Raw genomic sequence first — 247167 nt, forward strand, 5'->3', positions numbered from 1 at the left:
GCCAACGCGTGCCTAGAGCCAGCCATTGGAATTGGCCAACACGTACTCAGGATTATGATCCTGCATCGGACCCCAAACTCACTCCTAGGCTGGTCTACAGATGCAACACATTCCCACCCCCTCCAGGCCCATCATTAGCCAATTTTGGGGGGTGGGTCAACCATATATGGTCATATCACCCTATAAATGTTTAACAAATTTTTAAAAATATATAAACAATTAACTTCCACCCATTCGGGAAACCCTTTCAAGTCTGTCAAGAAACCCCAGGGTTTCACGAAACCCTGATTCAGAAAGCCTGATCTAATGTATCTATTGTCTGATAAGGATATCACTTTCTCTGTAGTGCATTATGTAACCACAGCCTCAAAGATCTGACCAGTGACATAACTAATTTTCGCCTAGATGCTTGCATGTATGCAGGCGCTCTTCTGACACTGATACTGGAACGAAAATTATTTTCTTGCTTACACACACCTTCCTTCAATCATGCAATGAAAATCATTATGTTGGGGTGGTGGCTGCTACCAAAGCAGTGTTTCTTTAAATCTGCCTAGCCAATCAGGTCTCCTGTGGCCTATCAGAAGTCCTCCTTCACAAAAACCCTACCTGCAGATCAAGAAGTAGAGGCATTGTTGCTAGGTGGAGATGTGGGCGACTACAGGGTATTAATGGCATCCTTGGGGCCCACTAGAAGGAGCAGGCAAGGGTATTCATTGGTATTGAACCAGTGATTCGACTTGGTGCTCCCTGCTGGTGTGAAGTTGTAACAGCACAGATGGGAGGGATGGTGCCAAACAAGGGGCATGTCAACCTCCCATTGGTGGATGAGGAACTGCAAACTGAAAGGGGCTGTCTATTCACTCATTGGTGGATGATAGCACAGGGGAGGAGAGAAAAAACATGGAATGTTTATACTTCCTTTAAAAAAGGCGCCCGAGGTACCAGCATAAAGGAAAAAGCATTGCAAAAGCAAATTTAAATTACCGTGAGGGAATGACACAGAAAAGGTGCACTCACTGCCAGAAGGAGTGAGTACCATGCAGAACTGAAAATATAACAGTGGGGCTTTCACGGTGAAAGGAGTGCAACATGCAAAAACGGGGGGAAACTCACGTTGTCTTTTGCACAGTTTTTGCAAAGTTTTCCCCAGTGCATAATTTCCCTAGGAAAAGAATGCCCCAGAGTGTCTAAAGTGTGGAGCTGGCCGCAGAAGAAAACACATTGTCTTCTGATCTTTCAGGAAATGAGTTAGTCCCAGAAGAATCGCCCACCAGTGCCCCCCTTTTTAAAGCAACTATGATTTTCGGAGAAAGTGTAGGAAACAACAGCTGCACCAGAGAAACACACTGAACTGTCCAAGATGTAATTAAATACATATTCATACATTCCCATCCTCTCCTTCTCATTATGAGCTTGCAGTTCGGGGAGGGTGATCCTTTGCTAGATCCTTCACATGCACTGGCTGTAGATGGACATTAGCCTTAGGTGACCGAATGAGACATCTTGTGGGAAGGGAGGTTCTATTGCCTGTGGGCCAAATTCCTTTGTCTCTCAAGAATCCACAGTTTTAGGGTTGTTCTCGGCCTTCCTAGAATTACACAGACATTGTTGGGGTCAACTAAAACAAAACGCACACTCAGAGAGACAACAAACTATTGGCCACCATTCTGCAATGTTTTATTTTATTTTATTTGTTACATTTATATACCGCCTTCCCCTGAGGCTCAGGGCGTTCACATAAAATGTAAGGAACAGAAACATTACAGAAAAAGAAGAAGAAGAAGAAGAAGAAGAAGAAGAAGAAGAAGAGTTGGTTCTTATATGCCGCTTTTCCCTACCCGAAGGAGGCTCAAAGCGGCTTACAGTCGCCTTCCCATTCCTCTCCCCACAACAGACACCCTGTGAGGTGGATGAGGCTGAGAGAGCCCTGATATCACTGCCCGGTCAGAACTGTTTTATCAGTGCTGTGACTGGCCCAAGGTCACCCAGCTGGCTGCATGTGGGGGAGTGCAGAATTGAACCCAGCATGCCAGATTAGAAGTCCGCACTCCTAACCACTACACCAAACTGGCTCCCATTGGTAACCATAAGTAACAATCTAACAATAAACACTGGGAACAGTAAATATATAACCACAGCACACAAATGGGCCCATAGCTGATCAATTCAGGCATTGGATTTCATGGGAGGAAGGCTTGGGGGGGGCAGTGGAGGATTTTGGTTCCAGTCGACATCAACAAAATGCCTGGCAGAAGAGCTCCCAATTGCAGGCCCTGCAGAACTGCTCCACTAGGGCTCTGGTCTCCTCTGGGAGTTTGTTCCACCAGGTTGGGGCCATGATGGAAAAAGCTCTGTCCCTGGTTGAGGTCCAGCGAGCTTCCTTTGGCTGGGGATCACCAGCCACTTGGAGGTGGCGAAGCTCTTTGAGGCAGAGAGGCGGTCTCTGAGGTACACTAGGCCCAGACCACATATGGCCTTAAAGGTGATAACCAGAACCTTAAGTCTGATCCAGAATTCAATTGGTAGCCAGCGCAATTGTTGTAGAATGGGCCAAATGTGGGACCTCCATGGTGTCTCTATGAGGATCCTGGCTGCAGTGTTCTGGACCAGCTGTAGTTTCCGGATCAAGGTTAAGGGCGGGCCTGCGTAGAGCGAGTTGCAGAAGCCCAGCCTAGAGGTGACTGTCATGTAGATCACTGTGGCTAGGTGTTCCGGGGCCAAGCAGGGCTAGTAGTTTGGCTTGACGAAGGTGGCAGAAAGCCAGCCATGCTGCTCTCATGACCTGAGCCTCCACTGAGAGGGAAGCATCAAGGATCACAGCTAGGTTTCTGGCAGAGTGAGCTACAGATAGCTGCACCCAGTAAGGTTTGGTAGGCACACTTCCTCACTTGGACCCTTCCTGCCCAGCTACACAACCTCCATCTTTGAAAGTTTAAGCTTCAGACAACTCTGCTTGAGCCACCTCATCACTGTTTCCAGGTAGCTGGCTAATACTTCTGGGGGAGAATCAGGGCGGCCATTCATCAAGAAGAAGAGTTGAGTGTCATAAGCATATTGGGGCCAGCCCAGCCCAAACCTCTGTACCAGTTGGGCAAGAGGATGCATGAAGATGTTAAATAGGACCAGAGAGAGGACTGTTCCTCTCTCCTCGCAAGTGCTATTGTATAGCCCTCAAGATCCCTCCCTCAATGACCAACATTAATTGGTTGCCCACAGGGTCCAGTAAGAGTTGAGCTGAGGCTCTTACAATTTCTATTTTATGTATCATTGTTATTATCATATTAAATTATTATCCTAACCCTGCCCGCAGCACCGCAGGCGCCACGGACTAAATAAAGCCGCAAGGGCTTGGGGGGAGGAGTTAGGGTGGGCTCTGTCCGGGATGAGGAAGGGTGCCCATTGGCCCCTTCCTCTGGACAGACCATCGGTGGGGCCAATCGGCAGGCGCTTTGCGCCTGCCGATTGGCCTCTCCAATTCCCGCCCTGCCGCCAAGGGAGCATGCGCGCGGCTCGCAGTTGCTCCCTTGCCGGCGGCACGCGGGACATGGCGGCCTGCCGACTCACTGGCTGCGCACTGCCCCGCCAGCGCTGTTACTGTTACCTGTTACCATGCGTTAATTGAATCCTCCCTGTTTTCTGTAAACCGCCCTGAGCCCTCGGGGAGGGCGGTATATAAATATAATAAATAATAAATAAATAGCAGACTTTGGGTTGTTTTCTGACATGGCAACATGGCAACCTGTAATTGCTGGAATGATATTACGGACCTTGTGGAGCTGTTAGAATGCAGGGAAGAGTGACGGCAGGCAGTCACTTGTCATATCTCACTGGGAAGCAGCGAAAATACAATCCCTAGTTCGTTCTTTTGGGGTAATATTTTGTTATTTGCAATTGCCAGGAAGATGACAGAACGCCTGTTAAGAGCAGATTAAGACGAATGCTTTAGGAATGGTTTCTCATTTGCTTAAATGACTTCCTGCATTCTTCAGCAGATAATGTCCATCAGATGTCCCTGAATCGAGAAAGGAAGACTTCACGCAAGGGCTGAAATGAAATTAAATTTGGGATCTGAGTCAGCACCGAGGAATGATTCCAGTTAATGAGAGCTTAAGATGCCAAATATGATTTTACAATTAAACAGATATAACTCTCTGAAGGCTGGAAGATTTTGGATGCTTTCAGACAGCGCTGTACTAGCATATACCGCTGTTCGATAGGTATCTGAAATCTTATTTTATACTAGCCGAAAAGTCCATTGTATTCAGGAATGTAATGGGCGCTAGCGGGCAGCAGCAGGTAGAGCGGGCTAAGGGGGGGGTGTACTAGAGGTGACGTCAGCGTCGAGGAGGTTGTTGGCAGCCAGGCTGCCGGGAAGGTGGGTGAGCAGCCACGGGCGAGCGGAGGGTTGGCGGCCAGCAAAGAGGGCGGTGGCCGGGCAGAGAGTCTCTGTCATCTCTTTTATTTAGACTTGGATTTATTTAGACTTATTTAGACTTTTATTTAGACTCTGCCTTCCACTGCAGTGGAAGCTTGGACCCTGAAACCCTTGGGAGCTACTGACCAGCTCTCCCCACACACATAAACACTCACATGTTCTCCTGCTCTCAAGGCGGAACATGGTGTCTCACTCTACTATGGAACACGGGGACTTGAAATGGGTTGGGAGGCCATCTAGATCAAGCACTAGTGGGAAAAAGAGAGAAACTGCTCTAGCGCCCCTTGGAAGATGGCAATGATAGGGGAGAAGAAAACATTTTTCTCTGTGATGACCATTGTGTCTTGCCATTTGCAGCTGTCTCAACTGGTTTCGGTATTACAGCACTTATTTCCTCCTAGGTCTGAGTCTTCAGGTGCTCAGGAACTGGAGATTTGTTGTGACACTTCAGTGGATTTTTTTTTTTTTTTTTTTGCTGATTAATTGTCCGGAGTGGACCCTGATTTAGATACAGTTTAGACTGTAGGACTGTGTAGGACTGTGTGGTGCAATGAGTCTTCCTTCCTTCCTTCCTTCCTTCCTTCCTTCCTTCCTTCCTTCCTTCCTTCCTTCCTTCCTTCCTTCCTTCCTTCCTTCCTTCCTTCTCTTGTGTGCTTTCCTTCCTTCCTTCCTTCCTTCCTTCCTTCCTTCCTTCCTTCCTTCCTTCCTTCCTTCCTTCCTTCCTTCCTTCCTTCCTTCCTTCCTTCCTTCCTTGTTGATATTACTAATTTGGACTGACATAACCAAATAGCGGCCTGGACTTACCCGTGGCCACCATTGATGCAGCAAGGGAATGGGGGCAGAGGAAAAGATGGCCAGGGGGAACCCAGGGCGCATGAGCGGTGTTTGCAGTAGAGAGTGTGGTGCCTTGGGATTGGCTGGGGCAGGGGAAGCAGCGGCGCTCTGAAAGCACCACATGCCTCGACCACACTCTTTGCTGGAGGAGCGCCAGAGCAGCTAGACACAACGAACTAGTTGCTCCAACTGAAGAGGTGTGGTCAGTTGGAGAGGCCTGGAAGAGAGTTCCAGCTATGAGCGGAACACACCAGCAGTGGGACTCACGGGGGACTTTGCATATCAATAATTTCAGCAGAGACATCACCCTGCCAACAAAAGTGTGTTTAGTCAAGGGTATGGTCTTCCCAGTTGCAATGTATGGCTGTGAAAGTTGGACCATAAGGAAGGCCGAGCGTCAAAGAATTGAGGCTTTTGAACTCTGGTGCTGGAGAAGACTCCTGCGAGTCCCTTGGACTGCAAGGTGAACAAACCAGTCAATCCTAGAGGAGATCAGGCCTGACTGCTCCTTAGAAGGCCAGATCCTGAAGATGAAACTCAAATAATCTCAAACCTCATGAGAAGGAAAGACTCTCTGGAGAAGAGCCTAATGCTGGGAGCAATCGAGGGCAAAAGAAGAAGAAGGGGACGACAGAGAATGAGGTGGCTGGATGGAGTCACTGAAGCAGTAGGTGCAAACTTAAATGGACTCCGGGGAATGGTAGAGGACAGGAAGGCCTGGAGGATCATTGTCCATGGGGTCGCGATGGGACGGACATGACTTCACACCTAACAACAACAACAATTCCACGTGGACTTCTGAGGCAGTCCCATTTTATTTAAGCTTTCTTGTCATCGCCGTCTTCTTTTGAGTGACTCACAGAGCTGTTTTGTTCTCTCCTTTAGTTAAATTTAGAAACAATGATCATTTGAAGGTGGGCATTATTTGAACACTTCTGTCACATCCACCTGTTGTTCGACGAAGAGTTCAAAGTTCCCACGAGTCTCCTTTTTCCTGTTGTGCCATTCTCTCACTTTCCTCCCCTGTTTTCCTGTCGGGAGATTACTCCTTCCCTCTCTGCAAAATGATGGTGGGAGGTATTCTCTGAGTCATTTTTTCATTGCCTGAAGCATTTTGTGGTCAAAAAACAGGCCCACAATGGAATTGGTGGCTTGTTGGGATAAGAAATTAACAGCCCTGCAAAGCTCAGATAGCAGACGCATAAGGATCGAATAAAGTAAATTTTATCCTAAAACAGATAGGATTGCCAGCTCTGAGTTGGGGAATACCTGGAGATATTGGGGGTGGGGTCTGAGTAGTAGGGTTGCCAGATCGACTGGTCTGGGTGGGGGTCCCTGCTTTCTGGATGCCCCATTCTCACCAATGTCCCCTCAAACTTACACCAAATTGGAAGAATGCAGTGTTTTAATAACAATAACAACAACATTTTAACACATTTCTACTTCACCCTTCTGAATTGCTCACAGTAGTAGAAGAAGAGTTGGTTCTTATATGCCGCTTTTCCCTACCCAAAGAAGGCTCAAAGTGGCTTACAGTCGCCTTCCCATTCCTCTCCCCACAACAGACACCCTGTGGGGTGGTTGAGGCTGAGAGAGCCCTGATATCACTCAGAACAGTTTTATCAGTGCCGAGGCGAGCCCAAGGTCACCCAGCTGGCTGCATGTGTGGGAGTGCAGAATCGAACCTGGCATGCCAGATTAGAAGTCCGCACTCCTAACCACTACACCAAACTGGCTCTCAGGGGAGCAGCAGTAAAATCAACATACAGAATTAAAAATTAAAAACATTTACAATTACTCCTAGTGGAAGAAGACTTGGCCTCCATCTGAACCGTCTGACTGAGGTGTGATGGGATAGATTATTGGTGTTTTTAACCACTTGCTTGTTTTATTGTAAATTGGGGTTTTATGGGGTTTTATTGTATTTTAAGGAGCCTCTTGTGTCGCAGAGTGGCAAGCAGAGTGGTAAGGCAGCAGACATGCAGTCTGAAAGCTCTGGCCATGAGGCTGGGATTTCGATCCCAGCAGCCGGCTCAAGGTTGACTCAGCCTTCCATCCTTCCGAGGTCAGTAAAATGAGTACCCAGCTTGCTGGGGGGTAAATGGTAATGACTGGGGAAAGCACTGGCAAACCACCCCGTATTGAGTCTGCCATGAAAACGCTGGAGGGCGTCACCCCAAGGGTCAGACATGACTCGGTGCTTGCACAGGGGATACCTTCACCTTTACCTTATTGTATTTTAAATTTTTATTCTGTGAACTGTTGCGGGTTCCGAGGAAATGCGGTGGTATATAAAGCGAAATAATAAAAAACAAATAAACAAACAAATAAATACAAAAACACCCTTGACTGAAATTCCCAGTCTTCTCCACTTCTCCCTTCCTATGTTAACAGCTTCCTCCACTGCTTTCTCCCAGAATTCCCTGACAGAGATCTACTGACTTCTCAGCCTCTTAAGTTGGCTATGTTTCCATACATATTTCTGGTGGGGGTAGACATGCAAATAGGTTTGAGCAGAGGGCAGAGATGGTTCTGTTAGCTGCTGATGTCACAAGACAAGCAACTGGGAAGAAGAAGAAGAACAAGAAGAAGAAGAAGAAGAAGAAGAAGAAGAGTTGGTTCTTATATGCCGCTTTTCCCTACCTGAAGGAGGCTCAAAGCGGCTTACAGCTGCCTTCCCATTCCTCAGTGGGCATGCTCAGTGTTATTGTGATGTTTGAAAGAAGTGGGCTCAGCTTCTTTAGGAAGGGATTTATGTAGCTGATACCACCACTGGGCTCACGTTATTATAACTTTGCGAAAATTAACAGTCTCCCGCCATTACAATGGATCTACAGCCAGGATCAGTTCCCCTGAAGAAATGGTTGGTCTGGACCCGGGGTAGTCAAACTGCGCCCCTCCAGATGTCGATGGACTACAATTCCCATGAGCCCCTGCCAGCGAATGCTGGCAGGGGCTCATGGGATTTGTAGTCCATCGGCATCTGGAGGGCCGCAGTTTGACTACCCCTGGTCTGGACTTTTACAACCTTGAGCTGGCAACCTTAATCCATGCACTTTTTGCAGTAATAATGCATAGCTGGATTTTCCTCTGAATACGACAACGCAGTTGTGAATGATTGCTGTACTGCCACAGCAGCGCAGTGTCTGACAATGTGTGAATGCAGCCAGAGGATTAATGTCAAAAGCCTCTTTTAAGCATTAATGCACCCCTGTCTCTCTGCTGAATTGTTTATGCTAGATTCAGAGGAGGCCGCAGGCAGGTCAGTTCTGAACAAAGAGAAATTTCCATTGGTGGATCATGCCATTAATACCTTTGGGCGATCCTTGCATTAGCTTCTAATAATACAAGTGGCAAAAGTGGGTAATTTAATAGAATGTGGACTGCATAGAGTGGAAAAATCTATAAAATGGACCGGATAAAGTTCAAGAGATTTTTTTTTTTTAAAGCAATAAAACAAAACACAGTTTATAGATTTTCTTTGGCTTTACAAGATTCAGTACCGTTCTTGAATAAAACCCCTTTTAACCACAAACGAACTGAGACTCAGTTTACTTTCTCATCCCATAAAGCTAAAGCAATAGTCCATTAACCTAACATTTCTGGCAGTCAACAAGTATTCCGGTGCGGAGAAGTGAGGTTTTGATCCGTTTTATTGGTACCTTACAACGAATGCTGATCTTTGTTAGAATATGCTCTCTTAAGTGTCAGGTTCCCTCTAGGCATCTTTCCAGAACACTGTAGTAAATTTCCTGCCAATGTTCTCTGAAGAACAGCTCAGGCAGGGATGTGGTGCTCTAGGAAGCATTAAAGCGTGGAGGATCCTAAAACCTTCCCCCGTCCAAAAAGCCTGTGATAAATTCAGAGCAAAAATATTACCCTGATGATAGAAATGCATAAATATGCCTGAACACAAACAATGAATTGGAACCAAAAGCAATTTTGTTATGGTAGAAGTGGGGGGCACTATATACCACCGATTCCTGCCCATCACAGCAGACCTCCCCTTCTCCCCCATGATATCCCTGAGAGTTCCCTGTCTTCTAGAAGCAGCAATTTGGATGGCTAAGATGGCTGTACCGAGAGCTGGGAAGGAAGAATCTTCCATTTCATCAGTTCTACCGATGGTGCCTTGAATAAAACTCAATATCTTCAGTGATCAAAGCAAGCTTTCTCAGCTTTCTTGACGGCCTTGGATGTAGGGTTGGGCACTGAAGCGGCCTTTTGCTCCTGGCGCAGCCAGTGCTGCGCTACAGGGGGGGGAGGCGCCAGTGTTAGCACGCCGGTAGGCGCACACACACAGGCACGGAGCCGTGGAAGTAGGGTTGGGTGCTTCGGGTGCCGAAACGCCCAATCCGACTTGGAAGGACTTGGAAGGGTTTCCCGAATGTGTGGGAGTTAATTAATTTATATATATCTATATCTATATCTATATCTATATCTATATCTATATCTATATCTATATCTATATCTATATCTATATATCTATATCTATATCTATCTATCTATCTATCTATCTATAGATTGATATTGATATTGATATTGATATTGATATACATTTATTGGATGAGATAACAGTATATGGCCATGATGACCTGCCCCCCCTCCCAAAATGGCCAATGATAGGCCTGTAGGGAGCCGTAACTTCTCTCAATAGAGATTTGCCTCTTGTTTTTTTCTCCCTCCTCTGCTGTCTCCAATCCTCCCCTCCCTTCAAGAAAATTAAAAGGCTCCTGCTGCGCTTGGCTCCCCCCCCTTCTAAGCTTCCCTAACCACATGCAGAACACTTTTCTGTTTCAATGGGGAGGGGGGTGGGAAGAGGAAGACCCGAGTTCAAATCGATCTGAATTCAGCAGCATCCACAACAGAATAAACAAAGCAAGTGCTGATTCAGGCTTTGTTACAAGGTGGGAATAGGGGGGATAGGGAAGTATTGGAAGTGGTCACTCATATTCCAGCCTAGAGAATTTGCGCTCTGATTTCATTTAAATCTGTTGGATGAATTAAAAAAAAACATCTGTTTGAGGGGGGGGAAATTATATAGTAGAAATATTTAATCTTTTAAAGTGGAAACTTTTCCCCCCTCAGACTGATGTAATGGACTTGTACAAATTATATTTCTCTCAGAATCAAATGACTAACTCTGTTTTTCTTTCAGAGCCAAATTCTTTGCAGTCAGTGCTTGGAGTCACTCTCTTAATGGAATTATTGAAATTCAACTTGAGTTATAGTCTTCTTCAGGACTTACTTATATTTTGCCATGTCAACACTTCCTTACAGATGCCGTTTCTTTGAAACGACTAAAATCTGGACTCAAAACATTTACATCCCCATCTTCTTTGCCTTGATAGAAGGTATTTCTTGCTTGAACTGTTGTCTCTTAAGAAAAGCAGTTGGGGAGGGGTAGCTAGGAAAGGAATAAGTGAAAAATTGCCTGTCCCGGAGAAAAGAAATTGGGGGGGGGGGGGCTTGCTTCATCCTGCTGAGTTCATTGAAAGGAAAAGCAGAGAGTGTTACGCAGCAGGGGCCCCTGGGAAAAGAGCATAGGTCAGTGGGAAAGCTCATAAACAGTCAAAGGAAAGAAGGTTACACAGGCAGGTGGGGATGGGGGTGGGCTGGAAAGATGGCCCAAACAGGGGGCCCTGGTGGTAGTCACAGAAGGAGAGAGGATCCCGGGCACACTCTGCCCAGTTCCCTCAGAAACCTAAACCAGTACGACAGGAAATACCTTAAGTCCATCTTTTAGAAGAGGAAGAAGAGTTGGTTCTTATATATTGCTTATCAGAAGGAGTCTCAGAGCGGCTTACAATCTCCTTCCCTTTCCTCTCCCCGCAACAGACACCCTATGAGGGATGTGAGGCTGAGAGAGCCCTGATATTCCTGCTTGGTCAGAACAGCTTTATCAGTGCTGTGGCAAGCCCAAGGTCACCCAGCTGGCTGCATGTGGAGGACTGGGGAATCAAATCCACACTCCTAACCACTACACCAAGCTGGCTCTCAAATATTAGCATACACCTGCTCATCTTGGAACTTAGTATATGCCATCAAGTGCCAACAATCCCCCTCTGTTCTATACATAGGTCAAACCCTACGCCAAAGAATTAATGGACACAGGCCTGATATCAAAACCCACAAAATTGAAAAACTTGTAGGGGAGCACTTCAACCTTCCAGAACATTCAATAACGGACCTGAAAGTAGCTGTTATATTGCAAAGGAACTTCAAGAACAGGCTAGAAAGGGAGATTGCAGAAATGCAAGTTATTTACAACACTAAATACTACAACATACCCAGGACTCAATAGGGACAAAGGTTTTTTATCTCACTATTCATGCTAACCTTGTTCAACTTGTGTATCCATATTCCTCACAACTTATTTTATTTGTGATACTGTGATAATGTGACTGTAAAGTAACGGTAATGTTATGGTATGTTGAGTAATGTCATGGTATATTGGCCTTGGGATAAGATAGTTACCGGCAATTACCCTGTAAGAATGTTTCACACTGGTATGGGAACAAATGGGGCAAGCAACATATGGTGGTGATAGCCTTTGATCACTTTCACAGACAGTTTTATTTCTCCCATGTTTGTGTGAATAACAACTGAATTTCGGGGGGATTGATTGGCTGTTTGGCAAAGAATTATCATTTGGATGTGTGACACAGTTTACTAATGTAACGGAATTAATTTTTGCTATATATTCCCACGGTCATGGGAGCTCTTAGCCTGACAAAGAGTGCTTGCACTCGGAAGCTCACGCCCTGAATAAATCTGTGTCGGTCTTAAAGGGGCTACTGGAGTCGGATTCTATAGCATTCAAATATTGTAAAACTGTCCCCCCGTCCCCCCTCATACTGTCATACATTTTTCAGATACAACGTGATACTCCAATAAGATTTGTGTTGTTACATCAGGGAAAGAAAACCACAGATGGATTAGGTTTAGAAAAGATATGCTTGGCGTTAGTCCCAATCCAGCCTTCTAGGAGGGCATGCCAGTCATTTTGGAGGCGATGGACTCAGTGATTTTGGTCGCTGGACATGGGTGCCATGTCATCTCAGCCTGTCCCTTGCAACCCTCTTCTGCAGCATCTGTTGTGTTTCATAGTCTTTTATAAATACCAGGCAGCTTCTCCTTGTTGCTATGGTCCTTGTGGAACAGAAATATAGCCAGAGGGAACATTTCCTTGTTTCCTTCCTTAAGTAGTAGAAACTGTGGATTTTATACGGCCTACATGAGGTAGCTGCCTGTGACGGCCTTCCTTTGGAATTCTGCTACAGCAGCCGCAGCAGAGGCAACCTTGCTTGGATAGAATTAGGGGAAAATGGCAAAGAATGATCACACTACGCTGTTAGTGCTTTATTTCCATCAGTTATAGTCTGCAAGAGCTAGTGTGGTATAGTGCAGCCATTCTCAACGGGGGCTGTATGGTGGTGGGCCCTTGTTGTTGTTAGTTGCGAAGTCGTGTCCCCATGGACAATGATCCTCCAGGCCTTCCTGTCGTCTACCATTCCCCAGAGTCCATTTAAGTTTGCACCGACTGCTTCAGTGACTCCATCCAGCCACCTCATTCTCTGTTGTCCCCTTCTTCTTTTGCCCTCAATCGCTCCCAGCATTAGGCTCTTCTCCAGGGAGTCTTTCCTTCTCATGTGGTGGGCCCTAGCCCATTTGAAGGGGGCCACAGACTGGAAAACGTGAAAGAGCCCATTGGATGTATAGGGGGCCCTGGTAACTGAACCAATGAAGTACCGTTTTTGTCATGTATGATGTCACGAATTGCTAGAAAGTTCGAGCTTCGCTGAGGGGCAGAAAAAAAAAACATGTAATCCCTTCCTTTGTGTGTGCCTTTCTCAACCGTTTTACCGTTGTGGAACCCGTGAAATATTCTTCAGGTTTCGAGAAACCCCAGAAGTGGCATGCAGAATATTGTTGGGAAGCATAGCTGTGTACGTGCCTACCTGAGGCCCTTTCCCTTCCCACCCCCTCAGGCCTATAATTGACCATTTGGGGAGGGGTGTAGGGGTCAACCATATCTGGTCCCAATATCTGTTTAACAAATTTCAAAAATATGTAAAGTCTCAATTAATTTCCACCTATTCGGGGCTGTCAAGAAATCTCAGGTTCTCATGGAACCCTGGTTGAGTGTTGGAATAGACAATGTCTGGTGTACAAAGAAGAGAAGAAGACCCTGCAGGGGGCAGCAAGAAGACTGTTAGATAGGAAGGTGAGGTCAGGACCTTCTCTCCTGTTAAGTGTCTCTCTTTGTCTATCTCCAGATTGCTACTCTTATGGGCAATTTCCTGCTTCTTCTCTGAAGCCACACTTCCAGTGTCTCTCTCAGCCAGGTATGTTATCAGGACCATCTCTATCCCTCCAAGTATGGCAATTCTTTAATAAATCCTTTTTTCCTTATTCTTAAATCAGCGTGTGCAACTCCAATGACTCATTTACTCTGCCAACATTGAGAACGCCTGAATAAATGCATTAAAAAAAAATGACCACACATTCTTCTGTTGGTTGAATGGTCCGGAAATCTGTCTCGCATATATATAAGACGAGGCACGTTGAGTATCGTTAGTTCACTCTTAGGTTAGGCCTTTTTAAGCCTCCCTCATTGTGCAAAAGGCCATCCCTGGAACCAGTGGTGACCAAAAAAAGATCCAAGAATGGCTGGTGCAGTGGTTTTGCAGAGAGGTTGAGAGAGTTGGGTATGTGTAGCTGGGAGAAGAGGAAGAAAGGGGTCATATGATTGCTGTGTTTGACTACACAAAAGGTAGATATGTCAAAGAGGGGGCCAACTTGATTTCAATGAAAGGATAGAAGGGGTGCTTATTAAATTTGCAGATGATACTAAACTGGGAGGGGTAGCAAACTAGGGATGTGCGGCTCAGACGGAAATCTCCTGAGACATGGCTGCCTCGGAGACAAAATGCCTTGAGGTGGGCCCAGGCAAGCCCCATATTTAACAGATCCAAGACAGGCTCTCCGAATCGCAATTTGGACCTGCCTCAGAAGCCTCGACTGCTTCAAAGTGGCTGTTTCAAGTTTAAAGAGAACGGTGGCTTCCACTAACCTTGGGTGGCTCCTTTCCTGCTTCAACTTTCCCCCTTTTCGGGCTTCCCAGGTCCTGCAAAAAAGGGAGAGGTGAATGAGGGATAGACCAATGGCTGGGCTCCCTGTAGGAGGCCAGCCAATGATTGCAATGCATTTCACATTTGCAAATATATTGCAGTGCTGAGGTCTGGAGCTTGCTCTGGCAGCTTGCTGCAAGGAAGACAAGGTAGGTAGGGGGGAGGAAGAAAGTTAGACTATAGGAAAGCATGTTTTGGGGGGAAAGCATTTCCTGGCCAATCATAGAAGGTTTTTCCTTTTAGCCAGGAAAGTATATAAGGCTAGGGATCTTCTTACCTGCCTTCTGTTGCTGGCTGCTGCCTCCTGGCTTGTGCTACTCTGTCTAGTAGAGTAGACTCTTACAGTCTGACTCCCAGAGAGTGGGCTGGACTGGGCCTTGCTGTGTGGCTGAGTGGCTGGCTTGCTGCTGCTGCGCTGAACATTGGAAGATCATTGCTGGAGAAGACATCAATGGTTTGACTGAGGGATTTACTTTTTCTTTCTCCTAGTGTTTCTTTCTTCTTTTATCTGAGATGCAGCATTGTTTGGCTTTTCTTCCCGGGGTTGTGTTCCTTTTAAAAGTTGATTTTTACAGTTCTTTCGTTTAGTGTTCAGCTTTACAGTTCTTGATTTCAGTGTTTCGTTCAGGGGAGGGGGGCACTGCTGTTGTAGTTAGAGTTGTCCATTCTCCCAGTTTGGTATCTGTTATACTTGTTGTAGTAGGTACCCAAATTTGGGTACTGTTGTTCTGCTCTGGTTTGCTGGCCAGGGGGGCACTGTTTGGTTCTTCTGCCAGAGCTGTTCTTAAACAGCAGTTCTGTCAGAGCTCTCTCAAGGTGTCTGGCATGAGGAGAGGAGGGGAAGGTGATTGTAAGCTGCTTTGAGACTCCTTTGGTTAATGGAAAGTGGGGTACAAAAACCAGCAATTCATCCTCTTGACTTTTCTGTATTTGTTGTGGGGGGGGGGGGCTGGATGGGAGAGCCTGTGATGATGGAGCATGGATTAAGCACTTAGGCCATCCTGAGGTCCTCCACTGGAGGACAGTAGGGTAGATTCACATGAGAATCCTGCTGAGGAGGAGGAAGGTGTCCATGTGACATTCTCCCCTTGCTTTCTGAGGCTTCCTTGGGGCTAGTGGGTTGGTATGGATTTGTCACACACCCCTCTGATGTGGTGTTTGGTGGCCCTCCAGGTCCCCCCTGGAGACTGGCATCCATAGACCACTACCCTCTCCTCTCCAGGGAAACCCAGGTGAGCTCTGAGTGGACTTCAGTGGGTCTCCAGTTCTCGTAGTAGGATTGTATTTCTCTCTACCATATCAGGGCAAAAGACTGAAAAATCTAACTTGTACCTTAGTAAGCCATTTTTTAAAAGTAATTATTGAATTCTCATCTTTTACATTTTAGAAGCTACCCAAGCCCATAGAATAGAATCTGGTATCCCCTGAATGTTGAACAACATGTGACATCTAGCACTTTCAACTTCCTGGTGATCCCTGGCCCCACCTGTGCATTGGCCTTTTGTGGAGGGGGAAGGTCAACAGGACCATATGTGGTCATATCACCCAATAAATGTTGAACAATTTAAATATATATATAAAATCAACTCCCACCCAATTGGGAAGCACTTCCAGGGCCATCAATCAACCCCAGGGCTTCATGAAAGATGGTTGAGCAAGCCTGTGCTAAATGCTCATGCCCTGCCACAAGCTGTGCTCATCTTTTTGGTGCTACCGGACTCTTGCTCTTTTCCACATGCTGTGTAGAGTTTTGTGGAATTTTTTCCTGACTTCTTTGGAAAGTGGAAAGCAGCTGCCAGTGGCTGAATTGAGTCAGCGACGAACAGTGAGTGGAATAGAGGTTGCATAATTTGATCACTGCTAGTTGTTTTTCCTCTGAAATTGTTCACCTGTGCTCCCCCCCTCCCATTAAGGGGAAACAAAGAAGGTATGTATCTTCAACCTTAACAGCTTGCAGGGGACAATTTTGAGAGAAAATCCAGCAGGCAGGAAAGAATTAAACAACCCAACCCCACTTACTCTCTCTCTACTTTGATTACTTTTTCTAATGGCTCCGTTCCTATGGGGGGGGGAGTCAAGGGAGAGTATTCTGCACATCATCTCTTTTGGCCTTAAGAATTCTGGAAAAAAAAATTTTTTTTTCTCATTACAAAGAGGTCGCATTTCTAGCTGTCATGAGCAGAGGCAAATCTCTACTTATTTGTATGTCATTTCCGCTAAGACCTTGCTATCCTTTTTAATCCCTTCCACAGATACCACCTGCTCCTGTCCTTTCAGCCCCCCCTGTCAAATTTACTCACCGTACACATGCAAAGCAAACAGCGGAATTCTTGCGTTTCCCAGTCCCCAGTTAAATAGGGTGTAATCCATGCCCCGTAATTCTGTTTCATCCATCAGGTTATTGTCATTTGAGTGGGCAGCCTGCCATGGGTGCTGATCACTGTCAATTGAAGGGTGAGCTGAGCATCTAAACACAAGTGGCTCAACCAGGATCCAAGAAATAGCATCATGCGCTGTGCCATCCTGCAAGAGGTCGGCAAAAATGGTTGTACTGTCATTCGGCCGGCACTATTTGGCCTGCATTGAGGCATTTCCATGAATCAACACTCACCCAAGAGGCTGACCAGGAGCTTCAATTTTACAATCGGATTTTGCTTCCGGCATTTACAGTTGTTGCCCACAATGGAGCCTAATTTTGGTGGGAGAAATTCAGGCTTATACATCTTTTAATAAACAGATACATAACCATAAGGGTGCCTGATTATGAATATGGATATTTTAAATTTATTTGCTTCATTTATTCCCTGTATTTCATTTCCAAACAAAACGTTTTCTAATCCCGTTATGCTCTCCTTGATTTTATCCTCACAAAGTATTGCAAGGCAGTGCCCGCAAACTGGCAGGAGTGTTGTGGGCAGTGATATTTGGGGGGAGGGGGGCTGCAATGGTGGGTGTGATGTCACCTCACATCTAGTAAAAAACAACAGTGACATGAGTAGCTCTAGGACTCATTAAAACAATAGAGTTACTGGCAGTTCCTAGAGCAGTGGTTCTCAGTTTTCCTCATGTTGTGGTGACCCCAACCATAAAATTATGCAGAAATTAAACTGAAACTGACCAATGGCGCAAAGATCCATTGTTCATGACTGTATATAAAATGTTTTTTTCCCCCCACTGGGGTTTCTCAGTTCAGTTCTGCCTCTTGTCCCACCATGCCGATCTCGCTCTTTTCTGCTGCTCCAGTCAGACGAACGCTCTGTCTCGATCTACCCCACAAGGTGGTGTGTCCCCCCCCCCCGGCCAAGCTGCTTGCCCTGCCGCGACCCCTGTGAAAGGGTCGTTCAACCCCCCCAAAGGAGTCTCAAACCCCAGTTTGAGAACCACTGTCCTAGAGCTACTCTATGTCACCTCTGGGTTTTTTTAAACCAGAATTGACATAATGCCACAAGCATTGTCACAGGGGGATATCTGTTACCTGAAAAAGAATTCGTTTTTATATCCTCCTTTTCATTACGCAAAGGAGTCTCAAAGCGGCTTACAATCCCCTTCCTTTCCTCTCCTCGCAACAGATACCCTGTGAGGGAGGTGGGGCTGAGAGAGAACTCAGACAGGACTGTGACCAGCCCAAGGTCACCCAGCTGGCTATGTGTGGAGGAGCGGGGAATCAAACCCAGCTCTCTGGTTAAGCCGTTCCGCCAAACTGGAACAGGGGCCAGGAAATTTCCCGCCCAAACTGGGATCAGGCAGGCTTGGCAGTTGGGACTGCCAACCTCCAGGTGGTATTTGGAGATCTTGTGGGATTACAGCTGATCTCCAGGCAACAGAGATCACTTCACCTGGAGAAAATGGCCACTTTGACTGTTCTTCGTTGCTAGTCAAAGGACTGTAAATAAACAAATTGATTTGAATGGACTGTTATTCTCTGCCAGTATTGCAGCCAGGCAATATAGGAATATAGTTCATCAACTTAACTGAAAGCTCCGCCGTGCCTTATTGATATCCCTGTGGTGTTCTGTCATGTTCTTTGGGGGACATCGCAGTCCCTTCTGTGAGCTCCAATTTAAATCCCACGTCTTCCGCAGCCAGTTGAGGAATTTATTATGTCAGCTGTAATTTATGGACCAACCCTGCCCATGTGTGTTTCAGTGAAACTCGGGATCCGTCTGGTGGCACAGCAGGGACAAGCCTGACATAATAATTTCAAAAGAATTTTTAAAAGGTGTAGGTCTGTGTTTTAAAAAGATCCCCAAGGAGGGGAGGGGAGGGGAATGGGAAGAAAGGAGTCAGAGGAGGAGTGATTTCAAACATAAATAAAAGATGAGGGAGGGAGGGGAGAGTCTACGATGCAAGAAAATGGGAGGTCAGATAGCTTTCCCCCCCCTCCCTAACAGAAGAGAGGCTTTGCATGACAGGAGTTAATGCCTTTCTCTCCCAAGGTCTCCTTTTGTCCACACTTGTCATGCTTTCCCCCTCTTCTCTATGCACCAAGTCTCTCTCTCTCTGTCTCTGTCTCTCTGCTTCGGATGACAGATGCTTCACAGGCCTGACAAAATGAGCTCATAATCCACATTGCCCATGTCAGACTTTGCATGTGTCACTCAACTCCCTTTCCCTCTCTTGCGGCATCGAGCAAATAGGATTAGCCCTCCGGAATTCGTCTCCTTAGCCAAACGGGAACTTTACTGCATCAGATAAAGAAACAACGATTTTTGGTGCTGAAGAGTCTTGGGGAGACACCAGCAACCACAGCTTGGAAAAGCAAGATAATGCTGGTGACAGGAATCACTTATTTCTTCAGGGAACAAGGTAATCCCCCGTCCAATCAAGCTTCTGCTACTGGCCGTGGTTGAATAAAACAGGAGTCCAATGGTCCCTTAAAGACTCACAAAACTGATTCCTCCATCGTTTTTGGTGAGATCACTTTAGCAGATGCACTGAAGATGTCTGAGATCAGCCATTCTCAATGTTTTTTTGGCCATAGCCCTTTTTGGAGCTCTCTTCTCAGGTTCCAGGGCTCCCTGCAGTAGGCTGGCTGCTTGTACAATGAGCTAGGCTAAAAAATGGCCTAAGCTAAGATCGAAATAACTATACTCGACATGCCTCGTCTTATATATATGTAAGGCAGATTTCTAGAACGTTTGACCAAGTGATGCGTGTGCGTTCATATTTTTCCCTTGAATGTATTAATTCAAGTACACACAAAGGATCGTTTTTGCATCGTTTTTCTCTTCCCCTTGATGAAGCTCGAACTTTCTAGCAATTAAAGATGTCATGCATGACAAAAAGGGTATTTCATCAGTTCAATTACCCTTGCTACCCATAAACCCTTTGGGCTCCCCTTCTCACATTTTTCAGTCTGTAGCCCATATGCCCCCTGTTGAGATTGGCTGTCCTAGAGCTTGGGATTAGTCTCAATTCTGAGAAATTTCCCAGCTTGGTGATTCCTGGATTTGGGGGCAGAGGCAGAGCCTGGAGTGGGTGAAGTTTGGGGAGTGGACTCAGCAGGGCTATGATGCCCTAGAGTCCACCCCCTGAAGTGACCATTTCCTCTAGGAGAACTGATCTCTGCTCTGGAGTTCAGGTGTAATTCTGGGAAAGATTCAGTCTGTACTTGGAGGCCAGCAACCTTAGGTAGTGGTCCATACCCATCTTTTACTTCCTAGTATGAAGAGAGGCACAAGGGAAAGAAAGTCACCCTTTCCACCTGGAACAACATGATTTGATTTATGCTACAAGCAAGGAGATATCTGGGTATTTTGCCAGCATCTTGGATGTGGAGGCATATGACTCAATTCTCCTTCTAGTGAGTGTCTTTCTGTATGCTGGGAAGCGCTATGTGAAAAATGAAAGTAGGGGAAAGCGAAAATTCAAATCTGCCCCAAGTAGCCATTTCAGCTCAGTGTGGATGACAGCTGTGTTAGTGTTGTTAAGTCAAAGTTAATGACAGCTGAAATGGTTTTTGAGATTTGAGTGGATTAAGTGATGTTCCCCTACCCCCAGGGATGCCATCAGATTAAAAACAAAAACATATATCGCTAATCCTTTGTTAAAAGTTGTATGTGAAGAATAACAGAGACAAAGAAGTAGGGATTCTATGACCAGATTTTAAGTGCATTTTCATTTTGGATGAAGGGTCTTTTTCACATGGAGGCATTCCTGGGATTTGAGTTCTGAGTGACAGGAGGTTTTGTCCAAGGTTCCTCACGGCCCTATTTCCCCCTTTTTATTGTATTTTTTTGTGATCTCCTTGTCATTTTCTTCACACTTTCTCAAATCAGGTTGCCAAACTCCAGTTGGTAGCTGAATTTCTTCTGGCATAAAAGCTAGTGCCCCATCTCACTCCTACTGTTTATTTTGGTTTTGACAATTTTAGCAGTCAGAAGAAGAAAATATAAAAATATTACCAGAATAAATAACAGTGAAGAAAAAAACAAACAAACTGAGAAGTTCTGCTGCTGATGTGGTAATTTCAATAACTGATCCTGACAATTCAATGAAATGTGTAATAGATCAAATCTGCAGATTTGGAATATACTTTGGATTCAAAGTAAACACAAATAAGACTAAGATAAAGTTAAACATGGCAAAGGAAGAGGACGATTGAGTAGAAAAATCAACAGGATGTGTACCAGTTAAAAAACCAATTAAATATTAGGGTGTGAATTAAAAATACCAAAGTGATATACTTTGTAAAGAAAATTATCAGAATACTTGGATAAAGATAACTTAAGACATACAGAGATGGGAAGAACTAAAAATTTCTTGGGTAGGATGGATATCAACAGTTAAAAGGAATATATTACCGGAACTGAACTTTGTTTCAAATTTTACCAATACATATTGAAGACACAGTTATTAAACCTTGGCAAAGAACAATGAACAAATTTGTATGAAATAGGAAAAGACCAAGGACAAGATTCACGGTGTTGCAAGATGGAGGAAAAATTGTGGAGGCCTTGTATTTCAAATATTCTTCTATCCAAACAGGCAGGAGCATTGGTCTGGATTACAGATTGGATTATTAATCCTCAAGGCAACAATATTAATCTAGAGATAATGGACACTTAAGAAGGAATTCAAAATTTCCTATGGGAAAAGGAATCCTTAAGAACGATCCAGAGTCAAGATGGCAAACATATCATTAGAAACAGTTTGCGAAAGACATGGCGTAAGTACAGAGATAGATTAAGTCTGTCACTCTCGCCATTGACTTTTTAATAAATGCTCATCTTGATTTACTGAAGAAAGACAATCTAATTTGCAAGAATATGGTGGATTAAAAAGAGGGGAAGAATGGTAAACTGTTCAGAAGGAAAGAATATGCTTTGGTTAATTTGTTATCAGTTGGTGTCAAAATTGAAAGAGCAATTTAAGAAAGGTCATCATTTGAGGGGAATAACTACTTATATAAATTGGTTATTAGGGATATAAAACATCTGCTAGGTAAAATTTATAAATTGTTATTGCATTATGACTCAGAAGTAGAGCAAATTAAAAAGTATGATAATACGTGCTCAAAATATTGGAGAGAGCCTAAGTTTAGCTTAATGGGAGGGATTGTGGGTTAATGAGCTGAAATTTACTGGATGTGAAATGTTAAAAGAAAATTGCTATTACATTTTTAGATGGTATAGTGCCCCTCAGGCTATTGCAAGAATTAATATGACTTACAATGCTAAATGTTGGAAGTGTCAAAACAGAAATGCATCATTTTATCATATGTGGTAGATGTGTCAGAAAGCAGGGAAATATCGGGTTAAGATTCATGATGAGATGAAAAAGATATTGAAAGTTAAATGTGTTTGTTTTCCAAAATGTAGGTTATTAAATATGCTACCAGATAATCTTAGAATGTATAAAGAATGTGTAAAATATATATCAACTGCCGCCAGGATCCTTTATGTATCAAGATGGAAAAAAGATTCATCACCAGATATTATGGATTGGTTAAATAAATTGATGGAAATATGGGACAGTGGTGGAATTTAGATACACAACAAATCAACACTGGAATTCAGAAGAAAATGGAGGCCAATATTAGGCAATATTGAACAATAGAACCAAAGTTGAAAAGCCAGGGGGGGGAGTAACATTTAGATTGTATATCTTAATTATGAGGTTAACACAATATTTGGCCTATAACTTCTAGCTGATGTAAAAGACTAGGATATATATCTTTCAATCTATGTCATATGGATATTTTGTTTCTCTCTTAAATAGTACTTGTACTATATAACTATAGTATCTCTTTTCTATATTTTTCCAAATAAATAAAATATATATTCAGGATAGAGCAATGTGAATGGAGGCTGCGGGTTCCATCTGCGCCCCTCTTCCCACCCCTCTCTATGAGATTTTAATTGGGGGAATTGATAGTGCTTCTAATTGTTTTTTTCTGCTGCATCTCCTTTTGGTACCGGGTTTACTGGATCTATGTTTGTTTTATGTTTGGAGTTTTAGTGGGGGTTTTATTGGGATTTTATTCAGATTATCCTAACCTGCCATGAGCCATTTGGGAGTGGTAGGTAATAATAAAAATAATGATAATGATAATGATAAACTGATCACCAAGAGACAGAAATCAGTTCACTTGGGGAAAATGGATGGTTTGGAAGGTGTACTCTATGCCAGTGGTCCCCAACCCGCAGGCCGTGGCCCGGTGCCGGGCCGTGAAGGCCTTGGCGCCGGGCCGCAGCTCCCTCTTCCCGCAACCCCCGAAGTGAGAAGCTCGCCAGGCCGCGAGCAAATCGGCTGCCGAAGCGGCCAATTAGCTCGCGGCCCGGCAAGCTTCTTGTTTTGGGAGGGGGGGAAGAGAAGCTTGCCGAGCCGCAAGCTAATCGGCCCGGAGGGGCCAGGAGAGGGAGCCGCGGCTGCCGCCGGCGCAAACGCACGTGTGCGCTGGGGCTGCCCTCTCCCGCCATTCCGGAGCAGTGGTCCGCGGCAACCGGAAGGTTGCGGACCACTGCTCTATGCCATTATACCCCATTGAAGTTCCTCTCCTCCCCATTCCCTACCCTTCTGTGGGAGACCATGAAGAATGGGAAATGTGTATTCATCTTGTCCCTCTCCTGCCATTCCCTCAAGTTCAGATGGTCCCAAAAGACTAAAAACAGCAATGGCAAGTTGCTGAGGTTCCAGTCCAAATTGGAGTCCACCCATGTAGCTATTTGTGATAGAAAAGACACAATTTTGCTGCCGGTTTTTGTCTTCTAGTTTGTACCTAAGCGTACAAAGATCAGCTAAAGAAGACATGCTAGCAATCTATATATACGCCGCACATATGGATTTGCCAGAAGGAACGGAAAAGAAAAGAGAACCAGACGAAGAATTTTCAAGTTACGAATGAATCAGTTTTGATTTTTCCTTAAAAGAGCATAGCTAACAGCTTCTCACATTTTAAAAAGAAATCCACATCGATTGCGTTCCGTGAGCACGTATATTTTTATTTTGAAATATATGTTGACTTGGAGCTGTGAGACAAAATTGGCTTTCTCGTCCTAATTCCTCTTTTGAAAGCGGTTGACCTACACTCATACAAATGTTGCCTCCCCCATGCCACCCCATCTGCTCATCACATCGAGCACCAAAGCGGGTACATACGACGGGTTATCAGCCCCCGATTTGAGCTTGGAGACCTCCTAGAATTACAGCTGATCCCAGAGTACCAAATATATACTTGATAAAGGAGAGGAATTTGGACCTTGAGCTCCCCAGTCCCAGGCCAGTCTGCTGACCTCTACCCCACACTGATGGTCAATAAATTATAGGAATGATCCAGCTAAAAGGAAGCACTTGATCCCTATTAATTTAAAGAGGCGATTTAAACAGGCTCTTCTTAAAAGAAATCGATTGGACTGAAAAGTATTTTTGTCAGAACTTTTGACTCGGGTCATAGTCCCACCATGCATTTCATCCACCTTTTCCTTTGCATTAATGTATTTAGGATGTGGCTTGCTATGTGTTTATTGTCTCTGTGTATTAGACGTGATGCAGGGCCATTGGCCATGGCTCAAAACAGATTCATGTCCCAGGAGAGTGTCAGTCTAAACCAGGTTTTGTCAACCAGGCTTTCATAAAACCCGGGGGTTTCTTGATGGCCCTGGAAGGGTTTCCCGATTGGGTGGAGTTAATTAATTTTTGTATATATTTTAAGAATGCGTTAAACATTTATCGGGTGATATGACCATATATGGTCATGTCGACTTCCTCCCCCCCCCCATGGCCAATTTTGGGCCTGGAAGAGGTGGGAAGGGGAGGAGCCCTGAGTGGGCGTGTACACAGCTATGCTTCCTAGCCATATTCTGCACAATCACCCCACTTCTGGGGTTTCTTGAAGCCTGAAGAATGTTTCAGGCCTTTCTCAATGGTAAAAAAGTTGTGAAAAGCTGGTCTAAACTGTTTCAGCCCTTTGTGTCAGATAAGGTATGAAGGGAATGTTTTTTCTTTGTCGTGAGGAGGCAGCGGACAGAACTGGCTATCCGGCTGTATGACCTCGAAGTGTTTCACGTGCAGATTGGAATTTGCGCCTGGGGATGGAAATGAGGTCTTTCCTTTCCTGTAGGGAGAGGGGAGGGATGAGGTGATGGAAAATGATGCTGTAGATAAGCCAAAAACGAAATCAGAAGGCCAAAATAAAGAGTCTCTCATCCACACTTATTAGGTATATTAAGTATATTAATCAATCACGATACGCCTTATTTGACTTATAACTGTTAAATGGAACATAGGTATGTTGGCAAATGGATCCAGTTTGGTTTGTATTACTTTGTACACATTATGATATTTTGTTAATTGTTAATTATGATGAAACTATTTATTTGTAGATTTTGGAGTGGCAATCATTGAGGAAGAATCAGAAAATGGGAGAAATGTACCTGGGACCCCGTTCTGATTGCCAAGAAGTTGAATGATTAATATACTTAATAAGAGTGGATAAGAGACTCATAATTTTGGCCTTTTGATTTCGTTTTTGGCTTATCTACAACATTGGGAAATCAATGGTGCAGCTTCTTTTCAGTAAAATGCTGCTGAGCAGGTGGGGCATCAAAATGGTATATCAGTTCTGTATTGATAATTGACATCAGTTTCAACAAAGCAGCTTCATGGATTTCATTACATTTTCTTCAATAAATGCTTTTGCTTAAGATTCTAAGGGTTTTTCTTGGAAAAGACACAGGAGATCTTGACAGTTTTGCCTTACACCTGTGCTGGAATCTTTGGGATTGACTAGACCAAGAGAATGTCATAGCTGTAGAACAAGTGAGCTTTAGATCTAACCATTCCACTATACGCCACCTGGCAGTGAAATATAGTGCCAGACTCTATGTAGCTTTCGCCAATTATAAAATGACTTTTGATAGCATTGCCAGAGACAGATTATGCGCTAGATTAGAGGCCTCTTCAACTGATCGTAGACTATTTGCCCTTGTTCACACACTGCATGAGAATCACTTCCCAGAGAATTTCTGCTAGAAAGGGAAGAATCCAACGGCAACTTTAAGAACAACAAGGTTTTATTCAAGGTGTGCTTTCGTGTGCATGCACAGACTACAGAATGGAAATCAGGAGATAGTAAATTAGCAGTAAATTAGTAAATAGCATCATGAAAATATCCAACAAATATGCCCTATAGTGATGTTTAGCACATTCAAAAAACTTTTTGGAATAACAAGCTGTGTTTATAAGGTTATCAGTCCTTTGGGTTCAGCTCCAAAAAACATTGTAGAGGGAATCAAAATGTCCAATTATTGATTAATGATAGGTGCATTCCTAGTTGTTGTTGTTGTTATGTGCGAAGTCGTGTCCGACCCATTGTGACCCCATGGACAATGATCCTCCAGGCCTTCCTGTCCTCTACCATTCCCTGGAGTCCATTTAAGTTTGCACCGACTGCTTGAGTGACTCCATCCAGCCACCTCATTCTCTGTCGCCCCCTTCTTCTTTTGCCCTCGATCGCTCCCAGCATTAGGATCTTCTCCAGGGAGTCCTTCCTTCTCATGAGGTGGCCACACAGTAATTAAAAGAGACCTGTTACTACTTACTTCAGACCAACATAGCTGCCCACCTGAATCTGTTAAAAAGGGAGTGAAGCATGGTTGTATTTTGGGGCCCCACTTCTTCAATTTCTATATTAATTGAATGATCCAAGCATTGACCAAACCAGAAGCCCATCCACCGAAGCCAGCAAACACACCCATGCCTGCTTTATTATATGCAGGCAATAAAGCCACCTTGTCCTGCTCGAGGACTCAGAAGAGTCGAGAGGTCTCTTCTTGCAAGGGAGAACAATGAGTAATAAATGTTCAAATGACTAAAATCCTAGTTTTCATTAGGAGACATGTTAAAGAAAGATGACAGATTGATGGACATGAGATAGCACAGGGGAAAATGTTTAAATATCTTGGTGTAGTGTTCTCATCCACAGGCATATGGAAATCCGAGCTGACTCAGGTCATTGTAACCAACAAAAAGTGGCATCTGCAACCCTGAGATTTTTCTTCATTAAAGGGGTCTTGAGTATCCCTTATTCCATTCAAATTAGAATCATAGACTCATAGAGTTGGAAGGGATCTCCTGGGTCATCTAGTCCAATCCCCTGCACCATGTAGGACACCCACAACCCAATTGCTGGCACTGTAACCTGCCACCCCCTTGAATCTCCACAGAATCAGCCTCTCTGTCAGATGGCTATTCAGCCTCTGTTTAAAGATTTCCAAAGATGGAGAACCTACCACCTCCCAAGGAAGCTTGTTCACTGAGAAACCACTCTAACTGTCAGGAACTACTCGATGTTTAGATGGAATCTCTTTTGCATTAATTTCATCCCATTGGATCTTCTATATGGTACCCTTTTAAATACTGAGATGGGATCGTTATCAGATCGTTATCAGATCCCCTCTCAGTAGTCTCCTCTCCAGACTAAACAGACCAAGCTCCCCCAACCTTTCTTCATACGTCTTGGTCTCCAAACCCCTCACCATCTTGGTTGCCCTCCTCTGGACATGGTCCAGCTTGTCTACATCCCTCTTCAACTGGGGTGCCCAAAACTGAACACAGTACTCCAAGTGAGGCCCAACCAGAGCAGAGTAAAGCGGTACCATCATCTCCCATGATCTGGACATGATACTCCATTTGATACAACCCAAAATACCATTTGTCTTTCTAGCCATCGAGGCACACTGCTGACTCATGTTCAATGTATGGTCTACTAAGACTCCTAGATCCTTTTTGCACATGCTACTGCCAAGACAAGTCTCCCCCATCATATACTGGTGTATTTGGTTTTTCCTACCTAAATGCAGAACTTTACATTTGTCCCTATTGAACTTCACTTTATTCAGTTTAGCCCAGTTCTCGAGCCTATCAAGATCATCCTGTATTCAAGCGAAATGTTTCAAGCCAAAGCACTATCCATACTTTTGCACAGCTTACATATTTGTTTATATAAAGAGACTCGCCCCTCTGCAAAAACTGCAAAGTCCAAATTCCTAAATAGCACATTTGGTGTCCCTTCTGTTCACCAAATTTAATTCTGAACATAGAGTTGGGGCAAGTATTGCTAGAGGTGCCCAGCTGGGACACCTTTGACTTAAGTCAAACTTTAACCTATCTAGGGGTCATGACCCTGTTCACATGTCCTTATGTTCTTGCCATGTCCACACATTCACTGGTCAATTGTTCATTTGTCCTCATGTAATGTTCCCTTGACTTTTTAGTTCTCGCCATGTGATGCATTTTTCATGACTTGGCCACGTATCATGGTTCTCATGATGATCCGTTTTTATTGAGCCTGTTACGTGATAGTTTCTTGTGTCACTTAATCGTGTAGTGGTTGCTACAGATTCTTGAGAATGGTTTTTTTTGACCCTGTGGTGCTGATGTAGCTTTTTAGGAATGCTTTTAGTATCTGAGGGTGAGCATGTGCTTTTTGCCTGGGAATGCTGGCCTGGGAAGATTTTTTGTGCCTGGCATTTTAATTATCGTGCCATGATTCAGATCGGGGAGAGGCGAGGCATAAAGATGAGCTAGCTTGAGAGATATAAGGCGTGCTAGTTTGGGAGGTATGTTTGTTGGCTTGCTACGTAGTTAGCAAGGAAAAGCCTTGCTTTCTGTTCATTTGCCGTTTTCAATATATTCTTTTCCTACAATGAGTCATAGAATCATAGAATCATAGAGTTGGAAGGGGCCAAACAGGCCATCTAGTCCAACCCCCTGCTCTACGCAGGGTCAGCCCTAAGCATCCTAAAGCATCCAAGAAAAGTGTGTATCCAACCTTTGCTTGAAGACTGCCAGTGAGGGGGAGCTCACCACCTCCTTAGGCAGCCTATTCCACTGCTGAACTACTCTGACTGTGAAAACTTTTTTCCTGATACCTAGCCTATATATCGTTGTACTTGAGGTTTAAACCCATTACTGCGTGTCCTCTCCTCTGCAGCCAACAGAAAGAGCATCCTGCCCTCCCCCAAGTGACAACCTTTCAAATATTTAAAGAGGGCTATCATGTCCCCTCTCAACCTCCTTTTCTCCAGGCTGAACATTCCCAAGTCCCTCAACCTATCTTCATAGGGCTTGGTCTCTTGGCCCCAGATCATCTTCGTCGCTCTCCTCTGTACCCTTTCAATTTTATCTACGTCCTTCTTGAAGTGAGGCCTCCAGGTGTGGTCTGACCAGTGCCGTATACAATGGGACTATGACATCTTGTGATTTTGATGTGATGCCCCTGTTGATACAGCCTAAAATGGCATTCGCCTTTTTTACCGCTGCATCACACTGCCTGCTCATGTTTAGTTTACAATCCACAAGTACCCCAAGGTTTCGTTCACACACAGTGTTACCTAGAAGCGTATTCCCCATCCAGTAGGCATGCTTTCCATTTTTCTGACCCAGATGCAGAACTTTACACTTATCTTTATTAAATTGCATAATGTTCTCATTTGCCCATTTTCCCATTGTGTTCAGATCTCGTTGAACTCTGTCTCTATCTTCCGGAGTATTTGCCAGTCCTCCCAATTTGGTGTCATCTGCAAACTTGATGAGTAGTCCCTCCAGCCCCTCATCTAGATCATTAATAAATACGTTAAAAGGTACCAGGCCGAGCCCCGAGCCCTCAGGTTCCCCGCTACTCACTCCGCTACACATGGATGAGGGACCCCCTTCTCACCCCCCCCCCCGTTCCCTTCTTTAAGGGCAGTCAGAGTGACACCTCTTTCCACTGTTGGGGGTCCTTCCGCCTCCAGTCTGGTTGATCCTGTGGCAATTGTAATCTGCGAATCCTTAAACCACTCCTGTTTTACATAGCTAATGCTTAGGATGCCATGGAGAACAAATTACAACTATACTCATGAATTCCCAGTGCTTTTGCCCCTGCTAATCTGGCACAGCCCGAACGGTTGAGCATGTGTTATTGAACTGTATTTTCTCCAAGGATGTGGGCGCCGTCCACCTTAGCCCTGTTCTAAGTTCCCAAGTAGAATGGATATATACATTACTTGTCTTTGCAGATCACTCAAACGAAATCACAGAATCACAGAATCATAGAGTTGGAAGGGGCCATACAGGCCATCTAGTCCAACCCCCTGCTCTACGCAGGATCAGCCCAAAAAATCCTCCTTTAAGCCAAGTCCTGTGTTAAGGGTTTGTCCATTAGAAAGGATAACACATACCGTTAACTCCTAGTAAGTATAAGAAAGTTTTAAGGTTTTTTTGCATTCTAATTTTCCTTCGTGTTTACGGCCATATGCAGCATGTACCCCAGATGCAGACTGTCATTATAATACTCTAGATCAGTGGTTCTCAACCTGGGGGTCAGGATCCCTTTGGGGGTCGAACGACCCTTTCACAGGGATTGCAGCAGGGTAAGCAGCTTGGCTGGGGGGGGGGGACGCCATCAACACAACAGCCTTGTGAGGTAGATCGAGATAGAACGTCCGTCTGTCTGGAGCAGCGGAAAAGAGTAAGATCGGCATGGTGGGACAAGAGGCAGAGCTGAACTGAGAAAAAAACAAATTATATACAGTTATGAACAATGGGTGTTCATGACATTGCTCAGTTTTGGTTTAATTTCTGTGAAAGAACACTTGCATAATTTTGTGGTTGAGGGTCACCACAACACGAAGAACTATATTAACTAGACTGTAAATATGCTCTAGACAATATGTATTTATGTATGTATTCATGCGTCTTAGTCTGAAGCTATCTTTAAAGACCACAAAAGGCTTAGCTGCAAATCAAAAAACCCTTTGGTCCAATGACGCTTCTTTGCACTAGATGCCTTTGCCTCACCCATCTTCCACCTGCAACATGGGAATAGTCAGGGACTACCTCATAAGACTGTTGTGAAGGCTGCCAAGCTAATATATAAGGAAACACTGAGATGGACTATAGAAATACCCTGTGTTTATCTGGTTGCCTGAAGTCAACCCTCCCCAATAGGAAAGTTGCCGTAATGATAGCAATGCCACCAAAATCCACGACAGACACAGGTCAAGGTATAGTAGGTTTTATTTTCGTCCCTGTCTGAAACCAAATGAAGTATTGTATTTGGGATGAATTATGAAACCCCCTCCAGGGCTGAAAGATAACCCAGGAGAGAGAGAGACAGAGAGAGCAAGTCTATCCTTTCTCTACATCTTTAGCTTTTGTCCATGTAGGCCTTGGGCTGCCTTAGAGAGCTGGCACTCAGCTATGGGACCAGCTGAGCAATTAGTCTTCATTCAGCTGGCTGTCTTATTTGCACACTTAGTATTCCTCCCCCCCCACACACACACACACAAGCCCCCCAGTGAGCAGGAGAGTTTAGCATTCATCCCCCCCCTCCCCCTTTGGAGAGCAACATATGCTGCCCTCCTCAAAGGCTCCCTCCACCGGCTTGCAGCTGCGGCTTTTCCCACCGCTCCCTTTGACAGTTCTCCGCCGCCGTGCGGAGTTGCTAGGAGAAGCTGAACGGTCGCAATTATACCGGCCTCCCTCAATGACAACCTGTAGAGCTCTCTTAATTTCCTTTGCGCAGGGCTCCCTTTTCACCGAGGTGCCGCAAGGAGCGATTCCCGGCATCCGCTCGGAAAGTGGCACCAAGCCGCGCCGTGGCACAGGTGCCCCCCGCTTCCTCGGGTGGGCTGCGGCCAGGACGGGCTCCTGCCATCTGCTTTCCGACCCACCTCTCCCTTTCTGCAGGGAGCACAGCCCTCTTCGGGATCGGCTGCTGCCAACTCAGATGGAGGCTTGCGGGGCCAGGGATTCCGGTGCATTTGGAGAGCGCAGCGGCACGCATAACGGTGCACCGAACTCTAGCGCTTGAACTGCGGCCGAGAGGAGAGTGGTGGAGGTGTAAGAGCAGAGGTAGAGCACAGAAAGAGTGGGAGCACGAGAGAGAGAGAGGAAGGACGTGCATTGACTGGTGCATTTGCTGGCTCACTTGTGTGGATTTACTCTGCTTTTGTGAGGTCAGAGGGGTCCTGTGCTTAAGGGGCTGAGTTAGGGGGAGGATTGGTCAGAGCATGGATTTGGCGACTCCAGTGAATAAACGTCGGAGACAGACGCATCCCTCGGCTCCGTAATCCTGATAGAGAGATCAGGGCTGCTGCTCGTCTTAACATGCACGGATCTCCTGGCATTTGCAACAGACTGGAGACAACTCAGGCTTCCCGTTGAGCTAGACTTTTCCTTCCGGACAACCATGGGGTCCACAGGTCCCGAGGCTGCCCAGGGGCTGGAGAGCGCGCCTTTAAAGTACCCCATAGGAGGACACACGGAGAAAATGTGGCAGAGGCTCAAAGGGATGTGAGTACCACTGCCTGCGATCTATGTTTTGTACGGTCTCTCTCGGGGAAAGCCGCTGTCCATGCTGAACATGACGGACGAGCCCAAGCCATGCTGTTCCGAATGCTGGAATAAGATCCGTATATGCTGGGGGCTGGGATGTGGGTAGGGAGTGTTGAATCGGAGAACGGGGATCATTTCATGCCTTTCTTGCACACAGGGTTGTACGGCAGCTGCTTCTGCAATCGAAGACATATTGCATTAGGGAGTCAGCGTGGTATAATGTGCCGGACTGGGGAGATCCTGGTTCAGGGACCCGCCCCAGCATGGAGCATGCCGGATGATCTCAGACCAGTTGCTCTCTCTATCAGCCTAACTTACCTAACCGGATGGTCGTTCTGTGTGCAGGGGGACCTGTTTAAGCTGCTTGGAGCTCATTGGGGGATGAGTGGGATATAATCCTGGGAAACGTAGCGTGTTAAATATGCAGGAGCGGCTGTCGAGTTTAGCGTCATGCGAGGGGGTAAATAAAAGCGTTATTCGGATGAGCCTTCCGTAACGATCCCAGGACATTCTTAGGCTAGTTGCGTGCCAGGAAAGTGTAAAACCGCTGGGAGGAGAATAAAAGAGACAAAGAGGTGTTCAGGGTTGTTTGGACATGTGCAACCATTGCGCGCGCATGTGTGGGTCTCAGAAGTTGTTCTTCGATTCTTTGAAAACAGGATTTCCCCCAAAGGTGAAAAGCTGACTGATAATTGAGGGTTGGGAAGAGAAGAGAGGAAACGATGAAAAAGATTAAAAGAATGAAAGTGTCCCTTCTCAGCTGTGCGCCATCCTTGAGGGGGATGAGCTGGTGGTCATCTGCAGGTTCTGGGGAGGTTTTTTTGGCAGGCCAGAATGTAGTTGAGGTCGTCCATCCTTTTAGCACAGTGGTTCTCAACCTGGGAGTCGGGGCCCCTTCAGGGGTCGAGCGACCCTTTCACAGGGGTCATGGCAGGGTGAGCAACTTGGCCGGGAGGGCACCATCCACACAACAGCCTTGCGGAGTAGATCGAGATAGTGTTTGTCTGTCTGGAGCAGTGGAAAAGAGCGAGATTGGCATGATGGGTCAAGAGGCAGAACTGAACTGAGAAACTATCTATATACGATCATGAACAATGGATCTTCACACCATTGGCCAGTTTCGGTTTAATTTCTGCGAAAGAACCCTTGCATAGTTTTATGGTTGGGGGTCACCACAACATGAGGAGCTATATTAAAGAGTCGCGGCATTAGGAAGGTAGAGAACCACTGTTTTAGCAGAAGGGGAAAGGATGAATTCACATGGAAGGGATGTAATCCTGGAAATGCCTTTGGAGGACAATGCTTAGGACAGCTCGTTTGATGGCTGTTGTCTCCAGTGTTGTCGAACACTGAAAGCTTGGGATTTCGAGAGCATGGGCACTGCAGCAAAATGGTGGCAGTGGGGAAGGGGAGACTAGGCCCAGTCATAGAGTGTTAGGAGGTACTTCCAAGCCAAGGGTGGAGGCAACTGTTTCCATGTGGGTGTTCTCTGGAGACCCAAAGGGGATGCCTTCTGGGCTCTTCCGAAGACCTTCTGCTTCAATCAAGTGGAAGGAAGTCAGGGCTTGGCTCTGAGGAAGAGATGCTTTGTGGAAGAAACCAGGGGGAACTGTTGGCAGTTACTCTTTGGGAATCATTGGGAATCTGTCTTGGCAGTAGTATGTGTGAAAAGGATCTAGGAGTCTTAGTAGACCATACATTGAACATGAGTCAACAGTGTGACTCAGTGGCTAAAAAGGCAAATGTATCAAATGGAGTATCATGTCCAGATCGCGGGAGGTGATGGTACAGCTTTACTCTGCTCTGGTTCGGCCTCACTTGGAGTACTGTGTTGGGCACCCCAGTTTTGGGCACCCCAGTTGAAGAGGGATGTAGACAAGCTGGAGGGTGTCCAGAGGAGGGCAACCAAGGTGGTGAGGGGTTTGGAGACCAAGACATATGAAGAAAGGTTGGGGGAGCTTGGTCTGTTTAGCCTAGAGAGGAGACAACTGAGAGGGAATTTGATAACCATCTTCAAGTATTTAAAAGGCTGCCATATGGAGGATGGAACAGAGTTTTTCTCTCTTGCTTCAGAGGGATGGACTAGATTCAATGGGATGAAATTAATTGCAAAAGAAATTCCGTCTAAACCTCCGGAAGAAGTTCCTGACAGTTAGAGCGGTTTCTCAGTGGAACAGGCTTCCTCGGGAGGTGGTGGGTTCTCCATCTTTGGACATTTTTAAACAGAGGCTAGATAGCCATCTGACGGAGAGGCTGATTCTGTGAAGGTTCAAGGGGGTGGCAGGTTACAGTAGATGAGCGGTAGGGATGTGAGTGTCCTGCATAATAGTGCAGGGGGTTGGACTAAATGACCCATGAGGTCCCTTCCAACTCTATGATTCTATGATTCTAATTACTTATTTTAGAGGCTAACCTCTTGTAACCATCACACAATGGTTAATTGTAGGCTGAAGACAGAGGGCTGGATCACATCCACATACTGTTATTATTTATTGAGCTTATATACTGCCATCCCCAACATGGGCTCAGGGCGGTTCATAAGAGCATCAGCTAAAACATACATGATACAATTTAGGATACCTACAGTCCAGCGACATTTAAAACTAATAAAATGTCTAAAACCTAACATTCCATATCTCGGCGTCTCAGGTTAAAAGGAGCTGGCAGTAGGAGATGGGGTTAATTCTCTGCCTGAGTCCATGGAGAGCTGCTGCCAGACAGAGTGAATGATGAACCAGTGGTCTAATTCCAGTATAAGGCAGCTTCATGCATGTAGCCAGCTTGGTGCAGTAGTTAAGAGCAGCCACTTCTAATCTGGTGAACTGGGCTTAATTCCCCGCTCCTCCACATGCAGCCAGCTGGGGCTAGTCGCAGTCCTGATAGAGCTGTTCTTACACAGCAGTAATGTCAGGGCTCTCTCAGCCCCACCTACCTCACAAGGTATGTGCTGTGGGGAGAGGAAGGGAAGGCCATTGTAAACTGCTTTGAGACTTCTTTGGGCAGTGAAAGCAATTCTGCTTCTATAGGATATACTTTGGTGCATCTCCTTGAATACAGTGCTTTGTAGTGGAGCTGGGGCATGCATTTATTTCTCCGAATGCACAGTCATCCAGTGAAAACCCCATGATTAAGCTGCCGAATGTGAAGCAGGACCCGCGCTGTTTCCCAGGGGAGGGTAACAAACTAACACATGCTCCAAATTTTTCACAGCTCCTTAACATTCGTTGCCACCTTTAACATACTTGCTTTCAATTAGCCACCGTTTGGGAAAGTTTAATAGATTTTATCCACACTTCATTCATTCATTCATTCATTCATTCATTCATTCATTCATTCATTCATTCATTCATTCATTCATTCATTCATTCATTCACCCTATTTGTAATCCGCCTTTCTCACCGGGGATCGAACTGGATTGTGCACAGTGAGTCAGTACATCAATAAAATGGAAGAGTCAGTAACCAATGCACTCAGATTTTTGAAGACTGGAGCCACCAGAAAGAATGGAACCATAGCGTCTCATGATCCACTAAGGCAGGGGTTCTGCGATAGTTCTCCAGGGGTTACGCAGCCTTTCCCAGAAGTTTGAATGGCTGCTGACATCACTAGACGTCCCTGAAGTTTGTTGCTCCACAGGTCTAGTCTCTTTCTCCACAAAAGAAACGCTAAATTTCTGCGACCCTTTCTTGCATGCCCAGGGAAATGCTGATCACTACTTTGGGATCAGGAGGCGAATTTCTTCCAGACCAGACTGGCTAATGATTTTTTTTGGGGGGGGGGCATTATCATCTAGGCATAGAACTGAGGTCACTGTAAGTGAGGAGGTAGTTGTGAATTTCCTCCATTCTGCAGAGGGCTGGACTAGATGACCCTGGAGATCCCCTTCAACCCTATGATCCCCTTCAGCTCCTGCTTCTTACTTCTGTACCCACTTCTCTGAAGGGGCCTGTCACCACTTCTGGGTTCCTTGAAGCCTGAAAAATATTTCAGGAGTTCCTCCATGGTCAAAAGGCTGAAAAAGGCTGCATGAAATGATACCGAAATTACATAAATAGGATCCTACGTACAGTACCCAGCAGTACTGTAGTTGTGGATTTCTTGCATTCTACAGGGGGTTGGATTAGATAATGCTGGAGGTTCCTTCAAACTCTATGATTCTATTATTCTGTTCTGTTTATGGACCATCACCGCTCTGTTGACCCTACTGTCACCAAAGAAGGAAGGCCTGAGAGAGCATCTAGAAGATCAGACACAGTGGAGTTCTTTTCAGTCCTATAAAGATCACAGCCTTGTTCCTGTATTCTTACGTTTTTAAAGAAAAAGCTGAATCCAGCGCAGGTTTTGTAGTATGGCAGTGAAACACGAGAATTTCTTTGCAATAAGGTGCAGTTCCTGATAGGATGGAGAAAGATTAACTAGTGAACCGGTGTTTAAAGAAAATTATAAATGGCTTGGTCATTGAATATCTGGTGGTAAAGGCTGCCAGAAACAAGCACTGTATCAATACAACCTTTATCTATCCAGAAAGAGTTTGCCTGTGCTGTAGCTTACAGAGAGCTAGTGCTGACTTATGGTGACCCTCTGAATGAATGACCTCCCAAATATCCTAATGCACATTGCCTTGCTCAGGTCTTTCAGACTGAGGGCTGTGACTTCCTTTATCAAGTCAATCGATCTCATGTTGGATCTACCTCTTTTCCTGTTGCCTTCAAGTTTTCCTTGCATTATTGTCTTTGCCAATGAGTCTCACCTTCTCATAAATAGCTAGGGCAGTGGTTCTCAACCTTCCTAATGCCGCGACCCTTGAATACAGTTCCTCGTGTTGTGGTGACCCCCAACCATAGAATCATGCAAGTGTTCTTTCACTGAAATTAAACTGAAACTAACCAAAGGCGTGAAGATCCATTCTTCATGATTGTATAGAAAGTGGTTATAAATTGTATATAAATTGGCGGGCGCCTTCAGGAGGAGCAGCAACAGTGGCAGCGTCCCCCCCCCTCCGGCCAAGCTGCTTGCCCTGCCGCAATCCCTGTGAAAGGGTTGTTTGACCCACAAAGGGGTCCTGGCCCCCAGGTTGAGAACCACTGAGCTAGGGGTAGGCCTGGTTTTATTTTAGCTTTTCACTGGGAGTACCAGAACCCCATTGTGGGGCACTGCCCTTCAATGGTAGGCCTGACCCATTACTACAAAGCGATAGTTGTGTTATTTTGGTTGCTATCAGGTTTTCCGGTCAGAGAGGCAGAGGGGCATAGAGGTGAATAAAGGGAAGCCTCTGAATGGAAGAGTAGGGAGACAGTGTCAGGGGAAGGCCTAGAGAGCAGATTTAGCACTTTCACACTCACAGCTTAGTCACAGGGATTCCACTGGATGACTGTGCATTTGGAGAACAAATTGTGTGCCTGAGCTCCACCACAAATTGCTGTGTTTGAGGAGATGCTCCAGAGCTATATCCTAGACCAGCTTTTCTCTACTTTCTTACTGTTGAAAACTCCTGAAACATTTTTTCAGGCTTTGAGAAACCCCAGAAGTGTTACGATGGTGAAGAATATGGTTGGGAAGCAAAGCTGTGTAAATGCCCACCCAGGACCCCTCCCCTTCCCACCCCCTCCAGGCCCATCATTAGCCATTTGGAGACAGGGGACCAGTCAACATGGACGGACGGATAGACAGACAGACAGACAGACGACTGAGTCCCCCAAGGCTATTTAAATATTGATTTTACTGATGCATTTTCAGGTGGTCCCTATTTAAAACAGTAAATCTTTGATAGAGCAAACAAAAGTTTTTGATGGAAATATTTGCTATTGGTGAAATGAGTGGCAGCCAGCCATTTGGTTGGTGTGAAGAAGAGTTGGTTTGTATACCCTACTTTTCTGTACCCAAAGGAGTCTCAAAAGCGGCTTATAATTGCCTCTCCTTCCTCTCCCTGCAACAGGCACCTTGAGAGGTAGGTGGGGCTGAGGGAGCTCTGAGAGAATTGTGGTGGCCCAAAGTCACCCAGCAGGCTGCATAGGGAGGAGTGGGGACAGGGAATCAAACCTGGTTTTCCAGAGTAGAGGCTGCTGCTGTATACCACACTGGTGTAGACGTAAAAGTCAGGTTGTATCAGGGGAAATCGTGCTGGTTGGGTGTGCTTTGTCTTAAAGAGAAATGAGTAATAGGAAATCAGGCTCAGAAAGAGGATCATTCAATTCGGGACTCGACTTCAAAGGGTACCCAAAGCAGGCTCCCTTGTAATGAGAACTTGTCAGTCCATTTTCTCTCATCTTTTCCCATCCTTCATAATGCATTTGACAGACAGACAAGACTAATCACTGAATCAAATACAGATCTCCGTCACCTGATTTGTTCATCTCCCAGTCGTCAAGCAAGCTGCCTTTTATTTTTAAAGCATCACATGAGAATCTATTCATTTTATTAAAAAGGCTTTGGAATGAAAAATGAATTTTAAAAGACCTGCAAAAACAATCAGTCCATGATTGGGTTGATGACCTCCCAAATACTGTCCAGTCTGTGCTGTACCCCAATTATTGCTGTTGCAAATTGGCTGAATCATTTCCCCAGGAGATTCCTTTCCTGCGCTGGAGTGATGACAACCAATGGGAGCCGAGGGCAGGAGACCTCTCAGTGCAAATGGCAAGCATAGGTTTAGGCATAGATAGACACTTCCACCAGAGTTTGGTGCTGTACAGTCATGCAGAGATAGAGGCGGGACCTATAACCTCATGCCTGCTCTCCTTCTCTGCACTTCCAGTCAACACGTAGGAGGGGTTGTATGTAGAGGGCTACTTGTAATGCAACTCTGTGTTCATTTCACAAGACATCTTAATGTCAGAACTGGTGTGGATGAACATCCAAAGTATGGGAGCTAAACCTTGCTTTTGTATTTGCCTGTAAAGTACTCAAATGTACTCCACTTTTCACCACCTGAAGGAGTCTCAAAGCAGCTTACTGTCATCTGCCTTTCCCCTCACAACAGACATCCTGTGAGGTAGGTGAGGCTGAGAGAGCTCTGAGAGGACTGCTCTGTGAGGAAAGCTCTAGCAGATCTGCGACTGGCCCAAGGTCACCCATGTGGAGGAATGGGGAATCAAAACAGATTAGAGGCCACTGCTCTTAACCACTACAGCAAGCTGGCTGCCTGGGGTGAAAGGATGTCCAGTTTCCTTCTTTGGATTTTTGAATGCATATGTATCTGACAATTGAGGGCCCAGTGTTTTTAAAAAGTACCCTCCACTGACAATGTGACTGTAAGGTGATGTTAGCAATATGTAATGTAATTTTGAATTTAACTCTCTGGTCTCAGGACAAGATAGTTGCCAGCTCAGCTTTTCTTTTTCAGGAATGTTTCACACTTGGGTGGAGACAGATGGGGCCAGCAACAAATGGCAAAGCGACAGCCGTTAATCGCTAACGTAGACCGTTTTATCTCTCCAATGTTTTTGTGAACGACAACTGAATTCAAGGGGACTGATTGGCTGTTTTAGCAAAGAATTCTCATATGGCACAACGTGGCTGAATTTGGATGTTGTGACACAGTTTACTCATTTAACAGAACGAGCTTTTGCTTTATATTTCCACAGTTATGATGGTAGTTCATTAGTTTGAGGAAGAGTGCCGATACTTGAAAGTTCACACCTTGAATAAGTCTTTGTTGATCTTAAGGGTGCTACTGGACTCTGGTTTTGTTGTCCCTCCACTGATTCTAAGACATCTTGGCATAATCTACAACAGGGGTAGTCAAACTGCGCCCCTTCAGATGTCCATGGACTACAATTCCCAGGAGCCCCTGCCAGCATTTGCAAATGCTGGCAGGGGCTCCTGGGAATTGTAGTCCATGGACATCTGAAGGGCCGCAGTTTGACTACCCCTGATCTACAAGCACACGTGGGGCAAATTTAAATCTGAAATTAAAAAAAAACAGAATACCCTTCAACGAGGTGGGGGGACCTCCTTGGAGGGAATTATTATGTGCATACTCCTTTGCAAAACAATAGGTTAAGTCCAAAGCTCATGCCTGTTCAGGATATTCGGGGTGAGGAAGGAACAAGAAAAATAAATTCCTCCATGCCAAGCTTCAGGACCAAGCCCAGTCTCAGGATACATGGAGCCCATAGCACCAGACCCAGTTTAAGGATTTGTGGGGCCCCAGCAGAACACAACTGGCAGCAGCCCTTGTGCTGCACAAGTAACTGGGGGGGTTCCCTCCCAGGGAGAGTTGGAACTTTGGAAGCAGCTGACACCTTCACTTTGCAGAAAACATTTCTCAAACCTTGGTGGGGCACACAAGTGCAATACCCCAGTATCTTAGGCAGGGTTTCGTGAAACCCTGTGGTTTCTTGACAGCCTCGTCAGGGTTTCCTGAACGGGTTCCTCTATATATTTGTGAAACAATCTGGGGGGGGGGGTGGAACGTGTCCGGCTGTCCAAGTTGGAATAGGGCCAATCACCCTGATTGGCCTTGCCCCTGCAGGTCCTGCCCTCTGTCCCTAGACTCCAGCCTCTTTGCTTTCAGACGCACTTCAGTGCCTGGAGCCAGCAGCAGGTAAAGTGGAGCAGGCCCCGGGCAAAGGGTGGAAGGCCTGCACAAGGGCCTCTTGGCCTGCTAGGCTGGGCCTGCTAACGAGGGCCTCCCTGCCTGCTGACTGCCTGCTAAGGAGCTTTGTCCCAGGCCTGCTAACAAGCTGGCCAGCCCCTGCCCGCCACATGATCCGGCTGCGAATTGCGGCCCAAAGCCACCTTATGGTGCCTGGCCAGGGGAGGGGACCCTTTCTAGGCCTGCTCTTAGGAACAGACTTTGAAGCTAGTCTATATATATATTTCTCAAACCTCGGTGGGACATGCAAATGCAATACCCCAGTATCTAAGGCATATATGATGGTTTTGCTACCATCAGTTGGTGCAAATGGCAAAGCTTTCCACATGTGTCTTAAATCTGGAGAAGATTTAAAGCCAGTTTCTAGTGTCTTTTCTAGCTTTCACAATGCTGACCACCCCAAAGATGGGAATATTTTCCTAAGAAGAGTAAGGTAAACACCTGATTTGTTGGAAAGTTGGTGATCTTGATCTGTTAGAGAACTTTTTGAGGCTCTAGGGCTGCTCCACCTCTTCCTTCAGTGGGGCACTCCAGGCTGGTAATCCAGTTGTTTTGCTACCATTGGATAGGGCTGATAAGAAAAGAAAAAAAACCCCGGAAAACACAGCTACGCTATTAGCATTTCTTCATATCTGGTAAACAGGTAGAAGACTTGCCAGAGCATTCCCTGGTTCTATAAACCCTTTCAGAAATAAATTTCTTCCGTGACAAGTCTAAATGAAAATGAATAAGCTTAATTAACAAACAGTGATAATTTCCCTGCTGTGTTATGTGCAATAACAAATAAATACATTAAACCTACTTATGTTCCTTTTATAATAGCTTTCAAAAGGAGCTACAGTCCTGATACATATTATTCTGTCCTTTATAGCAGTGGTCCCCAACCTGCGGGCCGCGGCCCGGCGCCGGGCCGCAAAGGCCATGGCGCCGGGCCGCGGCTCCCTCTCCCCGCCCCCCCCCCACCCCCGCAGTAAAAAACTTCCCAGGCCGCAAGCCTGCGGCCCGGGAAGCTACTTACTGCGGGAGGGCGGGGAGAAGGAATCAGGGCCGGGCCGCGCCCGTGCAGGCCGCGCCCTCTCGGCCCGATCCACGGGCGCGGCCCGCGGGTGTGGCCCGATCCGCGGGCGCGGCCGGGCGCGGCTCGCGGGTGCGGCCGGCGGGCGCGGCCGGGCGCGGCTCGCGGGTGCGGCCGGCGGGCGCGGCTCGCGGGCGCGGCCGGGCGCGGCCCGATCCGCGGGCGTGGCCGCGGGCGCGGCCCGAAGCGTGGGCGTGGCCCGCGCGGGCGCGGTCCCTGCGGGCGCGGCCCAATGCCCTGCCGGTCCCCAGCCTAAAAAAGGTTGGGGACCACTGCTTTATAGCAATAAAGAGACGTTCATTTGAAGTGAAATGCAACACATTCGGATGTACAAAGGACAGTGCATGGAAAAATAAGTGACATACTTTGATGCAAATGACAAAAGTTTCAGTAAATGAACAAAAATGTGGAAGGCTGTGAATAGTGGCAAAAGCACATAATATAAATTATCTTTGTTAATTAAGCTTACTGCTTTTCATGTAGACTTGTCACTGCAGAAATTTATTTCTGATAGCGTTTATAGAACCTGGGAGCGCTCTGCCAAGTCTTCTGCCCATTAACCAGCATTAAAAGATATGAAGATATGAAGAAATTCTAATAGTGCAGCTGTGTTTTCCAGTTTTTTCCCTTATCAGTGTAACTTTTGTACTAGACAGTCCTTGTTTGTGTACCCACAACCATTTGCTAGGGCAGCATGGGAAAAAATGGGGTGGGGCAGGGATTCCACTTTCGGGTTGGGAAATACTTGAAAATATCGGGACTGAAGTGTTAGAAGGTCAGGGTTCGGAGGGACGTCAATGAGGGAGAATGCCATAGGGCCATTCCGCACCCAAGTTAAAATGTGAAATCCTAACCTTATGCAGATGCTTCCCCCCCCCCTTTTACACGACATCGTCTGCACCCAGCATCGCAGCAGAAAACCAGCAGTTAAATCCTCCATTTTACAGTAATAGTTGGGGGAATCCCAAAAAGTGGATTCCCCCAATCATCTAGCGCTAGCAGGAGGAGAGCAAGCAGCATCCACATGCCAAGGACATGTGCATAACCAAAGTGAGCAAAGCAGGATGATCTCCATCTCCAGCTCTCGAGCCCACCTCCCTCTCCCTTGTACCTGGGGCTTTTTTTTTTTTTTTTTTTGGAGCAAGCTCTCAGGACCAACAAATATGCGTTGGTCCGAAGAGGCAGAACAAAAAATTCCCACATACCAGTTGGCACACAAAGCATGCCTCCCAACGCCCCCCCCCAAAAAAAATCTAGAAAAACTTACTTCTGTTCATTTGCAAGTGTCTACCTTCCAAAATGGCCTGGCTAAACTGTGCACTATGCACCTATGATTATATGTACGGAGAAGTTTTTCTTTTAAAAAAAAGATTGCTTTCCCTTTAAAACTATGAGAAAGCTGATTGATTGGCTGCCTGCCATGATTGACAGGCAGGGGGAGACTCGCTGGTATTGCGAGTCCCTGTCCGTGGTCATTTTAATCAACCGTGCGGAGTGCCAGGAAGCGGGAGGAAAGCAAGGAGGTGAGAAATGGCGGGGGGAGGAGCCCACGGTTTTTAATAGCGTTAAGCAGTTGCAGTTGCTTAACGCTAAATTTTTAGAAGTGCAGAATGGCCCATAGAGTTTACTTGCCAGGGAACAAAGGCCAGTGTCACTGGAGAAAATGCCTGCTTTGGAGGGTCGACTCTATGGCATTTTATCCTGTCAAGGTCCTTCCCCACCCCAAACCCAGCCCTTCACCACCAAAATCTCCAGGTATTCCTCAGCCCAGAACTTGGGTGGTGAGGCCACGGTTTCTGCTTTCCGTCACATTGTGAAAATTCTTTTCACCTGTCTGCGTCCAATTAAGACTGCAACACATCCTGTGCTTCTTTTTAAGAATCTACAAGCTGGAGGCTGCCGGCCTATCATCCTCCCCGTCACGTTGGTAGTTTTGGAGTAAATGTTCAGCCCGATGAACGTTTCTGGGAAGTCAAAACCTTAGACTCAATTTTGTGACATTTTGTTTAGTCCTAATCTTTTCCACATAATATATTTCCGGTAAGGCCTTGGAGGAGGAGCTGGTCTCATGACTTAAGTGCCACTCAGCGCTTAACACCCACTCAGGGCGGCTGTCCCGTCCCTGAGTGCCTCCTCCTCCAACCTGCTGGCCTGTCTGTCTAGTGGCCAGCCAATCGGCTTCCGACCCCCACCCCTGACCACCCCCTCCACCTTCCACTTCCCTGTAGTGTGAGGTTCACTGAGGTTCGGAGGCTGCAGATCCCTCCTGTGTGAGAGCTGCCCCTGCTGGTGAGTTTCCTAACAGCTGCCTGCAGCCTTTCCAGGTTCTGGGGGGAGGGGGAGGCTGTCTGCAGAGTTTTTCCACCCCACCTCCCCAATCTAGCACCTGTTGTATTCCTGAATGCAATGGGGTTGGCCCCTAGTTCTATATATAATTTAAAGCCATTACTGTGGGTCCTATCCTCTGTTACCCACAGGAACCACTCCCTGCGCTCCTCCAAGTGTAACGTGACCAGATTGTCCCACTTTTGGAGGGACATCTGGGGCTACCTGCAAAATTGTACTTATGTTGAAATTAAATATATATTACAATACTATTTTTGCGTTCTATGTGTTCTATGAAACTTTTTGTTGCTCCATATAGACCAAATTTTAATCAAGAACCCCCCTGGTCAATGTTGTCCCGCTTTACCAATGTTAAAATCTGGTCACCTTATCCAAGTGGCAACCCTTCAGATACTTAAAGAGGGCAGTCATGTCCTTTCTCCACCGCCTCTTCTCCAAGCTGAGCATTCCCAAGTCCCTCAGCCTTTCCTCAAAGGGCTCGGTCCCCAGGCCCCGGATCATCATTGTCGGTCTCTACTGCACCCCCTCTATTTTGTCCACATCCTATTTCAAGTGTTAACAGACCATAATTAAATTAAATTCAGATTGAAAATTTTGAAGGGAGGCCTCCAGAATTGCACACAGGACCAATGTGGTATATGGCACCAGGAGTACCGTGCCATTTGCATCCTACTCTATAATTTTGCATCCCTTACATTAACAATTATATTTTGTTTCAGGTCTGTTGTTTAGATTCCTGATTGTTTTCCCAACCAAAATCCTATTTCATTTTTATTGCACGTCTCTTCCCATTGGTTGTATTGACACTCTCTCTATAATCCACCTTGAGTCCAAGTGAGAAAGGAGGATGCTAAATTATGTAAATAAAAATAAAATAATAATAAGTGGGCTGTGGACAGAAGGTCTCCCATTGTAACACAAAATCTGTAATTGCTCAGTCCAGAGCTGTCCCTCTTTTAAAACATTTCAAGAGAATTCACTGCAGATCCTCATATCTGGAGAGTTTGCCATCCTTAACACTCAGGATGGCATTTACTACTTTAAGGTTGAAATCTTTACCCATAGCGGTACGTAGTGGTTGGTTCTTCCATCTCCCCTATCTGAATCCATCTGTAAATGTGACAGGGGACTAATTGAGGACCTCACTCACTAAGTAATGGCCTGCTCCCTCTATGGTGAGCCAAGACTCAAGTTTATTAAAAGAATATTCCCTACCACTCAGGCCTCTCAAAAACTGAGTATATGATGTTTCTACTGTCTGATATTGATGCCTGTGTTACCAACAGAGTTGCACTGTTTGCTCTCACCACTAGGAAAATCAGGTCCAAATTCAATCAGGATTAAAACCCTAATCATTATGGTTCCTTTTTATCTGTGTAACTTTTTATTACCACGTAGGAACTTAATTGACAACTTTTAAACTCCTTGTGATCTTATCCGTTTGATGTCTTAATTTTAACTGATTTTTGTATTGAACAGTCAATTTGTTTGAAATGGCCAATGGCTGACTTATTTCATGTCTCTCCCAAATCTATCCAGCCTAATTCCAGGTATGGAAAGGATAAACATATAGAAGCTATACTTTTAATTATCTGCTCATTTGAGCACACTGGGAGTAGAAACATCATACAGAATGTACCTTTTCTTTCCAGACAGAAGAGGAGTTGGTTTTTATACCTCTCTTTTCACTACCCAAAGGAGTCTCAAAATGGCTTACAATTGCCTTCCCTTCTTTGTCCCACAATAGACACCCTGTGAGATAAGGGGGTGGGGGTGAGAAAGCTCTGACAGAACTGTGAGGTACGTGGTGCAGAGAAAGCTCTGAGAGAAGAAAAAATTGGTTTTTATACTCCACTTTTCACTACTCAAAGGACCTTCAAAATGATTTTCAATCACCTTCCCTTCCTTTCCCCTGTGTGGAAGATAGGGCTGAGAGAGCTCTGATTGGGCTACTCTATGGGAACAGTACTATCAGGACTGTGACTAGCTCAAGGTCACCCAAGCTGACTGCCTGGGTAGGAGCAGGGCATCAAGCCCAGCTCTCCAGATTAGAAGTTGTGCTCTTACCTACTACACCAAGCTAGGGTCAGTCCTTGGTAACACCTTCAATAAAATACCTCATTATTGCCCAGTTAGGTGAGGGAACGTGGTGGGACCTTGGCACAGAGAAGGTAGCAGGTGATGTCTCCAGAGGCTGTTGTTAGTCACAGGAGACAGTTCGAACCTTGGCAGACCAAGGTTTTCCCTCAGTACGAGGAGGTTCATGTGTACAGAAGCCTTTAATGAGAATGATAACACACTGCAATTTCTTCTGCAGATGTTTACCTCATCAGATTTAATGGGGGCACTTGAAACCCTCATTTAACAACAGTAATCAGGTAAGGTTAATGACGTTATTTGTCAAGAATAATTTGCTGAACATAATGAGGACCAAAAATCAGAAGTGTTGAATGTTTAATATTATGTACAGAGATTAATGGATGTTAGTACTCTGAGTACTCTGCTGATTTTGACTGGAGAAAGAGTAGTTTGTAAAAGCACAGAATTTTGATTGAAAGAGAAGCAAGTATTTGATTGCTAGAGAAGCAAGATTAACATTGCTCCTTTCCCATAGTCGAGGAAGAGTTAGTTTTTATATCCCACTTTTCACTACTTGGAGTCATAAAGTGGCTTATAATTGCCTTCCCTTCCTCTCCCCACAACGTACACCCTGCAAGGTAGGTAGGGTTGAGAGAGTTCTGACAGAGCTGCTCTGGGAGAACAATTCTAAACAGGACTGGGACTAGCCCAGGATCAACAAGCTGACTGCATGTGGAGGAACAGGGAATCAAACCTGGCTCTCTAGATTAGAGTCCACTGCTCTTAAGCACTACACCAAGCTTGCTCTCTTGATAAATTCCTCCCACCCATAGCCCTTTTCAGACTTTCTGTGATTTCTCCTGGGTAGGGAGTTTCCCCTGCTGTTCCAGGAAGCTGACATTGTACTCCATGTGTCCTTCCAGAAAAACAGATCTTCACAGTAACAGAGCATTTAGAGATATAGGTTACCCTTGTGGATTAGGCAAAGATCCAAATTTACAGCACTTTGAAGTTTAAAAGGAATAATCTTTACTGGAAAGATTATACAGAATTTATATATCATAGTCATCTGCTTCAGTCTCTTTGCAGAAGCAGTGCACAAAAGTTTAAAAAGTAATTACAAAGAAACATGTAAGCCTCTATGGCTAGCCTTGTAATCAAGACTACATGCCCATACATCAGCAGATGGAGAGAGCTGAGAGCTTAATGTAGGCTGCTTTCCTCCTCACCAGCAGATAAACGCCTTTTCCTGAAGAAAGAAGAAGTGGGCAGTGGCCCCGCTTAAACAATGGGAATCTCAACCAGATGCTTGGGATTTTTCCACTACAATTCCATCTGTGACCATCTGGTGTCACTAGTGAGCACATAGGTACAGCTTAGTTCTTTAACAGCTTAACAACAGCCTTCCAGGGTTGACTTCACCAAATTATTTGCTGATTGCAATTCCAAGAGTTATTGAGCCAGAGGGTTTTTTTTTTTTTTTAGCAAGGATCTTGTCAGGCTGATGCAACAAGGAGGAAAGGGGGCTGAGGAGGGTTGGTGACAGCAGCAAGTGGGGTGCAAGGATGGAGCTTGTGCCCATTGTCCCCACACTTCTCCATTCTGCTTGGATGTGGCATTTCCCACTCCCAAGTCCTCTGCTACAACTTCAGTGAGCAGACTTGATGTGGAAAAAGAATCTCTTTATTGTTGAAAGCAACCAAACAGAGAGGCAATATTTGAAAAATCACCATCAGTAAATGTGCAGATCTCTGATTTTTGCGTATTAATTTCCTGCCTCGTGCTTCCAATCCTGTAGCAAAGCAGTCTTCCCTGATTGGCTAGGGTGTCAGTTCAAAGACTTCCTGGTTGCCTGTTGTAAGGCCTGTCTTAAAGTGACTGCGCTCCAGAAGCCCTAACTTCTCTCAAAAGAGATTTGCCTCTTGGATTTATTCCTCTCCTCCTCTGCTGTCTCCCCCCTTCAAGAAAAGAAAGAAAGAGACTCCTGCTATGCTTGGCTCCCCTCCCCGCTCTGAGCTTCCCCAATCAAGTGCAAAACACTTTCTGTTTCAATAGGGGGGGGGGATAGAGGAAGACCAGAGTTTAAATCAATCTGAATTCAGCAGGACCCACAATAAGAAACAAAGTGAGTGCAGAATCAGTCTTTCTACTGCTGTCAGGATTCTTGATACCTTTAATGGCTGCATTAAGAGACCGAAATTCAACAGCAAAAGGTTTTCAATGGTTGCGTTTTCTCATAAGTAAAAAAAATTAGGCATTGAATTTTCCTTTCTCCTGCAGTTGTTACAAGTACAGGAATCCTGCCAGGAATTTGTAACTGTAGCCTGCACCATCCTGGCTCAATCACATTTTATTACAGGCTCAAACTTTATTTTGCCATATTGTGTCATTGTAAAGGGTTTTTTTTTTTGGCATTCTATACTCCTTCATTTTCCATTGAAACTTCCTAATTTAACCTCACAATTTTTGAGACCGGGTTGCGTGCCCAGTTCCTTTTTAGACACAGAACATTCAAGTGCTCGATACATGTTTTTCCCTTCCCTTGCCTTTTAAAAACATCTGGCCAGACAGGGAATTCTGGAGAACTCAAAAGCTGGCACAATATTTCTTGTTGGGGAGGGGGAGCTGGTCTCTTCATAAGAGGTGTTGCCCTGCCCTGGATATCCCAGGCTAGCCTCTCTCAACAAACTTTGGAAGCTAGACAGAACTCTGGTGAGTACTGAGCCGAGAGACCACCAAGAAAGCTGAGGTTGGCTATGCAGAGAGCTTCAATGGCAAGTCACTTCAGTTCGTTTCTTGCCTTGAAAACCCTCTGGGGTCATCATAAGCGGGTTGTAACTTGACAGTGAGAGAGAGAGAGAGTTATTATGTGACTTCTCATTACAGATTTTCAAAGCAATGAAAGGGAATGACTTCCAAATGTTATTAAAGGCAGAGGTCTCCAACCCCTGGTCTGCTGCCCGGTACCGGGCCGTTAAGGCCATGGTACCGGGCTGCCAGCGGCCGCGCCTGCCTTCCCCTCCCCCCGCAGCGAGAGGGGGGGAAGAGGCAGGCGCGGCCGCTGGCACACCAGCGACACAAACACGCACGTGCGGAGCCGCCGCGCATGTGTCTTTGCGCCCCCTGCTGGCGAAAACGCGCACATGCAGCTGTTCTGCGCATGCGCGTTCGCGCCACCTAGTGGCAAAAATGCGCATGCGCGGCAACTGCGCGTGCATGTTTACGTGCAGCTGCTTTGGCCGGGCCGCCGGCTCTCTCCCACCCTCGGAGGCGGTCCCTGACTACAAGAAGGTTGGGGACCGCTGATTAAAGGGAAACATCACAAATCAGTAAATAATCACTGCTTGGAGTCTTAAAGGTAAAGGTAAAGGTATCCCTTGTGCAAGCACCAGGTCATGTCTGACCCTTGGGGTGACGCCCTCTAGCGTTTTCATGGCAGACTCAATACGGGCTGGTTTGCCAGTGCTTTCCCAGTCATTACCGTTTACCCCCCAGCAAGCTGGGTACTCATTTTACTGACCTCGGAAGGATGGAAGGCTGAGTCAACCTTGAGCCGGCTGCTGGGATTGAACTCCCAGCCTCATGGGCAGAGCTTCAGACAGCATTTCTGCCACTTACCACTCTGCGCCACAAGAGGCTCTTGTTTGGAGTCTTAAAGGCACCCAAATGACAATACTTTTACATTTGATCTGCATTTCTTTCTTTCTTTCTTTCTTTCTTTCTTTCTTTCTTTCTTTCTTTCTTTCTTTCTTTCTTTCTTTCTTTCTTTCTTTCTTTCTTTCTTTCTTTCAAACATAATATATAAAGTCAAATTAAAGTTAATTTAAGATGATCAGTGCGCTGTCAACGGCGACAACCCGTTTTCCAGTGCTAACGATCATCTCCCAGTCCACGTTACAGTCGGGTGGGTTCTTACCATAGCAGTAAGTAGATAGTAGTTAGGTGAGGCCTTGGTAGAATCTGGGTAGAGGTTAGCTTCGGCCCCAACCCAAGGCCTGGAGGGAGATCTCTGTCTTATAGGCATTGTGGAAATGTTCTGGATATGTTCTGGGATATGTTCGTCCCACCAGCCAGGGTCCAGGACGGAAAATGTTCTGGCCCTGGTTGAGGCCAGGGACCACCAACTGGTTGGTGTTAGCAGAGCAAAGCAGTCTTTCTACTGAATCAACATAAGAAGCCTTGAAATAATTTCCAGGCTTTATTATTCCTTTGTTCACAAGAAATTAATTTCACCCGTTGCCCTTGCACGAGATAGGGCTCCTTATTGTATCCTTGAACAAAACTGCCTTGCTTAAATAAATCAGCACTGCACGTAACAGAGAACCAACTGTTTTTTTGGTATTTCCCCCCACTGCTGAAGCCTAGAGAGACTTTAAACACGAGCTGTGTTTTGAGAACCAAACAGTCCCAATCCCTGTTATACCTTCCCTGAAACGAGATCTGTGAAATAAATATATAAATACCTATTTATTTATAGGCGACCCCTCCGGGTTGTCCATCTCGGGGCAATTTACACCGTCTGAAAAGTCCATAAAACAGTAGAACATGAAATAAAAAAAACGGATTAAAATGATGGGAACCACAATCCCACCCTGTGGCATCCCTTTAGTTATTAAAATCAGGTTGTTGCCCGCAAGTGTTAACCTTTAGGGAGGGGAGGGCGGGAGAAGGCCCGATTTAGATGTTGTCTAGCTATTTAGCTACCGAGCTGACCTCAATCATCTAAAAGTAATAAAACAAACCAAGGGCAACAGGAAAGTGTCAGGGGGTTTGCACCCAGTACAATTGAGAACAATAGACCACTGATGCAGGCTTTATTTTAACGGCATTTTGCAGCATGAAAGGCCTTCACTTTCTCTGGAACCCCTTTCCCAAATAAGCAAAACAAGATGACAATCTGGTTCCACTCCCAGGAGATGAGTCATAATGGGAGAAGTGGGGTGGGAGTGGGTGTCCCCCCCCCATCTTTTTCCTGCTTTCCATTTCCACAAAAACACTGATCCCAGTTTTTTAAAGAAAGAAAAAAACACTTCTGTGCTATTCATTTTTTTTTTACAATAGCTAGTGAAAGCAATATAGGAGTACAACATCTTAGGAGCCCAATTCCTTTGTCTTTTAAATTAGCTAGCAGGCAATGGACTGCGGAATATTGAGGCATTTTAGACTGGGAGGGGAGGAATTAGTGAGTCAAACACCAGTCCTTCCGTAGAAATTGCTTTTGAAAGACTGCCCCACTTATTGAAGTGAATGTGGAAACCAGTACAACGCAGTCCCATGTAGTGTGCATCCGTCAAGACAAACGTACGGCAGGGTTGTGCTGTCCTTGATTCCGTAGCCTGGATATAGGTGCTGCTAGATGGCATATGATGGATGACTCCATAGCCCGGATATAGGTGTTGCTAGATGTCATATGATGGATGACTCCATAGCCCGGATATAGGTGCTGCTAGATGGCATATGATGGGTGACTCCATAGCCCGAATATGGGGGCTGCTAGATGGCATATGATGGGACAGATTTAATGGAGCTAGCCTTGGACCTGAACAGGCCAGGATAGCCCAATCACATCAGATCCTGGAAGCTAAGCAGGGCTGGCCCTAGTCAGTATTTGGACAGGAGACCACCAAGGAATACTGGGGTTGTGACACCCACAGAAGCAGGCGATGGCAAACCACATCTGAAAGTCTCTTGTGCTGCAATCCCTAGGGCTTTGCTGTAAGTCGCCTGCGACTTCACAGCAAAAAGAAAGAAAGGGGGGGATGCAGATCCATAATAAACTTTAATTTTTACAACCTGCCCTTACTAAAAGCTCAGGGAAGGCAACAACATGGGATAACATCAGTAAAATATGAAATCACATAATAATGATGATGATGATGATGATGATGTTTGCCCCCAAGTAGTTTAAATTGGGAGGGGGAGCTACGTGGAGGGCAGCTCTCTCCTCTGTTCCCAGTGGGGAGGCCAGCATTTCTTGGTGGTCCATCAGGGCCTCGGCCGTATGCCTGGTGGAACAGCTCTGTCTTGAGGACATTGCAGAACTGGTTGAGGTCTTGCAGAGCATTCCACCCAGCCGGGGCCAAGGCTGAAAAGGCCCTGGCCCTGGTTGAGGCCAGACTCTCACCTCCTTTGGGCTGGGGATTCTAAGCAGAATTTTGTCAGATGATTGAGTGCTAGGATAGGAGGCCTTCCTAGGAACCTTGTGGCTCAATTCAGACATCTTGGTAGATCTTTAATCATGCTGAGTCTGTGAATCCTGGATTCAGATTGTAGACGATATCTCGAATCTTGGTTTGTCTTGACAAATGGTGGTTTAATTGTCCTCTACCTGTAGTTTGGGAGGGCATCTCTGGAGAGTGAGGCCAGGGTTAAACTAGGATGCTTCTATTCTTAAACCGCCCTGAGCCTCCGGGGAGGGCGGTATAGAAGTATGATAAATAAATAATAAATAAAAATAAACTACCCGAAACCATAATGAAGACAAATAGCAGCTAATGAATGGACTTCAGGTCCTGACTTCAGGTCCTGGCTTGACATACCTTAACTAGATGTAGTTAGGAGAATTGCCCAGTCCTTCGTGGTAACTGGGGCAGGACGGGGAGGGGGGTTAGGCCTAGCAGGAAGGCAACGTTGCTGTCTGGCACAAATTGGAAGTGTTGTCAGCATGTTATCAGCTACGGAGGATTATCTGGTATTTGGGCAATACACTGTTTTTGTACGGATACTAGAGTGATTAGAATTGTCAGTGATGTGATATCACTTCTGGTTAGGTTTGCTATCCTCCAGGTGGTATGAACAAAGAAAATGGGCAAATAGTGCAAGGTGCAATATATACCTGTAAAACTGAGGCAGTGAAAAATGCAGAAAACACAAAAGGTGCTATGGTTGAGGCTATGGTTGAGGCTGGGGCTGCCGTGGTACATCGACTGGTCTCCCCCGGGGCTTCTTCTTGGACACCGTTGACCTCCTTCTCCTCCACCCCCCCTTTTTAGGAAGGGGGGTAGGAAGGGGATTTTATTATTGTGCCGCCATGCTGTGATGTTTTTAAGTCTTTTAATGGGAGTTTAATGGGGTTTTAAGACACTGTAACCCGCCACGAGCCATTTGGAAGTGGCGGGAAATAAATTGAAATAATAATAACAATAATAATAAAAATAAATTCATAAGGTAATTCGGAAAATAAATTAAAGTCATGTTTCACAGTCGAACAGCCTCCAGTTATGCCGATTTCAGCTCTTTATACATTCTTTAGGATTTAATTACATATATCTACAACCATTAACAAGAATAATAATCTACGTTAGAAAGATTTGTGGATTGCATTGGACTGTGACTTTAAATTTGTTTTTGTGTATCACTTAGGAGATTATCCCACATTAGTAAAATGTGTGGATTATATTCATAACATAAGATGACTTCGATTAAATACCGCCTGATCTCCCTGTGTATGGATAACCCCCCTCCCCCAAATAAAACTCTCAAATGAATAAATTGCCTATACAGCTGGCATGATTGTTTTTGGGATGATGTTTTAAAAGTTGAATATAATATTGTATGTAAGTTTTGCTTATTATATATGTTTTTATGAAACAATTTTGGAAGCTGCCCCAAGCCGGGAGAAATGGGGTATAAATCGATAAATGAAATAAACATAAATAAAATGTATTTATTTTTTTATATTTATATACCACCCTCCCCCTTTTGGCTCAGGGCAGTTTACAATGGAAACTTTCATAATAAAATGTGATGTTGCATTTTTCATTGCCTCAAATGGTTTTACGTATATATTGCACCCTCTAGGTCAGGCTTTCTCAACCAGGCTTTCATGAAATCCTAGGGTTTCTTGACAGCCCTGGAAAAGGTTTCTGAATGGGTGGAACTGAATTGTTTATGCATTTGAAAAAAACTTGTTAAACATTTATCAGGTGATATGACCATATATGGTCATGCTGACCCTCCCTCCCCAAATGGCCAATGATGGCCCTGGAGGAGTAGGGAAGGGGAGGGACCCCAGGGGGGGGGTGTACGCAGCTATGCTTCCCAACCATATTCTGCATGATTAATCCACTTCTGGGGTTTCTCAATGATAAAAATGTTGAGAAAGGCTGCTCTAGGTGGGGGCTGGAGATCTCCTAGGATTACAGCTGTTCTCCAGGCAACAGTTAAGTTCACCTGGACAAAATTATCACTTTCAAAAGTGGACTGAATAGTATTATACCCCATGAAATCCCACTCCAAATAATGTCAGGCTCCGCCCCCAAAATCTCCAGGTATTTCTTAACCAGAGCCAGGCACCTCTACCGGAGTCAAGGCCTCCCTCTGTCATTGCTCAGCAAGTCCCCCACTGGCCAGCTAATTGTCAGGAAGGGGCAGGATCTGGGGTCTTGAGATTCCCCCCTCCCCTGTGAGGGAGCTGACATCTCTAACAGTGAATTGGCCCGCATTCAGACAATCACCTTAACCCCAGTGAGCTGCATTAGACCATGGTGATGCACAGTTTCTGAAAAGGGGCTATGAATCATGGAATCATAGAGTTGGAAGGGACCTCCCGCTCATCTAGTCCAAACTCCCGCACTACGCAGGACACTTACAACGCTCTCGTTCATCGACTCCCACCACCCCCTTGAGCCCCTTGAGATTGACAATGAACAAAACGTGAAATTAATAACAGCCTGACAAAGTGGTTAATTTTAATAGCCGAGCTGGAGATGTTCTCACAATAAATCCTATATTAAAAGCCAAGATGATGATGATGCTGATTATATTTCTAGCCCGCCACTCCCAAAAGGCTCGTGGTAGGTCACAACACATAGAAACCCCAATAGAAATTCCCCTAATACAATAAAATAGCTTAAAATAGTGGTCCCCAACCCTTGGTCCGGAGACCGGTACCGGTCCATGGATCAGCCGGCTCCTCCTCCTCCACGGCTCCTCCTCGTCCTCCTCCCTGGCTGCTGCCTCGGGGGTTGCCCTGCCACTCTGCCACCGGCTCACCTTTGGTGCTCTCCGGTGGCCACCATGGCTGGGGCTCCCCCTTGGCGTGGCACTGCGCAGCTGCTGCTGGCAGCACCCCCCAGCAGATGGCAGGAAGTCAGGGGCACTGGCAGGAAAGCAAGTGGACCAGGGGCTCAGGAGGCAGTGACGTCCTTCGGCAAAAGATTACCCCTCCCCCTGGGCCTCAGTAAAATTGTCAAGCGTTGACCGGTCCCTGGTGATAAAAAGGTTGGGGACCACTGGCTTAAAATACCTAAAAAACCCGAACAAAGGAACCAAGTTGCAGAGGAACATACACAACCTAGCCCAACCCGCCCACAGCCCAGGGGGCAAAGGGGTCATTAATCATTTCACTACATTTAACCGCCAAGAATAGTCCAGAGGGGGTCCAGCTCTTCCTTAGGGCGCTGGCCTCAAACCATAAACCTTGCAGAAGTACTCCGTCTTACAGGCCCTAGGAAAGCTGAAAGCTTTTTTTCATGGTTGCTGTTGTTCTCATCGCTGTTCAGTGCTACATCTGGCTCCTAAAAATCTTTATGATTCGCTTTGAAAAACATAAAAGTTGGACTGCAATCAAGCCGAAGTTAATGATGAAGAACGGGCAACAATTACTTCTCCTTTATGGTAACATTGCGAATTACAAAACGCATAATCAGGTGAAAATGGCTCATTTACACTTTCATGTTTCCCACTAGCCCAGCACTCTTTTGCTCGATCGCATCGCTAACAACGTCCATCTCTCCCTTAACGAACCAATAAGCTGTATTTCCTCCTGTGATGGAAGCAGGCTTGTTATGAAAAAATAATAACCAAAAGAAAATCCCCATAATTGCAAAACATGATGTTTCTTCAAGTGTGTCAAAAAAAAAAATCAAGAACTTGTGATGGATTAATCTTTGTTTCGTTTATATAAAATAATTTTTGGAGTGAGACTTTTCAACCAGTTACCACTTTGTGGTCTTCCATCAGAGGTTAGTGCAATGGTAGCTACAAGATGAGCGATTGGGATGTGAGAATCCTGCATAGTGCAGGGGGTTGGACTAGATGACCCATGAGGTCCCTTCCAACTCTATTATTCTATGATTCTAAACATAGATAGCTTCAAGAGGGGCTTGGAGCAGAGGTCCATCAGTATCTATTAGTCACAAGGTCTAGATCAGTGGTTCTCAACCTTCCTAATGCCATGATACCCCGCTGCTGCTGTCTCAGCGATCCCTGGGGAAAGGGTCAATCGATCCCCCTAGGGATTGCAAACCCCCGGGTGAGAACTGCTGGTCTAGATGGAATGCTACGTCTAGAGCAGTGATGCTCTGTATTCTAGGTGTTTGGGGGACAACAGTGGGAGGATTTCAGGAGTTCTGACCTCACCGGAGGTCTACCTGTTGGCTCCTGGGTTTTGACCACCATAGGACACAGAGTGTTGGATTGGACGGGCCATTAGCCTGATCCAATATGGCTTCTCTTATCTTCTAATGTCCTCTGGTCATTCCAGTAGAATAGCTATCTTGGCTCCTGGATATTCTTGCATTTTATTCTCTTGATCTGTCTGTCTGCTCATAACCACTTGAAACTACCTGCCATATTTTAAAAATTTTTGCCTTCAAGTAAAGTATTTGTGAAGTTGTCAACAATTGTCAGCTAATTAAGCATATATTTAAAATTAGGTTTTGTAAATTGCATTAGGTATCTTGTTCAGCTTTTGTAGGTAGAAAATCCTGTGAGAATCCTGGGATTTATTTTTAACTCACCCATATATTTTACTTACCTGGCTTTGTTCTGCCTCAATGAACATGTATTATGCTTATTATGTATCATGTAGAATTATTTCTAATTGATATTTCCCCGTTTCTCCTTGATAGGTTACCCAAAACTGCTTGTCAGATTTCCCCCCTGCTCACACCTCCATTTCACCACATCCACAATTCTATGAGAGTAGGTAAGGCTGGAGAGACTGTGACAGGCCCAAAATCACCTATCTGACATCCATAGCCCTAGACCTACAGTGTAGCCTGTAAGCCATACCAGTGTAATCCTATGCAGAATTACGCCTTTATAAACCTATTAAAGTTAGATGATATAACTAAGCTTAAGATTGCGCTAATTTTATCAATTCTCTGGCAAGTTTCAAATAAACAAGATATCTCCTTATTGAAGAAAACAGCGAACTAAAGCAAGGGTTTCCCTTGCTAGAACTGAAGAACAAAAATACAAACATATTTTTATGTTACTCCCACAACCCCTCCTTCCATTTTGAAACCTGGTGTGCTGAATAATGTGTCCGGCTCTCCACCTTCCCAGGCCGCATTTTCCCAGGCTAAAGAACACACAAACTTCTAATCACTCCATGCATTCCGAAGAGCAAAGTATAGAAGCATATAACAAATCAGAAATCATAAACGAAAACTACACATAAACAGGTCAGGAAAGCGTTACATGGCAAGATCATGAAAACAGGCACACAGGATCTTGACAAGTGTATGATTCTCCTACTAGATCTAATCATAGATCTGTAAAACCTCCCAAGTACAATTTTCTGGTAGAACCAGTTATGGGCTACGGATTTTGTGTACAAAATCACATATCACATTTTTGGTTGGCCCCATTTGGATTGTTAACTTTCAGGCTAATCTATTTGATTTCTTTGTACATGAGCATATTGCTCTGAAACATCCTCTTTCATATTCTTTCTGGCGTACAATTTATTGTGTCATTCCCTCTGAGAACTGAATTAATGAGACATTAGGGCTGTATACTACAACATCTACAAAGTATACTACATAGTCAAGAGTAACCCATAATAAAGTCAGTCCTGTGGCACCTTCACAAACAACACAGTTTAATTCTGGCTATCAGCTATCATTTGCTACCAGTGGACTTCTTAACCAGTGGACTAAGTGCAGACTAGAAATGAAATCTCCCTGTTCACTGTCTGGCATGCTAACCATTATACCATCCTGGATGGCTCTCCTTAAAATTAGCTGAAGAGCCAGTTTGGTGTAGTGGTTAGGAGTGTGGACTTCTAATCTGGCATGCCAGGTTCGATTCTGCGCTTCCCCACATGCAACCAGCTGGGTGACCTTGGGCTCACCACGGCACTGATAAAACTGTTCTGACCGAGCAGGAATATCAGGGCTCTCTCAGCCTCACCCATCCCACAGGGTGTCTGTTGTGGGGAGAGGAATGTGAAGGCGACTGTAAGCCGCTTTGAGTCTCCTTCGGGTAGGGAAAAGCGGCATATAAGAACCAACTCTTCTTCTTCTGAAGATTTGTTCCTGACTCCCTATCTCGGGAGTTGAGCAGGATATGACTTTTGGCAGTCCTGTGGTTCAACTATCACCACGTTTTTCAACCTTGCACTGCCTCTTTTAGTTGTATAATACTCTGACCAGTGTCCATTGTGATCATATTTAACCCTCTTGTTCTTTGTTGGCCTGGGCCCATTCTGCACACATTAGATAATGCACTTTCAATGCCATTTAAAAGTAGATTTTCCTGTTCCGCACAGGAAAATCCAGCTGCGAAAGCTCATTGAAAGTGCATTATCCGATATGTGCAGAATGGGCCCTGGTTTCCTTTTACCACTGACCAGTCCTAGCATAACTGCTCTCTCTATTGAGTTGGATCTCATGCTATGGCCAAAGTGAGCCGGAATTTTGTAATTTTGCCTTCCAGCGATCAGGCTTTATTCACTCTAGTATTTCCTCGTTTGTGACTTTTGCTGTCCACGGAATGCGCAGAAGCCTTCTCCAGCACCAGAGTTCAAACGAATCAACTCTCTTCCTGTCCGAGTTCTACATCATCCCACTGTCGGTCCCAAGCCCGGATAAACGGGGAGGGTTAAGGAAAGTCCTGGCAACCTAATTGCCACACACACAAAAAATCTTATGGACCAGCTCTCAAATGAGCGAGAAGCTTATCCTGTGATAAAAGCACAAGCCCATTTGCATTTCTGTCACTTGGCAAAAGCTGTATTACAGAAGGCTGATCACTGATGTGGAATAAGCAGCTTCTTGAAGTGGCTGCAATTTGCTTTGCTTTGAATGGAAACACTCCTCGTTTCATTGCGGTGTTCATAAGGTTGATATCACGAGCCATTTGGCTTCTGAAAGCTGTCCTGCCTCGCAGTGACAGTATTTGCACTTCATACGCCTTGGGGGTCACTTGACTTCATAATGGCGGGATAATTTTTCATGCTGCGCGGATACGCTGCAATTACTAGCTATCAAGATGGTCCACAGCGAGAATGCTAGACGGAGAGACCACCCTTTACTTACCAGGTCAGAAGACACCGCCGTGGTTGTAAGAATTGCTTTTATGAGTCATTACCATTAATTAGGCCAACTGTTCTCTAATTCCAGAAATATGGCAGAGATAGCAAGGCGATCAAAGCTTCAGAAAATTGCCTCGCTTCCCCCATGTTATCCATATCTGCAGAATTTTGTCCAAGATTGTACTTCACATTTTCTCAAAATAGCAACTTCTTCAGGAAAACAGCCTTGATCAAGCACCTGCCTTTTGTAGTCTGCTGGATGGGCTCTGATTTACATAACAATATCACAGAATAATGTCTTGATTCACAATGATGGCAAATTCAGGGGGGAAATTAAGTGGCGTGTAAGTTAAGCTCGGCTAAATGTTTTTGCTTCAATACGTTTTAAAATGTTGAGCGTTCATACAAATCGAGTCATGCATAAGAGGAAGTGGCCCACCTTTGAGGGGCAAAAATAATTTCCAAAGGTATTGAAAATGTGACATTTGCTGTTAATTGATAGTTTGATTTGTTCTATTAAAGGGGGGGGGATCAATTTCCGTGGTCATCCTAGAATGGTTGTGGAACATTGTGAATTAGCCAAACATGATGTAACTTCAGACACTTTCCTTGGTGCTGAAATAAAAACAGGAAAACCTGGTAGGTGGGGGCAGACAGGCCATGTAACTTACATGGACATTTCCCAGCAGGACACTTGAGGGTTACTGGTGGCCAGGAACAAGCAGAGCTAGTTTGGTTTGGGTTCAGGTTGTTCCCGAACTGAATCCCCAAATGCAAAAGACCCAGAAGCCCCGAAATGAACCAGCCAGGTTCAGCTGTGAGAGAAGGGGCGGAGAAGTGAAATTGATCTCTGAAATGGCTGCCAGCCATTTTAATCTAACAGCTTGATGGGTCTGTTCTTCAGCCTGCAGCAATTTAAGCCTTCCATTTTGCTTTCCCTCCTTCCAAAGGGAGGGAAGCAAAATGGAGCACTGAAATGGCTGCCAGCAGACAGGCACACCTGCTTTGCTGTAGAACTGAAATGGCTGCTAGCCATTTAAGCCCTCCATTTCACTCCCTCCCACTTCCAAGCAGGGGGAAGCAAAAACAATCAAATTAGTGGGGCGGTGTGCCCATCTGCTGGCAGGCATTTTGGCACGCTGCTTCGCTTCCCTCCATTTGGAAAGGGGGGGGGGAGTGAAATAGAGACATTAAAACCTAACAGCTGATGGGCAGGCCATCCCACTCAGGTGCTAGGTTTAAACAGCCTAAACCCTGACCTCATCTGGACAAACAGGCCAGGTATTGTTGGTGTGTGTGTGTGTGTGTATGACAAACTGGCCAAATTTGGAGTTGTGAACCCATTTGTGTTCATCCCTACTGCTCTCTACCTTCTTTATCTGTGCATGATTTTGTAAGTCTCTGTCATGTCGCCCCTGCAGTTCTTGTTTCTCCAAGCTAAAGAGCCCTAACCTCGTTAATTTTCCTTCATAGGCAAGGTGCTCCAAGCCCTGAATCACTCCAGTTGCCCTTTTCCGCACCTTTCCCAATACGATATCTTTTTTGAGTTGCGGTTGTCTGAACTGTACACAATACTGCAAATGAGGCCGCACCATTATGATGCTGTTTTGTTTTCAGTTCCCTTCCTAATAATCCCCACTTATGTTTGCCTTTATAAAAAAATCCGGTTTCACACTGAATTGACATTTTCAGGGTGTTATCTACCATGATTCCCAAGTCACCTGTAGACTGGACTTCTGCAACTCGCTCTACACAGGCCTACCCTTATCCTTGATCCAGAAACTACAACTGTTGCAGAACGCCATGGCCAGGATTCTCACTAAGACATCATGGAAATCTCATATCCGGCCGGTACTCCAAGAACCCAGCTGGCTCCCAATTGAATTCCAGATTAAGCTTAAGGTTTTCGTAATCACCTTTAAGGCCATACGCGGTCTGGGGCCACTTTATCTGAGAGACCACCTCCCCGCCTATATCCCCAGAAGAGCTCTACGCTCCGCCACTTCCAACAGGCTGTGGATCCCTGGCCCTAAAGAGTCACATCAGACCTCAACAAGGGCCAGGGCCTTTTCAGTCCTGGACCCCACCTGGTGGAATGAGCTTCCCTAAGAGATCAGGGCCCTGACAGAACTTCCACAATTCTGCTGGGCCTGCAAAAGGGAGCTCTTCCACCAGGCATTTGCTTGGGACTGACCCATAACATCTACAGGTCCCCCCCACCCCAGACTGAGAGGTCAAACCTACCAAGGGAGTGTCAGAGTTATTGTTGTTGAAATACTGTTCTAGTTTTTATGTTATTGTTATATTGATATTGATAGTGTTCTATGTAAATGTTCGAAAATGTTTTATGTAAACCACCCAGAGCCGTAGGGAAGGGCGGTATATATCAATCAATCAATCAATCAATCAATCAATCACTCCCCTGGTCAGTTATCACCAGTTCAGTCTCCATTAGGCATGTGCAAGGAGAGTTGAGTCAGGCCATGTTCAATTAAGCCAAATCACCCACAGTTCAGTATTGGTTCATCTGAATAGATTTGGATGCATCCAAATCTATTGGGTATCATTGAAACCATTCAAGTCAATAGGGATTTATCCTTTTTGGCGTTCCCGGGCTCTGGGGGCACGGGGGTTTGAGGCAGAGGCACCAATAGAGGGAACCCCCATCCGACCTCCATTATTTCCTATGGTGAACAGACCAGAACTATTCTCACTGTAGGATTTAATGGAGAATGAATAGGGGCACCTTCTTTGGGTGTACAGAGGTAGCTTACTATGCCCTTCCCCTTCATAGCAACCCAGGATGGCCTTGAAGGTCTCCCAACCCTGCTTAGCTTTCTGAGATCTAATGAGATCAGGCTAGCCTGGTCCATCCAGATCAGGGCTCAGTATTTATAGGAGCCCAGAATATATTTGGATGATACTATAATTGCCTAGATATTTATCTGATAGTCATAAATTGTATTTGGCATATTTGGTGCTATTTGTGAGTCTTCTGAGATAGGGGGTAGGGGGGTGTAGTTGAAGGCTACACGATAGGAGCGGTACAGTCCTGCTAGAACCTCACCAAATTATTTTGCTGTTCACAAAGGAAGGCTAATTTTCTGTGCAGTAGTATATATAAACCTTTATTGGCATAACAATAAGCGGCAAGTACAGCCAAGCAGGGTAAAATTATAATAGAGTAAAATAAGCTAATATTATAGACTAAAATACAGTAAAAACAATTGATTAAAACATCTTAATTCTAGCTCGATAAACAGCCATTAAAAATTCAGCTACACACAATGTGGTCTCTGCAGAAAGATCATTAAGCAGAAACTGGAGTGTAGCTTCATCATTTACTAGATCTCTGGGGACAAAGTAGAGGATCCAGAAGTTTTCTGCGAAGACTCACATGAAGTTCACAATCTAAAATAATATGTGAGGTTGAATCGGGACAGTTCGCAGAACACGGACACAATCTTTCCCTCCTTGGGACATGCTGGTATCTCCCTGCAAGGACGCTTGAGGGAAGACAACTCATTCTTGCCAGCATGAAAACTCTACGAAGGGCTGGACTAGTAAGATTATAAAAATAATTAACAATTTCCCCTCGATTTAATCGAATCCCCAGAGCAGCAGGAGAACATACACAGGGTTGTGCTGGAAACGTTTTGGACTGTTCGGCCACCACTAATCTTTGTTTCAAAAATTTAAAAATTTCAGACTCATTAAACATAAGGAAAAAATCTGTTGAAAATCCAAGTTCTACAATTTTAGCTTCAATACTGAGAAACCATGAGCTGCATTGTGGGTCCATCTTTAAGTAAAAGAGTAAGCTATGCGACTCCACTCTAGCAGTACAGTCCTGCTAGAACCTCACCAAATTCTCTTTTGCTGTTTACAAAGGAAGGCTAATTTTCTGTGCATTCCAGGAGCCCTCATGGTGACAGTCTTCTATAGTCCTGCAAGAACGGAACCTCAAGAGTCTCTTGACCGTGTATCTTGGCTTTCTATATCCTGTGAGGTGGTGGTGGTGGTTAGGGGGACAAAAGTTGGGGGTCCTGGTTGCTTTTGGAATCCATGAAGCTGGGCAAAGTCATGCAGTTTGTTTTCACGTGATGTTTGGGTTGGATCTCCATACAGGAATGGAGCCTAGAGGGAAACATTCTTCAGAAGCTTGTGGTGCTCTGTTTGTGTGGTCATCCAGCATATATGGACTAACTGGTGCATTTCATTGGTGTGTTGTAGAGGGACAGGACACAGGCTGGCATATTTTGTTATATATGGACCGGATCGTATCCATATGCTAGGATCACAAAGGCCTCGGCCACAATTTTAAAGGTGTAAGTAAAATCTGAGTTAGAAGGGGTGAGGTTTTAAGTTCTCAATGTCAAAGAGTTGAGGGGAAAGAGAGAGGAAACCGATGTTGGAGGACTGGTGGTGGGAAGCCACTGAGGAACGATTTCCCGGTAATCAAGAATTTTCTCTAGAGAGGATAATTTTAGGAGCAATCATCCTTTTGAATATGTAATACCAATTTGGATTCCACCTTGCCAAGCCTCCAACTGTTTTGTGGATTCTGCTAATGAGAAGATTATATTTTTACCCAAGCCTTGATTGAAGCTCATTTTCTTATGTTAGTTTTTCAGAAGCCCTCAAAGACACAAGTCCGGGGAAACGGAGAACACAATATGTGCTAAAGCGGTGCTAACCCCGCACTAAACCAGTGCTAAAGTGGTGCTAACTTGGCACTAACCCGGCACTGATCAGGCACTAACCCAGTGCTAATCCAGTGCTAAACCAATACTAAAGTGGTGCTAAAGTGGCGCTAACCTGGCACTACAGTGGTTCTAACCTGGCAGTAACCCAGCACTAAGCCGGTGCTAAGGCAGTATTAACTTGGCAACAACTCAGCGCTAACGTGGTGCTAATCCAGCACTAAACTGATGCTAGTGGTGTTAACCCGGTGCTAAATTGGCACTAACTCAGTGCTAACTTGGTGCTAATCCAGCGCTAAACCAGTGCTAAAGTGGTGTTAACCCACTGTAAATCCAGTGCTGAACCGGTGGTAAAGTGGCGCTAACCCGGCAGTAATCCAGCACTAAACTAGCACTAGCGGGTTAGTAGCTAACCCGCTACTAACCCGGCGGTAACTCAGCGCTAAACTAGAGCTAACCCAGCACTAAACTGACACTAATCAGGCACTAAACTTGTGAATGGTGAGCACGCCAAAAGTTGAATTGTGGGGTAGGGATTGTGAGGGATGCATAAAAGCATGTTTGTTGTTTCAGCAAGGAAAACCCTTGCTTCTGTTCACCATTGTCTTGCCATTGGACTTAAACATTGTAAAGATGGAATGGAACAGAGGTACATGACAATTTCATTTCTCATAAGAACAGATCCCATCATACTCTCTTGTGAAGGCTGTGGATGCATGTATGTATGACTTTCTCTTTGGGGACAGATGGGACAGACGGATCTACGTGTTGTGTGATTGCAAAAATCCCATGATACGTCTACGAACAAGAACGGACTCCTGTAGTAATCTTTCAAGAGTTTCTGAAAGCAAATGTCTGAGTAGGAGTAAATGTCATGATCATCATGCTGTTTTCATAGATCTGCAGTTCGTTGTCTCTTCCTTGGGAGCTCTTATATAACTAAACTTTACTACCCCTCCCTCTGGTGAGTACTCTCTTGAGAAGCTCAGTTGTATTTGGCATGTCTCAGAAAAGCTTTTTTCCATCTCTTCAGTACATGAAAAGTATTTCTGCCCCTATTTCCTAGCCTGAGACGATCAGCATTCCCTGAGTGACAGCAAAAGGGCATTCCGAGGCTCCTGACCTGAGCAAATGGCTAGGTTTGCAATCTCCATGCAGGGCCCCAGAGATCTCGGAATTACAACATCGCCAGATTACAGGGATCCCTGCCTCTCTCAAAAATGTACCCCACTGAGCTCTCTCTGCTTCCCAAACCCCAGCCACCCCAGACTCCACCTTGTAGACTCTGAGTGAGCATGCAAACCACAGGAGGGCTCCACACTGTGGTTTTTCTTCCCCTACAATTTATAAAAATTAGCGACGAGCATCTCTCTGACCTTTGTTCATGAGTTGGGCCTGATAACAGAAAATTCTGTTTTGTAAAAACAAAAATTCCTCATTTATTTTTCCTTCTCTGTTTTCTTTTCCAGTTGCATCTGGAGAGGGCACACAGAGTTGTTTATCTCAAAAGGGGGCCTGTCTACTCTGTGCCTTGTTTATTCAACTCTTCCTTTCTTCTATCCTCTGGCTGCTTTGCTCAGGCCTTCCTTGACTGCTGGGTCTATTTCTCTCTTCCTGCCTGAACTGCCTGCTTTTCACTCTTGTCCTTTCCTTCATGAAATCCAGTCATCCGTGGCCTCACTTTCTACACAATCTTTGTTCCCTTGTTGACATTTGCTTACGGATCCCTCTTGTCCAGTTCCTAAACCCATCTATACAATTTGGGGGGGGGGGGAGCACTAAAAATAATGTGACATCAGGCCAGAGAGGTTCGCATGCATGCTGTAAACCTATTCCTAGTATATTGCTCATTCAGTGTTTCCATATACTGATCGTATCTCTTGCACACTTTCCAATATTGTTAGATGGGTCTGATCCAGGGTTGTTGCAGTGGGAAGACTGTATGAGGGCTGTACACGAAACCTGAAGGTGGACCTTCAAATTCAAACAATGATCATCTAGATTTCACTGCAGAGGCCAGAGGTCAGGGGTGGCCAAAGTGGCTCTCTAGATGACTGGATATCTGGATATCACAATTCAGCCACCCCTGTAATGGGGTTATGTCCAATTACTGGTTAGCTTCTGGAAACAAATCAAGATGTTTATTTTTTCAATTCCCAAAATGGATAGGGCTTGAGGTATCTGAGGGACTATCTGCTGTATCTTTGTCTGTCTATTATGCTAAGATAATATTGGTTAGATCTTTCTTGCTGGGGCCTTACATGTATTCTGAGCAAGAGCTCCAAATCTTGATTTGGTTTAGGAAACAGCGTGCAGGATGGTCAAAAATAGAGCCAATCAGATATCATGGACTAGCCATTCACAACCACAGGCTCAGATGTCACCTCTTCCCTCATCTCTTCACACTCCAAGAATGATCAAAGGCCTCCTGGTAGGGAAAACCTTCAACCAAACGCCAAATGTTTGTGACGCCCGAATAGAGCACAACTGGAGTTTGTTTTGTCCTCACAACATGGGGAGTGGGAAGAAGAGAAGGAGTGTAAGAGCATTACATCATCATCATCATCATCATCATCATCATCATCATCATCATCATTATTATTATTATTTTGATTTATTATCCACCTCTCCCAGACAGCTCGTGGCGGGTACATATGTCTGAATTTTAAAAAACCCATAAAACCCCAGACATAAAACAGCAAAAGTCATTGATCAAAAAAGAAGATACGGTGGAAAAACAACTCCCTCACTAATCTCAATCCCCCCAGTAAGCATCTCCTAGAAGGGTGGGTTGGAAGAGGGGCACAGATGAAACTTGCAACCGCCATTCATACCACTCTCCTGGAAGGGGGGCCATGCAGATCTCTCTAGTCGTACCGGCCTCAACCATAAACCTAGTGGAAGAGCTCCGTTTTGTAGGCCCTAAGGAAAGCCGAAAGCTTCCACAGAGCCCACAGCTCCTCCGGGAGCTCATTACACCAGGTAGGGGCCAGAACCGAAAAGGCCCTGGCCCTAGTCGAGGTCAGCATACCAATGACCCAAATGCATGAGTTGCAGTTGGTTTGTGATGTCCGAATGCAGCCAAAGACCGGATAGAGCAGGGGCAGTCAACCTGTGGTCCTCCAGATGTTCATGGACTACAATTCCCATGAGCCCCTGCCAGCAAATGCTGGCAGGGGCTCATGGGAATTGTTGTCCATAAACATCTGGAGGACCACAGGTTGACTACCCCTGGTTTAGAGTGTGTGGACATGCATTCTCTGCCCTGTAAAGGAACCCCTCAGATTACAGCAAAGACCTATTCAACAATGGTCCATTACAATTAGAGTGTTTACCTTTCGTCTTCCTTAATGTACTTAACCCTCTGTTGCCTCCACTCAAGCAAATTTGTCAAAGAAACCCCCAAATAGGATAATTTTGAGCTAAAATGGTCTAAAAACATCTCCCAAGAATTGATCCTTTTAGACAGTGCTTCCCAACCTTTTTATCACTGGGGACCGGTCAACACTTGACAATTTTACTGAGGCCTGGGGGGGGGTAGTCTTTTGCCGAGGGATGTCGCTGCTGCCTGAGCCCCTGCTCTGCTTGCCTTCCCAACGGCGCTTCTGACTTCCCTCTGCCTTCTGGGGGGACGCTGCCAGCAGCAGCTGCGCAATGCCATGCCGAGGAGGAGCCCCAGCCATGGCAGCCACTGGAGAGCACCAAAGGTGAGCCGGCGGCAGAGTGGCAGGGCAGCCCCTGAGGCAGCAGCCGGGAAGGAGAACGAGGAGGAGCCGCGGCCCGGCACCAACTGATCCTCGAACCGGTACCGGTCCCCGGACCGGGGGTTGGGGACTGCTGCTTTTAGAGAAAGAGAGGACTGGAAGGTAGCACAATTTAAAACAGGACTCAGGCAAGCTTGGCTGAGGTGTCCAGACTTAACGGTAGAAACACATTTAGCCTTCCTGAATTAAAATGAAGCAAAAACATTTCTGCTTAGCCCGCTGAAAAGAAAATCTGTTCCTTGAAATGAAGCAAATGTTTGAAGTGCTCTGGACAACAAGAAAATCCCTGTATTCATTCCGGAGAGGTGTGAAAACTGTAGGAGGGAATGCAAAATAAAAGTATTAATACATAATTTGGCTAGAACAGTGTTGAATTCTCACTCGTTTTTTTAAAAAAAGAAACGTCAGCAAAGGAGAAGGGTAAACACTTTTGTTCCTATTGAGCAACTGTGTCGTTTCATTAAAGCGAACGCCGTCAAACAAATCATATTGAATGAATTGGGTTTGCTTTTATTGACCTGGCTTGATTTATGCTATTGACATGGGTTGTTTTATCGGTAGGATTAGTATTGATTGTCTGTTTGGCTTGGGGAATTTTACTGAGGTGAGCTATTTCACACAGATCTGCAGGGGAAACATACAATTTATTGATTGATTTGATTTCTGTACCACCATATCCAGGAGACTGGCTTGGGGCAGTGTACAACATAAAAGTTTCAATCCAGAAGTTAAAACAAATAAAATCTGAATGAATTTTAAAAGTCTTTGGCACAACAGGTTCAAAACAGCAGGGGCCTCTCATTCCTCAGAGCAGGCAAGAGTCTGGCAGTGATTCGGAGCTTCTTTGGTTCGGCCCCAACCAAAAGCCTGGCGGAAGAGTTCCATTTTACAAGCCTTGTGGGACTGTGCTGGTTTCAACAGGGCTTGGGTGTGTTCCAGGAGCTCGTTCCACCAGGGAGGGGCCAGGATGGAAAATGCCCTGGCCCTGGCTGAGGCCAAACGTACCTCTTTGGGACCAGGGACCAGAGTGAAGGCTGATTGAAGAGTGTGATCCAAAGGCTGTCTAAATTTTCCAAGTGCTTCATCTTCTGGAGTTGCCATCCTCCACGAAAAGAGGGAGCCCAGTGGGGATGTGGAATCATCACCATCACCATCATCATCTACATTTACATTTACATTTATTACCTGCCACTCCAAAGTGGCTTGTGGCGGGTTACAATAATCTGAATACAATCCCCAATAAAACTCCCCTTAAAACCCCGGACATAAAACACACAGATCCATAATCACAAATCAAGGAAAGATATGGGGGGGAGGAACCCCAATTCAAACAATCAGTCCACTCCCCCCACTAGCAATCTCATAGAGGGAGGAGGGAAGCGGGGGGCAGATAGACCGTGTAGCCGCCATACACATTGCTCTATCCTGGAAGCGGGGGGGGCGGGGGGCATACAGATCTTTCTTGTAGTGTCAGCCTGAATCATAGATCTGGTGGAAGAGCTCTGTGTTGCAGGCCCTGCCGAAAGCCGGAAACTCCTGCAGGGCCCGCAGCTCCTCAGGGAGCTCATTCTACCAGGTAGGGGCCAGGACTGAAAAGGCCCTGGCCCTAGTCGAGGTCTAGTCATACTGTCCTCCCAAGCTGACAGGGGACCAGATCTTTGTTGTCTGGACATCAGTGGGAATTCCTGGGGGACTCCAAGCCCTGCCTGGAGGTTGGCAGCTCTAGCAGGGCTGGAAGTTCCAAGGGGTGAGCAGATCCAAACAAAAAAACCCCCCTGTTTTTGTAGGAGTTACCAAAAAAGAAAAAGAAAAGAAAAGAAGTTCTTTGCTGAAATTATTAATGCAGAATTGGATGGCCTCGTTAATTAAAAAAATGTCTTGGAGCATTTCATTTGTTAAAATGGCATTTTTCAAAATTAACTTTCTTGAGAGCAGCAGTGAATTAACCTAATGAATGGCTTTTATGGGGGAAGGCAATTACTTTTAATGGGAGAGTGGGATGTGGAAAGAAAGAACTGACTTGTTGACTAAGACCCTTCGTGGAATGATACACACATTTTGGAAAGAACTGGGTTGGAGTTGAAATTATATTTACGCTGGATCGTCTTATGCAATTGCTGCGTAGTGGGAACGGACTGTGCTGAAGATGTGTTATGCTAGGAAACTTAGTTATCACTGGGAAACCTCCTTTATCCCCGGAAAGCTACCTGTCTGTGTACAGGCCTTTCACTTTCAGACAGGTAACAATACACCATGAAACTCTTGAGCTGAGATTGGCGGGCCTGTATGAGAAAGACCAAGGTTCCTTCCTGCCTTTAAGAGCTGTTTGCCATCAAGAATGAGCAAGTGAAGCTTCTTATGGCAAAGGAAATAAACACAGTCACGTGTTAACCGATGGCTGTGAACACTGACGTCTATACATGAGCTGAACAGCTGGCAGTTTCTTTGAGCAACCCTTTTCATTAGCAACCCTAACACTAAGGCCATTCTGCGTTTTGGACATCATGTCTTTTTACAGGTGGTGGCTATCCTGATGTCCTTCCATTTTTCACTCCATAAGCCAGGGTTCTGCCCTGGATGGCTCAGGCAAAGCCGGTCTCATCCTTGAAAGCTAAGCAGAGTCTGCCTTGGTTGGAATTGGGATGGGAGACCACCAAGGTTCTTGAGGGGCAAGACATAAGGGGCTTTCACCAGGGCTGTTGTATCCATGGAGCACGTGCTCTGGGCCCTACGCTTCCGGGAGCCCTGTATGGTAACCTCCACCCATGGACGTAGCCTCTCTCCTCTCCCCCTTTCTTTAAGGACCCTTGGAATGATACCCCTTTCCAATGTAGGGGACCCCTCCACCCCCAGTCTGGGTGCTCCCCCCACAATTGTACTCTGCTATGGCCCGTGAATCCTTAAACTGGCGGTAGCACTACGGACCCCGTGCATCCTTAAACGACTCCTGGCTTTCACACACACCAAAAAAATTCAACTGACAGTCTGACTCTCAGAGGATATGTGGGGCACATATGTGCTCTGGGGCTACTTGATCAGGACCACCTCCCTCCTTTGCAAAAACAAATACATACACAGATTCCCTTCTCTTCCCTCCTCCCACTTACCTGTTGGTTCCTCCCCCCCCACCACTTGTAAACACACAGAGACACACAGAAAGATACATAAAGACTCCTTTCCCTTCCCCCATCCCATCTTCCCCCTTACTGCTGGTTTCTCAACCCCTCCCCCCCAAGCATACAGAGAGAGAGACCCTTCCCCCTCCTGCCCTCACCTGTTGGTTTCCCTCCCTTCCTTTCAAGCAAAAACACACACAGAGACTCCCTTCCCCCCTCCCCTTTCCCATTTACCTTCTTACCCTTGGGCTGTCTCTGCCACTTCCTTGCCCCCTGGCATCGCCCCCCAGGGGGCGCCATGGCCTCTGCCTCTGCCCCTGCTGGTGTCACAGGCGCTGGCTGGGCCCCTGGGAGGGGGGCGTGTGGCGCAGCCTCTACCTTGGCCTCCTCAGCTCCTTTGGCCTCTTTTGCCTCTTCTGGCATGCTCCCTGGGGTGGGAGTAAGGACGTCACATCCGTATTCATATCTGTTTGAGGAGGCATGCCAGAAGATATGTCCCATATCAATAACACATTTTCTATGAACTTTGCAACTGAAATTTACTGTGTGAAACAAAAAGATCGTCTTGCAGATGGCTTCAGAAGTGTATTCGAACTGCACTACTTAGCATGTGTGAAAGTGCCCATGGAAGCAAACCAGTTGTGAATTGCCTTGAAACTGCATTATTTAGCACAGCGGTTGTCAAACTGAGCCCTCCAGATGTCCATGGACTACAATTCCCAGAAGCCCCTGCCAGCATTTGCTGGCAGGGGCTTCTGGGAATTGTAGTCCATGGACATCTGGAGGGCCGCAGTTTGACTACCCCTGATTTAGCATGTGTGAAAGTGCCCATAGAATCAAACCACCTCTGAATGTCTCTTACCTTGAAAACTCTCTGGGGGCTGAGATTGATGGCCCCTTGCACATAACATGGACAAGCCTGAATTCAGCAACAGGAATCACTTATCCCAGCACTCTGAAGATAGATGCGATCCTATTCTCGGTCACTCAAGAAGACCTGGGATATACAACCAGCATGCTGTAGAGTTAAACGTCCAGAGCTAAACACCCCATGCCTGTTAGGATGGAAGAGGAGGTCCAAAAGAAGCCATCCTTTGGACAGAATACGGTCACTAGAAATTTAAAGGACTGCAAAGCTGATATCTGACATTCAATCAAATTAGAGTACAAATTCAATCAGGTACAATTGGAATAGATTGCTGTCTAGGACATGCGCTCCACAGACAAATGTCTAATTACAACAGCTTGGAATTAAAGTCCGCCCACGTACAGCACCCGAGAAGACGCGCACAAGCCGCTCTGAAAACCAGCCAGCGGTGTGTTTTTAAGGGGGTGAAACATGGACTGGGTCTTTCAGCATGTGATTTAGCGGAGCCTCCTTCTCAACTTGTAAACTTACGAAGAATGTTATTCGGATTTAATGGTTTCATAAGCGTTGGCCGGGCTCCAGAGAGCCATTCATGCATGCAAAGTGCTTTTGCCCACAAGTTGTTGATCTTTCCTGCTGACGGCATCCCCTCAACGTGCACAGTGCCGGTCAAGCAGCCCCTTCCAACGTTTGGGGGACTTTTCAGGGATGGGGAGGGGACGTACTGCCAGAAGGGGCTACAAAACCTTTTCCGTTTAACCTGTAACTTCCATGGAATGCAACAGCATTTACTTCTGAGTAGATCTGTTTCACCTTCTGGCCATCATGCCTCTTGGAGTCCGGGCTAAAATAAGAACTTCTACAGTACGTCAGACCAATGAAGTACAGTATGTATATTGTTTTATCCGTATTTGTGCCATATTGTTTTCTAATTATGTTATGGAATGGCCTTTGGCTAAACACAATAAATGTTAGCGTATCGTAAGTACAGTATGTCAGTCGAATTTGTTTATTTAAAGTCAGATTGACAAAAAAAAAACCCTCAACAATACCAGGAGTAGAAGACCAGGCAGATGGCTAATAGCAATTGATTCAGGGGAGTAGCCATGTGGTCTAAAGCAATAGAACAAGATTCGAGTCCAGCGGCAGTATTAAGACCAGACTTTCTCAACTTTTTCACCATTGAGAAACCCCTGAAACGTACATCAGGCTTCAAGAAACCCAAGAAGTGATGCAATGGTGCTAAATAGGGTTGGGAAGCTTAGCTGTGCACATGACCAGCTGGGGCCCTTCCCCTTCCCATCCCCTCCAGCCTCATCATGGGCCATTTTGGGAGGGGGGCGGCGCCTCAACATGACCTCATACGTCCATATCGCTGATAAATGTTTAACACATATATTTATGTAACTCCCGCCTGTTCAGGAAAACCTTCTAGGGCCGTCAAGAAACCCTGGATAAGAAAGCCTGTTTTAAAGACCAACACAGTTTTATTCAACATGTAAATAAATAAATAAAACCTGCTTGGTCTTAAAGGTGCCACAGGACTCGAATTTTGTTCTGGAAGAATCAGTGCCACTCTGGACCAATCCTGCTTGTTGCGGAGGGAAAATTTAAATCGCCCCAAATCAAAATGGAAATCGCATTCAGTATAGACCGCAGGGATTGAATCGACCTGGGATTGGGATAAAAGCTCCATGCAGATTCAGCTGTAGAATCATAGAGTTGGAAGGGACCTCCAGGACCATCTAGTCCAACCCCCTGCAGAATGCAGGAAATTCACAACTACCTCCACACTTACAGTGACCCCAATTCCATGCCCAGATGATGTCCCCCCTGCCCCGAAAAACCAGAATCCCTGACCAGTCTTGCCTGGAAGAAATTTACCTCCTGATCCCAAAGTAGTAATCGGCACTTCCTCGGGTATGCACGAAAGGGCCACAAAAGCCAAGCACTGACACAACCCCTTCTGCCCGCCCACTCACAATCTGCCGAAATTCACAGGATTATCATTTGTCACATAGCTATCTAGCCTCTGCTTAAAAACGTCCAAAGACGTCATTAATTGCTAGAAAGTTTGACCTTCGTCAAGGGAAAGAAAAAGAAATCGTGTAACCTGTTCCTTTGTGTGTGCTTGAATTAATGCGTTCAAGGGAAAAAAAAAGAATACATGTGCTTCTCTTGATTGAATGTTCTAGGAATCTGTCTCACATATATATGAGTCAAGGCACACTGAGTCTAATTATCTCACTCTTAGCTTAAGCCTTTTTGAGCCTAGCTCATTGCGCAAGCAGCCAATTTACCGCAGGGGGTCTTGGAACCCGAGAAGGTCACCTAAAGGGCTGTGGCCAAAAAAAAAGGTTGAGAATGGCTGATCTAGTCCCTTGATCACCTTGGTTGCCTTCTTCTGTACTTTCCCTAGTTCTGCAATGTCCTCTCCTGAACTGTATGGACTATTGCAAATGAGTCTGCACCATAAGTTCTACCTTAAAACCCTACCGTGTTGGCCATGTTCTTTTCAATTATGCACTGCTTAAGACACCGTGCACTACTCACTCAGAAAATCAGAGCCAATTGCTTCTCTCTGTCTCTGTCTGTCTCTCTCTCTCTCTCTCTCACAACCTCTTTCCATCCACGTACTTCTTTAAGTGTGTGCCCATCTTTAGGACTGGAGGTAAATATTGCAGCCCCTGCCAGGTCAAGTGCATTGAAGCCGCAAAAAGAAAGCCCTCCGCTTCTGTAATCAAAGTAATCGCTTCTGATTCAGCTGCCAGAAATGAAGAGCCATCATCTCCCAGTCAACCTCCCGGAAGCCGCGGCTAGAAGACGTCAGGATCCAGCTTTGTTCTCTCTGCCTGCACCAGCGTGTGTCACAATTTGGGAGTACATCAAGGAATACTCCTTCGCTTACGCTAACGAAGAACTCCTTCAGCATTAATCACCCCCCATTTCCCTCCTCTTGTGGATTTTGAGTTTGTACAGAACATGCACTAACTCTTTCAAGAAACAAAAAATGACTGAAGGATATAAAATGCATCTAATTTTTCTTAGATAAGAAAATGACCGGTGGTTCACCTCTCCCTAAACCTTAACCAATTGTCCTGCTACCAGCAGGCAGAATAAGCCCAACTATTGTTTCCGCTCTATGGCTTGACATCATACAAAGGTTTTGCCAGCCAGGAAATATCAAATCATTGCTCTGGGACTGTTGTGAGCCCAGGTCCTATTAGTGAGGACCCCTCAGAGGAAGAGACTTGCCAGGAGCTCCCACCTTCACCCAAGCCTTACCTGGATGAGAAGTTAGCACAGCTGGACATTCAAGAGGCAGAGAGCTCTGACTGGCAGAAGGGCATGGAGCTGCAGACAAACCAAGGCTTAGACTCCAAAGTTGTTGCAGAAGCTCCTCATTCTTCTACCCAGCTTCCAGCTGCCGCTCCCTGTCTTGTTAGCCCACCTGGCTCACGGAACCAATTAAGTGCTCAAGAGAGCTCCAATCTAAAAGGCACCATGCCAGGTTAGCAAGACAGTTACTGACTGCGGAAGCTTGTTCGTTATCACAGAGTAATGACAAAGAGGCTGCTGACAGCCTATATTAACATGGGGCTAGGAGGTTTGGGTTGCAGATGTAACTTTGCAGCTACCTACTAATGGCCTTGGACTGGCTGAATGAACCCTTGACTCACTGGACTGTCTGACCTTGCATTCTGTCAATCCCCTTTGGCGTTCTGGTTTGGATACTGATTCTCTCTGCCTTCCTGTCAGCTCTTTTGGGCTTCCTTCCAGCAGAGAGTTGAAACCTAAGACCAGCTCAGGGACATGCATGAAGTCCACTCCATAAATATGAGCCATTTCAGCCTATGGAAATTAAAATTCTGGTGCCACACTTGATATGGACTCCCTTAGAGTAGGAGTTCCCAGCCATTTTGAAATAGGGTTGTCAGATCTCCACTGTGTACTGGCTAGGGGTGACAGAGTAGGGTGGCCAGATCCAGGTTGGGAAATTCCTGGATATTTAGGGGTGGAGCATGAGAAGTCAAAGACCTCAGTGGGTTCAATGTTCTACAGTCTACCCTCCAAAGCATCCTTTTTTTCTCAAGAACTGTTCTCTGTAGACAAGAGATAAGCTGTAATTCCAGGAGATCCCCTGGTCCCACCTGCAGATGGTCACCACCAGCAGATGGAACTTTTGGCCACCTTTAATTCTGACCCCAGTGGTGGGTGCAACCACCTTAACAGTAAACCTTCAACGCTTCAGGCAGAAGCTCAGTTTAACAGGATGCCTCTTAAAGTGAATATGTTTTTTAAAAGATTTCCTTGGGTATCCACAGCTTACCTTCAGTCACACAGTGAAGATCCATGCAGAATGGTACATCTCCAGTGGCCAACCAGATATCTTATCTTTCTCTGCTATGGGGACCCAAAGCAGCTTAGAAGCATAGAAATATAGAATTGAAAGGGATTCCTAAATTCCTCTAGTCCTACTTTCTGTACAGTACAGGAAATTCACAACAACTTCTCCCACCCCACTTCCTCTGTGACCCCTGCTCTGTGTCTAGAGGAAGTATGCAAACATCCATAATCCCTGGGCCAGTCTACCCTGGAGGAAATTCCTTCCTGACCCCACAGCTTTAGCCTGGGCATATATGAAAGGGCCACAAGAGCCACGCGCTGGCTCACCCCTTCCTGCCCTCCCCCTTGTGACCTGCTTGTATCATTTCCCTCTCCTCCACTGTATCCTGACAGCAACCTAGTGAAGAAGGCTTAGCTGGAGAGTATGGATTTGCTCCAAGGTGTCACAGGAAATTCTGTGGCAAGGTAGGTTCTCTAGATCATGGGACAGCACTCTAACCCCAGCACATTGGTTTCACCGCTACCAACCAGCTAATGGTCCCTGGCCCTAAAGAAGTCTGCCTGGTTTTGACCAGGGCCAGAGCATTCTCTATTCTGGCCCCCATCTGGTGGAACGAGCTCCTGGAGGAGATCAGGGCCCTGACGGAGCTTAAACAGTTCCGCAGGGCCTGCAAAAAGGAGCTCTTCCGCCAGGCATTTGGTTGAGATCAGATATAAAGAACAGCGATTGAAGGGCCCCTGCTCCCCCCCTCCCTCTCAGAACTCCACCAGAATACTCTGGACCTATTTGCACTGTTGCATTGTTTATATTGTTGATTGCATTGCATTGTAATGGCCTATGGCTGGAAACAATAAAGTCTTATGTATGTATATTGTTTATACTGTCATATTATTATATGGTTACAGCTATTAGTTATTCATATTATTGTACGGTTATTCATATGTTATAGACCAGGGGTAGTCAAACTGCGGCCCTGCAGATGTCCATGGACTACAATTCCCAGGAGCCCCCTGCCAGCATTTGCTGGCAGGGGGCTCCTGGGAATTGTAGTCCATGGACATCTGCAGGGCCGCAGTTTGACTACCCCTGTTATAGACTGTTTCATGTACTGTTCTTATGTTCCATGTAAACCGCCTTGAGCCTCCGGGGAGGGAGGTATATAAATTAATTAATTAATTAATTAAGAAGACGCAAAGTCTGTGTTCATCAGTAGGTTACCTTACCTGCAGAGTAGGTGTAGTTGGCAGTGGCGATCTAGAACATTTCTGTTGGCTTCTGTCATCATGGCAGCACACAAGGTCAGGCTGACATGGGTTTTAAAGTAGGAGGGGAGCCATTTCCCCCTGCTCAGATTCATCGGCTCATTAGCGGAGGAGGACGCAGGAATTATGCAGTGTGATTCATTTCCCATAACTTACCTGATAAAAATTTGGCTTCCAAAGAACAGTGCCACTGTCTTTGGCTTAACTGTGTGTCTCATGCAAAGCCCAGTCTGGATTTCACTCTGTTTTTCCCCCCTGGAGGATACAGAGTTCTTTATTATTGCTGGAGAGAAGACTGTTGTTGAAGCTCATAAAATTTGGGGGATGGCATTTCGATCCTAGTGTCTGACTGGCAAACCTAAGTGATATTGTTCTGCGGCAGCCTTTTCATAGAGGGGGTTGGATCCAGGCTAGATGGGCAGTTGACACCCATCGACCTTTCTTGGTGCAGACTCCCCCTTGCGAAGGGGTGCCAGGTCCCTCCGGGAAACTGTCAGGGGGTGCAGGAGGGAGGCCCAGCCAACCTTGCAGCAAGGTATCTACATCACTTCCGACATGACCTGGAAGTGATGTCATCACTCAGCAGCATCAGGGCGACGCTCTGATATTTAACTCAAAACTCTATGGTAATAATACAATAAATAAATAAATAAATTTGGCTCCTTCCAGAGCATTGCCCCGATGTCCCTGATGTCACTTTGGTAGTGACATAGACACGTGGCTATTTAATCACTCTAGTATTATCATGATGATGATTATTCAATTTATTGCCCGCCACTCCTGGAACCAGCTCGTGGTGGGTTACAAATGTCCTATTTAAAAAAAAACACCAGTAAAATCCCATTAAAACGCACAACAGATTACAATAAGAGCAGAACAACATGGCAATAAAACTTCCAACCTCCCCCCCACCATCCCTAAATTCTAAGGGGCAGAAAGAGGGTCACGGTGAAAATTGACTGCTCCACACACCAGGGAGGCCCAGCAGAATTTCCTTGCTACTCTTGGCCTCAACCATAGACCTGGCGGAAGAGCTCCGTTTTGCAGGCCGCGCAGAATGCTGAAAACTCCCTTTTTCAAGTACAGCCTTTTCCAGCCTTTTGACCATGGAGGAGCCACTGGAATAAGTTTTCAGGCTTCCAGGACCCCTGGAAGTGATGCCGACTGGTCACACAACCCTGCCACGCCCCCGGAAGTGACATAATAACCCTCACCCTTCGCCCTCCTTTAGCTTCCTCCCCCGACCTTTATTACTTCAACTACAGCGGCTCTACTTGATGTAGGCCGAAAAGAAGAGTAGGAGCTAAGAAACAGCCTGGACCCCACCATACCATGCCGTAACTGACTCCCACCCACCCACCCTTTGATTTTTACACTGACAGCCTGTTCACTGATCGCTTCAGGCAGAGGTGCCAAGTTCCCAAGCTTGTGGCCAAGTCCATTAATGCCGGAGGGGAAAGGCTGCAGACCCCCTCTGGTGATCCCATGGACCCTCAGAGATCTACAGAACGCTGGCTGGGAATCCCTGCCCCAGGATTTCACCAATTAGATTTCCAACGATTTGTAGAAAGAAGAAGAAGAAAGAAAAAAGAAGAAGAAATCCACTATAAACAGGCAAAGTCAATTCGAATGACTAAATTAGAGTTGACTCTAACCCGTTCTTAATTTGAACTCACTGCAGAAGGTTTTAATTTCCTCGTTTTGTTTTTTCCACGTCCAGGTATTTCCCTGTCTAGTTTATGTGTGGCACCATTCCCCCCCCCCCCCCCGGTGCTTGCCTTGTGTCGAGAACTACGTGCTTGTATGGTTTCATTTGTGCCTTTTGGCCATGAGGCTGGCTGGCGCTGGATGGAATGGAACAACATAATGTTCAAAGCTTGTTTCCCTTCATGGAAAGCACTCCGGGTTGTTCACAAGATGGAGCCATTCCAACCAGCAATTATGTTTTTGGCTCCATGTTGGTCCCAGGGCATTTTATTCTCTTTGTCTAACAAATCCCAATGTTTCACTGACACTCTGTTTTGGTTCCAGAGTGAACATCTTCCATAGATATGGCTGGAATTGAAGGACTACAAAGAACAAACTGCTCTGATAGGAAATCTGAGCTTGCGACTGGGGGGATCTCCTGGAATTACAATTGGTTCCCAAATTACAGAGATCAATTACCTTCCTTTGGAAGGGGGATTCTTCTGACCTGATGCCCCATTGAGGCCCTGTTCCTCTCCCAGTCCTGCCCTCCTCAGACTCCAGCCTCAAAATCTCCCTGTTCTGTAACCACAGAACTCAGGTTCCCCCTTTGAAGCTCATTAGCACTGGATTCAAGATACACAACAAGAAGCCCTACTGGACACAGTGACATGTGGTGATGGCTATAGCTTAGATTTGAAAGGGCCGGTGGTGGCAGATATGTGGTCTGTAGGGCTATTGTTGTTAGACATGACAGCCAAATGGGACCGCCAGACACAGGGAATATGCCTCTGTCAGATACTCCAGAGATGGAAAAGTTAGTAGGGGAGGGTGGTTGTCTTCAAGCCTTATTTGAGGACCTCCATGTGACATCTGAAACCATAGGAAACAGGATATTGGACTACATGGGCCGGTGGTGGCAGATATATGGTCTGTAGGGCTATTGTTGTTAGACATGACAGCCAAATGGGACTGCCAGACACAGAGGGAATATGCCTCTGTCAGATACTCCAGAGATGGAAAAGTTAGTAGGGGAGGGTGGTTGTCTTCAAGCCTTATTTGAGGACCTCCATGTGACATCTGAAACCATAGGAAACAGGATATTGGACTACATGGGCCGGTGGTGGCAGATATATGGTCTGTAGGGCTATTGTTGTTAGACATGACAGCCAAATGGGACCACCAGACACAGAGGGAAAATGCCTCTGTCAGATTCTCCAGAGATGGAAAAGTTAGTAGGGGAGGGTGGTTGTCTTCAAGCCTTATTTGAGGACCTCCATGTGACATCGGGAACCATAAGAAACAGGATATTGGACTACATGGGCTCTTGGCACGTTCCAGCATGACTATTGCTATATTTTGGGAACCATATAGCTGCCTCTGAAAATTTCAGCCCCATGATATGTTGCCACCCCAAAGACGAAGTCAATCAAAACATTCTGAAGTCCATATGGTGGCCATAGGGCCATGACATGGACTTTGGGTCACACTGGCACTTCTCTCCTGTGTCATTTACTCTGGCATGAAGTCGCCCCAGGGAGCAGTTGGTTGTCCCAGTGGGAAAGTTTAGTGGTAACCATCAATGCATGTAAGTCGTCCCAGTGGGCCAATAGCGGCTTCCTGGTGTCATGTCAAGTTGGGAAAATGGCATGGGTGAGGGGAAGCTTATGCCTCTTCTCTTCAAACACTGGCCCCAATCTGAATTGGGTTCCTGCAGTTCTAGGAATTAAGTTCCCAATAGGACACATCTGGCAAAAGCCCATGTAGAGGACAGAAGGACTTTATGATGTGTGTACTGAATTCACCCGTACTTTCCCTATGCCTCGGTGAATTAAGGTATGTTTCAGAACTGCATAGATGTACTGGGATATGAGGGTGATCTGGCTGCGACATCTGTTACCCCATTGATCGACAGGGTTGATTCTAGCTCTGCCTGGCTTGGTGTCCCCCACCTCCCTCACTACTCCATGTGCATCCCTTCCAGAGCTGGACACTCGGTGGAAGAGGATGACCATCCCAGATAGGAGTGCATTTTTCTTTGGCCAAGGATATATGGTAGCTGAACTCCCCTGTTAGAACCTCCCATGCTAGAACATCTGTTGTCCCACCTTATGGAGTGTGCCAGTTGATGGCGGTGACAGCAGCAGAGCTCCCAGGCTCAGAGTTGGGCCTTGGATCTCTGCCGCGATGATGCCCATCTTCCCGGGCTGATCCTGCCCTTTGGAGAGTGGGACTGGGCTAGGAAGAAGGGAGGTGCAGCTGGCAGCTTAAGAGCTCTGAGGCCCAGGTCGGACCCTCGCTTGGTGTTCTGCCATGCTGCTGACAGAGGGCCGCAGAACTCCTGCTGTCACAGGTAAGGAGGGGGAAGGGGAGAGGGAGGAGGGGTGTGTGTGTGAGTGAGTGAGTGACAGGGAGGGGGGAGGGACTAAGAAGTCCCACAGCAGGTATATGTTCCACATACCCTGTGATAGACTCTCACTAGATATTTTGCTCTATCTATCAGACTGATCAGGTGGACCCTGATGCATGCAACCAAGGGCTGTGGGTGCCTTTGGCACTTCTATATTCATTCCCATGATCCTCACCCAAATCCTGCCTAGAAAAGCCAAGCTGGTTGGCAGCAGCCAAGTCAACAGGCACCAGTATTAGCAGAATTTCCCTGGCGATGCTGGTGGCTGAACATGGGAACTTCTGCATGCAAAGCCGATGATCTTTCATTTCCAGAGCAGAAGCCTTCTTTCTCTCCTTGTTCCAAATGGGGCTCGGAACAGTGACCCACAGTAGGACAGTACACTGGACAAAGCCACCAAGCAGCCCATATATCAGTGCAGTTAATCTCACCAAGCTTGCTTTATGTGTGCCTTACCCTCAAAGTAGTGTAGGTAACTACTAGGGGTGGGGCCTTTGCAGTCATGTGACCCTGCAATCATGTGAGCCTTACTCCCTAGGGTCGGCTTTCTCAGCCAAGGTTTTGTGAAACCCTGGGGTTTCTTGATGGCCCTGGAAGGGTTTCCCAAATGGGTGGGAGTTAATTTTTACCATATTTTTTAATGTGTTACATATTTATTGAGTGATGATCATATGTGGTCATGTTGATCAATGATGGGCCTGGATGGGGTGGGAAGGGAAGGGTCCCCTGGTGGGCATGTACACAGCTATGCTTCCCAACCATATTCTGCATGGTTGCACCTGGGGTTTCTCAAAGCCTGAAGAATGTTTTAGGGCAATGGTTCTCAACCTTCCTAATGCCACAACCCTTTAAATGCAGTTCCTCATGTTGTGGTGACCCCCAACCATAAAATTATGCAAGGGTTCTTTCACAGAAATTAAACCGAAACTGACCAATGGTCTGAAGATCCATTATTCATGATTGTATATAAATTGACGGGCGCCTTCAGGAGGAGTGGTAACAGTGGAGTGGTAACAGTGGCGGTGCCTCCCCCCCCCCACCCCGGCCAAGTTGTTCGCCCTGCCGTGACTCCTGTGAAAGGGTCATTCAACCCTCCAAAGGGGTCCCGACCCCCAGAGAACCACTGTTTTAGGGGGGTTTTCAATGGCAAAAATGTTGAGAAAGGGCGTCCTAGGGGCTCTCGTGTTGTACAACTGTTAGGTGGCACGTGAAGATCTCTTTTTTAATCCCAGGCTTTGGAGGGTGTTATTTTCTTTCTTCTCCCCTTCTCCTTGTTCACATTCTACGTATGGCTGATTAACACGAGTGTCCTTGTTTATGCCGCTGCTGGGATGAATCTTGTTGAGATGGCGATTTGTAAGGTTTTTAAGAAGGTTAAACCTTTCACTGCTTTGTGTAAGATTTTAGTGCTGCTCTCATTGTTTATTATACTATAAACTCTGCTGGGAACCATCGGTTGAGAGATTAGCCTATAAAACTTTTCAACGAGTAAATAAGTACCGAGGGATTTTTATTCTCACAGATGTAAATAATTCTCTAAAGGGTTCGGCGTTTCCAAACTGAACAATATGCCTGCCTCTTATTGTGTTTATACTGAGGATGCTCACAGAAAGGAATATAACATGACAAAATAACAAGAAGCAAATGGATTAATCTGGATTCTGGGTGACTATTTAAAAATGACCTTGGATGTTGTAAGCATTTCTCTTCCAGCTAGTGTGGTGTAGTGGTTAAAAGCGATGGCTTCTAATCTGGCAAACTGGGTTTGATTCCCTGCTCCACCACATGCAACCAGCCAGGTGACCTTTGGCTAGTTACAGCCCTGATAGCACTGTTCTCACAGAGTAGTCCTGTCAGAACTCTCTCAGTTCTCACAGAGTAGTCCTGTCAGAGCTCTTTCAGCCTCACCCACCTCACAGGGTGTCTGTTGTGGGGAGAGGAAAGGGAGGCGATTGTAAGCCGCTTTGAGCTTCCTTCAGGTAGAGAAAAGCGGCATATAAGAACCAACTCTTCTTCTTCTTAAGTAATCTCAGGGCTCTCTCAGCCTCCCCTCCCTCACAGGGTGTCTGTTGTGGGGAGAGGAAAGGGAGGCGATTGTAAGCCGCTTTGAGCTTCCTTCAGGTAGAGAAAAGCGGCATATAAGAACCAACTCTTCATCTTCTTCAGTAATCTCAGGGCTCTCTCAGCCTCCCCTCCCTCACAGGGTGTCTGTTGTGGGGAGAGGAAGGGAAGGCAATTGTCAGCCACTTTGAGACTCCTTCAGGCAGTGAAAAGCTGGGTATAAAAACCAACTTTTTCTTCTATTGTGCAGTATATTTTGTTTTGTTTAATCACAGGGTGAGGAGTGAGAGCTCAAACTCATGATCAGTAAAGCAAAAAAACAAAAAAAGCGCTCCAAAGAAGAAGCACATGCTTGAGCAAGAAGTTAAATTAGGATGTGTTGTTGAACATCTTTTTAACAAAGTTCACTTGTAATTTATTTAGTTCTGCCTTGATGTCCTCTGGCAAGGAGGGGACACAATTAACAGGTACCAGTGATAACTACAAGACGATTCAGAATCCAATATTTGGGCATTTCCTCGTGGCTCAAGGGTCCAGCTTTCGCTTGCTTGACAGCAGTATATATTGCAAATGAAGCACAAATAAACTGACCACAGGGGTGGAATTTTCCGATTTCCTTATTTATGCATATTCTATCAGGAGAGCAGCTTACATGTAGATCCCTGGAGACTTTTTCTAACAGGGAAAGTATAACAGTATAAGAAAGGGAGCGAGAATCAGCAAAAATGTCTCCCCTTCCATTAGTAGAAATCTTCTGGTGAATCCATGTCAATGTGCAATATAATGGTTGGGGAGGCAAACTAGAAATGAGAAAGCCTAGGTTCCAATTTCCACTCAGAGATCGATTCTGCACGGCAGCAGCCATGCCGCGCTGCCGCCATTCCATTGTGGTGAGTTACCTGCAATGCACACGGGTAAGGGGCTCCCCCCCCCAGTGTATGCAGGCCACCCCGCCGCAACGGCCCCACACATACAACATGGGACCGGAAGCTCCAGGAGTGTTTCACAGCGGGGGCAGTGGTGGGGCATAATGGGAGCATGGGATCCCCTACCGCACAATAGCGGAAAGCAGCTGCTGCTCTCCTACCTTGGTGGGAGCCACGGAGTTGGCAGGGGGGAGAGGTGTCCTGGCAGGGACGCTGTAGGTCGGTGGAGGAGCTGGGCCCAAAGGAGCTGGGCCCAAAGACCCGGCTCCTCTGACTATGCACGAGGCTAGCCCAACCTAGCCCTTGCTAGCGCCTGCGGCAGCCCCAGGAATGCAGAAGACTCCGCGCATTCCCTTAACATGGGCCTTCTGGGGGCCAGGGTTGGGCCAAGACTGGGTGGTGCCTGGGCTGGCATCGGCATTGGGCATAATCGGGGATTTGCCCCAAAGCCCTGTTGCCACCAGCACGGGCGTTCCACCTCGTGCATAATCGGTCAGACAGGCCCATCTAGATGTGATGAGTTTCCCTGGTAGTAAAGGTGCCAACTTCAAGGCAGGTAATTCCTCAAGATCTGGGAGTGGAGCCTGAGGAAGGATGCCAGCAGGGTATAATGCCATGAAGTCTGTTGTCCAAAGCTTCTCCAGAAGATCTGTCTGAAGATCATTTGTGATTCCAGGAGATCTCCATGCAACCTCCCCAGGTTCACCATGGGGACATTTTGCCATTTTTAAAAGTTATTTCCCTGGCGGGGACTCCTTCAAACTGGACTGTGGTGGCCCAGTTCTGGTCAGGAAGGATCTTCAGTGGTGGGTGAGAGGGGATCATCGCTTCCCCCAATGCTTGATTCCCTTCCTGCCATGTCACCAGTGGGCTTTATTTCTCTGCATGCTCCCTGGTGCTGTGTGGGGAGGATAAACAATTTGGGGAGACGGCCCACGATGCCATGATCAACCCAACCAGAATCGGGTCGCTACAGCACGAAAAAAAATTCCCATCTGGAAGCTCACTGCTCATTACATTTGCAGATGACACCAAACTGGGAGGAGTAGCGAACACCCCAGAAGATAAGGCTCAACAAGATCTGGCCATGTTGGAAATGTGGGCAAATGAGAAGATGCAATTCAATAAAGAGAAGTGCAGAGTTCTACATCTGGGTCACAACAAATGAGAAGCATGCATCCTGGATGGGGGGGTACACTTCAGGGTAGGGCAGAATGAGATCTTGGGGCATCTTGTGGACTGTAAGCTAAATAAGCAGAGCCTCTTGTGGCGCAGAGTGGTAAGGCAGCAGAAATGTATATACATTAGTGGCCATGAAATACATATGCAGTAGTGGCCATGATCTTGAAGGTGGGGGAGGGAGTGGAAGGTACACGTGGTGATGTCAGTTCTGGTGACATGTCCCTTTGAAGGGGTGTGGCAGGGAGGTGTGGCCAGCTGACATCAGGGGTCCTCAAAGCCTGAAATTAATTTCAGGGTCTCCTCCACAGTCAAAAGGTTGGGAAAGGCTGCTGTATATACATATCTCTATACAAGAGCCTCTTGTGGCGCAGGGTGGTAAGGCAGCATAAATGCAGTCTGAAAGCTGTCTGGCCATGAGGCTGGGAGTTCGATCCCAGCAGCCGGCTCAAGGTTGACTCAGCCTTCCATCCTTCCGAGGTCGGTAAAATGAGTACCCAGCTTACTGGGGGGTAAATAGTAATGACTGGGGAAGGCCCTGGCAAACCACCCCGTATTGAGTCTGCCATGAAAATGCTGGAGGGCATCACCCCAAGGGTCAGACGTGACTTGGTGCTTGCACAGGGGATACCTTTACCTTTACCTTTAAGCTAAATAAGCAGATAGTATGATGGAGCGGTAAAAAAAGGGCAATGCAGTCTTGGGCCATATCAACAGGGGCATCCCATCAAAATCACAAGATGGCAAAGTCCGACTGTACACTGCATTGTTCAGACCCCACCTGGTGTACTATATGCAGTTCTGGAGGGCTCCCTTCAAAAGGGATGTGGACAAAATTGAGATGGTGAAAAAGGTAAGCAGTGAGGAAGATCCGGGCCCTGGGGACCGAGCCCTATGAGGAAAAGCTGAGGGACTTGGGACTGTTTAGACTGGAGAAGAGGAGGCTGAGAGAGGACATGATGGCTCTCTTTTAGTATCTGAAAGTTTGTCACTTGGAGGAGGGCAGGGAGCGGTTACTGTTGGCAGCAAAGAAATGGAACGGCAGTAATAGCTTTAAACTATGCGTAGAGCAGTGCTGGCTAGATATCAGTGACAATTTTTTCACAGTCAGAGTATTTCAGCAGTGGAATCAGCTGCCGAAGGAGGTGGTGAGTTTCCCCTCACCGGCAGTCTTCAAGCCACGGCTGGACAGATTCTAGATGCTTAAGGCCGATCCTGCATTGAGCAGGGTAGGACTAGATGGCTTCCAATTCTAGGATTCTATTAGTCTAGTACAGCAGTGGAATGGACTGCCTAAGGAGGTGGTGAGCTCCCCCTCACTGGCGGTCTTCAAGCTGTGGCTGGACAGATCCTTCTCCTGGATGCTTTAGACCAGTGGTCCCCAAGCTTTTTATCACCGGGTCCGGTCAATGCTTGACAATTTTGCTGAGGCCCGGGGGGGGGGGGTAGTCTTTAACCGAGGAATCGTCACCGCCGCCTAAGCCCCTGCTCTACTTGCTTTCCTGCTGGTGCCCCTGACTTCCCGCTGCCCACTGGGGGGCGCTGCCAGCAGCAGCTGTGCAGTGCCACACCGAGGGGGAGCCCCAGCCATGGTGGCTGCTGGGGAGCACCAAAGGTGAGCCGGCGGCAGAGTGGCAGGGCAGCCCCCGAGGCAGCAGCCGGGGAGGAGGATGAGGAGGAGCTGGGGCCCGGTACCAACTGATCCATGGACCGGTCCCGGTCCCCGGACCAGGGGTTGGGGACCACTGCTTTAGACTGATTCTGCATTAAGCAGGGGGTTGGACTAGATGGTCTGCAAGGCCAACTCTTATGATTCTATGATTCTAAAATAGTGGGATGTCCCTGTGGTGAATCTGTGGTCACCCATCACGTCTGAATTGACCCTCACTGTCTGACCTTGGGACAGTTGCTCCAGGTCTGCAGACTTTACCTCACTGGGCTTTTGTTGAGTGTAAAAGAAATACAGCACACGCATTTATCAATTAAAAACAGTTCTGTCTTTTCTGTCATGGCTCAAGGCAGCTTACAAACCATCAGGAAAACACCGCAATTTAAAACAGAAAACTCCAGGATAACCCTGGCCCGGCCCAAAGATCCGTGCGTGGCCTGTACTCTGTATGCTGCTTTGAGAAAATGCCTGGTAGATTTGTCCATAACGGCACTGCAGCAATAATACAATTGGATCATGCGCCTAGGCCAGATTAAAATTAAATTATTTCAGTCACCACAGTTGTTCTGTAACAGGAGAGACCCTGATCAAGCACAACATGCTTTTAATTAAACTCACGGTTTTCTTAAGACATGCCGGTGTTAAAGGCACCTAAGGGGCTGATAATTTTACCTCTCTAATAGTCAAGAAACCAAAATTCAGTCAAAAGTCTATTAATATGTGCCCATTGGAAGGAGACGCTGGGAGTCACATGCCTGTTTTCTAGCCAAAACTTGTTTTCAGAGGTCAGCTTTGTACAAAGCAGAGGTTACTGTCATTCAGTGAGGAGCTGACGCGAAGCAAAGAGGAAAGAGACATAAAACAGAATTCATTAAAAAAAAAAACACAAAAAAAAAGTTCAGTAAATAAACCCTGGAACTTATTTTGCTACTACAGATTTAGATCTGCTGAGAAGTAAAATAACATTGTGTGGCTGTTTCCCCCCCCTCCCCCCTGGTTTTTTGCCTCACAAATAATTTAAATCATTTCTGTCTTTTCCCACATTTCTGTGATAGTTACTAGGCAAGAATAAAACCTACGATCGTCACTTAAAAAGAAAAGTTCAACCAAATCAGTAAAAGTGATTAAAACTAGAAGCCATAATGGCATTACAGTGCGCAACAATAAAAGCAGCTCTAGATAAAAATGTCCAAAGGACCGTTGCTTATCCACTCCATGGAGAGGGGAGTAAGTTGAAATGAAAATTAAATGCCAGATGCCCAGGGAAATAAGCACAATTTTTATTCAGCACCTGATGTTTCACAATGAAAGTGGCTCGCAAAAATTGTTGGGGTGCATTATATTTGTAATTATTATTTATTTCATTTATATGCCACTTTTCCCTGTGGCTCAGGGCAGCTCACAAGTTTAAAATACATATACCTGCCTTTCTCAATTTTTTTCACCATTGAGAAACCCCTGAAACATTCTTCAGGCTTTGAGAAACGCCAGTAATATGTTTGCTTGCTTGTTTGTTTGTTTGTTTGTTTATATACCGCCCTCCCCAAAGGCGATCGTGCAGAATATGGTTGGGAAGCATCTTTGCATACATGCCTACCGGGGGGCCCTGCCCTTCCCACCCCCTCCAGGCCCATCAGTGGCCATTTTGGGATGGGGGTGGTGGGTTGACATGACCCTAGATGGTCATATCACCTGATAAATGTTTAACAAATTTTAAAATATATATATTTAAAAATTCATTCACTTCCATCCATTCAGGACAGCCTTCCAGGTTTTTTATGAAACCCTGGTTGAGAAAGCCTGCATATACCGATAATATAAAATATCAAATTTCAATAAAGTATCAATAGTTTAAGATAACGGGTGCCTGTTCCATCCGAAACATCTCCTATTTCAGAGGATGAGGAACAGTGATGTAAATATAAATGGGTGGGGAGACCAGCAGATGTTAGCAGTAATTCCTGTCCTCAACCGTAGTTCCAAAATGGAGGGAACACATATATATAAAAGGTGTTTCACCAGTTGTGTAGAATCTTCATCATTTTGCGCTGTTGTACGACATCCAGAATGGTTGCAGCTTTAACATGTAAAACCAGCTTTCTCAACCAGGGTTTCTCAATGGCCCTGGAAGTTATTTAATATTTTATATATATTTTAAAATGTGTTAAACCAGGGGTAGTCAAACTGCGGCCCTCCAGATGTCCATGGACTACAATTCCCAGGAGCCCCCTGCCAGCATTTGCTGGCAGGGGGCTCCTGGGAATTGTAGTCCATGGACATCTGGAGGGCCGCAGTTTGACTACCCCTGTGTTAAACATTTATCAGGTGATATGACCATATAAGGTCATGTTGGCCCGTCCTCTTCTCCCAAAATGGCCGATGTTGGGCCTGGAAGGGGTGCAAAGGGGAGGGGCCCCAAGTGGGCGTGTACACAGCTATGCTTCCCAATCATATTCCGCATGATCGCGCCACTCCTGTGGTTTCTTGAAACCTGAAGCATATTTCAGGAGTTTCTCAATGATAAAAAAGTTGAGAAAAGCTGTTCACTGTTACCAGTACCAACCGGAGACAACGTGAGTTTAAACAGAATTAAAAAGCACCTTCCCTTCGCAGTTTCTATAATGCTGAGGCTGAAGGATAACCTTTGTCTTTAATGCTTTCTTGAGGCATTACTGTATCTGATTCCATCTCTGACAGCTCAAACGCGAAGGCTCCGTAGCGGTTTTGACCACAAGCAATTACAGTGGTCAGCGCACAGCGGTCATGAGATCGTTGTAAAATGCATGAAGAAGAAAAAGAGCCAGTTTTTAATACCCCACTTTTTACTGCCTGAAGGAGTTCTCAAAGCACCTTACAATCGCCGACCCTTCCTCTCCTCACAACAGATATCATGTGAGGTAGGTGAGATTGAGAGTGCTCTGAGAGAACTGTGCCTGGCCCAAGGTCACCCAGCTGGCTGCATGTGGAGGAGTGAGGAATCAAAACCTGGTTCTCCATATTAGAGGATGCCGCTCTTAACCACTATCCCAAGCTGGCTCTCTGCACCAAGCTGGAAACAATTATAATGTATTAAAATAAATAGCCTGAGTTCCATCTCCTCTGGCCAACAATAACATTGCACTGGCTGCAGACCAAGGAATCCCATGTTTTCACTCGCGTGTATCCCAGGACAAATTTAGCATCCTAATTCCCAAGGGACTATATTTCTCTACTCTGTCTGTCCATCCATCCGTCCCCCCCGTATATCTCCTAACGTTTTTCTGTTCACCTTTGCGGAATGGATCCAGTCCAGAATGACTTGTGTCCTGTCATTCTATTCAGCAAAGCTTTTCTCTAGCCTTGGAAGGCAGAGGCAGTCCTACTTCTGTGGACGGAAGTCTCCTTAGACTTGGCTGAGCGGAGAGGTCGGGTACAAGCTGATATCTTCCTGTAAGATTTTGATACACAAAAGATTATATTGGCAGAACCAGTAACAGTCCCAGAGGGCAGCATCATGACAGAAGATGACAGAAGCACATTGTGTTCGCTGTTTTATTATTATTATTATACTAGAAATTAAACCCGCTGTAGTTAAAACACAGCGGGCACTAGTAGGGCACATGGCAGTTCCCCCACCCCACCCTGGTGCCCCACAGTGGGGGGGGGCATGTCAGGAGGCTCTGCACACCCCCAAACGGGCTGGAGCTCCAGCCAGTCAGGCAAGGAGCCAATTGGCAGGCACTTAATGCCTGCCAATTGGCCCCTTGTGACTGGGTGGCTGGCTGGAATGGCTGTCAGTCTGGGTGAGGGGCCAATCGGTGGTGGCCCCCATCCCGGACAGGTTCAGCCTACAGTGGCCTTACTGTTTTATTTAAGAGGAACGGATCATCATCATCATCATCATCATCATCGTTAAAATTTATTTCCTGCCACTCCCAAGACCAGCTCGTGGCGGGTTACAAACGTCCATGATAAATAACCCAATAAAATCCCATTAAAGCAGTCCAAGGACACAAAAAACATACAACAACAAACCCAAAAACATGGCAGTAGACCTCAATCTCCCATCCCCCCAATAAAACATCTATTACAAGGAGTTATATCCTTCCTGGCCACCACTAGGTCCAAGATGTGTTCCAGGGACGTGGCATCTTGAGCCCCAGCACATAGTGGCATGGAAGAAAATGATGAAGGTAAATCTCACCTGTTGTGTCTGTCAGCCCAAGATCTGAGGCCCGCCAGCAGAGCAAGCAGCAGTGGTGCTTGTAGCACCACCATGGATCGCCTTGTTCCTGACCACCCGTTGCACCAGAGGCACCAACAGATGCAGGCTGCTCCAGGACACCTGGGGCCTGCCTGAAGTATAGGGTTGTCAGCTCTTGGTTGGGAAATACCTGGAGACTCTGGGGGTGGAGCTGGGAATAGGCGGGATTTGGGGCAGGTAGGGACCTCAGTGCAGTATAATGCTCTCCAAAGCACCCATTTTATCCAGCTGAACACATTTACCAGGAGATGGGCTGTAGAACCGGGGTATCCCCAGGCCCTTCGTGGACACTTGCATCCCTACTGAGGTGGGAGCAGGGCTTACATCAACATACCCGGAGGTGGACCAGCTGCCAGAGCTCAAGGTGTTTGTTAGGGCCACTGCTGCTGACCACAGGCCACCCCTGTTGCCCCCTGCCCCTTCCTCATCCGTTTGCTTGCTGGCACTCTGTCATCCATGCTCCCAGTGGTACATAGTATACCGTTCTTCATAATTATTTGGTTCCTATAAGTGGGAACAAGCTCCTGGCTTTGGTGCGCACTGCCCCCTAGAACAGTGGTCCCCAACCTTTTAATCACCAGGGACCGGTCAATTCTTGACAATTTTACTGAGGCCCGGGGGGGAGGGCTTTTGCCGAGGGACGTTGCCGCCGCCTGAGCCCCTGCTCTGCTTGCTTTCCCGCCGCCCACTGGGGGGCGCTGCCAGCAGCAGCTGTGCAGTGCCACACCGAGGGAGAGCCCCAGCCATGGTGGCCACTGAAGAGCACCAAAGGTGAGCCGGCGGCAGAGTGGCAGGGCAGCCCCCGAGGCAGCAGCCGGGGAGGAGGACGAGGATGAGTTGCGGCCCGGTCCCCGGGCCGGGGGGTTTGGGGACCACTGCCCTAGAAGGTCTCATCTGTAAAGAACCGATCCCATAGCAGACTGACCCACATGTAGGACTGCACAGAAAACTGGAAGTTCCTGACAATTAGAGCGGTTCCCCAGTGGGACAGGCTCCCTCGGGAGGGGACTGGTCTCTGTTGTCTGGAGACAACAGAGGAGGAGGAGATCTCCAGGCCCCCACCTGGAGGTTGGCAACTCCACACTGTGCCCAGTCCCCTTCTCCTAGTGTCTTATTCTTTTTGAGGTGGGTGGGGTCTCCCCTTGTTTCCTTGCTGGCCAAGTGACTCCTGCCGTCAGGTGGGGCTGCCAAACAATTCCATTGCGAGTCTGGATCAAAAGGGGCACACAAAATGAGGCCAAATTTCAGGGGTGACGAGAATGCCCCAGCCAGACCGGCCGGGCTTCAGCCAGCCTGGGCAAGAAAGTCTTAGCAATCAAATTAATCTCCCGCATCATGACGCGCTCGGCCTCCTAGAGCTTGTTATGTACACAGCCCAAGAGAGGCAGAGATTAAATCAGCTTGACAAATATTCCTATTTGCAGTGGGTGAAAAAGGAAATCGGAGCTTAAGGGCCTTTACGGCTGTTTGCTCACAGTTTTGCCACGCAAAGGGGAACAGGACTGGCCGGCTTGCTGGGGCCTCCCCTCCCCCACCCCATCCCACCCCACCTCTGCCCAGGGCCTGAATGAGTCACTGGGCTTACGTCTAGTTTTGCAAACTTGGAGAAGTCATTAGGTTAAGTTTCAAAGCGTCTTTTCCCATTTGCTGACGTCAAGATGACAACATAAATGGAGGCAGCCTGGCACGTTTGTGTGCTTTCGGGGCTGGGAGTGTAAAGGGAACGTGGTTGGGGGGGGCATTAAAAGACTGAGTTGGCGTCTGATTTACAGTGAGGAACTGCGCTAAGAAATAAAGCGATTTCCTTCATGACTGTAGGAGCCAGAAGTGTCGCTTGGTCAGCTGTTCTGGGCCAATGAAACTCTTGGTGGCTTTGGCTGGAGGACCTTCGAAGGGGAGTCTGCCTCTGTGGTTTACTGACCTCCATTTGGGGCCTAGAGATCTTCTGAGATTACAAGTGAGCTCCAGGTTGCAGAGATCAATTCCCATGCTGGAAACCGCAGCTTCAGTTATGGGTGGTCCCTGGCCCGAAGGAACTGCGGCTGGCCTCAACCAGGGGCAGGGCCAGGGCCTTTTCAGTCCTGGCTCCAGCTGGGTGGAATATGCTGCCTGCAGAGACCTGGGCCTTGACGGAACTACCAAAGTTCCACAGGGCCCATAAAATGGCGCTCTTCCACCAGGCATATGGTTGAGGCCAGGGCAAGCAAAATCATTGGGCCTCCTCCCTCTAGAACAGGGGTAGTCAAACTGCGGCCCTCCAGAGGTCCATGGACTACAATCCCCATGAGCCCCTGCCAGCATTTGCTGGCAGGGGCTTATGGGAGTTGTAGTCCATGGACCTCTGGAGGGCTGCAGTTTGACTACCCCTGCTCTAGAATTTACCCCCTCTGGAATATAACAACATAGATGCCCTAACGGCATAAGAATAAGAACAAGGCCTAAGAGCTGAGACAACTGGAGCACTCAGGTTTGTAGTTTTATGGTTGTTATGGATTTGGCCATTGAACATGCTTCAGTGCTATGCTAATGAAGGATTGCGGCGTATCCAATCGCTAGCCTTTGCTGTATTCAGCTATGACCAATGGAATGCCTTTTGAATGGGCCAATGGTAAGGCTCTGCTAAGAGCCAGCCAATCAGATTTCCTGGTGGGAAGTCTAAACTGTATATGAGTTTATCGGATTCTGGTGCTTACTGTTTAGCATTTGGTTGTTGTTGGAGTTAATAAATAGCTGAGTTTACTGAAGAACCTGCATCTGTATCTACCGAATGTTTTTTCTCATTTATCAAAGTTTATATTTATGGAGATTTTTAAATGTTGTACACCATCCTGAGCCTGTTAGGGAGGGGTGTTTTATAAATCTAATAAACAATAATCATGTCCCTTTTGATCCCTCTCAACTTTCTGACTGTTGCCCTTCCGAGCACCAAGAAGACAGAGTACCACTGCTTAGTGTAGTGTAGAAGCAGTGGCTTCTAATCTGGTGAGCTGGATTTGATTCCCTGCTCCTCCACATGCAGCCAGCTAGGTGACTTTGTGTTGGAGTGGGAAGAGGTTGATGGATCTAGACCAAGCTCTGCAGCCACTGTTGTTGTCCTTTAGAGGCGCCATGTGTTGTCGTGGAGGGACAAAAAATATAAAAAGAGAGTTGCTTTTCCCCAGCTGCAAAGATCTCACTCTTTTGCACACTTTGAGAAAGCGCAGAATAAGCTTTTACCTTAGAATCCTGAAGGAAGCTTCAATGAGACGCAGGAACATTGGATAGAGGCTAAAAGAATAAAGTTTACTTGCTCTCTGATCTTGGTGTAAACTGCACGGAGCTTTTATTCCAACCCCAGGTCGATTCAGTCCCTGCCCTCTACACAGAATGCGATTTCCGTTTGGATTTTGGCCGATTTAAAATTTCCTTCTGCAGCAAGAAGGATTGATCCGGAGTGACCCTACCTTTATTGTGCGATATCTCAGACTGCTTTTAATCCTGAATATCCATTTGGGAAAGAAAGCTCCGTGGTAGAGAACCTCTGATAGGCTACACCTGGTTATGTGACATGCTTGCCTTAAAGGAGAAGCCCCTAATTTCTCTCAACTACTGTCGGTCCTGGATTTTTTCTCCCTTCTCTGCCTTTTTCGATCTTCTCCCCCTCCCCTCCAAGAAAAGAAAGAGGCTGCCTGCCTGGCTCCTCTCCCCCCACCCTTCAAGAAAAGAAAGAGGCTTGGCTCCCACCCACCTTCTGAGCCTCCCTAACCACATGCAGAAGACTTTCCTGTTTCAGTGGGGGGGGGGGGGGAGAGGAAGACCCGAGTTCAAAGCGATCTGAATTCAACAGGATTGACAATGGAATAAACAAAGTAAGTGCAGACTGCCCTAGTCTCTTACCAGATCAGGGCCACAAAACTTAAAATGTTACAAAGCAGTTCAGTTTTTACATGCTGCTAAAACTAAGCCATTGCAATGCAGAGCAAACTGCAATGGAGACAACAAGACAAAGCAAAGATACAGTCTGTCTAAGGAACAGCAAAGAGCTAAGCCTCTCTCTCTCTGAGCACAAAAGCTCAGCTTGAGGAAGTGGGAGGTCCCACCTGGAACAAAGGCTTCTGACCATTCAGAGAGGTAAACCAGTGTAAATTGGTTTCTTGGTAGAGTGTGCAATTCTTGAGCTGCAGCCAGGTGTCTCTTCTGAGCATATAACCAGTACTTTGTAGTGTATAAAGGCCAGCCCTTCAGGGTAGACCTGGACTAAACAATTTGCTGATTGCGTTCCAACACCTTGGGCTCATCACAGCCCTGATAGAGCTGTTCTCACAGAGCAGTCCTGTCGGAACTCTCTCAGCCCCATCTACCTCACAAGATGTCTGTTGTGGGGTAAGGCAATTGTAAGCCACTTTGAGACTCCTTCAGGCAGTGAAAAGCAGGGTATAAAACCCATCTCTTCTTCTTCATTGTCATATTCTCTCTATACCTTGTGTCTAAACTTCATTTCCTGGGTTATCTTATCTAGAGATCAAAATCTGAGACATGAATGATAGTGCAACATCTAATGAGGCATGGGATCCAGTCTGGATGTATGCATAGATGGAAGAGTGACTGCTAGAGATCACCTGGCTGGGGGTTTCCATTATTCCACATGCTACCGAGGATGGGAGTTGGCACAAACTGACCAGGAAAGTTGTAATTTGGCCGTTGCCTCGAAGGGCCAGGGTCAACCTGAACCAAGCCAAGCTTCAGTGGTATGGATGAGCTTCAGTAGGCCACGGGGGTATGGGCAATTCTCTCAAGCGAACCTCTACCTGTTGTGGTCCCCATGATCCGGGTCAGAACCTGGGAATGCCTGCAGTGCTCCCATCTTCCAGTACTTTAGGCTAGTCCTGCTTTGCGTAGCGGGCTGGACTAGATGGCCTGTATGGCCCCTTCCAACTTTATGACTATATTTTTTACTTCAGGGGCCTCTTGGCTCAGCTTCTCCTTAGCCAGCTTAACAAATATGCCCCTGGATTGGGACACATGGGAACAACGGTTCTCTGAGATACACGATAGCAAAATTCTATCATTCCCCTTTTACCAGTGAAAGAAACCCAATTTTGTCTGCGTGTCCAAGCAGGGATAGGAAATTATTCAGTTCAAAGTCCGTTGTTTTTTTTTCCGGGTGGCTTGTAAGGAGCTTGGAACGGTGGATTAATGTAGAGAGCAGTCTGGTACGGGCCTCTCCCCTGGCGCGGACACAAATCTGACGGAGCTATACGTACCATTTTCTCTTAGCCAAAGACGATGGCAGGTTGGCCCTGCAGCCCCCAGTCTTCTGGGGTCAGGAGTTTCCTCCTTGAGAGGAATATTTAGTCTTCCCAAAGAAGTGCCCTTCTCTCCAGCTTCAGTGAAAGTGGCTGGTGAATCATTTCCTTCCAATTCTAACCTCAAAACCACTTAGTTGCAAGCGGCCTCTTTTGCTTCCTCCTAAATAAATAGAAGCCAAGTGGGTCTGAAGATACTTCCTCAGCAGCAGCCTTAGACCCACAAATCGCACTTAAGGCTTAAATGATTTTCACGCGATCGTTTCGGGAGGAAAGCCGCACGACCGCCGGCAAACACAAGCCCGGGAGTCATCTTTTTTTTCTCGTTTCTTCCATCGTTCTGGAACTTGGAGGAAGGCGTCTCTTCACACCTCATCAGGATAATTTCTTCATATTCTGCTAGGGCCAGAGTGATGGCAGTCTCCCGAGGGTCTCCCCCTCCCCCCTTTCCCCTTAGCTAAAATTATAGGGTATATTTCCAGGCAGCTCTCCAGTTGTGATGAAGATACATTTCCTTTCCAGGAATGGCTATAAAGTTTTTCTGGCAGGGCCTCACTGTGCATATAAAAAATATATATCCCCCCCCCTTTGTTTCCATTTCTGGGTGAAATTGAGCAGGGTATTGTTCCTCTGTTCTTAGAAAACAGGGATAGTGTGATGTTACAGACCAGTTTTTAGTCATTCCACATAAGCAGTCAGCCTGAGGATCACGCTTCAGGTCACATTCCCCTGCTGTGTGAATGGCCTGCAGTTCTGGAGGCCTCACCTTCAAAAAGGACGTGGCCAAAATGGGGAGGGTGTAGAGGAGAGTTACGAGGATGATCCGGGGCCTGGGAACCAAGGCCTGTGAGGAAAGGCTGAGGGACTTGGGAATGCTCAGCCTGGAGAAGAGGAGGTTGAGAGGAGACATTATGGCTCTCTTCAAATACTTGAAAGGTTGTCACTTGGAGGAGGGCAAAGAACGGTTAGTGTTGGCAGTTGAGGAGAGGACCCACCATAATGGCTTTGAACTATGTGTAGAACAGTAATGGCCGCCCAAGGAGGTGGTGAGCTCCCTCTCATTGGTGGTCTTCAAGCAGCAGGTGGGCAGATACTTATTCCTATTGGCTGCTGTGAACATTCAGATGAATACGCTAGTAGTAGGAAGACTAATACCTGGTACCCCACAAATTAATGGCAGTGATAGTAACAAAGGAGTTCTCAAGCTAAAGTAGACCATGGAACAGCTTCAAAAGTTACAATTCCTTTGTTCAAAGTCTGGGGTGTGGAATATCTTTTGGCTTGGGACCTAACTGACAATAGGGATAGGTGATGCATAAGGGAGAAGATGTTCCAAAGGTGAGGAGCCACCATGGAAAAAAGGCCTGTTTCTGGCCAGCTCTCACCTTACCTGTGCAGGTAGGGGCACAACGACCAGGGGGAAAGGATCTGAATTGGTAGGCTGGACAAGCTGAGAAGAAGTTAAAAAATCTTCCTTGCCTATAATAAGAAAGCACATCTATAGATAAAATGCATTCATTTATTTGATACAGGAATTACATAGGAATGCACTGAAGGATTCACACCCCATGATCTTCTTGTCTGGTGCCCACTGTCTTACTGAGGGCTAGCTGGGGAAATTTTATTAAAGGATGGCACCATGCCAATGGTGTGACATCACTTCTGGCCAAGAACCAGAAGTGATGTCAGGCCACTGGCATGGCGTCAATGTGATGCTCTAGGATTTGGGCCAAACTCTATGGTTTGGTGTTATATCATCTCATTGTACCCCTTCCCTCTCCTGCTGGTTGCCCTTCAGCCCCCTACTGCCATTTTTAAGCAGTACCAAATCCAATTTGTCGTCTCACTGACTCCAAGTGGGCACTTCCGCACACAAATAATGCACTTAGCAACTTTTAAAAAGTGGGGGTAGGGGTTTGTTCTACTGTGCTTTACTGTGGAAGAAGTCTGTGTGAAATGACAAAATCTACTTGCAAAGGGTCACCGAGTCTCATTCCGCACACACCAGATAATGCACTTCCAATACACTTTAGATGCAGGTTTTCCTGTTCCGCACAGGAAAATCCAGCTGCAAAAGCACATCAAAAGTGCATTATCCAACCTGCGTAGAATGGGCCTGAGAATGGATCAAGATGGCCTTTTTTCGCACTCCGACAGAGCTGCTTGGGGGCCTTGGATAAAACGTACTGGGGGGCAGTTTTGCCCCAGCGTGAAATGCGTCCGAATGAAAACGCCTCCCTCTTCTCTGACGAATTCTCGTACAGTTGCTCCGCTTCGCGTAGGGCTCGGCAGCCGCAAACATCCCATTGTACTTCGGCCAACCGTGGCCTATTAGGCCGCGAGAGTGCCAAAAATTATGAGCAGCGGTTGAGCATGCATTGTTGGAGTCACACACATCAGCCCCAAATAATTGCGGCTGCCTCTTGAGGGGAAGCCAGGCACGAGGACCGAAACGGGCTGTCTCTGTCAATTTCAGCCGAGTTCCTCTAGTGGGACAGCAACTTTCTAAAAGCCCTTCCTTGCGTGGGATGGCTGAAACAGCTGGAAAACTTTTATTTTGAAGAAAGGGCAGCATTCAAAACAGAGCTTCTGAACCGTTGGCTTCCCAGAGAGAGAGAGAGAGAGAGAGAGGGAGAAGGAGACCGCTGAAGACTTTGACCAGCCTGGGTCAGAAGGGACTGAAGTCATCTGGCAAACTTTTCTCCCCCTCCTTTTTGTACCTGGCTGAGCCCTTGGCAAAGTTTCTTGTTTTCCTTTGCGCAGCTGAAAGGATCCACGGCGCACTTTCCCTGCTCCAGTCCTCTCGACTCCCAACCTCCTGCACAGCCTACATGTTTTGGGATCGCTCAGACGGGATGCGGCTTCTATGGCCCCAGTTTGTTCGACAGGCCGAGGGAGAAAGGGAGGTTTCCCCCAGCAGCAAGAAAAAAGCCAGTCTGTTTTCTCCTGCTCAGTAGCTAAGGACAGGTTGCCTGCTCCCAGATTTTCCTCTGGAACTGTTTTCAGGAAGAGGCAATCCCCCTCCCTCTCCCCACTTAAATGGAAGATTGTGTCACAATTAGGAAAAAGCATCTCCAAAGACCTATCTTTCGGTAAGTCCTTCCCTCTTTCCTCTGGGGAAAATTACACCGAACCTTCCACCCCCCCCCTTCCCTAGGCATCTTTTTGCTAACTGGATTTTGAGATGGGAAAGCAAACAAGGGGGTTTCGACCGCAGGAGCCCGGAGTTAAACTTGTCATGCCTGCGAACCGAGTTTTGAAATGCTTTGGTAACTTCAGTGCAGGCTGGAGTAAACTTTCGGAGACTTTCGTGGGAGTGTTTAAAAGCCTGACAGGATGGGTCGCCTGCTTCCCCTTGAGTTTTATGTGGGGTTTTCTTCTTTGGGAAAGGCACGCCGGAACGGATTTTGTTTCTGAAAGCCCTAAAATCTTTGGATCGTGCTCTGGAACGGCACTTCGAGTGCAGGCAGTTGGCGGGCTTTCTTCGGTGGATTCTGTTTGCGCCCCAAGAAATATAATATGGATGCGTCTTTGCGATTTTTAGCTGAATGTGTAGAGCAGGGGTAGTCAGACTGCGGCCCTCCAGATGTCCATGGACTACAATTCCCATGAGCCCCTGCCAGCATTTGTTGGCAGGGGCTCATGGGAATTGTAATCCATGGACTTCTGGAGGGCCGCAGTTTGACTACCCCTGGTGTAGAGGGACTGAAAATCCACACGCCAGCATGAATTATAAAAACTACTCAGCCAGTAGTGTCCTATGCCTGTTTGCTCAGAAAGAAGCACCATTGACTCCGATGGGACTTACTCCTTAGGAAGCATGCATGGGATTACATCCCAAAGGTATAAAAATGTGTCTTAGTAAAAAAAAAAAAACCCAAAACCTTTTAGAGGCTTGAGCTATTTGTGAGGTGATAGCTGTGATTGTGCAAATAGTTGATGTTCAAAGCGCGCTGAATTCATGTTCAGTGCAATCCAGAATCTGAGTCCAGTGCCACGTTCAAGGCCGACACAGTTGAATTCTGCCTAGAAGCCTTCATGTGCATGAATTAAACGTCGCTGGACTCAAAACTTTGTTCTGTTGCTTCAGTCCCCGGCGGCAGCCCACCTGAATCGGAGTGCAATCCAGAGTTCCACCCCTTCTGGGTCCCCTTAAGTCAACGAGCTTAGAAAGGTGTAACTCCCTTTGGGATTTCATTGCCAGAACCCATTTTCATGGCATGGAGGAATGCTTCCAGCCTGGCCTGTTGGCACCAAGCAAAAAGCTGACGTGTGTGTACCATTCTATCCAGCTTTTGATGGGCCTCCTCAATAACAGCTGGGTCTGTAGAATCATGAGAAAGCCCTATTGGATGGCAGCTGTATGAATGTTCCATGGAATGCCCTGACCTGGATAGTATAGGGTAGCCTGACCTTGTCAGATCCTGGAAGCTAAGCAGGGTTGGCCTTGGTTAGTATTTGGATGGGAGACCTTGTAGGTACTTGAGGGATGAGACACAGAAACAGGCTGTGGCAAACCAGCTCTGAATGTCTCTTGCCTTGAAAACCTTGTGGGGTTACTCTTAAGTCAGCTGTGACTCCATGGCACTTTCTACCACTGCCATATATTATTTAATTTATCTGTCAGCATCTTTCATAGAATCATAAAGTTGGAAGGGACCTCATAGGTCATCTAGTCCAACCCCCTGCACTATGCAGGATACTCAGAACCCTATCGCTCATCCATTGTTACCTGCCAACCTTTTAAGCCTTCACAGAATTTATATAAATATAATTTAATTTATGGCCAGTGTCCCTACGCCAAACATGAAGCAGATTCCCACCCAACCCCATTTTGACCAAATGGCTTCATATGTTTGCAGTCTTGGCCTTGTGAGCAAGAAATGGCACGTGTGTGTGTGTGTGTGTGTGTGTGTGTGTGTGAAGTGCTGTCAAATCAAAACCAACTTATGGTAACCCCATACCATTTCCAAGGCAAGAGATGAGCAGAGGTGGCTTGCCAGTGCTTGCCTTTGCTCAGAAACCATAGACTTCTTTAGTGGTCTCCCATCCAAATATATTGCACTGGTCAGACACCCCAAACACACCTGGAGTCCTGTGTGCGGTTCTGGGGGGCTCACTTCAAAAAGGATGTGGATAAAATTGAGAGGGTGCAGAGGAAAGTGATGAGAATGATCCAGGGATCCTGTGGACCAAGCCTTGTGAGGAAAGGCTCAGAGACCTGGGAAATTATATGGGTATCTAGTAACCATGTATGCATAATAAGCAAATGATGCATATGTAGATATCTAGTAAACACTCACTGGAAAAGACAATAATGCTAGGAAAAGAGGAGCACCCATCATGCGATAGATGGAGAATCAAGGAAGTCACAGTCCTCAGTTAGCAAGACCTGTTAGTGAGAAGACATTTTGGAGGACGCCAATTCATAGGGTCGCTGGAAACCAAAAGTGATTTGACAGCACTTCACACACAAACACACACACACAAAACTGGATAGTTATAAAACATGATCCACTACTAACTGTAATGTTCTCCCTAAAAGATCTTTGCGGAGCACATGGTCACAAAGGAAAGTATCTCATTGTCAAAATAGTGCTAGAACACATGATTTCCCCACTCTGTCTCTTCCAGTTCCCCTCATCCCCATCCTAGTGGGGCTGTTGTTCACATGGGTCTCACAAACCTTGGCATAGCCAGCATGGTGTAGTGGTTAGGAGTGCGGACTTCTAATCTGGTGAGCTGGGTTCGATTCTGCACTCCCCCACATGCAACCAGCTGGGTGACCTTGGGCTCCCCACAGCACTGATAAAGCTGTTCTGACCAAGCAGTGATATCAGGGCTCTCTCAGCCTCACCCACCTCTCAGGGTGTCCTTTGTGGGGAGAGGAAAGGGAAGGGGACTGTAAGCCGCTTTGAGAATCCTTCGGGTAGAGAAAAGCGGCATATAAGAACCAACTCTTCTTCTTCTTCTTCTTCAGTAATATCAGGGCTCTCTCAGCCTCACCCACCTCTCAGGGTGTCCTTTGTGGGGAGAGGAAAGGGAAGGCGACTGTAAGCTGCTTTGAGAATCCTTCGGGTAGAGAAAAGCGGCATAGAAGAACCAACTCTACTTCTTCTTAAGTAATCTCAGGGCTCTCTCAGCCTCCCCTCCCTCACAGGGTGTCTGTTGTGGGGAGAGGAAAGGGAAGGCGATTGTAAGCCCCTCTGAGACTCCTTCAGGTAGAGAAAAGCGGCATATAAGAACCAACTCTTCTTCTTCTTCAGTAATATCAGGGCTCTCTCAGCCTCCCCTCCCTCACAGGGTGTCTGTTGGGGGCAGAGGAAAGGGAAAGGGACCCTTTCCCTCGTCTCTCACTCATGGCAAAAATGGTAGGATACCTCCCAATCTTGTAGACTGTCCAAAGTGGGACTGGATAACACAGGCATGTCTCCTAAGGAAGAATTATTGTTATCCATCAAACTCAAATGCTGTTTGGAGACCTTGACCGGATCTCTCTGCAGGCATTTCTAAAAAGAAGTTAAAAGCAGCTACAGGGCATTGACAATTTGACGGAGGCCACTGTGCTGGGAAAAAGGGGGGGGGGTTAATCCTCGCTCTATTTCCTCAGTGTTTCCCCCCCTCCCCACACTGTTATTAGCCTGAAGTGGAAAACATATTCTACAAACGACCTCTGTCTCTCACCCAGATTGCTCCTCGTTAAAAACAATGATAGTTTCGCAGACACAGATAGCCTTGCAGTCCTCGGAAAGTCATGGTTGCACAGAGTTTATTACTTCTCCACTGAACTGAGTCAAGAAGGTGGGATTCTGTGACAAGCAAGGACCAGCCAGCCTTCTTCCCAGAGGGAGTGAGGGGGGCCCAGACACTTCTACCCACAGTAAAGTGCATATGTGCATCTAGGAATGTGGCGTTCAGGTGAAATGTCCTGCCTTTGGGACCTGTCAGATATTAACGATAATCTTCAGGGGCTCATTCAGTTTTTATGCTTTAAAAATTGTGTCTCTGTTGTGTTTTGGTAAAAGCTCCTCAGCTCAGTCCTACGAACGAACGTTGAGAAGAAATCCTGGTGATTTTGTCGCTTCAAGCAAAGCATGATATATTTAAATGGGGTGGGGCTTTGTAGCAAGGGTCTGGAAGCGGGCTCAGATCCCCTTGGGTGCAGGATGGGACTTTTGGGGCCTCCTGCCCATGACGACTGTCATGGTGTTCTCAGGCTGGCCATTTACTGATTTGCCATAATGTGCTTGTGCCTTCTGTCTGCACAGTTACGGTGGTTGTTCATTTAGTCTGTGGAAGAGTGAATGCACTCGAATACTCATGCTTTGAATAAACCTTTGTTGGGCTTAAAGGTGCTACTGGACTCAATTTTTGTTGTAAACAGTCATCCTTCTAAGGCCACTGAAGGCACCAGGCTCAGGAGGAGTGCAATTGTACATCGCACCGTTAGTTCCCCGCTGACCCGCCGGGTGTGAGCCGCATCTCATGGCAGCGAGGGCCGAAGCTTGCAAAGAATCCCCTGATCCGTGAAAGGTTTGCAAATTGATGGTGGCAGGTGCGGTGGAACCTACCAGCCCTAGACATGTGCGTGTACACACACAATTCCATGGCGGACTGTGTGCGCTGTGCGATTTCATCCCCCATACGTACATGGGACAAAGCAGGGCATGCTGCCCCAGCCCGGAACACTGGCAGCGGCCTGGCACAGCCGCCACTGTCCATAATCTGTCACAAGGAGTCTGTTGTGGGGAGAGGAAGGGAAGGCAATTGTCAGCCGCTTGGAGACTCCTTCAGGAAGTCAAAAGCGGGGTATAAAAACAATTCTTCTTCATAGCTGACTAGGGATCTGAACCCAGATTTCTCTAGGCTGAGCCTAACACTCTGCTACCCCACATGGAGTCTCAAAGGTTAGGAAGGATTTTGTGGGCGGAAAACAAGATGTGGAGAGAAAACACAGTCATCTGAAATGGGGCCATGTGTAAGGTGTTGTGTACACCTGGATACAAGACACCTGCACCGCAGAAACAGAAATATAAACAGTGGGCAGTAAAGCAAAAGTGGACAGGAAATACTTGCATTGTTTTGGCATCAGAATGCCATTCGGATACTCTTAAACACCTGTCCCCTTTTGTTTGGATTCAGCCCCTGAATTGTTCTACTTCAAGGTGGACAGTAGTTTGATCCCCACAGATACGTTGAGGGTAAACCAGGTGTAAACAGAATGGGACGTAAAGTGGGCTTGTAGGGCAAGGAAGGCGGTCAGAATTCTATGTCCTCTTTACGTGTGTTTTGACAGGGCTGCGTTAATAGCAGTGGAGCGCAAGAATCGTCATGCGCCAGGTGTTCGTTGTGAACACGTATAATTTGCAGTTCCAAAGTGGCACCTGCTCTGACCCGGCTAGCCCAGGTTAACTGGCTCTTTTCAGATCTCGAAAGCTAAGAAGAGGCAGGCCTGCCTAATATTTGGATGAGAGAGATCCAAGGAATAGCAGAGTTGTGATGCAGAGGCAGGCAGTGGCAAAAACCACCTCTGAACATCTCTTGCCTTGAAAATCTCACCAGGAGTCATCATACATCAACTGGGTAATACTTTCTGCCACCATGTGATATCCAACCATGCCATGCGGTATAGTTGAGTGCGTTTCTCCGCATTATATTATCACTAGTAGTAAAGCCCGTTGCGTGCGGTAATGCAATGGGCGCTAGCCTCCCTGACAGCCAGCCATTAGGCAGAAGGGGAACATTTTCTCCTCTCAAAAGGAATGCACACACATGCTCACGGATTCCAATGTGTTGCTCTTGGAAACGCCTCCCTCCCCTCAGTCAGGGGCTGTTAGAGGCTTCCTTCACAGCAGGCCTGAAAGCAAAGGTGTGTGTGTGGAATCCTGAGCAAGAGCAGTAATTGGTCCTGAATGGGAGAGATTCCACCAATAGGAGGCTTCGGAACCTTCAGCATTTTGTCAGGGTTTATGGTCATAATTTTATGTATATAGACTAGTAGTAAAGCCCGTTGTGTGCTGTAATGCAATAGGTGCTAGCACATGGTTTGGTGTTGGTTTTGTGCCTCACTTTGAACCTGGCTACTCTAAATGGAGGTGCACAACACTCCTGATCCAAGTCAGGTTCAAGTACACCTAGGAAACGTGGAATCCCAGGATATGAATCTACACCTAATCTAGCAACTTTACCTCCTCTCTGCAATGCCTTCTTTACCTGAAACAGGCCAGGGGCACTATGTGGCTGGTTGGGTGGCTGCAGAGGCATTATAACCTTTTGTGACTCCACTTTCAAACCTCAAGGAATATTTCCAACCCAGGGGTAGCCAACCACCAGGTGGGGCCTGGAGATCTCCTGGAATTAAAGGTCATCTCCAGAGTGTAAAGATTAGCCCCTGAGGCAGAAATGACTACTTTGGTGGGTGGATAGTGGTATTGTGCAGAAGAAACATTTGGTGCTTTCTACACAGGTTGTTGTGGAGATGAAACATTTGAGGCCTACTGTGCAGGGTTGCTGTGCAGATGATACAGGAAGCAAAAGAGCCCCAGCAACAGCATCCAGTTTCATCTGTTCTACAACCCTGCGCAGTAGGCCTCAAGGGTTCAGAGAGCTGAGAAGAGACACATGTAACTTGTTTCCAGCAGCGAGGCCAGCCACAGCAGTATAGTAAGTGAGGAGAGGCTTTTCTGTGCCCCCCCCTCTCAGCCAGCTGTTAGGCATAAGGGGAAAGCTTTCCCCCCTCAGAAGGAATGCCCACAGACTCCCTTGCATTGCTCTTACAAATGTATCCCTTGCTTCTGTCAGTAGCTATTAGAGGTTCCTTTCACAGCCTGAAGGGGTGTGTGCAAAAACTTGAGCAAGAGCAGCAATTGGCCCTGAGGAAGGAGATTCCACCAATAGGAAGCTTCAGAACCTTCAGCATTTTGTCAGGGGGGGGGGGTTTAAACTGAGAGAGAATATCTGGCCCAGCGGTGCCTAGAAGACTGCACAGCTGGGTAGAAACTTGCCCCTGGGTCTCTGTGATCATCAGCCAATGTTCTATCCGGTGAGTCACACTCATGGCGAGCAGCAAATATGCAGGGTGTCCATTGGGAGTGGAGTTGTGGTGAGAGGAGAAAGAGGGGTTCATACATAGTTCCTGGCTGAAGGATTTTAGCTTGCTTAGCTGGTTTTTATACCATTTTTCACTACTCGAGTCTCAAGGGGGCTTTCAATTACCTTCTCTTTCCCTTCTGCCTGGTGGAATGAGCACCCTGGAGAAATCAGGGCCCTGACAAAATTGGCCAGTTCCCACAGGGCCTCTACCACATACTGGTCAAGGGGCCAGTTTGCAGGTGGGACCTGGGGAATCTCCCAGAATTACAATGAATACCCAGACTACAGTGATCAGCTCCCCTAGAGAAAATGGTTGCTTTGGAGGGTGAAGTCTATGGCATTGTGCCCCATAGAGATCCCTGTCCTCTCTAAGTTCCAACCCCAAATCTCCAGGAGTCACCCAACCTCAAGCTGGCAACCCTTGCCTTATCATTCTCTGCTTGTGGCCAGGAGGGACCTGGCTCCCAAAACGTGGGACAAGCCCTGAACACGGTGATCCCTTGGGAATATTTATTAGCCCTAGAAGTGACAATGGGTAAATACTGTCTTGACCCATACGGAGAACTTCTCCAGGTGAGGCATCTTTCTTGTTGCATTTCTGTTAGCATCACTACATAACTGCTGGTTTGGGACATTTGTGTTTGTCTGTTCACTGAAGAAGTTTATTAAATCTGTGGGTTCAGTAAGCATGACACAGAGACACTCAGCTCCAACAACCAACAGCTTTTACGGGAATCAGAAAAACTAAGCAACTGTATACCAGATAAGCAAAACTGTGGAACTTATAGATACTTTCAGTACTCCCACCAAGTGTTGGGACTTTTGGACTTGACTGAGCCCTGAGTCCCTCTAGAGAAACAGAACTGCAAAGTAACAGAGCATTTTTGAAAGTATGCAGCTATTAGTTACCTTTTTGGATGAGGCACAGATCCAGACTCACAGCAGTTTGAAGTTTAAAAGAGAGAATCTTTAATAGAAAAGACTTTTTACAAAATATATTCATCTGCTTCAGTCTCATTACTGAAGCAGAGTACAAAAGCATAAAAGATTGGTACAAAGAAAACACATTGCAAGCCTCTTGTGGCTAGGCTGCAAGCAGACTACATGCCACACATCAGTAGATGGAAAGAGCACAGTCTAAATGGCTGCCTGTTTCTCCTTGCTTCAGCATTTCTCTTCCTGAAGAAAGAAGTGGGCACGAGCCCACCTTAAACAAAGGAATTCCCAGAGCATGGACTCAGGTTTTTCTACCGCAATCTCAGAGTGACCATTAGGCATCACTAGTGAACCCATAGATACAGCACATCTGCTTAAACAGCTTAGCAACAGCCCTTCAAGGCTGACTTCACCAAATTACTTGCTGATTGCAATTCCAACACCATGACATGTGATTGGGCCTTAAGTATGACTCTTGTTTGTTCCATGAATCTCTTCTGTTATTGTCCAAGAGCCCCGGGCCAGCAAATCCCAAGCAAGAGCTCTGGAATCCATCCTCAGGCCCCAAACTGAAAGTCTTTGCCTCTTGAATTTCACATGCCCAAGAAGGTTAATCCAGGGAAAGCTTTATGACCATTCCCTGCCCCGAGAGCCAGTCCGTGTCCCATGCAGACTTGTCCAGCAGAGCAAGGAACCACAAGGGAGCCATGAGGGGCTGTGTTCAAAGCAATGCCGAGCGCCGTGACAGTCCCCCCACAGTGCTCAAAAAATGTGGTAGATTTTGTTTTCCGTTCCACTGACTTGGTCTCCGGCAGACTTTATTTAATTCTTTTTAAAAAGTTTTGTCCTTTTATGTCCATTTGAAAAAGTTAATCATGGAAAAAGTGACACAAGCTGTCTGGTCACCTAAGAACGATTATGTTAAATTTCGAGAGCGAGGGAAGCTATAAATAGGGACCGAAGAGGGACTTGAATAGGGCGAAATTCATGCCGATCAAGGGCCCGACTCCCAAACGGCACCAACAAGAAAACTCAGGAAGCTACCTGTAGATAAAGCTTTATTGTCACAAACTCGGTGTGTATATGTGGGTGTGTATATACATTGGCTCTTCCGTAAGTTGAGAATGCTTTCCAAATCTGCAAATTTAAATCATTCGGTCTGGTGAGGCTATTGCATATGCTAAAAGTGACATTTAATAGCCGAGCACGCAGCTATGACCTTTGAAATGCCAAGTTTAATACAGATTAAATATGCCTGCTCTATTCAGATTGGGGGAAGATATGGGAGTTTGAAGGGTCTGACAACCCAGGATGCAAAATGGAGTGAAAGCAACAGGGCCTCTGTAAGTGTGCACAAAACCATCCAAATAATAATGACTTTTCATTTTCCATATTGCTGAAAAGCCTTTCTAGTCAGCATCAGGAGGGGGGGGGTAGATATTTAAACTGCTTCTCTTTGATTGCTGCCTATTTTTAAAACAAAGTATAGCCTTTTAAAAAAAGAATTTTAAAAAATGCTTTCCCTGACCTCATCTCATTATTTGGAAAGGATATGCTATGAAAAATGTGAGGAGAGGAAACATTATGAGATTATTGAAAATAAATTCTTCATCAACCCCCAAAGCAACTATCTCAAATAGTGTTGGAGTGGTTTCGAAAGGCAGATTCATGGGATGTCTCCATGGCTATTATATTTATATACCGCACTCCCTTTTGGCTTAGGGCCATTTACATAGAAGCGGGTACATAGAACATGGGAACATAAGAGTGGGTACAATACAGTTCAGCAACACTCGATAGGACAACGGTGGCTTCAAAACTTTCCAGAAACTGGTAGCAATTAACCTGTTAACTTAGAATCCCAAAGGTTGGTCCATTCAAGGTTGGTGATGGCTCCTAGGCCTTTGACCATGACATGTGGTAAGGGACTACATGACAGGTGTTTTCTTAGATTTAAGGAATTTTGTGGAAATGCCATTGTGATCCTAAGGAAAGGACAGGGTTAACAGAGTGGCTGCCTTCTGCTAAATGTGGAATGCCATTCCAGTGGAATTAGAGTCAGTGTGTTGTAGTGGTGGTTAGCTTCTGTTGGGTTAAGATCCCCACTCTTCCTGGGAGCTAGCTGGGCGACCTTGGGCCACTCACACACTCTCATCCCAACCTATGTTGCCAGGTCTTCCATACAATCCATCCACCAAAGGGGAAGGTAAGGGTTGGAAGTGATATCTGCGGTCTGGAGGTGAGTCCATAGTTTAGAATTCTGGGGGATCACCAGGTCCCACCTGAAGGCAGGTATCCCTAAACTTATTTCAGAGGGCTGTCATTAGGACAAAAGAGATGAGAGGAGAATGATGTAAAATGCTTTGGGTTCCCATTGGGTATCAATGAAGTAAATGAATGAATAAATCTTGCTCCACCTCCTTGGTCAAAAGAAAGCCTCCTCAGGGAAAGGAGTTTTCAGGTTTTGACCTTGGTAAAGAGACTCAGGTGGACTCCCCCACCCCACCCTTCCTGGCCTTCCTTGCTGCGGTGAAGAAGAAGAAGAAGAAGAAGAAGAAGAAGAAGAAGAAGAAGAAGAAGAAGAAGAGTTGGTTCTTATATGCCGCTTTTCCCTACCTGAAGGAGGCTCAAAGCGGCTTACAATCGCCTTCCCTTTCCTCTCCCCACAACAGACACCCTGTGGGGTGGCTGAGGCTGAGAGAGCCCTGATATCACTGCCCGGTCAGAACAGTTTTATCAGTGCCATGGCGAGCCCAAGGTCACCCAGCTGGCTGCATGTGGGGGAGCGCAGAATCGAACCTGGCATGCCAGATTAGAAGTCCGCACTCCTAACCACTACACCAAACTGGCTCTCTCAGGACCCAGACAGACAGACAGACAGACAGATGATTTTGGTAGAACCATATTCAAACTATTTGTATATGCTCTCTCTCCAGGGACTGGGCCAAGGCAAATAACAACAAAACACATCAAACAATTAAAAATTTAAATTAAAAACAGTGGCTCAAATAATAATTAAACCCACCAGCAGTGAAATGATCCCAGTGTACAAGGAACAGCCACAAAAAACTAACATCAGCCTCAGGCCAGCCACTTCAGTCCTGCTCCTGCCCACACTCATTCTCATGGCTACTATGGAGTCTGTGCTTTGCTGCCAATCTAGCACTGTCCCTTCTGTCTTGCAGCTCCCTCCTATTGTTCCTTCTACACTGCTCCCAAGGTTCTGGAGACAGGGGAGGTAAATTGGCTGGCAACTGGTTCCCTGTTGCAAACTCATGGCATGTGGGGCTGAAGGGCCGTTGTACTGGTGCCTGGCTGTGGATCCAGGTCTGGCTCTTCCTCCTCCTGCAGACTACCTCCTCCTGCAGTGTCTCCGTTACTGGCTGTGGGTTTGGATCAAGCCTGCTGGCTGCTTCTCCCTCAGAGAAAGCCAGAGCTGTAGCCAGTTCCTGGCTGTTTCATGGCATGGATTACTGTAATGCATGCTCTGTGGGGGCTGCCCTTGAAGACAACTCAGAAACTGTGGCTGGTTCAGAATGCAACAGCCTGTTCATCAGAGGATAGCAGACAGGAACATTTTCCACCTGTTTCAAAACCACGACATTGGCTGCCCCTGTTTGGCTATGAGCCTTTCAAAGTCCAGGATCCATATTCATATATCTAAAGTGCTACCTCTGTGCATATTTCCCCATGCACCAGGTGCGGTCCTCAGGTTGTCACCTGGTAGTTCCCCCCATCCCTGCTGACAGGAAGGAAGGAATAAAAGCACACAAGAGAAGGAAGGAAGGAAGGAAGGAAGGAAGGAAGGAATAAAAGCACACAAGAGAAGGAAGGAAGGAAGGAAGGAAGGAAGGAAGGAAGGAAGGAAGGAAGGAAGGAAGGAAGGAATAAAAGCACACAAGGGAAGGAAGGAAGGAAGGAAGGAAGGAAGGAAGGAAGGAAGGAAGGAAGGAAGGAAGGAAGGAAGGAAGGAAGGAAGGAAGGAAGGAAGGAAGGAAGGAATAAAAGCACACAAGAGAAGGAAGGAAGGAAGGAAGGAAGGAAGGAAGGAAGGAAGGAAGGAAGGAAGGAAGGAAGGAAGGAAGGAAGGAAGGAAGGAAGGAAGGAAGGCACAGCAGATATCCAACTACACAGGAGCAATGCAGGGCAAGATCATAAAACGAGAACCGTCTAAAAGGTAGATGAAAAGTTCAGCTAAAAGCCTAGGCAAACAGAAATATGCTCACACAGTTCCTGTCAATGTTGAGAGTGGGATCAATGCGCCAAAGAGAGTGGACTGGGGCGAGGAGATGATCAAGAGCTGTTTAAGTGGTCCATGACACGTTGCCATTGGGCATTTCAGAATAATGCAAGAAGATAAAAGAATAACCTTGAAGGCATCAGATCTACACAATTAAAGCAATGGAACCTCTGGTGTGATGACAGAAGGCAGAATCCTGACATCTCAAAGTTTGGTGTAGTGGTTAAAAGTGCGGATTTCTAATCTGGCGAGCTGGGTTTGAATCTGCACTCCCCCACAAGCAGCCAGCTGAGCGACCTTGGGCTCGCCACAGCACTGATAAAGCTGTTCTGACTGAGCAGTGATATCAGGGCTCTCTCAGCCTCACCCACCTCACAGGGTGTCTGTTGTGGGGAGAGGAAAGGGAAGGCGAATGTAAGCCACTTTGAGACTCCTTTGGGTAGGGAAAAGCGGCATATAAGAACCAACTCTTCTGCTTCTTCTTCTTCTATCCAAGTACAAACCATCATTTTAGGAGATTAGCAGCAATGGAAACGTAACCATGGGGCAATGATTAAGCGAGTTGACATTTTGGAATAAACTTGAACACGACGGCATTGTCATGCTAAGGAATTCAGCATTGCCTCACTGTCCCAGATGGCATTCCAAAAAATGTGTAAGATGAATGGTTGCAGTTTAGGGTGGAAACATGGAATTAAGCCATGCTTTCTCAACCAGGGTTTTATGAAACCCTGGGGTCTCTTGACAGGCCCGGAAGGGTTTCTGGAATGTTGTTGTTGTTGTTGTTAGGTGCAAAGTCATGTCCGACCCATCACGACCCCATGGACAATGATCCTCCAGGCCTTCCTGTCTTCTGTCATTCACTGGAGTCCATTTAAGTTTGCACCAACTGCTTCAGTGAACGTATGGGAGTTAATTAAATCTGTTCCACTTAATATTTCTGGCAAGGCCTTGGAGGAGGAGCGTGTTCCCTGCAGCCCTTGAAACCACATGGCTTTTTCTCCACATGAATTGCACCACCCCCAGGAGGAACATTTTGGAAGTCCTGGAGGGCTGGTAGGGGGAGGGGGAGGACAAGACAGAACTTCGTCCTTACTTAGCAACTCCAGGGAATCTGAGCCAATGTTTCCTCCCCTTCTGTAAGCACCAATAAAGAAGAATGAGGAATAAGGAAATGCTGATGAAGTGACATCAGTTATCTGATGTGTTGTCATCATTGAAGTGTCATGTTCACACTTGTGCTTTGCTTCTGTTGTTAGACCTCTGATTGGCTCTACAATTTGTTGAAGGCATTTGGACACTGAAACCCACGTGTCCCCACCCCCATCTGACCTCTTGGACCTGGGGTGTTGAGCAAAGGAAGAAGGGGCATTGAACATTAAACACGTTTTTGAGGAAGTAAAAGAAATAGGGAGGAGGATGGAGGATCGCAGACCTTATTCGGACTAACACAGCGATACAGAACAGTGTGCAAGCTTTTGAGTTCTGGGGAACTTGGCTCAAAACCATTCAACTTGCGGTGTCATTAGGTTGGTCCTCATGATAGATATTGCATGGATTGTGTGTTTGACTTTGCGGATTTTACTTTTGGGCCATCGTGGCTATAAATAATGCATTATCAATGGCCACTGGGGGGAAAAATATTCTGGAAGCCTTGCTAAGATGCATTGTGAAACCAAAAAAATATGTAGGAAGGGGGAAAAGGAAATCAGTTATCAAATGTCTATCCTTGGGATCCTTCTAGTTGGTTAAATAAGAACATCTGTTTGCAGATAATGTGTGAATTGTCTCATGTTTTCTCATAGCATTTGAGCTGAATCCAGCTCTAGGTTTCTGCTAATGGAAGAAATGGGAGAGGGATTGCTGATACCCTCTTGCTACCATAAAGCTTGGACTCATCCCTCATGTTCTCCCTGGCATTCCCATGTCTTGCATGAGCATCATTTGGGGAGACGATTCACGCTGCAGCAACACAAGGGAAGTAGGAGTGTGCATTTACACATTTCTCATCTAAATATATATCCAAAAAGGACCTTCTCAGTAGTTTTCAGGTGTATATCGGATTTTTCAGGATACTGAGAAATTGAAACTATTTGAGAACAACCGGGAATGACGGGCCAGAATTTTCAGGCTCCCAGGAGTGTCTTTCCTCAATTTCACAGTATGTTTATGTCAGTTTCTTCTTCCCAGGCCTTGGTATCGGCTTACCAGGTTGGTTTCGCTTGGATCTCTGTTCTGAAATTGGTTCTGTTGGTCCTCGTTTCAGCTGGTTTGCCCTGGAGCCTATCTCCCATGCTTTTCAATTACTACACCAAGCCCTTGGGACCCATCCATCATAGCTTTGGGTTTGGTTGTCATCAATAGGTGGATGATGCCCACTATAAATCCTTATCCAAATCGCCTGGTGATGCAGGACAGGTTCCTCAATAACCACATGGCTGCTGTGATGAATTGGTCAAGGGGGTCCCGATAAAAAACGAAATCCTGAAAAGGAGGCGGTACAACTGGCAGGAAAGGTAGAGATCTTGAAGGACACTGTAACATTGAGACTGGATTGTAAGTGGTTGGACAGAAGGGATTGTGTCGGTGCTTGGCTTTGTGGCCCTTTCTTGCACGGCTAGGGAGATGACGATTGCCACTTTGGGATCAGAAGCTGAATTTCTTCCAAGATCCTACTCTGTAATTTTGCATCATTTAATGTGTCGTGTTCACATTTGTGCTTTGCTTCAATTCTGTTGTTAGACTTCTGATTGGTTCTAGAACCTCAATCCTATTGCACTGTTTACTGAATGTCCCATCCTGTCGATTGTATGGACTCTCTCTGTGTACTCTGTCCTGAGTCCAAGTGAGAAAGGCGGTCTATAAGTAACATAAATAAAATAATATTTTCTCTGGTTTGCCACCCTGGCCCATGATTCAGCTGGGATTCTTTAGTTAGATGCTGGTTTTGTTGAGCTTGTTGGTAGAGTTTGCATCGGGAGGGTTTGGGGCAGTGGTTGCTTGCTGTTGTGTATTTATTTATTTATTTATTATTCATTTATTTATATTTATATACCGCTGCTCTCAAATGTCTCGCAGCGGTTTACAAAAATCTGTGAATACAATAAAATCCTGTAAAAAAAAACCATTAAAAGATAGTTAAAACACAATATCAAGATGGCAGGTAATAAATATATAACCCACTCCCCTCCCCCTGTTCAGCAAGGGTCTATCACTCTCTATCTGGGAGCAAGGAGCTTAGTTTCAGTTGGTTTCAGCTAGAGATCCACAGCTGGCAGCACCAGCTTTTGGTTCCTTTTGAGATTTGTTTGAGAGCCAGTTTGGTGTAGTGGTTAGGAGTGCGGACTTCTAATCTGGCATGCCGGGTTCGATTCTGCACTCTCCCACATGCAGCCAGCTGGGTGACCTTGGGCTCGCCACGGCCCTGATAAAACTGTTCTGACCAAGCAGGAATCTCAGGGCTCTCTCAGCCTCACCCACCCCACAGGATGTCTGTTGTGGGGAGAGGAATGGGAAGGCGACTGTAAGCCACTTTGAGCCTCCTTCTGGTAGGGAAAAGCGGCATATAAGAACCAACTCTTCTTCTTCTTCTAAAGGACACAGTGGAAACAAGTAAGATGGAAGGGGGCATCTTGTTTAGAGGCCTGTTGAATTGGACCCCTTGATCCAATCTACTTGAAAGTTGGGTGGTCTTCAGTGGAAGGGAGGACTGTTTTCCTGCAATTTTGGTATCACTTGCTTGAAAAACAACCACTCCAGGCTTCCTGGGGAATTTGCTCCATAGGGAATAATGAACCCAAATCATTTTGGAATGCTGAAACAAACAAAAAAACCCTAATCTGAATAACAAACTGGCCCTGGGGACTCAAACAATGTGAAATACCAGTACGCGCGCCCTCCCTGAAATCCAGATCTGAAACATACAGAATATTGTGTGATCCTGCACTTTTTGGAGTGAATTTAAAGTCAACAAAGAAGGGTTTTTTTTTCATTTAAGCGTTTTTTCCCTTTTGTCCTTGGAAGTTGGTAATGTACCTGTGTGTTTGGAAGTTGGTAAATCACCTGCATCCTCCAGCAGCTGCACTGGTTATCAATTGTATTTCGAGTCAAGTGTAAGGTGATAGTTTTAACCTTCAAGGCCAGGTGCAGCCCAGGCCCTGCATACCTATAGGACCACTTCTCCAAACACATCCCCAGAAGAGCCTTGCACTTAGCTAATACAAACAGGCTAGTGGTCCCCAGTCACAGAGACATTCAGCTGGCCTTGACCAGAGCCAGGGCCTTTTTGGTCTTGCCTCCTGCCTGGTGGAAACGAGCTCCCAGAAAACTTCAGGGCCCTGTCGAAGCTCACCGAGTCCTGCAGGGCCTGTAAAACAGACCTCTTCTACCAGTCCTATGGCTCAGGCCAGTAAAACATTAAACATCAACATCTAATTGGCTTCCCTCCTGTATCGCTTCCCCACCTGTATCGCTTCTGATCGCTTCCCTCCTGTATCGCTTCTGATCCCATGGGCAAAAAGCTTTAGAATTGATTTTAGAATTGTTTAAAATGCAATTTTAATTGTATCGGTGGACGTATACTGTTCAGCAGCCTGAGTCCACTCCAGCAGAGAGGGCTGTCTATACATCTTCTAAATCAATCAATAAAATAAAGTGAGATTGTCGCTCGTTATTTAACTTTTTCAAACATCCCTTTTCAAACATTATGCTTGGAGGTATTCAGCCGTGCTTACCCATACTATCTGTGATTCTCTCAGTAAACTAGGTAGCCATTTCATCTGAATAAGGCAGCATGCCTTTCTTTTCTTTGCTTTGGCACATGCTGCGTGAAACCCTGACCTTTGCGGGACTTTTCGGGAGGCCTCGGCAGCCCAGGGAAGATTAAAAGCATGAATTGTGACTAGAACAGACCAGTCTAGCTGCATTCTGGCCATTAATAGCAACACTTCTTTGATCGGCTGAGGGTTATTCTTTTTTTTTTGCTCTGCTTTTCATTAGCAATGCAACGAGATTCTCTGGAAAAATTCGACCACGTTGACACATCATTTGGCGTTTTTTAAAATTGCTAGAGCTCTTGTAGTTTCCAGTCCCATAGCCTGCTTAACACCCAATTTTAGAATGCATAAATATCCTTCTTACATATTTCCTGTGAGTAACCAGTCGCACCAATTAGCATTTATGTCTTCATTAGGATTCGTATCTTGTCTCCCGGGTAGTGCTGAAAGGTGAATATTGTTGCGCTTGGTATTTGCTTCATCATTAATCTCTACTCTGAAAAAACGTGCAGAAAGATTTAAACATTCAGGAATTACTTGACCTGCTAACCTTTTGACTACAATGACTCTTGTGTGTTGCTCAGACTTTGCATTGTAAATGGGTTGTCGCCGGGATCTGTGTTAAGCACGTGGCCACACCAGTGCTAGGGTAGCAGATTTCTGTTTCTCCTGCCGTAGAAAGCTCGATAAACACACCAGCTCTTATTAAATGCCATTTGTGTTTTGCAAACATGGATAGATCCTATCTACTGCTGCAAATTCCCCTCTCCTATTCTGATTAATTCGAATTATGGTGTTGGAGACGAATGCTGCGAATACCATGGACAACCAAAGTTACCAACAAGATAGTTATAGAGAGGAGCAAACCAACTATGTCATTAGAAGGGAAGATATCGCAGCTAAGGATCATTTACTTTGGACACATCATGCGATCAAACTCGCTAGAAAAATCATTAATGCTCGGCATGGTCAGCAGCAAAAAGAAACGTGGTCGCCAAAGGATCTGCTGGCTCGACACAAGCAAAGCCGACACAGGGATGACCATGAACCAACTAAAAGAAGCAGTCAGAGACAGGGGCGCATGGCGAAGACTTTCCTATAGAATCGCCAAGGGTCGGACACGACTGAACATCGTCATCATTCTGATTAAATCTGCCTGGGTTGAGACCTGGGGGGTAATTGGAAGATTACCTTCTTGTAGATGTGCTATAAAATGTTTTGGGGGATCCCTGCTCAGATTTCCCCCATGATTTGAAATGGTACCGTACTCTGAATTGAGATGCACAAGAAATTTGCTCCATGTAAATTGCTCTATCACTTTACAGAGGACTTATCTCATTGTTTAAAATTTCTAACAATTGTCTGTGTATTGGCAAAGGACAATGGATAATGTCTGATGCAGAGTACAAGAAATGGGACCATCACAGTAGTTACCCTCTTCATATTGTTTAGTGCTATATTTTCTATTGCACTGTTTATTGAACGTCGCCTCCTGTCGATAGCACGGACTCACTCTGTGTAATCCACCTGGAGGCCAAGCGAGAAAGGTGGACTATAAATAATGTAAATAAATAATGTAAATTATTGCTTTAGGATGCTTAGGGCTGATTCTGCGTTGAGCAGGGGGTTGGACTAGATGGCCTGTATGGCCCCTTCCAACTCTTCTATGATTCTAAATAAAATAATACATCCTCCGAATGACAGCGGTAGTTTTGGGCTTGGCATACTGGGCTGTGGTTCCACTTGGATTCTCTGATCTCGTTTTGGTTCTGCTGGGCTTATTTACTCTGTTTACAATGGAAGTCTGCTCTCCTTGTGATCTGTGCCCCCCTGAGGCTAACATCACCTGGGGTCATCTGGAGAGACACAACAACTGTGAACAGAAGAGCGGAGGGAGAGTAGACTGCTGGCTTGCCGTCATAAAATTTGTAAAATCTGTAAATTGTATTGTCTATTACATTGGGGGTTTAACGTTGCTTTTATTGTAATGTAAATGAGCCGACTGGGTTGAGAGTGGCGGTCTATAAATTTAATAAAATAAATATTGGCAAAGGACGGTGTATAAAACGCGGTACTTGATTCCCAAGGAAGCCAGTCAGGTTCAGCCTCTATCAGTTCTTCAGGTGAGCTAGATTGCATTTCTTTCTGAGTAGTTAGCACCAGAAGAGACTGTAAGAGTGCAGCCTGCTTGATCCTGTGGCATCTGCTCAGTGGGATCCTGTCACATTCCCTCTTGTACCCCTTCCTGCTCTTTAACATGTAGAACAGGGGTGGCCAAAATGTGGCTCTCCAGATATCTATGGACTACAGTTACCATGAGCCCCTGCCACGCCATGCTGGCAGGGGCTCCTGATAATTGTAGTCCATGGACATCTGGAGAGCTACCCCGGATCTAGAGAACATTACTTAGTGAGTCATCTTCTAGTGATATATAACTCTGCTTCTCCTTTCAGCACAGTCTGGGAAGGCAGTAAATACCCCGACTTGATATTTAGAATGAGCAGCAGGCTTGATGGGAGAGTCAATAAACCAAAGCTCAGTTGAGATCACTGAGGTACTGTTGAATCTTCACTCATAGATCTACCCCAGGGAATAAGGAGTTGCTCTGTTTTACTCTGCTCTGTCCTTGAAATGCCACACTTGCACCTTGGGAGCACAATCAAACAAACAAATCTTGTATCCCACCCTTCCTGGTAGCAGCCGGGGAGGAGGATGAGGATGAGGAGGAGCCGCGGCCCAGTACCGACTGATCCACACACTGGTCCCGGTCCCCGGACCAGGGGTTGGGGTCTACTGCCATAGATACAATAGTCCCAGACTGTTTAGGCTTCAAGGATTGCCTGCATTGCCATATATGTGTTTCATTTCTGGAGTGAGATGATGCAAACTTGCTTGCCTCTCCAGCGCCATCCCTTCTTAGAAAGATCTAGCCATAGTTACCTAGGCACCCATTGCATCCAGATTGGATCGCCCGCTGCAAATTATACGCGGTGCTATGTTTAAAGAAACCATTCACGAACATCAGGGACTGTGAAATGTGGTTGTTAACTGCTAAAGAAAGCACTTGCATGGCTCTTGAAGAGCTCCACTGACCTCTGAGTCACTTCTGAGTATAATTCAAACTGCTGGAACGTAACTTTGAAGTTTTCTAAGGGACTAGATCCAGGCTTAAGGACAGCCTCCCGCTGTATGAACTTGCCTGCTCGTTGATATCTGCTTTAGAGTCCCCGTTTATATGCCCTCAAGTGATGGGGTGGCCTTTCCTTTGGTGGCATCTCATTTCATGTCTAAGAGTCACCAGTTTTATTAACCTTTAGGTAATATATTCCTATCCTGCTGGGCATTTGGCATTCCGTCTTGTGTGATGCGTGTGTTGGCAGGCTCTGCTTTTCCAGTGTCATGGGCTTTCAAGTGTCAGATGGAGATCTACGACCTAAGGGAGTGCTGCTGCAACACAGAGAGGTAGTTAAGAGCTGTCCTTTTAAGACCAGTCTTTCTCAACTTTTTTAGCATTGAGAAATCCCCAAAACACTCCTCGGGCTTCGAGAAACTCCAGAGGTTGCAAGATCATGCAGAATATGGTTGGGAAGCAGAGCTGTGGACACGCCCACCCGGGGCCCCTCCCCTTCCCACCCCCTCCAGGCCCATCGGTCATGTCGGGAGTGGGTTTGCGTGACTATATATGGTTATATCACCCGATAAATGTTCAACAAATTAAAAAATCTATATAAAAATTAATAAATTCCCACTCATTCAGGAACCCCTTCAGGGGTCGTCAAGAATTGCCAGGGTTTCACGAAACCCTGATGAGAAAGCCTCCTGTTTAGTTTTAACAAACTTCTGTTTTATGTCCCAGTTGCCAGTTCGTCATTGCAGTGGTCCCCAACCTTTTTATTACTGGGGACCGGTCAACGCTTGACAATTTTACTGAGTCCTGGGTGGGGGGGTAGTCTTTTGCCGAGGAATGTCGCTGCCACCTGAGCCCCTGCTGCACTTGCTTTCCCTGACTTCCCACCACCCACTAGGGGGAGCTGCCAGCAGCAGCTGCGCAGTGCCATACCGTGGGGCCACCACCAAGAAGATCATGCAATAGCTGTACTAACAAGCTGGCAAAAGGAAACATTGCAGAAAGCTGGGGACAGGAAGAGAGCTACTGTACAGGCTCAAACTGGGTCAGCCATTCCTTCCAGTGTGTGAGTCCCAGTGAAGAACTGCACTCAAAACAACTGATACACAAACAGTAGTCTAAACAATATCAGGTCATAATGCCTAAGCATTACTGGGATCTTTAGTCTTTTGTGGGTTAATGGTAGCCTGCCCTCCTTGCATAAGATCTGAGCTTTGTCCAATCTACTTATTCCAGGTTGGGAGTTAGATAAGTTTCTGACTGAGGCATGTCACATTGTCTATGTTGAGTTTTTAAAGATTTAAAGATTAAAGACATAATATTCAGCTTGAGTTCTTTCTTTTTTAGCCAATGACAAAAGTTCTAGATTATAGCCTGTTCATATTTCCCGAATTATACTGGAGTGTCAGGCCCCTTTTTAAAAAATGTTAGCCGATAAGCTTATTTTAAATAATTTTTCACTTAAAAAGATTTGTATTAACATTTATATATGATGTGCTATTTACACTGAATTTGTTTGTATCTATTTTACTTTTATTTTGTAAGATCTCCTGATGAAGCTTACTACAAAAGTCAAATAAACTACTCTCCCTTGCACTTTGTTCCCCTTTTCTTCCGCCTAGATCAACCTTTCTCTACTTTTTACCCTTGGGAAACCCTTGAAACATTCTTCAGGCTTTGAGTAACCCCAGAAGTGGCACAATCATGCAGAATACGATTGGTTAGCATAACTGTTTATATGCTCAACCAGGGCCCCTCCCCTTGCCACCCATTACAGGCCAATCACTGGCAATTTACGGGGCAAGACAGTTCAACATGACTGTATATAATAATATAATCTGTAACCGCTCCGCTGGAGCGGTATAAATAAAACCCTAAGGGCCCTTGGGGTGGGCCCTGTCCGTGATGGGGAAGGACGCCCATAGGCCCTTTCCCCCCGGACTGACAAGCGGAGGGCCCAATCGCACCTGCCGATTGGGCCCTCCGCTTGTCAGTCCGGGGCCAAGGGTTCATTGGCCCGTCCACCCCCCAACCTTGCCCCAATGTCACCATTACAAGGCTGCTCGCCGACAAGCCAGGTAGGCGGCTGGCCAGGGTACCCTTACGAGTCGCACTTTGCACCACCACCGCCTCCCGACCTGCACTCCAGCCCCCCCTGCCACCGCGCGGCCGGACTCTCACCCAAGCGCCAGTGCTCTGCCCCAAGGACTGACGCACAGCCCCAGCGGGAAGGCTGCGGTGGCTGCCGCTGTTGCCCCTATATCCCCCCCGCCCCCTCACCCCGACCTGCGGCCCGCCTCCGTACCCGGGATCTGCCGCCACCACACTGCGCCCTGCATCCCTTGCCCCTTTCCCCAGCGAGGATGGGCCCGCTGCACTGTCCGCCCCGGAGCCGTGCCTGGACACAGCACGTGCACCCCACCACACACAAGCTGCCCATAGGCCCATGCGGAGCCAGGGGGTAACTCCGAGCCAGGGGGTCCAGCGCCGGGGGATGCTGTCTGGCCCACACAGGGCCCGCTCCAAGGGCCGTGGGACTCAGATGGCGGTGGTATCGGGGGGTCCCACCTGGGAGGGCGGCGTGTACCATGCTAGCACCCATTGTATTTTCTCATACAATGGGATTTAGATCTAGTAATGCTATAATTAAATGTTAAAAGTTAATTATACTATTGTTATGAGCCCTACTGTTAAAAATATTATTTTCTCAATTATTGTATGTTCTCAATGACGAACGTTCTTTGTGTTACACCATGCCTTTACTTTAAACCGCCCTGAACCACATGGGAGGGTGGTATATAAATGTAATAAACAACGAAATAAATGTTTGACAAATTTAAAAATATATATAAAAGATGAATTAACTCCCACCCATTCAGCAAACCATTCCAGGGTCATCAAAAAAAACCTCAAGGTTTCACGAAAACGGCTTGAGAAAACCCGTCCTAGGTTGAGTCTAAGTAAGGGTGCAACGTGTGAGGAATCTCATAGCACTGTTACACACACACACTTTCAATCCACTTCCAGTGTACTTTGCAACTGGATTTGACTGTGTGAAATAACCACAAGATCCACTCACAAGTGGAAGAACCAGGAAACTATTTGATCGACTTCTTAGTCTGCGGAAGTGTGTTTGCACTTGAAAGCTCATATCTTGAATACATCTTTGTTGGTCTTAAAGTTGCCACTGGATTCTGATTCTATTGTGTTACTTCAGACCAATACGGCTACTCATCTGAACCTGTAGCTGCTCAAGTGTTTTGAAACTACGTTATTTAGCAAGTGTGGAAGCCCTTCACTCCCCTTTTCCTTGCTTGTACTGTGGATGCCGTTTAACACTTTAGACACAATTCAGTATTTGTTCCAATATATCAAAAGGATGATTCTCTTCCCCCCCCCCCAACCCTTTTAGGAATGGGAGGAATGGGAAGGCGACTGTAAGCCGCTTTGAGCCTCCTTCGGGTAGGGAAAAGCGGCATATAAGAACCAACTCTTCTTCTTCTTCTTCTTTGTTTCTCTTTATATTTGCCAGTTTGAGTTCTCCGCTTTTTCTCTGTCAATTCCGAAGATCTTGTTTGCGTTGAGTTCACGTGCGGTGCGGGTTTTGATACGCTATTTGTAGGGCATTTTACGCACACGACATATGACGTTTATAGGCCGGTTTATCGATGTGCAAATAACGTTTCAAAATGCGTAGACTTTACGAGAAGAAATCCAGCGCGAGGAAACTAAAGGGCATGATGCCAGTTGGATTTGTATAGGGGAGAGCTACCACAGAAACAGGTCACAGCTGAAGGAATGAGAAATCAGAAATTGTCTCTAATATACAATAGGGTTTGGGGGGGAGGAAGAATACCACTTTACACATTGATGGTGAGAATTCTCAAGAGTGACTACGTATCCACATCATTTCCCTCCAAAATTACGCCTGTGGAAATAAAGCACCTGGAATATCTTCTGTGGCATTATTAAAAGGCTAATTAATCCAATACCAGCTGCAGAAAGTGCTGGACCCATTCCAAAATTAAGTTTTGGAAGAAAATAATGAAAAAGGGGAGGCACGTCTCCCATTTAAAGATACTTTCATCAGGCTCCAAACAGAGCAGATTTCAAAACAACCACAACAAAAACTGGTCCTTTTTATCATGTCTGTGGGTTCGGCAAGACACAGATGCATTTTTTTTTCAAAGGAATTCAGGGCACTTATCTACCTTTGAGCCGGCCCACCAAGAAACCTGATTGGCCCTTAACAGAGCCATCTGTTGGTCTGTAACAGAGTTCTAACCCAAGCCACTCATTGGTCACACTGGAATTATTCATTTGCATACTGCAGTTCTAGTCTGCCTACGTAACACTTTTGAATGAGTATCAGGGTTCTGTCATGGTATAATATGGCTGACCATCATGGCCATAAATCTGCATATCACATTTGTGATATGACTAACCCTCTCTTCAGGGATAACAGGACAGTGTATGTATGGAATTGCCTACTTTCCCTAACAAGAGTGCTGACAAGTAGATCAGACTGAATGATAAGCATGGGTCATCCAGTAAGGGTCATCCCAGAGGAAAAAATTGGACCCATACCTAGTCATCATTTAAACCAGGGGTAATCAACCTGTGGTCCTCCAGATGTTCATGGACTACAATTCCCATGAGCCCCTGCTAGCAAATGCTGGCAAGGGCTCATGGGAATTGTAGTCCATGAACATCTGGAGGACCACAGGTTGACTACCCCTGATTTAAACTATGTATTGGGAAGTACCTGGAGATTTGGAGGGTGGAGCCTATGGAGGGTGGAGTTTTGGGGAGGGGAAGGACTTCAACGGGGTATGACGTGCATAGAATCCACCTTCCAAAGCAGCCCATTTCCTCCAGGTGAACCGATCTCTGTGGCCGCGAAATCTCTTGTAATCCCAAGAGATCTCCAGCCATCACCTGGAGCCTGGCAGCTCCATGTCCACATCATTAAGCTACCTTTTCTTGCTTCAATCTTTGTGGCTGAATATTATAGCCTGCAACTGCAAGTGAAATCCCATTGAAGGGTCTGTTATAACTGTATGGGAAAGGAGCCTGAAACAGGGCATTTGGGCTATGATATTAAGAGCAGGGCTGCAACAAGTTAAATGTTAGCAAACATAGAAAAGTTGCAATTTGTAGTGAATACAATATGAGAAAGAAAAAAACCTATCCCAAGGCTACTATAGATGTTAATAAAATTATTACAGAATAAATGAAGCCGTTGGTATTACTAGCATTCCCATATTGAAGAGCCAAAGTCTATATGTCCTATATTAGTATATTAATATATGTGCTATATTATTCAACAGAGGTTGAATTTCACAATTTGGATATTCATGATATTTACATTCAAAGGACAACCACTGAGGAAAATTTCCATTTGAAAACGGGACATATCTAGAAACTGTTCTGGTTGGATCGTACACGACAATAAACAAACAAGAACGAAGAACGCTTTACTTCATTTATGCTGTAATAATTTTAGTAACATCTATAGTAGGCCTTGGGACATGCTAAATGTTAGCAAAGCCAAGACTCTGATCTTCTGGGTCAAAATATTTGTAACTTCCCTTGACAAAGTCAGATTTGATCTCTTTTTGAATCCAGTTTTTTTTTCCCCAACACAACATATATTTGTATTATTTGAAGAACAACATTTCTACATCCGAGCTAAAAGTAGACTAATGGATAGTGTTTTGCATATTCAATTAAATTACATTGGTAGGCTTTTCATCTGAGTGGGGTTTTCAGAATGAAGTTCTGCTATTAAATTTAAAAGCTTTTCTGGTTCAATTTGGCGCAATTCGTTTCTTCTCCATGTTGCACTAGCAAGGTGGCATTTCCCAACAGTATTATTTTGGAAACTGAAGGATAGCATCTGTGCATCGTATAAAACATATGCTCTGAACAATTGACTGGTGGCACTGTTTCTCGTACACTGTTGGCTTCCCAGTTTCAGATGTTCCCAAGATGACAGGCAAAGACTGGGTCACTGACATGATTTCTAATCATGAAGAGCCAGTTTGGTGTAGCGGTTAGGAGTGCGGACTTCTAATCTGGCATGCCAGGTTCGATTCTGCGCTCCCCCACATGCAGGCAGCTGGGTGACCTTGGGCTTCCCACAGCACTGATAAAGCTGTTCTGACCGAGCAGTGATATCAGGGCTCTCTCAGCCTCACCCACCCCACAGGGTGTCTGTTGTGGGGGGAGGAATGGGAAGGCGACTGTAAGCCACTTTGAGCCTCCTTCGGGTAGGGAAAAGCGGCATATAAGAACCAACTCTTCTTCTTCTTCTAATCCTTTAATCGTGACGCATTTCTAAACACTGGAAGAGGTCTTTCATTTAGTTTGGACAATTGCTAGCCTTTAAAGAAGCAATCCAATGGTTTTGTGGGCAAGAAATCCTTACATATCCCTCGTTTACTATGATCCACAATCAGCTAATTAAAAAAAGCAACCGGTCGTGATGCACGTTGGACACACAAGCAGGTGTTCTACCCAGAATCCCCACAAGGACTGAAAATAATTGACTGGCAGGGGGGCGCGTTTTTGGCTGGAATAAGACACGACACCACAGGTTGGCATGAAACATGGCCGCAGCTTTATTTCCTCCTCCTGGAGGGTTGGCACTGCATGGCAGAGGGAGCCTGCCCTAGCAGCCAGCGGACTGAACATACATATAAATTAGTGGCCATGATCGTGAAGGTGGGGGAGGGAGTGGAAGGTACACGTGGTGATATCAGTTCTGGTGACATGTCCCTTTGAAGGGGTGTGGCAGGGAGGCGTGGCCAGCTGACATCAGGGGTCCTCAAAGCCTGATATTAATTTCAGGGTCTCCTCCACAGTCAAAAGGTTGGGAAAGGCTGCCGTATATACAAATCTCTATATGTATATTGCAGTATTTTACTATTTAATCTGGCAATTATGCCAATAAAGGTTTTCTGATCTGAATAGAGGGCTCTCCTTCCAAATCATGCAACGAACTGTTAAAATCCCATCTAGGGGTATGTGCACATGGTAGACAATTTATCCCATTGCTGTTTACTCGTCTCTAAGGGATAAATTTATAACTAAGATGTCAGCTGAACGATATTTCAGAGTAGCCCAATCCATTGTGTTGCTATGGAGACTCTCTGATCTAAGGTTCTTTATATTTTAAGACGGGCTTTTGGATTGTAGGCTCGGAGTTAAATGGCTATGGAATTTTGCTGTTGGTATTGTAATCTGATTGTCTGTTGCTGGCACAGAGCCCTGCCTGCGGCATGACTCCAACGACAGAGTTCCTTCCATAGAACAGCATTTCTTTGGCTGATTTCTGCCAGTTTGCCCATTCTGGCTGCAGACTTCCACTTTGTCCCTTATCCTGTTCCTGAACATCTGCTGATTCCTGGGAACAGAATTTTGGGGGGAGTCCAATTTTGGGAGTCCATGAATGGTTGGATACCCGCCAGTCTTAGTTTATAATATGTATATATGTATTATATACATTAACAACCATCATGGTTTCGTGAAACCCCGGGGTTTCGGGTTGCCCAAAGGGGTGGGAGTTAATTCATCACTATCACTAAACATTATAAAGTTGAAGTGGCATATAGACAACTCCCAACCCAATTGGGCCTCCCTGAGGGTACCAATAGGGAGAGAGCACTCTGCCAATGAGGGCAGTTCACAATGCATGCAGACGCTCCCTACCCAATTGGTCCTCCATGGGGGTGTGCCATTAATAGGGAGAGAGCACTCTGCCAATGAGGGCAATCAGTTCAAATTGTATGCAGACAACTCACTCCCTAAATGATTGGTCCTTCATGGGGTTGGGCTGCCGATAGGAAGAGATCACTCTGCCAATGTCGGCCAATTGCGGAGCGTATTGTCTTCTTCCTCCTCTTCCTCTTCTTGCTGCTTGCCTGGTGGAAGAGGGGCTGGCCTCACTGAAAGTCCTTGCTGCTGGTAAGTTGCCCCAAGTTGCCCCACCGGTAATAACAAAAAAGAAATATTGAAGTAAATGTTGAGGCAATTTAAAACTAAAAAATTATTTGTTTTTATACAGTGAATTTTTATGGTTAGGACTTTTGCGGTCCATGTGCTTTTTGTGTGTACTTATTCCCTCATATAATTTTTCTGTTGTTCAGAGTTGTTATTATTGCTCTATTTTAGTTTCTTTTGCTCTTTTATAATAAGGCCTGTGGCTAAAACATCTAAGAGATAAGTAAACAAACAACGAAACAATATATCCCGTTTCAGTTCAGCACACGATTTTAAAGAAATACTATGAATTATGTGACGGAAATATTTCGACATAGCCCAAAAATTTTGTGCCAAAGCCAGGGCAAAGCAGGATTCTACCTCCAAGTCCTGAACACTCACAACAATTAAATAATTGCCATTCATGAGAGTACATTATTAAGCAGGACATTTGCTTTCTAAATTCACTACGCCAAAATGATAGGCGGAAACAGAGAATGAGGATCTGGATTCACTGATGGTTACTTTTCCACACCCATTTTCTGTGGCTGTATAAATCTTTGCATTCTCTCCCCCCGTTTTCAGCATCCATATCTGGTGAAATCTCTTGCTCTGTGCCACCGAGAAGGGATGTGGACTATATATAAACAAATGCAATTGGCTTGTTCTTCATTGCACACTGTTTGACCCCCATTTCCTTGTGTATTTTTTTTTGGGGCTGCAATGACCCATCTGAATGTTCTCAGATGAGAAAAGGAGGTTTTATAGAGTGCAGGGACCAAGAAGCTCATGGGAAAATGCTTTGGGTAACCTTTTCCCTGTTCCTTTTCCCGACTGCATAAAGAATTGTCTGCCTCAGCCTGCAATTATTGATTACTCTGTTACTAACTTGACATGGATGTACAGCGGTTGAGCTGCTCCACAAAGCGACGGGAGTCAAGTGTCCAATGAAAGCAACCTCGAGACTTAGCTTTTAGACAAACACCTCAGTAACAGAAGAGGGAGCAATCGTTTGACTTGTGCAGTCTGGGAAATGGTGGCCGTCAGATTCATACCACTTTAAATGCATCACCCCCCCCGTTTGACACCGCATTGACTCAAGGTCCTGTAACTGTTAGAATTCTTAAAATGTTTTCCCCAGCACTCCCAAGTCACATGGCAGGCTGTTTCCTGAAATGTTCTGACAATATAGTTTTAGTGTAACCAGAAACCAAGTTATGAATAGATTTAGAACCTCATCTTGGGGCATGGTCAGGGCTCATTCCTTGTGAGGAACAGCTCAAGTTGTGAAGTCTTAATTTCCAAACTGCATGATGGATTACAGCAGTGGTCCCCAACCTTTTTATCACTGGGGACCGGTCAACGCTTGATAATTTTACTGAGGCCCGGGGGGGGGGGGGAGTAGTCTTTTGCCAAGGGACACCACTGCTGCCACCTGAGCCCCTGCTCCACTTGCTTTCCCACCACGCCCCTGACTTCCCGCCGCTCTTAACCACTATGCCAAGCTGGCTTTGATAAAAGTGTATCAAATTATGCAGACAGGAGCAGAAAGTAAACAGAGGCAACTTTTTCTCTGTCATAATCCTAGAGGTAAGACTGACCTCAGCCTGGTGGGATGCTCTGCCAGCTGAGATCAGGGTCCTGCGGGACTCTGATCAGTTCTGCAGGGCCTATAAGACACAAGCCATTGCACCAAGCCTGTGGTTAAGGCTGGGACATATTGCCTAAAACATCAAAGAGGCTGGTCTCCCTGGGGAAACATCTGTGGGAAGAAGATCCATCTGCTTAAAGAATGGAAGCCCTTCGGGGAATTAATTAGGCAGATGTATGTAAAAAGTGTAAAATTTGAACTCTTTTAAACTAACTTAATTTAATATGTTTTTAATTTTGTTTATGATTGTAAATTGCTATTTGATATTAGCTGCCCTGAGCCTCTTAGGAAGGGCGTGTTAGAAAAATTAAGTCAGTAGTAGTAGTAGTAGTAGTAGTAGTAGTAGTAGTAGTAGTAGTAGTAGTAGTAGTAGTAGTAGTAGTAGTAACTGGCTGCAGATTCAAGGAAGTCAAAGAAAAGTACTTCCTTATTCAAAGGGTAATTGGCTTGCATTATTCATTGCCACAGGAGCCTCTTGTGGCGCAGAGTGGTAAGGCAGCAGACATGCAGTCTGAAAGCTTTGCCCATGAGGCTGGGAGTTCAATCCCAGCAGCCGGCTCAAGGTTGACTCAGCCTTCCATCCTTCCGAGGTCGGTAAAATGAGTACCCAGCTTGCTGGGGGGTAAATGGTAATGACTGGGGAAGGCACTGGCAAATGACCCCGTATTGAGGCTGTCATGAAAACGCTGGAGGGCGTCACCCCAAGGGTCAGACATGACTCGGTGCTTGCACAGGGGATACCTTTACCTTTACCTTATTCATTGCCACAGAATTTTTCAATACCTACTAGTTTAGATATGAATGAAAAGAATTGGAGCCTCAGGGTCCCCGGTGTGGTGAGCACGATGAATTGTTTTTTTCCCCTGGGATTTCTCAGTTCAGTTCTGCCTCTTGTCCCACCATGCCGATCTCGCTCTTTTCCACTGCTCCAGACAGACGAACACCCTATCTCAATCTACCCAGGGCCAAGCTGCTCACCCTGTCATGACCCCTGTGAAAGGATCATTCGGCCCCCAAAGGGGTCCCAACCCCCAGGTTGAGAACCACTGCTATATATGGTCATATGACCCAATAATATTTAACAAATACAAAAATATATAAACAATTAACTCCTATCCATTCGGGAAACCCTTCCAGGGTCTTCAACAAACCCCAGGGTTTCACAAAACCCTGGTTGCTCTTGGGCATCTGGTTAGCCACTATGGGACTACAGCAGGCTTTGTCACCCAGGATTTCATGAAGCTCTGGGGTTTCTTGACGGCCTGGGAAGGGTTTCCCAAATGGGTTGTTGTTAGTTGCAAAGTCGTGTCTGACCCTTTGCGACCCCATGGACAATGATCCTCCAGGCCTTCCTGTCCTCTACCATTCCCCGGAGTCCATTTAAGTTTGCACCGACTGCTTCAGTGACTCCATCCAGCCACCTCATTCTCTGTCGTCCCCTTCTTCTTTTGCCCTCGATCTCTCCCAGCATTAGGCCCTTCTCCAGGGAGTCCTTCCTTCTCATGAGGTGGCCAAAGAATTGGAGTTTCATCTTCTGGAGTTTATCGAAGTCTGTAGAATGTTTCAGGGGTTTCTCAATGGTAACAAAAACCGAGTAAGGCTGGGCTTCAGGGACACCCAGCAAAGTCGCTCTTACATATTTTTATGAATATTTTGAAATGCTACATAAATACTTCCTTTTTGCACAAGAAACATAGAAGGTCGGGATGTCAGCAATTGATGAGATACTGGAATACCACAATCTGTGGTGTTATGCTGTCTTTGCTCACAGACTCAGGAGGTCACAGTTGGGTGCTACCCCGTGAAGAGCATGGCATAGCGTTATGCCATGCTGTTGCTATAATGAGAACAGCCATGAGGGTCATTCACATACTTCTCATGTCACGGAATGTTGTCAGCCACAAAACAGGTTAGCCATTCTTCAAGTAGGTGGCCAAAGACATTTCAGAGCGAGCACACAAAATCTCAAAATCCCCGGCTGCAGAGAAATTATATTGCCCTCAACTGGAGCCAGGGCTTTCTCTTCCCTGGTGCTGGCCTGGTGGAATGCTCTCCTGAATGACATCAGGGCCCTGAGGCATTTAAAACAGTTATGCAAAGCCTGCAAGACAAAACTGTTCCACCAGGCCTAGAAGAAGAAGAAGAAGTGTTGGTTCTTATATGCCGCTTTTCCCTACCCGAAGGAGGCTCAAAGCGGCTTACAGTCGCCTTCCCATTCCCCTCCCCACAACAGACACCCTGTGGGGTAGGTGAGGCTGAGAGAGCCCTGATATCACTGCCTGGTCAGAACAGTTTTATCAGTGCCATGGCGAGCCAAAGGTCACACAGCTGGTTGCATGTGGGGGAGCGCAGAATCGAACCCGGCATGCCAGATTATAAGTCCGCATTCCTAACCACTACACCAAAATGGCCTATGGTTGAGGCCCACATAATAGCCCCAACAGACTGGCAACAACATGGCTGCTTGGGAGAGTGAACTCTATGGCATTATTCCCCACTGAGATCCAAACCCAGGGCTGTCTTAATGCATGGATGCTCTGGGCAGTTGTCCAGGGATCCCACAAGCATAGGGACCTTATGTAAATCTATGTATGTATTGATATGTGAACGGGCAAGCTGTTTATATAAGATCATTTTATCAAGTAATTGTCTGCAAAGAAATTTCTCAAAAGGTTGGGTTGGACACTTGATTTATAATAAATAATTCATAGAAACTTCATACTATGCCATCTCCGACATTTGAGTATTATTATGTTGAACGTTTGCTTTTTCAAGTTCAAGGCTCACGTTATAGTGTCCAAACCTTTGTGTTGGTTAATCTTTGCTGGGCAGTATGCTTTTTAATAGTTAAACCCTGATTTTACACCAAGAACCAGTTTGGTGTAGTGGTTAGGAGTGCGGACTTCTATTCTGGCATGCCGGGTTCGATTCTACGCTCCTCCACATGCAGCCAGCTGGGTGACCTTGGGCTCGCCACAGCACTGATGAAGCTGTTCTGACCGAGCAGTAATATATGTATTTACTGATATCTATTCCACTGTTCAAAACATCATTTCCCAACTGGACTTTCATCAATCACAAAACACAATCTCTGTTCTCGGGCTTAGGACTCAGCTGCATGGTATCGTGCAGGGGTGGCCAAACTGTGGTTCTCCAGATGTCCATGGTTTACAACTCTCATGAGCCACATGCTGGTAGGGGTTCATGAAAATTGTAGTCCATGGACATCTGGAGTGCCACAATTTGGCCATCCCTGTTATAATAGCTTCCATGTCTCTCTTAAATGTTATTTTACCTTCCCGCCATATTTAGTTGCCAGATTTGCTTTATTGAATACATGCAGTCCCCCCCCTCCCCCAGTAGAGGCTGAAACAGCTTGAGGCTACCATTTATTAGCAAGAAAATGCTGGGAAGGAAAATATTAAAGTTTCTCCATCTCTCCCATGCTGTTCTCCTCTTTGATAAAGCAACTGTGATGGCTAAATTTGTAAGGGAAAAATGTCATTTAAAAATAAATGTAGAAGTAATCTTAATGGGTAGTTTAGCCCAGGCATACTGGAAAGATAAGACACACATGGGAAGAGAGAGAGAGAGAGACCAGCCTGACCATTTCAGGACTTTTACATCCAGTGGGGACCCTTTAGGGTTGTCATCAATAACATCAGAAAAATAGCAACACCCATAACATCAGAAACCCCACAAGGCTGAAAATCTGTACTTTTCCCCCCAGCCTGAAGAAAGAAAATGGTTAATTTTAATTATTTAATAAAGTATTTTTTTAAATGTAGAAGCGTTGGTTCCTTTATGCCACTTTTCTCTACCAGAAGGAGTCTCAAAGCTGCTAACAATCACCTTCCCTTTCCTCTCCCCGCAACAGACACCCTGTGAGGTGGGTGAGGCTGAGAGAGCCCTGATATTCCTGCTCAGTCAGAACAGCTTTATCAGGGCTATGGTGAGCCTAGCCAGCTGCATGTGGAAGAGCAGTGAATCAAACCCAGTTTACCAGATTAGAAGTCTGCATTCCTAATCACTAAACCAAGCTAGCTCTCTTAATGGATTATAGAATTGCTTCAGCAGGAAGGAATAGAGCTGAAGACAAACAGTGCTTAGATCCCAAAGTTGTTGCAGGAGATCCTCATTCCTCTGCCCAGCATCCAGCTGTAGCTCCCTGCTGTGTTAGCCCACCTGAGCCAATTAAATAATGCCAGCTATGTGCTGGAAGAGCGTTCCAGTCTAAAAGGTACCACACCATGTTATCAAGACCATTGTTGACTCTATATTAACTTGAGGCTGGGAGGCCTTGTTTGTGGACACAACCTGTGGCCTGCTCCTTCTGCTGACACCCTTGGACTGCCTTGAGCAAACCCTCACTGGGCTTTAAGACATTCATTGTATTCTGTTTTTGAAATACTGGTGTTCTCTGCCTTCCTAGCAGCTCATCCGTGCTTCATTCTAGCAGATAACTTAAACTTGAAGCCAATAAAAGAGGAAAAGGAATCAGCTGGCTTCCCTCCCTTGTCTGGGGGAGATGGAGAATGTGAAAGGCCTGAGGATGGGGCAACTTACCAACAGCAGCAGGGCCTTTCAGAAAGACTAGCACTTCTTCCACCCAGCAAACAGCAGGAAGAGGAAGAAGAGGACAGATAAACGCCACAATTGGCCCTTATTCGAAGAGTGCTTTCTTCCTATTGGCAGCAAACCCCCAGAGAGGACCAATCAGTTAAGGAGGGCATGCAATTTGAACTGATTTGCCCTCATTAGCAGAGTGCAATTTGAGCTGATTGGCCTTGTTGGAAGAGTGCTCTCTCCCTATTGGTGGCACCCCCCCAGGGAGGGCCAATCTGGTAGGGAGCGAGCTCTCTGCATGCTGTTTGAACTGATTGGTCCTCATTAGCAGAGTATAATTTGAACTGATCTGCTCTCATTAGCAGAATGCTCTCCCTATTGGCAGCACCCTCCCCAGGGATGGACAATCAGGTAGGGAATGAGTTGTCTGCATGCAACTCCAACTTTATAACGTTTAGTGATGCTGATGGATAAATGGATAAAATGTTGCTCCTGGGAGACGGGATGATGGAGAAATGGCACATTTCCGCTTGTTAATTCTCAGCTGTGTCAAATGGTTAAATCAGGCAGTTGACCTAAACCCATTTTGGCTGTCTATTGGCATCTCCTAACTTCAGTGTTATTAACTTTTGAGATGACATTTGTTTTAGATTTGTTTAAAGATGGCATTTACTTTGAAAGGAGAAGGTCACAGCACCATTTAAATAACCTTGTGAAGCTGCTGATGGCTGCATCTAGCCTTCAAACCAGCCCTGGGAATGGTTTGTGGTGCTACCGCTGGTGCGTGCCCACATGAAACCCAGTCAAGTGAGAAACCTATAAAAAGGTTGCGTTTTTTTCCCTGCCATAATGGGCTGACAGGGCAATCTGTCTGACCGATCAGATAGATACACACCTGCAGGGGAAAACATGGGGGTTGCACAGAAGGCCGGCCATAAGCCACTTGCCTCTTCAAGCATCTTTGAGAAAGAGGGATCAGATTTTTGCAGCTTGTAATTAATATCCCTTTAGGCAGCATATTACAGTGGAATGGTCAGGCTACACAAGACATTTCCCCATAGAAACGTAGCATCTGCAGGGAAATGTCATTTTACAAGACTACATGGGCTCAGTTTGGCTTAGGACTGTGGTATGGAGAAAGAAGCGCCTACCGTTTTCCAAGGGGAGTTACTGGCCTGATTTGGTGGGGCCTGGAGGTCTCCCAGGATTATAACAGATCTCCAGACAATCAAGATTAGATCCTTTGGAGGAAATGGCTGTTTTGGAGGATGAACATCACACACCACTGAGATCACTCCCATCCCCACCCCCCACCCCTTTCCCCAGGCTTCATAATTTTCGTTCTTCGTTACAAGAAATTCTGAGAACTCCAGAATGTAAGCATGGATGTAAGCATAGTTAGGATGTTGTGCCAAACTGAAGAAAATACGTCAAGGCAAATTCTGAGGTGACAGCTCTTGTTTCATCCTTTTTCTTCATTCCTAAATGACACTCTTGACAGGTGTTTACATCATGAAATGGTCTGGGACCTTCATATCCATGGGTCTGTCTTCTCCTCTATGCTCCTCAGAGGAGCTTGTGCTTCAGCACACAAGATCCGCTAAAGATCCCGGGCCCCAGAGAAGTGAAACTGGCCTCAACCAGAGCCAGGTCTTTCTCTGCCCTAACATCGGCCTGGTGGAACACTCTTCCAAGTGAGATCACCTGCTTCACTTAAAGCAGTTCCACAGGGCCTGCAAGACAGAGTTATTCCACCAAGCTTATGACTATAAAACATCAACAATAATTGGCTTCCCTATGCACACACAGAAATAATATCCAGATGCCACTGAGTTACATTGATAGAGCACTTTATTCCCCCTCCACAGGATTTTAACATATACAAGTTTTATAACTTAAATGTACTAATAGAGCCTTTCTTAACTGCTTTACCATTGAAAACCCCCTGAAACGGGCATCAGGCTTCAAGAACCTCCCCCAAAGGGGTGCGATTGTGCAGAATATGATTGGGAAGCATAGCTGTCTACCTGGGGCCCCTTCCCAGTCCACCCCCTCCAGGTCCATCATTGGCCATTTTGGGATAGGTGGGTTGGCATGACCGTATATGGTCATATCACCCAATAAATGTTTAACAAACTTAAAACATATATTTAAAATTAATTAATTCCTACCCATTCAGGAAACCCTTCCATGGCCATCAAGGAACCCTAGAGTTTGTCAGTTATTAGCAAAGTATTCAGGAACATAAAGTTCTACAGGAACATAATGAAAACACTAGTAGAGAAGAGCAAGCAGGATTTAGACCACATCAGGGCTGTATTTATCAAATGTTCACCATCCATCAACTAGCAGAGGAAAGAATTAGGTGCGGAAAGAGAATTGTTATTGTCTTTAGTAACTTCAAATCCACTTTTGACTGTGTCCACTGGCCTTCTCTATGGAAGGTATTAGAAAATGAAAATGTGTCCCCCAAAAATCATCACACTCCTCCAAACAGCATATGATGGTTCAACAAGCTAAGTGTGAATTTGAAATGAGCTATCAGAGGAGTTCACCGTCCAGACTGGAGTGCGCCAAGGAGATGTGGCCTTTCCCCTAATTTTTAACATTGTAGTTGATGTCATTATGAGAAAAGTATTCAAGTATAGATGTGGAGTTCAATATGGCCAAAACAACTTCCTGACAGGTCTAATGTTTGCAGATGATAGTGCCATATCTGCTGATACAGATGCAGAAGCTACTAACATCCTCTATGACAATGCCTGCATCACCCAAGCTTACAGCTTAAAAATAAATGTGGACAAAACCAAAGTCATAACCACAGATGGATCATCGACAAACGTATACTTCAATGGAGCCCAAATTGAGCAAGTCAAAGAATTTAAATACTTAGGCTCATTGGTGCAAGAAAAGAGAGTGTCATCTACCACTGAATCCCACAATAGGACAAGCAACATCAGCATTTGCCACACTCAAATGGTGCAACTTGAAGAAGACAAACATCTCTGTCAAGACCAAAGTTCATCTCTTCCGGTCACTCATCCTGCCAATCCTCCTATACGGGTCAGAAACATTTTATTTTCATGGAAATTTTAACTCGTGACTATGACAAATCAATGGGAACCCTGAGCTTGTTTCTCTGCAATGAGATAGTCCCTTCTGGGAGTGATGGGAGACAATGACACCCGAAGTGTGTTGTAAAGGCCCGGGGGGTGGGGGGTGGAGAAGACGTCCTTCGCGGCCCACCTCCAATCAGTCGACGGACCACATGTGGTCTGCAGCCCACAGGTTGGGGATCGCTACACTAATTGACCTCTGGATGTGGGTCTTCATGTAAAATTTCTGGTCATGCTGCTTCTCTTAAGTGGCATAGTAGCACTAACAGCATTAAAGCTTTGGGGCTCAACCTGCGATAGAAAAGCAAAGTGTAACACTGGGAGGCTACAACATGATCTGCTTTTGATAACTTTCTGTTTTTAAATAACATGCAAACGTTTATGGTACGTCTCAGTGATGCCTTAAAGGAGCAAATCTTTCTTGACTTAAACTTGAATCTGAAACGAAAATAGGCTGCATTTCCATGTTCTGGAGGTTAGCTGGTAAGCCACATGAAATGTTTTCCTCTGACGTAAATGCTAGGCACATCTGTGCCCCAGGCAATATGTTCTGTTTTTCAAGCACTTAAGACTTTTATATCATTCCAAATGGAGCCGCAAACAAAAGAAGGATCAAATTGTTCAAAGGGACGTAACCGGTCAACTCTATAATTGACTGGAATGAGTACGGCGGACATTAATTTTCGTGACAAAGTTAAGGCAGATCGGAGAAATAGAGTTAACGATTGAGTTCTTATGGCTGGTAAAGCTAAATATTAGCAATATGTTCTGACCGACATTATACAACGCAGTGAAGTCAGTGAAGTTTTCATGGGTATTTGCCAAGGGCGGAATGTGGCATTAAACATCCCACGGTCTGTTTGCAAAGGAAACAATGATTGTTGAGAGGAATTGAAGGGAGAACAAGATACTTTAGCAGCACTGCAAGAAGGAGTTTAAAGGGGTTGTTAGCAATAACATAAAACAGCCTATTTCACTGTTAGCTGTGTCCAGGGATTCCCAATCAGGGATCTATGGATCCCTGGGCGTCCACAGGAGCTCTGAAGGGGATCTTTGAGAGCTCTGGAGCAGCATGGTCCGGGGGGGGGGGCAAACTTTTTTCTCAGCTCCTACTCTTCTTTCTGGCCTACATGAAGCAGAGACACCATAGTAGTAGTAAAGATTGGGGAAGGGAACAAAAAGAGGGCTAAGGGGGTGGGTAGTGATGTCACTTTGGGGGGCGTGGCAGGGGCAAGGCTAGCTGACCTCACTTCCGGGGCTCCTCAAAGTCTGAAAAATTATTTCAGGGGCTCCTCCATGGTCAAAAGGTTGAAAAAGGATGGCTGTGTTCCCTGAAACTATTCAACATTAATGTTTCTGCTGGTGCACTAATCAACTTCAAGATCAGGTTGGGAGCTTCAGAAAAATAGGAACAGGCAGGACACTGGCTTGAGTTAAAGCTCCCTTTGCACAGGTAGAAAATAAGAAGCTACAAGGCGACAGTGATTTCTGCAGCTTCCTTTCACCTGTTATGCCATATTCTTCTCATTTGGATTGGGGGGGGGGGCTGACTCTTGGTTGTGGTTTGAGGGAGGGTCCCAGGCGGCCGCGAGGAGAAATTAGAAAATCCATACTTTGCAAGTTGATACGGTGGCCATTGAAATGAAAATCACTTCCAGAATCAGCAGCTATAGTTATAGGCCAGTGGCACGGCCCTGGAAGGGTTTCCCCGAATGGGTGAGAGTTAATTTATATATAGTAATTCATATATAATAGTCAATTTATATATAATAGATATCATTTCTTAAACATTTGTTAAATATACCTACCCGCCTACCCAAAATGGCCAGTGATAGGTCTGGAGGGGGGTGGAATCAGGAGGGGCCCTGGTGGGCAGGTGCACAGCTAAGCTTCCCAACCATATTCTGTACAATTGTGCCACTTCTGGGTTTTCTCGAAGGCTGATGGATGTTTCAGGGGTTTCTCAGTGATAAAAATAGTTGAGAAAGAATGCTCTAGAGCAGGGGTGGTCAACCTGTGGTCCTCCAGATGTTCATGGACTACAATTCCCATGAGCCCCTGCCAGCAAATGCTGGCAGGGTCTCATGGGAATGGTAGTCCATGAACATCTGGAGGACCACAGGTTGACTACCCCTGCTCTAGAGCCCTGCATTGAACCCACAGAAACACACACATAAAACCCCGCATGAAAACATCAAAATAAAACCCATGCAAAATAATTTCATGGCAAGACCACTCCCATTTCATATTCTTTGTCATTTGGGCAATTTATGAAAATCTCAGGTGCTTTTCAGAATACTTCATTGTTTCCTGCAGCGATAAGAAAGACAGCTCATTCTTAAGGAGCGTCAACATCACTTTTGACTTGTGTTTGAGTCTAGATTGGAGTATGGCCAGTTGAGAAGCTGCCTACGGCCTTTCAGTCTTGGGCACTCCCTTCGGTTATTTTAAATTAAGCCTAGTTAATCATTTGTTTAGCCTTTACTAGTAAGAGCTAATACCTTTGATTGCAGGAAGGCTTCTAGCAAAACGTTAAGTGGTCGTAATAAACAGAGCAGCGGCGATGACAAATTGTCTTGGCTGCAGGGTCACACGAGGAGCACAGTGTCCTGGCTTGGGAGGAACAAGGAGGGCGACTTCCATTTCACGTTCTTTACTGAAGGTCGCTCACACAAGTACAGGGGCGGAATCTGGCCACAAACATGACCTTGAGAAAGGAGTCACTTTGATATTATGGTGGTGGTTGTTGACAGCTACATCCTTTTCTTAATATAGCGGGTGCCTCTGTGTAGCAGACCTGGACTCCATTGGTGGTATCTCTTCCAAGTATTAACCAGGGCCAACCATGCTTAGCTTCTGAGATCTGATGAGGCTGGACCAGCCTTGGCCAGCCATGCTATTTGACATCTACCTGCGCCCCCTTGCCCAGTTGGTCCGGAGTTTCAGGCTGGTTGCCATCAGCTTTTTCTGTTGGGGTCCATATGCAGAGAGATTTGCTCTCATCCAGTCTAACCTATTTCACAATGTTGTTGTGGACACATGAAGTTGCCTTCTACTAACTCAAGACCATTGATCTTTCTGTGTCAGGGTTGTCTGCTCTGACAGTGGCTCTTTCTCCAGGGGGTTGGGCAGAGGTCTTTCACTTCGCCTGTTCCCTCATCCTTTTAACTGGAGATGCCAGGGATTGAATTTAGGACGTTCTGCATGCAAATAAGACGGTTTTCCACTGAGCAATATGCAGCGGCAGCTTATCAGGTGGCTTTATTTATTTATTTAATATTTATATACCGCCCTCCCCGAAGGCTCAGGGCAGTTCACATAAAACAGAAACAATACAGGTAACTTATTTTTGCAATAATAAAGTGATAGCAACAAACAACACAGAACACTAGAAAAATAGACACAACATTAACGCTTACTGATAGCACAGTGGGTGAGGTGGAATTGTAGTGGGTGCCATAGGAGGGAGGCTCAAGGGGAGGGCCCATGGGAAGTGGCAGTTCAGGTCGACCTCAATCAAATGCCAAATGGAGGATTTGGCAGGACCTCCCTTTTGCAGGCCCTGTGGAACTGTTCAAGTTCCGTCAGGGCCCTGATCTCCACCGAGAGCTCGTTCCACCAGGTGGGGACCAGGATGGAGAAAGCTCTGGCCCTGGTTGAGGTCAAGTAAGCTTCCCTGGGGCCAGGGATCGCCAGAAAGTTGGAGGTGATGGAGTGTAAAGCTCTTTGGGGGGTGTAAGCAGAGAGGCAATCCGTAAGGTACGCTGGGCCCAGACCGCGTATGGCCTTAAAGGTGATAACCAGAACCTTGAGTTTCATGGAATTCCCTGACTCTCACCACTGAGTGCCACTGAAGGGAGAAAGGGACACAGTGCCCTTTCCCCAGGGCTTCAGGAGGCAGCGGTGGAGGTGCTGGGGCCACAGTTGCCACAGGGGCTAGCATGCTGTTCCTGCCTGAATTGCAGAACATGGCATAGATGCAAGTGATGCCCCTGGCACCTTTGCTGCCAAATCTAAATGCCCTCTGATAAGAACATTGTATCCCCTCTCCTTTTAATTGTGCTGAGTGCCGGCAGTCTGGAACTTCCTTCAACCCACCATGAAAGTTCGTGCTGGTTGTAAGGACAAAACAGGGGAGAGAAGGGCCATGTTATGGACCCAACCAGTGTGTCGATGGGTGAAACAGGGAGAAGAGAAGAAGCCAAAGAGGCTTTGTGGGGAATCTTGGGGCCTGCATGGGCAAAAGTATTGTGGGAAATGGGCTACAATAAGGAGGAGAGCTAAGTGAGCTTGAGCTCGAAAGCTGTCCAAATCCAACCTCATGCATGCCACTCTTAGCTGCTTGCGGAGAGATGGAATCAAAATAGAATAGACGCTAGAAAGGACAAAAGCTGCTCTGTGCCACTATGGCCGACTTTTCTTTAAGTCATAGGACTACAGTCCATAAAGGGTTTAGAAACAGAAACCCTCCAGCAGCATGACATCACAGAGAAATCTCAGTTTTAAAATGATTTAGGGTCCTAGATGCTCCCAATGATGGTGGAAAGCATCCATGGCGAACAGATAATTTCAAATGATCAGTTGTTCCAGAGGGGCATTCCTCTTTATTGATACAAAGCCCCAATTAAAAAGAATAGTATGTAGGCTGGATAGCTAATCCCAAAGATACAGGGGCCATGTAGCAAGTGCTTTGGGCCCCACACTTCCTGGGGCTCTATACGGTGTCTTCCCCCCATGAATCAGGGCCATAGCCTCTCTCCTCCCTCCTTTCTCCTCTTTAAGGAGTGATACCCCCTTTCCCCTGTGGAGGGGGGGGGCTGCTCCCAGTCTGGCAGCTACTCCCACAGTTGTGCTGTTAGGGTCCCACGAATTCTTGAACCGACTTTGGTGCTAGGGGCCCGTGAATCCATAAACTGCTCCTGAGTGGCTGGTGAGCATGGCATCTCTTTCCCATCATCTTGGTGGCTGTACACCAACCGTGGCATGTTTCCCAGAACCTTTCAAAATCGTTTTCTGTCTAGCCAACAAATTTGGTATTTGTCATCTAGAAGCACATCCCGGCCCAGAAAGCATAACTAAACAAAGTTGCCTAAAATATGACGAACTATTTATGAACTTAGAAGGAAATAAGCCTAGCATGGGGACCAGGTTTCACGACGTTTGCCAGAGCTTGTTGGAACAGATATTGGTCTACCTTTAGTATGGAAGAAGTTTAGCAGCAAAAGGGTGGTAGTTGGGACAGCTCAAAGGAGATTCGAATGTCATGATGTGGGCTGCTGTCTTGGACACAAACCTACCCTGAAACAAGTTGAAATGGCAGTTCCAGCAGTAAAAGGAGGGAAATTTCTATTAAGGCTACCTTTCTGCCACAGTTCGCCTTCATGTCACTTCCCATGGAGTTCCCAAGGGTCCCAGTTCATCAGAAGTGGCTTTGGAGAGGGATAAATAGGACATAAGAAATACGAAATCCATGTTCTACAAGCAAACGTTCCACTTGCTCTTAGTTAGATGCAAGCCTCTGTGTTTGTAAGCATACACAACTATGAAAGACTCTGGGTTAGATCCAGCATATTTAGGTAGGGTTTATTGTCTATAGGATTTCTCAACCAGAGTTTCGTGAGACCCTTGGGTTCCTTGACACCCCTGGAAGGGTTTCCCAAATGGGAGGGAGTTAATTAATTTTTAATATATATATATTTAAATTTGTTAAAATTTATCAGGTGCTGTGACTATATATATGAGCCTCTTGTGGCGCAGAGTGGTAAGGCAGCAGACATGCAGTATGAAAGCTCTACCCATTAGGCTGGGAGTTCAATCCCAGCAGCCAGCTCAAGGTTGACTCAGCCTTCCATCCTTCTGAGGTTGGTAAAATGAGTACCCAGCTTGCTGGGGGGTAAACAGTAATGACTGGGGAAGGCACTGGCAAACCACCCCGTATTGAGTCTGCCATGAAAACGCTAGAGGGCGTCACCCCAAGGATCAGACATGACCCAGTGCTTACACAGGGGGATACCTTTACATTATGACTTACCTTATATATGGTCATGTTGACCTTCCACCCCTCCCAGAATGATGGGCCTGAGGGGGTGGGAAAGGGAGGAGCCTGGATGGGCATGTACACAGCTTTGCTTCCTAAATACAGTCTGTATGATCATACCATTTCTGGGGTTTCTTGAAGCCTGAAGAAAGTTTCAAGGGTTTCTTAGTGGTAAAAAGGTTTAGAATATACAACTAGGACTTTGTTGTTTCCCCTCCATGATCTCTCCTTCTTAACTAACGTTTATAGGTTTTGTGTGTATTTGCCATCCGCCTTTAAAAATTTTTGTAAAATGGAATGGTAGAGGACAGCAAGGCCTGGAGGATCATTGTCCATGGGGTCGTGATGGGTCGGCACCTAACAACAACAAGGGAATACCTAGATATGTAGCAGCTTGAAGACCAGCAAGATCTTGGAATCATAGGCTTTAGAGAAACCACCTCCTTTTGTCCGTATGTGGTAAATGGAACTTTGACCCATAAAGCTTACTCTCAAGATCCTGTTAGTTTCTAAGGTGCTACTGGACATGTATCTTGCTGTTCTATTGAAGACCATCATGGCTGGCCCTGAAACTATCCAGGGAAGCCCTTCTCCACTTTTTTTACTGAGAACCCCCTGAAACATTCTTCAGGCTTTGAGCAACCCCAGAAGTGGAGCAATCGTGCAGAATATGGTTGGGAAGCATAGCTGTGTACCTGCCCACCCAGGAGCCCTCCTCTTCCTACCCCCTCCAGGCCCATCACTGGCCATTTTGAGAGGGGTGTGTAGGGTCAACATGACCCAAGAAATGTTTAACAAATTAAAACTATATAAAAATTCCCACCCATTCAGAAAACCCGTCCAGGGCTGTCAAGAAACTCCAGGGTTTCACAAAACCCTGGCTGAGAAAGCCTGGTCTAGGGAATATGAATGTCATTTTTGAACTTGCCAGGATCCAGAGGGTCTGCAAGATGAAGTTCTTCCACCAGGCTTATGGTTGCAGCCAATCAGGAAACACACCTCCCTCTCCCCCCTCTGAATCTCACCAGCTTTTCATTGACTACATCAGGAAGCCAGCAATTTATTTAAGCTTTAATTTTAAATTTTATACTGTTTTATTGCTATTGCAAAATTTTAGAAGAAGAAGAGCTGGTTCTTATATGCCGCTTTTCTCTACCCGAAGGAGTCTCAAAGCAGTTTACAGTCGCCTTCCCTTTCCTTTCCCCACAACAGACACCCTGTGAGGGAGGTGAGACTGAGAGAGCCCTGATATTCCTGCTCAATCAGAACAGCTTTATCAGTGCTGTGAATGGCCCAAGGCCGCCCAGCTGGCTGCATGTGGGGGAGCGGGGAATCAAACCCGGCTCGCCAGATTAGACATCCGTACTCCTAACCACTACACCAAGATGGCTTTCCAGATTGACTCTGTTGCTCGCAGCCCTGAGATGGCGAGTCTGAGAGAAGTGATATATAAATTGAACGATAAATAAATAAATTATGGAGATACAGCGATTAATAGAAATCTGGCCTTCTGTGTGCAAAACAACACAAATCACACATAATTTTCAGAATAATCTGCAAATGTTCGGCTATTGGACCCCTTTATGAAGACTTTTGCAGTGAGTTTTTTCCAATAATGTGAATATCCTTGGATTAGGAAAGGCTGGATAAACTGTGCTGTATCCTGTCTCTGCTCCTCAGTCTTCTTTCACCATGACAACAGGGTAGTGAAGGAGGAAAGCTATCGTTTATGGTAATCATAAGAAATTAATTTGGGTGCAAGGTTTAGCAGTAGCAGGGCAGTCCTAAATGAAGTTACACCCTTTTAGGCCCACTGACTTCAATGGACCTAGATGGATGCAAATCTGTTTAGGATGGCACGGTAAGGCAAACATTGGCAAAATTCATATAACGTCAATGCTTTCTCAATGGCAATTCGGTAACGCAGAAGAAAACCGACTATTTCCGACCCAATGAAGCTGTTGATGCTGTTGTTGTCGAGCATTTCTCTTATTGCTGGGGAAGTAGCGGACCTTTGTCAGCCGCACAATCTAACTGATGATGGTAGCAGGAAATGATTTAAATTATGTAATTATGGCTGCCTTAATTGCTCCCGGGGACATCTGCCTCTATACAGCTGAGCACTGTGCTTGTTTTCTGCACCTAGGCAATGCGATGGGACAAAGACGGCTCCTCCGGGGGCTGGCTTGGCAGCTTGTTTTCCAAACCCAGCTGTCGGCCCTCCAGGAAGTTCAACTAACCTTGCTTCTATGGGCCATTAACCTTGCAGTTAACATATGCCAAGACATGTGTCTCCCTTCTCCCCACGCTTATTCGCTTGTCAAACATTGACTGGGAGTTTGATATTAAGGAGGCTGGGAAGGGTTGCCATCGCCGGGTGGGGAAATTCCTGGAGACTTTGAGCTGACAGCTGGGAATGCTCGTCTTTGGAGAGGAGAGGGGCTTCCGTGGGTCATAAGGCCGTGGAGTCCTTCCTCCAAAGCGGTTGTTTCCTCCAGGAGAACTGATCTCTGTAGTCTGGAGTTGTCATTCTGTAGTGTTCCCGACCTCCAGGTGGTGTCTGGAGATCCCCATGCTACTACAGCTGATCTCTAGGTGACAGAGATCAGTTCCCCTGGAGAAAATGGCCACTTCGGAAGATGAACTCTATGAAACTGTACCCTGCTGAGGCCCTTCCCACTCCAAACCTGGCTCTCCTCACATTCTGCCCCCCAAATCTTCAGGTATTTTCTACCCAGAGTTGGCAAGCTTTCCTGGAGAATGACAACCTAAGTCTGGGGGAAACACCAGCCCATGTGGAGAATAGTGGCATCAGAAAAGTCAGGACCCCCTGAGCTCATTAGTTTTCATATGACTGGTGTGACTGGTGCCACCCTCTTCTGAACATTATTCTCTCCACCAGGCTGAACTAAGATCAGAATTGTGACCACCGCTGCTATATGTTATGTGATATGTTATATGTAACTTTTAATTGGGGTTTTTATGGGGATTTTATTGTGTTTTAACTATTTATGTTGTAAACCGCCCTGAGACCTATTGGGAGAAGGGCGGTCTAAAAATTAAATAATAATAATAATAATAATAATAATAATAATAATAATAATAATAATAATAATAATAATAATAATAATAATAATAATATTGGAACATGTGCTTATTTCTTTAGCATTTCTTTAGCATTTTGTTAGATATTTAGACCCAGCTTTTCTCTCCAAAGCAGCTCCCAATGTCCCTTTCCCCTCCTCAATTTCATCCTCATAACTTGGTGAGGTAAATTAGGCTGAGAGTGGGTGATTGGCCTAAGGTCACCCAGTTGCCAACTCCTGGCTGGGAAATTCCTGGGGGGGGGAGACGGCGGATCCAGGGAGAATGAGATAGAAGGAAGGAAGAGGGCTGAGAAAGGTGTTAAACTATACAGGCCATCCTCTAAAACAGCCATTTTCTTCAGATGAACTGATCAGCTGAAATTCTAGGCCTGACCTGGAGGTTAGCAATGTTATCACCCAGCATGCTTCCATGGCATGGTAGGGCGTTTGGCCAGCTTACATCACCTCTGTGGTACTTCAAAGCTTTTCAGGTGTGCCTCCATGGCCAAAAAGTTAGAAAAGGCTAGCCACCACTGACACTGTCTCCCAAGTATTTTCAAATACAAGGATCCATTCACACATTACATGTGTAAAGTGCCAAGATTTTTTCAAAATGAGCAGTAAGCACATGTGGAAACTCAGGGCTCATGTACCTTCAGTCTTAGAAGCAGAGCCATGGCTCAGTGGTGGAGTACTTCCATTGTGTGCAGAAGGTCCCGAGTTCAAGCCCTGGCATTGCCAGTTAAAAGGACCATGGCAGAAATGAAGCAAATAAGCTGGCTTCTGATGACTGAAGTTGATTAGTTTTCACAGTACGCCAGAACGAGATCCGGTGTACCTCGTTTTCAAAAAAACCAAAGTCTTCTTCACTGGCTATTGTATGTGTGATAAGCTGGTATCACTATCGATTAATATCTTTCTTGACACCTTATAATATCACGTTGCTTAAAAGGTCTATTTCCAGTCAATTACTGGAAGGAATTGTGGTCACAGCCTACTCAATAGATTGATACTGATTCTATTTAGGAGTGCCCCGTAGGCAGCGGTGATGCCCAGTCCCCTGGTTTCCAGGCAAAGTCATCCAGGAAAATAAACTTTGGCCATATAAACCTGGTTCCCAGTCACACAAGTGATGGGCCACTAGAAAGCCAGCAACAACCCCCCCCCCCCAAAAAAAAACCACCCTTGATAACTTCATGACCCAAGGACACTCAATCCCCTTGTTTTTCAGACCGGAAGTAAAAGGACATCTATGTAATGGACCAGAGTCAATGCAATAAAGTCCATGCATAACTTTCTTCCTCGGCACAATTATTCTTCACCTTGCAGATCTAGCGTATTCCATCAATTACAATGCCCTCTTGAATGAGAGGATACACTTCCCCGGCTCCCTTTTCCTACCACCTTTGTATGAATTTTTTCCCCTCGCAACTGCAGATCCTCATTGTTCCAATGTGATCAAAGTAGCTGTGATGAAGAATAATTGCACCGAGGAAGATTGGCTAATCAAAACATCTGCAAGATCTTTTCTATTAAAAGCAAAGATTATCCAAGCAAACAGTCTTGGTTTTTTATTACGACTATAAGACTCTTCAAGCAAATCATTTAAAAAAATGAAGTTATACGTAGATTTTATTATATTGACTGGTCCTTTCCGTTTTTGTGTGTGTGTGTCCTTTCCGTTTTTTTGTGTGTGTGTGACAATTGTACCGTGTTCCTTTTTGTCTTTACCCCTTGCTTTTCAGGTCTTGTTTCGGTTGCGAAAAAGCAGCTCTTCTGAGCACAAGCCATTCCCCTCCAGTTGCATGCACTCACCATGCCATACTCCCAGAACAGATTTTATAGTTAGCTGACCTACTAGAGCAGGGGTAGTCAGCCTGTGGTCCTCCAGATGTCCATGGACTACAATTCCCATGAGCCCCTGCCAGCGTTTGCATTGAGCACACACAGATTCATGCCTCTTCTTGTGTCCCTTATGCTGCAGGACCGCTTTCACCGTGAACCAGCCATCCCACTCAATATCAGAGATGCACATAGGTTTAGTTCTCACTATAACGGTGCCTTTAGGACAATACTTTTACTTTTTCCCGGTTGCACTGGGAGGCATGCACCATTGAGCAGGGTTGAAGCATGCTGCCTGACCCTGGTATTGATTGACCTACAAACCGTAGTTTGTTGGGGACGTGTTTGTGCTAAACCAGGACACTAGTGTTTGGTTTGTTCCTGGCTGACAAACTGTGGCTTGTTATGATGTCTGAGTGCAGAGATCCCAGTTTATTGGACAGCGCTGACTACATCCGTTTCCTTAATATAATAGAGCAGGGGTAGTCAACCTGTGGTTCTCTAGATGTCCATGGACTACAATTCTCATGAGCCCCTGCCAGCATTTGCTGGCAGGGGCTCATGGGAATTGTAGGCCATGGACATCTGGAGGACCACAGGCTGACTACCCCTGTACTAGAGGAAAAATATAGATTCTCCTTTTCTCTGGTCAAAGATTTATTCCCGGTGTGCCAGAGTGACAGTCAACGAATCCCATTTCTTCCTGCTCAAACAGCTTTCAGTTTTCAAGCTTTCTAGCTTGAAGTGACAAATGCTGCTTGGGAAGGAGTTTTCCACGCACCTGCAGCCTGACCCCCCCCCCCCCCAAGCCACAAACATCAAGGCAGGAAATTATAGCTCAAATGCTTTTTATGTACAGTTTTCCCCACCGTTCGTGGGTTGCACGCCTGCACTATTAGTGAGGGCTGACTTTTTAAAAAAATGCTGTTCTTTCCCCTCCTCTTTTTATTTTTTTTTTAAAGCCCTGACAGATGTGGAAAATAAATCTTCTTTGGGATCATCCTATGTATATTCAATTCCTTGCCTGTTAAAATAATCCATGTCCTTAAAGCTGCGGGACTAAATTCTGAAACATCAGGGGCACTGCAGGGCCATGGTTTTCTGGCAAGCTCGAGGAAATCTCTTCCATGTTACGCGTGTTATTTATAGCCGGCCTTCCTCTCTGAGATTCAGGGTGGATTACACAGTTTAAGTCAATGCAGTCAATAGGATGAGAGACCTAAGAAGCAATGGCATCAAGCACAAAGTTTGGTTGACTGAGTGCTGATTATTCCAATGCTCAAGATGCTAACTTCCACTTGTTCCTAAAAAGCAGTGCAATAGGATTAGGACCGCAGAAATCTGAAGCTGAGTATAAGTTTTCAACATGACACGTGAAACAGGTCATAAATGATACTACATGCGTAGAGTACAGTGCGCTGAGAACAAGATTAAATGTGCAGCAACTGATAACTTATATCATGTACACTAGTAAAGTCCATAGGCCCGGTTGCCTTTCTTGGAACATTTCCAGAACCATTTTCCAGTTGACTGCTTAAAGAATGAAATAGTTTTTATTAAGAAGGAAAACAAAGTTTGTATAGAAAAAGGAGAGAGAGAGAGAGTCCCAAGTCTAACTATTTCACTGTTCTTCTTCAACATTCAGTCTGTCCTGGAGGCAAGCAGGGAGGAAGTGTGCTCAAAGGAGCAGGAACTCTCCCATTGAGCCAATCAGGGCACTGGAGGAGATTTATTTGAAAATCACCGGGAAGTTCCTATTCTAACTCTGCTAAATGCACCTCCCTGCCAATGCCCCTGCAGGACACTCCGTATTCTGTTCAGTCATGCACATGGCAGATCTTGCATATTCCAACAATAACAATACTGTCTTGAATGGATACATTTCCCCCTGCTCCCTTTTCCTACCACCATGCAGTATTAGCAAGAGAGGGAAAAAAATTAAAACTGGCTGTCAGGCTGATGACATAATGTCACCTCTAGGAAAACCAAGAAACCACATCCGTCCTGTCTAGGAATCACCAAAACTGTACCATAGAGTGTAGCAAGTCCTTAAATTTGCCCATTTATGGGTGTCTACCTGCCCTGTTCCAATGAGTGAAGCTGTCCTGGTGGAGCATAGGAGGTCGTCCTGCAGAGACAAGGGCCCAAGTCCATGAAGGGCTTTACATGTAACTAGCAGAAAAATACAACAGGTGCTAGCCTCCCCCCCCCCCCAGGCATGCCTGGCAAGGCCATGATGGGGCTGCTCAGGGCGGGGGCGAGTGGTGGTGAGGGATCCCTACCCCCCTGACCTGGGCTGCTTGGGGTGGGGGCAAGCACTGGCCACAGTGAGGCTGTTCAGGGTGAGCACTGGCGGGGGCTCTGCCCCTAGGCCGGGGCAGCCCCGCCAAAGTCTGGCGAGGCTGGGGCAGGGGCTCCCCCCCACAATCCAGGCCCTCCCTCTCAGCTCTTGCTTGCTGACTGGCTTACCTTTAGCAGCCAGTCCAGTAGAACGGGTTGGTGCTTCTTCCACATGGAAGAAGTTGAAGGGATATGCAGCCAGGGGTGGGATAGCCTACCTGATTGGTCATTCATTGGATGGATGGCCAATCAGGTAGTCGATGAGTCCCAACTCCTCCCACCATCCCAGTCGGGTTTTATTTATGTTACAGATGGTCAGTCCCCTAAATTGAACCTAGTAGCTAATGGGTAGCAAGTAGAGTGACTACAGAATGGATGTAATGTGTATGCTTAAGCTTGCTCTTAATAATTACCAGGCTTTGTCATCCTGCACCACAACCTTTAACCACATATATTCCCCTAATCATGTGGGAGCCGCAGTGCTGCCCATCAATCAACCTAGTTACTCACAGCTTCTCAGCAATGGCTATTTGTTAGACTTGGAGTCATTTCTTTTTTCCAAGTGACTTTTAAAAGCCTGATGTTTTTAGCCGGAGGCCAGGCCAGGTCACACGTTGCATCTTCCCTCTTGGTGGTAATATCCAGTCATACAACACTGGACTCTTTGTTCTGTGAATTCTATGGATCTCAAGTCTTGGCTACACTGCGAATTCATTAACATTTAAAAATCGATTTTTACATTTCAATCATCATTCATTTTCATTGTTGCATTTTCATTGTGTGACAACCGGAATGTTGATGAACTGCCTTTTCATAGCTCTTTGGTTTTTCTAGAAGGGAAACAGCCACCCACTGGACAAGTGGTCATTCCAGAAAATGATTTGCTCCTAGTTCTTGGACTGACCGATCTTAATCAAAATTCGAATTTAAAAAACCTTTAATGGCATATAAAACATCATAAGAACAAGGGTAATTCATAATTATAATTCATTGATAAAAATTACATAGTCTAGATAAACAAATAAAATAAAATAAAATAAGCAATAACCAACAGTAGATTCCTCCAGAATGCCCAGCCATCAATAATTTCCACCAGTTGTAGGTGCCCCTGGTCTAGACCTGATTCTTGCCTAGTCGACTGTCCTTTTGTATCACAGTAGCCTTAATCCTCATGTTCCATGGCAGGCCCATAACCCTTTCTGCTGAATGAAACCAACATCTGACATATATTGTGGGCAGACTGTTGCTTGACAAATGCCCTGTTTTTTACAGTTCTAGAAAGGCAGCAAATATGTGAGGTTGGCTCGAACCACTGATGAGTGTAGGAAGTAAAACAAAATAGGATATAAAATATTGGATAGATTCTTCAATTGCCTGTTTCTTGAATCATAACCGATCTGAGCGCACTTGAAAACACGGTAAATCTTCTTTCATGCCTTAAGCTGCTTTCGAACTAGATCTTCTTCAGTTTTGTTCAGCCTTAGAAATACCTAAAATAAATCCAGGATTTTCATAGTGAGGGAACTGCATGAAAATACGCGTACGAGTGGGAGAATGCTCCCCCCTTTCCCCCCTGTACTGAAATAGTATTCCAAAATGAATGATATTCAACTTCCACAGGCATTGGAGTCTTTCCATGAAACCCAGCATTATAAAATAAAGTAACATGGAAGAAACATAATGGAGAAAACACTCTGGTTGTAATAAATGGGGTCAGCTCCATGATCTCTGCCTAGCTTTTGAAGTCGCTGAGGATTCGACTTGATGTTTCCCCTTCTTCTCTTTCTTTCTGTGGTCAAAGCATACAGAAAACTTGAACTCTTTGTCTTCTGAGACAAGGCCAACACTGCATTGCCATCCCCTTTCTATGAGAAAGGACTCTTTCTCTCTCGACGTGAAGCGTCGAATGCTTTTATGGCAACGTGCACTGAAGAGGTTCTCATTACCAAGCGAGTTCTCTGAGCATTGCATTCCCCCCAAGTTCACACTCAGTACAAGGTTAGGTATTTCTATACTGTTCATTGGAAATGTTCCCCTTTGATACTGCCAGAGTTGTTAAGTAGTTCCATTTGGAAAAAAGCGTTAACAGCAATTTCATAGACTAGGGAAGGGAAACAGGCATCCAATTAGGAGGAAGAGAGCAGTATGGCGATGGAAAAATCTCTTTCCTGCAGTTTCCTCCGGGAAAGGTTTGGCATGACAGCCCTGTGCCAGCTGTCTTGTACCTATGTTTTACAGTGCTTTCTTCCCTACATTTCCCTCCTTTATAGTTTATGCTCACAACCCTTTTAACCATGCAAGACATAACAATGTACTCCTCAAAGCCCTATGAGGAGTTCAGCTTATATCTCATGGGCATGTTGAGTTGTGAACCCAATGTCCATAAAGCACATTTGAGATATTTGTCGTTCCTGGGAACGTTCATGTGGACTTCCCGAGAATCCACATTCGCCTTTGTATGGGTTCTTGAAGTGACTCCAGGATATTCTTAAATCATGCTCAGAATATAATCAAGACAATGCTGTTTCAGATTGTTGTAGGGGATGTACCAGATCACAGGGGTGGCCAGACTGTGGCTTTCCAGATGTCCATGGACTACAGTTCCCATGAGTCCCTGCTAGAATCATGGGAATTGTTGTCCATGGACATCCGAAGAGCCACAGTTTGGCCACCCCTCGAGGCTCCAGGGGCTGTTGTCCTCTAGGGCAGTATTTCCCCAACCCCCAGGCCGTAGACCGGTACTGGGCCATGGTGGGGGGGAGGGAGGCGTGGACTCCGGTGCACCAGCAGGCACACCTCCCTCCCTCCTACATGGTGCGGCGCTTGCTGCGCCGGGAGCGATCGGCCACTTCAGCACCTGCGCCCGCGCATTCCTCTCCCCCGGGTCCCTGGCCCGAAAAAGGTTAGGGTCCACTGTCTTAGGGGAAGGCGTCCACAAAATAGAAACAATTAAATTATATTAACATTTAATTGCACATAGCTTATGAAGTTAAAATATTAAAAACATACACAAAGTCCATAGGCTAATAATTGAAATCACATAATATGCATCATAAGATACTACTTAATGCGTTTTGACCCCAAAATAGGTCTTCCTCATTAGTTTAATCCTGTACAAAACTGTAACACAGTAGATAATGCAAATAGCAGTCAGTGAAATTTTTAAAAAATCAATTTAAATGGGATCAGTTTAAGTCGATTGGGAGAGTACTGTTAACAAAATAATAGATTATTGAAACAGCTGTGGTGGTCACAAAAGGAAAACTACGGACAGAGTTCCTTCATTGCCTGCTTCAAAAAATACTATTAATATCATATAAATCTAAAACTGAAAAGGATTACTCAGAGTCAGCCAGTTTCTTCTGCCTTATTACTCATGCTGCAGCACAGAATTTGGACTATGTTGAAAGTAATTTCAGTAGAACTGCCAGCAAGGAGAAGAAAAGTGTAAAAGTGATCAGTTCTACTTGAGAATTTCGAGTGCGAATATCCTGGTAAAAATGACAGTGTAGATTAGAAGCACATGCTCAGTGGATTCTACAATTCCCGACTGGCATGGACATAAGTGTAATGCATAGGGAATACATACATACCTCCCTTCTAACAGAGCAGATGGAAGGGCATTGAGCTGAACTAAAGTGAAAGCTCTGTGTTGTTTAGGATACTGTAATATATATAAGTACTTAGATCAGGCTTTCTCAACCAAGGGTGCATCAAACTCTGCAGTTTCTTGGCAGCCCTGGATGGGTTTCCCAAATGGGTGGGAATTAATTAATTTTTAAGAGTTTTAAAGGATCTGCTAATCATGTATACGGTGATATTATCATACATGGTCATGTCGACCCACCTCCCCCTTCCCAAAATGACCAGTGATGGGCCTTGGAGAGGATAGGAAGGGAAGGGGGCCTAGGTTTGGCATGACGGCTCCACTTCTGGGGAAATATCATATATGGTTGTGTTGACCTCCTAGAAATGGCCAATGATGGGCCATGGAGGGTATAGGAAGGGGAGGGGCCCTAGGTTCGTCGTGATGGCTCCTGGGGAAATATCATATATGGTTGGGTTGACCTCCTAAAAAATGGCCAATGATGGGCCTTGGAGGGGATAGGAAGGGGAGGGACCCCAGGTGGACATGTACACAGCCATGCTTCTGCCTGAAGAATGGGTTTCTCAATGGCTAAAAGAGAGAGGCTGCTATAGAGTGCGCTACAGGATCTTATCACATGGTGAGATGCAAACATATGGGTTGTACCTAGCTGTTAATGAAATGTTCATTAAAAAGAAAAGAGTTCCTAGGAGCCGATAGCAACATTGCTTTGAATAGTGAATTATCCTGTGGCACATAGGTGCTTCTCGAAGGGGAAAGGGATAATTAACAAAAGGAGTCAATATACAGCACAAGCATCGGCATGTTTGTAACCAGGTTGCTGTTCCTCATTTTCAGGCAGGGTTTTGTTGTTGTTGTTGTTGACTGAATAATACAAGTGCTCTTGCACTGCTGGAGCTCATTCTAGGGGTTTTATGCAGAACCTGCCAGGAAACCAAATTATGGATTCTGGACGATGTAACAGCCACAGACAGTAATTTCTGTGTCTTTTACACATTCTTCACACCGTGTCTGAAAGGTCACTAGTGAGGAAAGATGAAGCATTTCTGAAAAGTTAAAGGAACCAAGTTTGAACTGGAGAAAGCCCCTGAATGTATTTAGATGGCTAAAGATCTTCTGGATCAGTCAGGATATAAGGTGGCCAGCTCTGGTTAGAGAAAAACATAGAGATTTGGTAGGTGACTTGAGAATAGAGGAAGCAGGATGCTGGACTAGATGGACCACTGATCTGATCCAGTAGGCTCAACCGTACACAGTTTGGACCCTGCATGCCTAAGGGACTGCCTCTCCTAGTATGCCCCCGGAAGAGCTTTAAGACCTTCTAATGCCAACAGGTTGGTGGTCCCCAGCTTGAAGAAAGTACCTCTAGCCTCAGCCAGCTTTTTCAGCCATGGCCTCAGCCAGGACCTGGGAACTGATGGAATCACCTACGTTCCACAGGGCCTACAAAACAGTGCTCTTCCACCAGGCCTTGGGTTGAGGCCAGAACAAACTAGCACCCAATAAAATCTACAGTCCTCCCTCCATTCATCTCTGGGTATTCCTTTTAGTCAGAACCCGTCCATGAAATGGACCAGGAGGTTGATGAATTAACAAGCAGAAGTAATGGAGCACCGTAAGTTTTTAATAATAATATTTTAAACTATGATTTTATAAACAATGTACATGTGACATGTTGTGTATCGCCTTGAGCCCTCGTGCAGGGAAGGGCAGTATGTTAAAACCAATAGATAAATAACTAATTTGGCCTACTAAGACGGGGTGGCTTCTCCACCAAGTCCATTATGTCACTGCATTCTTGGGGTACTCTCCTGAGTTCCTACTGAGCATGGGATTTCATGAAGAAGAAGAAGAGTTGGTTCTTATATGCCGCTTTTCTCTACCTGAAGGTGTCTCAAAGCGACTTACAGTCACCTTCCCTTTCTTCTCCCCACAACAGACACCCTGTGAGGTGGGTGAGGCTGAGAGAGCCCTGATACTACTGCTCGGTCAGAACAGCTTTCTCAGTGCCGTGGCAAGCCCAAGGTCACCCAGCTGGCTGCATGTGGGGGAATGCAGAATCGAACCCGGCATGCCAGATTAGAATTCTGCACTCCTAACCACTACACCAAGCTGGCTCTCAGGCCAAAGAAGCTGTTAAGCAGAGATTAACTGACATAGAAAGCCAACAGGATCTAGCTAATAACCCATCTTTCATTATCAGCGAACCCAATAGATACTCATCTTTCCCTATGACTTATTTGGCCAACCTTGAAGTAGCTAGTCATAGGAGGGCCTTCCCTCCTATGGCTGTATTGAATTGGCTGTATTAGAAGGAGGATATAGAAAAATACCCTATATCAAAAGGAAATATACCTGTGGCTCTGGGCATATAGAAACCATGGAACATATTCTTCTTCAATGTCAATATTATAATGACATCTGAATTAGTCTAATTCTTCCACTGTTAGGCAGATTCCCAGGGCGTTCAGGAGAATTTTATATTCCTCTGCTGTTTACATATATAGATAATGATACTATCTATAGTGTTGCCAAGTTCTGTGCAGCAGCGATGTAAATTCGTAATAGAATGGTCTGTTTCAAGTGAACTGGACAGCTGTGTTTATGTACCTTCTTATTATGTATTCTATTTTCTGTTACTATGTTTTAAAATGCTTTAATTCCAGGTTTTAATTTATGTTTTGCATCGTCTTATGCAGGTCTATGACCGTAATAATTAAACTAAACTATGTCACCGTTGATCTGGATTGGGCTGCTTGTAGATGCCCTTCGGGCTGTTAAAGGGGCTAGGGATGTCTTCCCAGATCTTCAAATGTCAGGTCTAGTTTGGCCCTAGGTCACTCCAAGAACTTCCACAACTTGGGTTTGATGTTCTGAGGATTTTGGACAGATTCCAGCTTGGTGTAGTGGTTAGGAGTCCGGACTTCTAATCTGGGGAGCCAGGTTTGATTCTGCGCTCCCCCACATGCAGCCAACTGGGTGACTTTGGGCTCGCCACGGCACTGAGAAAGCTGTTCTGACCAAGCAGTAATTTCAGGGCTCTCTCAGCCTCGCCTACCTCACAGGGTGTCTGTTGTGGGGAGAGGAAAGGGAAGGTGAATGTAAGCCACATTGAAACTCCTTCAGGTAGAGAAAAGTGGTATATAAGAACCAATTCCTCCTCTTCCTCCTCCTTCTTCTTCCAAGCCATCAAAATTGCTTGGAGACTGTCATTGGGAAAGAATAGCCTTTTTAATTAGCTCCAATTACCACATTGATGGGAGAGTGAGACTCCAGCTGATCTCCCAAAAGGAACCATTAAAATCGAATAGAGAAATACGTCCTCTCCAGATGAGAGTCTGTCTCTATCATGAACTCACTAGGTTGGACTTCTTAATCAAAACACTCAAGTGCCACATCCCTACAGACGTGCCGTAGCAGCTTTGGTATAGGATTGGTTCAGGATTACCAATACAGTATATGAGAATTAGCATGGATGCTATACAGATTAACTTCCATTGCTTTTTCTGAAGGCAAGTCTAGCTTCATTCAAATATCATATATGGTCATGTTGACCCCCTAAAAAATGCCAATAATGGGCCTGGAGGGGGTGGGAAGGGGAGGTGCCTGGGTGGGCATGTATACAGCTGTGTTTCCCAACCATATTCTGCATGCTCACAATACTTTTGGTGTTTCTCGAAGCCTGAGGAATGAGATTAACTGACATAGAACGCCAACAGGATCTAGTTAATCACCCATCTTTCATTATCAGTGAACCCAATAGATACTCATCTTTCCCTATGACTTATTTGGCCAACCTTGAAGTAGCTAGTCATAGAAGGGCCTTCCCTTTGGCTGTATTAGAAGGAAGATATAGAAAAATACCCTATATCGAAAGGGCATAAATAGACTCCTGGGTGTCTTTCAGAAATTTTACAGATTTTTAAAAAATGTACATTGAAGAAGAAAAGTTAGTTCTTCGATGCTGCTTTTCTCTATCCGAAGGAGTCTCAAAGCGGCTTACAATTGCCTCCCCTTTCCTCTCCCCACAACAGACACCCTGTGAGGGAGGTGAAGCTGAGAGAGCCCTGATATTACTGAAGAAGAAGATTTGGTTCTTATATGCCGCTTTTCTGTACCTGAAGGAGTCTCAAAGCGGTTTCCAATTGCCTTCCCTTTCCTCTCCCCACAAGAGACACCCTGTGAGGTAGGTGAGGCTGAGAGAACTCTGAGAGAACTGTGACTGGCTGAAGATCACCCTGCTGTCTATATGTGGAAGAGGAGTGGGGAATCAATCCAGGTTTTCCAGATTAGAGGCCTCCTCTCTTTACTGCACCGCACTGGCTCCAGTAGTCTGAGATCTAGTAGTACGAAATAATTACCAGACAACTTTAATTGTGCCCCTTCAGGTCGAGAGATCTAGTCTGGCCAGTAGGTTTTGCAATGATCAGCATGTTCCAAAGAATTCTGTCTGTTCTGCTGACAGAACATTTTGCAGCTGGCTTAATGAGGACATAAATGAGAATGCCTCAGGACTTTTCTCAGGTCCAATTCATGCTTTTGAAAGTTTCTAGTTTATTTTGCCTAATGCTTGCAAAGACGTCGAAATTGCTGACCACCAGTAGTCTGAATGTTCATGAACATTCCAGAGGAAAAAATCCACCAGAGGATTTGCAGTCCAGTTCTGTGAGGGAATGAACAGTCGTAAATTTGGGTGGGATTAAAACCTCCCACCAGCATCCGAGAGAGGAGGAGCTTTTTAAATTTAGGACTGAACGGGTCGTCGCTGAATGTCATGAAGCCTAAAGGCACGTGAAATACGAGAAATAAACAAAAAAATAAAGACTTGAGGGAAGAGTACGTATAAACGATGGATTCTTGAGAAAAAGGGCAAATGCCAGCCCCGCAGTGGGAACAGGCAATGACCGTTTACGCACTGGAGGTTTCATGCCGGGCTGCAGGCTGGAGTTTTAGTCACGACAGGTTGCCCCACCTCTTCCTGCACCCACACGGGGAAGCATTTGGCCTGGTGTGCCTCATCTGCCCCCGATTTGTGCTCCTGCATGGGAGTTGGAGCAGTGAAGTTCCCAGTGCGTAAACGGTCAGTAAGGCACTGGGACTCCAATATGGTACAACAAATTATTCCAAAATAATAGACACCCAAGGAGTCTGCTCACCAGATTAGAAGTCCGCACTCCTAACCACTACACCACACTGGCTCTGAGGACATTTAGTCTGAGGAAGTGTGCCTGCACTCGAAAGCTCACGCCTTGAATAAATCTTTGTTGGTCTTGAAGGTGGCATTGGACTCAGTTTTTGTTGTGCTGTGTCTACAGATCAGTCCTAAGCAAAGTTGCATTTTCATAGAATCATAGAATCATAGAGTTGGAAGGGGCCATACAGGCCATCTAGTCCAATCCCCTGCTCAACGCAGGATTAGCCCAAAGCATCCTAAAGCATCCAAGAAAAGTGTGTATCCAACCTTTGCTTGAAGACTGCCAGTGAGGGGGAGCTCACCACCTCCTTAGGCAGCCTATTCCACTGCTGAACTACTCTGACTGTGAAAAACTTTTTCCTGATATCTAGCCTATATCGTTGTACTTGAAGTTTAAACCCATTACTGCATGTCCTCTCCTCTGCAGCCAGCAGAAACAGCATCCTGCCCTCCTCCAAGTGACAACCTTTCAAATACTTAAAGAGGGCTATCATGTCCCCTCTCAACCTCCTTTTCTCCAGGCTGAACATTCCCAAGTCCCTCAACCTATCTTCATAGGGCTTGGTCCCTTGGCCCCAGATCATCTTCGTCGCTCTCCTCTGTACCCTTTCAATTTTATCTACGTCCTTCTTGAAGTGAGGCCTCCAGAACTGCATGGAAGTCAGTGGGTTTTGAAGTTAGCTTAGGGGCTTCTCTGCTGGTCTCTTGACTCTGACATGACAAACCCTATCACGACCGAGATGCCTATGGTCTGATTGATACTTAATCGTTCTGCATTGGACAAAATACATTCATGAGATTTACAGGAAATAAGGGGCAGAGGTACATAGGAATATGGTCACCCTGAAATTGAGTGAAAATCTGGACCTCGTTCTGGCTCTTACTGTTTAAGAAGAATTTCAAGACTTTTATAGCCGTTCACGTCAGCTTGTGGCTGGCAGGTCGTCTTCATTTGATTTGGTCTCTACACTCTTTTATTTATTTTATTTTATTTATTCACATTTATATACCACCCTCCCCGAAGGCTCAGGGCAGTTTACATAGAACTGAAAACTATACAGGAGACATTACATATAACTAACTTTAGCATTAATATTGTTAATATAATAATGAGATAATAACAGAGTAACCATATAACATTAAACAATAATAATACAAACAGCTTCAGGAGTCTTGGTGGATTTCTGGGAGGGGGGGAAAGGAGAGTGGGGCAGGGGCCCTGCTGATATCGCTGATTGATTGTGCCTGGCCTCAGCCAAATGCCTGGTAGAGGAGCTCCCTTTTGCAGGCCCTGCGGAACTGCTTTAGTTCCGTCACGGCCCTGATCTCTTGTGGCTTATGAGATCAGTGCAGAATTCGAGCCTGAGAAGGAACTGCTGGGGGCAAATGGAATATGGAGAATGAATACCCCATTTTGAATTGAACCAGCCAGCCAAATCTGGAGACACAGTCTTCCATTTTAAATGTTGAACCCACCCAGAAGAGTGGCTGGCTATCACCTGGGAAATGTCCAAGCAGCTAAAGTAAATATTCTGAGCCTTGCCCATGAGCCTTGGGATGGTTATTCCTGCAGTAACGGAGCCTGATTTCTTCCTCGCACATATATTTAACTCTATGGGAATATTTTAGAATGAAAGTGAAAACTTGGCAGAGCCGATAAGATTTAGTTTCCCTCACAGTCACATGGGACATGTGACTTAAGCTCCTTTTAAACCTTTTAGAGAATCTGAGCCAAATTATGATTTCATTTACAACCCAGAAGTTTCACATGTTTTCAACACTACACAGTTTAAAAAGTCAGATTTATTAATTAAAAAAAAATTTTTTTTTGCTGGAACTTGCTTTGCATTTTCGTTTCCAAAATCTGGGTGTCTTCTGATTCTAGATGTTGTCATCTGGGGATTTCTTCTTTGGCTTTTAGTTTATTTATGTTGTTTTGCTCTGATGGATTTCACATTGATGAGACATGTTAGGCTTGCTTTTTGGCCCAGCTGTGCTTTGTTTTGCTTGTGGAGTTTCAGGAGGATGTGACGTCACTTTCAGGAGATGCTCTGGAATTTCATCTAAGCTCTATGGTAAAACCTACAGAGAATAGAGGAGATTCTTAAAGCACTACAATGGATGTCATTAACTCCCATTCCCCCCCCCCTGCTTTTAAAACTGAGCATGGGGGACTGAGGGCAGAGATGGCTGATTGTCCACTGCCTGAGGGCAAATGCCAAGTCTAAGTGAGGTACAGATTTACATATATGTTGTGTGGATTTACAGAATTCAGATTTACGGAAGAAAGGGCAGCATGTTCAAACCTTTTGAGCCATGACCCTAAATAGGAGTGTTCAAGAGAGTGTGGTTGTTGTTGTTGTTGTTGTTGTTGTTGCTGTTGTTGCTGTTTTTAACCAAGATGCAGTGCAGTCCTAAGCAGAAATACATACTGTTAGCGTTTGGGAATGCAAGGTGCTTTGAAGCACATTGGAGAGTTCTATGATGTTGACAATTGTTTATTTTCCCAAGGAAGAGAGCCATAAAATGCACAAAGAGGTAAAAGGGCAGAAGATGTATTTTCACAAAGAAATTATTATTATTTGAATACCTGCTTATTAAGGCAAGATGGATAGCTGTTGTGAACTATGACCTGGTTATGGAGACGTGTAGAATGTGTTCTGTACATTGATTGGGGGAGATGGGGGGCTGCCTCCCTATGCAGATAAGTTCCCTAAATCTGGATCGGAAGAAGATTCCCACCAAGAATAGCCAGGAAGGATTAAAAAACTGAAACATTTGTTAAGCTTCGCTCAAATGCTTTGTCCAAATCTTGGAAGTCAGATTCCCCTGCAGGAGCAGGTGGGGGTCTGTAGTGTACTTTTTCTGTAGACATCCAGGTGGTAACGTTGGAGGTAACTGTTCTACATTGTTCAGGTTAGCTTAGTGTTGTGTTTCTCATCTTTCCATTGGATCTGTAACCAGTAGGTGTGATGGCTATTTTCTCTGTCTCTGCTCCACCTTAACCTATTACAACGAAGTCTTTTCCTGTGTAAGAAGGCAGGCTGTGATTGAACATGCATCTTAAACCCCTCATTCACACTCACATGCTTGCACATAGGACAGGTTGAAGTAATTGGGAAACTCTGACCTTTGTACTCTGCCCAGAGGGACTAGTACCATGAAAGGCTGGGTTAACTGGGGCGGGGTGTGGCACCGGTTTACACATGCAACCACTTCAGCCATGGCTTTGGAAGCTGATGGGGAAATTCTGGTTGTAAAAGGAATAAAAAATAGGCTTAGTCTTCTTCTGGTACTTTTAGTTGACTGGGACTAGGTTGGTAAATAAGCTTCATATTTGCCTGGGTAAGGTCCTGCCTGAAGGCCAACACATGAAAGGCTAGTTGAGTGCAAATTTGGTTTATTTATTTATTATTAAATTTTTATACCTCCATTCTCGGGCCAGGCAGCTTGTGGTGGTTCACAATACAACAATAAAACACTGAAATCCAGTAAGATGGCAAACTCTGCCAGCTTCCCGACAACTACAATACAATATAAACAAGTAAAAAAATCAACATAGAAGGCAGCAGTAACTACTCTTTATAGACCCTACTGCTCAACTTGCTGATTCCGAGTCGTATATCTAGGAGAGGTAAATCAGGGATGATGATTGGCCCTCCCTGGGGGTCTAGATTTCACAAGGATGGGGTATACGGCCCGGCTTCAACCAAAAGCCTGGCAGAAGCGCTCCATCTTGCATCTTGGAAGCTGATGGAAGAATTGCGAGGAATGACAATTTCCTCCGTCTTCTTCTGGCATCTCCAGTTTACTGGAACTAGTTGTCAAGTGAGAGGTATCGTGTTCTGGTGGTTCAGTTCATGAACACAAGTGCCACGAAGGTTGAGCTAATATGGCAGTGCAACAAGCCCAAAGGCTCTTTCAACTCCCGTCCCCGTCCCCCATTTTCGCCTCTAAATCTGCGATGGTTTCTTTTTAAGACATTGCGTTTCCCCGCTGTTCTTAAAATGAGTTCTTGAGCGCTGAACTCGGAAGGGATTTCTGCCCATTTAATTAGCTCTGCTGGTATGAGGATTCATTCTTGGCACACATCTGCTCCCAGCGGACTGGCATGAACCTGCGCGGCATGCTGTTCTCGCGGATACGTCTGCCAGATTCGTCGGCTCAGGAAATGAAAGGTGGCAGCCAGCAGCACTTCCTTACTTTTCTATACACCCTTGCTTTTTTGGATGGCCTGGAGCCATCCTGAATTGCTCTTCTCCCTGATGTGATGCTGCACTGAGGTTTTGCCCAAGTCTACTTCTTTGTGCCCCTCCAAGAATACGTACTACAAGCGAGGAACCCGCAAGGCCTTGCAGTATCACTTCATTTTCCTCTGAATCCCCTTCCTGACACCATCCTCTAAAATCATAGGATCATAAAGCTGGCAGGGACATCCATCCATCTAGTCCATCCCTCTGCAAAATGCAGGAAATTCACAACTGCCTACCCACCCACAGTCACCGCAATTCCATGCCCAGATGATGCTTCCTCCCCAAAAAAACCCAGAATCCTTGGCCAGTCTGGACTGGAGGAAATTTGCCTTCCATCCCCAAAGTGCCAATTGGCAATTCCCTGGGTATGCAAGAAAGGGCCACAAGAGCCAAGCAAGGACACAATCCCTTCTGCCCACAAACTTACAATCCAAATAGATAAATAAAGACATGGGACTGGTTCAAACATGCATGTTTATTGCTTGGGGATAACTTGATGTGCCAGTTGGCTTTATGAGCTATCATGGGCGGGGGCGACTTCACACTAATCACTTGGCATTGTGTAAAAATAAGTCCTGAGTAATCAAATGATGAGAAATGGGTCTTCTCTGTGATCTCATGGAGCTGTCTTCTACTAAATCCGATGATTAGTCAGTCAAGGTCAGAATTGTCTGTGCAGACTATTAGCAGTTCACTTATTCATTCATTAACCTTTATAACATCCCAGAATATTGCAAAGTATGTATGGCAGAGGGTCAGAGCAAGAGAAAATAGAAATAGACAACACCAAAACAGATAAAACAGTAATACACTAAAAGTGCTTACTTCTGGCTATAAGTACTTCAACTAAAAATGTAGTGACCTCAGGGGAACGATCATGTAATAGTTACTGGAATGCACTTTCCTTATTTACAAGACTTATGGAATGCAATAAAAGGAAAAATTCTTTGTGGGGAACCTTATGAAGCTGGCAATCTAGATCGGGCTTTCTCAACCAGGGGTTCATGAAACCCTGGGGTTTCTTGATGGTCCTGGAAGAGTTTCCGAAATGGGTGAGAGTTAATTTTTTATATATTTTTTAAATATAGGTAAAACATTTATCAGGTGATATGGTCATATATAGTCATGTTGATCTCCCACCCCCTATGGCCAATGATGGGCCTGGAGGGGATGTGAAAGGGAGGGGCCCTGGGTGGGTGTGTACACAGCTATGCTTCCTCACCATATTCTGCATGATTACACCACTTGGTGTAGTGGTTAGGAGTGCAGACCTCTAATCTGGCGAGCCAGGTTCGATTCTGCGCTCCCCCACATACAACCTGCTGGGTGACCTTGGGCTCGCCACAGCACTGAGAAAGCTGTTCTGACCTCACTCACCTCACAGGGTGTCTGTTGTGGGGAGAGGAAAGGGAAGGCGACTGTAAACCGCTTTGAGAATCCTTTGGGTAGAGAAAAGCGGCATATAAGAACCAACTCTTCTTCTTCTTCTTCTTCTTCTTCTTCTTCTTCTTCTTCTTCTTCTTCTTCTTCTTCTTCTTCTGGGGTTTTTCGAAAGGTGGATAATGTTTCAGGAATTTCTCCATGGTAAAAACATTGAGAAAGGCTGATTGATGTGTTGAGTTGTATCCAATGAGTTTATAGAACAGAAACATAAACTTTCCTGAAATGGGACCTGCTGATATCTCCCCACTAAGACCTTTGATAGGAGAACATTCATAAAAGCTCTGCAGTGGAAAGGGTTATTTATCTGGATTCTCTTCAAATCACATAAATGTCTTTTTTTAAACTAAATTTTGGAAGTAATGAGCCACCCTTCCAGCCTGAATTTGTAAACCAGGTTATTAGCAGCTCTCCAAGGCTTCTGGCAGAGGTCTTGCACATCACCTGCAAATTAAGATGATAGATATTGAATCCTACTCTGCCACTGAGCCACAGCCCTTCATGTATGGGGATTTTCCCAGTGGATATCAGTGGAGGCAAGAACAGTATTCCTGCACAGCATATTCTCCTGTCCCTGTTGAACTTACCAATAAGGGCAACTCACACATAATGTTACAATGCTGGTTTGGATCCAGACAGGGGATCTCCACAAACATCCGGAAACAGTTCCTGATAGTTAGAGCAGTTCCTCAGTGGAACAGGCTTCCTCGGGAGGTGGCGGGTTTTCCTTCTTTGGACGTTTTTAAACAGAGACTAGATAGTCATCTGACTGAAATGCTGATTTTTATTAACTTAGGCAGGTTGTGAGTGGGTGGGAAGGAAGGGATGTGTCAGTGTTGGTCTCTTGTGGCCCTTCCTTGCATACCCGGGGAATTGCTGATCACCACGGTGTGTAGTAGGTGAATTCCTTCCAGGCCAGGCTGGACTCTGGAGATTTTTGGTGGGAGGTTCACTTGGGCATGAAATTGGGGTCACTTTGGGTAGACAGGAAGTTGTAAGTTCCTGCATTATGCAGGGGTTTGGACTAGATGACCCTAGAGGTCCCTTCCAACTCTGTGATTCTATTATTCCAGCCATTGTGAAGGAAGGAGCTGAAGGCATGCAGCTAGAGAGAAGAAACAATGCAAATCAGCCTCCTTCCATCTGTATAAATCCTCCCTCGGATCCCAGACTCTGTTTTCCTAAGACTCTTGTTTTCTGAAGACCTTTGCATAGCATGTGTGGACCAAAAAGAGTACTGGGACATGGTCAACAAGGCTATTGATCATCTGCCAGAGCAGGGCACAGCATGGGGAGCTGTTTTCCAGCAGTCAGTGGACCGCCAGGACCTCGACTCTCAGAGCCAACCCTCTTGCAACCAAGGCACATGCTTTGTCAGCAAGTAGCGCATTGTGCACCAGCCAGCTGGAAACAGCCCTGGGAGGTGGCAGATAGTGCCTGCCAGCAGCTGTGAGTCTCTAAATGTCAGTCCTCTGCCACCTGGAAATACAAGCCCACCAGACTGCCCCAGTGGGGCAGGCCATGCTCAGTGTCCATCCAGCCTCTTAAGGAGGCCCCTGGGCCAGGCAAGTCTGGTAACACAGACTCAGCTTGCCCCTAAAGCTGCTCTGCCCATGCCTAAACCGCCAGCTTTCACAGAACAGAGATACATAAGCAATTAAAGAAAACTCAAACAACCCTCTAGCATGGGCCCACCTTGCTAAACTGGTAGGGTGGGGAGCAAACCACAGGTCAATAGAAAGAGGGGCTTAGCATACGGGGGGGGGGCTTTAAATAAAGGGCCTGGCTTGGATTTCTTCACCTGCCCAAACACAGCACGGGGCTGGCCAGGCCAGACATGCGCCCCCTGGTCGGCCCATGGCTACGTGGGACCTTATTGCCGTCAGCTAGTCTGCCTGCTCTCCTTCGGCCCTCCCCTCCCTAAGGCTGCAAAGATGCATCCAGCGGTGTGTGGCAATGCTGCCTTGGGTGTTTAAGGAGCTGACAAACTACGTGGGGTTCTTCTATGCCAGAGTAAAACGAGACTGCCAGGGCATTCAAGAGAGCTTGTCTAATTTTTTTTAATACTGCATATAAAGAAGTTAATCAAGTTTATCAAGTACTGAGCTAAGGTTTAAAGCAGTCTTAGTGGATGAGCCTTGGGGCTTCACTATTTTCAATTAATCATGATTTTATGTGTCACGACTGTAGCTTGCTTTTTCACACAAGCGGCAGAAACGGAGAACTAATTTTCTCAAAGGAAATTAAAGGGCCACTAAAGCTGGATCTCACTGAAATGCATCTCTTTGTCCCCAAGCTTGTATAGTATTAATATGTGACCAGAAACCTACTCATAGCGGAGTGAATGAAATCATAGAATGATTCTCACCTTTTAAATCCCCCCCAATTTATTTTATTTTAACAGTAAATAGAAAGAATCCTGGACGGCACTTCAGAAATGAAGCGAATGGAAAACTTAGAAACGTTTAATGAAGGAAACTATTTCTGGGTTAGGAGTCATGAGTCTTGGTGTTCAGGTTCGTCAAAGAAAGCTATTTCCAGAGGTTGCCCCAGCTAGTTTAAGCCAAGGCCTATTCTGCACCGGAGGTCTTTCCTTCTGGGCAGGCTGCCCCGCCTCTTCCCGGCTCCGTACAGGGGAGCCTTCGGCCCGCTGCCCCTCGTCCACCCCAGATTTGTGCCTTCAGATGAGACAGCCAGGGCGGCGAGATTCAGCCATGCTGCGGGGTAGTGTGAGCCTTTTGTTTGTTTGAAGAATATGATATTATATATATATATCAATGCAATACCATGTTCTGCAAACAAACAAACAGAAATGCTCCAGGTATCTCCTTGGCACTGCGCAGCACTGTGGAGCCACCTGGGGTATTTTTTGTCCCTTCTGGGATGCTGTACTCATGGCAACAGGTGGGAAGGTGCCAGGCCAGGACTCTTCCCTTCTGGACAGCCTTGGAGCAGGAAGTGCACTGGATGCACCTTTGCTCTCCCATCATTTGGCCGGTAGAGTGTGTGTTTGGGGGGAGGCCTAACATTGAAGGCCCACAGGCCTTTCTTCTTTGATCAGGGATTGAAGCTTAGAGCAGAAAGCACGACCACCCTTCTTTCCGCTTCAAGCCAACATAGTGCGGCAAGAGCGTATTCAGCAGGATTGGCATTTGAGTTTTGATGTCTGCACTTGCACAGGCGTCACCCGATTGTTTTTGTTTCTCTGCAGACCTGGGGCTTCCCCCGCGGTTTGTTGAATTGCCTACGCTTTCTGTACCTGGCCCTGCTGTGCAGATTACTTGATCTACACTCTGAAGCCCAGTTCAGAATTAGTTATACGAGAAATTCTTCCAAAGGAAAGAAAGGTCCCCCTCCAGAAAAACTTGCCCGTTAAGGACTTACTATAATCCAGGAGCATGGTATGCTGAGTGCATTTGAGACGAAAGAAAGGGGGACAGAAGCATTTGTGTTCAAGCCACTGAAATTCTATCAAGAAGGTGTAGATCTTAAAATGGGAGGTTTTTGATATCTTCGTATTTCCATGAGCTTTCATGGCTTCCAGTTTGTACCACTATACCAGTTTCTTCCCTGGAGAAGAGCCTAATGCTGGGAGCGATCGAGGGCAAAAGAAGAAGGGGGCGACAGAGAATGAGGTGGCTGGATGGAGTCCCTGAAGCAGTTGGTGCAAACTTAAATGGACTCCAGGGAATGGTAGAGGACAGGAAGGCCTGGAGGATCATTCTCCATGGGGTCGCGATGGGTCGGACACGACTTCGCACCTAACAACAACAACCCTGTTGTACCTCAAAAACTGTATCTCCTCCTTTCCCCCTGGCTTTAATGTCCAGACCATCACTACATGTGAATTTTTTTTTAAAGCCCCCAGATATTTATATAAATGACAGACAGACAGAGTACCTTTATTGGCATAAAACTGCAAAGCATAAAACGAAAATTTCAAACAGTTCCAGATGTAAAATCTATCGTAAAAGATTTTCATTTAAAATTGCCAGGAAAAACTTTGCTACTTTTATAATAGTTGCTGAGTCCCTTACATTTAGTCTCATTTTAATCCAGTGTTTCTCATTAACACAGCTGAATTTCCATTTCTTCAGATAATTAGCTAACGGGCGACGTAATACTTCAAGCTTAGGACACGGCAGAAGTATAGGGTACAACGTGTCAGGGACACTACATCCATGTAAACAGTATCTCTCCTGAGATCCTTGAGCCTGCTCAAAGGCAATATGACCGTTGAAGAATCTGTAGGTGAATTTCCAAAGTCAAGAAATACAAATAACTTGCCTAACCCTAACCCTAACCCTGGAAGGCTCAGTTACATGTACTCCCTGTTTTTAAAAGCCAAAACTGGAGGGTCACAAGGAGAAACTGTACCTGACCAAAATAGACAAATGGGAGTGCTCAAATTCCTGTTATCAATAAGAAATGATAACACCGAAGCAACGGCGCATGTTGTAACGTTCAATAACTCGAAACCCAAACAATGGAAACGCCCGTAACATACACAAACGTTCAGCTACGGTTTGTAGAAACTTTTTTCCAGAGGACGGGCCGGTATGTAAGCCCCTATTTATTGTTGGCTTAGAAAATGATCACTGCTTTGTACTTGGGTACCATGTCCTTTGAGGAAGCACGTCTACTGCATCTGAACAATTGTAGAACATATTCCTTTGTGCATTGAGCACACACAGATTCATGCCTCTTCTTGTGTCCCGTATGCTGCAGGACCGCTTTCATCGTGAACCAGCCATCCCACTCAATATCAGAGATGGTTTAGTTCTCACTATAATGGTGCCTTTAGGACAATACTTTTACTTTTCCCCAGTTGCACTGGGAGGCATGCACCATTGAGCAGAGTTGAAGCATGCTGCCTGACTCTGGTATCGATTGACCTACAAACCGTAGTTTGTTGGGGACGTGTTTGTGCTAAACCAGGACACTAATGTTTGGTTTGTGCCTGGCTGACAAACTGCGGCTTGTTACGATGCCTGAGTGCAGAGATCCCAGTTTATTGGACAGCGCTGACTACATCTGTTTCCTTAATACAGAAGGGGTATAATAGAGCAGGGGTAGTCAACCTGTGGTTCTCCAGATGTCCATGGACTACAATTCTCATGAGCCCCTGCCAGCATTTGCTGGCAGGGGCTCATGGGAATTGTAGTCCATGTACATCTGGAGGACCACAGGTTGACTACTCCTGTAACAGAGCAACAGAAAACCTTGCCTCTCCATCTGTATTCAGCTACTATTTATTTATTTTATCATATTCGCTTAGTTTACATGCCACCCCTCACTGCGACATCTTGCGATGGTGTACATGGAACTGTAGAACTAGTACATTTAACACATGTATAACAATATGAAACAGAAGGCATAATGAACATGAACAGGCGGACAGCAATCAAATTTGGGACTTTGCACACAGGGTAATAGAAGTTGAAGAGTTGGTTCCTATACGCCGCTTTTCTCAACCAGGAATCTCAAAGTGGCTTACAATTGCCTTCTCTTTCCTCCCCCCAAAACAGATTCCCTGTTTTGTCGTGGGACTGAGTGGGCCCTGATATTACTGAAGAAGAAGAGTTGGTTCTTATATGCTGCTTTTCTATATCTGAAGGAGTCTCAAAGTGGCTTACAATGGCCTTTCCTTTCCTCACCCCACAACAGATACCCTCTGAGGGAGGTGGGGCTGAGAGGGCCCTGATATTCCTGCTCGGTCACAACAGCTTTATCAGTGCTGTGGAGAGCCCAAGGTCACCCAGCTGGTTGCAGGGGAGCGGGGAATCAAACCCAGCTCACCAGATTAGAAGTCTGCACTCCTAACCACTACACCAAGCTACTCTCATTCTGCTGCCCCAACAGATACCCTGTGAGGGAGGTGGGGCTGAGAGGGCCCTAATATTACTGTCAATCAGAATAGCTTTATCAGTGCCGTGGCAAGCCCAAGGTCACCCAGCTGGCTGCATTTGGAGGAGGAGCAGGGAATCAAACCTGGCTTGTCAGATTAAAAGATGCTGCTCGTAACCCCTATACCATGCTGATTGGAGTAGAACAGGCCAGAAAGGGTTGATAACAGTTGGGCAGCAGCTTTAGATTAGGGTGTGTGGAGTGTCAGAGTTGCTTGACAAGGGCCAGGTTGAGGGAGGCCCCTGGTGCCAGTCTCAACCAAAAACCTGGTGGAAGACCTCCATTTTGCAGGCCCTACAGGACTGTTTCTGTTCCGATAGGGCCTTGATTTCATGGGGGAGCTCGTTCCACCGAGTTGGAGCCATGGATGAAAAGGCCCAAGCTCTGGTGGGGGCCAAGTAAATTTCCTTTCCTATTACTGATGCTTTCTAGAATCATAGAGTTGTATATAGGCCCTCTAGTCCATCTAGGCCAGGGGTAGTCAAACTGCGGCCCTCCAGATGTCCATGGACTACAATTCCCAGGAGCCCCTGCCAGCATTCGCTGGCAGGGGCTCCTGGGAATTGTAGCCCATGGACATCTGGAGGGCCGCAGTTTGACTACCCCTGATCTAGGCCCTCTAGTCCAACCTCCTGCTTAATGCAGGCTCTGCCTAAAGCATTCATTCTGAGGATGCTCATTCTATCCTTTCTTCTCCCTTCTCTTCCTAACCTCCTCAATACTGAGCAAAACTGTACTTCAGAGACTTCAGCTTTTCCCAAAGGGAAACTTAAAAGACAGTGTGACAAAAGATCTTGCTTAAACCTTGCTTTTTTCCAGTTTGCCAATAAGCACAATGGAATCGGTCCATCGGCAGCGTTGTTACGCTCATGTATAGTCAAAGATAAACGTTGCACTTCATTTACCCGACTGTGTCATAAACTCTTTTTCTTCTCCTCGACAGATTAAGATGCTTAGTAAAGCAGCTGGAGAAAGGTGACGTTAACGTGGTCGACCTAAAGAAGAATATCGAATATGCAGCATCTGTACTGGAAGCCGTATATATTGACGAAACAAGGTACGTTTTCAAAAACATTGACTCCCATTTAATATTCAGACAGATATTCCTAAATCACATCATTTCTGCATAAGAAGGAATAACAATCCTAAACAGTTCTACTCGGAATCCTACTAAACTAAACAACGGGGCTTAATCCCAGGAACGCATCCTTAAGACTGTACTGTCATAGTCTTTTTGTGCTTGATTAATATTAATCTATAAAGTTCAGGGACATGGTGCTTTAAGACAAAACCCTGTCTGAGAAAGCCTGGTCCAATGTGTATGGAAGCAGCTCCCGATAGCAATTGCTAAACCAGAAACGGCCCTGGGTTTTGAATCTTGCCTCTGACATGACTTTAGTCGATGATATTGAGTAAGCCAAATTCTCTCTATCCTAAATGTGCTGATGATACCCCTGGCCCGGTTTATAAGATCATAAGGGATGAGCCTGTCTGAAGTGTCCTGCGAAGACTCCAAACGTACCACATAAAACCAATTATTTTCAAGTTTGCATGTAGACCTGCATTCTCCGTTCAAGAGATTAAAGGTAAAGGTAAAGGTATCCCCTGTGCAAGCACCAAGTCATGTCTGACCCTTGGGGTGACGCCCTCCAGCGTTTTCATGGCAGACTCAATACGGGGTGGTTTGCCAGTGCCTTCCCCAGTCATTACCGTTTACCGCCCAGCAAGCTGGGTACTCATTTTACTGACCTCGGAAGGATGGAAGGCTCAGTCAACCTTGAGCCGGCTGCTGGGATTGAACTCCCAGCCTCATGGGCAAAGCTTTCAGACGGTTGCCTTACCACTCTGCGCCACAAGAGACTCTTTCAAGAGATTAAGATACGTTTATTGGGAGAGCATGGATACTCCGTGTGGTTCAGTCAGGCAGCCAATGAATTATCGTTCCCCCTGCATCTTGGAAAAGTGAGCTTTTTCATTGCAATAAATGTCGAAAGCCGTCATTGCTGCCAAGCCTTGTACAAACTGGAGCGTTATTGAAACCATTTCACAGCTGTTTCCCCCCCCCCCCGTGTTTCGTTTTTTAAAACCGCTCTTAGATGGAGACGTAAGTGAAACTAGATCTAGTGCGAGACCAATTTTCAGTGTGTTTACCTAAGTTTTAAATTTCACTACTGTGACCTTTAACATTTCCTTCGGGACTGGATGTGCTCCGAAGCCCGGCTGCCAGGATGTTCGGTATCGCTCGGCTATAGAGCGTGTGTCTGGTCCCGTTTCCTTATTAAATTTAGAAAGGTCTGAGTGTTTCATAATTGAAGGAGCCAGCCTCGTTATACTAAACGGGATATACGTCATTGCTTCACGGCATGGTTTATATGCACATTACGCATCTGGCAGTTTTGAAATGAAGGGACAAAAGGCCCGGCCTGTCCGTGATTCATTACAACTTCTAGGGAGATGCGGCAATTAATAGAGTACTATCCAATAATTCTGCCTCATTTTCAGACTTTCAGCGCAATCCTATACAAAATTACTCCACACTAAGCCATTTTAAAAAGCCTCTTTTGGCGCAGAGTGGTAAGGCAGCAGATATGCAGTCTGAAAGCTCTGCCCATGAGGCTGGGAGTTCGATCCCAGCAGCCGGCTCAAGGTTGACTCATCCTTCCGAGGTCGGTAAAATGAGTACCCAGCTTGCTGGGGGGTAAATGGTAATGACTGGGGAAGGCACTGGCAAGGCCACCCCATATTGAGTCTGCCATGAAAATGCTAGAGGGCGTCACCCCAAGGGTCAGATATGACTCGGTGCTTGCACAGGGGATACCTTCACCTTTACCTTTAAGCCATTTTAAATCAATTAGACTGGAATAGCTCTGCTGAGGTTTACGCAATTAGGGCAGGAGTCGTTTATCATACCCTGTAGCCCAGTTTCATGAGACATCCGAACTGAGTCATTATATGAGAGCCGTTATGTGAATTCTGATCCATAAAAAGGGCAAATCTCAAAGCTTAATCTATCCTTCAATCTTGAAATCACTGGAGACCACCATGCACAAAGTAGTTCTAGTTTTAGAATCTTTTCAAGAAACTTCAGTAGGGGCATAGGTTAGGAGCGGACAGGCCCTCTGGCCCATAATTCTGATCCAATGTGATTATTCCTCGTTTTTATTAGCGTCGCTGATTAAATCAGTTTAGCAGATCAGTCCACACCACCCACCCACCCACCCTTCCTTCCATCCACCCGCCCATCCATCTATCTTTATTATAATCTACAGCTGTATAAAAATAGAACAATGTTAATTAAGTACCTAAAATGATCTCGCTTTGTATCATTCAACCTAATGCATCAGATAACTGAAAAGGTTAGAGGTTATCAGAGTGCATTCTACACAGGACATTACCTCAGCCTGCGTTTTCATAGTAGACAACGGGGACCGTAATGTTAATGCCTGACACTTGAGAAAAACATGAATATAAGAACCACTTTTATTTTTGATTTTTTGAAGCAAACCCTCTAACAGCTAAACAGCCCATGTTTTCTGGGTTTACGTAAGCTTCTTAGAGAAGGGGATGAAAAGAAACCCAATATTTTAGGCGTATTTGGGGAGCTTTTTTTGCTTGCCTGGATGTAACATAAAAATTGCCATTTACTTAGGAGGAAGGTCCCTTCGTTTAAAGTAGCGGTCCCAACCTTCTTGCGGTCGGGGACCGCCTCCGGGGGTGGGGGAGAGCCAGCGGCCCGGCCGCCATAGCTGTGTGTAAACGCGCATGAACAGTTGCCGCACATGCGCGTTTTCGCCAGAAGGGGGTGCAAATGCGCGTTTGCATCGCTGGCGTGCCAGCAGCCGTGCCTGCCTCTTTCCCCTCTCTCGCTGCGGGGGGAGGCAGCCACTGGCGGCCCGGTACTATGGCCTTCCAGGCCGCGGACCGGGGGTTGAGGACCCCCAGTTTAAAGGAAAGCTTTCCAATTGGAGACAAAAGGAGAAGTTAAATATGAATACATTAATTAAGAAAATAAAACTTTGCTTGGTGAAAGGATAGGGATAGGAATCTGAGTAGCCTGAAGAGCAACAAATGCTCTCAAAGAAAAAAATCCTCCCCCCAAATTTAATCTTGCATGAATCCAGATGGGGGCCTTTATCGGGTTACCAATTCCCACATCTTAAGTGGACTCAGACTCTGCTTACAGTCAAGAAGTACCAAATAAGTGGTCCACCAAAACATTTTAGAATGTTTTCATCAGAAAAAAGACTGCAAGCCCTTGAATCGCCTTTGGAGTTCATCTGTGGCCTGGAAAAGGGACTGTGAACCTTTAAACACCATTTCCCCCTCCATTTTTCCTTCCCTCCACTGAAACAAAATGGAGGATATGGGCACCCTTCTTGGGGACCCATAAAATTGGGCTCCCTAGTCCAGACTTTCTCAACCTTTTTACCATCGAGAACCCCCTGAAACATTCTTCAGGCTTCAAGAAACCCCAGAAGTGGCACAGCGATGCAGAATATGGTTGGGAAACCCACCTGGAGCCTTCCCTAGTGCTATTGTGATTTGAGAATATCAGAAAACTTCCGTATTTTTCAGGCTCAGTTTACCCAAACCCCAAAAATACTAAGGTTTCCCCCCCCCCCCAATACTCCACTTCCAACCTGCAGTGGCTTCCCTGTTTGCTCTGTAATGAAAGAGAAAGAAACAGCTCCGATTAGGGGGTCTATCAGATTGTGCATGGAGTACTGGGGGTGGAGGGAAAATAACTTTTTATCCCCAAACTATGCTACTAAAACTCAGGGGAGCAACTGAATTGTGTCGTAATAGAACTGGCAAAGACAATGAACAGTACCTCGCTCAGTGAATAATTAAATTGCGGTATTCACAGCCAGTGGATGTAGCAGTGGCCAGGAGCATAGATGATTAGACAGGTTGACTGGCGTGCCGGTCCTGCCCCTCCCCCCCTGGGCGCAGCGCTGGCTGCTTTGGGCTGAAATGAGCATTTCAGTCACCTACCCACCACCTTCCGAGGAAGCCTGTTCCTCTGAGGACCGCTCTAACTTTCAGGAACTACTTTTTTGCTTTTCCTGTATCTGTATTTCTCCAGGTGAAGTGTGCTTTTATAAAATAATAATAATAATAATAATAATTATTATTATTATTATTATTATTATTATTATTGTTGTTGTTGTTGTTGTTGTTGTTGTTGTTGGATTTATTTCCCGCCACTCCCCGTAGGCTCATGGCAGGTAACAATAGTCTTTGTCCCCATTAAAATACCCATTAAAAGACTTTGAAAACAACTCAACATGGCGGAAAAAACACCCAGTATTCCCGCCCCCTGCTATCAGAGCGGCAGGGAGAATGGGGAGAAGATATAACCTATTAAATTCAATGGGGGGGGGATGTTGGCTGTCATTTGCTGATCCCGGCCTCAACCAAAAACCTGGCGGAAGAGCTCCATCTTGCAGGCCCTGCGGAAAGTTGGTAAATCCCGCAGACTTCACTGTAGAATAGCAGGTTTCTCAACGCAGGATCGTGTTTTTCCTGAATAAACAATTTAGCAAACTTGCTCTTAAAGGTAAAGGTATCCCCTGTGCAAGCACCGAGTCATGTCTGACCCTTGGGGTGACGCCCTCCAGCCTTTTCATGGCAGACTCAATATAGGGTGGCCTTGCCAGTGCCTTCCCCAGTCATTACCGTTTCACCCCCCAGCAAGCTGGGTACTCATTTTACCGACCTCGGAAGGATGGAAGGCTGAGTCAACTTCGAGCTGGCCGCTGGGATCGAACTCCCAACCTCATGGGCAGACAGATTTAGACAGCATTTCTGCCGCTTACCACTCTGCGCCACAAGAGGGTCTTAGTATAGCACAAATCTGACCTTTCCTGGTTTGAACAGGTGCTCAACCGTTAGTCTGCAGGTTCCAATTGGCCCTGCCACATTCCTGAGCATTTTGCAGGAAACAAACTAAACCAAGATCAGTATGAGTTTGTTCCAAATAATTTGCTCCTATTTCTGTTTTACATACCACTGTAAGTCTTTTTACTCTAGCTCAAGGCCAACGTCTGTCATTTCACACCGACTTGGAAAGTTTCCCTTCTCCCGGTTTTGTTTTTGAGAGAAATAGACTGGGTCTATTTGCACTTAAGAGAACTATGAGGTATTTTCAAGGACGCAGTGGAGACATTTGAATGAAAAATTTCCCAGCTGGTTCTGGGCAGTGGTGGATAAAAAAAAAAAAAAAACCCAGTCTGTTGATGCTTGACACTTATGTAAAAGAGAGAGATTTTGCTGTGGTAATTCCGAATGTGATTATGTCATGGCGAGTGTAGTAAACGCCAACGAGGATTAGTGGTAATTCTTCCGATTTGAAGGAGGCCAGGGGAAATGCCAGCAAATCTGACATTACCAGTAAATCTCACCGCTAGCTGTGCCTTAAATGATGTCAGAACGTCATCCTTATTCCTGACATTAAATGATAAAACAAAAAGCTGGCGATGGCAAAAAGCTTTATTCAGAGCGAGTTCCTAGGTATAAAACCTTGTTTTCGTGTTTTACTTCCTCAGTAAACTTATTTCTTAATTGGTTTTCTTTCCAGAGGTACAAACAAAGTCTTCAACCCATTACCTAATTCTTATATTTTATATACCTTATACCAGGGGTAGTCAAACTGCGGCCCTCCAGATGTCCGTGGACTACAATTCCCAGGAGCCCCTGCCAGCGAATGCTGGCAGGGGCTCCTGGGAATTGTAGTCCACGGACATCTGGAGGGCCGCAGTTTGACTACCCCTGCCTTATACTGTGTATTTTAAGCCATATAATTTGGGTCTATTAGTATCAAAGGTCCATAAAGGGAACTATCTTATAAATGACCCAACTAATTCTTTATATTTTAAGCCATATAATTTGGGTCTATTAGTATCAAAGGTCCATAAAGGGAACTATCTTATAAATGACCCAATTAATTCTTTATATTTTAAGCCATATAATTTGGGTCTATTAGTATCAAAGGTCCATAAAGGTAACTATCTTATAACTATCTTATAAACTATCTTATAAACAAATTAGGTAGTGGATTGAAGACTTTGTTTGTATATCTGGAAAATTATAAAAAGTATGTCAGAGTTGTGTCAAAAATAAGCTTTGTGAGATAAACATCGTGGTTTTTTTTTACTTACCCTCTCAAAAATCTTGCAAATCTATATATCAAATCATGAAGCATGATTTCCCTTTTGCAGATATCTAAAACTGCAGATTAGGGACACTGACATAAAGGAGATCTTTCTAGAAATGTGGGGGTTTGTAGAAAAATCTGAAATCTTTTAAAACAACAGATTGGGAGTTTAAGATTGGGAGTTTAAGTCTCCCCCAAATGGAGGAGCATTGTCTGTGCATACGCACACAATGCAGCTGCATGTCAAGATTTCAGGCTTGTAAATAAGACTCCACAGTGTTTCAAGATGGACAGTTATGGACGCTTGGACAATTATGGCAGAAACCAAGGGTTTCTGACGCTGCAGGTGGTCAGGGAAGGGCCAGCAGGAACCGCTGCTGCTTTTGGACCCTCTGAGCCAGTGAGCAAACAGGGAATATGGGGGGAAGAGATGGGGGGGGAGCTATTCCCATCTTCCTGGAAGCCTCCTTTGTGCACAATGCTGAGGCAGGCTCAGGACTGCCCACCCCCCCATCAGACCCGCTGGAAGAAGAGACAGAGGCTTCCCTCTTATAAGCTGGATGAGGATAAAACATTCACTCTTCACACACAAGGAAGTGCCCAAGTGATGAAATACCCAAGAACTGACTCTCCCCCTCCTCGTTCTACCCATTATGCAGTTCTTCTGGCCTGCAGGCCTCTTCTTTCATCTCACTGTTGAATTGAGAGGTGATTTGTAGTCAAAGCTGCAGCAGCTCTCCTTTCTTTCTGTCTTTGTCTTAAAAGGTTAGAAATATTTCCAGCTCCCCCTAACTGCTGCCGCGTTACTAAAAATCTTCCTGATGTTGAAGAAGAAGACTCAACTACAACACTTCATTTACAATCATTTCCATCAGTACAAAGGAAGAAGAGTTGGTTCTTATATGCCACTTTTATCTACCAGAAGGAGTCTCTAAGGGCCATTTTGCATGGTGGTGGCAGCACTGGGATGCTGCTAGTTTATTGCAATAGAGCTTCATGCTCCACTGCTTCTTGTGTCCCTGCGAGGCACAAATTTTGGCAGTGGACTCAGTCCACTGCTCCTTGGCTTGTCAATCACAAGAAGCCACCAATCACAGCACAGCAGTTCTCTCATGGACTGAAACTTTCTCTCCCCCCCCCCCCAGGCCTCGTCATTAATTTTAAAAATAGGTACTTCCGCATTGCTATGTGGTAATACCACAACATATATGCATTTTAATAAAAATCAAAACTGCTGTGTTGCTATGGAGAAATGCCGGAACGATACAGCATCCCTTTTTGGGATTTGTGTTCTTTTGCACTTTATTTCTGTCTGAGTGCATTTCTGAGATGCTAAACATGATCCCTGGAGCCCAAAAAGACATTTTGTGTTAATTGTTGGCTTAAAAGCAGAGCACTCAGACCTGTATGATCAGGAGAAGGCTGCCCGATCACCCCTCCCCTCTTTCCCAGCTCATTTCCCAACTCCAGAAAACAGAAAAGGGGTTGTATTTTGCCTGCCTGATCCCATGGACACTTTAAAGAAGATTTTATTTTAGAAGAAGAGGAGTTGGTTGTTATACGTCACTTTTCTCTACCGGAAGGAGTCTCAAAGCAGCTTACATTAGCCTTCCCTTTCCTCTCCCACAACAGACACCCTGTGAGGTGGGTGAGGCTGAGAGAGCCCTGATGTTACTGCTCGGTCAGAACAGCTTTATCAGTGCTGTGGCGAGCCCCAGGCCACCCAGCTGGCTACATGTGGACGAGTGCAGAATCGAACCTGGCTCACCAGATTAGAAGTCCGCACTCATAACCACTACACCAAGCTGGCTTTGGCAAGGTAGGTTTGAGGTCGCCCTGCAACGCAGACCACGCCATTAAAAAAAAAATTACTCGGAGCAGGAAACGGAGAGAGGAGGGCGGTTGCGAGGACAAGACAGCACTGCAAAGACTATCATGTCTTTCCCCCTCCATACGGGCTTGCATCTGGTTGCTCACTGGTTGCTTACTGATGGTACGCATGATTTAGGTTGTCAATGCAGTTTTGCCAATTCCCCTAATCATGATTTAAAAATGGCCGAAACTCAACTCAGATACTGGACAGCTTCGGGATGCATGCGATGTTATGTGGAGGGGGCTTGAAAAGCCGCCTTCATTCGAAGGCTGTCCAGGGTCAGATACTTTGTGCGGAAATGGCTGGAAAATCTCCGTGTTCCCTTAAAGTGGGGCAACGGTAGCCTAAGGTGCACCAGGCCAGGGAGGGGGCCGACTTTGTGGTGACATGTATTGGAAGCGGGGATTAGCCCTACTTCCCTATGGGCACCCTCCTGGCCTTCTCCATCTGTGTGAAATCAGCCAGAGTGGCTTACTATAGCCTAGCCTTCCTCTCCCCAAAACAGATATCCTGTGTAGTGGGTGGAGTTGAAAGAGCTCTGACAGGACTGCTCAGTCAGAACAGCTCTATCAGGGCTGTGATGAGCCCAAGGTCACCCAGATGGCTGCATGTGGGGGAGCAGGAAATCAAATCTGACTTGCCAGGTTAGAAGCCACTGTTCTTAACCACTACACCAAGCTGGCTCTCCCTCTTTCTTCCCTAGGCCAGCTAGTTTAAGGAAAACACACACACACACTTTCTTTTCTGTAACAAGCAAAACCAAGTCCCCAAAGTGACTGCCACTTGCTCCCACCAACTTTAAAAGTTTTAACACAAGATTCTTTGGCCAGTTAGGCACCCACTTTTCACAGGGCAACTAAAGAGGAAGTGAGGAGGACATGTGTTAGATGGGGAGATAGTGCCGAAGGAATGAAAGAGAGGGAATTCCCCCTTCAGTTTCTTACAGGTCCCCATTTGTTATCACTAAATGCCAACATTCTCCAGCGTCTGGCATTTGCCTTCACGTGCTACCTGTGTTAATTGTACCCTTTTGAAGTATGAAATGTGAACAGCGGCAGGAATGACCGGAATATCCAAATATCCCCAAAAGTCCTGCACGGGGCTGTGCTTCCAACAAGCCAACTGATAAATTATTTTAATACTTAAAGGGCTAGATTTAAATCTAAGCAACAGTTGCCTAGAATAAATCAAAATAAATTGCCCATCTAGCCCAAGATTTGAAACACAGTCCAGGCAGAAGCTGGATATGTATCAAGAGGCTGGAAACTGTCTAGCTCACTCACGTAATCATCATATTTTTAAAAAACAGGCGTAAATGAACAACTCTGAATTGGTAGGCCTCTTTAAGTAAAAAAAACTTTACTTCAAGGGTGTCCTCTGGAGATTATCTATGGTTTGGTATCATCTTACTGCCATCAAATTGAACCTGAAGGACTATTCCTCCAAAGCTGTGATGATATCTGTGGTAAACGTGTGGTCCTGTATCACAAGGGTTTTAGGTTTCAGAGGGCAGCCATGATGATTCTGCTGCCGATCAACTAGAATCTAGTCCCGTGGCAACTGGGTATTAGATGTTCAGACTATGAGCTTCAAAAGTCAAACCTTCCCTTGTCAGATACCTTCACCTGATGAAGGAAGCTTTGACTCTCTGAAATTCATGCCCTGAAAAATCTCATAAAATATACCACAGGACTTGAATTTAAGAGTTCGACGTGTAAAGTTCCCATCTAGCAGAGCAATAGGAGTGATAACTTAGCACCCTGAGGTGTATAGGCCCCATTAAGTGTTTAATAAATATGTTTCCCACTTGTCTGGAAAGTAACAGCTTTTAGTGGAAAAATCAATATGCCCTGATTATTTTCCCCAGTGGCTGGACTTTGTTGTAAGAAAATTGAGCCATCAGGTAAGGGTTGTTTCCAGCTTTAAATTGCACGTTTGGAACTTCTAGGACTGCCAAGACTGGGGGGGGGGGGGCTGGGGTACAAAATAATGAGGGCTCTGGGGGCCTTATTACTGGGCATAGTGCCCCTGGAAGATGAGATATAGCATACTTGTTCCAATGAAGCATCTTAGTGTCCATGTAATGTGAGGGACCAAATGTGTGTGTATGGGGGGGCAGGGGGATCTTTGTCTTGGGGGGGCAGTGATTGCAGTTGGCAGCCCTACTGCAACGCTGATTTAATAGAAAGAGCTTCCCTCAGCAGGATTTTGGCTCCATATCAATGCCCCCCACCCCTGGCCTGGCTATCCTGCAGCAACTAACTTACATTTCCTCCACCCCAAATCTCCAGGAATTTCCCAACCTAAAGTTGGCAACTCTGTTTGTGCATTTGAGAACTCACTTTTGAGCATGGAACTTTCAGCATGGTGTCTTGACCCCAGAACACCCTGCCTCCAGGGGGGCAAGGGAGGGAGTAGGGACACAAGGACAATGTATCATAAATAGGCCTATGTGAATGACCTTACCCAGAACAGAAATGTAATCTGACAATATTATTTTAGGATTGGTGTACCCACATAACTATGTATTTTGGTTAGAAACCCAAGTTTTAATAAATATTAAGAATTCATTAAAGGACACTCTTATGTCTGATCCCTGAGCTTGTTCCAAGGTATACATGAAGCCATTGTGTATGTGGCCTTCTGCACTCATTCCAGTAATAGAGAAATAAATCTCTATGCTGCCCACTCCCTTCTATCTTTTCTGTTGGCCAATGGCCAAAACAAAGACTCTTGAACTGAACTGAGCTAAATCTGTCCCCTTGGATGCAGTGAATGATTGCATCTGTGCCGGCATGGCAGTCTTTACCTACTATCATCCAAAAGGCCATCAGAATGACTATTAAAGGATGTCCTTGGAAATTCCCTAGTGAGAATTGGATTATCTGCTACTTGGTAGGCTGGATGCGAACTGTGCCTTAATATGTTCTAGTAAAATGGCTGCTTTTGGAGCTTTACTTTTGAGGACAGGCCATTCAGGAAGATTGGGGCAGATGGCCAAGGGCAAACTAGGCTTTCTCATGGTATGGAATGTGTCCAGAGATGACCTAAGGCCATCTAAATAATGTCCATTGCATCGTAGAATAATATCTATAGGATATTAGGGAACTCTGAACTCTCCCTAAAAATTAAAATGACTAAACTGAGGCTCTCGTACTTTGGTCGCATTTTGAGAAGAGTAATAAGAAAAGACAATAATACTAGGAAAAATTGAAGGCAGCAGGAAAAGAAGAAGATCCAACATAACATGGATTGACTCAAGCCACAACCCTCAATTTTCAAGATCTGAGAATGGCCATTGTGGAGGACATTAATTCACAAGGTGGCTGTTGGAAACAAGCTGACGGCATTTCATATACACATCTGGTACATTTTTATCTAGTCTTCTCTCCAAGGAACTGACAGTGGTATACTTGGTTCTCCCTTATTCTCACGGTTGGGTGAGCTTTTTCTCATGGTTGGGTAAAATAACTGACATACTTGACTATTGGCTAAACTTTAAAGGTGTCCCCATTCTGCTATGGGCCAGAAGAAAGGTTGAGAGTGAGGCAAACATTTTGTTGTTATCCCATGGGTAACCATGGAGGCCACGAAATGTGGGCTGAAGTAACTGAATTTCCAGGAAATTAATCCAGGCAGGAATAAGGTTCTCTTCCACTGAATTACCGCCGAGGTCTCAAGAGCAGCTCCTGAATTCATTATGAAGACAAAGAGGACCCTAAAGACAACTGAAGAATGATGAGGAAACTACATTTTTAAAAAGGTGGTTTTGAAAAATCTGTTTCCTTGATTTTCTGTGAGTGTTCATCACTGTCGAGGAAGCCCCCCTGTCTGGGCAAAATAACAACTGTCAAAGACAGAAGACAGAAATGCAGAGGGGAAAGCATTAATTTGGAAACCGTGGTATGAACATTCAGTCTTTCAACGTGCCCCTGGCCTGACAGCAGGAAAAGAGAAAACACCCCGGGAGGACAGAAGAAATTTGTTGTTGATATAAAAATCAGATGTATTCATGTTCTGAGCATCAAATTTTGTCTCAAGGCAAAAACAAACTGCATCTTTCAGGGGAGGAGAGGCAACACTTCAGTAGCAAAATGAGAAAAAGAGTAACTTCCATTGCCAAAAACACAGCTAAGAATTCTGCAATAACTAAGCAGTTCTTTTCCACTGCAAATAGAGCTTCCTGTTTGTTTTGCTTAAGAATGATCTGATCCGTGTTTACTAGCATGACTGTAAAGGAAGGGGATAATCTTTTATTGGATTAACTTGCTCATAATTGCAAAAGTAGCGTCAGCTTTTTAAAATATGATCGAACGGATGCATCAAATTTGTCTTTGGGTGTTGCGTTTGACCAATGAACACACCACGAAAAGAGGACGGTTCGAAATGAGTATGATAACAGAAGAAAGAATCTAGCCTAGGCTATAATAAACATTTAAACAATTTATCAATAAATATAGATAGAAATGTCTTATCTCTTCTTTTCATTGTCATAGAACAACCAAAACGGCCTCAAGATCTAAACCATTTTCAAAGGTATTTTCATCAGTGGTTGTTATCAGTGGTTGTTTTTCCAACTTTGTATTTGCTGGTGAACTCCTTCACTAGGATCTATTCTTCTTCACAAAATTTAAACAATATATATATTGGCCTTTGGCTCACAGGTATGGGGAAGTTTTAGCCTTGGAGGGAAGTGGAAGGAAGAGGGGGTGGTCAGGGTTGCTGGACAGACAGGAAAGCCGGTTGGAGGATAAGGTACTCAGGGGCGGGACAGCTGTCCTGAGTGGGTGTTAAGCGCTGATTGGCACTTAAGCCATGAGACATGCTCCTCCTCCAAGCCCTTACCAGAAATATTACGTGGAACAGCTGTGATTTAACTTGGTACCTATTTTTCCATTCATATGTTTTAAAAGTGCGGCTCTATACTTGCTTGCAGGAGGCTCTTGGACACCGAGGACGAACTCTCGGATATCCAGTCCGATTCGGTCCCACTGGAAGTACGGGATTGGTTGGCTTCGACCTTCACGAGGAAAATGGGGATGACAAAAAGGAGGCCAGAAGAAAAACCCAAATTTCGAAGTATCGTGCATGCCGTGCAAGCTGGGATATTTGTAGAAAGGTGATTGAGGCTCCTGTTAATAATATGACCGGGAATTAACGCGCATCTAAATCAAAGTGGTTGACAAAGTGAGCTTTAAAGAACTTCGGATCGCTAACTTTGAATTCAAAAGCTGGTAAAGGGTTGAACCAATTGCTGTAAACCAGCATCCATGAACTTCAAGAAGATCTGGCTATAAAATTTGATATGCATTTTTATTGTCTCTAAATAACAACAGAAAGAGTGAGTCTCTTCCTTTACATCTCATGTTATTCATCATTCAATAAAGCGTTCTCTTAACGGGATATTTGACATGATCTTGACATGACATGAAGCAAAGATGCAAGAGAATTTAAAATATGTTAAGGAAAGAGCGACATTGTTAAGCTAGCATTTTATTCTATTACTAATTTATACTCCCCTTGGCGGCTATAGAACATTGTTCTCAGATAGATTAATGGAGTTGGAAGGGACTTCCAGGATCATCTAGTCCATCCCCGGTACAATACAGGAACTCACAATTAACTGCCCAGCCACAGTGACCCCAATTTTATGCCCAAGTGATCCCTCCAACAAAAATCTCCAGATTCCAGCCTGGCCTGGAGGAAATTCGCCTACCATCCCACAGCAGCAATTAGCAATTCCGTGGGTATGTAAGGAAGGGCCACAAGAGACAAACACTGGCACATCCCTTCCTGCCCACCCACCCACAATCTGCCCAAGTTAATAAAATCAGCATATCTCTGAGATGACTATCTAGCCTCTGCTTAAAAACTTCCAGTTTGGCCACCCATGTAAATTGATATGCTTTCAAGGATCCCTTCACCACTCGTTTTCAGGGACCTTTTTACTTAGATTTCTTCTCTTCTAGAATGTATCGAAGAACTTCTAACATGGTTGGTTTGGCCTATCCAGCAGAAGTGATATCAACTTTTAAGGTGAGATCAGTTCAAGAATTGTTTACAATATTTGACTTGAATCTGCTGGAGCTTTTCGGCAGGGGTCTGTTAGGGGTCAGGGGACCAATCTAGGACATTTGAGACTGCAATGGAAGGGGAAACAAGAAAGTTACTATATGGAAATCCTTCAACAGAATCACTCTGGTAGGGTAAGTCCTTGTGTCTCTGTCGGTGTTAATATCATCAGATTATTTTCTGTATGGATATTGGCTTTGCTAAAACATAGAGGGTCCAGTTCTGAAAGCAAGAGCTTCTTATTTTATTAACCTGAACATATATATAATGTGTGAGATCACTTGTCTGCCAATCCCCCCCCCCCCCCCGGTACGAATCTGCTAGTTGTCCTGGAACCCCGGGACATTCGCCTGGCCTCGACCAGGGCCAGGGCTTTTTCAGCCCTGACCCCAGCCTGATGGAATGAGCTCCTGGGAGGGCTACGGGCCATGGTGGGAGCTATCGATGTTCCGCAGGGCCAGGCTTTTGGTTGAGGCTACGAAAGAAGAGCCGTCCTGGGGAATAATCTATGACCTGGAGGTCCCACCTAACAGCTGATCTGTTTGATTGTACCGGAGCACGGATGTAGTTAGGATAGGTGATCCACTGATTGGTGTAGGGGAGGAATGGGGATCCGCCATCTGATGGAAATTTTAGATCATTTTGGTATTTTACTGGGGATTCATTCAAGGGGTTTTTTATGGCAATTGTATTTTATACTTTTATCTTGATGTTAGCTGTCCCGGGAAGACTATGTCGGGAGGGGAGGGGTATAAATCAATCAATCAATCAATCAATCAGTCAATCAATGTATTAGCTTGTCATAATGATCCGGATAACCCAGGCTAGTTCACTCTCTTCAGGTCTTGGTAGCTAAGCAGGGTTGGTCCTAGTCAATATTTGGATGGGAGACCATCACGGAAGTTCAGGGTTGCTACAGAGAGGTGGGCAATGGCAAGCCACTTCTGAACATCTCTTGCCTTGAAGACTTGACAGCAACCCCACCCCACAAAAAAAACACCAAAGAAGAAAGCTATGAAAGTTCTTAATGATCTGCTTTCTCCTTTGCTCATCTCTACAGGATGTTGATAAATGGTCATTTGACGTGTTTGCCCTCAATGAAGCAAGCGGAGGGCACAGCCTGAAATTCATGATGCATGAATTGTTCACCCGATATGACCTTTTGAGCCGTTTCAAGGTAGGAAACATTACACGAGGATACCAAAATCAAAGAATCCACCTTTTCCCTATAAATAATAATATGACATGTTGTAAGGACTGTAATAGGATGGGGAATAGCATAAAAAGCAAGCTAGGAATGGGCCACATCCTGCCACCACAGAATCGCCTTTGTATTGACAGAATGTGCTGCCCTTACCTGTATGGGTGTTAAGATACAATCCATTGTGGTGAACTAGGAACTTGTTCTACAAATAAGGAACAGTCAGAGTCACTGCTTGTCACTGCAGAGTCACTTCCTCTTGAGGGCAAGAACATATAAGCTAAACTTGCCCTTGAGGGCAAGAGGAAGACCAGATAAGGACGATCACTGTGAATAAATGTATGTTTGGATGGATATCTGAATGGAGTAAAACCTTCTACAGTAGTTCTGAGAAGTTTTTCTCTCCAAGCAGACAACCTTAAGCCAAAGCCACCCTTTTGAGACATGCATATAGGTCTAGCAAGAGGCAATGTGGTGGTCAAGCTCCCCCCACCTCCAGCAGGTGTCAGATATTTAGAGGTATTAAGTACTAGGAGGACATAAGGAAGAAACTTCTGGAGAGTTCAGGGAAAGTTTCTTTGACCCAGCCTGACCTGGTTGGTGGGTGGGAAAACAAAAGATAATAAAACTCCTGAGAGCAAGCAGAAAGACCTCTTTTGTGCTGATTCCATCAAAGCAGCCCTAACTCTTAACTGAGGTCTGTGGGAAGCAGCAATTGCCATGTTCTGGCCTAAGGGGGACCTGAAGGTAATGGATCTCCAGTAAACATCTGGGAACTTCCTAAACTAAGGAGCCTGCCTTATAGTTAATTTCTTATGGGGTATGTATACAGGGAGGAACAGAGGAATTGCATTTTACTTTTTCTTTTGAATCCCTTGCTCAATCTGTTGCTGTCCTAAAAATATACTTGTAAACACTTTCTTTGTAATAAATGCTTTATAGCTTTTGATCTTGGTAATGGTTCTCGGACCTCCATCATCTTGGACATGCTATTTTAAAAGGAGCACCAGGAGGAAGGGGGAGGGCAGTCAGTTTGCAAGTGGCTACTCTCCTAGTTGTGCACAAGGAAGTAAACTCTCCCTGTGGAAATCAGGCACTGAGTAATGGGAGACACAGATAACTTAGAAGAGAGTCTGGGAGTTGGGCAGTTCCTACAATGATCAAGTGGTAGTGGCAGTTCAACAGAGAGAAAATCTTCTTGTGAGTGTTGGGAAAACCCTGGAGATTAGGTTGGAACAGGACCTGCAAGCCATAGCCATGACATTCCCTAGAAACAGAATTGAGGAAGGATGAACACTAATCAGAAACCTGAAAGGAAGGTAAGCCGGTAGGAGATAATGACCCGCTGGTGACCTTCCTTGATCATCAGTTGTTCATTTGCTGGCAGGGGCTCCTGGGAATTGTAGTCCATGAACATATGGAGGACCACAGGTTGACTACCCCTGGTCCAGACAGAAGAGGGATGAACTCAAAATGGTAATGGCTGGGGCTGGGTCTCTCTTTCAGTACAAATTCAAAAGAGAGTAGCCTTTGAAAGGCCACTAACTTCAAAAGACTTTGAAGGGCATATTTTATGTGTGTCTCCTTGTTTATTACTGGGCTGGGAAGGTAAGATCAAGTTTTTACCATCAGAAAAATACATCTTTAATGTTTAGAAAATGTTGGAGATCTTTCTTATTAATTATGCACCTTCTCTACAAATGTGTATCGAAAATAAAATGTGTACCAAGGATATAAAATTAAATATAGAAAAAGTGGAGGGAACTCCACTTTGTCAGCAAACTAAACAAGAAGAGAAGTGAAACAATGACAGACTTCTAAACCAGCCTTTCTCAATCTTTTAAAGAGAAAAGCCCTGAAACATTCTTCAAGCTTAGAGAAACCCCAGAAGTTGTACGGTTTTGCAGAATATGACTGGGAAGCATAGCTGTGTACATGCCTCCCCTTCCCATCCCTCCCAGACCCAGCAGGGGTCATTTGGTAGGGCAGGTTGACATGACCATATCTGTAAACCGCTCCGCGGTTAAAAATAAAAGCCTAAGGGCAAGTTGGGAGGAGTTAGGGCGGGTGCTGTCCGTGATAAAAACTCGGCAGGGCGAATCAGGAGCCGCTTCGCGGCTCCTGATTCGCCCCTCCGACTGTCACTCCTGGCCCAAGTAGGCAATGGCGAGGCGCGCGAAGCGCACCTCACCATTGCCTGCTTGCCCGTCGTGGACTGCGCCTCGATGCGGCGTCCCTGCTCCTTTTCAGCCGCACACCCTCCCAACTTCCGCCCGGAGCCGCACAGCAAGCCCACGGCTCCCGCTCGCCCTTCCCCCGATGAACGTGCCAACGCCGCCGGCCTCCGGAACCCCACCACCTCCCCCACCGACCCAGGCAAGCCACCCACCGCCACTACGCCCCTAAGCTTACCACCCTCCCCATCCAGCCCCATCCCCACGCCCCACACCGCCTCTGTCGCTGCCCGCGCCAACACCCACCCCCCAACAAGCCGCCCCAACTCCGCCGCGCTTCCCAAACAACACCCTACACCCCCCACATGATCCTTTCCCCCCCCTCCGACGCGCCCCTACTTGCCGCGTCGCCGCCCGCTGCGTTCTCCCACGCCGAGTCCGAACCGCTCGGCCGCCGCTCCCAGGCCGCGCCACCCGCAAGCCTGGAACAACACCACCAGACTGATCCACGCATGCGCGCCGTCCCGCGCATGCATCTCTCCGTTCCCCCACCCTATCCCCGCCCACCCAACACAGCCAGACCACGCATGTCCCGACTTCCGGACATGCGTAGCTCTCCTGCGCCTCCCCCTCCCCCCCAACCCCGACCGCCCGATCGACTCCCACTGCACGACGCCACACCGGCCCATCCCCACACTCCGCCCTCCACCCACCCTTCCCGAGCACCGCCGCGCAACCTCCCCAAACCTCTCCTTCTTGCCCATTTTTATAAGTGGGCTTTGTTTCTAGTATGATCATATTACCCCAAAATGTTTAACACATTTAAAAATATATAAAGAATTGATTGATTTACTTCCACCTATTTGGGAAACCCTTCGAGGGCCGTCAAGAAACCCTCGTTGAGAAAGCCTGTTCCAAACAGATAAAGAAAAAATTAGTACATGATGAATTTGTAAATCCCCATGCAAGAAAGGTGTCTCCATTCTGAAGGGATCGCATCTCTAATTTAGTATTATGAGCTCTAAATGAAAGTACATGAAAGTTGCTGTCTGGATATGCCCTGAAATGATGCTGTATGTAATCCCTGCAGGTGCTGGGGTTTTTTGTTTGTTTCTCTTTATTGCAGCGTTTTGGGTGACTTTTGGGCACTGAAATGGCTCAATTAGCCATGTGTGTTGTTTGACTAAGTGCTTAATGGAAATGCAAATTTTCGTTTTAATTTTTACCATGTTTGCCTCTTGCAGATCCCCGTTCCTAGTCTTATTTCATTTGGGGAGGCTCTGGAAATAGGCTACAGCAAATACAAGAACCCTTACCACAACTTAATCCATGCGGCGGACGTCACACACACTGTGCATTGCATCATGCTTCTGACTGGTATCATGGTAAGAAATGTCAAAACTGTATGGTCTTAAGACATGCAGGGAATATATGGCGGGTTCCCTCTTATTTCAGCCTCTAGGGGGCACTTCTCCAGAGGTTGCTCTGGTGGCCAGAACTGCTGATTGTGGGGGAGCATGCCTGAAAACTTTCAGCGTCTTGGGGACTATGCACCTGTACTAATGCACCATGCATGCAGCTCAGGTCATGGCTGGTTGATTCGGTGGTAGTGGCAACACATGCTCATCTTACCGGGGGCACAAGTGAGTTAATATATCAGAGTTGCACAGTCATAGAAGCATGAAATCACATGCAGTAAATAAACTCCAAAGAATTATATTCCAGAAAAAGTATTGTCACATCCCTGCCGACTTCTCAGTGAAACAAAATCAGTATTTCAGCAAAAGTAGTTTATTGATAAAGCGAAACAAAGCTCATGGTACTTCTTGTTGAAACTGATTTGCTAGGTACATACAGATCAATACATTTCCAAGTTGTCCCACCCTCAATGACACATAAATATGTCTTGACTCATGAGCAAGAGTGAATTCCCTCATGGTTTCTGTGCCTGGGACGGGGTGGAGCCTGCATACCTGCTCCCACCTTAAACTACCTCTTGCCTCTCCCCTCCCAGTCCTCCTTGAGCCTGCCTGTTAACATGGGTGGTGATGTCACTTCCAGTGACATTTCATTTTCAGGGGTGGGGCAGGGAGGCGTGGCCAATTGGCATTACTTCCGGGCTTCCTCAAAGCCTGAAAAATTATTTCAAGGGCTCCTCCATGGTCAAAAGGTTGGAAAAGGCTGCTCTAGTCTCTAAAAGGAAACTTTGCGTGATAGCCGACTACCTTGAATGATTTTTTTAAATTAGCCCAAAGGGCAGTCCAAAGTGCACTCCATCAGAGACAACATAAGGCACAATTGACCTTTTCTTGGCATCAACTTTCACTAGAGTTTTAACTATTTGCACTAATGGACTCTTGTTTTTGTTGGCTAGCACTGGCTCACCGAACTGGAAATACTAGCGATGATCTTTGCAGCTGCCGTCCACGATTATGAGCACAACGGGACAACAAACAATTTCCACATTCAGACCAGGTAAGTTTGCTGCAGAAAACGGAATGATGAGATTAGGAGCCATTGAAATCAAGGGCAAAAGAGGTCCATTGTCTGGGCAGTAAGTGTCCTGATGACTTTGTTCCCCGTAGGGTTGCCAGACCTCTTGGTGGAGGTGGGAGACGCCTGCCACTAGGTCCTAACCACAGCCATTGATCAGCTGGCCAGCAGGAGGGACATACCAGGTGAAAAGAGACAGGCTAGGCCTCATAGCTGGCGTCGCACAAGAAGTGACATCATCACGCTAGCAACATCCATGTGACGCTCTGGTATTTGGACAAAAACTCTATGATAGAAGCTAGTTTTAGCATAGAATTTTTGTCCAAGTACCAGAATGGCTGTCCAGATCTCACTGGCATGATGACATCACTTCCTATGCCACACCAGCAAGAAGGGCTAAGCCTTTTTATTTCTCCTTGTAATTCCCCTCCTATCTCTCACGAGTGGCCTGTAGGGACTTGGTAGCCCCAGTTCCACAAGACTCCAAAGGTACTCTCCTCTGTCAATAATATTCATAACATATGACCATGGTGCCCACCAATATATTTCCTGGTGCCTGCCAAGTGTTTTTGGAAAGAGTGTGTGTGGAAGGGGAGGGCTTTTGCTCAGCAAGCCTTCTAATTGGTCACTGGCAATTTGATTGACTGTGTGGATTTTTTTAAAAAAGAAACATTGCTTTGGCAGTAGATGCCCCTCCAGCACAAGGATCTGCAAATATTTGACTGATGGTAAGCTTTGGAGACCATTTTGTGGCTGGCTGTCCCTCCTTTGGCCACCATTTTGTGGATGTGACCACCATGCCATGTCAGAATTCCAAAAGTGCAGGCAGGCTCAAAAAGATCGAGGACCCTTGCTCTAAAATGTCTTTGGCCAAATCTTCCTATTTGGCTTTTAAACCAATGGCTATTGCAGGATAAATCCATACAGCATCTGCATACCTTCGGCAAGGTGTGGTGTGTTGTAGCTGTGGGTGAATCTTCCACAATGATCCCCCAGAATGAGATTAGTGAGTCTTGACAACTGGTATTTCAACAACTGTATGCTTATTTTCAGCTGTGAAATATTGGGAGGAGCTGAGGTTTTATTTATTTATTTATATCCCGCCACTCCCGGGAAAGCCGGCTCGAGGCTAGTAATACAATAAAATCCCCACTATGAAACTCCCCATAAACGATAAAACAGTTTTGTGCTAACCTTTGATCTGCTTTTATTTGTTTGGTCAAATGTGCATAGAGTTTTTAAGGCAGGGTTGAATCCAAATACGTGATCGACCATCTTTAATCTGAAGCAACCTTTCTCGGCCTTTTTACCATTGAGAACCCCCTGAAACATTCTTCAGGCTTCCAGAAACTCCAGAAGTGGCACAGTAGTGCAGAATATGGTTGGGAAGCATAGCTATGTCCATGTTCACCTGGAGACCCTCCCCACCTCCTCCAGGCCCATCATTGGCCATTTTGCGAGAGGGCGGGTAGACATGACCATGTATGGTCATATCACTCAATAAATGTTTAATTTTTTAAACTATATAAAAAAATTAATTAACTCCTACCCATTCGGGGAACCCTTCCAGGGCTGTCAAGAAACCCCAGGGTTTCCTGAAACCCTGGTTGAGAAAGCCTGGTCTATATCTTGTAACTGAGAGCCACTGATGGTCCTCTGGTCACTCTTCTTAGATAGCATGCCAGACATCTCCCCCCACTCCAAGCCGGCATCTGCGTCTTAGATATCTTCAGGCTAAAGTAATAACTCCTGTCAGCAGAGTTCACTGCAAACCTGTGGATGCCGGTACGAGAACAGACCTTTAAACTAAATGAAAATTGAATTCAGCTTATTTCCCAGAGTGAATAGGGATCCAGCCTACCAGATTTAGTAACATTTTTTGTGTGTCAACATGTTACTAATTAATCGTTCCATTTTTTAAAAAATATTTTTCTTTTTATCCTCAATAAACCCTGCAAGTTTGACTTGCTTGATTTCAAGCAAAATGTATCACCCAGTAATTTTCTGCTAGAACTGTCATAATACCAACTTTGTTTTGGCACTCTTAGAGTCTTCCCAGGCACTAGCTCTGGCAGATTCATAAGCACTGCCATGCTTGCATTCTGGAGTTGCCAGTCTCCAGTTGGGGGCTCCCAGAATTATAATACTGCACCAATTAATTTCCATCAAGAAAATGGCAGCGGCAGGGGGTGGACTGTATGGCAGCAAAAATCTGCTGGGCTTCTGCCTCATTCCAAAATCCAGCTTTCCAAGACTTCACATCCAAATAACCAGGGACTTCTCAAGCTGGTGTTGGAGAGGCTGTCCCTTGGAGGAGGGCAGGGAGTGGTTCCTATTGGCTGCAGAAGATAGGACCCATAGTAATGGCTTCAAACTATATGTAGAATAGTACCAGCTAGATATCACCATCAGAGTAGTTCAGCAGTGGAATCGGCTGCCTCAGGAGGTGGTGAGCTCCCCCACAGTGGTGGTCTTCAAGCAGTGGCTGGACAGATTCTTATCCTGGAGGCTTGAGGCTGATCCTGCATTGAGCAGGGGGTGGGACTAGATGGCCTGCCTGGCCCCTTCCCACTCTAGGATTCTTTGAGTCTAGTTCAGCAGTGGAATGGACTTCCTGTGGTGGTGGGGAGCTCCCCCACACTGGCAGTCTTGAAGCAGCAGTTCGACAGATACTTATCATGGATGCTTTAGTTTAGGCTGATCCTGCATTGAGCAGGGATTGGACTAGATGGCCTGGATGGCCCCTCCCAACTCCATAATTTTAACACTGTAAGGTGGATTTGTCATTCTATTAATTGTGTAATCCGCCCTGAGTTTTCAAAGACACAATGGAATAGAAATCGCACAGTAAATAAAATGTTGCTCCAAATATGGCCACACGTGTCCTTTGGTTCCAAATCCGTTCGTCCTCAGGGACCTATCTACAAGGCTAAGTCGACCCACTGTTGGATATCGCGTTATCCTTGCACAATTGTAATAATTCACAACGCTGTTTTCCTGTGTGAGCAGGACCATTCGGAACGCAAAGGATCACTATACTGCAGGGGTAGTCAAACTGCGGCCCTCCAGATGTTCATGGACTGCAATTCCCAGGAGCCCCTGCCGGCGAATGTTGGCAGGGACTCCTGGAAATTGTAGTCCACGGACATCTGGAGGGCCGCAGTTTGACTACCCCTGCTATACCGCAACAGTACTGTGCTATTCAACAAGGAGTGGATTCAGCTTACGTCCACTTTCTCTGGACAAATAGTTCTACTCGAGGATCCGGGGCTTCTCCCTCTTCCGCAGTAACCGAAACCTTAGATTCTATGCTCTCTTTGCAGATCAGGACTGAGAAAGCCTTCAAGAAGTTGTTGCTTAGCAACAACTAAGGGGAAATGGAATCTCCTGGAGAGAACAAACCGCATTTCTTCACTAGGCTAGGCTGAAAGAGTGTGGTTTGGCTCCATTGGAAGGAGCCTGCAAAACAGAGTGCCCCAGATGGTGTATAGTGAGCATACAGTTGTAAGCTTGTGAGCTTTTGCATAGGTGTAAGTAATGGGGGCTTTATTATAGGGGGGGCCATATCTTTTGCTATAGCTGGAGACCTCCTGCACCCTAGTCCCACATTGCTGTGCAATGCAGCAGTGGGAGAAATGGGACCCAAAAACTGACATCATGGCGATACTATGATGTCACTTCCAGTTGATGTCATGCATTGCTGGGATGCTTTAGCAATCCTCCAAACTTCTATGGTTTTCCCATAGAGGTTTGTGGGGGTTGCTAGGACATCCCTGATGATGTGTGATGTCACTTCCAGGTACACAACTCCAAGTGATGTCACATGACCACAGACCCTAAAGGACCTGTGGTTTGATAGCACAAGAAGAAGAAGAAAGAAGAAGAGTTGGTTCTTATATGCTGCTTTTGAGCTACCCGAAGGAGGCTCAAAGCGGCTTACAGTCGCCTTCCCTTTCCTCTCCCCACAACAGACACCCTGTGAGGTGGGTGAGGCTGAGAGAGCCCTGATATCACTACTCGGTCAGAACAGTTTTATCAGCGCTGTGGCGAGCCCAAGGTCACCCAGCTGGTTGCATGTGGGGGAGCGGAGAATCGGACCCGTCTTGCCAGATTAGAAGTCCGCACTCCTAACCAGTACACCAAACTGGCTCTCCAGTAGCTACGTGCAACAACAGCCACAAAGTAACTTGTACGTTAGGCGGAAAACCACCAACAGGCAGTTTTTGCTTGCCTCTGATTTACATTTGTGTATACGACCGGGGGAAAAAATGAGCTGTCATTCAGAGCGATGTCGTTACAGTATCACGGGACAATCTGCTTGTGCGTCAGCAGACATGTTTATCATCCAATGCCATTTTAGAACAGAAGGGTGGGAAACGTTTCCCCGAGTAAATTCTCTTGGCATACCGTGTTAGTATCAAAGTCTGAATGGGGAGTGAGAGATGAGTTTTTCTTCCATTTTTTGTTGTGTGTGCAGCACTTAAAACCAAACTATTTAGGATCAAAATAGAAAAGTGGCTTAAATTGGGAATTACTGGAGTGGACTGAATACTAAATGTTATTTTTAGCTGGCATCTGAAAATGTTGGTTTGGGAAAAGGCGGATGCTGTCACCATAGGAACAGATACAACACGGGATAAATAAATCAACACTCACATTCTGAGCATCCATGGTTAACATTCTAAGTAGTGGACTCACTGAGTCCTCTTTTCTCCAGCAAATGACAGTGACAGAAACACAACTTTTTAAACAGTAGAGTCTTGTTTCAAATTGTATTTATGCCCTTAGAGACACTGGGGAGAGGAATGGGAAGGCGACTGTAAGCCGCTTTGAGCCTCCTTCGGGTAGGGAAAAGCGGCATATAAGAACCAACTCTTCTTCTTCTTCTACCCCGACATTCTGAGGATGGACTTCTTATAAGGGGGCAAAATACCAATCTCTTGCATTTGGTCTCAGCCAGCTGCAAATCCCTTTATTATCCCCCAAAGATGAACCCATCATGACTGTTCTCTCTGCATCTAGGTCGGATGTGGCCATTTTGTACAACGATCGCTCGGTCCTTGAAAACCATCACGTGAGTGCCGCTTACCGAATAATGCAAGAAGAGGAAATGAACATCCTGGTAAACTTAACCAAAGATGAATGGAGGTAAGCCTGGGATATATATTAAAAAGATTAATTAGAGACCCAGTTCATGTTATCCCAGCAATCATTAAACCATGCCCCATTAGCTGTTTACTATATCGACATAGTATCATGTGGCAACTTTTCCAATATGGCAGGAGTGGCCAGATTGTGGCTCTCCAGAGGTCCATTGACTACAGTTCCCATGGCAAGGACTCATGGGAATTGCAGTCCATGGACATCTGAAGAGCCACAGTTTGCCTCCCCCCTCCAGCAGTATGGGTCTTCTGCATCACAGGGGCTTTTTCCAAGCACGTATTGCTCTCAATACCTGGGTGATCTGGAAGACAGCCAACGGGAAATAGTTTTGTGGAAGTAGCCATACTCGTAAGCTCTAAATCATACATGTCCCATTATTGTTTAGAGTTTAAGTGTCATTTGTCATTATGAATAGCTAGCCACTGCATATTGAATGTTATTTTTTTCATTCACTCTGACTTCATACATAAATATCTCTTATTTGTTCCTTAATGGCCCGAAGCGAAACACTAGAACTACTGTCACTGAATGTTAGATGCCATGAAAGTTATGGCGGTGGTTAGTGATGTGGGGCAGTTCTTTCACACATGCAAACAACTCTTGAATTTCCATAGTTTCCCATAATACACTTGCGGAATCCCTTTTAGAAAACTATAATTGATATCCCACCAACCTTCCATAAGTGGCTTGAGCAGTGCTTACTATTCTAATGGTGGTATGGGACTAGCAGCTACCACCATCCACTCTTGAAGCCAGACTTCACAAGAAGAACTTTGCTGGATCAATCAACAAGCCACTTAGGTCAGTATCCAGGGCTGATTCTGCACTTACTTTGTTTATTCCATTGTGGATCCTGCTGAATTCAGAATGATTTGAACTCGAGTCTTACTCTATTCTCCCCCCCCCCTCCATTGAAACAGAAAAGTGTTCTGCACGTGATTAGGGAGGCTCAGAAAGGGAGGGAGGAGCCAAGCACAGCAGGAGCCTCTTTTTTTTCTTTTCTTGAAGGGGGGGGGCACAGCAGAGGAGGGAGAATAAATCCAAGAGGCAAATCTCTACCGAAAGAAGTTAGGGCTTCCTTAAAGGGAAGCCTTACAACCTGGGAATGAGGGAGCTTTTGAACTGATGCCCTGGCCAATCAGGGCTTTTCTACAGCGTTGGAGGCAGCAAAAGTTCAGGAAAAGCAGAGAGCTGTACCTTTACTCATGCCGATTTTTTCAAATATCGAGGGTTATATCCACTCCAGGATATCACGGGGGAAAGGTAGGGTCATTCCGGATCAATCCTGCTTGTTGCGGAGGAAAGATTTAAATTGCCTAAAATCAAAATGGAAATTGCATTCAGTGTAATTCAGGGACTAAATTGACCTGGGATTGGAATACAACCTCTATGCAGATTCAGCCCTGATCTCAGCAAAGGCCAATCTGTGGTATACCTCCAAGCAAGAAATGGTTTGGCCCCCCGCTACTGTCTGATATCACCTGGTAACTCTTGCTAGATGAGCTCTCTAAGTCCAAATGTAATATCTAGCATGGCTTACGAGATGGTTCTCCCTTATCTCCAACCTAGCAATCCAGTTTCCTGAAGGCATCCCTTGCTGTCATAGAAAATCCATATAAATCCCCCATGGGGAGCTGTGCTAAAGTGTATAGTCAGCTGCAATAAATCACCACTTGGACAAAGCCTCTTATGGTTGGTACTGGTGAGCGTTCCAGTTTACCAGAGATGGCTTGATATTAATTAATCCTTTTCTGTATTGCTAGCTTTATCTTACGGCAGATTTCTCATCTTGTGGATTGCCCTTATTGTCTCAGAGGGCTTTTTTCCCTATCAGTTTTAACTTTTACTGCTGGTTGTTGTTGTGTTTGAGCTTGCTTCTAGTTATTCTTGTAGCATGTTTCTGGAGTTTTTCTGGTACTCCTTTATTGTAATTTCTTGATTACATAAGCCACCTTATAGGGACTTATGAGGAATCATGAGGAATAGAAAATTCCAGCTCCATTGGATTTTTTACTTTCTTGTAAAGAGTTCATTTGTTTGCTCGTTCGTTTGCTTGCCGGACAATTCAAGATGTCAGCTGTGTTGTGGATGTGGACATCAGAACAGCAAAATGCAAATGAAGAATCCAAATCCAGCCAGTGAGAGACTTGTCCCAGGACTTGTTTATGGACCAATTAGATAGCTCCATTAAAGGCCAATCAGGTTCCTTGGCGGGTCAGCTCAAGTATATATAAGTTCCATGAGTTCTTGTGTTTACCGTTCGGTATTTCTAGTTGGAGTTGGTGTTTGCTAAAGACCTGATCATTTGAAGAAACCTGTATCTGTCCAACCCAGAGACTTAACCAGCTGTGTTTGTGTTTTTGGTTTTGAAATGTTGTGGCGGCACAGATGTCACTAGCTACTTTTTATAGGGTTAACTCCCTAATTTTAAAATATTTCTATTTATAATTTTTATCTTCTTGTACGAAGTGAGGGATTGGTCATGACTGCGGAAAGGTATAACCCTGCCCCTTGTGGATTTTTAAATTTGTGCAAAATTTGTGCATTGTTATCAGATGCAGGATAGAAAGGCAGGGATTAAACTCTGTAGATAAATCTGAAAAAGCAAAAGGAACCACAGAGGCAAAGGAGATGGGGAATAAGGCATGTCAAAACTGATAGGGGAAGCAAAGTCTCAGAGACAATAAAGGCAACCAACAAAAAGTCTTCTCCATGACAAGACAAATTGTAGTATGACGTGTTACGTCAACCAAGCTGAAAAAATAGGAACTCTGGGAGCTCATCCAGAAGATGTACTGCAAAGTTCTTTGAGTTTGATATACGGACATGACCGTTTGATATAACTATAACATTGAAAGGGTACAGAGGAGAGCGACGAGGATGATCTGGGGCCAAGGGACCAAGCCCTATGAAGATAGGTTGAGGGACTTGGGAATGTTCAGCCGGGAGAAAAGGAGGTTGAGAGGGGACATGATAGCCCTCTTTAAGTATTTGAAAGGTTGTCACTTGGAGGAGAGCAGGATGCTGTTTCTGTTGGCTGCAGAGGAGAGGACACGCAGTAATGGGTTTAAACCTCAAGTACAACGATATAGGCTAGATATCAGGACAAAATTTTTCATAGTCAGAGTAGTTCAGCAGTGGAATAGGCTGCCTAAGGAGGTGGTGAGCTCCCCCTCACTGGTAGTCTTCAAGCAAAGGTTGGATACACACTTTTCTTGGATGCTTTAGGGTGCTTAGGGCTGATCCTGCGTTGAGCAGGGGGTTGGACTAGATGGCCTGTATGGCCCCTTCCAACTCTATGATTCTATGATTCTATGAACTTCAAACTGCATGCCCAGGGTTCACAGACAGAGGTCGTGTTTGACTGAGAGAAAGCAAACTTTACTCAGGATAAATATTTCCCCATTCCGCAAGGAATTTCTTCTTCTACGCCTCTACAGCAGCAAGGTTGGCCTGGCCAAAGAATTGGAAATCGATGGAGTCTCCATCCATTGCTCAGTGGCTAGATAAAGTAACGGAACTGTCCAAAATGGCTAGACTTACCTGCATGGTTAAATCAAAGACCGATGGAAGAACTTGAAGAACCATGGTCTTGCTACCTGGACTATCTCAAGAAAGCTAGTTAGATGTGTAAACATGTATTATTAGAGAGGAAAGAGTCAGGAGGATATTATTATGATATATATTTGATTTATTCAGTTGCTAACTAATTTTTGTGGATATTCTGCTTTTATTTTAAACAATAAAGAAACTTAAAAAGAAAGGATAAATATTTCCCCCATGAGGACCATCCCTCTACTTCTCCTTAACCTACTGTTACAAACTGCTTTCTCTTAATGACTGAGTGACCGAGGAGGAATACGGGACCATGACAATGCTACCCAGTACCTGTACATCTATATAAAGAGACTGGGACTTCTCGTATCTGCACCAGCTTTGTTAAAAACCATTAAACTATGAACGAATAAAAGCCCCGATGAAATTAATTTCATAAAGGTAAAGGTAAAGGTATCCCCTGTGCAAGCACCGAGTCATGCCTGACCCTTGGGGTGACGCCCTCCAGCGTTTTCATGGCAGACTCAATACGGGGTGTTTTGCCAGTGCCTTCCCCAGTCATTACCGTTTACCCCCCAGCAAGCTGGGTACTCATTTTACCGACCTCGGAAGGATGGAAGGCTGAGTCAACCTTGAGCCGGCTGCTGGGATTGAACTCCCAACCTCATGGGCAGACAGCTTCAGACAGCATATCGCTGCCTTACCACTCTGCGCCACAAGAGGCTCATATAAATTTTCCTTATATTAATTTCATAGAGGGGTGTCAAAGCTTCCATTACAGTATTTTTTAAGCAGGAAAAGTACATATCTGGTCCATTATTTCTGTAATGGCATTCCGTAGGTTGAAGGACATTGTTTCGTAGAAATGTACAGGAGGGACCGAAGTTAATTGCTATCCTGCGGTTATGTCAGGCAAGGCAAGGATTTTACTCACCACCGGTTACCATGGCTGCACATAGTCATTTCGGCACAAATCATAGGCCCGCTTGGTAAAGCCATTTGCTACCCCAGAGTTCTGCCTCCTTCCAACTAGAATGGGGAAAAATCAAGCAGAGTCATTTTACTTTTTGTTTTTATGCAGGGTCTTGAGCTGGCAAAATGTCAACTTTCCAAATGAGGAAAAGCTGTTTAAGATATTTTTTAACTCTGTACAGTTCCTAGCAGTGCAGTCCTGTGCAGAGTTGCTCCAGTGTAGACTGATGCATTGCCATGCGTTCTTTAGACTGGAAAAGGATTGCATTGTGGCCTCCACATTCCAGCAAGAGATATTTTTTAAAGTCAGTAATGGTCACAAGATTATCTCTCAGCTGCAAAAAAGGTCCAGCTTTTCTGAGTCAAGAAAGCAGAGGCTTGAGGGAATATGTCCAAGTGCAGCTGAAGAAGTGTGCATGCGCATGAAAGCTTATATCCAGAATTAAACTGTGTTGGCCTTCAAGGTGCCACTGGGCTCAAACTTTGTGCTGCTGCTTCAGACCGACAAAGTCTGCATCTATCTGCGTGGCTAAAGGATGGTGTCTCTGTGGCAGGATTTCTCAACTTTTTCATCATTGAGAAATCCCTGAAACTTTCTTCAGGCTCCGAGGACCCCCAGAAGTGGTGCGATTGTACAGAATACGCCTGGGAAGCATAGTGGTGTACATGCCCACCCAGGGCCCCTACCCTTCCCACCCCTTCCAGGTCCATCACTGGCCAATTTGGAAGGAGAGGGGCAATTCAGCATCTGTTCCATATAATATATTTCTGGTAAGGCCTAGGAGTAGGAGCTGGTTTCATGGCTTAAGTGCCACTCTGCGCTTAACACCCACTCAGGGTGGCTGTCCCGCCCTTGAGTGTCACCTCCTCCAATCGACTTTCCTGTCTGTCCAGCATCCAGCCAATCACCTTCTGTCCCCTACCCCTGACCACCCCCTCCTCCTTCCACTTCCCTCTGAGGCTCGGAGGCTGCAGATCCCTGCCGCATGAGAGCTGCCCCTGCCGGTGAGTTCCATAACAGCTGCCTGCAGCCTTTCCAGGTCCTCGGGGGATGGGGAAGCCATCTGCAGAGTTCTTCCTCCACCACCCACCTAATCTAGCACCCGTTGTATTTTTGAACGCAATGGGCTTGGCCCCTAGTGATAATACATTGTTCTAACGACTTTTAAAAATAAATATTTGAAAATAATTAACTTCCACCCATTCAGGAAAACCTTCCAGGGTTGTGAAGAAATCCCAGGGTTTCATGAAACCCTGGTTGAGAAAGCCAGTTCTGTGGTGTTGACTCACACCTGCAGCTGATCAAACCAAATAACAAAGAAGGAAGTAGATCTATGCTCGAGGTACACTGGGACACTACAGATTAGTAAGGGGAAAGTTGTGAAGATAATTTGTTTGCTGAATTTGCAGTAGACTATCACCATTTGCAATTTTACTTATAGGCGGTTGGCAGTCCAGACACGTGACGTGGTCTCCCACCCTACTGTTTTTTCTCACACTAGGTTTCTCAAAAGACAGTCCCTTGGATATTTATCAAAAGGTCTGCTGTTGAAAACAAAATCTGGAGAATATACTCCTAAAGAAATATCAGCAAATGCATCTAATTTTAAAAAATGGAACTTTTTGAAGCAACCTCTGGTAATGTCAATTTTTGAATCAAAATCTTCCTCAGGATTTGTATCTATGAAATACAGAAATGAAGCCTTTTAATAGACCATTATATCAACTGCGCATCCTAGAACATAATTATACATCTGATATACAATTGAAAACAAAACATACATTTATAAAAAGAGCCTCTTGTGGCGCAGAGTGGTAAGGCAGCAGACATGCAGTCTGAAAGCTCTGCCCATGAGGCTGGGAGTTCGATCCCAGCAGCTGGCTCAAGGTTGACTCAGCCTTCCATCCTTCCGAGGTCGGTAAAATGAGTACCCAGCTTGCTGGGGGGTAAACGGTCATGACTGGGGAAGGCACTGGCAAACCACCCCGTATTGAGTCTGCCATGAAAACGCTAGAGGGCGTCACCCCAAGGGTCAGACAATACCCGGTGCTTGCACAGGGAATACCTTTACCTTTACCTTTTTATAAAAGAAGATTTTAATTAGAAAACTGACATTACTGGAGGTCTCTTTGAAACTCTTCAATGGTTTTTTGAGATTACTTGCATTTGCTTGTATTTCTTTAGGAGGAGTATATTCTCCATTTTTTATGTTTTCAGTTGCAGACTTTGATAAAGAACCAAGAGACAGTCTTTTGACAGACAACTTTTAATATACGTGTGGAAGACGTTTTCAGCCTCAACGGGTTTTGGGCTTAGTTCCACTCCCACCATTTGGCCTTGTTGTTGTTGTTGTTGTTGTTGTTGTTGCCATCATCCTATTCGTAAAGGAGAAATACATGAACCACAAAGAACCCTCCAATGCAAAAAATATGCTAATTGGAAAAGGATACAAGCAATTTTAATAACAATATGCAAACTCTGCAAAGCTGTTCTCAAATACAAAATACTCTGTGAATTGTCGAAGGATCATCTGATATGTGAGGAAGTCAGAGAAAATGATACAAAATTTCGTAATACACACATTTCAAAAAGTCACCAAAGTGCAAGAATACATAATGTCTCCTCACAACCAATTACAATCTATGTATGTAACTCCTATTTGTGGAATCATTGAGGCTGGTGGTTCTGCTACTGGGAGGCAGCAGACCTCAGCATCCTGGTATTCACAGATTTTGCCTCTTGTGGGGATCCCAGGAATAGATCCCCTGTGAATGGCAATGGTCTGCTGTACCCCAGATGTGCCTTGGTCCCTGCTGTAAACCACTGCAAGCTGGTTGGACTGGGAGTGGCAGTCAACAAATATAATAATAATAAATAAATATAATCTGTTTACTATATCAGCTGCTCCTTGCCGTTCTCTTTTTGTACAATCGTCCCAACAGCCACCGTTCCGATGTGCACTGTCTTCTTTGCAGCACCTTTTGCCAACTTTTTTTACCATTCAGAAACCCCTGAAACGTCTTTCAGGCTTTGAGAAACCCCAGAAGTGGCAGGATCATGCAGAATATGGTTGGGAAGCAGGACATTCCCTGAGGCAGAATCATGCCCTCGCGCCATTCTGTTGCAATCCATTGCAGGGGGGAAATAAAGCCAATCATCCCGCCCCGAGTGTCTGAAGTGCTCATAATTACAGTTTATGATTCAAAAAAAGAGGGATAACAAAACAGCGGGATTGAAATTGTAATAGCGGGGCTGGCTTTTTAAATACACGTCTGCAACCAACAATCACGAGGGACGGAGATTTGCGGTTAATAACGATTTTGAAGTGCTTTTTAATTTATCTTTCTTTCTTTTTTTAACATAAAACGTTTGCTTTGGGCATAAAGATCAATTAATCCATGATTTGTCATCCAACGTCTCGTTGCGGACTAAATGCGTTTGTAAAACTGGTAACTTTGCTTGCCTTCAGGGAACTGCGCAACTTAGTCATTGAGATGGTCTTGTCTACCGACATGTCGGGTCACTTCCAGCAAATCAAAACCATGAGGCACACTCTTCAGCAGACAGAGGGGTGAGTTGTCCCCCTTTCTCTCTCTTATCACCGGTTGGCCCACCTCTTGTATAGTTAAATTGAGTCTCTGCCTTGGGTCAACATGCACCGATGTCGTGAGATAATGAGGGAATGTCTTATTTCTCTCCTCTCCCGTTGAGTCACGTTTTGCGTAATTAAATCGAGTCCCTGCCTCGGGTCAATGCGCTGTTGTTGGGAGATAACAAAGGGCTGTCTTTGTGTTGACAGGATAGACAAAGCCAAAGCCATGTCTCTGATTCTCCACGCAGCGGATATAAGCCATCCCGCAAAGTCCTGGGAACTGCACTACCGGTGGACGATGGCGCTGATGGAAGAATTCTTTCGACAGGTGCCGTTTTTCAAAACGCATTTGCAGATTTCACTAGCGCTGGGCTTTCTGTCATTTGTCATGCTTATGATTTCCCTAGACCCTAGATTTCATTACAGCCCAATTTTCATTTCTCTGGGCATGGAACACAAGTATAACACTCTGCCAATCCCAGCCTGTAATACAGTGTCATCTGTTCCGCATAATATATTTCTGGTAAGGCCTTGGAGGAGGAGCGTGTCTTATGGCTTAACACGGCTGTCCCGCCCCTGAGTGCCTTCTCCTCCACTGGCTTGCCTGCCTGTCCAGCAGTCAGCCAATCACCTTCCATCCCCCATCCCTGACCACCCCCTCCTCCTTCCACTTCCCTCGGAGGCTCAGAGGCTGCAGATACCAGCTGTGTGAGAGCTGCCCCTGCCAGTGAGTTCCCTTCCTAGGGGCCTCCAGCCTGCAGGCTTCCCTGGGGGAAGGGAGAGGCCATCTACAAAGTTCTTCCACCCTACTCCCCCTAATCTAGCACCCATTGTATTCCTGAATACAACAGGTTTGGCCCCTAGTAGGATAATGTTTTGCTTCTAAAATGGCATATGGGCCGTGGTAATAGACCCGGAGACTAGGGCCATTCTCTGCAAGTCCCCCTGCCCCTGTGTTTGAATTCTGCCAGCTGACATTTTTAGGAACGGGGAGATTTCAGATGTCATCCTAAGAATACAATCCTGGGATTAATCCCTATTAAATACATGAAACTTACTTCTGAGACGACCTGCCTAGGATTTCTCTATGTATTTTTTCCCATTCTCTAGAGACTGGAGTTGTGTTGTATTGTCCTGTTCTCTGCTTGCTGTGTGCTTTTCTTTAAAAGGTCCGAGCAAGGAGATATAATGAAAGTATTTCAGAGGGTAGCCATGCTGGGTGCAGTAGAACAGTTAGATTCAAGCCCATTAGCACCTTAGAGCAGCCTATTTCAACCTTTCGACCCTGGAGGAGCTCTTTAAATTATTTTTCAGGCTTCGAGGAGCCCCAGAAGTGATGTCAACTGGCCACGCCTCCCTGCCATGCCCCCCAGAAGTGACATGTCCCTGGAAGTGACATCACCACCCGTATTAACAGGCAGGCTCGAGGAGGACTGAGGAGGGAGAGACAGGAGGTGGTTTAAGGTGGGAGTAGCCATGCAGGCTCTGCCCCTTCCCAGGTGCAGAAACCACAAGAGAACTCACTCATGCTTAGGAAGGGGAGCAACGGAAGCGGCTGGTTTTCTAGCTTGTGGCCAAGTCCATTAAGGCAGGAGAGCCAGGGCATGGACCTCCTCTGGAGGGCCCCCATTGGGGGGTCCTTGGACCCCTGACTGGGAATCTCTGCTCTAGAGAGTAATAAGGGTTTTTCAGGATAGAAGGCTGTGAGAATCAAAACTCCCTTTGACAGATATGAGTAGAAATGGAGATCTCATGGGGAGAACAAAAAAAGAACTCTGACCAGAACTTCCGTTCAACCTCCTCTGCCCGATTAAGCTGAATCAGTCTATACTGAGTCAGCAGGCTTCCATGTGTTCATTCAAAGGTGAATGAGGAACCCATGAGCCCAAATGCACACCTTGTTCCCAGCCCAATTCAGGACTATGAATATGAAATAGTCAACCACTGAGTGTGAAATAGCCCAGGCTATGATGGTGCAATAGCTAGTGATAGATTGGGAAGAATGCATAGAGAGACGTAGTTGAGCATTTCACTTCAGTGGTCCAGGAAGCAGCAACCTTCAGTTTGCAAGGCCCTCAATGATAGGATGCCTTGGAGGTCATTCATTCGTCGGTTTGCCAGAAATGACAAGGAACTTGACTTTAGACACCCATACAGAACTGGGACTTCAGTGTGGTTAACTTTCTCCGAATCACCCTTCCACCTTCTACGTTTTTGACTACTTAATTAGGTGAAGATTGAATATGGCTCTTTTGTGAAGCATTTCAGCTATATTTAAACAGGCTAATAGCAAGCGGCGATACGTCACCGGCTCTACCCGGTGCTGTAGTTTGAACGGATAAAGAAAAAGGAGCAGTGCAATGTGGGGGGTTAGTGTTTTCCTTTGCATTTGTGAACAGAATGTATTTGTAACAAGGACCCACGCGCACGTTATAGGAGCCCTGTTGATTTCAGTGGCGCTTATGCCATAGATCTGCTTGGAAATGTCGCCTAAAAAATAAAAAGCGAATGTTAGAAAATGTAAGTGTGGTTAGGCGCAGGGGGGTACAAATCACACACACACACACACAAAACCAGGGGAATTAGCCAATTACCAATTAGCCAATCATAGAATAGAATCATATCATTATTTTTTTTCATTTATATACTGCCTTCCCTGGTGGCTCAGGACACTTTACAACAGCAATAGGAACAAAGTACATTAACATTAAATCAATGTTAATAAAATCATAAAAACGTTAACAATAGCCATCTCAAGAAAAGCATTCAAAGCATTAACCCATCTCAGTGCATCAATGTGCTCTCCAGGGGTAGCCTGATTGCAGCATTCGTCATGTTTTTTTTCCCCCAGGGGAGGCACATTTGATATTGGAAAGGCCACCTAGGGCATCTTGTCCAAGCCCTGGCTCAATGCAGATTCAGACTATTATTGTTGCTATTTTACATATTATCGTTGCTGTTATTTGATCTAACCTTTTGTTAATTGGGCAAAAAACTTTTACAAGCACCTATTCAACTTGGTCATAATAAATGTTTACATTGTTAAACCCATCCACTTCCTCAAATATTGGGAGGTCACAAACACTACTACTACTACTACTACTACTACTACTACTACTACTACTACTACCACCACCACCACCACCACCACCACCACCACCACTAGTAGTAGTAGTAGTAGTAAGTAGTAGTAGTAGTAAGTAGTAGTAGCAAGTAGTAGCAAGTAGTAATAAGTAGTAGTAGTAAGTAGTAGTAGTAAGTAGTAGTAGTAAGTAGTAGTAAGTAGTAGTAGTAGTAGTAGTAGTAGTAGTAGTAGTAGTAATTATTGCCTGACACTCTCGGCAGAGCCAGATAAATACAATCCACTAAAAAATCCCCCTAAAACATAGTCGTTAATAAAATACAAACTGATAAAAACATGATGGCAAACCAAGCCCCACTGGGGACCAGGGAGAAACAGCTGGCCACCATAGATATAACATAGTGGAGTAACCTCCCCTCTTTACTCCTCCTTTGGAGGGGGGGCACAGATCTTTTCTTTGCCCTGGCCTCAATCATAGACCTGGTGGAAGAGCTCCATTTTGCAGGCCCTGCAAGAAGCCGGAAGCTCCAGCAGGGCCTGCAGCTCCTCCACTAGGACAAGAAGGCAGAATCAGAGGAACGCCTTAGCATCTCTGCCCTGTATGTCAATAAAGGTAAAGGTATCCCCTGTGCAAGCACCAAGTCATGTCTGACCCTTGGGGTGACACCCTCCAGCGTTTTCATGGCAGACTCAATACGGGGTGGTTTGCCAGTGCCTTCCCCAGTTATTACCGTTTACCCCCCAGCAAGCTGGGTACTCATTTTACCGACTTCGGAAGGATGGAAGGCTGAGTCAACCTTGAGCTGGCTGCTGGGATTGAACTGCCAGCCTCATGGGCAAAGCTTTCAGACGGCTGCCTTACCACTCTGTGCCACAAGAGGCTCTCCAGTATGTCGATACACCAGGGCAAATGATTGACCACTGTATGAAATGGTGCTGGAGTAGATGGACCATGGGAATGATCCCGAAGGGCACCCCTTATGTTCCTGTTTTGTTTCCTTTGGATGAGAGCTCAAATTTGGGTGGCTTTAGAGTAGCTTTTTGAATCGATAAGCCAGTGAAAGTAAATATTCCTGCAGCAGAGAGCAAAACGTATTGCCCTACACCATATTCCCAAAGTGACCAAGTTTCTGAAACTCCTTGACCCTTCTTCAAGGTTGTCACCAGTCCAGCTAAACTCTTCAGTCACCGGTTTCTGACGGTCAGTTCAGACTGCTACTGTGTCCTCCCACCAGTACTGACCTAAAAGTAGAAAAGAGCTTTCTTAAGACATTAAGTGAAATATTGCTAGTCTGTAGGCATGATTAATTCTCTTTTGTCACATCTCTGAATATCTATTAGTCTCTGGCCGATGAGCCACAGCAGTGGTTCCACTTAACACTATGAAGACAGAAAGCCTCATAACTAAATATTCTTGCTCACTGGCCTAGCCTCCCCCACAAATTCATCTCCAGCTGGCTATGTGCAAAGGTTTTATGTGCATAGCAAGGGACCCTGTAAAATACATGGGATTCGGCTGCCTCTTTCTCCCTGTGCCATAGCCTAACAGGTGGCTATTTCTATTCGCAGTTAACTGCAAATGTTGATAGAGTAAGGTGACCAGATTGTCCCACTTTTGGAGGGACATCTGGGGGTACCTGGCAAATTGTACTTCTTTTGAAATTAAAAATATATATTGCAATACTATTTTGATGTTCTATGCATTCTATGAAACTTTTTGTTGCTCCATATAGACCAAATTTTTAATCAAGACCCCCCCCCCCCCGGTCAATGGTGTCCCACTTTACCCATGTTGAAATCTGGTCACCTTATGATAGACCAAGATGGGTAAGTGTGTTAGTCTGTCTGTACTGGTAGAAAAGAGCAAGAATCCAGTAGCACCTCACAGGATAACAAAATGGGTGATAGAATACGAGCTTTCATGAGTCACAGATGATGGGGGCATCTTCTGGGCATGCAATTGGGGTCACTGCAGGTGGGCAGGTAGTTGTGAATTTCCTGCATTCTGCAGGGGGATCCAGATCCAGATTATCTTTAATGGCATAAAAGAAAACTCAGACATGTACAGAAAAACACAACTCAAATAAATGCTCAAAACAAATATATACAGAAGCATCAACGGTTTATGGTTTAAAAAAGAATTATTATTATTACTAGGGTCAAAGCACGTTGCATTCAGGAATACAATGGGCACTAGACCCCCCCCCCCCTCCGTGACCTGGAAAGGCTGCAGGCAGCTGTTAGGAAACTCACCAGCAGGGGCAGCTCTCACAAAGCAGGGATCTGCAGCCTCCAAACCTCGGAGAGAAGTGGAAGGAGGAGGGGGTGGTCAGGGGTGGGGGACGGAAGGCTGGCCGCTTGACAGACTGGCAAGATGGTTGGAGGAGGAGTCACTCAGGGGTGGGACAGCTGCCCTGAGTGGGTGTTAAGCGCTGAGTGGCCCTTAAGCCATGAGACACACTCCTCCTCCAAGCCCTTACCAGAAATATATTAGGTGGAACAGATTATTTCGATTTATTTCCCGTCACTCCCAGCCAGCCCGTGGTGGATTACAGTGCTAGCCCCCGTATCCAATAAAAATCCCAATTAAACCCAATTAAAATAACATTAATACAAAAATCGCAAAAATGTAACATGGTGGTATAGCAACATCAGCTCTCCCCACCAAAGGCAAAGACTAGCAGGGGCTGTACCATAGCTGAATGCGATCAAGATATTCAGAGGTGTGGTCGTATCTATTTCTTAAGGGGGAGAGAGTATTAAATCTTAACATTGAGTAGAATCCATTGGGAACTTTGGCCAGTAAACAATAATCCTTCTTTACTATGCATGGCTTTGATAAGCCATGTTCATTGCTACAATTTGATCTTAACTATGTCATCCTCAATCAAGCTACAAGGATAGGTAAGGGCAGGACAAACCAGAATAATGTGAGGAAGCGTTTTGGGGACATCACAACCATGCAAGCAAAGTCTCTCCACTACCAGAAATTGATAAGACGTGCCACGGGTCACGTTCGCAGGAAAGACATTTAGCCTTGCCAAAAATAATGCCTTCCTTGCCTGAAAGGAATCCAGAGAGTCAAGGAGGTTGGACTACATGACCCTGTTGGCCCTTCCAACTCTATGATTCTGTGACGGCTCCCTTCTTAAGTGGCTCATGAATGCTCTTACCCTGCCATCCATTTTGTTAGTCTTCGTTAGTTTTTGTTAGTCTTTGTTAGATGCTACTAGACTCTTGCTCTTGTCTAATGTTATGCATGGCAGTGCAAGCACATCAGTAGAATTGCCCTGTATAAAGAATATCAGAACTGCAACATGGGATCAGACTAGTGGTCCATCTAGTCCAGAATTCTCTTTTCAATAGTGGCTGGTGAGATGCTTCCAGGCTAGGGCTAGGGCAATGGTCAGTGTATACTGCATGAAGGGGAACAGTCAAGGCCCAGGGGTTCTAGCAGAGCCTACTGCCACCACCGTCTGCCTGTACGTCCTCCCCACACCTGCATGTGAGCTGCATTCCCAAGTCCATTACTACAGGAAGGGTGTTGTAGATGGTACAGCCCACTGTCAATGTGTTGGGAGGTCAACGCAGGGAGGTGTTGGGTGCACTAGAGCAGTGGTCCCCAACCTTTTTATCACCGGGGACCACTCAACGCCAGGGACCACTCACTGGGGACCACTAAACGCCTTTTACTGAGGCCTGGTGGGGGGGTAGTTTACTCCTCTACTCTCAACCACTGCCCTAACGCTCTCTGATCGCTATGGTAATGTTTAAACATCCCTTCAAAATAAGATACAGACACGCCACAACAATGAACATAAGGAACATTTTATTTTCATGGAAATTTTAACTCATGACAATGACAAATCAATGGGAACCCTGAGCTTGTTTCTCTGCAACATGATAGTCCCATCTGGGAGTGATGGGAGACAATGACACCCGAAGTGTGTTGTAAAGGGCTGGGGGGGATGAAGTAAAGGGCCGGGGGGGGGGAAGGCGTCCTTCAGGGCCCACCTCCAGTTAGTCGAAGGACCACATGTGGTCCACGGCCCACAGGTTGGGGATCGCTACACTTTAGTGTGGGAAGGGAGGTCAACTTTGGGGCCCCTGGTGGTGGTCTGAGAAGAGAAGGATACCCTGTCTTTTGTACCTGAAAGTTCCATTTAGTCCTTATGACTAATAATAGTTGGTAGACACCTCCTCCATGACCATGTATTCCTGCATCTATCTGCGTGCTTGATCCAGGTTCTTCCCTTCCCTCTCTGTCAGCATCTTCCATAGAATCATAGAGTTGGAAGGGACCTCCTGGGTCATCTAGTTGACCTCCCCCCCCCCCGCACTACACAGGACACTCAAAACCCTATCTCTCATCCACTGTAACCTGCCACCCCCTTGAACCTTCACAGAATCAGCTCCCCTGTTTTTTCTTTGTTCTTTTCTAGTAGAGCTAGTGCATGTTGCTGCACATCGATTGAGATCTTGCTGTTGGGATGATTATCTTGTTTAACTCCATGGATATAATAGGTTAGAGGAGGCTTTCCCCAAAATTAATAGGTTAGAGGAGGCTTTCTCAACCAGGGTGTCATGAAACCCTGGGGTTTTTTGATGGCTGTTTAAGGGTTTCCTAAACGCTAGAGGGCGTCACCCCAAGGGTCAGACATGACCCAGTGCTTGCACAGGGGATACCTTTACCTTTACCTTTAAATGGGTGGGAATTAATTATATAGATTTAAAACATTGTTAAAACATTTATCAAGTGGTATGGCCATATATGGTCATGTTGACCTGCCCTCCTCCTCCCAAAAAGGCCAATGATGGGCCTGGAGGGGGGTGGGAAGGGGAGGTGCCCCAAATATTGGTGTACACAGCTATGCTTCCCAACCATATTCTGCACGATTGCATTACTTCTTGAAGCCTGAAGAATCTTTCATGGGTTTCTCAATGGTAAAAAAAAAGTTGAGAAAGCCTGAGTTAGAGTCTTTTGTTCAATTCCCACACCTTCCTGGCATTTGTCAACAATTGTGTCAGCTCTCTCGGAGTGTGCAAAATGTTTCCTCTTTCTGTTACAAGCAGTGGGGAAACACCGCTTGCATATGCATAGGCTCTGGGATTATTTTTGTTGTTGTTCTTTCTCCTTCTGGGACAATATTGCCCGCAAGCTGGTTTTGTTAAACAGTCGGAGGTATGTTTTGGTGCATTCTGTGACTTCTGCGCCTTGGCTTTCATTTGTATATTTAGAAAGTCATACAGTTTCAACATTTGTTTTTTCTTTTTCCCCCGCAGGGAGACAAAGAGGCTGAACTCGGGCTGCCATTCTCGCCCCTCTGTGACCGCAAATCTACCATGGTGGCTCAGTCTCAAATAGGTATTGCTGTGTGTGTGTGTGTGTGTGTGTGTGTGTTTGTGTGTGTGAGAGAGAGAGAGAAAGAGAGTGTTAAAATCTGTTCTGCAAAAATGGTGTGAAAACTGTCAAATTGGAAGATCCAGGTGTTTAAGTCTAAAAAATGTGTTGCTTCATCAACCAGTTGAAGATGTCAATGATGATGATGATGATGATGATGATGATGATGATGATGAGCAACTTTATTTTTATAACCAGCCTCCCCGTGAGGCTCAGAGCGGGTAACATCAGTCAATAAAACACAGCCATAAATATCAATTAAAATAACACGAAATCAGGTAAAACACCCTCCCACTTCTCCAGTGCATCTGCCCGTTTAGTTTGGGGACTGAGGAGGGCTTTCATTCCTTGGATGGGTGAATCTTCTCCTTGGTCTTTCAGCAGGTGTTTCACTGGGGAGGGGGGGGGCAGCCATTCGGTGAATGGTGTTATATGCCTGACCTCAACCATAGGCCTGGCGGAATAGCTGTGTCTTACAGGTGAGTGATTTCAGCAAATGTCATCAGGACCATCATTGGCGCTGACTCTTGATCGCCTGTACGGAAGAGCTGGCTTGGCTGGTTCCGTGATGTCAGAACCACTCTGAGCACATTCTCAGATGTCTCTCTCTCTCTCTCGTGCTGTCAATTATGCCCAGCTAACAAATGATGCGGGGGGGGGGCTCCATAGCCTACGTGTGAGGACAACCACCTCCCAGTGCAAAGGCCTCTCCTTCTGATCGTAACCGTTTTCAACGAGATGACAACCTTCTGTCTGCTTTTGTACTTGGCACATTTATCTAACATGGAGAGAGGAGGGGGAATCTGCTGCTGTTCTGTGTCCTATTGAATCTTTTTGCCTGTTCGGTTCCCCTCCGAGGATAACGCTTTGTGTAATTTCTCGCCTTGACAAGCATTTAAAAAAAAGACATTCAGAACTGACATCTCAGAATTGAGGGCTGAGATCTGTTTCCCAGGGATATTGCTTGTTTCCATTCACTGATTTGACAGAACACTGCTAACATATTGTGAACTTATACTTGCTTGGAATAATAAACAGTAATTGGGAATATCAGCTCAGTCACATAATGGTCCTAATCCAGAAACGCCTGCAGGAAGCAGCATGGGGAAGATTTCTTGTGCTTAGAAGACGGATGATGGCTCCAGACATCAGTTTGTGTCCATGGGACTCAGAATTCCTCAGGGCCTGCAAAAGGGAGCTCCACCACCAGGCATTTGATTGAGGTTAATCCGACCTCAAAACATCTGACCAAAAACATCTGCCGGTCCCCCTTAAGACATACCCTCCATAACCGACGGATTCTGACCTTCCTACGGGTTGTTCTATTGAAATTGTTCAATTAATTAACTATATTTATTGCTAGAGCAGTTAGAATCATAGAATCATAGAGTTGGAAGGGACCTCCTGGGTCATCTAGTCCAACCCCCTGCACTATGCAGGACACTCACACCCCAATCGATCATCCAGTATAACCTGCCACCTCCTTGAACCTTCACAGAATTAGCCTCTCCATCAGATGGCTATGCAGCCTCTGTTTACAAATTTGGAGATGGAGAACCTACCACCTCCCGAGGAAGCCTGTTCCACTGAGAAATCACTCTGTCAGGAACTTCTTCCGGATGTTTAGACAAAATTTCTTTTGCATTAATTTCATCCCATTCATTCTAGTCGATCCCTCTGGGGCAAAAGAGAACAACTCTGCTCCATCCTCTATATGGCAGCCTTTTAAATACTTGAAGATGGTTTTCAAATCCCCTCTCAATCGTCTCCTCTCTAGGCTAAACAGACCAAGCGCCCCAATATTTCCTCATATGTCTTGGTCTCCAAACCCCTCACCATCTTTGTTGCCCTCCTCTGGACATGCTCCAGTTTGTCTACTTCCCTCTTCAACTGGGGTGACCAAAATTGAACACAGTACTCCAAGTGAGGTCGAACCAAAGCAGAGTATATATTACTGATATGTTATGTTATGACTGTTATTGATATATGATGTTCTGTGTTTCCCAAAACATTCCACGTAAACTGCCCTGGGCCGTATGGAAAGGGCGGTATAAAAATATAATAAAATAAATAAATAACCAGGAGGACTGTCTGGGCATAAAAGTGTGTTTCCACCTATAGTTTACATTGGCTACCCCATTTTTATCCCACCCACCATCCAAGGCGTCCTTTACAGACCTGGAACCCTCCAAGCAGGGGCCCCAGTGGATTGATATCACATGACAGGAAGTTGTGTGAATTCAGATTCATGAGACAAGAAGGAGAGCCAGACTGAATACCCAAGCAGGATCAAGGCCAGGACAATGAGTTGCAGACCAGAAAATGCTGTGGATCAGAAACACAAATACCAGGGATGATAGAGTTGCAAGGAACAAAGTGAGGGGGAGGGCCATGGAGGCATTCCTACCACTGGGTGGTCTTATCTCTGTGTCCTGCTGGTCTTCCCAGCATACATGCAAAGAGTGGCAGGAGCTATGGAACGCTTGCTTGCTCTGCAGCACATCTTTCTGAAATTCATCAACAAAGATATACAATAAACTATGGGTTCTCATAGGTCAGCGGAAGGGACTCTGCAACTCTCCCAAGGTTTCTTATCTGTGGAATCACCACTCTGAGAAACTTGGGGCAAGAGTTTCCCTCTCCCTTGTTTTATCCTTACAACAATCTTTGGGATAGACTATGGGCCATTCCGCACCGGGATCTATGTAGCAAATTGTTTGCTGAACGAAAAATCGCCATTTTAAATAGTGGAATTCATCGTTATGCATACTTGCCTTTGTAGTGGAATCCAGTTGCGTTTTTATCGTTTCCCACAGGCTTCCGGTCTCGGCAAAAATCGCTAGAAAGGAAGCGCTATTGCCGAGCTCGTCCCGCCCCTGGCCATCAAGCAGCCAATGGGCGGCCGTTATCATGCTCCCAAACAGCCCCTTCCCTTTAAGAAAGGTTTAAAAAAAAAACACCCGTTGCAACGAATCTGCGTTGATTCGTTGCAACGGAGAGACCCATCCAGCTAGCAGGTGGTGTTTGAGCTGCCGTTTCATCGTTGCCACGCTCCCCTCGAGTGAAAAAAAAATTCCCCCCTCCTCACGGGCGCAATTTTTGGCCGAAAACAGTGTGAAAAATAAAGGGAAAATAAACCAGCAAACGGGCTTCTGTGTTGCTTGTGCTTTGTGACTTTAAACAGAGGGACTGCAGCCGGGGAAGCCTCACTGGGTAAACAAAGGCTCGCCGGTGCGTTGATCTCCACTCGCTCGGAGAAAAAAAAATGGCGATCGCTTCACCGGAAGATCAGAAGAGAGAGCCGGGGGGAGGGACTTTGCAGAAACCACAACAATGGTAACGCACAGAACTTTCCTGCTAGTGTTGCAGATAGGTTGCAGGAGTGTAGCGCTTTCCGGAGGGTGAATCCACTTTTTGGGATTTCCCTGAAAGCGCTACAACGAAGCGCTTTTTGCAGATCGGTTTCAGGAGTGTTGTAGATTGTCAACGACGTTGTGCATAACGGCAAATCAGTAGCAATTTCAATTGGCAACCATTGTGCAATTTTGAAGGAGTGCGGAAAACCCCCATGTGATCATCTACACCAGGGATCCTCAACCTGTGGTCCTCCAGATGTTCATGGACTACTATTCCCATGAGCCCCTGCCAGCTGGCAGGGGCTCACGGGAATTGCAGTCCATGAACATTTGGAGGACCACAGGTTGACTACCCCTGATGTACACCTCATTCTCATCCACTGCTGGTACACCAGGAACCATTTTGGATTGCTTTGACAACATCTGTCCAAATTCTGCACTGGTTTTCATTTGCCCAGATTTCACTGACAGCTCTGGGGATTTTTTTAAACCATTTTTTCAAAAGCCCGCATTTCAACTGGTTCTACAAGTTGAGGGGGATTCCCCTGGGTTTGCAGAACCTCAACTGGTTATTGAAGCTGGCCCTACTGGTGTGGATTTTTTGGGCCCCGTTTCGAAGTGTGCAGCTGTTAGCTAATAGACAAAAGCAAAGAAACGTGGTTGCTTTTTAAATTACTCAGCTGGCAAAGGTCACTTACACTGAAGAAATACATATTTACTCCATACTTGTGTATCTCACTTTTTCTTTGGAAAATTCAGAGTGACAAACATGGAGCTTTCAGAGGTTTGCAAAGTGGCTGAATTCCATTTTACCACCCGAAATGCTATAGCATTATGCCACAATCAACAGATTCTGCTGTTACTTTTATCGACTGGCAATGAAAGGAGAAACTCACCATGTTCTTTTATTCTTCCCCTGCAGGTTTCATTGATTTCATCGTGAAGCCTACATTTTCTCTCCTTACCGACTCCATGGAGAAAATTGTTTTTCCTCTTATAGAGGAAGCTTCAAAATCAGAAAGCCCTCCCTTTGTAACAACGCCCAGGTTTGAGCTTTTTTTTATTACAAAAAAACATTGTTCAATAAAAGCTTTAAAAAAAAATTTACCCACCGTATAACTTTTGCTATTAAAGTTTTCAATATATCGAAATCTGAAGAATACCTAATATGATATCGCCACCTAATGGCTATCTTAACAACTATGTCCCAGATTTGTACTATACAGGACTTATATAAGGAATTAAAATCCAGCAAAATGGAACTGAATAATTTTTTTAGGAAATATCAGGGGGAAAGGCATCCCTTGAAAATCTAGCTAAAAAGTTAAGGTTATTTAGCCAAGGCCAATTTCAAGAAAGTTAATTTTTTAGCGCCAGTTTACGGTCAGGCTGCAATTCGAGAAACTTTCAGGTGGTCCTCTGGGACAGTGGTCCCCAACCTGCGGGCCGTGGCCCGGCGCCGGGCCGCAAAGGCCATGGCGCCGGGCCGTGGCACCCTCTCCCCACCCCCCCCGCAGTAAAAAACTTCCCAGGCCGCAAGCTTGCGGCCCAGGAAGCTACTTACTGCGGGGAGGGCGGGGAGAGGGAATCAGCGCCGCGCCTGCGCGGCCCGCGGGTGTGGCCCGATCCACGGGTGCGGCCCGCGGGCGTGGCCAGGCGCAGCTCGCGGGCGCGGCCCGATCCGTGTGCCCGGCCAGCGGGTGCGGCCGGGCGCGGCTCGTGGGTGGGGCCCGAAGCGTGGGCGTGGCCCGCACAGTCCCTGCAGGCGCGGCCCAATGCCCTGCCGGTCCCCAGCCTAATAAAGGTTGGGGACCACTGCTCTGGGACATCTGCCTGGCCTCAACCAGGGCCAGTGCATTTTTGGCCTTGGCCCCAACCTGGTGGAATGAGCTCCCTGAAGAGCTGAGGGCACAGACATCTAGGTTCCGCAGGGCCTGTAAGACAGAGCTCTTCTGCCAGGCGTTTGGTTGAAGCCGAGGGGGGGGGGTTACCTGAGGTATGAGCTGGGTTTGATTCCCACTCCCCCACATGCAGCCAGCTGGGTGACCTTGGGCTTGCCACAGCACTGAGAAAGCTGTTCTGACCAAGCAGGAATATCAGGGCTCTCTCAGCCTCACCCACCTCACAGGGTGTCTGTTGTGGAGAGAGGAAGGGAAGGTGATTGTAAGTCACTTTGAGACTCTTTCAGGTAGGGAAAAGTGGCATATTAGAACCAAATCTTCTTCTTCTACCTCACAGGGAGTCTGTTGTGGGGAGAGGAAAGGGAAGGTGAATGTAAGCCACTTTGAGACTCCTTCTGGTAGAGAAAAGCAGCATATAAGAAACAACTCTTCTTCTAAAACAGGTGCCACAGATAAAGTATTAATTTACGAGCCAATCAGATCTCCAGAGGACAATCAGGAGCCCTGCTGAAAAGCACTAACTTGGCCACACCCTCTTTCTAAAAACACTGGCCAGAAAAGGTCAAACTCCCAGCCTTATGGACAGACAGCTTCAGACAGCATTTCTGCCACTTACCACTCTGCGCCACAAGAGGCTCTAATGCTCTGTTAGTTTCACTCAAAAATGTCCTATTGCCTGCTTCTGGGCAAAGAACTTGCTGGGGCTTAACACACAATTGAGGCTACTTACTCTGTTTCTAATCTAGTTTATTTCCCCCACACACACAGTGAGAATAACACTGGAGTCAGTATCACGGACCCCCACAAAAGAATCGGGGCTCGGAGCACTGCGTGTTACGGTGGGACTTGCTCGGAAAACTCATTAGCAACTGTGGATTTATTGAGCTTCAAAGACAACTTGGTCCAGATCATCCAAGAAAACAAAGACAGGTGGAAAGAGCTGGCTGAAAAGGGTATGTTTCAATGTGGCCCATTTACCTGTGTCTGTCATGGCCAGGTAGTTCGATTCACCCCTCATATCTCTTTGTGTATCTCTCCCCGTATGCCTTCAGCTATGTCTGTTACATTGGCTTGGAATGTGCAGCTATTGTCCATGAAAAATTGGAATATGTATTATTATTGGTGTTGTTATTTGTTCAGTTTCTATCCCATCACTCTCAGCAAGAGGGTCATGTGCATGGGGGAGAAATTTCGGAATCCCCTCTCCTCTGATGCAACCAGTGAGTGTCTTGTGCACACTGATAGGCAGATCCAGAACTTGTCTCTCTGTGCTCAAAAGAGAGCCAGTTTGGTGTAGTGGTTAGGAGTGCAGACTTCTAATCTGACATGCCAGGTTCGATTCTGCACTCCCCCACATGCAACCAGCTGGGTGACCTTGGGCTAGTCACAGCACTGATAAAACTGTTCTGACTGGGCAGTGATATCAGGGCTCTCTCAGCCTCACCCACCCCACAGGGTGTCTGTTATGGGGAGAGGAATGAGAAGGTGACTGTAAGCCGCTTTGAGACTCCTTTGAGTAGGGAAAAGTGGCATATAAGAACCAACTCTTCTTCTTCATTGGTTCTGTGCACAGGAACTCTAGCTGGCTCTACAGGTGGGCAATCTCATCCCCCTGGATTGCAGTTCATGCGCATGCAAATGTGGCCTGTGGAAGGTGACATTTGGCATCTCCATCAAGGGTAGATGAGAGTTCAGTTCAGTGTTTTTAGTGCCAAATGAGGAAGGCTTCTGGGCTAGAACAGGTCATCTGCTGTTCCCTTTGGCTTAAGGGTAATGCTGTACAGTGGCGGTTTGTATTTGGGAAACCGGCACCTTTGCATTTCACCGGTCTAACTGCAATGATCTGTTTTGTGGACAGTCACACGTTTCCCAATCAGGAGGAGCCTCCTGTGAAATGAAAGGCTCTTCATCACCTCTTGCATTTAAAGAAAGCTTCTTGCATTGAAGAAGAGGACTGCTGTGGTTTAAAATGTTAGGCCTGTAGAGTAAGGAAGAAGGGAGTTGAAGAATATTATGTTTGGGTGGCCACAGTACCCGAGAGGGAGGAGTTGACTGGTTGGTTCTGAGAGGTTTAGTGGGAGAGACAGTTTGTTAGATTTGCAATCAGCAGGTAATTTGGTGAAGTCAGACTTGAAGGGCTGTTGTTAAATGGTTTAAGCAGCTGAGCTGCACCTGTGTGCTCACTAGTGCTCACTAGTGCACTGAATGGTCATTCTGAGGTTGCAGTGGGAAAATCCTAGCACATACCTGGGAGATCTCTTTGTTTAAGCTGGGCTCCCATGCATTTCCTGCTTCTTCAGGAAAAGAAAGAGCAGATCTGTGTGTATGCTTTCTGGAAACAAGTAAGCAAGCAGCCGTTAGGCTTAGCTCCCTCCATTTCCTGATGTGTGGCATGTAGTCTGACTGCAGCCTAGTCACCAGATGCTTGCAATGTATTTCATTTGTAACTACTCTCTAAGTTTTTGTACTCCATATCAGTAAGTAGAATGAAGCAGATGAGTATGATGTATTTTGTAAATAATCTTTCATAGTAAAGATTACTCTCTTTTAAACCTCAAAGGACGGTGAGTCTGGATCTGTGCCTCATCCACAAAATAACTTCATAGTTTCAAAATGCTCTGTTACTCTGCAACTGTAATTTTCTGGATGGACTCAGGACCAAGCCAAGTCCAAAAGTCCCAACATAGTGTCTATTTTGTACTTACTTGATACTGATAATGTTTTATATTGTTACAGCCTATGGCCATGCACAATAAATTCAATTACTATTACTACTACTAAACTCAGTAAGTGGGGTGAAGTGTGTGAAGGGATTATGTGGAATGCTATATTGTGAGGGAAATCTATGCTCATATTGGAGCTTTAAGCCTAAATGGTAAATTAGGAAATTAAGCTTTGCACAAGTTATTAGCGTGAGTCAAGTTTGTTTTTTCCGTCATGTTGGGATTTTAAAGTCTTTTAATGGGTATTTTAATGGGGTTAAGACTGTTGTTACCCGCCACAAGCCTCGCAGGCAGTGGCGGGAAATAAATAAATAAATAGGTAGGTAGGTAGGTAGGTAGGTAGGTAGGTAAGTAAATAAGTAAGTAAATAAGTAAATAAATAAGTAAATAAATAAATAAATAAATAATTTCTGATAGTGGTGGGATAAAAATCCAAGGATGGATGAATGAATGGATGGATGGATGGATGAATGAATGAATGAATGAATGAATGAATGAATGAATGAATGAATGAATGAATTCTGTCAAATATAATTAAGCCATCCTGTTCTTTGGGTCCGATTAAGAAGTCTAAAGTTTGGTGACCACAAAAATAAGTAGAGAACAGTAAGGAAGGCAAGGAGGTAGCATAACACGCCACCTCAGAACACTACAGGGAGGTACCTCTCCAGATGTTACACGTAAAGGGCTTCAGAGAGACATTAAAAGTGTTACACAGACCAGAAGCGGAAAGAGGAGATTAATGGAGGCCCCAATGGGCTGTGGGCTGCATCTGGCTTGGTGAGTCATTCGGGCCTGCAGTAGGGGAAAACCACTGCATGGCTGAACCAACTTAACATGTGTGTTTTGTTCCCTTTCCTAGAAGAACTTACCCAAAGTGTCGGTGGGCAGCAGAAAGGCCAGCCTAAAGACCAAAGCAGACATGCCACGGTCACTTCATTAGAGGAAGTGGCAACCAAGACACCACCTGAGAATAAGCAGGGAAGTGATGACACAGCCTTGTCAATAGATCCCTCCCCCACCTCCGAAGCCCTTCAAGTGAACTCTCTCATTTCACCGGCCAGCGAACTTGGCTCTGAGACCATGTCTAAACTTCCTGCGAATACAAAAGGAATGGCAGATGGACAGCAAGAGACACGAGCTCCCATTCCCCTAAATGGTAATAGTCTATTGCTAACTATGTGTCCTTAAGGATAGATTCAAATGAGTAGCCGTGTTGGTCTGAAGTAGCACAAAAAATCAGAGTCCAGTAGCAGCTTTAAGGCCAACAAAGATTTATTCAAGGCGTAAGCTTTCGAGTGCAAGCACTCTTTCTCAGATTATGTATTGACCATCCTGAAACTGTCAATGCCAGTGACATACCCTGGACTCAACAAGGACAAAGGTTTTTTTTTATCTCACTATGCATGCTTACCTTGTTGAACTTGTGTATCCACATTCCTCTCAATTTATTTTAATTGGGATTATGTGACTGTTAGTAATATGTAATGTAATTTTGAATTCAACTCTCTGGCTCCAGGACAAGATAGCTGCCAGCTTAGCTTCTACTTGTAGGAATGTTTCACACTGGTATGGAGACAGATGGGGTGGAAGCCATTGATCACTGACATTATTTCTAATATGTATTTGTGAACTGCAACTGAATTCAAGGGGTCTGATTGGCTGGTTTAGCAAAGAATTATCATGGTTTAGCAAAGAATTATCATATGGCTGTATTTGGATGCTGTGGCACAGTTTACTAATGTAACAGGTTTAACTTTTGCTTATATATATGTCATAATGGTCATTTCATAGTCTGAGGAAGAGTGCTTGCACTCGAAAGCTCACACTTTGAATAAATCTTTGTTGGTCTTAAAGGGGCTACTGGACTCTGATTTTCATTATGTTTCATTCTGAAATTCATTATGAATTTTCAGCCAGCATATGTTGTGTGCTTGTTCCATTGCTATTAAGCCAGACCTACTGGTCATAGAAGGGAAGGAGGCATGATATAGCCTGGCCTTATCTGATCTCAGAAACTAAGAAGGATTCCAGGGGCCACATGCGGTGTCTCCCCACCTGGGGTATTATGATTAGTATTATTAGTATTATGAACTGGATTTATATCCTACCGCACTCTGAGACGGACTCATGGTGGGTTACAAAAACAATCCAGACTATAAAACCCCATCAAATACCCATTAAAACCCCAACAATAACAATTACAACAACCCGAGATGGCAAAGCAACCCTCCTAGGAAGGCCCTTATGAGGGCAGTATGGGGAAAAGCAACCTGCGCCAAGGTGTCCGGCACGAAGTACCAAGGGAGACCCTTTGAGCCAGTTTGGTGCAGTGGTTAGGAGTGCGGACTTCTAATCTGGTGAGCCAGGTTCAATTCTGCACTCCCCCACATGCAGCCAGCTGGGTGACCTTGGGCTCGCCACAGCACTGATAAAGCTGCTCTGACCGAGCAGGAATATCAGGGCTTTCTCAGCCTCACCCACCTCCCAGGTTGTCTGATGTGGGGAGAGGAAAGGGAAGGCAAATGAAAGCTGCTATTAGACTCCTTCGGGTAGAGAAAAGTGGCGTATAAGAAAACAAAGGTAATTCTGGCCCAGACCATAAACCTGGTGGAAGAGATCTGTTTTACAGGCCCTACAGAAAGCTGAAAGCTCTTCAAGGGCTTGCTCCTCTCCCTGTTACCCTCTTTAAGGACATTCAGAGCGACACCCCTTTCCACTGTGGAGGGGGTCCCTCTGTGCCCCCCCCTCCTAGGGCCCTACGAATCCTTAAATAGACCCCAGTGCTAAGAGCCCTGCAAATCCTTAAACCTTAAGTCTTGCTTTTAAAAATATGGGATGATTTTAAAACCTCAAGTATAGTGACCTAAAAGTAAGAAAGTTTGACTCACAATATTTTAGCAGAAGCCTTTGATGGCACGTCAGACAGCAGCTGTGTAAGTGTTGCTGTAAAGTAATCTTAAGTTGTTGTTTCTTTCCCCCTCTAAGTTAGAAGGATTACTGATTTCTTATTCTGGCTGCCTAATTCTCTTCCTGTTATTGCTTTCCCTCCCACTAATGGTTGGCACTTAACATCCATAAGGAGCCCACAGGCCAATTGATCAGCACTTTTAAAAAAAGGTTCTTTTCTAATTTTATACTATAATGAGATGCATTCCAAATAGGACTCATAGGTAGCAAAGTTTTGTTTTGTTACTTTGATGGTAGGGAGTTTGAGAAGAGAATTGCAACAACAGTGGAATTACAACTGACTGATGTTGACCCAGTCCATGAGACGCTCCAAGCAAGAGACAAGCAGAAGTGGTTTCCCTTTGCTTTCCTTTCTGTAGCAACCCTGGTTGCCTTTCGTGGTCTCCCATACAAGTAGTACGGCCAACCTTGCTAAACTGAGCTCTTCAGGCTGCTATAACAGGAGCCATCTTGGTTTAGTGGTTAAGAGCGGCAGCTTCTAAGCTGGGGAGCTGGGTTTGAGTCCCTTCTCCTCCCCCACATGCAACCAGCTGGGTGACCTTGGGCTCACCACAGCACTGATCAAGCAGTTCTGATCAAGCAGGAATATCAGGGCTCTCTCAATCTCACCTCTCTCACAGGGTGTCTGTTGTGGGGAGAGGAAAGATAAGGCGATTGTAAGCCGCTTTGAGCCTCCTTCGGATAGAGAAAAGCGGCATATAAGAACCAACTCTTCTTCTTCAGTAATCTCAGAGCGCTCACACCCTCACTCACATCACAGGCTGTCTGTTGTGGGGAGAGGAAAAGGAAGGCCATTGTAAGCCACTTTGAGACTCCTTCCGATAGTGAAAAGCAGGGTATAAAAACCAACTCTTCTTCTCCTAGCGCCCAAACACCATTACGCTGTATCCTGATAAGTAACTTGGGATTAAAGGCAATGAAACCAATTCCAGCCTGCAATCTGTTAAGAGATGGAAAACATAGGTAGTGAACAGCCTCCAGGAAAGGAGACAGAAGTTGTTGGTTCTCTGTCTTGCTTCAAAGCAAACTCCAAAACCAAAAGCCACAGTTTTTATTAAGACATAATTGCACATAACTGTGTGCAAGCTTTCAAGTTCTCCAGAACTCTTCATCAAGTTAGATGTTTTTTTTTCCAAAAAAAGGAAGAGAAGGAAAACAGACTTTCAGGCTATGATAAACTCTGTGTGAGTTTATCTCACATATAGCCCTAAGGGTGAATAAGAAGCAGGCATGGAGTATGTATGTTATCCTCTCTTTTCATACAGCTTCCTCACTGTAAGGCAGAAGCAACCGTGAGGTTCCATTGTACGTGGGTGCAATGTGTAGGGCCACGTATAAACAAAGGAAAGAGCCTCTTGTGGCGCAGAGTGGTAAGGCAGCCGTCTGAAAGCTTTGCCCATGAGGCTGGGAGTTCAATCCCAGTAGCCGGCTCAAGGTCGACTCAACCTTCCATCCTTCTGAGGACGGTAAAATGAGTACCCAGCTTGCTGGGGGGTAAACGGTAATGACTGGGGAAGGCACTGGCAAACCACCCCGTATTGAGTCTGCCATGAAAACGCTGGAGGGCATCACCCCAAGGGTCAGACATGACTCGGTGCTTGCACAGGGGATACCTTTACCTTTATAAACAAAGGAATGCCACCTGAAAACATGAGGAAGTGTGCATGGGTTTGTGACAACGTTTACCAGATGTATGTGTGTGTTTTATTCCAGGTGAGCCTAAACTTTGCAAGAATACTGAAGAGTCAGTAAAAGCATCAGAACCAAACCAAGCGCTGCTCCGGAACTAAAGGACCTGCATTTTCCTTGTTTCTTGCCATTTGGAGAACGAGAAGTAAGGAGATCTTCTGCAGTGTATCAGCAACTCTCCTCCTAGGTCTTTAAAAAAAGAACCCTGAATATGTTCAATGTGCTATGAGGAATTAATGATAGCCCACACTAGGGAGTTCAGTTTCGTTTTTACCTGTTGTGGGGAAAGGCCCAATTATTTACACCAGGCCAGAGAATTCTTTCAAGATACCATTTTAATAGCTGCAGCATTCAAAGCGGTGACATCGTGACTCCTGTCTAAATTCCAGCACACCCCCAGATGAAAAAGAAGAAAAGTTGGTTCTTATATGCCGCTTTTCTCTACCTGAAGGAGTCTCAAAGCGGCTTACAGTCGCCTTCCCTTTCCTCTCCCCAAAACAGACACCCTGTGAGGGAGGGGAGGCTGAGAGAGCCCTGGTATCACTGCCCGGTTAGAACAGTTTTATCAGTGCTGTGGGGAGCCCAAAGTCACCAGGTGGCTGCATGTGGGGGAATAGGGAATCAAATCAGGTTTGCCAGATTAGAAGTTCGCACTCCTAACCCCAACACCAAGCTGGCTGTCCACACTGGGTACTGATTGGAATTCAGTCCAAATGACACACCCAGATTAGGTCACTACCTAATTGCCCCCTCTGTACAAGGTTTAGTAAGCTCAAGGCCTCTGCCTTATTGTTATTTTGTCTGTCTCCAAGCACATGGTGTCTTCCCTGCCCAGGCCGGCTTCCAGGGACTTTCCCCCAGTGTCAGGCAAGCTGCCAAGGCACCTTGCAGATATCTGCATCTTGCAGAATGCACAAAGTTCATTCTCTGTTTCTCTGATGGCAGGATAATTGACAAGAGGGAGAGCCGTGTTGGTCAGTCCATTATTTACAAACCTGACAAGGAGGAGGAAGAGGTAGAGGAGAAAGAGGAGATCGTTTCCTCGGCCCCACCTCAGGTTCCAGTTTGGGATTGGAAGAATCTGCTGTTGGGATCTGCTCTGTTCTGTTTGGGGGAAACACAAAATGACACCAGTTTGGAATTGCAAATTCGAGTGATTCTATGAGCAAAATGCCCTTGATGGAAACAGAAAAAAACACTCCTGCAAAAATTAATTTCAACAACCAGCTTGGTGTAATGGTTAGGAGTGAGGACTTCTAATCTGGGGACTCAGGTTTGATTCCCTGCTCCTCTACCACATGCTGGGTGACCTTGGGCTCGCCACTGCACTAAGAAAGCTGTTCTGACCAAGCAGGAATATCAGGGCTCTCTCAGCCTCACCCACCTCACAGGGTGTCTGTTGTGGGGAGAGGAAAGGGAAGGTGATTGTAAGCCACTTTGAGACTCCTTTGGGCAGAGAAAAGTCACATATAAGAACCAACTCTTCTTCTTCTTCTAATTCAAACTGAATGAATAAAAACAAATTTGAGAGCAACTTAAAAAAAACAATTAACTGTAGCTATTCTTTTTGTTTGTTTGTGTTTGATTCTATTTTATGTATTTGGCTTGACTTTTCTTTAGATATTTTTAACCCTAAGCTTCCTGGATCAGGGGGAAGTAATTGTTTAGGGTGAGGTGCCAAAATATTTGCAAGAATTACCCATGATGGTATTGATATGCCTGGAAAAGTGAAAGTATCAACCAATACAAGGAGGTATCCTAAACCCTCACTGGCCTCCGAATTCAGAGCATTTTTGACATCAGCCAATCTTGCTTTGAGTTCTTGGTCTGTTTCCTAAAATGATGAGAAAAAGCCAATTCTGTTATTCAGAACATGTCTAAATTTGTAAAATACACCTTGGCAAAAAGTAGATAGGGGCATATGCTGCCAGGAAATAAGACCTTAAATGAAAAAGAAGCATTCTGGCACTTTAAAGCCTGATAAATTTATTGAGTCATAGGCTAGATCCCGCTTTATCAAATCACAATGCATCTGTTCGTCTTCAACGCTCCATAAAAGCTTTCGTTTCTGCCACAAAAACAGTTAATTTGGTTTTCCTTTCCACAATATGCAGACACCTTTATGTCCTCCTTAAACGCTATCGTTGATCATTCTCCACGTCAATGCCTAAAAACATTGCATTGCAATAAAGTCATTTTTTTCTTCTCTTTAATGAAATTGCCGGATGAATAAAATGGCACTAAAAATATCTCCGTTTCCCACCAGGCTGTTATCTTCCCTGGCAAATTGTCCTTGGACCTTTTTATTTATACAGAAGACTAATGGATACAGATGTCTACCTTTCAAAGAACTACAAAAACCTTGAGCAGGTTCCTCCAGACGGAAGCACTCGAGATTTAGAGTTATTTCCTTTCTCCTTCCGTCCTGCCATCCTTAACTTAGCTGGGATACATTTTTAGGACAAGAAAAAAGGGAGAAGAAGGAAGAAATGATTTTGCCCAATGACACCAGCCATTACACAAATGTGTGTCACAGAAGACTGACTCATAGAGGCCTAGAAGACGGCTCTAGGTCTACTTGTCGATGATGGGAGCAGCAGAATGAGATCTCTACCTAAATGTACAGCTTTTAAAAACTTTCTGGAAGGGTTGGGTGGGTGTGGCGAGATTCAGGAATCATAGGAAGTGTCTTAAAGTGAACAATGAATGTACCTCAACACCATGTCCTTATGTGGTGAAGACCCATTGAAAAGTGAATGTCAGTGGTGCATCGGAGTAAACGAGATGACAATGCAAAGGAGGGCCATGATTCCGTGGTCCAGCATGGGCGCAGAGGTCCCCAGGTTCAGTCCTTGGAATCTCCAGTTAAAAAGGATCACAGGTAGCTAGCACCTGTGAGAAACTCCTGTCTAACACTGGAGGACTTCTGCCTGTCGCAAGTGAGGTGACTGGGCTAGAGGTGTTCTTATTCCAGAGAAGGTGGCTTTGTATGTTCACTATCGCCTCCTGTAAATCTGCCATGAAACGATGCCATTTCTATAGACACAAGAACCACCGCCAATTTGGATGCATGGGCGTAACTTGCTTAAAACCATCTATCAAAACAGTGCATGGGAGATACGGAGAATGAGACGCCTGCCTGGCCCCCTCAGCTTGATGATGTCATAGGAACCTTTCTGATGTCATAGGAACTTGACTGGCTCGGCACGGCTCTGTAGGTTTCTTTGCTTCTCCTGGCCGTCCCTTATTTGGACTGAGTACGTTCGACACTATCAGGGATTGGTATCGGAGAATACCAAGAAGTCGTAATGTACATCGGTTGCTATGAAAGCCATATATGAGCTGTGCATCTTATGTATGAATTATTTAATTTAAGGGGTGGGGGAGGGGGTTGTGTTTGCACACAGAGAATGAAAACCAAGCTAATTAAAGAATTACTTTTGTGAATAAGGGCCACTGCTTGCATTTAGCATGGACTTTGTGTACCGTGCAGTAAACAACCAATATTTTAATGAATAAACTGTATGATATATTGTATAAGGCCTAGTTTTGCTAAGGCTGAGAGATCTCGTTTGCCCGTACACACAGACCGACAGAGAGAGAAAATGCACACTATCGATATTTTCGAGTTGGGACCTGGATCCATCTCTGCACCTTCACCTTTATGTTGTCTTTAAAAAATACCTTGGTCATGGTAATAAAAAGAGCTTGCTTCATAGATAACCAGGAAGGTAGAAAAGAAAGGCATCAAACATTTTTGTACATTCTAGGACTCATCCAATGAGAATGCATTGCTGCAGGAAGTGGTGGCAGCGGGTACAAACATAGCTTCAAGAGGGGGCTGGATAAACATATGGGGGCGGAGGTCCATCAATGGCTATTATCCATGATGGATCACTATGTTGGGGGCAGTGATGCTCGGTACTCTGGGTGCTTGGTGGTACTTGGGGGTGGGGCTGACACTGGGAGGGCTTCTGGAGTTCTGACCCCACTGCTGGACCTCCTGATGGCACCTGGGTTTTGGCCACTGTGTGGCACAGAGTGTTGGACTGGATGGGCCATTGACCTGATCCAAAGTGGCATCTCTTATCTTCTTATGTCTGGAGCAGTGATGCTCTGTATTCCTGGTGCTTTGAGGGACAGCAGTGGGAGTGCTTCTGAGCCTCTGGATGGGCCATTGGCCTGATCCAACGTGACATCTCTTATGTTCTTGGGGTCAGAGATGCTCTGTGCTCTTGGTGCTTGGGGGTGGGGGTGACACTGGGAGGGCTTCTGAAGTTCTGATCCTGCTGCTGGGCCTCCTGATGGCACCTGGGTTTTGGCCACTGTGTGGCACAGAGTGTTGGACTGGCTGGGCCATTGGCCTGAACCAACTTGGCTTCTCTTCTTAAGCCCTAGTCCTGAACACTGTGTTCAAATAGAGATGCATGCACCCTGGTCTGCTTCTTCCACTGGATGTTCAAGAGTCCCATTCATGCAAAAGAGCCCATGGGCCCACAGGAAATAATTGGAGATGTCACCCTTCTGCCATCTATTTCTCCAAAGATCTGGCCACTCTAGAACTTGCAACTGACTCACCTAAGGAATTGTGGCAGGAAGTTGATGGATGAAGTTTGCAGTGAATGGGATAATACCAAGCCTCTTAGTATTCTCTGCTTTATTTTTAAACCCTCCTAACTATGTCCCTCATTTCTCAAGCTCTGCTTCTGCTGTTGCTCAGAAATGTACAACAAACAGCATCTGCCATGGCTTATTTGTTTTCATGAAGCTGCAAGATGTGCCTTCTCTTGGCAGAACAGCAATGCATCGCTGTTATGTTGGTGACCACTTTTGGTGCAGAATGCCCTGGGTTCAATCTCTAGCATCTCCAGTCGAAATGATGATCTGAAAAACCTTAACCTAAGATTCTGGAGAGCCGCTGTCAGACTGCATCATCCACGTTGCCCTTGATGGGCCATCACCCAACACAGTGCTTAAGACTCTTCTATACTGCATTTCTATAAGAAGGGATAGTATGTCAGAACATGTACAGAGTGCTTCCATTTGCAGGAGAGGGCTCCTAGCTCTCACCCCAGCAATTCCATTTCTATCAGTAAAGAACCTGGATAAGTAGGAAAACCACTCTAAGAAAGCTGAACCAGCAGTGGAAAACAGTGTAAAGCACCAGAACCATTAAAAGCATTGACCTTCTATGGGTTTTAAGTAGGACTCTAGGGAAGGAAAAGGAGAGTTGGCTTTCATTTTGGAATCCCAAAATGGTTTACAATTGCCTTCCTCTCCCCACAACAGGCATCTGGTTAGGAGGTGGGGCTGAGAGAGATCTGAGAGAATGGCGACCTGGCCAAATTCATGTGGAGGAGTGGAGCTTCATGAGAAGGCTTCATAGGGAGAAGTGGGAAATCAAGCCCAGTTTTCCAGATAATTGATGGTTGCTCTTAAACACTGCACCTTACTGGCTCTTGGGAGGGGAGCCTCTAGCCAATGGGCAACAGGGTCAGCTCCTTGGCATCCACGTTAGGGGATCTGACCACCCACAGTCCCACCTCCTGAAGTAGAAGGCGCAGAAGAACAGCATAGACTTGCTTCCACTTGGCATCTGAACCATCGGGCAGTTGGATTCTGGTGGCAGTGGTGGCTGCCGATCACTTGGTACAGAGTGAGGGCCATCCTGTGCTTGCCTCCCTTCTTGCTTGGCAGTGTGGTGGCATTGATTATTAGTCCCTGGACAAAAGCCAAGGATGAGGACCCAGAATCACTGTTTGGGGTCTCAGGCTTGGCTTTTGCTCGGGTCCCGGAATCACTAATACTGTCCCTTGGATTCTTCAGCTTTAATATAATCAGCATCTTGTGCCAAGATAGGAGGAAGACTATGGTTACATGTAGACTGAACGTGTGGCCATACCCCTTCATAACCTCCATGGAGAGAGATATCCTCTTGTTCAAACAGTACTAGAATCTCAAAGGCTGCCATTGCAGCCAGTCTCCATACCCTGCCCCATGCCTGGTCAGCATTTCATTCTGTTCTTGTTCTCTCGGTGATAGCAGGTAAGGGTGGACAGGAAAAATTTGGTTTGCGGCCAACCGTGAACTGAATTTAAAGGGGAGCTTTGTTTGCAATCTGAAGCGGTTCATGGTCCAGCAAACCCTTTTGAAAGGGCCCACACTCACTTTCGAAAGGGTTTGTAGAAAGCCCAAAAAGCAGCTGAGAGGCCACTCAACTGTTCTGGGCCCTAAAACTGATGAGCAGCACAAAGAAGGCTGCTCCTTGCTGCTCAGCTGTTTTTACGGCATTCACTGGGAACAGAAAGCAGGGGTTTAAACTCCTGCTTTTTGCTTTATCCTCAACCCCATCCACAAGGGGTCCACCCATTCACCCCTTGCAGAATGGCCAATGATGGGCCTGGAGGGGATGGGAAGGGGATGGGCCTTAGGTGGCCGTGTACACAGCTATGCTTCCCAATCACATTTTTATTTTATTTTATTTTATTTTATTTTATTTTATTTTATTTTATTTTATTTTATTTTATTTTATTTTATTTTATTTTATTTTATTTTATTTTATTTTATTTAGATTTTTATACCGCCCATTTCTTTGCAGCTCTGAGCGGTTTACATTGAACATTATATAATACAAATTACATGGAACGATGTATACTACCAACAGTATGTAACATAAACTTTCATAAACAGTATGTAACATAAACCACATTATAAATAACAATTAACAGTAACATTGGGGGTTGGTTCTTTCATGGGTTGGTTCTTTTAGTCTGGGGGTTCAGCAGCTGTTCTACGTCAGTCGGCCTCTAGCGAACGCCTGGTGGAAGAGCTCCTTCTTGCAGGCCCTGCAGAACTGTGGAAGTTCGGGCAGGGCTCTGATCTCCTTAGGGAGCTTGTTCCACCAGCTGGGGGCCAGGACCGAGAAGGCTCTGGCCCTTGTTGAGGACCAATGTGCTGCTCTGGGGCCAGGGATCCGCAGCCAGCTGGAGGTGGTGGAGCGTAGGGCTCTTTTGGGGGTATAAGCAGGGAGGCGGTCTCTCAAATACGCTGGGCCCAAACCGCGTACGGCCTTAAAGTTGATTACCAGAACCTAAAGCTTGATCTGGAATTCAACTGGAAGCCAGCCAAGTTGTTGGAGTATCGGCCGGATGTGGGATCTCCACGGTGTTTTCGTGAGAATCCTGGCCGCAGCGTTCTGCACCAGTTGTAGTTTCCGGATCAAGGATAAGGGTAGGCCTGCATAGAGTGAGTTGCAGAAGTCCAGTCTAGAGGTGACTGTGTGAATCACTGTGGCTAGGTGCTCTGGGTCCAGGTAGGGTCCCTTGGTCCCTTCCTACCCAACCACAGGACCTCCGTCTTTGCAGGGTTGAGGTTCAGGTGACTCTGCTTGATCCATTTTGTCACTGCTTCCAGACATCTGGCTAAGGGTTTTGGGGAAGAGTCAGGGCAGTCATCCATCAGGAGATAGAGCTGGGTGTCATCCGCATATTGGTGGCAACCCAGCCCAAACTTCTGCACCAGCTGAGCCAAAGGATGCATAAAGATGTTGAATAAAATAGGACTGCTCCTTGTGGGACTCCACATGTGAGCTGATGTTGTTTAGATGCTCTCTATCCTATCACTATCCTCTGTCCGCGGCCCCGGAGGAAGGAATTCAGCCATTTGAGGGCTGTTCCCCGTATTCCAGTGTCGGCTAGGCAGTGAGCTAGGAGCTTGTCAAACGCTGCTGATAGGTCTAATAGTATGAGCAGCGCTGACCCGCCCCGGTCTAGCTGGCGTCGGAGGTCGTCCATCAGGGCGACTAGAGCTGTCTCCACCCCATGTCCAGGCTGGAAGCCCAACAGAAATGGGTCAAGGGCTGAAGTTTCCTCCAGGAATGCTGATATTTGGTCCGCAGCAACCCTTTCAACCAACTTCCCCAGAAACGCTAAGGGGCGATAGTTGTCAGGCTCCTGTGTGGCCAAGGATGGTTTTTTGAGTAACGGGCGAACCACTGCCTCTTTTAATCCCTCTGGGAATTCTCCCGTTGAAAGGGAGAGGTTAATTATTTCCCGGAGAGGGGCTCCGATTCTTCTGTCTGTTGGGCATGGGTCTAGTGGGCAAGTGGTTGGCCTCGTTGCTGCTAGCATCCTGTCCACTTCAGTTTGTGAGAGTCGTCTGAAGTGACTCATTGTCCTCTCCAGAGACGGCCAAGGGGCCTCTAGTTCACTTTCTGTGTCTAAAGTTGAAGGAAGGTCACGGTGAAGCCTCGAGATTTTGTCTGCCAAGTGACTCGCAAATGCCTCACAGCTCATGTTCAATTGGCCATTATTTTGGCGCCCTTCATCGAGGGTGGTGAGAGATCGGACTATCCTAAATAATTGTGCCGGGCGTGAGTGCGCAAACGTGATGCTAGTCGAGTAAAAGTTTCGTTTCACTGACTTCACCGCCATCTCATAGGCTCTTAACTGCATTCTATAAGATGCTCTCGATTCTTCATCACAAGTCTTCCTCCAAACTCGCTCTAGCTGTCTCAGTTCCCGTTTCTTCTGGTGGAGCTCCTCCGTATACCATGGAGCCCGCTTGAGACGGGGTCGGAGAGGGCATTTGGGAGCTATCTCATCAATGGCTGCCAGCATTCTGTCATGCCAGTCGCTGACCAGTCCATCTAGAGAAGTGCCGGGAGGCATTGGGTCCCGCAGAACGTTCAGGAATCCAATTGGATCCATAAGTCTCCGCGGGTGAGATGAAATGTGCTCGGCACCCAGTTGAGGGGGAGGTGGCAACCTAAGGCGGGTCTTCAGGGTATAGTGGTCCGACCATGGCACGGCCGTAGCCATTAGTCAGTTTCGGTTTAATTTCTGTGAAAGAACACTTGCATAATTTTATGGCTGGGGGTCGCCACAACTTGAGGAACTGTATTAAAGGGTTGCGGCATTAGGAAGGTTGAGAACCACTGTTCTAGGGAGAGTTCATGCTTGAGTATCTAAAACCCACTTATTGGTCATTTGGGTGGTATCTGTAAAGCTCTCTTCCAACACAACAATGCAAGGAGTCAGCTTTCGTTCCCTCAGCTTTCTTCACTGTCCAGTTTCACACATAGAGGTAGTAAGGTGGATATTAAGGTGTAAAATATACCATGGTCAGCAGAGACACATCCTTACACTTTAGAATATTTTCTAGCTCCTTAATGGTTGTCCTTCCTAGTCTCAATTTCCTGATTTCTTGGTTGTGGTTGTGAGGTTTCAGCTGATTGCCTTCCAATAAGAAAACTTCATTTGTAGGAAAATCTCTTTATTGAAAGTAACGATGCTACCTGCAAGCTTTGCTAAGACTAACTTCTGTTGCCCTGTTACAATCCCCAATTCCTCCCTATTCCCCGCACCAGTCCATTTACATGCGAAGATTGCAGGATGCCATCCTTCAGTTACCTGGAGAGAAAACAACCACCCTCCAAGTTAGCTGGAGAGACACAACCACCATAGAGATATCGGCACCTGGTAACAGGGCACAACAGAAAATGCCCCCACTAACTTGTTAACCTGCTACACACCTAAAACATCTAATGTAATCAATTACATGGACAGAGAACAGAGCAAAGCAATAAAAAACACAAATGGCAAAACCATGCCTTGTTTTTACAGCAGCCTCCCTTTGGGTTGACAGTGTAGCCAAGGAATTGAAAATCTGTAACAAATTCTTCAATGCCAGCCTTAAAGTTGCGTAATTCCCCAGCGGCCATTGCAGTAAAGCAATAAGCAATACAAATTGCACAGAATTCTTACGCCACAAGAACAAGAACAATCCCGTTGGCTTTTACAAAAGGACAAAGCTATCGGTCCACCACCTTCTTTACCTAGCATGTAACTACTCATCCTATTATATTTTTTTGCTTCCAAAGAAGATTAGTCACCCATTAGGAAGCGGCAGAGGTCAGATCAATGAGTGACTTGGTCCATTACCTCATTAGCCAATCTGGCCATCTGTCACTGAGAATGCCACCTCAGTTGCTAAATCCTTACTGACGATTTTGAGGAGTTATATTTGGAAGAGATGGACTGGGGGATTTAGCAGCATTGTGCTAATGAAGTGTGCTAATTATGACATGTCTCTGGTAGACATATGTTGGTATCCCTCACCGGAGATGGAACTCATAAGGATGAGGAATTCTAAGACACAAGGGAAGGGATCAATTACTCAGATATACACACTGCTCAATGAGGTCAGAAAGGCCATTTGAGACATAAGGAGCACAGAAGCATAGGCCCATGAGACAGGGAAACAAGATGCAAAAGCCAGAGAAGGCTACGGGATCAGGTTCTGTTATCAAGGAGATAATATGATGGCCGACCCAAGTAATTCCCACCTCTTCTTTTCACTGGCAAAAAGCCTTCTAATGGTAAAATACTTTGGCATTGTTAACGAAGAGTAAACTCCCACAAACAACTACAACAACAAATTAATTGTTGTTTGAAGCAGGAGAAGTGAATTCCTCCTGAAGGACTAGCAGCTTGAGACCTGGGCCAGATGAACAATTCTACCATTTTCTGTGGTTAAAAACAAAGAAACAGTGGTTCTCAACCTTCCTAATGCCGCGACCCTTTAATACAGTTCCTCATGTTGTGGTGACCCCCAACCATAAAATTATGCAAGGGTTCTTTCACAGAAATGTAACTGAAACTGGCCAATGACAACAGTGTCCCCCCCCCCCCGGCCAAGCTGCTCGCCCTGCCGCGGCCTCTGTGAAACGGTCATTTGACCCCCAAAGGGCTCCCAACCCCCAGGTTGAGAACCACTGGTCTAAGGGATTGTTTTAAAGTTGTCTCTTCAGGTTCTTGTTAGAATTTAACGCCAATCTCCGTGTCATTTTTCACTTGGATGCGTCCTTCAAAATGTTAAAAAAGAAGACATTTTTCATGACTGACATCCCCCAATGGTGAGATGAATTTGGTCTCACAGGGATATTACTTGTTCTGTTCACTCAATTGACAGAACACGCCTACACAATGTGAAACGGCACAGTGCTTCCACAGAATAATAAACAGCGATTTGAAATATCCATTTCCACGGTGCGTATCTCGTAGGGCAACACAACTTGGCCCATTGGCCCACCTGTATCTTTGCTTTCCTTCAGGAATTAAAAGCAACCTAAAACAGTTTTTATTGCAAATAGCTGCTTGTAGTTTTAGAATAATTTTTGAAAGGCTATCATTAATGGTGGAATTTTTTTAAAATCACGAACATTTTAGTTTGACATGTTCCTATGGAAATTAAACAGGCAAATTAAAAAATGTATATATGCCCTGCCTGAGCTTTCTAAAAGAAAAACTGTTACATAAATGTCATACATTTACATAAATTAAACAACTCAGGCTGGGTGACACGTTCATTTTGGAGCTCTACTGCTCACTGCATTCTAAGATGGCCTGCTTCATGAAGGACAAAGATGAGAATAACACCAATTTTCAGTGGACTGTGGTACCATAGGCACATGTTAGTTTATAGTACAGTGAACTCTTAAGCCCCAATTCAGCCACTCAATAAAAACAAATGACAATCATGGCTAGTGAATCAAGTTACTGATCTGTAGTGGTGGTAGTAAGCTCCCCAGTTACTCAGTTCTGTCGGGAAATTCCCCACTTCCAGCCCCAGTCTCTGGTCCTTGTAAAATTGAGGAATACGATAAGCAATCACTCTAATTGTGATGCTCTAGGAATTTCCTCTGTTCTCTATGATCTTCAATAGAGATTAGGGTAAATTCCTAGAATATCGCCTGTAACACTCCTCAAAATTCAACCACCCCAGGCATCATTCCTCAAATCTCCCAGTATTCTTCTTGGCAGTGTTAGGAATTCTGGGAAGTGTATTCTTCAGGTTGGCAACCATTGTCTCCACTACCATTTCACCGTTATTGGTGTCATGCCCCACCTCCCCCTACCAGGAACCATAGAGGTTAACAAGCCTCCCCTCCTCATTCCCTGTTTTTTTTTTTTTAAACAGCACAGTCCCAGCATGCATGCCTAATAGTTTCCCAAGCATTCTCATTCTGTGAGAATTCAGGAAACCTTGTTTGGCATGTTGAGACTCCAGGGAAACTAGAAGGGTTTCCACACACATAGGATAATGCACTTTTAATGTGCTTTGGCATCTGGATGTTCCTGTGCGGAACAGGAAAATCTACTTCTAAAGTGCATTGAAAGTGCATTATCTATTGTGTGTAGAATAGACCTAGGAGGGAAGGTGGATTAACTGCTGCAGCTCCTGGGAAGGAGGATGGTAAAAAGTGCAGGGGTGAGTTAGATGGGCAGTGAGATGCATCGGGAGAGGGTAGATGGAGCAGGTACATAATAAAAATGATAGTTTGGGGAGGCAGTGAGAGGCAAAGGGCAGCAGCAAGCCAGGTGAAAGGAAGGGGCAGGGGCAGAAGGAGCCCTCCCTGACGACCATCTGATGCATCAGGAGTTTAACAATCAATAGCCGGTGTGGTCTTTTGTGTGACTTTGAGGAACTTGTGGGTTTGACAGGGTGAAATCTAAGAGTAACAGGACTGCAAGCCACACTGGGTCACTCAGGGCCCAAATGGATCTTCTACAGACCTGTACGATATTGGAGGGTATCTGATGTTGCCTTCAAGTGAAGACTGCAGTCTGAAGGATCAAACTCACATGTCTTAACTGAACAAGGCCTTAATGGGGCCCAATTTGTGGCTCACACATTCCCTAGGACTTTGTCTTTTCCTGGCAGCAGAGAAGGTATGGTGGGCTGAAGCAAGCATCAATGGCAGCGTAGGGCTTCAAACCTGTGTCTCCTGGATCCTAGGCCAGCACTCAAACCACACCGCACTACAGTAAACATGAAATCCAGCATTGTCTAATGTTCTCGATTGCCTTGTGCGAAAATCTTCATGCTATACATTTTGAACATTTTGTTATTTATTCATCTTATGACAAAGTGACATACAGGAAGCCTAAAATACTAGGAAATATGTAGCCAAGTAGGTACAATGGTTATGCAGACAGACTGGACAATCCCCATAAATACTAATATCTAAGTCTTCAATCCACTCAGTCACAACTGGGGAAAATACAAAGAGCTCTGTCACATCTCCCTGGACAATCAAATCTTCTGTAGCACATTAGAAGCCGTGCTGGATAAAAGCTTTATCCGGCCCTCCCTACTTTCTACAAACATAACTTTGGAGACCCCTGCTCTAGGGCAGATGTCCCCAACCCCCGGTCTGGGGACCGGGATCGGTCCGAAGATCAGTCGGTACCGGTCCGCAGTTCCTCCTTATCTGCTGCCTCGCGGGCTGTCCTGCCACTCTGCCGCCGGCTCACCTTTGGTGCTCTCCGGTGGCTGCCATGGCTGGGGCTCTCCCTTGGCGTGGCACTGTGCAGCTGCTGCTGGCAGCGCCCCCCAGTGGGTGGAGGGAAGTCAGGGGCGCCGGTGGGAAAGCAAGTGGAGCAGGCGGCGGCAGCGATGTCCCTTGGCAAAAGACTATCCCTCCCCTCCCACCGAGCCTCAGTAAAATTGTCAAGCATTGACCGGTCCCTGGTGATAAAAAGGTTGGGGACCACTGCTCTAGGGGAACTCTGTGAAGCATGGGGTGTTTTATTGGTTCTAGTGGGGTGCACACTAATTGGCAGACAACCTGGAAAATGTGTACCCCTTGTCCTGGGAGTGCAGCAGTTCTGTAAGCAAGCACACTAGATTAAATAACTTTCCAGTGCAAATATATTCTTCCCTTGCTTGTTGGTAGTTGTTCTTTTATTATACAACTAAATATGCCTCTTCTAGCTGTTTGTTTTCCTTTCTAATAGCTGAAGAGTAAAAGGATGTCCCAACCATAGCCAGAAAAAGAAGCGCGCCGTGATATTATGGAATCATAAAAATCATGGAAGGAAACTTATGGAGGAACTTTACGAGTCTAAAATGGCTCATAAACAGCAGTTTTATTGACATTCACCTGGAAAATGTCATCCCAATAGAGAGCTTAGTGGGCCATCAATAAGTGTAATCACTATTCACTCTAGAGTTTTGAAAGAAACGCTCAATGCCCGCAAGCTTAATTAACACGAACTGTGTGTTCAGGAGCTCAATCGCAACAAAAAATAAAAGTATATGCAGTGTAGTAAATGTGCAGTAAAACATGATTCACTAAACTCCATTATGGGTCAAGGCTCATTACAATAAAGCGGTTATTTCTGCACAACTTCAAGATACTTGGCTGTGCCTGAAGTCAGGAAATGTGTCTTTGGGGGTTTATTTTTCATTGCGCCCCATTAATCTTTGGGAGAACCCAAAGAATATAGGAAGTACTGCTCATATGAAGTCTCAGAATCAATTTATCGCCCATTTAAACCAGTTCCGCCCAACAAATATTAAAATACCATGAATATAAATATGAAAATGTAAGGGTGTATTTAAAATGGATGCGTGAAAGAGCAAGGGATGTGGGTCCCTGATGAAAAAACCATTCGGATAGTAAAAAAAAAAAAAAGTGTGCGTACCCAAGTGTTCTATAAGCTCCAACATCATGTTCATTCTTGTGTGGCAAAGAACACATTCATTTCATGTTTAAAGATGGTTCAGCAGTGGAGCCTGAAACTGTCACCAACCCACAAGTTTATAAAGAAAAGCACAGATTAGAAATAATTTTCAGGTCATGTGTGAAAGGCTTCTTTGGGGAGACTTTTAGTATGTCCTGTTTGCCATGAAGAATGCTAATCAATGGTAACAGAACATGCAAGTCATCATGCTGAACAAGGGGTCTCCTATGCCCAAAACAACATCTGAAACCAAAGGAATTGTAGTTGGTATCTATAGAATATATCAGCAAGAACAAGCTCTGCAGGGTGGGAGTGGCCTTGGAGGTATAGTGGAGGTGGCCCCAGCCCAGCAACGCACAGCGCTGTGTGTCACTGAGCTGGCCTCACCCCCGCCAGTCTCCCAAGGCTGCCCCTATCTCTGGAGGGCGGGAGCTGCCTTGGAAGACTGGCAGCAGTGGCAGCAAAACCAAAGCACTGAGCTCTGGCACCGCTTCCACAGTCCATCTACTGGTGCAGTCCCTGGAGGCGGGACTATGGACGTCATGTGTGTAGACCTCCGTTGGAGGGACCACACCAGTAGATGTTCCACATCAATAACATAAATACAGTAGTGGAAGACAAAATAAAAACTATGAGTTCATTTTCAGGATTCAAAATCATATTTACATTGATCTATAAAAATACCAATTAAAAATCTACATGTAATAATGAAAGTGAGCTTTTCCATCTAAGCTGTTTTGTTGCCTCTTTTTTTAGAAGATTAACCAATCAATATTTTTATTTCTTTGACCCTGAGACAATGGATGCGTTCTGCAGTGGTTCCATGGCTTTCCCAAACAATTTTAGCATCTCTGGTGAGAAGGAGAGCTCTGGTAGAGATCCCCAGAGTTCATAATAGAAATAACATAACTGCCTCTTATGATACATTTAAGATGGATCAAGGTTACCAACCATAACTTGTGTGTGTGAGTTTAATCTCTCCACAGGAACTCATGCTCAATACCATAATCCAAATGGAGAGTTCGGTATCCCGCAAAGGTACATAGTATGGGCTTTTTTGCACGCCATAAATTTAGCATCATACTTACCCTCTCAAGATGCTATATTCTGGGCACTCCAAATGACATTGCCAACCTCCCACGTCTGACCAACGAACTGCTCACTATATCCGCCATTTTAAAGAGTGAGTTGGTGAATCACCAAAAGTGGATTCACCAACCTAAAAAGCGCTATCCCCCAGCAGACAACCAGAAGGCCACCAGCCAAAGAAATGTATGGAATGTATGGAATTGTATGGAAGCGAAGAAATATATGGAAGTGAAGAAGCGCTACCTCTGCCTCCAAAGTCCCGCCCTCACACCTGCCTCCCTCTCCCTTCTTACGGGAGACAGGAAGTGTTTTTTTAAAAATGGAGAACAGTCTGGAGCAATGAATAGACAAACAAGCGTGCAGGTGATGCCAGAAATAAAAGTATTTTTTTCCGAAGTTGTGACACAAAGCATGCCTTGCTAAAGTCCCCCCCCCCAAATCAGGAATGAGATTCATGTTTAAAAGTATCTAAAGACTCATGATTCCATAAGGGATAGCCTTCAAAACTCACAATGCATCTATCCATAGGCGTTTAAACAGAGAAGTATGATTTTTAAAAAAATTAGCAGGCATCGCAGTGGTCCCCAACCCCTGGTCTGGGGACCGGGACCGGTCCCGGTCCGTGGATCCTCCTCGTCCTCCTCCCCAGCTGCTACCTCAGGGGCTCCCCTGCCACTCTGCCGCCGGCTCACCTTTGGTGCTGTCCAGCGGCCACCATGGCTGGGGCTCCCCCTAGGTGTGGCACTGCGCAGCTGCTGCTGGCAGCGCCCCCCAGCGGGCAGCAGGAAGTCAAGGGTGCCAGCAGGAAAGCCAGTGGATCAGGGGCTCAGGCAACGGAGGTGACGTCCTTCAACTAAAGACTACCCCCCCCCGGGCCTCAGTAAAATTGTCAAGTGTTGACCAGTCCTTGGTGATAAAAAGGTTGGGGACCACTGCTTTAAAACATGGAGAAAGGAGATAGGCTGCCTGGCTCAGTTGACAGGTGGAAGATAGTCGCGTATAAAGTGCGTTGCTCTCTACTGCCATTTCCAGCAGCAGTTGTGGTGAGAAGCGTGAAAAGGCGGCAGACTAGAGCGAGACAGCAAAAAGGTGAGGAGTAGCTGGGAGGTGTGATAATATTTAGCTCTACGCCATTCAGCTGGCGTAACGCTATTTTTGCCAATGTGCGGAATCTTTATCTGTCTTTGCCACATGAGACCCACTCCATCCATTACACCAGCATGTGGAAACCTGTTGCTCCCCTGTGGACTCTGGTCTGGCAGTAGTCTGTCCATTCCTGCATGGAAAAGGACTGCAAAGTATAAGAAGCCTGAGAGTTGCAGGAAATGATGACGGCGATAATTTTAAAAACACCCAGCTGGCATTCTAGTAGACTTTTTATTTATTATTGCTGACTTCCGAGTCCGTTCTTAATAACTTAAAGCAGTCTGTTTCAAAAAAGCAATTAAAAGGCCCATAGGGTGTTAAACACCCCTGATAAATGCAATAAACAAATGACATATTCAGAGGAGGAGAATTGGCATCCCGTTAGAACAGGAAAAGGAAGATGAGAATGACATATGGTTGTATAATTAGCACGATCTGTGACATGGGAGAACTGAGGGGATGCTTGAGGGAATGTGTAGTAAGACACCAACATCTCCAGTTCCTGGCGAAGACAACTCTAAAATCACATTTCCCCTCCCTTTTTTGAAGAAGACAGGGTGTAGACAAAGAAAGTGGACACAAACTAGCCAAAGTTAGGTATCTCAGGCTACAATCCTAGCCACACTTACCTAGGCGTCAGCCCTATGGAGTACAGCAACCTCTTTCATTTCTGTGGATTTCCAGACAGAGTGCTAGATATGTCCGGAACTATTCTCCCCCTGGGTTATATCTAGCTGTTGGTGACACCATGGTGAATTGCTGCCAGGGCATTGAGCTGCTGGAGGAGTGAATTGGTTATTCTCACCATCTTCTGAATTTTTTGGAATTTTTGTAACTATGGCACTGTTGGGTTTTTATCGTCTGTTTTATGACATTTTTAGTGTTATTGCTATGCTTATTATGGCCTGTAAACCACCACGAGCCAACTATGTTTGTGCTGGGGCTGCCGTGTGTGCGCGGGCTCCCAGGCCGCCCTCTCCCCCCACTCCAGAGCAGCGGTCATTGGCAGCCGAAAGGTTGCGGACCGCTATTCTACACTACCGCAAAGCACTGCCAAGTAAACTGGGGCTCTTTTTGTCCCTTCAGGGATACCATAGGTGGGGGAGTAGCCAGGCCTGGAATGCCTGACTCTTCCCCTTCCACCCAGGTCTGGCTTGAGATTGGTCCAGTTGGTGCCTGGAAAAATATCCGCGTTCCCATGCCATGGGACAGTGGAGTGCCTGATTCAGACCAGTTGGTGCCTGGAAAAATATCCGCGTTCCCTTGCCATGGGACAGTGGAGTGCCTGATTCAGACCAGGGCCAGACCAGGAGCAAGCCAGAGCTGATGTCATCTGGAAGCAGGGATTAGCCGCACTGCCAGACAAGTGCCAATCCAGCCTTTTTCCCTCGTGCAGAAAAGGTCCCTGTGAGATAAATGGAGTTGAGAAAGGTCTGAGAGAAATGTGACTGGCCCAAGGTCACCCAGCAGGCTTCATGGGGAGCAGGAGTGAGGAATCAAACCTCGTTCTCCAAATTAAAGTCTACCCCTGTTAATCACCACACCACCGGTTTCCTCAGAGAAAGCAGTAAGACATCGAGGCATTGACTGGATCAGGACCCCTTTATTCGACTCTTCCCAGATCGGCTTTCCCTCAGCAGCCATTCCTCTCGGTCATTATGTAACTATAGACCACCTTTTGAAACTAATGTTTTCCCACAAGGTGCTACTAGGAAGAACTCTGACAGCTGAAGACAGATCACCGGGCTGTCGATGAAGTGTTCACAGTGTGGAAAAAAATTTTTTTATCCTTTTTGTTGAATCGTCGAGAGATTCAGATACAAATTATTTTTAGCACAGAAAGGCTTGAAGGCAGACTTTTTGGATCAAGATGTCAGAAGTGTCATTTGCGGGATAAATGGCTCTCTGGCTAAACCCACTGGCCTTGGAAGATAAAGCACACTGCTTGAGGATAATGTTACCTGAACGAAAAATGTGCTTCTGTGCTTTCCAGAGAAAACGAAAAAGCCTCTCCACTATCAAAAAAGCTCATGTGTTGCATTAGTGAACACCGTGTATATGAGTGAAGAAGAAGAGTTGGCTTCTATACCCTGCTTATCTCTACCTGAAGGAGTCTCAAAGGGGCTTACGGTTGTCTATCCTCCCCTCTCCCCACAACAGACACCCTGTGAGGTGGGTGAGGCTGAGAGAGCCCTGATATTACTGCTTGGTTAGAATAGATCAGGGGTAGTCAAACTGCGGCCCTCCAGATGTCCATGGACTACAATTCCCAGAAGCCCGTGCCAGCATTCGCTGGCAGGGGCTTCTGGGAATTGTAGTCCATGGACATCTGGAGGGCCGCAGTTTGACTACCCCTGGAATAGATGAAGAAGAGTTGGTTCTTATATGCCGCTTTTCTCTACCCGAAGGAGTCTTAAAGGGGCTTACAGTCGCCTTCCCTTTCCTCTCCCCACAACAGACACCCTGTGAGGCAGGTGAGGCTGAGAGAACTGTGACCGGCCCAAGGTCATCCTTCTGGCTTCATGTGAAGGAGTGGGGAATCAAGCCCAGTTCTCCACTCTACCACTCTTAACCACTACAACAGGGATTCCCAACCAGGGGGTCCGTGGACCCCTGGGGATCCACAGGAACTCTGGAGGGGTCCGTGGCCTTTCCCTTCCTGCCTGAATGGACTCAGCCACAAGCTAGGAAACCAGTCGGTTCCATTGCTCCTCCTTCCCTCCGACCTCCTGAGCATGAGTGAGTTCTCTCATGAGGATAGAGCCTGCATGCCTACTCCTGCTTTAAACCACCTCCTCTGTGTTCCTCAAGCCTGCCTGTTGACACGGGAGGTGATGTCACTTCCGGGGACATATCACTTCCAGGGGTGTGGCAGGAAGCATTGGCCCACTGGCATCGCTTCCGATGCTCCTCGAAGCCTGAAAATCTTTTTCAGGGCCCCCTCCGTGGTCAGAAGGTTGAAATAGGCTGCCCTACACTGTGCTGCCTCTCATGAGAGACCCTCAGAGAAAATGCAAGACCTGAGCCCCTCTGGTTGCCACCTCTGTTATCCCAATCATGAGTTGCCTGCCTGCTACTCTCTACCAACGCTACCTTCTAAAATCTGAGTTTCTCTATAAAAACTGTTTTATAATTCTTTGGAAGCCTTATTGTCCTTGGGGAGTTCTGCATAACCCCAGGGCGTCCCTGGAATCCTCGGTGTAAACTGCACGGAGCTTTTATTCCAACCCCAGATCGATTCAATCCCTGCCCTCTACACAGAATGCGATTTCTGTTTGGATTTGGGGCGATTTAAATTTTCCTTCTGCAGCAAGAAGGATTGATCCGGAGTGACACTACCTTTATTGTGTGATATCTTAGAGTGCTTTTAATGCTCAATATCCGGATTAGGAAACCAAGCTCTGATAGGCCACACCTGGTCATGTGACAAACTTGCCTTAAAGGAGAAGCCCCTAATTTCTCTCAACTTCCGTCGGTCCTGGATTTTTCCTCCCTCCTCTGCCTTTTCGATCAACTCTCCCATCCCCCCTCCAAGAAAAGAAAGAGGCTCCCTGCTTGGCTCCTCTCCCCCCCCCTCTTCAAGAAAAGAAAGAAAGAGGCTTGGCTTCCCCCCCCCCCTTTCTGAACTACCCTAACCACATGCAGAAGACTTTCCTGTTTCAATGGGGGGGGGGGAGAGGAAGACCCGAGTTCAAAGCGATCTGAATTCAACAGGATTGACAATGGAATAAA

General features: G+C 45.7%; 1 protein-coding gene and 1 long non-coding RNA gene across 4 annotated transcripts; one reads left to right on the top strand and one right to left on the bottom strand.

Moving 5' to 3' along the window:
* The first annotated feature begins 31288 nt into the window (after positions 1-31288).
* Positions 31289-230212, top strand: PDE1A (phosphodiesterase 1A). Of its 3 annotated transcripts, none has more exons than XM_077319537.1 (16): positions 31289-32184; positions 172242-172355; positions 185264-185446; positions 186297-186363; positions 187460-187576; positions 191019-191159; positions 192149-192249; positions 197290-197415; positions 205428-205529; positions 205758-205878; positions 213916-213997; positions 218312-218435; positions 220059-220243; positions 222879-223172; positions 226697-226817; positions 228939-230212. In XM_077319537.1, exons 1-15 carry the CDS (start codon positions 32081-32083, stop codon positions 226771-226773), a joined length of 1938 nt encoding a protein of 645 aa, XP_077175652.1. In that variant the 5' UTR covers positions 31289-32080; the 3' UTR covers positions 226774-226817; positions 228939-230212. The 3 variants fall into 3 exon arrangements, with proteins under 3 accessions (XP_077175652.1, XP_077175651.1, XP_077175654.1); XM_077319536.1 differs by having other exon boundaries at positions 31293-32184; positions 222876-223172; XM_077319539.1 differs by lacking the exon at positions 31289-32184 and adding an exon at positions 99527-100198 and having other exon boundaries at positions 222876-223172.
* Positions 68831-72508, bottom strand: LOC143828624 (uncharacterized). Its single transcript, XR_013227771.1, has 3 exons — positions 72032-72508; positions 71412-71635; positions 68831-69213 (listed from the first exon to the last, which is right to left on the bottom strand). It is a non-coding gene; the product is annotated as an uncharacterized LOC143828624 (long non-coding RNA).
* Positions 230213-247167: the final 16955 nt, after the last annotated feature.

Source organism: Paroedura picta, chromosome 2 (genome assembly GCF_049243985.1).
Source record: "Paroedura picta isolate Pp20150507F chromosome 2, Ppicta_v3.0, whole genome shotgun sequence".
NCBI lineage: Eukaryota > Metazoa > Chordata > Lepidosauria > Squamata > Gekkonidae > Paroedura > Paroedura picta.

What these genes read in the sequence shown, in the direction of transcription:
- PDE1A (XM_077319536.1), top strand. Translation starts at nt 32,081, where the DNA reads ATGGGGTCCACAGGTCCCGAGGCTGCCCAGGGGCTGGAGAGCGCGCCT. An exon ending in AATTTCCACATTCAGACCAG is followed by an intron (nt 192,250 to 197,289) that starts GTAAGTTTGCTG and finishes CTCTGCATCTAG; the next exon opens with GTCGGATGTGGCCATTTTGT. An exon ending in AGCTCCCATTCCCCTAAATG is followed by an intron (nt 223,173 to 226,696) that starts GTAATAGTCTAT and finishes GTTTTATTCCAG; the next exon opens with GTGAGCCTAAACTTTGCAAG.